General features: G+C 45.0%; 9 protein-coding genes across 21 annotated transcripts; 6 read left to right on the top strand and 3 right to left on the bottom strand.

The window, feature by feature from the left end:
• Positions 1–591: 591 nt before the first annotated feature.
• On the bottom strand, positions 592–47,512 carry VPS35L (VPS35 endosomal protein sorting factor like). Of its 2 annotated transcripts, none has more exons than XM_032126293.1 (31): positions 47,431–47,512; positions 44,538–44,637; positions 43,443–43,610; positions 42,998–43,120; positions 42,618–42,642; positions 41,527–41,603; positions 40,788–40,916; positions 37,736–37,820; positions 36,724–36,783; positions 34,793–34,889; positions 34,336–34,383; positions 33,211–33,304; positions 32,647–32,724; positions 32,150–32,272; positions 31,422–31,468; positions 29,185–29,296; positions 28,860–28,976; positions 28,454–28,507; positions 27,951–28,031; positions 27,038–27,100; positions 25,845–25,930; positions 24,790–24,870; positions 22,422–22,485; positions 20,335–20,433; positions 19,466–19,543; positions 18,200–18,314; positions 8,165–8,304; positions 6,340–6,505; positions 4,427–4,545; positions 1,915–2,061; positions 592–1,354 (listed from the first exon to the last, which is right to left on the bottom strand). In XM_032126293.1, the coding sequence occupies exons 1-31, from the start codon at positions 47,445–47,447 to the stop codon at positions 1,256–1,258; spliced, it is 2,892 nt and encodes a 963-aa protein (XP_031982184.1). In that variant the 5' UTR covers positions 47,448–47,512; the 3' UTR covers positions 592–1,255. The 2 variants fall into 2 exon arrangements, with proteins under 2 accessions (XP_031982184.1, XP_031982183.1); XM_032126292.1 differs by lacking the exon at positions 47,431–47,512 and adding an exon at positions 47,294–47,402.
• A 64-nt stretch (positions 47,513–47,576) lies between these two features.
• CCP110 (centriolar coiled-coil protein 110) lies at positions 47,577–66,720 on the bottom strand. Of its 7 annotated transcripts, XM_032126285.1 has the most exons (17): positions 66,617–66,715; positions 66,252–66,492; positions 65,302–65,557; positions 62,858–63,014; positions 61,764–61,892; positions 59,176–60,820; positions 58,442–58,566; positions 58,119–58,302; positions 57,300–57,436; positions 56,833–56,949; positions 56,471–56,572; positions 56,088–56,204; positions 55,841–55,920; positions 55,189–55,251; positions 54,200–54,259; positions 53,552–53,634; positions 47,577–49,893 (listed from the first exon to the last, which is right to left on the bottom strand). In XM_032126285.1, exons 3-17 carry the CDS (start codon positions 65,406–65,408, stop codon positions 49,841–49,843), a joined length of 3,159 nt encoding a protein of 1,052 aa, XP_031982176.1. In that variant the 5' UTR covers positions 65,409–65,557; positions 66,252–66,492; positions 66,617–66,715; the 3' UTR covers positions 47,577–49,840. The 7 variants fall into 7 exon arrangements, with proteins under 7 accessions (XP_031982176.1, XP_031982177.1, XP_031982175.1 ...); XM_032126286.1 differs by having other exon boundaries at positions 58,442–58,563; positions 66,252–66,720; XM_032126284.1 differs by having other exon boundaries at positions 66,252–66,719.
• Positions 66,721–67,025: 305 nt separating this feature from the next.
• On the top strand, positions 67,026–73,390 carry GDE1 (glycerophosphodiester phosphodiesterase 1). Its single transcript, XM_032126352.1, has 7 exons — positions 67,026–67,041; positions 67,110–67,699; positions 68,998–69,173; positions 70,293–70,398; positions 71,081–71,173; positions 71,772–71,983; positions 72,375–73,390. Exons 1-7 carry the CDS (start codon positions 67,026–67,028, stop codon positions 72,520–72,522), a joined length of 1,341 nt encoding a protein of 446 aa, XP_031982243.1. The 3' UTR covers positions 72,523–73,390.
• TMC5 (transmembrane channel like 5) lies at positions 73,225–96,560 on the bottom strand. 6 transcript variants are annotated; one of them, XM_032126125.1, is made up of 24 exons: positions 96,479–96,560; positions 89,795–89,956; positions 89,066–89,250; positions 88,591–88,695; positions 87,756–87,845; positions 86,903–87,002; positions 86,243–86,333; positions 85,674–85,922; positions 85,378–85,529; positions 84,698–84,842; positions 84,001–84,156; positions 83,294–83,460; positions 82,906–82,984; positions 82,432–82,529; positions 82,165–82,302; positions 80,665–80,760; positions 80,010–80,085; positions 79,279–79,412; positions 77,942–78,115; positions 77,458–77,536; positions 77,035–77,127; positions 75,859–75,960; positions 75,528–75,573; positions 73,225–73,891 (listed from the first exon to the last, which is right to left on the bottom strand). In XM_032126125.1, exons 2-24 carry the CDS (start codon positions 89,866–89,868, stop codon positions 73,554–73,556), a joined length of 2,967 nt encoding a protein of 988 aa, XP_031982016.1. In that variant the 5' UTR covers positions 89,869–89,956; positions 96,479–96,560; the 3' UTR covers positions 73,225–73,553. The 6 variants fall into 6 exon arrangements, with proteins under 6 accessions (XP_031982016.1, XP_031982018.1, XP_031982017.1 ...); XM_032126128.1 differs by lacking the exon at positions 73,225–73,891 and adding an exon at positions 74,402–74,949; XM_032126127.1 differs by lacking the exon at positions 77,942–78,115.
• A 3,973-nt stretch (positions 96,561–100,533) lies between these two features.
• TMC7 (transmembrane channel like 7) lies at positions 100,534–115,190 on the top strand. Its single transcript, XM_032126231.1, has 16 exons — positions 100,534–100,640; positions 100,857–101,097; positions 103,205–103,353; positions 103,700–103,867; positions 104,046–104,131; positions 104,639–104,784; positions 105,305–105,452; positions 106,892–107,062; positions 108,575–108,732; positions 109,576–109,693; positions 110,312–110,409; positions 110,728–110,911; positions 111,724–111,854; positions 112,120–112,275; positions 112,781–112,859; positions 114,013–115,190. Exons 1-16 carry the CDS (start codon positions 100,589–100,591, stop codon positions 114,064–114,066), a joined length of 2,139 nt encoding a protein of 712 aa, XP_031982122.1. The 5' UTR covers positions 100,534–100,588; the 3' UTR covers positions 114,067–115,190.
• A 215-nt stretch (positions 115,191–115,405) lies between these two features.
• Positions 115,406–119,046, top strand: COQ7 (coenzyme Q7, hydroxylase). The gene is made up of 6 exons (XM_032126259.1): positions 115,406–115,503; positions 115,665–115,855; positions 116,266–116,380; positions 116,493–116,632; positions 117,751–117,819; positions 118,466–119,046. Exons 1-6 carry the CDS (start codon positions 115,434–115,436, stop codon positions 118,541–118,543), a joined length of 663 nt encoding a protein of 220 aa, XP_031982150.1. The 5' UTR covers positions 115,406–115,433; the 3' UTR covers positions 118,544–119,046.
• Positions 119,047–131,650: 12,604 nt separating this feature from the next.
• Positions 131,651–136,858, top strand: ITPRIPL2 (ITPRIP like 2; the record flags this gene model as incomplete). Its single annotated transcript, XM_032126351.1, has 1 exon — positions 131,651–136,858. A coding segment is annotated over one exon (1,545 nt), but the record flags the coding sequence as incomplete, so codon positions are not given.
• Positions 136,859–148,826: 11,968 nt separating this feature from the next.
• Positions 148,827–183,766, top strand: SYT17 (synaptotagmin 17). The gene is made up of 8 exons (XM_032126121.1): positions 148,827–148,902; positions 151,909–151,926; positions 153,230–153,378; positions 158,468–158,616; positions 159,034–159,653; positions 168,781–168,901; positions 169,562–169,717; positions 182,600–183,766. Exons 1-8 carry the CDS (start codon positions 148,888–148,890, stop codon positions 182,794–182,796), a joined length of 1,425 nt encoding a protein of 474 aa, XP_031982012.1. The 5' UTR covers positions 148,827–148,887; the 3' UTR covers positions 182,797–183,766.
• A 3,389-nt stretch (positions 183,767–187,155) lies between these two features.
• Positions 187,156–196,169, top strand: CLEC19A (C-type lectin domain containing 19A). The gene is made up of 5 exons (XM_032126123.1): positions 187,156–187,283; positions 193,285–193,450; positions 193,945–194,038; positions 194,770–194,902; positions 195,644–196,169. The coding sequence occupies exons 1-5, from the start codon at positions 187,190–187,192 to the stop codon at positions 195,721–195,723; spliced, it is 567 nt and encodes a 188-aa protein (XP_031982014.1). The 5' UTR covers positions 187,156–187,189; the 3' UTR covers positions 195,724–196,169.
• The last annotated feature ends 9,068 nt before the right edge of the window (positions 196,170–205,237 follow it).

Genomic DNA, 205,237 nt, shown 5'->3' with positions numbered 1-205,237 from the left:
AAGTACTATAATTTCATTATCTACAGAATTATTTAAGGAAAATCAGTATAATTTTAAAAGCCATGTAGTAAAGGTTGGAAATGTGGTGTTCTCAGTTAATGGCACTTCCCAATTACCTTGTACTCCTGCAGTGTTTTCAGCTTATCTGTGCAGTCTGTACCAGAACCAAGGGGGCCTCGTTTGGTTCTTTACAGCCTGAACACAAAATCACATCTATTAGATGTACCCTGCTTCAGTAACCACTGAGGAGATAAACATGCAGCAAGAATGGTTTAATAATTTGGGTGGTATTCATTAGCTTGCTAACTCCTTAAATGTATGGTTTTAGCAAAACAGATTGTTTAGCCTTAACAAAACAAAAAGATTTTTGTGCAAAAATACATCTCAATATCTGTACAAGGATTTAGCACATTAAAATACTTACCACTAAGCAAAAGCAGCAATAGATGTAAGGTCACAACATGGTTCCTTACCATGGGGCAGAAGTGGTGAGAGTGAAATTTTATTAGAAATAATAACAGTACATGTAACTAAATTCCACAAGGGTAAGGTGATAAATTTGTATACACAAACTCCCCCAGAACACACAGATGAACTGCAAATTGTTTTATTCCATGATAGTGTACTTTGCAAATACAGAGTACTTTGCATACATTTCCATTTTCCTTTGCAACACTTAAAAGATTCTTTCCATTTTACAGAACACCACTGGACTAAAAGGAAAACATAAACATGTCTGTGAAAATGTATGGTAGAAATTAGAACAGTAACACCTCAGCCATTTTTCTCTGCTACTGGAACCAGCCAGACAAACGCTGGCAGCATCCCAAAGCAGAGAGACAACTTAGTCTGATTATTACATTGAAATGCTGCTTTCTGCAGAGGAGAAAGACTATCCTGCAAGAGGGATGAACATTTGAGGCTGTGAATTGTTTGTACAGGTTATCTTCTTCCTTTTTTGTTAAAATTACAACAGATTAGATCTCAAAAGGCTTTTGCAACCATAGAGGTTCAAAATACTGCTTACTGAATGTAAATCAGCATTTAAAATAACAATACTATGGTAAAACTGGATACAGAAATTCAGGTTAAATTATTGCACTCAGAACAGTTTTACCTTTACTGTGCCCAAGTAAATGTGTCTCAGTAGGGAAAGTAAAAATACACGGAGCTCCTCCAGTCAGAATGTGGAGCAGTGAGTTTGGCCTTGGTTCCGTGCTCCCTTGTGCAGGTGGCTCCTTGCAAGAGGCACTCATCAGGTCCTGGACTGCAGAGGAAGCCGAAGGGCCAGCTCTGTGAAGTGACTCATTTCAGGTTGTTTGCTCCGCCTCTTGATGTATTCCAGGGTTTTCACCTGGGTTTGAAAACAAAGGGGTTTGGAGATTTTTAGGGTCTTTTCTCATTTCACAGGCCATCAGTTCATCTTGGTGAATGTGTTTTAGACAGACAGGCTCAGGATTTTCCCTAAATTTCACTGTCTGCATGAGCACTTGGCATTGCTTACCCCAGAGCTCGTTATCATGTATATCTTTCTTAAAGGCTCTCAAATGCCACTTTACAAGCTTTCACCAGGCAGTTCCTCCCCAAAACAAAGATGCAGTATTTCTCTTAAAGCCAGTTTTCTGTACTGAACAAAGAGCACCCAACACTTTCAGGTTCCTTAATGCTTGACATACTATTAAAATGCTAGAAAGATACAGACTGCTTGAAATAAGAGAAGGTGCTCGTTCATTAAGCAGCATTTAGAAAAATAACTCATTGAGGTTTTTAAGATAATTTGATTTTTTTAAGATATTAACTTGTAAAGACATGAGGTTTATTCAGATCAAGAAAATGTTACCTTTTCCCAAATAAAGAGTGGAAAAAGATACCAAGAACTAAAATTTCTCTGCATTGTCTGTTTCTCTCCCTTACCATAGTCTTGGTGTCAGCGAAGCCGTGTTTCTGAGCGAGATTCCAGAGATTGACTGAAAGCTGGTTCAGTCTGTTGTTTCGTAGGTCCCCATGAGCCAGAATGGTGTTAAAGAAATAGAGTGCCAGCTGGCTCTGCCGCTTCAGGGACTGTGATGAGAACAAGAATATTCCCATATTACTTTATAGTCATCCCAAAACAGCCAGCTTAACCTCACCGGGTTCTCTGAACTCTCACAAGTTCAAAGGACACTTGGTTTGTAACACACAGCAGTAGTTACAGACATAAGAGAACAGGCATAGTTTTCATATTCCATTCAAAATGCAACAAACAGCAGTAGTTGTAAATCAACATAAGCTGCTGCAAATGAAATAACTACACAGGACTCCTACATCTCATCCCACTTTGGCACAGCACAGTATGTAGGTCTGACACATTTGTAACTCAAGACTCCCTACAACTGCATTGAAATCACCCTCCCACCAACCAAGCTTGCACTTAGAGCACCATAGCTATATATTTTTAGAGAGACCACTATTATCAATCTAAATTAATGCAACTTCAGGGGTTTTTTTTCCCCCCAGTCTGTTCTACTTTATTTATTTATTTATTTAACCAAAGATGTTTTTTCCCTGCTACTCTTTTCACTGAAGCCCTGGTGATACGAACATATTTGCACTACATTTGTAGCTACTTCCCCTAAAATTGCTCAGGAGGGACCTTAAGGAGTGTAAGAGCAGTATTCCCCCCACACAAAGCAGAGAGGATTCAGTGCTACATGTTCCCTTGACCAGAAACAGCTTGAACTTTACAGAACTGTCCAGAACTAAAAATTACCATTCCAGCACTGTCACATAAATGAAGCATTCTCTAATCCTGTGAAAAGACCACACTGGGTTAACAGTAAGATGCATTGTTCTCTTCCAAGTTGCCATTTTGGTGAAAGGATTTTATTGTGAGAAAAATTGATTTTCCTTTATAGCTTTTAAAGGAAATGAACCAATAAAAACACAAAATCATCAGAGGCTTGTTCATTTAAATGAGCAGCCAAGAAGATGACTAATAAAAGGTCACCAACACGGAAGCAATCCAAATACCAGTGATTTTATGACCAGTTTTACTTTAGCACAATTAGAGATCTCTGACAATATTCTCAGCACTTCTATTTCCTCAGCAACAACTTCCTCAAACAACTATTCAATTCTTACAAAGCAATTTTCATCTAAATCTCTCAAAGACTTTTACTCAACAAAGCAAAACAAATGGTCCCTCTCAGTAAATAAGGACGGGCAGAGCAGCAAATCCAAGGCTGCAGAGGCAAAGGCAGGCCAAGCACCTCTATCTGTGCTGCTTAGCTTTAAATCCTGTTTTCTATGCAACAACAGCTTCAGTGAACACAGCACCTCCTTACTCAAAGCGTGCTTGAAAGCAGAAAACAAACAAAAAAGGCCTTTCAGAAACCATGGCTTTCAAACCCTACAAACATTCCTACCCACAAATTCCATACAGGAGTCAGATGGAAAAAAAATCTCTAATATATAACCCACAGTCCTGAAAACTGTTAAAAACTTCCTTCCAAGTCCTGGTTGGACATTCTTAGCTGTCCTAGCATGGTTGTTTGCTGCTGCTGCTGTTCTGAAAAAGAACTCCTGTTCACTGTGGTGATGCATACAGTGATGTAGAGGATTTGAGCAAAGGATATATTCATCTTACATCTGTGCAATTGCTCAAAGAAGGACAAACAGGATAGCAAAAGCGGAGAAGAGGCTAAACTTAGCACAGTGTCTTCCCAATATGTATCACTTAACACATTCTGTATTGGCAAACACTCTGGCTTCTGTGCAAGCAGTCTATCTAAAAAATTCCATCAAATCAATCATGCCCTGCCCTCCCATTCCAGGCTACAAGCCACAAGATTTCTATCAATAGAAGCCATCCAGTAAGGGGTGATTAGGAAGCTGTGGAAGGGTCCATTCTCAGAAACACGTACATTAACAGAACAGTGAGTTCTCATTATTTCAGTAAACATTAGTCACCTGCCTTTCACATACAATCCATTAAGCTACATTTGATCCCTCAGAGCCTCTGAATTCCAATCAAGAAATCCAATAAGCTGCCTAGAGCTTTCTTTGTTTTATATTGAACAAATATACTAAAGTCAGGGTAAAGACAAAACAACTTTTTCTTCCCTCTGTACCTCTCCTGAGATCACCCTAGTGCCTGGGATCTGAAACTTTTGTAATTATAGGTGACTTTCATTGTATCTTCCCCAGTAATAGACTAACTGTGAATTCTCACTTTGCTCATTACAGAACTGGACATCATTAGGTGTCTCCACCACAAGCCTGCCTACGTGATGGACTCCCTTTCTAAACAAGTAAAAATACCCAATTTCCTTTTGTTATGAGGTTCCTGAAGGTTCTGAAAAGACCAGTTCCTGGTCAAAGGTGGTCTGTTCCATCAACTCCAGATTACTTTTGGTTTTGTATTGAATCGAGCTGAGTAAGAACATACCTCCTCTTTTCCCAGGGTTTTCAGATGATCCAGGATCTGTGACACCACTGTTTCACTCAGTTTATTGATTTCAGCCAGGAACTTGGAGTCTCCACCATACAGAGCATCATTGGAATCAACTGCAGAGGTGAAATCAGGCTTAGGTCTGGCTGAGGAGCTACACATGTATTTGCTACTGAAAACATCATATACTGATAGAAGACCACATTTGGAAGTTATAAAATGACCTTCCTCCATGAAGCACGAACAGAACAATGTTTTTTAAGTGCCCACCACTTGGTTGCCTGCTATGTCCTTTTGATTTTAGGAACAAAACACTGAGAAGAATCTTTTGCTTAAATCCAGTCCTGTATTCCTGGATGCAGCCAGGCTCACAAATATCTGCTAAACTTAATGTAAAGCAACACATAATGTCAGTTTTCACCTTTTCTACAGAGAAAAACTCCCTGCTCTCATCAGTTTAGAAGAGTGTGGCCATCACCTTCAATGGCAGCAGCACTGGGCCAAACAATTTGTGTTTCATTTAGTGAAAATAACCAGATTTTCAAAAGAAACTGCATTTTATTTTTTTTTCCCTAAAATAAAACCGTGATTACCTCAAAGTCATGGATAGAAATTCAAAAGTGTATTTTCAGTTTCAAATACCGTAAAGGTTTCTTTGGGAGAAGAGAGCTCTTGAAGTCTTTACAGCTTATATAATTGTGATTTCAAACATGTCTTTTGCCCTAATTTATTTATGTTCTATTAAGAAGTAGGTTAAAAGAAATTTGTATGTTTAAGTATATTCTAGGTAAATCAGAAAGTGGAAAAGATAAAAGATGAATCCCCCATTTTCAAGTAAACTTCATTTTAAGAAGCTAAGGTGCAAAGTCCATCTTGAAAAAAACCCCATCCCCATACTATACAGGGGAAAAATTACTAATTTATATTTCCATGCTTGTCTCCATTAAAATCTAATTAATTCAGATTTTTCATTTTGGGATTATGCAGCTATTTTGGTCATATAAAAAATGGAGTGAAAGAAAAATTCCTTACAGAATTTGAACAGCAGATTTACTACAGAGCAGCAGCTCAACTGACAGCTATTTTCTGTGCTGCTAACTGCAAGAGATATTTTGTCATGGGTGGTAAATCTGACAGACTATTCACCAAAAGAACTGCAGAACATAATCCAGCCTGCCCCTCTGTGAAAGTCCTGTGCAACTGAAAGAAAAAGTCAAACCAGCTTGGCCTCTCTGACTCACTAATCTTCCAGGATGCTTTAAAAGGTTTAATTATTACTCTATCTTAATTTAATACTCTATAATCAGAAGGCAAATATTCAAATTTTAAAGCATATCAAAATAATCCAAAAATTATTACAAAAAAGATGATAGCTATGTTTTAAAATGTAAAATCTTTAAAATTTTTTAGCTATTCTGAAGATTTTTGTAAGTTACTGCTATTTCCAAAACTGAAAGCCTGCCCTCAAAGCAGCAAATACACCATTTAAATGATGAAGACTAGGCTTTACTTTCTGAAAACTGGAATTGTTAATAAATGTGAATGAAACACCAATGATAAGTATAAATCAAGTTGGTTTATAAACTTTAGATTAAAACAAAATCCTTCCTATGCATAATGTTCTAATCTTTACTTGAAAAGTTCACATTTATGAGCATTTGCACCAACATCACCAGAAGCAAACTAAGTAACCCACTCTGCACAGATTCACTTTAAAGAGCAGACTGTGCATCTGTTCTAAAGCCAGCTCCTGGGATTATTTTAAGTTACAATACCTGGAACTGGATAGAAGAATAATCCATTCTGTGAGACTGATTACCACTGGTCTTCATTAACTGGCTATGGTGATGAGACAATACTACAAATGTCCTGGTGGAATGCAAGGAGCCAGAGCCCCCCTTAAGTATTACCTTTATCTACATGGTAGATATATGCTTCCTGAGTCATTGCAGAGAGCAGATGCAAAACATTAGTATAAATCCTGACTTTGTCATCACTGTTATCCTCCCAAGTATAATCCTGGATCACATTTAGTAATCCTCGCACAAGAAACAACACTCCTTGTTCTGGATGGTCCTACAGAAAAGAAAAAAGATAGGTCAAAACCAACACCACAACCCTGGAACAAAAATAGGATTATTTGCAGTCATTCAGTGGTGTAGAGTCACAGTATGAGCTCTACAAAAGCAAAACTACAATATAATTAAAGCTGACAGCTACTTTTCTTAAGTGTGCTTCCTGCAAATCCTTTAAAGATTTTTTCCAGTTTCCATCTAAAACACCCATTTGACCCATAACCAGAACATGATCCAGGCAGCTTCCACAGACAAACTTTGAAATGCTTTGTTTTCTAGTCATGGGGGAGCAGTAGAAAATTAATTGTCAGCTTCTTAACAGCTAAGCCTCTAAAATTAAACACTGGGTGGGTTTTGTTATTAAAACAGTATCAGTAAGCTGTAGTGTATTACTCATGTAATTATGAATTTCAGAAGAACACCTACACTAGGAAGTCAGTTACAGACCATCAACAATCTTTTAACATGAAATGAAAAGAAAGACTCTGCTTTGCATAAGCTGGAAGTTTTTACAAGGAGCTTTAATACTGCACTGGGCTAATTCCAGCTGGCAGTTGGTGCAGCGGCACCAAGATACATGGGACAAATCACAGTCCACAGAGGACATTTCCTTTTGATCTTCTGTAAATAGGGAACAAAGTTAGGGAAGCTAATTTCTGAATCCTGGCATCTCATCACAAGTTATTTTTCATTACTGAATCTGAGAGTTGTATCACTCCCTTCTTCAATCACCCGTTCATGATCCGAGTCACTCCACAGCCTTCCTTCAAAGCCTGACTTCTGCAGTCAGTGGGCAGCAGTGACACATCCCAGGGGCACCTGCCCCTTCCCTTCCAACAACACAGCTCCTCCACGTTCCTGAACGTGCACAGCCTGGGAGAGCCCTTCCACTGGGCTAGGGGGAATCCACAGCTCTGACAAGGACGGGGACACCACCATGCTGTGTGCTGCTTCACCAAACATGCAGTCAAAGGAACAAGGAAGGAGAAAACCGCTGAGGTTTCAGCAAGGAGGAACAACCCACTCTCTCCAAGAACAAATGAAACTTTTTTTTTCTGTTCTTCCAGATTAATTTACAATTTCCCCTCATCTTTTAGATATAACTGAAAATACTGCAGGGAAGATGACATCTCCCTCTAAACTTGACAATTAGTTAAAACCTGGAAGAGTGTAGAATGGTAGTACTTTGTGAAATACTCATCAGAAGAGGAAGGTTATGCCAAAACACATTTTCCAATTATTGTTTTCACTCAAATGATTAGGCAACCTATAACAAAGTAACTGAAACTCATAGGAACTAGAGCTCTATCTTTTTCCCATCCTCATGTATTAGAGTTTCTTGAGTACTTAGCTAATAAACCAGTAAGTGATGTTTATACAATTAAATGATGGTGAGATTTCACTCTACCCCAAATCCACTTATGAGAGATGTTACTGAGAGTGGCATTGCTGTACCTCCACCTCCACACAATTGTTCTGCCTCCTCATGCTGCACTGGGGTGACTGATTTTGCAGCCAATGAGCAGATCAGTTCATCTTTTCATGGAAAACTAACCACTGCCTCTCCCACTCCAGAAGCCCAGTCTACTCTAAATTTTTAAACAGGAAAGTCAAAATAGTCTGTACTAACTTATGAGCTATTCATACACACTCAACTTACCGGAACAACTAATAATGTGGAAAAAAAATTACAAAGGAATTCGAGGAGGAAGGCATCAGAAGGTCGCATCTTTCCATCTACACTGATCATTTTTGGCACTTCAGGAACAAGGCTCACTGCAGCTTTGAAAAAAGCATCAGCTGCAAAATAAAAATAGAGTTGCTGTTACATCGCTCCAGCTGTGGTGGCAGTCATGCCTCTGACCCAATGGCTGCTTTGAATTTGTTTCAAATAGATTACAGAAAATGAACGTCCTTAACTGCAAAGAAACCCAAGACTCAGCAGTGGTCTGATTCTTGAGAAATCTGTGTTAAATCAAATGATGCTGTTTCTCCAAAGGAAGTTCCCACATCACTCAAGACTTCTGAAATTATAACTCTTTTCCTTTGCATAACAAGGAGACACCATCATTTCATATGTATTGCATATAGAATAAGAAATTAGCACATGATTCAAAATTGACTTATCAAAGAAATGCTTATGCCAGGAGAATGGGGAATCCAAAGGGGGGAAAAAGGCTCATGCAATCTTGTTCACCAATTCATTCACAAAAGGCTGTTGAAGTTCTAAGGAAATACCAACAACTTCATTTTTCGAATTATTTAAAATCCCTAAAAGTAAAATATTAATATAGGACCAGAACCTGGGGTATTGCTGGTTACCTAGATAAAAGAAATTTTTCCAAGAATCACAATACAGGAATTAGACAAACCATCCACCATTACAGCCTTGGCAAAATAGCTATGAGGAGGTTTTTCAAACTCTGTATTATGTCTCTAATCTTACAAAAATATAAATTCCAAACACTCGAACATCTATTCCTCAGTTTCTTAATATTCACAAATTAAAAGCAACAGTATTTTCCCTTTTACACTGGAAGACCTCCCATATATGCTGAGTTCACAAAAAATTTCTGACAGCAACATTGTTTTGCACTTTCTTGCCAACATTTCAGAATATCCAAGTATCCACATCCCACTGAAGTTGTTGAGCCACATACTTCAAAGCATCCTTCAGAATTAATACCGTATCTTTATTTTACAGGAACACAGACCAAGGCCATGTAATCAGATTTTATCAAAGGCAAAAGCAGAATTCTTGGTGAAAGCCACGAGGTGTTACATGGCTGGGATGGAGATACCACTGACAGGCAGGCATGGGCATTTCCAGGAGCGCAGCTTGCTCTGGAAAAATTCATTTGAGACTCCAAGCAAATTTGCTAAATATAGTACCAACTGATATCTAATTTAAGCTTATGAGGAATACCAGGGAAACATGTGCTTTGGAAAAACTGTAGTTCTTCTCACTCTTATTTTTTTTTCAGCATACAAGTGCTCAAGCCCTTCTGGACTTTGTAGTGCTTAGAATGCAGACCCCTTCCATCAAACACTGTCCTTCCTTTTATTCTGCACATTTATTTTGAGGTGAAAGAATGTTTATTTCAAACAACTTATAAGTTTAGACAGCCAACCCAAAGGAAGGTATGTCATCTTTCTCTGAGCTTTATTTGAGGAAGGAAGGCAGCAGCAGATGTTCATTCTAGCACAAGTAAATGAATTGCTGTCACTTCCACAGTTGTCTCATCAGAAAAAAACCAAAAGTACACATCCCACATCGCCATACAATAAAAACATGTGGCCAGACAAACGAAAAAAATGTGCCTTAGAGAATAATCTGCATACCAAAGTACCCATGTCTGTGCTCCTGCCTTCTGAAGTTATTTTGTGACAGGACGAGAATGACCTGTGCAGCAGCGTCCACAGTGAAAAGAGCTGCAAAGTACCTCACCCTAATTTACAGCCTGCTCTCCCAGCAATCACAATCCTGCACATTCTGCTCTAACCTTCTGCCATAGTGCAAACCCAAAACCTCTCATCTTCAATCTGAAAACCTGAAGTTTGATTCAATTTACTTTTCTTGCCACCTGCCGTTGCTGTGAATGAGCAGCTCCAGAGCCACGAGCTCCCTGGTTCCTCCTGCTGCTGCGAGCAGTGCCCGGCTCCCCCGCAGGTGCCTGCCCACACCACCGACCTGCCCGTGCTGCCACAAAGTGCCTGTGATGCCATCTGCCCTGTCCATGGCAGTGGCACAGCTGCTGCTCCCGGGCTGGCTCCATGTGCCTGCTGCCCCCACGGCCACAGGGCCACCCTGCAAACCCCACACACTGTCACTGTCCCAGCACAATGGCGAGACTGAGGCTCTTGCCCCACACTTTAATCTTTGTTCCTTGCCTTTTTCCCCTTGCTTCCCCACCCAGTGCAGCAAGGCAAGCCAAAAAGGCAATACAGCACAAAACAGCTGCATTTCATGTTGGTACGTCCAAAAGAACTGGCGAAGGAGAATATGTTCATTTTGCAGTAAGTCCTGCCAATCTGTGCTAACTATGAAATGGTTTTATCCTGGAACACTAAAAGCACATTTATCCAAGATATACGTGCTTCATAAGAAGCAAAAATAAATGCACATCAGTGCAAATGTTTTTATTACAGACTGCAGAAAATGACCTGTCCTCTGAACATTACCATCCTGGCAGAGAGGTGTCAGAGTACGCGCACATGCTCTGAGTTTGGAGAAGACGCTCACTAAAAAAGTTGTCACAGATATGCTATTTTTTCAAGTATGAAATGAGCATCAGTGTTTCATTCTGAATTACATTAATTATGATGTTATGCAATGATGGTTTCTCTGCATCTTTAAAATTTTTTAGACTATTGCTATTACTGTAGAGATGTTTCAAAACAAAGCCATGCATCTTTTTTCCTGGCTTCCAAAAGATATAAGGAACCACTTAAAAAGCACTGAAAACCACAACATGTTTTGTTATGGTTCTTGATTAAAAAGGCTTCTTCTGATGAAGGATGCTGTTTTCTTATCTGCCTAAAGTACAATACTGCTTCTAAAGTGAACCACTGTACACCGGATAAGGGGAGAGCAGCCTGTGCATTACAACAAATCACCATGATGAAGCTTCCCCGACTGCTGTTAATATCTTGTGCAGTGCTCCAAACGTAACATACTTCACACTTCACTGAATTCATCCTTTCACAGCAGCTCCTTCATTTTGGTGTACCATAATCCTATAAATCTTTCCCCCAAGCATACATGCTGACCTTCAGCCTACAAAAACTAATAGTCTTGGATATCCAAGTCAGCACTTCCAGAAATAGCCTTCCACAGAAGAAAAAGCAAGTGAAATTGGTGTTGAATGTTTTGCTATTGACAGTATTCATGATGGCACATGTAGAGGTTTAATTATACCTACACACAACTACATGTACCTCCATATATTTCTATATATCAATCTCTATATAAAAATTCAGCTTGCATTGTATTTTCTGTATCTCTGATAGCCAATTAAACTGTACGAATTTAAGATTTCAGGCAGATAAAAATAAGGAGGAACAAAGTCAGAGATGGGAAAACAATTAAACTCCTTAAGTCCACCTTCAAAGAGCAAAAGGGAGCGAGTTTGACATACCTACCCAAAGTATTTTTAGTCACGGGTAGAATTACACCAGGCTAAGTCCACCCAAAGGACAAAACCAGGGACCATGCACATCTTCTGCATTCCACGCCACTTTCCTGTCTTACAACACTGTCAAACCTAATTTAATACTCTGAAGATTTTGCTTCCACATCCAACAGATGTTGCAAATTTAATGAAGCTTGTACTCCAGTGCAAAAAATTACTGGGAGGCAAGCATGGCAGTTTTGTTACCTTATTTTTTCTATTAAATAAATTAATCCATTACTGTTTTGACAACCAAGCATTCTAATCATTTGAATCTCCTTCTCCTCACATTGGTGAGGTCACTGTGAGAGTTTTGCCACATTGTTGAAATGTGGTTTTCCCTTGAACTGCTGCAAATTGTTCTCCATCTTAAAGTTCTCTGTACATCACTTCCAATCCAGAAACAACGAAGAATTATTTGAAGGAAGAAAGCAGAAATTAGAAAATGAATTCACTGCTACTTGGTGAGCTGGAATGTACTATGCTAATTCATACTATTTCATGCTATGAAGTAGCTGCAGATAAAAAGGTAATTATGTGGATGAAGCTTGGTAGAGCCAGTTTTAGGCATGGCTTGATCAGAGACTGTTACAAGGCATTAGTACTCAAAGGCATGCAGAGGCTAAGTGGAAGATTCATACAGGGCCATCACACAGTATCAGCAAGGACACTGGACACAAGATTGTTTTATTCTTAAGGTGTAATCAGTAAATGCAACACACACCCCACCCCACTGCCTTCCCTCCCACCCAGAAAAAAAACAAACCAAAAATCAACCACAAATTTCAGCCTGCCTCTCTAAATTCCATGTAATCCCTAAAGACTGTGAGGTACCACATCAGCAGCAGTTTCTAAAGAAAGCTCCACCAGTAATACTGAAAATTTTGAAATAATAAATGCTGCAGTTAAATACTACTGTTTCTAATGTTATTATGAGGCCAAAAAAAAAAAAAAATCAAATGAGCAGACATACATAAAGACATGATACAAGGCTGGAAAGTCTATATGGTTTTTGCAGAGAGAAATCATTCCTCAGAAGTCTCTCAAGTCTTCCAAAGAACCAGCAAGACTGTTTTTAAAAGTAACTCCATTAATAAATATTTAGATTTAAAAGAACTTTTAATATTTATCCTTATAGAAATGGCTCTTTAAACAACTAAGCTGAAAGAAGATAAGGAAGAAAGTCCTCATGAGGGTACATAACTTAATAATGGATGGGGTGTATGGGGAAAGGAGAGGGAATAACAAGTTTTCACAGTGGAGCAAAATGACTACTGCATTCCTTAAGGTTTTGCAGACATGTCCTTACGATGAGCTGGGAGGTGACAATGTTTGCAGACTGGTCTGGAACGTGACTGCAAAGCATTGCAGATGGATCTCATGATTCTGAGCAATAAAGCAGCAGATGAACTCTAATATTAGTAAGGCATGTGGGGAAAGAGACAGCCCTTGCTATAACTATAGAAAGAGAAGCTCAAAATAGGCTATTTACACTCATGAACGATTCTGGAGTCATTATAGATGGTTTCCTGAAAACTACATCCTAAACAGCTGTTGAAAAGGCAAGGCAATTATAAGAATCACTAGGAGAGTAATGGAAAACTGAGGTGTCATTGTATCATTTATACTGCTGTTATGCATTTATACCTGGAATAATCTAACCTAGTCCTAATCTTCCTATTTCCAAAAGGAAAAAGAGATTAAAAAGGTGCTAGGGCATGGAACTGTTTCCTTATTGGCAATAAGGAATAAAGGCAATACTGACAACAAATTCTTCAGGAACTTACCAACTACATCATCTCACAGTCAGCAAGAAGAAAATGAATCAGGAATGACTGAATTCTGCTCCAGCAGATCAGCTGCATGCTCTGAGCCCCTCACCTAACATTTAACATAAACAAATCCCTAAACATTAGACTTCCAAGTAGCAGGTAACTGTGGAACTCACTACCACATGAAGTTACAAAGGCCAGAAAGTAAAAATTGATTTAAAAAATTAAATTCCTGAGGACTGGTCCATCTATTTTATTAAATACCATGGCCTGGGCATTACACAAGCTTTGTTGAAGGATGTATTAAATCACCTGCACCTGAAAGCCAAGAAGCATCATTCTACATTATTTTTTCCCTAGTAGATGCTACTAGACACTTTCAAAAACAGGTCATGGGCTAGACAGACTTGAAGAACTGACAAACTGATATAAAGTACTAGTCTGAAAAGCTTACAGAGACAGAGCTGTCACCTCTCACCTCATACGGAAAAGTGATTGGCTGGGACAAAGAGGGGAACAAGAAAAAGCTCAGGATATAGGAGAAGTCTCCCACTGTGGAAGTCCCAGGTAACAGCAGAGGTCACAGTTCTGTCCAAAGGAAGCAACACTTCGCGTTTCTAGTAAGGAAAACAGTATGACATCAATCTTTTCCCAAAGCTCTTATTGCCTTCAAGGAAAGCAGTATTTTAAAAGATAACAGAGACAGCATATACCAATCTCACCAGAGAAATATGAGCCAAGAAGTCACAGTATCTGTAATTAAGAGGAAAATCTCTTCAGGTTCCTGTTTCTCCAAATTCTTTACCTCAAATTCTCTCTATTTATATTCTTTGGATCCATAAAGATTCAGGAGATTAGGAAGAAATACTAAAAACTGTTACCTAATGCTACTGAGAATATACTCTAAACCATTATTAGACTATGATTTAAAATTACTTGTTAGATATTCCATACCATACTTTCTCCAGAGTGTGACTGAAGCCTTTAGAGAACACTCATGGAAAAGTAATATTTTCTGCAGTAGAAAAGAAATTATTTTTGCAATCTACTGTGTAACTGTGTTTTAGGCACAAATGGAAAACAGAACAAATACCTAGAAGTACATTAAGCACTAAGAATTTAAATCTACATTTGCTAAACCAAAGGTCTGCAGCAGTTGATCTGAGGGACAGGCTCTCCATTTTTATAAAGTTTAATGTTTGACAATATCCCAGTGAAATTAGTCACACAGAATCAGCTGAATTACCTTATTCACTCAGCACGTTATTTCTCAACTGAGGCAAAGATTTCACAGCCTTTAAAACAAAAATACTGCTAACACACATTACCAGAAAGTTATGTCATCTCTACCTACCTGCTGAATGCTGTGACCAAACATTAAAAACTCATGCTGTCTCTTTTTTGACAGACAAAAGTAGCATTTTCTACAGGAAGGAAATATGTGCAATTAAAATCATACCTCTATCTCAGAAGTCCAGAAGAGTGACACAATGGAGCATGCATTTAATCTCAATTTAGTCCAAGCAGCCCCACGACAGAAAGCATGACCAATGAGAATTTATTATTCTCTGTTGGCAGCATGCAGTGCTCAGTGGCTCAGCTAAGAAAAATGAAAAGCTCATCTCTGTAAAATCTAGCATCTTCCTTTCAAAGGTGGGCTCTTAATAGGCTCTCCAGAGGCACAAACTATGCAACCAGGGCCAATTCACCTAAAACACTTTAAACATAATTACAAATTCATTTTATTCAAAGCAGGTTTTGGGAGCTGCAGATGAAAGAGACAACAGCCATTTTTAATACATACTGAACATTCTCAGACAGACATCTGTCTGCGTATTAATGCTGGAGTTTCATGAGCCTATAAATTCAGAGTTCTGACCCAGTTTCATTGTCTTAAAGAAAATCTGTTCCAGGATAAATTAACAGTTTTCTAATACTGAAGTATTTGGATGAGTTCAAACACTTGATTTGATTAACAGTGTGGCAAATCCCAGCAGGCAAGGCTGGGATAGAGGAAATGGGAACAGCGAGACACGGGGACTGATGGTCTGCTACTGCTGCCCCTTGAGCCTGGGAGTGAGGCAAAACCCAAACTCTTCCAGCTATAAGCAGATTAGCTGTGGCTCTCCAATTGCTGATAGTTTATCAGTGCAATCCTCAGACTCATAAATTCATTTATTGTTATGACCTGCACATCCTCCTTTTTCAAGATAGATACACTGGCAATTTAGAGAAATCTTCCTATTGCCAACAGAAGTTGTGGAACTCAATTTTGTTATGTGTTTAAGTGAAAAGTCAACTCACTGAAACAGCTGGACTCCTCATAGGAATTTAAAACTGAGACAAATCCAAGACTTTACCTTGCTAAAAACAACAGCTGGAATCTTCAAGGAGGACGTGCATGCACACACACTCATGCATGCACCACTGCTGACTCAGTGGATCAGGCACATTACCTTTCAGCTTTATTTCTCTCCACAATTTTAAACCAATTAAGCTAATTCAAATCAGCATGAAATAAAGGTTACAGACAAGGCACAATTTCCCTTCCTGGCCTAATGCTATCATTAATGGCACGCTCTTAAATCTTCACTTCATGCTGCACTGGTTTTAGTAGATCAGTGTCTAATTGGCACCAGTTAGCTCAGTTAACTGACTGGAGTGAAATTTGCTGTAATGAATTAATCAGTACTTCTTACTTATTACTCATTCAGTTGAGATTCAGATTAAACTGTGTGAAAAGTAACTTTCAAAGACACATTATGTGACTTGAGTGCATCAACATATGGAAAGACAGTTCACAAAAAATGTCCCAAGACAGTGCCTAACTGTTTAACACATGCTAAATTACTCATGCAAATGACACGTCTCTGAGTAGAAATTATACCCAAAATAGCTTTGCTAAGGGAGCAAAAAAAGTGCCTAACAATAAACCTTGGTAAATGAAGTGAGTTACTGAACATCAGTTTTGCTCTTGCTTCATTTTAACAAAAGCAAAGATGAACTAAATGCTCCTCTCTCTAGTTTGTGGGTCTAAAATTCAGGAGAGTGGGGTTAATAAGCATGTAGTTTAGAGACTGAGTTCATAATACTTTGCATATACCTGCTACCTTAAAATATTTCAGGATAGGGATCCTGTTAACTGTTTAGTGAGTGCACTGTATTCATGTGTCAAGCAACAGCTGTGCACATTTGTAAACTCTCACACTGAAAAATCTGGACAATTGTTGGGGCCCAGGAGTCTCACTGAGAGAAGAACGGGATCACAAAAATAGTGGAAAAGCAGTTTATAAGTTGAAAGATATTAAATCACAAAGTGGGTCCCAACATGATCAGAGAATAATCCTCAAAGACCAAATATTACAGAAAAACTGCTTTGGGTTTGATTCCAGTAAGAGAAGCTCTGCAGCACAGCAACAACAATGAAAACTGCCATACAGGATAAGGTAAGCTGGTCAATTAAATAAAACACCATAGGAAGAAAAAGTGGGCCCATTTTATATAAACTCTGTTATCTACAAAGAAACTGCACAATGCTAATTGCACCACAACAGACTTTGCAGATCTTTTATTTGCACAACAAACTTGGACACAACAGTCAGCTTTACTCTAAATCCCTCTGCTTTGCTGTATGGGCAACATCAGATTCAAAACAAAGAAATACAACAGTCACCATGCACTAAAAAGTCTTAATCAGCATCCTAAGTCAGCTTGTTTGTGCAGCTGGAACTTGCTGGTAAATGCAGAGCTTGGAAAACAAGCTTTCGTGAAGAGGCACAGAGCTAACACAAAGAATTAATAGCCACAACAAAAGATGTTGCAAAGTAATCCAATTTATTACTCTCACAGCTCCACTGAAAACGTGTAAAGGAAAAAAGCATTTACCATTGGAGAGCAGACATTTAAAGTCAAGATTAAAATTGCAAAACAAAGTAGAATGACATCACTTTAAAAAGCAAAAGAAAAATACTGCAAGCAGTTGAAAGTGTAAGAAGAATTTGGAATACACAACTGGCTTCCATTTGTAACATGAACAGGAACAAGATCATATTAAATGGTAATACAGACTTAATGCTCATTTTGGTGCCAGAATAGCTCCCATTTTTTTCCCCAAATCACTTTTTGTCAGAATCTCCTATTACTTAACACTGAACTACCAGGATAGCTGAAAATGTGCTCAGGCTCTGGTTCAATCAATAAGTCAGATCCAAAACCAAGAAAATACATTTTTCAGTCTTCATATGACCTGATATTACCCCATTGTTTCACTCTGATAAAGTGGCACATTTTCTTGGCTAAGCATTTATCATGCATGTGCAAGATTCTGCTGTCACTGACCTAGCCTGGAATTGTTTTCCAGCTCATTGGTGAATTTTGTCAGTCTGTGAACTACTACACAGATGCTTGTTTCTTTTTTCAGTTATAATAAAGCACATCATCTGTGATTAGAGTGCTTGTATAATTATGCAGGAGAAGAACATTCCATGCTTTCCATAATTCTTAAGGAATTTAGGACAACCTGCCTCATGGCCAGGACTATGTCAGCTACAGTCAGCTGTCTTGGCTATTGAGATCACACTGAAGAGCTGCTTTAATATGAGAAGTTTTTACTTTAAGAGTGTTTGAAACAGGGCTGTATTTTAATTGCATCATAAATATACATACGACTTAGGATATCAACCAAGTTATTATTCACAGTTAGAAATATTTCTGAAATAAGAGAACCTTTAAGTAGACAAATTCATGCCTTACCTTGAGAAAGGCACTGGTTTGCCAGAGCTACCTGTCCAGAGTGTAGATACAGATTAAGACGTGTGAAGATACTGCTCAGAGATGGAATTGTAATGAAGCAGAAGGCAACACAAGCCTAAAGTAAAGAAAAAAAAATTTGAATAAAATTCCTATCTCAGAGTTACAGCAATTCTTACTGATTTAAATACACAATTAGGAATCAAAATCTGCAGATCAGTTTTGGGAAAGATTTTCAAGACAAAGCAAATATTATGTGAAGCCGAAAATCAGCAATTTGGAATTTCTAATGAGTATTTCAAAATAATTATAAATTTGTTTTTTTATTGTTACTATTACTAGATAAGCTCAAAACTGACTCTCTGTGACTGTAGCTCAAAGAGTTCCTCTCTCCTCAGGTAACCACCTTGCAGCTCAAGACCAAAAGCCAACTAGAAAAGCAGATTAGTGTCCTCAGGGACAAACCATCTGCCAAGGTGGTCAGAGCAGGTGCACTGTGTGTACTGGGGAGAAGGCAGACCGAGCCCAGCGTGCTGCAGCTGCACACCTACAGGCACAGCCCAAACCCCTGGGTGGAGCAAGGAGCCCCCAGGCAGAGAGAAGCTGGCCAGTGTCAGCCCAGCCATCCTCTGCCCAGGACACCACGCACAGGTGCCATGCACTAAAGCCCAAACAGCTTCTCACGTGCAGATGGACACATCCTGGTTGCCACGTTTCAGGTTAGAAGAAGGGAACACAAGCAATTTGGCTATCCTGTGATGGCCTGTGCATAGCTCAAAGCACATTTGACCATTCCTACACAGACTCAGAGGCACTAAAGCTGAAAGGAGCTTGAAATTCAAATCCCGATTTCAGCATATCAGCACTGATATCATGAGACAGAAGTTTGAATATTTTTTTTTACCCCATCTCCCATTCTCTCTGTGACCGAGTTACATAGAAATTTGGTATGTTATTTCAAATATAATTTGGAAAGCTGAGCTTTCCAGAATTCATACAAACACCTCTCTGGTGAACCTTCTTTTGGAGAGGGAGCCAATCTTGCTGCTCTTTTTCAACACAAAGCTGCTATTAGATAGTTTGGGTCTTTTTTTTCTTAAACAGCATCTTGTGGCTTTAGAGAGGAAAGACTGCTGGTAACAAGAGAAAATGGGACTACAGTGTCAAAAACCACCAACATACTGGTTTTGCAAAAACTATAAACTTAGGTGGCAGCAGACAGTATTATCTGCAAAGAAAGCAGGCTCAGAGTTTATTAGTCAGACCTACCCTGACGAATGCAGCTGTCTTTCTGGAATGATTTCCTTTCATCACCCTTCTTGTTTCCATTGCTAGTTGGTTCACAGACTACACACACAAAACAAAAGCAAACCATGAAGAAAAATGCACAGCCTCAGTGGCAGATAACAAACTGCATGTTTTACTGCATGCATTTAGAGAATAGCAAGTGTCCAAAGGCTCCTGATACAGTGTGCCCTCACTGTACTGTTTACTTTTTACTGGGAGAATTTTAGTGACTGCTCCTTAAAGCAAATATGACTTAATTTGTGAAAGATGACTTGTTCTATTCAAGCCTTTAGCTTATCCTTTCCTTCCCAGCTATAGTGCTGTCACCTCCTTGCTAGCATAGCAATCATGATTCCTAGCTAACACAGATTAAAAATCCATAAACCAAAATAATAAAAGGATTTAAGGGAAGATACAATGTTGCAAAGGAGTCAGATGCAGCTAATGCTCACCTGTGACTCAATACAGAAGAGAGATTAACCTTCCTAATCACAGCAGGACTCTGCCTGGATCTGCAGCCAAACACAGTCTAATCTTTCCTAGATGGAGGATTATAGAAGAGACAACCCAAATTCTGAATGGACGAAAGTGCCATTTATTTTATTATACATGAATTCTCTTGCAAGATAGCCCATTTTCTTTGTTGCAAGGGTACCATGCATGCCTGCCAAGCAAGAACTTCAGCGTGTTTAGGGGGGTAAAACCAGAGGTGAGATCAAAGTTCACTTTATAAACACCTGATTAAAATATTTCAGACTTATTTTGCCATAGACCAATAATCTGAGCAGGGAACGAGAGAACTGCAAATATATCCCCATTTATTAAGGATATGTAGATAAACTGTGGCTTACATGAATCAGCTGGACCAGAACAGGCTCCAGATTGCAAAACATTGACCTGGCTTCGACATAGAAACTCAGCTGTTGTTCAAAGTCACGGCCAAATGAAACCTGTGAAAGATAAAAGGTCCCTAGACTTTACTGCTGTAGGCCTTAAATACAGGTAAAACTGCCCACAGATAAACCACAGATATTCAAAAGTCAAAATCCCCATATATTGCTAAGGAGAAAACCCACCAGTAACAACAAACAGCAGTTGGAGAATCTCTGTTCTTCCAACTGTCTGCAATACTTGAGCTTCAGGGAAACATGAAAGTTTTACTGGTTTGCTTTTTTTGTCTATACTCCACATGATGTTCTACTTTACAGATCAAGTATTTTTCAAGAAAACAAAATTTAAATCCTAGTTTTGTGAAGTATTTTCAAAACTAGCAGAACTCTTGACTCTTTATGGGAGAGACAAAGGCTTGGTTTTGATCATACTTACAAAGCAAGACAAAAAAACCCAGAAAATAGAAATAGATCTGTGAATCTGTATTCAGCTTCCTCTAATTTCTAGTTGATAAGGGGCCTCCAACAGAAAACAGCATTTTTCCTAGTTAGATAAACCAGTAAGAAAAGCAGGTTTTCCTTGAGTTTGGTTAATAAATACATGCTTATATAATATGGCAAAAGCCTGTAACCTTGCATTCTGGCAGGCAAGAAGTCATAGAACAACCTTTGTGTGAGAGCAGCCCTCTTCCAACCCTGTAGATTTAAAAAACCCGAGTGCTGTCAGCTGGAGTGTCTCAGCTGTCAATTAAAAGCAGAGCATGAGGAACAGTCTCCAGGCAGTCTACATGTATGTAATTTTTTTTTAATAGAAGTAAAGGTTGCATTATTTATTATTTCTCAAGTCATATGCAAAAGAATTTTTTACAAAATTAGAATAAAATTTACATTTAATCCATACAGTGAAAGATCAAAGAAACTGCACCAGAAAACAAAGGAATGCTTCTCTCATTACAGACAACTGTCTTTGCTTTTCCTCTATTTGTACAACTGCTGATTCTTGAGTCCTAGTCTGAAGAAAACTTCCCTAAAAATATAAATTTTTCCACAAAGAAGACTGACTGTAAGGATGACTTACAATTGCTTTTTCCCCCCACATCTTAATGTGTGCTGGTTTAAATTCATAACTAGTCATTTTGCTGCTATGGGATGTTTTTCCCCCTAAACCAGGACTATCAAGACACATCAAATTTTATTCAATGCAAGAAATCCTCCTAAAGGAAATTGTACTATGTTATACTGCATGTAAAGCTTAATAAAGCAAAACTATGCTAGAATATTAATTAGCAAATTATTATAGCTGAAGGAAACCAACCATCTAGAGTAAATCCATAGAACTGCAACAAAGAACAAAGAGGACAACTAGACACAGAGCCTGTCAGCTCTATGTGAAATAAAAAACAAGCATTGAGAGTACGTAGTTGGAGAATACAAAAAGCTTGAGAAAGTCTCCCTAAAACAACCTGACATCTCGAAAACAACAGAGATCAGCAAAAGATTTATTGGAATAAGCATGAGGGATGGGTTAAAAACTAATTTCAAGACAAAACACCTGGGGTTCTCCTGGGACTACTAATTTAATGATACGAATGATCTTACTTCTAAATTAAGATAAACAGAGATTAGAATAACAAAGAAGTTACACTTATTTTGTATTTTTGAAAGCTGGTATTGGTTCCATTTAGAGCTGGGTAGTGGAACTTCATTCACATAAACCAGCGACCTCTCTGATGCTTCAATTGCTGTTTAACTTTTAAATACATGCTCTGTTTTACAGGAGGTTCACAAAACTAGCAGAAAATACAGTTAAATAAACAACACATGCACTTTAAACTTTCATACTGCACCCCAGCAGCTTCAGCACTGTGTGACCTCTCTTTGAACACACACTCATTTCACTAAAATGCACGGCCTGGGGTTCTCACTGGTCTTAAGCAAGTCAGAGACTGGTCTCTGATTCAGCCACACAGGCACCTGTTCCTCATGGGGATCTCACAAAAATCCAAGCTCTAAGGTGCACCCAACAGTTGTACACAATTGTCACTCACCATTTTTATGAATCCATTTATCAGAGCTGCTAATGTTCTTTTCTCATCCTCAAGTGTTAGTGCACTAGAAAAAAAAAATTACTTGGCAAATTTTAGAATATTGTTTATCTTATTTATCTATAAAGGTTCAAATGATACATAATATTTTATAAAGTTTTCTGTATAAAACTAATTTTAATATGAATATCACCAAGTCAGCCATGAACCAAACTTAATTCCAGATTTTAAAAAAGTAAAAATTGCTGAGTGTCTTTAGATTCTATAAAAACTTAGACTTTGGCATGAGGAGAAAGAAACTACACTAATATTTTTTACTGTAGCAAACAAATGGCTTCAGTCTTGTGTTGCAACATAAGAACTTGAGTAAGAACTAAGTCTAAAAACCTAAAGAAATTATAAAGTCTATTCTTAGAAAAGAGTTATCCTATTTAAGGGGTAAAGCTTTTAAAATACACTTTAAATAATATACAGTGTATAACATTAGTTTATTGTTTAGTTTGGGCTTTGGTTTGTTTTGTTTAGGGTTTTTTGTTTTAACTAACCTTGCCTCAGAATTTAAGAAATAATTAACTTCACCTTGCTACAGTGCTGGTTTTCTTTACGTTTTGGTAAGAACTGAACTAAACTGATATGTAAAAAGGAGTTTCTTTTCAAAACTATCATAGATACCTATTCTACACCAAGAGTCCAAAATCTGATTTGAAACAAATTTACATCACATAAAAATCCAGTCAGTCAAACCTGCTTCACTGAAAATGGATGAACAAAAAGTTAAATTACAATTAACTGATACAATTTAATCCCCTTACTATTATATGCTTGGCTCCAGCTTTGACCTTTAGTATATCAGTTACCAATTTCCAACTCAGACACCAGATGGGAAGAGAACAATAGTTTTACTGTATGAATTCAGTAAGGGAGGAAAGAAAACCTCAGCACGATCAGCTCATTAGTGCATTGCCAATCAAAGGAGTCAACTGATGGGCTCTGAAAGGCTCAGAAGGCTTGTAATGAGATCTCCAGGTCAGTAATAGGTTTCCAGTTCAATTGTGAATCAGACCCCTACCAGCCTAAAGGCTGTTACCCTCCAACAGCTGTTACAGGGGTCAGCGAGCCCTACACAATGGGCTGGGAGTTTCCTGAACCAGGATGCAAAAACAGATGCAGGAGTTACTTAAAAATAATTGGAATTTATGATGATTTACCAAGAGATGTACAACCATCTTACCTCAAGGAACTGCTGGTTTAAGGGATTTTAAAGGTCCCAGTAAATTATCAAATTGTTTTGGCAAGGCATCAGAGGAAGCACCAAATATGGATTGCTATAAACTGCTTTATTTTTTTAAATAAGCTGGTTTAGGTAAAATATATTGTTCTATTTAAAGGCTGAAGTGGCTTTTAGTGCAACATACAGCCAAATAAGGTACTCTAACCCGACATAAAGCACTCTTGCTGGTATAAATTGGAATTACATGCTAAATCTGACCTCTGTTGACAATAAATCTTGCATTTGTTGCCTATCAAGGATGAGAAAATTTTTTTGCAGCATCTGCCATACTAAGAGGCTCTGGGCTCAGAGTGGGAAAAGAAACTGTGCCCTTACAATTCAACTCAAACCAGAAGGAAAAAAAGAAGGTCTGTCCTCCTGACAGTTAAATTTGCAGCATTGTGATCCTGGCTCTGTTTTCAATCAGACACAGATTTTGGTGTGATTTTTGCAAGTCACCTACAAACCACAATGCTTTCCACACTGCACAACTGCTATTGAAACAGTGAGGGTGCAACAGGGCACAGGGGACCCCAAACAACCTCAGCTCTCAAAGTCAAGGGCAAAACAGAAGAGGAGGAATTAGGGGAAAGATATCGATGGTTCAAGAGCTTCTCAGTTCTAGCTTCCCCTGCTCAAGTTCCTAGAGATCTTTCAGGTATGCTTTTAAAGATTTCACACCCTTTTGTAATGGCTGAAAATAGTGGCCCACAAAAAGGTATAACTGTACAGCAATCTGTGCTTTAGTAGCTACATAATCACTTGAATCTCAGAAATAGCTTAGTATTCACTATAACTCAAAGATTACATTGTTTCACTCTCAAAATATTCTGAAGATTGGATTGTGAAGTGTCTCTGCTTCACTAGAAAACTACAGAACCGCTGCTACTTCCCTTTTAAAATTCTGCTTCAGTATTCAAAATACAGCAGTAATTAAAGAGCAAATGGTACATGCTGCCACTTCATTGCACAGCTCTTCCCTCAGCACTAATTGGATTCATGTCCTAATCCACCTTGAAACAAATAGCCTCAGAAACATGAAACCACATCAGGCAGCCCAGCTTGGCATAAATGAGAGTTCTTAGTAGAAGTTCATCTTACTTCACAGAGTCATGCATCGTCTTACAGATATGCAGGAGAGCATTGAGTATAACGGGATCCTTCGTCGACTCCTGCTGATGCCTAGAAAGTATTTAGAAAAAGTGGTGAAAAATCCTGCTCTGTCAAAACAGATAACAACGACTAGAATAACACCCATTTCATGCATAATTCCAGTCACCAGCGCTGTATGACACTGCACAAGTTTTAAGTTCATTTGTGAACCAAGGGAACACCAACAATCACATGATTAATAGATGTACAATTCCAATAAATTCCAGTCAAGAAATATTATCTTAATATACACAGCTGTAGTGCCAAGCCACAGACTGACTCCTTAATGGACACAGGAAGGCAGACGTGTGATACATGGAGGCAATCTAAGAACATCAAAACAAAACAATCCTGGATTTACCAAGATATAATATAATTCCTCAGCTACTTAGGGACAGACAGGAAGGATCAGTGTCATGTTTAGGTACAGAGCCACATGTGCACTGCAGCTCCACTAAGGTGATTAAGGGGCCACACCATCTCTCATATGAGCAAAGCCCCCGGGGAGAGAAGGATTGGGAGGCTCAGCAGTGAATAGAAATACCTGAAGGGAAGGTGAAAATGAGAAAAATGTTTCAAGAAACCTGTTAATTATTTGAAAAGAAAAGGACTGCTTGACTTTCAGAGCAGCTGAATATATTTTCATTTTCTAAGTTCATTTTCAACTGTAGCAGTACTCCATTCTGTGCTGTCACAGCAACTGGAACGTGAAATAAATTTCATAAACCAACAAAGGCAACACAAGAAAAAAAAAAAGCTCAGAGAACAACTATTCTGTTAACTCACAGCAAGTCAGCATCAATATAATTACTTCAACTCAGCTTTCTTTGTGAACAGTCAAACAGTCCATCAATAAATAACAAAATTGACACATTTTCTTTTTTCTTTCCCATAGCCTGGAAAACCTTCACAAACTAAATAGCCAATGTACTGACTCCTCTAGCCATCTTTCAATAAGTGTCTCAGCCTCCAGAGTGCATTTCACCTCAGCAGTCCCCACTTACTTAATAAAAGATTCCATAATGCACTTGCAAACCTCCACTCTCACACTTTCCTTCTGGAACATATCCAGAAATGGCAAGAATTTCTCCTGAAAGTACAAATACATAAACAAGTAAAATCAGGTATGTTACTAACAACACACTAAAACAATAAATATTTTGGATAAGTTTTATAAGCACAGTTATTTATGTAAAATTATTTTCATCTTTTTTGAAAACAGTAATTCATCTCAAAGGATGAAAAAGTGGAACAAATGGAAAGGGTCTGCTGGCTGAAAGATGTATCAATTTATTGAATGCACAGATCCAGAAGGGAGCACAAAATACAGAACTGCTTGAAACTAATGTTGCACTTTATTTTTAAAAGCAATTATATGCTTCAAATGCCTTAAGATCATGACACATTCAGACAGCTATGGAAAAAAAGGGTAAGATATTAAAAACAATTAAAACAGTCTACACATCATCAACAATTTTGCATGTATCCAGAGCAAGTTAAGAACGTCTAAGACATTTAAACTCCTTTCAAAGATAAGGGTCTAAGTTGTTAACATACTAAAATACTTCGTTTCTGTATCATCTCAAGAATATAGTGAGGGTAAGTTTTTCCAAATTATCCAAGCAATTTGTGAACAAGACTTGACTCCAAATCCATAGCATCAGTCTTGAATTCTACACTTCAGATGATTTCTGTACTTTGACACACACTGTGTACTGTCTTTGTTTCTATTTTTCTACCTCATATACAGTCTCTGACCTCTCTGAGTTCCACTTTGTTTCAATGCCAAATGTAAGTGCTATGAGAGAGCATAGCACAGAATCGTATCATATCATATCATATGTTATGTATCATAACACAGAAGCAGCTATCAGCAATTACATTAACACACACACACACACAAATAAATGGTGTTTTACCTTGCATTGATTGTCACTTATGCCACAGTAAAAAAACAAACTCAGAGAATTTAACAGCCTAATGAAAAGAGCAGAGAAAATTGGAACTGAAATAAGAAGTACTTAAGTAGTAAGCAGCAGAAAGCTCACAAAATATTTCTGCACTTAGCTACTTGATAAAAAATCCTTCCATTCTGTGAACCTGTAAAGAATCTAAATATCCCAGTCAGGTAAATTCTCTTGCAGAAACAGTGCCAAACAGTTCTTCTTAAAAATTTATTAAACAGAATATCACTTACCACTGAAAAAAGCAGAGCAAAGTCATAGATATAGGTAATAACCTTCTGAATAATTGACTGCAGCTAAAAGGGAGAAAAAGGAAAAGTGAAAAAAACCAGGGAAATTTTTGTAATATGAGTTAAATTAAGACTATCCACACCAGAGATTGTTATTCTCTAGTTATTCATAGTAAACTCTTTTGAAAGATGCTTCGAGCATTCATCAATGTAATTTCTTTCCCCAAAGCAGGACAGACTATGCTGCTCCTACACACTTTTCCAACACACCCTTCAGAACCCATATTGAACAGAGGCTGACCAGCCTGCCCAGGCTTTATTTGCTCTTCACTTCCACAGTTAGGCACATTTTTTTCAATTTAGATTCTCTATGTCCTCCAGCTCTCTGCACTAAAAAACTCAGCCAAATAAACAATGAAAAAAACCCCAAACCAGTTTGTTAAATCTTCTTTTGTAGGCACTTTTTCTACCCTCCAAGTAACCACAAAAACCTTCTCAACTAATCCATATCTCATTTGGAATTCAGTCTCAAGGACTGGACACAATAATTCACTGAAGTCTTAACAAAGCCAGGTAGAGACAGACTATTTTATGGTTTACTTCTGTTTAAACAGCCTACCAGGATTGCTAATTCCCTTCAGCAAACACCATTGTTGATGTAGGAGTTAACTATTGCTACTTCTAAATACGTAAATCATTCGGGTTTAGCATTTCTCAGAATTAAAAGATTGATGTGCATGGAAAAAAAGGAGGAATAAATCACAGCATTACAGAGTTCCAAGAGGCTTCCCAAATTACAGCTAGTGTCTAAAAATAATTATTTTGTTATAAGAGTTATCAGTAATGTTTAAGAATTAATTCCATTTAAGAAGATGCACATCAGATTTTTACAGATTTGGCAAAATAAGTTCTTTACCTGTGGGTAAGCATCTTCAAATGCTCGATCAGGAGTCATGTGTTTGATAACATCAGCCAGAACTGTATTGACCTCTCGCTTCTGTGTAGCAAAAAACAAGGTTACAAAATACAGGAACGAAACTGGCAAACAAATCAAGTCACTAAACACCACTTGAGTAGGATCATTTACTTCCATTTGCCAAAGCATCAGCTTTTTACGGAGCTCTCGTTAAGCCAAGAACTTTAGCCATAGCTCCAGTAAATCCTTCCTTAACCTGGTCCATCTGCCATTAAAACAAAAGGATAAGAAACATTCGGGGCTGTGAGGTGGTAAAGCTTCAAAGCTGCATCGTTTGTCCTCATTCATCTTTCATGAAAGGAAACGCAATTTTTCATTCCTACACACTTACACTGAATAGTTAAAGCCTTTCCATCTTTAATACCAAACTGCTTTAACACCAAACTACAGCCACTTAGTCTGTATCAGAAAAATTCAAAGGAAACAAAGTAATTTTCACCTACCGTAAAATGTCTGCAGGTATACTCCACCCACACTTCAGCACAGTTGATATAATCCTAGAAATACACGTGTCTTATGATTACCAATATTTGCAGGAGACTGTGAAAAATACACTTGCAAAAATTACACTTAAAAGAAGTAACTCCTGAGCATGCATGCAGCCCTAAAGATCTAGAACTCAAAAGCTACATTTGTGTAATAATGTTATGTAAAATTAAATTATGCTTCAGCAAAACTAAGAAAAGCAGGGATGATCTAAACATATGACCAGCCATAACATTTTTTTTGCAGCTGTGTGTATTTAGAAAAGGTAAACAACACCATGCTAAGCACATGCTTACTGAACAACCTGCTACAACTTTGCTCTAAACACAGAATCAGTAGTAAACAGAATGGACAGTAACTCACCTGTGGGTTCTTCAGCTTTGTAATCACCTTCCAGGCTTCATTTAATATTTGAAGACGATCATTTTCAGGAGGATCAGCCAACGCCAAGTTTAAGCCCAGGGAGCGAAAGAGGAGATGCTGAAAGTTAATGAGAAATTTTTAATTAAAAGCAGATAATGCATGTCCATCTGAGACTGGTCTGGCAGGTACAGTGTGCAGAAAGATTTTCAATCAAATCACTTGAATAATTTTTTTCGAGTGAATATGCAAGTTATGTCAGCAACTAAGAGCATAAAGACCTCTGTCAAAGAAAAGGAATCATTACAAATTACATACAAAATGTTACCTTTGGGAATCCAGACTCATCACACTCTTTAATCATGCCAATGAAGTCCATTGATCTCGCAGCAATAAACTCTGCTCTGAACGCTGACATTACCGAATTCAACAGCAAAGCACTGCAATGAACACAACACAGATCAATGCAGCTCAGCAGCAACTCCGATTTGGTAGTCCCTGCCTTTACATTAATCTGTATTTCTTAGACTAACAACTGTCCAGCATCTATTATAAATTTTTTAAAAAGCAAGAGAATAAGGAAGAAAAGACCCTCACACAAATCGAGCTTGCTTTGATGAGGATTAATAATGCATAAGCAAAACAAGAAAACATGAAGCCACCAGATAAGGAAAAGGTAACCCAGCCTGTAGAATACTTCTTCCACACAGGTGTTTGTGAAACCCTCATTTTAGCAGCAATTTACTAGAAATATCAAGCAAACCAGGAGTAGCTGACATTTAGAAACTTACTCTCTGTTCAACTACAGTTCAGAAGAATACTTAGGGAGGGCAAATCCCTGTTGAAACTTTTCTTAATTAATTATATTAATATAATATGTATTTTATATATATATATATATATATATATATGCATTATAAAAGCCACATTTCTAGCAGCTGCATTGTTAGGATTAAAATAAACCCAAAGTCATGGTCATGGGATAACTGGCAATGACATTTAGACATTTATGATTAACCATTCAGACAGGCATTTGTGTTGTATCAAACCAAAGTCACAGTGGAAGAGTGAACTCACTGCACCACTGTAAGATCCAGTTTACTCAGCCATGAGTTAGCTCAAGAAGCTGCCTCATAAAACACTGTGCCCTTCACTGTCTGAAACAGACAGTTTGAACACAGGGCAGTTTACCTTGAGGGAAATTCTATGTGCTTAAAATAGCCCAGCAGCTTCAGTCCTTCTGCCTGAGCCTTAGTGGTCCCATCACAATTTGACTGGAATTTGCATTTCATCATTAGACAAGCACTTCCAGTTCACTAGGCCTGTGCTTTGCAATACAGAGAGCAGGCTGTCACTTTTCACTTAGATGGCTGCAAAGTAGCTCATGGAACACACTGAGATTATTGAAAGATTTATACACTGATGCCTCTTGCTTTGTAGTATCTTGACAGTCATGAGAAGACACAAAAACACCGAACTCCACTTTGAAAGAGGAATACTGTTTTAAACTGGATTACTCAACTTCCCAATAAAAAAGACATGTCCCAAAAACATTTATTTTAAAAGAGCCCTCATTATACTCAACATCTTATCCTTCCTTCAAAGAGCAAAGAGGAAGAAAGAGGAGGAATCTAGCCCATCTTTACAGTGAAAAATGCTAAAAGTTGATTTTAAAATAAGTTCCACAAAACAAATCAACACCTATACAAAACTGTTTGTACATCAGAGGATGTGGATTATTTTTATGTGTACTATTCACTCTGATACAATACCATTTTCACAGCACGTTTTTTAAATCATGCTTTCCTCACACTCCTTAGCTCAGTCACAGAACGCTGGCATTCCTCAGCTAAGTGATTAACATATTTTAGTTCCTCAGCTGCTGCAGAATTGGACTGTGCAAAGCACATCAGAAAAACAATAGATAGTTGAAAACTTTTACAGATCTCAGCCAAACTACCCAATAAAATGAACAGAGAGGAGCCCATCAGCAGGCCAGACTGCAATCACAAAACCCAGAAAGTACATTCAACTTTCAGACCAGACCATCTTCCTGAACTGAAGGGGATTACCCTGCACACACACTTCTAGGAGACGTCTGAGGTACCAATTTTAATGTTGAAAAAAGCAAATCCCCTAAGTATTACCACCTTCCAAAGGCTGCCAGCTGCTTTACAACTTCCCTTTCTGAATGCATGTATGGCATGACTGTAGCTAGTGGAGGATAGAGGGAAGGAAGGGGAGGAAAACCCAGAAAAATGAAGCAAAACCAGGAATCAGAGACATGGCTGATGGAGAACACATTACATGTCCTAAACTTTGGCTTAGGAGCCAAAATGCAGCAACCAAGTTAAACTAACTAACTTTGGCTTGACAAGTAATCCACTGTATTTTAGAATTCATCTCTGGAAAAGAGATGTTCAATCATGATTTAGTAAGCTACTGGGAGAATGAAAGCTACACTATGCATCCAAGCTGCTTCCAAAAGAGGGAGAGAGAACATTACTCCAGGGACTCACGGGTACTCATTACAGACTCCTGTCTTCTACACTCTGCAACACTTACTTGTTCCCCAATTTTTTGCATCTCTCCATCATCTCAGTAAGCAGAACCTGGAAAAATTACTTATTAAAATTAGTGAATAGAGACTTTGCAAATATAGTCTGCTTTAATTTCTGTACTGAAATCTACTAAAAGCTGTTTTAATTACCTCTCCAACACATTCCAATACTCCTGTGTTATCCTATATTTACAGCACAAGAAAACAATGGTGTAGCATAACATAAAACACATCCTCTGGAACAGACACAGTGGCATTTCAATCAAAACCACCATTTTATGGAAGCCAAATCTGCAATCCTTCATCCATGCCATTACTCCAGGTAATCACTATTTGCCAGCCAGGTCAGTTATCTCTGGCAGGAGAGGTGAAAATTCTGCCAGACTGCAAACCATACTGACAGATTAAAACAGCCTGTTCACTATGTTAAGCTACAGGTTACTCAAATCATTTTTATATCTGTATGACAGAAGAAACTGATGAATTCAGGAAATAAAGACTAAACTAGCTAAAGGACAGCAAGAAACAAACAGGAATACTGCCTATGAACTTGAAGCGGTCACACTTGAGCTTTGTGGAAGCAAACATTCTTCCTGTACAGAAGAGAACATCAGACAGTCCTATGTAGGCTCTTTACACTCGAGAACTGACTGAGGAGTAGTTTTTTAGCAGGCAAAATTAACTCTTCACCACAACACTTGCTTTAGTACTGAGCATTACCATGTTCACTTACATCGGGGGCATGGTAGGCAATACACTGCAAAATCCAGTCTATAGCAGGAGAATACAGGGTCAAATACAAAGGGATCTCCACACATTGCACCACCAGCTGGTTCTGAACCGTATCCCCGTGGATCTGTTGAAATAAGAGACAAAAATATGTTGCTGTGAAAAGGCATTTAATGGGAGATATGATAAACTGAATAAAGTTTGTATATGAACAGAAACAACAACAGACAGTATCACAAAGGTACAGATATTCTGAAACATTCCTTGCAAGCTGGGGGAAAAAATATCAAGCTCCTAACATATATTATTCAAGTCTGGAAACATGCTGAATGAAGCAGTTTCAACTTATCAGAATGTATGTAAAATTTCCCATACTATATCTGGATACAGGAACACCCCTAAATCTAGATTTGAGAACTTCTAAGTTTTTTTAAAAGTATGTGGCAGTTGATTAAGGAATGTATTTATCTGATTTTGCAAATAAAACGCTTATTTGCTTACTTGTTTAAATGTTAGAAGGAAGTCAAAAAAATTTTTGTTCAGGCTTTCTTTGAGTTGTGGTGCCACTTCCATCCCAACCTGTATTAAAAGAAAAAGATTTTATCAGCATCTATCAATTCTCCTTCAGACTGAGACAAAAACGCATTTGCTGAAGGACTACACCCAAGTTACACACATCAAATCAACCAACAGCATTGAATCACATGCTTTTGACTGATTATTTCCTTGCTTACTATTATGGTCATGTCCACTAACAACTACCCTGAGGCAGTTACAGCTGTATTTGAACACGATCCTAACATCAGCTCCAAGTATCTGTAAGCAGTGAGGAAATCAGTGTCTACTCCAGTGCACTGCAACAGCCTACAGCAGCACATAAAATCATTCTTACTTATTACAAACACTTAAAGAGAGATTACCCATTCTTAAAACAGAAGAGAAATTACTTTTTGTTTGTTTGTTGGAAGGAAGGGACAGGCTGCTGACTATTTGAGATAAGAGCAGTGACAACACTGGCTGCAGTAAATCTTTGATACAGATCAGAGGAGGTAAATGACAGCCTACCCTGCAAAGGTATGCTCTGGCATAGACTGCAACCAGTGGATCTCCAATTCCTCTAATCATAGATGTTAACCGTGGGAGACATTCCGAAATCCCCCTGTTTTCATCAGAAATGAAAATGAGCTTCAACAGTCAATAACAGAATTACATCACCTACTGAATAACTGAAAATACTGAAGATAACTTCAGTAGCTGCCTTGTAGACTAACAACTGAGCATGAGTTATAGAAATATCTATCAAAGAAAAAGAATACCAGCACAAAAAATTTTACTTATAAAATAAATTTATGTGTACAATAATACATATCCTATATTCAAATAGCAATAGTTGCTATTCAGAGCCAGACAAATAAAACCAAAAAACTCCCCCTCTAGCTTGGAGAGCAGCAGAGCTATGGAAAAGCTGTGACTCAATGTAAGGAAAGCAGATGCTTAAAGCAGAACTGGCAGAAGTCCTTCCATGTCTCATTTTCCCACAGGTCCTTTTCGACAGAGCTGTACTAGTGCCTGGATATGAGGCCCACTAATTCCAGTAAAAGAACTGCTTTTTAGGGATAATAAAGTTGTCACCAGAGTAGCAATTTGGCTTCCAATGCTCATTTCAAAATATAACTGAAGAAAGTCAATTACAAGGGAAGGAACATTTTCTGCTCAGCAGCTGGCACTGTTTGGCAACACATTAAACTTACACCAGGGTTTTCAATAGATGGTGGTTCATTGCTCCTCAAATACTTCTCCAACTCTCTCTCCCAATCTGACATCAATATTTTCCTTTCCTTTTTCTATCCTGTCTTTTTCCCACACTCCTTATGTCATCAATCTTCCTTCCCCCTCCACCATCACAAACCACTGGTTTCCAATCTGCATTGGGATTTGTGACAACTGATATCACAACTGTACATGTATTTGAGAACTGAGAGCACTATTGTATTTCAGAGTGTATCACAGTTCACCCTTACTTTTTTCATGGTATTTTCATTAAAAATTCCAAAACCTCTCTGTACTCCTTCTTCTCAGTTCTACTAAGACCCTACCCACCATTAATCACAGAACTCTCATGCTTAATTCCTTGAATTAGTTCCTAAGTCTTCCCATTCACTTCCTTTCCACATTTAACATTATTCTTACGTTTTGGATAGGAACTTATTGCACTTCAGTATTGCTGCTTCCACATAACTAAATTGAAGCCAAGTTAAGGAACAAAACTAATACTCACACCATTGAAAAACCTGAAGCAAACATATACCAAATGCATATTGAACAAACTATTTTAAGGCCTTCTGTAATTAATGTCACTACACTTTGTTGATTTTTACAATTTATCTACAAGATTTTGTTTCAAATTTTTTCATGCATCATCTCTACTTTGGCACTGCCAAACTGCTCCGAGCCAATAATTAAACATTCAGTTTACTGTGCAACATGACTCAAAAGTACATTCAAAACATACAGCCTGAAACAAACAAAACAAAGCCAGTATAAACATCAGATCCTGTGGGTTTTATTGAAACAAACATGTTCACTTTTGGAAAAATCTACAAAAAACCTGCAGACACAATCTGAGGGTCTCATCTGACAAGGATACAATCTGGGAATGAGTTCTCTGATTGAAGCAATCTTGAAAAACCAGTTTAAGCAAGTTTCTTTCGCCGTATCATTAACACTCTCTGGAGAAAAGTTATCTGGGAAAAAAACAACCCAGAAATAGTTACATTCTTTCTGGAAACAAGTTACTTTTCATTCTAGGTTTAAAACTGTATTCTCTTTCCATTCATCAAGAAATTAAATGCACAATAATAAACTAGGCAATAAATTTGCTTCTCAGCTCTCTTGAGCAGCAGTCAGAGCTGAGTACATAACAAGAAAAGGTAACAGTTTTGTAGTAAATAACATTTCAGAACCTGAATTCAAGCACTCAGAGCTCATCTCAGAGCTGCTACTGAGAAATCCAACCTCTGCCTCTGCTCTTCCAAAAGCAGAAATCGTAAAAAAAGAAAATACAGGGAATCTGTAACAAACACATGTATATAAATCTATAATGACTAGAGAACATACAAAAGAGATTTTTAAGCACTCAAATTCTTTACTTTAAAGGGCCAATACAAATTTTAAATAATACTATTGCAACACAGACAGAAACCTTGTTTCTGTACACTGAACATTGAACACATCCTATTATAAACTCCTTGTGAAACCATTTAAAATACCAGTGCTCTCCCACTCCTGCCCCCAGAAGGTGAGAAGCTCCACAGGAGAGTTTCCAACTTCCAGCACAAGAGAAGCCACATTAGAACTTCCTGCACTCAGTCAGTATCTTTCTCATCTAGGACCTCAGGAGTTCTCACTGAACTTTGTTTCCCTTGGTTCCCAAAGGACAGGCTCAGAGGTTGGGCCTGAAATGCCCAAAGGTTCACACGCACAGTCAGCACAGCACAGATTTTCCTTCTCCCTCCCACTTTCAGAGCTGCTTGGGAAGTTCCCACCAGCAATGCCTCTGGCAGCTGTACAGCTGCAGCAGGAGCTCAGCTCTCCAGAACAGAGGTAACTGGGCCCAGACATTGTGATGTGCTGTGGGAACTGTCTGCCTTCATTAATGCCTGTAAGAGCAGTTTGTCAGATCTGCAACAACCAAATTTGTCTTAATTATTTTCTCTAAGTTTATTTCAAATTTCAGTATTTGTTGGTTTCAAGTTTATGGCTCCAATCCTATGGACTTAACTGCAAACTAATGGTACTGTTCCACTGCCAACTACAGAATGCTTCATCTTGCAAGGATGTGCACTTAATGCACTCCAAATTGCAAGGAAATGCCTGCATTTTCCATGGAATGCTTCAACATCTTGCTAAAGAGGTTCTTTCACATTCATTTGTACTGTAAATGTCAAATTATATTTTTACATTGTGTTGGAACTTCAACTAAAAAAATAAAAAGGGCCCAAGTTAGAAAGATTATTCTAGAAGCAGCCTGCTGCTACTTCCAAAATTCCTCCTTAATCAAAACAAAACTATCAAGTTTCCAGCATAGCAACAAAAACATCTATTTACCAAAAACTGAGACTCTCGGCTTTGTTACATTTCTATCATTAACTTTAAGCTACTAAACTGTAATACTTTCAGAAGAGAGCATATGCTAAGAAAAAAGGAAAAGAAGTCTCTTTCATCTAATTTGGCCATTCCTGTTTAATTCTCTCTCCCCCTAATAAACTCTGTATTAGAGAACTTACACATGATTCCTTGTGATTTCAAATGTCAGGAAGACCCAGTTTACATTTAGTAACAGCAGAGCCACAAGCACATTTTATTATAACTTAGGTATATCCTTCACAATTGAAATGTAAACTTGCATGAGCATTGTGAATAGTGGAAGCTGTAAGCAATGGATTTTACTCTGTTAAAAACTAAAAACTTCTAGATTGAAATGAGACATTTTTCTGTAGGAGACAGAGTAGCAATGGTTTAACCTTCCTCAAGTTTGGATATGATTTTTTTCTGGAGTGGAAACAAACACAAAGTTACCTGGCAGAGAGACTCGGTTATCCACGCACATTGACAGAATTCTTTCATACACGAGTTTCCCTGGTTAAAAAAAAGAATAATAATAATCATAACAAATTAACAAACTGTAAAACACAAAACGTTGGTACAAAGGTTCTCTTTCCAACACACAATGAAATTAGCTGGAAAAAACTTCCTAGAACGCTGACATTTTGCTGCCCTCTAGTGAGGCTGAAATGTTCAGTGTGATTTAGCACAATAAAAAAATGCTCTGGCTCCGTTAAGTGCCGAGGTAACACACAGGTCAGATTTCTCCCAGGCCAGGAAAGGACAGCTGGTGGCCTGACTTTGCTGAGTTTGGATATTGTGTTATCTCCAGCAGCTTTCAGCAAGTAGGAAGGAGCACAAAGAGGAAGCACAACCTGAAAAAACAATTAGATCTCTGTCGTAGCATATCCTGCTGGCACCAAAATACCCTTCAACTCTGAATGCCATTGTAAATCTTTTCCATAACATGGCACAAAAACAAGAGAGTCACATGAAGTGGATGACAATTTCACTTACAAGTTTAAAAATATATTAAAAAGATCAGTAACAACATTTGGATCACTTCACAGTCCCTATTCAGCTAAAGAAAACTTTCTGACTTCTATTCTTCAAATACAAAAATAATGAAAGATTGAGTCAAAAGGCTGCAAAAATCCAAAATACTTTTATAATAACAGCGTGTTTTAAATTTCAAAATGGAGAGATCATGATTTTTCCTAACATTTTGTTCTAGATATTCATTAATACATAAAGCACAGAACCACAAAATGAAATATTTTTATCTTAAAGGCTTTGCTCTTAGGAGTTTTTTGACAATTATATACCATGTTTACCACCAGTGTCCAAATGTTTATGTTGGAAATACTCCATGTTAAAACTACAAGTCATTTCAGCCCTTTCTGGATAACTTTGATGCTTTCTAACGTTACAAAAAAATTAATCTTATTAACAATTGTGTACTAAGTCTGGCACAGCAGATACTTACCGAAAGTATCAAGGATATCTGTAATTAAAACAAATTTACTTGGATAAAACTGGATTACAGTTGTGTCTGAAAGAAGCTTAGAACACTAGGAGAAAAAAAAACAAATAAACATTTTTAGAGGTCAATGCAAGTTTGTGTTTTTACTCCAGAAAAGCTGGAATGGATGAATATCCACAGATGGAAAGGGCCAATATGAACTATGAAGCCAAAAGCACAAGGACATCTAACATAACACACCATGGTGCTTGTTGTAATTTTCAGGATATTCTTCATTTCCAGAACTAGTCACAGACTTGGTTTTCCTTTATACAGGGTAAGCTACAATGCAGAGTTTCAGCTGACCATGCAGATCTCTGCTTTTGTTCAGACAAGACAAATTCTCTCCCAGACAAAGCATTAAAAGGCAGTTCTTCTCTAAAATAACATTTTTAAGGGTGTTGTTCAGTTTTACACCATCTCTCTAAGCATCCATATCAAACACAAAATTTAATATAGACTAAATTAAGAAACAATTTTCCAAGTGTAGTTAATGAGCTTTCCAACCCATTTCTGCAGCTCACATAAGTAGTTCAAGCATTCTGGAAACAGACTGAGCCACAGTCAGCTCCAGGGAGGACTCTGCAATCAATCCTCACCTACTGGGACCCAACCTGATCATGGCATTTGGACTACAATGATGGCTGGTACAAAGTCACATTTGAAAATGCATTACCCACTTAGTTCTACTCTCATTGGAGCTTCTACCAATAGAAAACAGGCAAATGACTGACTGGGGAGAGAATTCCACCTCCTCCTTGCTTACACCAAACGTGGCCTCTGGCCCCGAGTCTTCTCTGGTCTCTAAGACTCACAATATTCTCTATCAGCTCCATCCCTCCCCTCTCCTTCACCAGGAGACAGTTCTTCAATCTCAGAGGAATAAATAAAGTTAAAGCTTTTGTTATGTTTCAAAAATACAGGAAGCAATCCAATACCTCACAAGACTGCCCTGTTTAAAGAAGGAAATCATAACATTTGAACATGCTTAAACCAGGGGCACACTTAGCCTTTTTGCTTTATTCATCAGGGCAACTTGAAGAGTGCACCAGAGAGACAGGTGAGAGCACTCACATCCTACAACCAGCAGAATCTTCCCTGCTGCATGGCAAGTCTGTCACCTTCAAAGAAAGGCAACTCAGTAGCTGTTTAGGGCCTACACGTACCATGAACACTTAATTACCACTTTTCTTAGAGCTCACATACATAATCAACTTACTTCAGCTTACTCTAAGCAGCTTAACATACTCCATCTTGACAAGTAAAGTATCTTGCAAAAAGGCACTTGAGGAATCATAGAATCACAGAATCGTTTAGGTTGGAAAAGACCTTCATGATCGTTGAGTCCAACCTTTAATCCAGCATGCCAAGATCACCAGTAAAAAATATGCCCAAGTGCCACATCTACACATCTTTTAAATACCTCCAAGGACGCTGATGCCACCACTGCCCTGGGCAGACTGGTGCAATGCTGGAGAACCCTTTTGGTGAAGAAATCTTCCTAACCAGATGCCAAACTCACTCCTCCTACTGGATACTAACCAATCTGTAATAATAATGACAGACTGTCAATAACCACAGCCTGATGTCAAGAGAACTGCTCAGTTCTTTTAGAGGATACAGCACTCTGAAGGAAGAACCACAGCAAGTACAGTTCAGTGAGGTTTCTACCCTATCCTGCTTTATAACTATAGAATTATTATCCTTCATAAAACTTTTTAAATTCATTAATTACCCAAGTACCTATTTCATTCTTAGCCAGTCTTTCAATTAGTGATGACTATCTGCAGCACTAAGTGCCAAGTGAACAACACTTCAGCATAGATGAACATATCCAACTTTGGTGCCACTTTCCTAAAAGGAAGCACTGAATCTCATGTTAGAAACTGTATTATTTCAAAATTGTTTGTGAACCATTTGCAAAAGAACCTATGAAAGCATCAATGCATAGATTATCACTGCATATCACACATATATATATATTTACACACATATTAAAGCACTGTAAGTACAGTACATCCCTGCTCCTTTTCTTCTCATCCAAAGACTATATTCAAACTTCACAATCCTATATATGGATCTTTTTAAAAATAACAATAACAGTGCTGATTTCATAGTATTACAAAAGAACATTAGCCACCCTAGGTCACATATAATTGTTTGATCTCACTTCATTAATGTTTCATTTCCATTTTTCCTTTATTTTCCTTTCCACAATTTAAGATGAAATTACTTCAAGCAGTTTTCACAAGAGTATCCAGAATGACCAAAAAAAATCCTGACTTTATATAACCCCACTGGATGACTACGAGCATTACATCAGTTTTACAGCTTTTAAGGATGTCATTATCTCATCTGTCCTCTGCTGCACTCTGCCTCTGGCCTTTTTTAAAGGCCAAGCCAAACAAAAGAGCATTTAACTGTCCTATTTCCCCTTGCCCTCCTCAAAGCGCATCACCCCAAATGACCCAAAGGAAGACTGTGGACAAGTTTTAAAACAAACAAACAAACAGAAACCCCACACATACCATTTTAAAAATCTGGAGCTGTTTTTGGTAGCTTGCTAAGGTCCTAAATCCCATTATTTAATTGCGTTAGTAAGTTTGGATGGGTAAAATGCTGATGTTCAAAAAGGCATTCCGGTATTATTTGTAGGGAGCAAGGGGCTGAAGGGGAAGAGGACAGGAAAGGAAATTACATGCCCTAGAAAGAGCTGATACCACTACATGTGATTTACTCTAACTATCCTTAAGCAGGTAAAATTTCCACATTTGTCATTTGGTGACTCACTGAGAATTCCATCCCATGTAACCTAGTCAAAACCAACACATATCAACAAAGCTGAAAATCCAGCTACTGTCAGAAGTCATAAAACTCTGAAAGAAATGTATTTCAGAGAAGAACAAAAGAAAATAATAGAAAAATAGTAGAAAGCCTTCTTTTCCCAAGAAGGAAACTGGACAAGTTGTATCACCAAACTCACTGGTTCTGCATAGAACAAAAATGTAAAACTGACCTGGATGACTATTTTCAGAGCTTTCACTTTCTGATCAGAGGACCAAGCATCCTTTAAAGATTGGTTCAGTTCTTCAATCCGGTTCATGTAATCCTGCTGAGTCAAATTCAACAGCTCTTTCTGCGATCCCTGGCAAGAAAACACAAACCTACTTAATAAGAGCAGGAGGGAAGGAGAGCGCTGTTATTATAGACTCAAATCACCATGTTGTGGGAGAGAATCCTACAAAATTTATTACAACTTCCCTTCAGGTCTTAGGAACGTAGGTTATGGAACATCTCACCTTTGCACAGTAAAATACTGCAGCTTGAGAAATAACTTGTGTACTCAGTATTTCTATCAAGCTCATAACTGTAAATTGAATTAAACTCAGGTAGACAGTATGCAGTTTCTGCCTCTGATAATTCCAAAATTATCAGATGTTAAGACTACTGGGCTCCACGAAGTTTTACAGCAGCTGCAGACCGTATGCAGTAAGAAGGTAAATCAACAGCAACAGATCAGGTAAATTTTCAAATAACAATTTCTAGTGATACAAAAATATGGTTCTGCCTGAATCCTGTAACAATAAGGATTAAAATTACTAGAGAACTCCCACAGAAAGTACATATTTATCTAAATACTGCATAAGCACTTGCAGAATCAGGACCTTTTTAAAAAGTTTCACAAAAGATTTTTGTTTCACAAATTCCTTTCACTGTTATTATTGTGCTGTAATTTCATCAGAAAACCTTCTCACCTCTTCCAGATCATCCAGTTCTTCTAACCTTGTCCTCACTTTTTCAGAAACTGCTGAACCAGTAGTTGTGGCTTTTCCTGTAAAGAATTACATGTTTAAATTTCTTTAACATTTAAACACTGGGATTTCTAAAGAGAAACAAACCTGAAGGAGCCTGATATGGACCAGGCAGCTTCTGTGACAGAAGACAAGTGGTATGATTCATTTAGTGAGTATTCCTGAAGACACACATCTGAACATACCTACGCTGCATTCACTTTGAACAAGGGGAATGACAAGTAAGCAAAACTGAATAAAAGTGGATTTTCTTGCAAGTTTTACTGGTAAGAAAAGAATCACCAGATAGAATCATAGGATAATTTAGGATAGAAAAGCTCTGTGGAGGTCTGTGTCCAACTCTCCTCCTCACAGCTGGTCCAGGTCTGAGGTTATAACAGTTGCACAGGGTTATATCCAGTCAATTTAACAATATCTAAGGATATAGATGTCACACTTCTCCTGAACATCCAGATTCAGCGTTCGACCATTCTCATTGCAAAAAAGTATTTTGAATTTTTGCAAAAGCTGAAATGCTGCATGTTTATTCATACATAAAAATCCTGATTTACTATGCTGACTATTTAGCCCAGATTCTCTTTGCTAGAAAACATGATAAAATATTTAACATTTGGGTCTTTCCTGAACACCCAGCATACAGTTGAAATCATTTCACTTTCATATAAAGAGAATAAGTGAACAAGTTCCCAAAGGACTTGTTTGCTTTCCTTCCAGTTAGCAGAAGAGCTGATAAACATGATTCTCAAAATATCATTGCTCAGTTTAAATGGAAAAAAGTTTTAAGCTACAGTGGAAGTCAGTGCAGTGAAATAATCACAAATTTATTAGCCCACAGGAATAAAAAACAAGGTGGTTGGGTGGCTTTTTTTCAATAATTATTTTAAGTAAAATCCAGTTGTCTTATCCACCAAAAAGCAAGGACCGTGATGCCAGAACGGGGGAGGCAGGAAAACACATTTCAACTATTCTTGACCATAAACCTGTCACTGCACCCTGCCTCAAGCAACTCTGTTACTGTTAAAGAAAGGGCTCACCTTTTTCAGATCCCATGTACAGATTCTGTGAGGAAGCAGAAAAAGCAGACTTTTAGAAAGCATGTACTCGCTAGCATTCCAAGAATGCATAGGGTAATTACATTGCTAATTAACTCTCTAATCATTTAGTAGATGCAAGACCAGAAGTTATTTGCATTGTCACAAAAAGACAAAGTGATGGCTTCTAAATATCAAAAAACTTGGACTCAGCTCTAAAACAATCTTTGTAAGTCAGAGCCTGTGATTCAGTTTGCTACAACATTAAAACTGAAATTTAGAGAACCAGTATTTACCCAGGAAAGAATTATAAAATAGCAACATCCAAAATCCATTAAAGGTCTAGTACAAATTAAAAAAAAAGGGTGGAAGCCACCACTTACAATAGAAAGCTTCTCTGTTGTTGTGTATCTAGCAAGGATTTCACCACGTTTGCTTGACCATGGTTCAAAGTCACTTCCTACTGCTGAGCTCTCATCTTTATCCCGTTTCCTTCGTGCACCATCCTATGACAGGAGTACAAGTGCAAAAGTTAAATACAGATCTGGAAAAAGAAGAGAAGGCTGATAAAGGTCAACTTAATGTTTCAAGGGTCAGCTGATCCTTTCATAAGTCACAATATCAAAAAAAATCCGTATTTAAATAAATATGTCAACATAAACCAGATGAAAGTAGGTAAATAAAAAAGAATATTCTATTAATACAGTATATTTCCTATATTAACCTCTTAACTGGTGAGACAATACATTTTATGCAGGGTTGGCTTTGTGGTTTTGGTTTGGTGTTGGTTTTATTTTACTTAGTTGAGATAACTGCCCCCAGTGTTACCATGGGAGGAGCAGTAGTCACAGGATCTGCAGCTGCTGCAAACAATGACAAGGGATCGGTGCCATCCAACACACTGCTCAGTGGGTCCATCATAGAACTAGAGGAGGAAGAGGAGGTAGAAGAAGTACTTCCTTTCCGGTTCATCTTCTTGGTCTTGGATTCGGTAACCTAAGGAAAAAGTTCAGAAATATTAAACAAAAAGGTTTTCTCTTCCCTCACTTTTCTTTAATAGATCATCAAAATACATGCTACATAAATTGTGCTGTTGCAATGAAAGCAAGGAGGCATCAAACAAACTCTTTAGAGTGAGCACCAGCACTTAAACTGAAGCCCCTCCTTTTCCCTGAATCTGGAGGCACTCACTCTTCAGTAGCATTTCCACTACTTTTTTTTCCCTTACAATTCTAGGTTTACAAAACTGTAAGAACAACTCTCTGAATTTCTTTCTAGTACCCCTCCTCTATTTTATTAGGTTTGTCCCTGTCCTCCAAACTCTTTCTTGCTATTTAATTTCCTCTGCCAGTTTCATCTTTACTTTTCTCGCACAACACTCAAGCCTGGAGCATCAAATCCATACCTAAGGCCACTGTCTTATCTCCCTACTGACCTTCCTGAGCAGAAGCTGCTGCCCATTTATCTTTCATTAGTGGATAACTCATCTCTTTGAAGCTGGATTTTTTTGTACATCTTTAAAAGCCTCTTACACATAAAGAAATGATAAATGTTTTAAAGTACACAGCTGACTGGAAGTTAACCCCAAACCAAATCCTACATCAAGCAATCATGCAGGTTATTTGTAATGCAACAATTTGATGTTAAATTTATCCATTATTCAGCATTTAATGCAACCAAGAAAACCCACAAGCTGGAGGTGCTGTGGAGACTGTTTCTGACACATAACAGCACCAACAAACTTCTGTAAAGGGCAAACAGAATAAACCTTGATGCCTCTAGAACAGGCCACTAACACAGAAAGCAACTTCACAAGTACCACCACCAACCTCAAAGCCTTTTCATTTTAAAAATTAAATGTAAAAAGAGGAACACAACCAGTCTGAATTCAGATTCATCTTCCAAAAGCACCAAATAACTCACTGTAATGGGTTTCAGCGGATGGTAATCGCCAAAATCCAAGGGCATAGATTCCAGTTTGCACACTTCAGATTCAGACACATAGTTTCTTGATCTTGCATGCCTTAAAAAGCAGTAAGGGAAAGTATATATGCATATAAATAACCACCTGCTAAGAGAAGCATATCCTACATCTATACAGATGCTTATTTACAAAAAAAAGCATATTGAAAAATAAGCAAACATAAAGATCCAAATTTCTCTCTACTGAGATAACGTAAAACTGGAGAAATTTTACTTTCAGCCATTTAGTTGTACTCTTCTTTAGTCTTTGAAACACACAGAGCAGCTAATTGTTCTTTTCTGTTTCATTCAAGGTCCTGAGAATGTTCATAGCACACACTACTGCCTCAGCTGAATTAGTAAAATCAGGGGATACACAAAAAATTCTTTAACCAAACTCCTAACAAAAGCAATCAGCACTTCCCCCACATAACACACATCCTTCCCACAAGAATTAATCCAAACTTTCAAATAATTCCATTCCTACTGAAAGACATAACTCATTTGGAGGATTTTCAGGAGTGCTAATAGCAGCCAGTTATTCTACAGATACCCTGTACTCAAAAAATCCAAGTTTCCTTAATAAAGAAAGAACTATGAATTAGATAATTTATGGTTGTGCCACTCCAAGGAGAAACTTCTGACATCTAATGAGATAGAGCAGAGCAAGAGAAAGACTCCAGTGAAATTCACATCCTTATTTGTTTTCTTGTGTTTCTTAATCTCCAGTTCCTTTTCTTTTTGCTTTTGTCCCATTGTTCAATGACTCTTCTTGCTCATTTGCATCACGGGTTAATCACAATCTGGGTGAAAAGTCTTTCAAACACTTTCTGGCTACACAATTATTCTTTGATTGCTGACAGCTCTCTCAGCACACCACCCCAAGGCCGAAATCAACTGCACTCTAATTAGTGTAAGCACACTGGGCAAGCGCACATGGCAACGATACACATGTGGGAGTGAACAAGAGCTGTAAACCCTGAAAATAAGTCTTTAAAAAGCACGTTTACAATGTGGCTATTCAAGTGATAAGACAGCTTGTAACAGAGCTAATGCAGAAGACAAGATCAAGTTTGCTCTGGCATTATGTTCTGCTTACTCTCCAGGGAAAGGAGATTAAGCATTCCTTTCTTGGCTACAGCAGTGCAGCCAACTTTTGAGAGGAAATAAAAATAAGACTCTGGCCAAGCTGGGGTTTCATCACCCGTACATCCTGCGTGATTACACCCCTGCTTCAGGTGCTCTTTTAACAGTGGGGTTTTCACACATGAGCACCACTGTAATTGCCACCACTCTGCACCTTCGACACCTGCCAGCCTACCAACCTTTTTCTCTCCTCCTGGTAAAATATCTTTTTTCCTGGGACTGCTTCCAGGCACACAGCACTCCCAGAGCCAGTGCTTGTCCTAAAGCAAGCACTGCAAAAAGCTTACAGGGAGCACAAAGGAGCCAGGCATGTAAAATGGAAGAGAGTCCCTTTACAACACTAGACACGTATTGGTATTGGTAATACAACGAGGCACATCCCATAGTGACTGCACCTATCATTATTTGAGTATTAAACATTTCAAAAAAGCCCCAATTTCTCTAGATATTTATATGTAGCTATTATAAAAATGCATTGTAGCTCTAGGATTTAAATTATTTTATATACTTGACAAATTTTTTTACAAATTTGTTTACATTTTTAAAATTTGCTTCATTTGAACAGTAGGTAAACACAACTCCTCAGCACCAACAGGTGCTATTTTTTTCCTCATATGCAGACTGATCACTATGCAGACAATTAATCTGCAAAACACTTTTTTAGCATCAATACCACTTAAAAATAGCTAAGGTTCTGCTAAACTCCATAGCATGAAAATATCTTCCACATTAGAGAACAACATGATGGAAACATCTTATTAGGTAAATCTCTAGTTATTTCCCCGTGGCCACTTCTGCATCAATGTTACCAGACCTGTTTATTAGCCTGTTACCTCATTGCAGTACTACATAAAAATCAATTTTTCAGCATCTCTACTGCTCTGCTTTGTTTTGCTCTATTTTGCTACTGCTTTTGTCTCTTAGAGAAAGAGTGCCTCTTTTATCCTTCCTTTACCAAACACAATACTAGACTGAGTAATTCCATGTCCTACACGGTGCAGTTCCCTCAGACGTACACATTTTCCTGTAAACGCACGTTGCTTAGAAGCTGACTCTGCCTCCTGTAGCCCCTGTCTACTTCTAAAGAGCCTGTGAAAGACAGCTAACAGAGGCTAAACTGTGCTGGCAAAGGTAAATACACAGCACGAGAGCTTCATCTCCACCGGCGAGCAGCGAGGCGGGCGGGACGGCGGGCACGACACTCTCCGTGACAACACACCGGGTACAGCCAGCGGCGCTCGGGGAGCTCTTGCGTATTTTTGGGGAATTAACAGGAGGCCGTCGCGTCCCGCCCGGCTCACAGCTACGGCTCCGTCGCTGCGCACAGCTGTGCCGCCGGCCCGACACCCGCGTAGCTCCGTGTAAAGGCAGGGTGTTATGAATGTGATCTGTACCCTCAGCTTTCCCAGACAGCGCCAGACAGCAGCGCCGGGCTGTGGTCCCACGGCAGCGGAACCACGGCACCCAGCGCCCCGGCTGCCCCCGCCACTCGCGGGGTCCCAGTCCCCCCGCAGGCCGACCGGTCCCCAGCCCCGCAGTTTCCCCTCTGGCACACCCGGGGCCGCCCCCACCTCAGCCTCCCGGCTGGGCAAGAATCGCCGAGCATGACGGCTGCCCTCGCCCAGCCGCGGGCACCCGCAGCCCCCCAGAGCCCGCCGCCGGCCCCTCACGGGGGGCACAGAGAGCTCCCGGGGCCCCGCCGCCTCACCAGGGGAACGCGGCCATCTTGCGCCCGGTCACATGACAGCGCCTTCCGCCGGCAGCGCCCGGGCCGCCCCCAGCGCGGGAAGAGCCTGAGGGCGGGCGCGGAGCGGCGGGCAAGGCTGCGCGGAAAGCACAGAGAGGCAGCGCTTGTTAAAGATTTAAAGAGTTTATTGTGCAGAATGCTTTAAGTAAAAAGCGAGACTGGTGAGAATGAAACGAAGTACAAAAATAAATAGACTTTTGTAATGGTATCACAATTCCACACAAAATAAAAAGATAAATATGTATAAATACAAAACAGCAAGTACAAAACCAAATTCTGGCACTTGTCAAGAGAAAGGCCTCATGAAAGTTAAAAAAAAAAACAAAACCCTTGTGCTATAATGCTTTATTACACACTGGAAACATGCTTGAAGAACAAGAGGTTTAGATGTGAAACCCTAAGAGAAGGGAAACGTTCACTTCTACTAACACACTAAACCTATCTATGCATCAACATATTGCCTATGCTAATAATAAATACAGCACATAAAACATCCATTAGAAACATCAATCTTTAGAGCTGCTATATCAACAGCACCTTTTGTCATCTGTGACACAGGTTACTCTTGCCACTGTAAATTCTTCCCCTCTTGAGATGTTTTTCACTCCTAAGGAAAGCTGCAAACTAAAACACAGCTTTGATGCCCACCACCGGGCGAGCAGGAAGCTTGCCTCGGGCATTTTCTGTATTACAGCTGAGATTTTAAAGCACCACAGCATTTGTATGAAGGAGGCAGGCCCTCCACTGGTGTAAACTCTTATATTTACACCATTAGGGGAGCCCCCTGGCCCCAGGCTTTCAAGCAAACCAAGCAGTGCCATTCTTCAAAGTGCTTGGGCAGTGTTTTTGCCATTTTCCAAGCATGAAACATGGGTAACTTAGTGCATGGTATAACACTCCTGTTCTGAACAACATCACAAGCTGCAGAGGACAGACCTGGTGGCAGATGAAAGCCACAGGCTGGTGAAACAGTCAAGCCAATCCACTCATCACCACCCCTGAAGGTACTGTCCTCATCCCATTATTAATGTTCCCCTTTCATGCTATTTACCACAATTAAATTTTCAGTTAGTCTTTTTTTCTCTTACATTCATGTCAACACATTACAAAGCCTCCAAAGTTGGTGTATTGTATTGTATTGACACTGGGAAAGTAACAAAATATAACCTAATTTACATTCTGGCAGTCAGTTCTCTACTGCTAAGACTATACAGCCCAGCTTTTCTCTCTAGAACTTTCTCACTATCATGACTTAAGTTCATTAAAAGAAGGTGGAGAATCATCCTCTCCTCAAATTGATGGATAATATCCATCAGTTGGAAGACTAAGGTAAAATATGACCATGCTCTTTTAATGTTAGTTATTCATAAATATGAAAGTGTTGCGATCTGGAAAGGATTCCCCCCCCACCTGCAGAAATCATGACTTCAGTACAAGGCCCTGTTAGGTCACAGCAGAAGATAAACTGCTCAGAAAAACTGCAGCTGGCATCAATTAAATGTAACATACCTGAATTACTATTACAGACTGAAATTACTATTTAAGTCTGAAACGGTAAAACAGTTCAAATCTTACCTTCTGAAGTTTTTGTAGAACATACACATCTCCATATTGGACAAATGTTGTTTCCATAAGAAAACGCAGTAGGACAGCAGGGGAACAAAAACCCAGGACTGTTTCAGTAGAGTGCTTTGATCTAGCACACATATGAATGCACAGTTTTGGTTTAGTCAGTGTAAGTATGTCCATCAGCCCAGCAGTGAACCTGGACCACGTCTGCCCAGCTCAGCAGAAATGCAAACCATTGGGCACAAGGCCTTTAGTACTGAAATTGAGCTAATCTCATTCCCACAGAAAGTACATTCAGAATGGCTGCTGACAAATTCACTGACGTGAAAACTCATTTTCGCTTAAATTAAGTTTGGGGGGTTTTTTCACATTTAGCTGCTTTCACTTTATGGTATGAAACTAAATACATACCTATGACTTACTTATGGTGGCACTCATACACAGAAATTGCAGTTTAAGTAATGCAAAAAGCATATGTCAGACACTAGAATTAGAAAGTGTGAAAAAGTCACAAATTACCTTCATGTTGCCCTGTGGTAGTCTTTAAATAAACAAGATTAGGAATCTTTTATATATTAATACTGGTCTGTACACAAGTTCTAACATGCAATTTTCCCACAAGTATGAGAGTTTCAAAGCATATTACTTCAATATGATTGTGTTCATGTGTCATGTGAAAATGACAAAGTGGTTTTATAATGTCTAAATATACATATATGTAAAGAAGATGCAATATTAAAAATCAGTGCTGAGAATGCCATCATTAAAACACAGCCATTTTATCCCAGTGAGTGCTGTCTTCTTAAATTGTCACAACATTTGGCTTCTTTCTTTGGGTTCTTCCTGCATATGCTCCTAAAAATAAGTAGAAACATTACCATTTTACAATTAATAGTACTGGTTTTTGAAACAGGATTGTCCAACAAAAATAGCAGAAAAAGATTAGGACAATTTCTGTAAAGCAGTATTAGGCATTCAGTGACTACTTTTAAAATGACAGTTTTCATAATGTTACACCCCAAAAGCCTTATGAAAACTACCTATAGGTTTGAAAGTAATGACATTTTATAGTATTGCCTTATTTGATAACTATCCTATCTTCTTTTCTGCTACTCTAAAACAACTACAACCACAATTCACAATTTTTTTAAAAGAAGTATTGCATAACCAAGACATAGATGAAATGGCTGGTAAGTTTAACTATGCCATGTATTACTTTTAAACAAATGATCAATTAAAAAATATTATACAAGTTGAATACTTAAGATAATTAATGTGACAAAAAGAAAGAGTTAAAACAAGAGACAGCTGTAGGCTCCCATATGTCAATATAAGATAACCAGAATTAGAAGTGCAGTATGAATAATGTCATCAGGCAGAGCCCTTATAAAAGGAAGGATGCTTAAGTAAAAAAATAATAAACAAATAAATAAGTCTTTCCACAGGGAACAAGTATATACATACTTATATTTAAAAATCTGTATTTTACTATGCATAGCACAAGTATCTTCCAGTAGTGAGGGTTCAGCACTGCAGGCTACTAAAAAGTAGCACAACTCAGCATTCTTTAGGTTCAGGCAGTTACCAAGAAAGTGCAGCAGTGTGAGCAAACATTTACACAAAGCAGTGAAAACCATACCACAGGGTGCAGAGCAGTGGGAATGGAAGACAGTCAGGGAAGAGGAATGACTACCAGGCAAGTAAACGAATGTGACAGAGTGCATGCCAGTCCTTTCTAGGCTCTTCAGTTACTCTGGGTCAGAGCTGCAGTGGTTACTTACAGGTGTCCCAGGGCTACACTCAGCACAGGCCAAAGCAGCTTCGGGAACGCCCAGAGCCCTCACATCTCAACAGGCTCCCACTACACAGAAGGCATTCTCACTGGCCCAGCACTCCCCAGGGCTGTGCTCTTCAGCTGGGATCTCGTAGGACAGACAACTAGGCTGACATGGTGCTTTATTAGTGATTAACACTACCCCTTAACTCAGCCCAAGCGCTCTCAAAGCCATATAAAAATCTCACACACATAATAGGATATTACAGTAATAGCATCTGGGTGTGCAAAAATCCCGCAGCAATCTAGACTAAGAAATTGCAGAAGGCAAATCTGCATAAAAACAGTGACAGTTCTGAGAACAATTATCACTCATCCTTTTCCAGTGGCAAAGGGCAATCACACAAGGCCTCTCTCCTGGGACAAAGGACAGACCTGACACTCACACACAGCAGGCCTAAGCCTTCCTGAAGTGCTGGCCTGACAGCCAATACACCCCACAGCCCCCACCATCTCACAGGGGCAAGATGTGCCCTTGGCTTGGCCAAGTGCTGCCACCACCCAGATATTCTGTGTGCCTTGTGCCCCGTGTTTCTTTTCCATGGAAAAGGAAACTGGGCAGAGCAGATGAATAGGTCTTGTTGTAGGAGCAACCTGATCAACACTCTATTTACCATACCACCTGACTTTTCACTATTCACATTTTAGCCATATATAAAATATTCAAAGTAAGTTTTTTCATTATTGCAAAATTCTGCAGATTGTTTCTTCCATGCCAAGTGTTCCCCATGTAATAACTGCAGAATGCATTTCTCTTCATTTAGTACAAGAAGTCTAACCTATTTCTGAAGGAGCACATGAAGTGTTGGTATTGCACAACAGGAACATGTGTGATGTCCAAGCTCTAAATGAGGCTACACTGAGCGACCTGAACTAACCAGCATACAACTGGTTAGCCACATCTGCCTGAAGTTCCAAGAAGGCCACTGCAGAAGGCATCCAATGACTTTCCAGATATTTGACAAACAGCAACAAGGCAAAAAGAAGTTGGAGATATATCCCAAAGGATTTTCTTCATTGCAAGTATGACCTGTCACAACTTTGGTAATTATGACTAAGATAAACCCAGGGACTTCCTTAGAAGAACAGCACACACTGCCAACACAGAAGAGTGATACAGAATGCTTCATTGGATGCCTGATGCCAGACACAATGTAAACACCACTGTGGCTCATTATGAGCTCAGTATGAATTACATGAGCTTGGGGATGGCATCCAAACCTCGAATCAGTGCCAAACCTGCCGCATGTGACACCACCCTAACACTGCTACTCTTTTACCGCCTCTGTAATACTGTATCTGGTAGAGGTTTTGATTGTTCTGTTGTCCCTGTTCTTCAGCACACTCATTTAGTAGTCAATAGCAAACGTGCAGATGAACACTTGTCTTAATGGCTACTTCTGGTTGCTAAAATTGTATTATTTACTTTATTTTCTGCTTTATAGTTCAGGGAGATTATTTATTATCTTTGCTAATTTTTCTGTAGTGTCACTGAGTCCAACCAAACAACTGCCTTGCTCTACTTTGGTGATGACAGCACTGCCAGGAGAACTGACAACAGAAGAATAAATGAACACACTCTGGTTGTGATCTCACCACCTGCCTTTTTTTCCCCCTCTCATACTGCAGTGTTATCTATGTTTATGCATACTGCCTTACTATACATTCTTCTGTTCACTTCACTTCTCTTGACTTCACGAAGTAGCATCTGGGAAAACATCACATTTAAACAGTAAAACACACTGCATTCAAACTTGCAGATACTCCCTCCCAGCATTGCTCTGGGGCAGCAAAAAATAAGCACTTGCCTTACAGGAAAGGTTTCATCCTTAATACATACAGATTATTGAAAATACTATGGAAAACAATTGAAATCATACTGCATTGCATATTTCCCTTATTAAGCCCCAAAATTCCCAATTTTTATACTCGACTTGTGGAACTCTCCTTTGAGAAGAAAGTGTAATTCAAATGTTAAATAGTTTTAAAGCTTATAAACGACTTTACCTTTTGATAAATTTAAGTTTGTCACTTAAGAAATTTTAAATCTAATTAAAAAAACGGAAATTGTGTAACACTATTCATAGTCATTTCTAGAGGTTCAGCACTATTATCAAACGTTTTAAATAAAAGGTAACCAACCAGTCATCTCTGTATGGAAGCACAGAAATACTCACTTTTGAACTTGGGTCATTAAGACTCAAACATGCTGTAAGAGGCTACAGGAATATATATATATATATAATTTTAGGACTGTATGATGAGTGAACACCTGCTGAGGAGTCTGAAACTGTCCCTCCTGTCCTTTCAATATGCTCCATGCTGAAGATGTGTGTACAGAACTAAGAATCAATGACATGAAAGTTCTAATCCAAGTCTATTTTGACTACTATCAATTTCTCAACAGTTCCAGTGAATATATCTGGCAATCTTTTTTATGACTGGGCATCTGGTGAGTGAAAGCAAATGAGCTGTGCAGCACATTCTATATACTGTGTTTATAGAATTTGAAAGTGGATGGTTCAGGTACCAGCGCAGGTTTGTTTGAAGAGATAGCTTAGACCTAAGGCATAGCAAAGCAGGTGCACAAGGAAAGGAAAACAATATATTGCCAATTCATTTTTTCTAGGTACTAGTAACTTATTTACTATAAGATCCAAGCACCAATTTTCTACACACCTGAAACAGCCTTGTTAGACACTCTGCTCTCTGAGGCCTTCTTTCTACTTTGCTCAACCCCATTCACTGAGGTCTTAGGGGTTCTAATTAAATATAAAAGAGTTAATAAGTCACTTGCAACAAAGTTGAAAGGCTGTATACAAAACTATAGACACTATCAAAATGTGTTTGGCATGAAAACATTTTTACCATGCTCCACAGAGCCTCTTCCTGAGCACCTGTATAGTTCCTATTGATACTGTTATGGCTTACATAGATACATTAAGTAGGAGAACATCTCCCCATGAACAGATTGAAAAACTCTATTCAAGAAACTGCTTTAGTTTAGATACCATGGCATTACAGTCTACATATAAAAATACACATATTTCATTAAGTGGAAGCAAAGCTTCATGGAATGAATGTTACAAATAGAAATGTTGGAACAGTGTAAATGAAGACAATACACAAGAGGATGACAACAATAAATATTTTCCTGCAGCATAAGGTAAAACAAAGCTTCATCACTCTCTCAAAATACTGAGAGAAGCAATTATTTTTACTCTGAAGAACAGCTGTACCATTATGTGCAAATATGATTCAGCAATCACTGTTCTTGCACTTTGCATTTACTTTCACCTTTAGGCTAGAAACACGCCGTGCTCTTACCCTTGTCTGCAAAGCAGTCTATGAACCGGGGCATTCTGTCCTTGGTTTGGTTGAAGTATGCTGTTAAAACACAGACTTTTATTAGTGCTTTTTCCCTTTAAAATTAAAAATCTCTCAGAAATACTGAATTATGAATCATGTTTCACATAACGAATTTCAGAAAGGCTAACAGGTTTGGTAAGGCAAATGACATGTAGGCAAAGTGGCTGGAATTAAAATTCCAGAATAGGATTACTACTTCCACTATTAAAAACAAAGAAACAAAAAAGCACAGATGGATCTCCCTCAACAGTGCCTTGGGCTGCCAGTTACTGATGAGAACACACAGGAAAAACAGCTGAATTGCTTACAGTAGTCCTTGAAGGCTGAACTGTATGAATAGACAGTATGTCTCCAAAGCTTTTGGGTAAACATGGGATAAAAACTGTTTTTAAGGGATGCCAGGTATCTGGCTTTAAATACATGAAAAAGGTGCAGACAGGCCTCATAAGAGAGCAGCTCGTCTGCCTGAACAACATGTACTGAACACTGTAATTTCTGTGATCTAAGCAAACAATAACACAATCAAGGAACAAAACTTTCCTCACAACAGAAAGCCACTTTTTTCTGACAGCTTCCTGAAGATAAGCATTATCAATAACTCCACTGCCAAGCAAAAGGTATTAGGAAGAGTAGTAGTGCCAAACTGAAGCTTAACTGTGCATCTCAGAGGAAAATGTTGAACCTGAGCGCCAAGACTTAAAGCCATAAATAAATAACTTTTGAAGATGAAATTTCAGAACTGACTCTGAAGAAAACGTATCTTTCCTAACTTCTAATGAGCTAATAAACCCTTTCCTCGGGCCTTGGTAAATCAGATTTCACTAATTTTCATGATAATAGTAGCAGGAATTGAGCTGATCGATGGCAAACCAACAACACAGATCACAGAATCCATCATTATATGACAGTTTCTTAAAAGCATCCTAATACAAGTAACCATCACCCACCGGTTTTCAGGAGTTTTCTGTTTGATGATTATTTTTTTACTTGGCATTCCCATTTCTGAAGCCCTAGAGAAACAAAAGTATTGAAACATATTTCAATTAGCGAATTATCATCCAGGTCTTGAACAGAAACACTCAGAGAAAGCCTATAAGAGGAACTACACCTACGTGTAATACTGCCAGGGCCGTCCTACAGATTATCACTTCTTTACTCAGGAGCAAGTGTAACAACTGCTCAGTCCACTGTGTTGCAGGACAAAGCCTGCTACCATTCCCCAAAAAAACCTTGCCAGAGATCCTCTATCAAGTATCTCTATTGCTAGGCACTTTAGATAAAATCACTTGGAGCACTTTCTACAATTGGCAAAATCAACCATAAACTCAGAATCCACCACTGCATTATAGCATAAATGCACAAGTTAGAATAAACATTTTTCTCCATACAAACAAAAAGTCTCTTAAAAGTAAGAGCAAAATACAATTAGCAAGACACCACACACCTGGAAAGCTTTTTACTCATTCTTCCTAGCACAGATGTCAGTTTGCAAAGAAACACTTATTCCATAAACTTCCCATCATTATTTCCTGTGCCTTCTACTCCTCCTCTTGGACCCCTCTCACCATCCCTCCCCACCCAAGGGAGAGCTGCACATACTTCATGTACTTTTTCCTGTCCAGAGATTTCTGCGTAGCTGTTGAAAGTGTCACTCGCTCTCTTGGGCTCTTTACTTTATCCTAAAAAAAAAAAAAAAAGAAGATACTGAAGAAAGTTACCTACAAAAGCATAATTAAAAATTTAGATTTAAGAAACATTGTACAGGGTGAGGAAGAATCTCTTAAATGCAAAATGATTCAGGACTTAAAGTCTTGAAACAGTTTACGTTCCCTGGAATGTAACACACCATCTGCCTGAGCATCTTCTCTTTACGAACTTCACGATCGTGACGCAGAATATTCATTCTCTCCGATGCCTCCATTGTGAAAAAGATGTCATGGATGTCATACAGAGCAGCTCGCAGCTGGGAAGAATAATTAAAATGTTAATAAAATATTCAATCAAGTTTACCTGTCCATGGTTTTGATTATCAAGCACTTTTTACTTTCAATCTAAACAAAACACTTCATAATTTTGAAATCAAATAATTTTGTGTCAAGCAAAAAAATGGAATCTTTTCTTCTTTAAATGTTTTACTCTAAACAAAGCCACTCTCAAGGTTTTATGCATTTCTATTACAAAAGCAGAATAGCTAGAAAAGACAAAAAAAAAAGGTTTAAATTGTATCACCTGAGCCATTACTCTTTCATGAAGGGATGCATCTTGTGCTGACACACTTCCTCTTTTCAATGGGGCTTCAGACTGAAAATTTTTTATGAATTCCAGAGTATCCTGGGAAAGACAGGAAAATAAGAGTAAGCACCAGGCATAACCCTTAATAACAAAGCAATCATTACAAACAGTACACATAGGACAGATTCTTTGTTTGATTTGGACCTTATGACACTAAGCAATGCAACACTCAAACATGTTCATGTAACAGCCCCAAAATCTTCTGAGAGCAGAAAACGCAGGATTTCATCTGTCAATGGAAGCCAGCAACAAAAATAAACAGGAGAAGAAGCTGCCTATTGCAAAAAAGCTAATCTTACTTTTACAGTTTGCTTAAGATGTTTCAGTTTTTCTGTCTGCAGGAGTCTACGAGTAAGAAATCCCTTTGCCACTGCAGTGATCTTGTCGAACTTCATTTGTATCTCTGGACTGAAAACCTTATAAAAAAACCAAAACATTTTTCTAAACTTTTGATTAAAAAAGCAAGAATTATGAATTACTTATCAAATAACATCCATCAAGTGACACAAGTTTTCAAACAAAAAACAAACTTTGACTGGGCCAAAAGTACCCACCATAATTTAGCAGAAGCAATATATTGCTATATTATTATTTTGCATATATGAATAATAATCTATACCGTTCTCTCATGTAATCAAAGTTGACATAGGAAGGGATACTAAAATCTTCTGTGAGGTTTATTACTGCACAGCTCTTATAAAGTCACCAGTGCCTTACAAAAACATGAGGGCCTTTTAAGATAAAAATAAATCTTTTTTTCCCTTACCTGAGTCCACCTAGTTTTGATCCTATTACTTGGCCTGCATACTGAGGTTTTTATAACTCCACTACCTGAGGGTCCCCAGAGATAGAATGAAGTTTCACTTGTTGAAGCAAAGGTGTTGGGTGTTGTATGAGCAAAACCTGCACGCAGAGCAGAACACAAGAGTTCAACACACGCTTCTGCCAGTGAAGTACTGCCTGTGTCTGTGTATACACTCAGCTCGGGCATCACAGCTTTGTCTACAAGGTCAATGACAGGCAACAAGCAAGCTGAATATTTCTGAGTGATTTCCATGCAATATTTGCTAAACAGAAGACAGAACAAAACATTTCATGATGTTCTGGAAGAGGTGAGAGGTGTTCCATCAGCTACAGCTGTTCTGCCTGGGAGTTAAGATGCCTTGGCAGAGCCCCTCTAAACCTTCTACACAAATGTGACCACCTGGCCCAGTGCTGTGCAGCTACATGGCACAAGGATAATCCTTCTGGGACATGATGCAAATCCACATCCTCATCCTTGATCAAAGGAGGTTATTCTTAGCTTGTTTTCCTTGGATGTGCCCTCAGTTACATAACAAATGCAGTACATGGAACAGTTTGAGGATGGCTGAACCTGTGCTAAATGCCAGTGACACAAAGATGCAACAGTCTTTGTTTCACAAATGCTGTCCCCAGCTGAGGGCAGCAGCTGTCTGTGTACCCTGAGCAGTCCTAGGGCAGGAACACTGCACTTATCCACACAGTGGGGCAGCTGGTCCAGTCATGCACTGTAGAACAAAATACATCACAACACTTAATCTATATTCTTCCCTCCCAGTTTTACCAATGCTGGTGGAGTTTGTGTTATGGACTGTCTCCAGCTGAGACTGCACACTTTCCAGCAAGCCACTTTCACTTTTTTTCCTCCACTCCAACTCCATCCTACTGTTAATATTCACTTTGGAAATTTCTATTTCCGTTGTAGTAACCTTCTTTCCTTTCAACTGTCTCTCCTGCTCTTCCAGTTCCTACAAAAGGAAGATTCAACTGTGAGACTATTTTTCTAATTCTGCAAAGCAACAGAATATACATTTAAACCCAACTGCTTCCTGACAAACTTCCATGTAACACACAACATTTGCTTTGAATTTTTCCTGTTGACATTACCTTCTGCAATTTCTCCTGTTCTCTCTCTTGTTCAGCTATCAGAATTGACAGTTGTTGTGCATGCTGTTCTTCAAGTCTCTTTCTCATTTCTTCAAAGGCCAACATTTTAGTTTTTAAAATATCTTCTGAGAAAATACATAACAATCAAATATTGAATACTTTCTATATGATCTTTGCCAGAGACATATACTCTTTATCAGATATAATTTGCATCATCAGTAAAAAGTAAAAAAGATGCCTTTGATACCAAGTTTCCTTGATATCAAGTTCCCATTACGTATACTAAAATAGGGACATGCAAAATACAGTTCTAAGAATTTTACACTTGCTAGAGTGAATTAACATTATTTATGCCACTTCAGCCTAATTTGGTAGAGACACAAGCAGAAGTAACACAGTTTTGAATTTGAAGAAAATACCTATATGGGTTGGTTTTTTTTTTTAATTTACATGGACTATCTTTTCTTTTAGTAGTCCTATTTAGAGCTTGTGGCATAAGACAATTTTCTTAGTAAAACTAAATTCCAACTTCTAGATTCAAACAGGAAATCAGTATTTGTGATGTCAAATTAAATTAGAGAAATGAGGCTACTGAAAAAAATTTACATGCCATAAAATTTTAGCCTTTTGACACCCATACATACTTAGAAACACCAACGACTAATGATCACTGGGGTTTTTTCTAAAAGATTAGTAAACTGAGAAGTAAGCCTTGAGTACAGGAAATCTTTTACCTTTTGCCATATTTTCAAGGACTGCATTCTTGGTAATGTAAACTGATCCCACAGGATATTTCTGTTCTTGCAACCACTGCTCCTCTTGTTCTTCCATTCCAACTCTTAGAACACAGGAACTGTTTTCTTTTTGGCAGCTGTCGGTGTCCAAATCAAGTCTACGTTTTACCTTTTCAAAATTTTCTGGAAACTGCTCATTTGCTGAGGCAACACTTGGAGTATTATCCATCTGCTGTCGCACATTCTTGCTCTGCATTAGTAGTGGAGATGGATTTTCTACGTCATAAGATTTATTGAGTTCCACTGGAGAATTGCATTTAGTGTTCTCTGGCAAAGTAGCTGGTTTCATTTCATTCACAGCCAGGATCTTCTGTGTCACTGTAGACTGACTGATGGCAAAGGGCTCGTTCACTTTTGGAGGCACCATACCAGTACTGGTCTCTGCTTTATACGGCCCTCTGCTGTCCATCACCACATGACCTTCCACCATAGCCGACACGGTTCCTCTGCTTTCAAAGAGCCCGAAGGAATGGCGATTTGCTTTGCCAACCCCCAACCCATCACAGGGGCCTGAAGAATTCCTGCTGACACCAGGAACTCTGCCAGGGCAAACTGTAGTGAAGTCCACCATGAACTTTGGCACCGATTCAGACACGTTGTTTTTATCTGCAATATCTTGCATGATTAAATCCATTGCTCTACCCTTGCCTTTAGGACTTAGCTCGTAAGCATTCACAGGGTTGTTTATAATGATGTGTCCCATGGATAAAGGCCTTGGGCGCCGTCGGTGCATTTTAGGGCTCATGCTTGGCTCTGGGCTTGGCAATTTGGCGTAAGAGCCTGTGAGGCTCCTGACAATGCTGCTGTCACGCTCAAACACAGAATTCTTTTTCAATTCCTCATCTGAATCAGAATCCACCAAAGGGGGTGTTCCAACTCTCATAGGTATGTCTACTTTAGAAAAACTGGATAAAGCGGACATACTTGTGTTATTTGTATGAGTAGAGGCACCTTGGAGAAGGGTATTTGATTTATTAAGACTGGGTTTATCAAGTGTCTGAACAGAGCAACTTCTGCCTGTAAACTTCGCTCTCTCTTTCACAGAGTCGGTTGTTTTAACACCGTCGTTTTCTTTATCCGAATGACTCTCACTCGTACTCCTCTTGGAACTGCTTTTTGAGGCACGCTTGCTCTGCTCTTTCTCTATGCATTCCCTAGACCTCTTGATCAGGTTCTGAAGACTCATTACACACGGATCCTGGACATCCTCATCTGACGGAGACCCGACTCGTCCCTCCTGCTTTTGCAGGGCGTGAGACGGGAGCTTGTTACACACCTTGTCAGGAGATGCAGCCCTCGGACAAGGAGCGTCCTTCGAGAAGCCACTCTCGCTTGGCTTGGAAGAAACATTTTCTTCTGCTGCTTTGACTGCTTCCGTCATATTTGATGTCATTTGCCCTGCAGTATCTGATGGTCTAAGTTCTGGTGTCTTTTCCAGGTCCATGGAACCGTGCCTTTCAGGAGAACATGTTGAATTGGTATCTGATAGAGCTGTGAAGTCAGTCAAAGCCTTTGAATCCAAATCAGGGCAAGAACTCTCAGCCTCCAGAGTGTTCACATCGCTCGTGCTAGGTCCTTTCTTCATCTGCAAATTAAAATTTTTAAAAATGACATATTTTCAATGAAATCCCAGAATCTCAGATTCCTGCAAACTTCACTTGAACTTAAAAAAAAACTGAAAAAAACACCTTTATTTAAGTGAAAATTACATGTTACTTCCAGACAGCATTTGTTTAAAAGGATTTTCACACTCTAATTATCCTGTGTGCTGCATTTCAGTTATCAAAAGGACACATTTGGAAAAAAAAACCCTTAAATTATGTTTGTATTGAACATACTTTCCTGGTCTGCTGGTCAAACCCCAAGCCAGCTGACTGTTGCCACATACACTCAGTAAACAATACACACTAGTAAGAGTTCTTTGCCACCTTGGTAACTCAACAAACTCAGTTTTAACTGCACTTGTTTAAGCAACAGTTTAATTTAAAGGCTGTATTACAACTGTTCCAAAGACCTATAATAACTCCTTGATTAGATGCATTTAATAGTCTTTTAAATTTAAACCTCTACTAAATTCATCATTGAAACAGCAAAGGAAACAAAGTATTTGAAGTAAAATTGTGAAGAACACAACAGAATTTCAAGTTGTTGTGAAGGTAATTTGAAATCTGTAGTCACAAGGTTGAATATAGGTTATTTTCTGATTAAACTATAAGCTTGCAAATAACACAGGGGAGTTGTTCATTTGTTTTAACAATCCAGTTATTTCCAACACACTTACAAAAGTGTCTTTTGCATATAGCAAAACAAGCAGTGAAAAGGAAATCCCATGCACTACAATAAGTATCACTAAATCATCAATTATCAGGACACATAGCATGAAATAGTAGCAAATGCTGGTTCTGGAGAGTTAGCTGCTATTAATTTCATGTTTGTATTGGGCAATACTTAAACCTCAACAACTCCTCAAAAAGTCTATAAGCAGTGATTTTCTGTAAATCTATGAGGCAGCTTTGGACTAACACTACCTGGACATTTTCTACAATCTCCTGAACACGATTCAATAAAGCTTTTTTCCGGGACTCCCGTTTCCTGGTCTCTAGGTCCAGTGCTTTCTTCTTATATTGCTGTATTTCCTTTTTCTTTTCAAGGCTAAGCTGCAAAACAGAGTGTAAGAAACATGGTTTATATCACTAAATGCAGATTTCTGTACAGAATTACTGAAATACATTCGAAAGAAAAGCAACAGAACAAAACAATTAGAAAAACAGCAATCACCTGAGACTGTGCACATTAAATTCCAGCTTCTTTTCAACCAATTATACCTTTTTTTAAGGGAAGATGCATAAAATGCCTTCTTGGAAGACACGCAAATGAACACGAATTTAAAACACCATTCATAAAAATTTCCATAAATATTACATGCTACAGTACCAATCTGACACAGGATTCAGACATTTCTCCTAAAAACTCTTACAATATCCACGCATTTGTAAATGAAGAATATGACAATGCATCTGCAATTTATATCTGTATCATGATTTTTGGACACTGTTCTTAGACACTCTCCCATTTCTTCCCATCACTGAAACAAGGAAGTCAGCTGCAGTATTACAGGAACTACCAACAACCTTCAGCTTAGCTCTGTTCCCATTAGCACAGAATGACTTAACATAATTGATGAGCCTGTGGAATACGTTAGAGGAAGATGCAAACACATGCAAAAAAAAATTTACTTAGAAGCTTTTTAACTATTTTGGTATTTCCTATCTGCATTTTTTTACACCTTTAAACTAACTCACATGTTCAATATTTGAAAGGTCAATATGATTTTACATGAAGTTAAGCCCAGCAGTAACATTACTGAAAACCATTTGTGCTCCCCTTAGGAAGGTAACTTTTTTAAAATTAAAGGAAATGCAGTCAGTGTGGGGGAAAAAGGTACATTTTACCCCCTTACTTTGTAAGATTAAGGCTCGGAATGCTTAGAATACACTAAGCAGCAGGTCAGATGACAGCTCACACAGACACCTTCAGTAGAATCATTACATGTGCACATCAAAGCCAGTGCCAATAGCACAGTTAGCACACCAGGGAGGAAAAGGGATAAAAAAGGCCTTACCAGAGGAGAAAGCACAGGGACTCTATAGAACTGAATGAGGGAGATGTTTTTGTGCTGAACAGTCAAAGAGGTTTCTCCTTTTACTGCCTCTTCTTGGATTCTGGAAAGGTGCTTCCTACAGAATATTTCATAGTCCTCCATCTTCATGTTATCTAAGCTGCAAAGAATAATAACATTACTCTCCCATGTACTTCCAAGACCTTGAAGGGAAAACAACACCACGACTAATTCGGTGTCACTATGTTTCGGGAAACAAATTCTACATTACAAAACTGAATTTTCTCTTCTTCCTATCATTAGCAAAGCCTGCAAAGCTCCTCCTTATTTTCCCCTATAAAAAGAAAATCTGCATATAGGAGCAAAAATGATCACAAGTGCACAGAAAAGAAAGCAAGCATTGAGATAAGCAGGATTTACAAAACTGCACCTGCTACAGATAATTTTCATCAAAGGCTAAACCTTGGGATCTTCCACAACGAGACAGATCCTACCAACTGTTAAAAAAAACCCAAAAAACAACCCAAACAAAATTGCAGCCCGATTGGATTTAAAAAAAAATAAAAAAAGCCTTTAGGGGGCTGAGAGGAATTTGTGCCTCACTCCCGTGAGCCTCCGTCTCGGTACATCCCTGTACGAACAGACGCCAATACTTATACACACACACACAAAAAAAAAGAGATCGCAGCCTTATTTCCTTACAAGCGCCCAAATATCTGGAATATCTGTCACTGCCCGTCCCCACCGGAGCGAGCCCAGCTCCGCCTGGCAAGGCCTGACAACGCTTTGTTCCCCCGCACGCCGCTTCGGCCGATTCCTGCCCGCCCGCTGCGGGGCACCGAGCCCGCCCCAGGCCGCGGCCGATGCATCGCCTCCCCCCGGACCCCTGCCCCCGTCCCACGGCCCGGTACCTGCGCGGGGCGGAGCGGCCCCAGCGCTCCCCGGCAGCCGCCGCCACAACGGCCGGGCCGCACCACGGGCCCAGCGCGCCCCGCGCCGCTCCGCCCCCGCTCCGCCCTGCTCCGCCCCCGCTCCGCCCCGCTCCGAGCCGCTCCGCCCCGCTCCGCCCCGCTCCGAGCCGCTCCGAGCCGCTCCGCCCCGCTCCGAGCCGCTCCGAGCCGCTCCGCCCCCGCTCCGCCCCCGCTCCGCCCCCGCTCCGAGCCGCTCCGAGCCGCTCCGCCCCGCTCCGCCCCGCTCCGCCCTGCTCCGCCCCCGCTCCGAGCCGCTCCGCCCCGCTCCGCCCCGCTCCGCCCCGCTCCGCCCCGCTCCGAGCCGCTCCGCCCCGCTCCGCCCCGCTCCGCCCCCGCTCCGCCCCCGCTCCGCCCCGCTCCGCCCCGCTCCGCCCCGCTCCGCCCCGCTCCGCCCTGCTCCGAGCCGCTCCGCCCTGCTCCGAGCCGCTCCGCCCCGCTCCGCCCCGCTCCGCCCTGCTCCGAGCCGCTCCGCCCCCGCTCCGCCCCGCTCCGCCCCGCTCCGCCCCGCTCCGCCCCCGCTCCGCCCCGCTCCGCCCCGCTCCGAGCCGCTCCGCCCCGCTCCGCCCCGCTCCGAGCCGCTCCGAGCCGCTCCGCCCCGCTCCGGCCCCGCTCCGCCCCGCCCCCGCTCCGAGCCGCTCCGCCCCGCTCCGCCCCCGCTCCGCCCTGCTCCGAGCCGCTCCGCCCCCGCTCCGAGCCGCTCCGAGCCGCTCCGCCCCCGCTCCGCCCCGCTCCGCCCCGCTCCGGCCCGCTCCGGCCCCGCTCCGCCCCGCCCCCGCTCCGGCCCGCTCCGCCCCGCGCTGCTCCGCTCCGCCCCCGCTCCGCCCCGCTCCGCCCCCGCTCCGCCCCGCTCCGCCCTGCTCCGAGCCGCTCCGCCCCGCTCCGCCCCCGCTCCGCCCTGCTCCGAGCCGCTCCGCCCCGCTCCGCCCCGCTCCGAGCCGCTCCGCCCCCGCTCCGCCCCGCTCCGCCCCCGCTCCGCCCCGCTCCGCCCCGCTCCGCCCCGCTCCGCCCCGCTCCGCCCCGCTCCGCCCCCGCTCCGCCCCCGCTCCGCCCCGCTCCGGCCCCGCTCCGCCCCGCCCCCGCTCCGAGCCGCTCCGCCCCGCTCCGCCCCCGCTCCGCCCTGCTCCGAGCCGCTCCGCCCCCGCTCCGAGCCGCTCCGAGCCGCTCCGCCCCGCTCCGCCCCCGCTCCGCCCCGCTCCGCCCCGCTCCGCCCCGCTCCGCCCCGCTCCGCCCCGCTCCGCCCCCGCTCCGCCCCGCTCCGCCCCCGCTCCGCCCCGCTCCGGCCCGCTCCGGCCCCGCTCCGCCCCGCCCCCGCTCCGGCCCGCTCCGCCCCGCGCTGCTCCGCTCCGCCCCGCTCCGGCCCCGCTCCGCCCCCGCTCCGAGCCGCTCCGAGCCGCTCCGCCCCCGCTCCGCCCCGCGCCGCCCCCGCTGCCCGCCCTGCGACCCGCTTCGGGGCCCGTCACCAGCGCTGCACTCAACCGCGGGACAGCTCTGCCGTGTCTAGGCGAGCGCCCAGCGAAGGCAGCCGCAGCTCGGATGGATGGGTGGGGATGGAGCGCCATCCCGGTGCTCTGCTTTCCAGCCATTCCCACCCATGGCTCTCCCAGACAAGTTCCCCTGTTAGCACGGGTGTAATCTGTTCGGCTTCATCCCATTAAGTATCGCACGGTTGTGCAGTCCTTGTGTAGTCGGGACCACAAATGTGCCGCCGCAGGTATCAGTTTCAGCGAGCACGCTGTGATGAGAAAGATAAACATGAGCACCTGTACCCATGCTCTGTGAGGACAGCATCCACGAGGGCATCACCACAGACATCCTATCCCTCCGGCCCGGGCGGCAGCCAGCTGCTGGTCCAGCCAGTCCAGGAGCAGGTAACACTCACCTGTCAGGCAGGTCAGGTGGAAGGAAAATCCACACTTGTCTGCCAGCACTTGGCCCAGGCATAATTAATTTTAATTTATGGAAACATCTAATTCCCAGTATTCAGAGCTGTTAAAGCTGTCATTCTTGTTTCAAAAAACAACTTAGTCATCTGTTACCTCTTCAATGATCGTTGAGGGGTTTTATTTTTTAAATCTTCATCTTAACAAATGCTGCTGTTTATCGCAAGATTTTAAAAATATGTTAGACATCTAATTAGACATTCCATTATTTGTTGTGCATCTGCATATATATCTGATTTTTCTCCAGCTACATCTGGCAGAAGCACAAAACCACTGACAGAGCATCTGAGATGCTCAGAACCATCTAGGACAATATGTGACAAATATTCATGTCAGCAATTAAAATAAATAAATAAACCCAGTTTAGAAGATCGCGCGGTGCCTGTTCCACCTCTAGTTAGTCAGAGTTCCTCACTGGAAAGTCAGTTGCTTCCCATCCTTCCCACAGATACAGACACCCAAAAAAGGGTCAAAATCCCCACTTACGTTAACACAAGCTGCTATTTCCTCGGCTTTGCAATTCCACTTCTAGACTAAACATGCCCAGTTTCTCCAGCCTTCACTTAACCGGTTTGTTTTCCTCGCTGTTGCTCACGCCTCTGGATTCTCCGCGGTTGTTCAGGCGGGTGTCGGTGGCCGGAGCCGCCTCCGCCCGGGCAGGACGCGCCGCCCGCTCCTCCCACGGCTCCCGGGCCCGGCCCGCGGGCAGGCACCACTGCAGCGCCAGCTACACAAAATACACAGCATAGAACAAACCGCCGGTGAGCTGGAAAATAACCACTGTGGGTGCTGTGTTTCTAATGAGCTATCTGGCACAGCTGCGGAAAGCCCTCAACGCTCTCCATACGCACGGGTCTGCCGCGACTCTCTGCACAGCGCTACCTTTCCTTCCATGAGCACTATTTACTTTATCCTTACACCGGGAACAGCCCCCGTTCCCCACGTTTTATCAGGAACAGCCCCCGTTCCCCACGTTCCCCCCGTTTTATCAGGAACAGCCCCCGTTCCCCACGTTCCCTCCGTGCCTCACGTTTTATCAGGAACAGCCCCCGTTCCCCACGTTTTATGAGGAACAGCCCCCGTCCCCCCCGTTCCCCAGGTTTCACCAGGAACAGCCCCCGTTCCCCCCGTGCCCCACGTTTTATCAGGAACAGCCCCCGTTCCCCACGTTCCCCCCGTTTTATCAGGAACAGCCCCCGTTCCCCACGTTCCCTCCGTGCCTCACGTTTTATCAGGAACAGCCCCCGTTCCCCACGTTTTATGAGGAACAGCCCCCGTCCCCCCCCGTTCCCCAGGTTTCACCAGGAACAGCCCCCGTTCCCCCCGTGCCCCCCGTTTTATCAGGAACAGCCCCCGTTCCCCCCGTGCCCCAGGTTTCACCAGGAACAGCCCCCGTTCCCCCCGTTTTATCAGGAACAGCCCCCGTTCCCCCCGTTCCACCGGGAACAGCCCCCGCTCCCCCCGTGCCCTTCCCGGCGCTGCCCAGGGGGTGCTCGGGGCCCGGCCCCGCCCCCAGCGCGGCCGGCGGGCGCCGATTGGCTGCTGGCGGCTGCCAGCCGAGTGCTGATTGGCTGGCTGGTGGCGCCGCCGTCGCCCTTGCCCTGAGGAGAGGCGGCGGCCGCGGTTCCGGCCCCGACATCGGCCCCGACATCGACCCCGACCCCGGCCCCGGCCCCGCCATGCTGTGCCACGGGGAGGGCCTGCTGAGCTCCCTGACGGCGCTAATGGCGCTGGCGCTGGCGCTGAGCCGCAGCCCGGCGCTGGCCTGCCTGCTGCCGGCCGGGCTCTGCCTGGCGCTGCACCTCTTGGCCCTGGAGCCCGCGGCGCCCCGGAGCGCGCAGCGCGTCCTCCGGCCCCGCGGCGCCGCCGCCCGCATCGCGCACCGCGGCGGCGCGCACGACGCGCCCGAGAACACGCTGGCGGCCATCCGACAGGTCAGCACGGGCCCCGGGGCTGGCGGGGCACAGGCTCAGCCTGGTGGGCCTGGCGGGGTGTGTCTGGTAATCCGCCCTTCCAGCACCAAGCCCTCCGCACCGGGAGTGATGCTGGCTGTTCTTGCGGTAGCTGCTGGAAGCTCTGTGGCTGGTCAGTCCTTCATCCCCAGGGGCATTCAGATCAGATCTGAATCTTGTGGGAGCTGTTATAGCCTTGGTGCTGATGGATATTTCAGCAGTGCAGCGATAATGAAATACTGTATTTTGTTGATGTAGCAACAGCACATAGAGAGCGGACAGCAAGTCAGTAACATGTTGTTTCGTTTTTTAAACCTTAAAGATCTATGAGGAGAATCCACAGTTAGGGGAAGATCTGGTACCAGAACTTCACTGTGCAGCCGTGCCATGACTTACTGCTACCTCATCTGCGAGGCGTCAAGACACAGCCAGGGTTCACAGCCTGTTTCTGAGAATCGTTTGAAATAGTGATTATCAGTCTCTCGAATGCAGTGTACCTCTGAGTTGAGATGTTGCTGCTCTGAGGCTCTCTTACCTTTGCATCAGACAGGACTCTTAGTCCCGATAAATTCTGAAGCTGCATAATCCTGACAGAGCAGACACCTGTAGGTAACCTCTAGTGCATACCTGGCTTTTGTCTTTCTGCTGCATTGTCTCTTTTCCAGGAGGGCATTTATCCTTCAGAGCAACTGGTCTTGTGTGCACTTCACTCAAGTGTTTTTCTGGAGTTCTTGGGAAAGGTCCAGGGCAGGAACAGGGTGTGTGAAATGTTCTAAGGCAGCCTGGCTGCTTCTTGCTCTCTGATACGGGCATTCCTCAGAGAGGAGCAGAGATTTGCCTGCATCCATCTACTGCTTGGTACACACGTGGTAAACAGTGTTTACTAAGTGTTAATCTGTAGATTATGTAAACTGTAGACATTTGCTTTCCTTGCCTTTTACAAAATAACATAACTTAAGGACTCCAGGGTTATTACATCAGAAGGAGAGAGCAAGATTCTTTTCTGCATTTTTATCCTGAAACATTTCAATCCCAAGACTGAGGCATAATCACTATGGTTTTATCTGCAAAATAGATTATATGGTTCAGTTGATCTATGAATGCGCTAACAATGACTTGGATAAAAACCTGCTTTGTTCTGCAGATGAAGCCTACTGAAAAGTACATTAATATTTTATTATTTTTTAACAAAAATACAAGCTAATTATAGCTGTACTTATGTCAGATCTATAAAGCTGTCTCTTCTGTTGTGTATTTGATTTTTTAAATTTTTTTTTAAGGCAGCTGAGAATGGAGCAACGGGTGTGGAGCTGGATCTTGAATTTAGTGCAGATGGTGTCCCCATTCTCATGCACGATGACACAGTCGAAAGGACAACGGATGGGGCTGGGAGACTGCAGGACTTGACTTTTGAGGAAATTAGGAAACTCAATCCATCTGCAAAACACAGGCTACGGTAAATGAACTATTCTGAAATTACTCTTTCAACAGTGGAAAAATAAGTCTTGATAAACAAAATTATTGATTTGATCTATAACTGATGAAACTTTTTTACAATTTAAAACTTTTAAGTCCCATATGCTACTTCTGATTTGATTTTAGAAGCATATGAGACTGTATCTCCTTACCCATCACTACATTGGGAACAGTGAAACAGAGTCAAGATAAGCTGGCTTTTGAGAACAAAATCCACAGGCATCTAATGTGAAACTGATCAATCTCTACATAAGCTTGTCCTAAACTCACTGCAGGACACTAAAGGTGCTGGGATCTTCATGATGTGTCAGAACTGGCTAGAGGAATTACTTCTAAGGTTAATTCACATGTATTTCTTGACTGGACTGTGTTTTGGGGATTCTACACATCAGGTTTATACTGTTGAAAAGGAGCTAGACAGATTCTGGGTAGCCTCACTGTGACCCTAGTGGCTGATTAGGTCCTTCCTATGGATATGCAGGGGAAAATATTTTTATACATTACTAAAAATTTGATAACAATGCAACTTCTGCAGTATCATAAATGAGTCCATTTCAGAGGAAGAACTTGTAGTGTGTGCTCCTGAGACACCGCATTAGGGAGTTCCAGAGCTGCAAATGTGCCACCTGGGAGTCTGTGGCACAAGGAGTATCTTCCCTGTCTCACTGGAGGGGTGATCACCTGGGCCACACAGCGGGAATTTCCACAGGCAGTGACCTCTCAGCAGCTGCTGTTCACTGTCACCCTGATTTATTGATGATTTATTGGTGGGTGAAGCTGCTTCTGCTGAATCCTCAGCTTGTCTTGCCTGTTCTGCCAGGATCTGCATTCCTGGCTCAGGGCTGGGGAGTGCAGTAGGAGCAGGAGGAAGGCAGCAGTTGGGACTGAAAGTTTGTTTGTGGAAGTTGGGGAAGGAGCTGAAGAACTGGGGGTGGTGTTTTGGGGTGGGACACAGGGCCAGTGAGATTGGATCCCACCTCCAGTACCAGCGTAGCAGCAACCTCTGTCAGGAATCAGCTCTGTGGGGTTGGGGATGTGCAGGCCCATGTGTGTGCACATGAATGAGGACTGCATTCCAGTGAGTTCTCCATTTCTACAGGAGCCAGTTCCAAGGTGAAAAGGTACCAACTCTGAGAGAAGCTGTTGTGGAGTCTATGCATCACAATCTGACAATCTACTTTGATGTCAAAGGCCATGCAAATCAGGTACTGCTCACTGCAGCAAGACACCTGCCCTCACCCCTTCTTTGGGTTTCTGACCTGGTGCTGTGTTGGTCTCAAGCTGGTCCATGTGGTACAATCCCTTCTTTAATATGAGCGAGGTCTGCTGTTTGTGTCACCCAAAGTTGTCCTGGGAAGCTGCAGCTTAAAATTAGTACAAGGCTTGGGCAAGTGTTGCACTCAGCTCACAGCACTGCTGTGAAACAAAGCAAAGGGAATTCCCTGCTGTGCTGAGAGGAACCAGCAAGGGATCTCTAATTTGCATTACTGAAGGCAGATGCAAATGATCCATCACTAATATATTATATAAATTACAATAATATTTTTCTTTAGCCTAGCAAAATATGGGAATAAATTCATTTTCCTCTTGAGCTAAACCCTAGGTAGTACTAAAATATTTTATCCACAACATATTTAAGGGTATTTCAAACACTGAGAATCCTACTCCTTGTAAACAGAGTAATGAAAAGGAATTCTTTTGCAAAAAAACAAAACGTCATTTCTGTGTTAATGCTATAAACAAGATGCTGTTTTTCTTCTTCTCCCTTTCTATTTCAATCTTGCTATACAAAACAGGGAAGTGTTTTTAAGATTGTTCTAAAACGACTTTGCAGTGTAAATTAAATATGAGCATATGTGTAACATCTCTGTGTGTCTCTAATTGCAGGCAGTTGATGCCCTGAAACAACTCTACCAGGAATTTCCAGATTTGTATAACAGCAGCATAGTCTGTTCTTTCATGCCAGATGTTGTTTATAAGGTGATGTTTCCTAAAAATTTATTTTTTATCTTTTTAGTCCTGTCTGGGAATTTTGGTGTGCTGTAAAACTCCCAGGTTACTTTTGAGTTGTTCAAGTTGCAAAGGCTTTTAAAAACAAATGAAGCATAATGCATAATCTTATTAGACCACTCTACTCACTAGATGCAAATAGGAATCTACAGCAATTACCTCCTGAAAGCAATGCAGACAAATGTGCATTGCCAGGTGTATGGCCAGGTATCTGTGTGCAAGGTACCTGCTGAATAAACCTCTTATTCTAGGTTACTCCTAAAACTCTTCGCTCATTCTCATTGCCAAGTCTACTTACTATTTATTTTTTCCATTATATACATTGCGTGACTGCTATGTAATTTTTTTTAACATAAGAGCTGGTGCTTTTTTAGTATGTTTTGAAGAAAAAAAACTATGAAATATCAGCTTTCTAAAAGTGTTACAAAAGGATCTAGAGGGGAAGGGGAGAAGGATTCTGGTAGAGTTGTAAATGCAAGCTAGCACTTTGTGTCTAATCTCTCAAAAATTGTATTTAATGCAGCTGGGCTTTTGGGTGAATTACAGTGTTTTCTCCTTGGTCCTGCAGATGAGACAAGCTGACAGAAATGTTGTGACAGCACTGACACACAGGCCCTGGCAGCTGAGTCACCTGGGAGATGGGACACCCCGCTTCAACTCCTGCTGGAAGCATTACTTGTATGTGGTGATGGATGTCATTCTGGACTGGAGCCTGCACAGTTTCCTGTGGCGATTGTGTGGGGTTTCAGCTGTCCTCATACAGAAAAACTTTGTTTCTCAGTAAGTGTTAGAGCTCGTTCATGGATCAGGAGATATTCTCTTCTGTTAGTCTATAGGGCGGAGTTAACACAGTGCTTATCAAAACGTTCCATTTAGTGTTGGGTGTCTTGATAATTTCTTTACGTTATTTTATTATTTTAAGCCTCTATGTTTTTAATTTGAATTTTTATCTTCTGTTAGGTCTTAAGTTTATCTCAAAGAGGAAAAGTGTTTGTTGCTTTTGCCTGTTTACAATAAGAGAACAGAAAAAGGCAATGTTGCAGACGGTGACACACTATTGTTCCTTGATGCGATGCTGATGCAAGACCAGAGCTCAGTTGTAGCCTCAGCACTGTCTGCCTTAGCTGTGTGTAGTGTCAGGCTCCTCTCAGGCTGTCTTTGTTCCTTGCAGGGACTATGTGAGGCACTGGTCTTCCAGAGGAATTCAACTGGTTGCCTGGACAGTGAACACGTTTGCAGAGAAAAGCTACTATGAAAGTGTCCTTGACTGCAGCTACATCACCGACAGCTTGGTGGAGGACTGTGACCCTCACTACTGACCCAGCCTGACCAGGCTGCTCTCCTGGGCAGGTCTGCAGCCACGAGGGCATCCAGCAGTGCTCCTGGACTGCTGAGGAGAGCTCTGGGAAAGGCAGAGCAGCAGTTGACTTCTGCCTGTGGTCACATCTCAAATGCAGGAACAGCTCTGGTGCACTGGCCAAAGCTGTGGTGTGGCCACACAGTCTGAGGAAATCACAGTAATGTGAAAGAATCAGATCTGACAAGCAAATTGGGCCATGCCTTGTCTGTGCAGGTGGCTTTATGATTCTCTGTTGCACAATTCTCTACTCCTTTGCTTTGTTTAAATGTTGGTTCTAAATTTGTATCAGCAATCTTTGGTGTCAAAATTTTAAATCATAACTTGACATTAGTAATTTTAAATTGTTGTACAAGTATATACTAATTTGAGGTTGATTTATAGCACCATATCTACATTACTGTTCTTAAAACAGAAACTGGAAATAATGGTGCCACAATAGAAGATGAGTATGTTTCCCTGCCCTGCATGGAAAGATGGCTGTGCTGAGTCCTGACAAGGAAGAAAAAGCCAATTTTCCATGTGTGATGTGAAGGTTCTGAAAATTAACAAATAAAACTTGAGTAGCTTCTTATCTTCCAGACCTTTTAAGAGAACCAGGGGAGGATAGGAAATTGTTTCTTCTAATGAAGAAATGACACAGCACATGATTGTATTTATTTTGAAGAGAAAGCTATCTGTAGAGTGCTGGTAAGCAGTAGAACAAACGGAGCTTTTAGTTTGCCTTTGGTTGCATGATTGAAGGGTACTCAGATGGACATGGAAACTGTAATCCAGATTTAACTTGAACTTCAAAGAGTCTGCAGTTACAATACACGAGTCTCTGAGAACTCATGGGGCAGTGCTCTTTATCAGCTGTGCAGAAGTGCATTGATGTAAATGTCAAAATTAGTGCAGATTGTCCCAATTAGGGTAAGTCCAAACTTCTGGAATACCACAGATTCATGCTATGACCTGCTGGGGGGGGTGGATTTTTTGTTTGTACCTTGAGCTTCATCCAGGCACAAAGAAGCACAAGGGAGCTGCTTTCCCTGTCAGGATGACAAGAGCCTCTCCCATTTGTTCACTCAGCAGTCTCGGGCTCGTGGTGCACATCCTGGAGCACCTGTAGGTAATGTCCAGGTCCTGTCCTGCCCCTTCACGAGTGCTGTGGCCTCTGCTGTTGCTGCTGAGCGTGACAGGTGCTCCCCATGTGGCCACTGAAGGGCAAATGGCTCTTCTGGCAAATAGCCCTCGCTCCAAAGGTCCAAGTGTTGTTGCTGCTGGAGTTTCTGGCACTGGTGAGTCACCATCCTCAGTGCAAACACCAGGCCCGTGTCCAGTGCCCACAGCTGTACACACAGGGAAACAATAAAACTGAATCTCTGCTCTTGGATTTTGTGTAAAGTTGGTCCTTTTTTCTACACCTGTGGTGGCTGGGTTTGGATTGGCTTTAGCCTAAATTATGAGCAAGAGGAAGAGATGTGCCTCTTTCCCAAGCAACAAGGGAGGAAAAAAACAGGCAGTAGTAGAAAATGAGCTAAACAAAAAAAAATTATCATGGTGATGATAAAGTTGTGGCCCTGAATAAAAAGAAGCTGCGTCAAATCTCACAGTCATGCATGATGAAAGACATAAATCTTAGATGTGTTACTTCCAATCAGTCCTTTATGGGAAAAGATGTGTAAACTTTCAGTTTACAAGCAATAGTTTTACACAGATGAGAATTTTGATAAGTACTCTTAGTTCTGATAGCTTCATTAAAGCCGCTTTTAAGTGACTGTAATAAACTGTAAAAATGGCTCAGAAAAATGAGCCCAGCTCACACAAGTTATTTCACAGCCATTACAACATCTCAGTCATTAAAAACAACTGCACTTTAATATCCTTCTCTTTATTTGACCAATACTTCAGGTTTGGTTCAGATCAGATAAAAGCCATTTAAGCAAAATAACTGATATAAAATATTTTTTAAACAGAACTTTTATTTGCATTTAGGCACAAGTTTCCTTATATTTAGTCAACAACACGTGGCCAGCTGTGGAGGGAGCTTTACTGCATCGAGGTGATGCCAGTCCTGGGGGAAGGCTGTCGCCAAATGCCCCTGCTGCAAAGCAGCCCCGCCAGGTGGGTATTCCCTAGCACAGCAATAAACCGGAGTCCCGACGCATTTTGCCATCTGTTCTTCTATTGTTTTCTTCCGTTAAGAGGTAAAAAATGGAGCGATTCTTCCAGTCGTTAGTGCAAGAGAGCATTGCTTTCTGCAGACGCCTGGCAGTGCCCTCGCTCGGTGCTCAGGGCTGGAATCCTCCGGCGCCGTCCGCCCCCAGAGCCGCTTCCCTGGCGCGCCGGGCGAGCTCCACGGCCCGGGACGCGCCGGGGCTGCGGCGGGGCCCGCCGGGCTCCCAGCCTGCCCGGCACAAGGCAAACAGCGTCAGCTGCGCTGCTGGGAGCAGCAGCACCCCCCTCACAACGCCCCGTGCTGTGTAGGGACCTCATCTGCCAAGGTTTGGGGATGAAGTTCCATGGAACAGCTCAAACTACCACGCAAGAGCCCATAGCTTTTTTTTATTCTGAGCATGATGATGTTCTAGGGACTCTACATCATTAGTAACCTCTTCTGAGATTCACAACAAAAAGTGAAGTCTGTCTCTAAAGTGATGTAAAGTTCTTGCCTGTCTTTTGGGCACTCCCATAAGACAAAATGTCTCATTTACCCAGGAATTTTGCTCTCTAGTATACAGAAGCTGGGGGTCAGTCTTTAGAAGTCACCACCACCAAGCTACCACAACAAGCTACAACAAGCTACAGCAAGCACAACCTATAGAAAATATTCACCCCACAAGCCCAGTCATTTTGTTTTCTCTTTACACAGGATGCTAAATCACTGTGTCCTTGGTATGCAGCTGTCGCATGCTGTGCCTGTACATCAAACATTTTCACTGAGCTGAATTTCTAAGAGCTTTCTGTTTCATCTTAGTTGCTTACCTGGTGGAAAGTCACTGCTGCTCGAGATCCCAGCAGAAAAGGGATGCTGAAACAAAATTCACAAGCAGGTTTAGGTCATGATTTCTTTGTGTGTGTTGTGTTTGAAAAGATACCAGTTACCTGTAACAAAACCATATTCTCCAAGGCTTGAGCAGGTTTGTGATTATGAGTGTTCCAATATCTATTCTGATCACATTTTTCTATCTGTTCAAGTTAATCTTCAAAGTTATTTCCATGCATACAGGAATTTGCTCCACATACACCCATTGCCTAGGTCATGCCCCAGATTCCATATAGGGAAATCTACATTTCCCTCTTTTGACCAACTCACCTCATTGTAGGATGTGTTTTGACTTCTGTCAAATGCCCTTCCTGGGTAGTCTGGCACTTCCTGGGCAGGTTGCCTGGGTGGGTGGTATGAAGAGGAGCTTCTCTGAAAAAACAGTGTTTGGCATTAGCAGTCTGTGTTCTGGCTTCCAGCTGTGATTTTGCAGTCAGCACTGCTCACACCCTTGTTTTAGGGAGATGGCCTTTCTACTAAATCCACAATGAGATCATTCTGGCATCTCCTTTTGAAATCTGACCTTAACAACTACAAGAACATCCACACTTGGTGGAGGACCAAGCCTCCCTCTCAGGAGCCCCACTCGTGACTCTCAACACAGCCACAGGTTGTTTGAAAACCCCCAGCACACAGAAAACGCCCATTCATATTCAGCTCCCCTCTTTGCAGTCAATATTTATTTGTATTATCACACACATATTTATAGTTAGCAACAGATCAATATCAATTATTATCCATATTTGGTTTTTTATTTATAGAATCATTTTAGTGATAGCCAGTCATACAGGGGGATTTGGGTTTTTGGGAAGGAGAGGAACCCACCAAACACTTTCTCTCTACCACTATATAGGTCAAGGAGTTTTTACTCAAGCCAAATAAAAACACCAGGCAGCACCTGTATGTGCACATTTTAACACTCCTTTGATGGCTCAGCAGGCAGGACTGCCTTGAAAAATAAATTCAAGTTTAGGACAATAGTTGTCTATCAATGTTGTATGGGATTTAAAATGGGCTTAGATCAAAGCACTCGGTTTTACCTCAGCTGAAAATAACCACAAAGCATAACCCCCTAAGGAAATCCCTAGTCAGGGGAGGAAGGCAGCCTCCTTCTTAGCCTAGGCAAGGTTCAAGTGTGACAAATCCTTTGGTGACCATCACCGTACATGAACATTAGGAAAGTTTTCTTGAAATTTCATAACCATGAATTATATCTGGTGAGGGTAAGAACTTTTCTCTATCCTTCTCGGGTTGAATTCCAGCCTGGAACATACAGCTGGGGAACTTTCACAGCATCCTTTTGCTGTCTGGAGTTAAGTAGTAAACATTTAGATGAAGTTTTAAACACGGACTTTTCCCAACCCAGCAGCCTGTTTGCACAGCTGGAGGAGGCACCTGGAACTGCACCAAGTAATGGAACAGCAGAACCTGAGCAGTCAGACTGACCTGCTGGCCTTGTCCTCTCAGCGCAGACAATCTTTGGGTTGCCCTTTGCTGTGCCCGTAGTCTTTTAAGCAGAAGCAGCTTTTCTTTTCCTGCCTGTAGCCAAGACATAGTTGATCATCAGCTGGAATGGACTAATTGTCCTTGAGAGACTCAAGGCCTGTAAGTAACCACTGACCAAAAGAATTCCTTCTATTCTAAAACAATCTGTCTACAGAGGGAGCTGCAGCAGCACATCTTGAAGATATAATTCTTTTGCAATAACTCTATTTGTGAGTTAGATTTCCCTGCAACCCCCATGGGGAAGGGCTCCCACCCTCCCCTGCACAGTGATAGGAAAAGCAGGTTACAGCCCCACAAAGCTGGATGAGACAATCAACATAGAAGCCAAATTATACAAAAGATACAGCTGAAAGCCAAACTTACATTAATAATCTGCTCATGTAAGCGTTTGGTCGTGGCCTTCCTTCCTTGTATTATTTGCCAGTAAAGATAGGTAACAATTCTAAACAAAACAAAACAGGTCCAACATATGAGCATTTTATTCTAGGCAGTGTCTAGATAGAAATGTATCTTGTTTATTTTTACCCATTAAAAGACATATATACACACATCTCTGTACACACACACACACACACACACATATATATAAAATAGATGTATGCAATTACTCAAGGAATGGCAAACACATAAAATTGCTTAAAACATGGTAAATGCATGAAATTGCTTAAAACATTCTCTTGGAAGACCTAAACATTTACGGGCTTGTATTCAAGATGAGAGGTACATTTGAGTGAGTCAACAACACAAGATGCCTTTTGGATAACGAAATAACATAGAATGCCTCTGTCATTGCCAGTTTTTTCCACTTAAGGCCTTTTTCTGGTTCTTTTCATTAGCAGATACTTACAGTACAATACTAGAGAGGATGAAGAAGAAAAGTTCACTTGTAATTAAGTTGTGGTAGATCCACACTACCCATTTCGAGGCAGTGTAACTTTCCAGTATTTGTACCCACTCAGAGACTGCAGCATACATAGAAGACAAGCCTCTGAAAGGACCACATCCTTCTGAAGGTTTTAACCTGAAAGTGTGAAAAAACAGCTACTGGAAGCTTTGTATGTTAACCAGTGAGTTAGTTAATATTCTGATTTTGTACATCAGTTTTCTACAGCCCTCTGCTGTCTTTGGGCTCCCAGGGTACTTCCATGATCTGTGTTTCACTGTTAACTTGTGTCCCTCTCAGGCCATTAAATGCCCACCCCAGCCTGTGCACTGAGAGATGAGCCCTTGCTGCAATGGATCAGTACCAAGCCCTGTGAGCACAATCTTGACCTAAATGCAACATGTCAATCACTGTAACACATGATACAGCAAATTGAAAAACTGGATTTTTTCAACATTTCACCACAGGCAACCATCATTTCACCTTGCCTTCAGGGACATGAGTCACTGCAGATCTTCAGTAACAACAGAATGTGGTGAAATAAGGCAGCCCATTATAGGAATTAACTTAATTCCTAATTAAATTAATTTTCAGGTAGACTGAAATAGGAAAGGGTTTGCTTTGAAACTGAACCGCTCCAGACAGTCTGAAATTCCCACTTGCCATCTGGAAATGATAGCTCTGATAGCTTTCATCCCATCTGGTTTCATGTGTTGCCACCTGTCTCACTAAATATTGAAATCACGTTGCTGACAATTGTCAAGAGAAAGGCATATCCATGCTGCCCTCCTTCCCGTGAGCAGAGTAACACACACAAAACCAAAGCAGCTTTAAAATACTGGTGACAACCCAGATGCATTATTACAGGGTCAGCACTGCCTGCAGAAAGAGCCTCTGGAGTTCACAAATAATCCAGAAGCTGATCTCAGCTGAGTTTTCCCAGGCCTGTCTCTGCTGCAGACCCAGTATCACCTGTAACCAGAGTAAGTCCAGGAGCCAGGACTCGGTCACAGAATCTTTTGGAAGAGGAGGAAAAGTAAAATTTGATGCATTTAAATAGGAATCCAAAACTTCAGTGCAACTTTGTTTCTCCACCCACTTTCTCATGGGACAAGTTACTCAGCGAGCCACATTCTCCCAAGCTCAATCTTGTTTTCAGAATACAGAACATCTCATGAGCATCTGAAACCTTCCACCATCAATTAATAGAAGTTCTTTTATAGAGAAATGCAGACTTCTCTGCCTGGTATCAGGTCACACAGCATAATTTAGAAGGCCTGAATGCCAGTGCTCTTCCATACCTCCAGACAGTGACTCCAATGACAGACAGGACTCCAAGGAAGGAAGGACAGAACAGCAGGAACAGGAAGGATGTCATCATTTGAGCAGTTCTCCAGACTTTGCGAGGGGGCTGGCAATTCCTCATCAGACTGACCTTTAAAGAGATGAAGGTACTTTGGAATGCTGTTACCTGCCACTTCAACTTGGTTTACGCCGATCCCACTGAAATTGCTGGAATAGCATCTATCAAAAGTTTCCAAGAACAACTTTTATGTGAATTTGATAGATATACTCTAGTTTTAGAAAACTTCAAGAATATAGTCTTAAAATAGTAAGAGGCAAAATGAGGTTCTGATGGGTTCTTCAGAACTCTCTTGGGTAGAGTTTGCCTTTGCAGCATATGCAAACTCATGGTTCAGGGAAGTCTGAATCCATCTTTCTACATACAGCTTTGTTCTACATTCAGCACTACAGACTGCTTCATGACCCAGCAAACAACTTAGCATCTGCTCATTCTACTGAGACAAAGAATTCTGAAAAGAAGACACTTCCACCATGATCTTTAGCTGAATCCCTCTGCTTACACCTACATAACTTGGCAGAGTGGAGTTGCTGGGGAGTAACTGGGAAGCCAAAATCACAGCTACAGGCTGAGTGTCTATATTGACATAGACACTTGTCCACTGTTAATTTCCCAGCCTTTAATTTTACTACTTTATTATTTACAATGAATACATGTAAAGTTTGTTACCTTTTTCACAAAAAATACTATTAAAAATGCTATCATCTGGATACCAGGCAGCAGAGGTGAGAACAGGATACCAATCCTACAAGAAAGGATTTATTGGAGAAAAAAGTTACATCTTCACTATTCACCACTCACTTCTCCGTGCACTGGAAGCAGAAAAATACCACAATACTTTCATATACAGATAGTGTGGGATTATTTAGAAATGTGATTATTTTAATCTTGATCCTCTAGCAGTAAGTGCACCTTGGAAAATATGCAATTTCAAACACACATATCTACGTACAGATCTGCAGAACTCTCTTATAGTTAGAGTAACATATTCGTTCTTGGAAATAAGGCATCTTTTCCAGCATTTAATGCTGAGACTATTTCAACAAGAACATCATCCCAGTGGGGAAGTAAACATAACTCCAGGATACTCCTGCAGGAACCTATCAGGTATCTCCCAGACCAGGTGGCAACCTGGTAAACTACTGACTGAAGTTATTGTTACTGCCCACATAATTACTTTGGCAAGCCACAATCCTTACCAAAGGCACTGAACAGGTCATCTCCCAGGCATTCTTCCTGGGAAGCACCCACAAACATCAGAATAAGAATTTTCCATGATATTTCTAAGTGCAAATGAAGTTTTGGCTGTAAATTTAACACTTACCAGGTCAAAGTCTGTGCATAGATCAAATCTAAAACATTTCGTCCAATATCAAATTCTGGCGGCCCCAGGCTCACACAGACTGTAGTTCCAATAATTCTGGGGGGGGGGGGAAACAAAAACTATTGCACAACAGCATTTGCTAAATGATAAAGACCTCTGTAAAAATCCCTGTAAATGACCTGAATACAAGCATCAGTGGCAAATTATTTAGAGGCTGCATTAGTGTCATGCAAAGCAGCCACAGCTCATTCATTGGACAGCACAGCAAAAATGAAACAACTTGAAATAAGCAAATTCCCATAACACACAGCAGGGTTGAAATAAGACCTAGTACATATTTCACACAACTGAAATAAAAAACCAACAAGGATTTCTTACTGTATCAGTACCTATCTATACTACAGTAAGTAACTACTTGTTACTTACTTTAAGCACAAATATCCTTGTGCTTAAGCAGCTGAAATATCAATGGGCCTCAGTACAAAATTCTAACAGTTTTTCATGTCCTGAGAATTTTCAGCCTCAATAAAAAAATTAATGAAAGACAGATACTCAACTTATCCTTGAGTACATCCTACTTCAAACTAACTGAGGTTGCAAGGAGCTGAAACAGACAGATAAGCAAGTACTGAGAGGATTCCTACTGAGGACTAACAATCACTTTTAGTCACCTCATTTTTCCTGAGCTGGGGAGATTCAGTTTTTTGCTTGTTGTAGCAAGGGCAATAAAGATTTTGGTAACTATCACATCTTGATACCACCTTATCAACTGCATCATCACCAGAGCTGGGCTTTCAGGAGGTTACTCTGAACACAAAATATTAAATACAAGCAATTGTACTTTTAACCTTTCACAGGCCTACGTGCCCAGCTTAGGGGAGGCCGTTCATCACATGACATTGCAGTTTTAGTTCTTTGACCTTTTGCTGGGAGGTGGTTTCCTACCTGAACACAACAAGAACAGGAGGATTAAAGTACACTGGCAAGAGCCGTGGAGGAAAAATCTTCAAGGGCTTCCCAACATTATTTTGTATTCATTTAACAGAAAGTTAACAAAGTCCTACCTTGTAAACCAAACTTGTTCAAATTATGGGCAAAGAACAAACAATGGATCTCCTACACAAAAGTATGGCCAGGAACCTAACTGCTCTGTAGAGCTGGCAAGCACTTAAATACTGCCTAAGCCATAAGTAATGTTTGGCACTAGCAAGGTTCACACAGCAAATGTCAGAAGTGAATGACTTCTTCCTTATGTGCTGAGCTGTATCCACATCCAGTCCACAATACTTTCTCACTTATCATGCTGCAGACCTCTACATTTGAGAGACTCATTATGTGCTTAATAAGACTGATAAAATCAGATTTTAAACTTGTGGACACTATAGTGACATAACTAAGAGGGGAAAAAAATCACAATGGGGGACAAAGCAAGGAAAGGCAGCAGTGTGTCCATGCATATGCAGAAAAGATGGGTTTGTGCTTGAGACAACAGGTTGTCACCTCACTCTCAGGAAATCCATGAGAGTAGAATGTGGCTTCCTCCCTGCATGTGTTTCCATCTCCAAAGGGAAAAAGGACACGCCAGCCTCCTTGTAAGGAGGAGCAGCAATATGCACCAGGCATGTACACAGAGACTGCCTGGTGGGGAAAATCAAGGAAACTTCAGAGGTGCCACAGCCACGCTTCTGCTGGGCTTTTCTCACATGGAGAAAGCAGATCATATCTTTGGTTAATGAGGGAAAACGAGATTAGAAAAGTAGTACTCACCTTCGTAAAAACTCTCCAAAGAAAGAGCCAAGCAAACAAAATATGAAGTCAACTAGAACAAGACGATAGATATCTTGGCCAACCAGAGTTTCCCAGCACTTTAAGAAGCAGAAGGAAAAAAACAAAACAAAACCATACCTAGAAGTTAAAAATCATGCAATTGAAATATTGTTCCCAGATGCTTGGGCATCTGAAACTTGATCAAAGATCTGAAATCTTGATCAAATATATTCTAGCAGCCTGGCAAATCATAGTTGACTTCTCAGTGAACAATGCTGCCAGCCAGCTGAGACCTGAGCTGGGCCATTCGTTTTTTCCTACAGTTCCTTCCTCTCAAGCTGCTAATAAAAACTGTTAGGATATGAAACTCAGCTTCCCAAGACACCACATGTACTTCTCTTAGCTGAAGTCTCTTATCAGAGTGGTTCCTAACCTGGCACTGCAAGTCAGAGATTTGTGGTTTTGAAACGTTACCTGCGACTCTGAGGTAGCCACAATGTTAAGCCAGTAGTAGCTCAGTATTCCAACAACTGACATTTTCAGGATGATAATTCTAAAAAGAAGAAGTAACAGTAACTGCACCAACAGCTGGTCCATACCTGGAGGGAGTGATGGCAGGGTGACCACTGGTCACACTTTATTACCTCCTCTTGGCACTGCAGAGTGCCAGGACTAACAGGAGCTCTCCTGGGAGCTCAGGTGTGGCATTGTTCTATTGTCCTGGCAGAAGGGGAGCTGGGCATGACAACCTTGGCACAACATCTGCTTAACAGGCCCCCACACCACCCAGCCACAGCTTTGTATCCAAAAGAAGTCAGACAACTTCAGGCCAAAAGCACAAAGAGGTGGCAGCAAGAAATACCTGGCAATAGTGACATATATGTGCTGTCCAGGAGTCTGAAACCTCTCCAGGTGCCCAAGCCAGGAGAAGAAGAATGGGATCAATGTGTTGAGGAGAGAAGCAATCACAGGTAGCACCAACATGGCAGCTTGGCCCTCTAGGTCATTTCTATGCCCTTTCATAAACAGCTTAGAGAAGAAAAAAACCATAATCAAACAACTCAAACTTAGAGCCTTAACCAAAATGCTGCCTCAAGGTGTGTCCACAGGGAAGCCCCCAGCTGTTCTCAGGTTAGAGACTGTCATGTTTTAGGGGCCCATGACCAGCAGCACAGTGACCCTCTCCCCTTCCCCTACATTATGTGGGACCCAGAGTGGGAGCCCCAGCTCAAATGCAGCTCCTAGGGAAGAAGGGGCAGGTCTTTCTGGGCCTGCTTCTTGTTGTTTGTCCCCAGGCCACCAGATGCACTGTCCCTAAGCTGACCATGGGCCCAGGCAAGCAGCTGCTGGAGAGAGAAGGGAGATTTGCTCAGACTCCTCAGGTCCCACACTCTTGCCATAGTCCCCAGTGGGGTGGGCCTTGCAAAGCAGCTCTTTAGGTGCAGCAGAATTTGTGTCTGCACTGGCAGCAACAACAGCTCTGCTCCCCTGTGCTCCTCGTAGTGAACAGAGCAGTGCTCGTGCTCATGTGAGATACCCACGTGGAAAAATGCAAACTCTGGCCTTTACCTCGAGGTTATTAACGGAGAGGAAGTAAACACCAGTACAAGCAGCTGCTGCTGTTCCCAGGGAAGCAACCCAAGCAAGAAGGTGAACAGCAATACGAAGAACTCTCTCCATCACAGAAAAATCTAGAACTTCTTTGTTTACTTCAGTGAGGTCTTCCTGCAAAGAAACAATTCCTAATGAAAAAGTTCTTAGTCAACAGCATAAGGCAAAACTTGCTTCAAGGAACCACTTGAGAAACTGAGTGAAAGATTTTTGCTCTAGAAGATGGGCAGAGTAATGTCCTAGGAACATTTATTGGGCAACTTTGTGTTCCTATCCTAAAAGTCAAGTTCTACAGATAATATTTTCAGCCCGCCTTTTGTTTATAAAATGGTTAAATAGCAGGAAGGAAAAAAGCCAGAAGAAATGTTTGGCAAATATTTAATAGTCACAGAGATTCATTCAATAGAACAGAAGCACACAAATATTTATATGTAGCTTAAAGACAAAAGGAAAACAAGTAGCTAAGCCATTTCCAGGAGGTCAGACCAAATGAAACTCAGGAAGGCAGGAAGATTTAAGTCTCTCAGGCACAGGTCTAGCACACTCGTGTCACTCTGCCAGAAACTTTTATGTGCACACACAAATTTGTATGCACAAATAAGTCTCCAACAGAACGACTCACACACCTTAGTTTTGTACCTCCTGTGGTTTGTACCTTTATCTGTGTGCTGAGATTCTTTTGTTTCAGCTTCACAGCTTTTTCATTAGTTATATTGAAGTCCCAAGTGCAGAGCAGCTTGCTGGCATTCCCAGAGTATCCCTGAGGGTTAACTAAGTTCCTGGAGAAGGATTTTGCCATGCTGCAATTAAAATAAAACTGGTGAGATGTGTAACAGGAAAATTCATCAGGTCTGTACAGCAGGGCAAGGAAGGAGATTTGTCAGCTTTCCATCCCATCCCAAGGTTACTGGACCTATGTCAGAGCATGTCACATACGACAATGTGGAAAATAAACTTTCATGTAAGGAACTCTACCATTTCCATCTCAAAATTGTTGCTGACAATCTTTCCCTCTGGAAGGCCACATCAACAAGAAACAATGTTAGCAACAACAGCTTACAAAAGGGGATCACAGTACTCACTGGTTTTGAACTGGGATTCTCTGTATGTCCCTTACTATTTTGCAGTTATTTTTAATTTCTGTAATAAAGGATTGATTTCTGGAGACTGTCTTCTAAGCAGAAATTTCTACTTAAACTCTACACCTGTAAAGAAAGACTTACAGAAACATACTCAAGTAATTATTACTTCTAACTGTTGACAGGATGGGGTTTTTTACTGTCTGGCAATTTTTTTACTTAATATAAGAGAAATAAGAACTCACGGTCAGGTTACCTGAACAACAAGATAAGAAAACAGATGACAAAATATGTTCCAACAGTGAAAATATAGGCCAGCTGCATGTTGTAAGATGGACCATTCTCTATTTTACTGATTGTAGCATTGGTGTAAAAGCCATAGTAGAGCACTGTTTTTTGAAAATAACCCTGAAAAGACAAGGACATGATTCAGAATATTTGCTGTCACCTCCATGGTGGAAAGAATCATCATCTGAAGACCAGTTAATGGAGGTGGGAGCTGTTCTATTCCTTATCATGAAATCACAGATGTGATTAATTTTAAATACTTACAGCTCCAGTGAGCAGCTCCAGGCCCGTGAATGAAAGGTTATTTGGTTCTGCTGCAAGAAACTGAGGAATTGTGATGAAACCAAAGTTTATGAGGAATGAGAAGAGGTTAAAATTTAGCAGCCACTTCAAGAAAACAAAGTAAGAAAGAACACTTGTTCCAAACTCAGCACCAATGATCTTCAGAGCCTTGTGCCAAATCTGCAGTAGGTGAAAATATTCTGAAAGAGTATTTCCAAATCGCCGAAATGACTGAAGGGAAAAAGAGGAGAGAGATGAATCTCAGCAAGCAAACAGGACTCAATTTCACTTAATGAAGCCTCTCATTTTAATATTACTGTTTCATTTTGATGTTAAGAACAGATTTGCCCCACTCCATGCACCATAAGATGGTTAACTGGTGCTCCTAAGTACTACTGCAGTGCAAGTCATTATTAATGAACACTGCAGCAATTACCTGGATCTTTGGTAAGTAACATGAAGCAAGACACCAGCTTGCTCTGGAGACAGTGATAACATTGCAGTTGGAGTGCTTTGCTCTGCTGTGACTGACAGAAGTTTCTGGCACTTACCACTGCTGCTCCCTGCAGACACCGTGTACAGCAGGAAGGGTGAGCACCACGGTGCCTTGACTTTTTTGTTATTTCTTTAAGAACTTTATTTCTGTGGAAGAGCAGGGCAGGGGTGACAATCACTATAGAGTTGTAACTGAATCAAGAAGCCTAAGGAGATGCTGCAAATACAGTTTCACCCATGTGCACATGAACAGAATTAGTACAACATGGAGATGTTCTTAGTGATTCATTTGATATTAGCTGATACCATGGCTCCTGTCACTGCTCTGACAGTGTGTTCTAACCCCTCCACTAACTTATACTGGCAGCAGAAATTAAATATACTCTGTGAGGAGACAAAACAATGGTTGAGACCATGTGGTCTCTTCTCCATTTTCGAAGACCAACATCCAAATTTCCTTTGAAAATAAATCTCAGGTCATAATTTATAATCAAATCCCAGAACCTTGATAATCTGTTTTATATTACCATGAGAGATTCTTATCTCCATCATTAAATTATTTTCTCTTGCAAGACATTAACTTTTTTTAAGTGCATTAAGAAGTACTTTGTCATAAAGTGACAAACCAAAGCTCAGCAGATGGAAAATGCCCATAATTGATAGCTAGATGTTGCTAGAGGTTTATAAAACTAAACAGATAAACTTTTTTTTTTTACCTGATCTCTCTCCTTTTACTCATGGCCTCTGGAAGCTTCTGGATTGCTTTAATCCTTTCATTGATGGACATACTTGCAAGACTTCCAACTAAATCTTCCTCTACATCAAACCCATGCAAAAAACAAAATTTGGGGATAAGAATACAGTAATTTTTATACACAGCCTGCAATGCACATAACAACATCCCCCATTTACACTGCTACCAAGGTGAGCAAGCTCTGAGACTTAATAATAGTGCCCAGAATATCTTCAGTTCCCTCAGAACTCTAAATCAGATGCAAGCAAGCAGTACAAGAATGTTCACAGACACAGCTTCAGTATAAAGGAAAATAAAATACTGAGACAACTCCAAGATTCTGGTCCATTGCTTGATCACTGTTTGATAGTTACACTTCTATGATGCTACATATTGACTTGAAAGCTAAACTTTTGCTTTATTTCTTCTGTAATGTTAGTTGATGTTAGTGCCCATACTTAGCACTACCTATGCCAGAGACACACCTGTATGACCTGATAATCAGGCTGCTTTTGCATAGCTGGAATTTGATGCTAATTCCAGACACAGTGGCTGAAAACAATCCATTAGCTGGTCAAACAAATTCTAATAAAGAGCTTAGCATTTCTTTCTACAATTTAACACATTCATACTGCACTGCACTTCATTTATCATGGGATTTGAGTGTGTTAGGAAAGTATAAAAGATTAATCACTAGTGTAACACAAACCCAAGTTGTCCCCATAAGCACAGAAGGGCTGTACATGCAACTCTGGTGAGAAACTGAGAGCTGTGTCAACCACACCATCCTTGTAGCAGACACTGTCATAAACTGAACCCCTTCTCCAAACCCCTACCTTCACTGCACGCTGGATCTGTTTCAAACATGGAAGAAGTAATGAAGATCTCATCAGGTGGTCTTCGGTTGCGTCTCCGAATGAAGCTGTCTAAATAACATGCATTCTTTAGGAAGCCCAGATAGTCCTGACAATTTGACTTACGAAATTCAAGTTTCACTTTCACAGGAACACGTTAAAAGTCTACCCTTCAATCTCACTGACCTCATGCAAACACACTCCCCCACTCACTTCTTTCCTGGTCATGTCATGTTTGACAACTGCATCCACTTTTTCAGATAAACGCTGGAAAAGAGGAGCTGAGCCCAGTCTTCAGCTGTCATGGAGAACTCCAACTAACCCATTCATAAATGCACACATTCATTATTCAATTCATTATTCATTTCTTCCTAGAAGATGAGGCCTTTCTTTTAAAATCCTTCCACTGCCTTCAGGGGGATCATTTTAGACTCCCACTACATCATGCTGAGTAAGTTATATGTGCCAAACTCCCATTTCCCTGGGGCCAAAATGCAGCTGCTCTCTCCACCTCCTTTCATCCACTTATTCAAACACAGGTGACTATACTCCTTAAAAGCATCTGCCTTCCAGCCATGACACAGATGAGTTTAGCCACAGCTTTCCTTGACTAGCCTTCCCAGTAAGCTAATGGCAAGTTCCAGTGTCACATCCCAGTGTGGAGCTCAGCTCTCTGGTGTGGAAGGACCCTGTTGATGACTCCTTCTATTGTGTGAAGATATTCATGCCTGAACAAGAAGGCTTTAAAATATTTATTAGTATTATTTTATGGAGGGTGAGACTGACATGCACTACTGTGATGCACCACAATCCTTACCTTCTGATCCACTGGAAATTCTGTGGGTATAGGGATAATCCAGCAGATGGAAGGTAGACTGTGGGGTGTAATTCAGTTCTGGCTCAGGCTCAAAGGAAAGATTGTCTGTCAAAGGGAATCAGAGTTACACAAAGTTGCAAACTGCTATGGGCTATTTACAGACACAGAATACCAACCCTATGACAAAATACAGATCTACTGCCAGCACAGCAACGTATTCCTGTAACAAAACTCCCATACTCCACTCCAAAGTACATCCTAGTACTCAAAAACTTACTCAGTCCATACAAGACAATATCACCTGACCTGTTAATGACAGATTTGCTAATAAAACACCTGAACAGCTTAAAAGAAAAAAAAAGCTAAAACTATATACAGAGTTGAGCTCTGCAGAGCCGCAGGGCTCCCTCAGGATGGAGCAAGCTGTGATTTGTTCCAGTGATTCTCTGAGCTGGTCACACGAGAAACTCCATACCTGTGAAATTTCCATATGGACTTGTGCTCGGTAGGTCCTGGCTGCACTCAGAGCCAGCTCCCAGCGAGGCCATGGGGATGGCCACAGGGTAGTTCTGCTCCCTCCCTCTGCCTTCTCCATAGCAACTGGGCAGTGAAGGATCGTAAGGGGTTTGGTGGGAGAATGGATTGCTTTGAGAACTCCCCCTGTGTAAGCAATAAAAAAGAAAAACCTGTCATAAAACCCCTCAATTGCTATCCTTAATAATTTGCTACCTATTAGCATCAAATTTGAGTATGTTATAAAACAAACACTGATACTGAGAGGTAGTTTGTATTTAGAACTTCAACATCATAATTCTGATTTGGTCATCAAATTAATTAGGAAGGTTAAAACTTTTCTCTACCTGAAGTTAGCTTAGACTCTTACTAAACAGGAATACCTGCTTGGAAAACAAAGATATCCAAGGTTATAGACCATTGTGAAAATTACTGGAACTAAAAAATATCTACAACATTATGCCATAAATACATTTAACTGAAATTCATCCAACATGTAGAAAATAAACACACCATTTCCCTTGAATGCTGCCTTCCTGGTAACAGCTTTAAAAATTTGTCTGAGAATGAAAGCATAAAGGAGGGATCAAAATAAATCTACAAATTAAACCTCCAGAGAAGTAGTTTCTTCTGCATATAAATGATTTTATTTCTTATGGCACAGTCACACAGCAAAATTAAATAAACTCACCTTCTATCAATTTCCAATGTCTCAGAGAAGTGGTAGTCTGGATTTTCAAAGGCTTCATTGTAATGATAAGACATGACAATTCCTTGGTTTGAAGGATGAAATCTTCCTTATTTTTGTCTCCACTGCTTCATTAATATGTTAATGGGAAGACTGATTAGAGACCTGATTACAAAATAGATGCAGGTACATAAAAATTAAAAGGAAGGAACTCCATTTTAGCAACTTAGAAGACTCTGCTATTCTCCTAACAAATAACACGAAACAATATAAATCAGCAGTGGTTGAAATTCATGCCATTTACCATCAGGAAATTGGGGTCCACCTGAAGTTTCAGGTAAAATACGAACTAATACTTCTCTATAGTGAGGTCTCCCCAAACCTAAGGAACTGCAATGTCACTGAAGTTTTCCCAACACTAATGAGGCCAGGCTTTAGAAGCATGTCAAAACATTAAGAAAAAAATAAAGCTCTCCCTCTCCTCCTTAAACAATAAAAGCCAAATACACAAATTTTCTCCAAAAAATTCACTACATTTCCAAAATCAAAGAGGAGGTGAAGCCTGCCCTGTTCCTTGCTAGCAGTGCATATCTAGGCTTTAGCTGGGAACAAGGGACCTGCAGGATCATGGCTTTGTACAGGGCTGACAACATCTAGAGACTCATTTTCAATGAGGGCTCTTGTAATTATTTAATGCCTCGATACCTTAAATAGGTCTGGTTTTACATTTAGATTTCTCACAGAGTGCTCCATTTTAATCTTAAACAAGCCAGACTTGGTCAGAATTTATTGAGCGGGAGTCCTCCTGAGTCAGTAAAAAGGGAAAGTTACATTTGAAAAACAGAATCCAAATTAAACAGGCAGTTCTTACAATTAATCAAAACTCATACTCAAAATAAAAATGGAAACTATTTTTAGCATTTGTTCTTAAAGGCACCATGCAATTTTCCTAAGCTGGCAAGCTATTCCACAGCAGGGAAGGGAAAAATAAAGGATAAAGGGCACATCTGGCAAAACCCATCAGACCCTATTTTTATTTCAGCTCCATTCCTAGAAAAGCAGAGCTGAATCTCATTGAACAGTAGACTCTCAACAAACTTCTTCATTTGCAGTAGATTTTATTTGTGATTTTTACTGCACCAAAGGAAGTATTACATCGGCCATCCATATCAACCAACTCACTGACATCAACCAACCAGAAGGAACAGATCAGCCTGGCTGGAAAATACATCTGGAAAATACAGCTTCTTTCTCTTACTCATTTGAAAGACCTCTAGGCTTATCCATAAAGGCTTCCTCAGAAACTCAAAAAAGCCCAAGATAGATTCTCTGTTGGCTTGGTCATTGTCCACTTTATTTTCTTTGAGTCTTATGATGCACTGCATGCCAGGATCACTATGAAAGTCCACAGGGACATTTACAGTCAAACACTGACCCCAGCATCTGAAACCACTCTGGTTTTTCTCCACTCACTGAGTTTTAAGGACTTGAAATAAATTTTCTGCGTATGCTGAGGCAAATTCAAATCTGACAGTTTATACATTTCTGACCAGTCATAGCTCACTGGAAAGAACCCAAAGCAGGTAATGCTCAAAGTAAACCATCTCTTTCCTCTTTTCAACCTATTATGGAATGCAGAAAGCATAGCTCCAGAAAAAGATACGACATTTAGACTTAGTTTTCCCTTTTAAAAAATTATTTAGAAGGAAAAATATAGCTGGAGGACAGAGGTCATTTGTGAAAGACAGAATGCAGGATCTTGACAAATCTTCCCTTTGCAGAGTGGCGTTCATTTGGTGATTATGCTTTTGGATTTCAGCAAGCAACTAATCTTGCTGAAAGAAACCCTGTGCACCTTCTCTGGAGTACAGAAGGGTTTAGGATCAGTGGGTTTAATGAGCATTGATATGTAAATAAGTTAGAAGACCTGTGGAGAGTGTGCTTTCTGCTCAAATCGTTCAACCCAGTAATGATACAGACCAGTAAACTCCAAGCAGTGCAGACTCATACTTCTGGATCTTTTCCCAGAAAATAACTCCCTTCACATCACAGACCAACAGCCTTGACAAAATATTCCAGGTTAGTTTCATCCCTTCCTGTGCAGGTAATGTTCTGCTATAGACACTAATCCTCATGTAGAACATAACAAACGTTAATATCTTGCCAAAACAGCACTTTGTCCTGGCATCAAGCTTCAGGAAAGCCACTTAGACCATCAAGCTCCTTACCTGTAATCCCTCAGTAAAAAAGATTTCTTAAAGTAAATCCTATTTACACACATCTTGAAGTGGAATAAAAATAGTGAATTCCAGAACTACATCATAGATAACTTAATAATGTTGAACGAAGAGAACAGAACTCATGGAAGAAGTGATTCAGGAGGCTGAATGTGCTCTACTTCTCTAAAGATTGTCCAGTTTTGTAGGGTATGACTAGACAGGGCTTCACCATTACTGAAGTTTTATTCATGAATCCCTGTCCTGTTTAACGTGTTCCACACATCTTCATGATGAAAAAATCAGACTGATTTCTGGAAGCCAAAAGTGAGTTTGAGAGACAAGCCAGAGTTTTACATTCTGCATCAGCAGCTGGATTCCAGTACTGATCACCACTCTTCCATTGTGTCAGTCCCAACAGTTTCCACATTTTTACAACAAACCAGGGAAGCCTCTCAGAAAATCTAAAGGGCCTGTGAATTGACACTAATCAAACACTACACTGGAGAAAAGCTCATCTCTAACTGACGTATTAGCAAGGTAACCAGCATGAATCATACACGGAAGCAAAAGCCACTTATCTTTATGGCATCTTGCCAAAGTACCCAACGAGCACCAACAAAGCCACCTCCCATTGCGTTTTTATTGATGTCAGGAGGGTCAGTTACAGGAACCAACATCAACTCTGCTACTTGAATTCAATTTCAGCAATCTAAATGGTGCCTCTGCTACAAGTGATCTTCCCAGAGACAGATGACATGCAGCAGCACTAAAGACTCCCTATTGCATAGGGAGAGACAAACAAATGGAGAAGGGAGAGCGACAGCATCCCCCTTATAGTCACATGCTGCTGTCTCTCCCAACAGCTTCTTGGATCTTGAGCCCAAATGGATTTATTCCCTAGTCCTATAGTGCAATGGAACCTACCAGAATCTGGATCCCACCCTCCCTATACCTCAGCTGGTCCCAGTAAGAATGGGGTCCAGAAAGCAGCCAGGCAGAAGGAAGCAGGAAAGTGTCTGCCTCTGGCTGCTCTTCAGCGTCATGAGCTCTGCTCCTTATTAACTCTTTATCCATTTTTTTTTACACTTACTCACTTTTTTGTCTTATCCCCTCCATTTAACATTCCGCTTGCAATTCCCCCACAATATAGTAAGACAACAGTATTTTCATCGTGTCCACTTTGCAAGTTAAATCCTTTCTATCACCTGTGGTTGCTTAGACAATGTTTTTGAAGAAGGACCGCTTTGTGTTTGCAGTGTCTCAAGCAGGATTCTACTTCTTCACCTGAGTTCAGAAACCTTTTTTATTAAACATGCCCCAGAAACATCTAAAAAAAGCTACAATATGTAGTTAAATTTTAGTGTCCAGTAAAGTGTTATAAGGAGGAGGCACCTACAGTTTTTGCTTAAAGGGAGTGGGTGAAAGTTCAGATATTTCATTAATTCGGTGAAATTCACGGTACTCTCCCTAATCTACCACACACATCCCTGCTTCTCCACCCAAAAGGCCCCACAGATCCATTCCTATGGATTGAAGTACATATGACAATGACTTTGAATGATCTAATCCTTTCCCTGGAGGCTGCTTTGTGAGCAATTCTCTGTGTTTACTGCTTTGTTGCTTTTATTCTCCTAACTCTGACTACAAGTGCAAACTTAATTCATTGGGAAAATCGTAAGGACTGAGATCTACAACTACTGAAATTAGAAAGAGGGAACTGAAGAGCAGGAACAGTAGACCTGGCAGAGAGAGGTAAGGTTAGCAAGAATAAGAAACAACACTGCATTATTTCTTTAACCCTTGAAAAACATTACCTAGCTCATAGTCTGACCATTATGCAGAAAAAGGGGCTGAAGCAAGAATCATTTCATACCAGTGCAAGTCAGCCTTCTGACTGAATTCCCAAACTGCAGACTGTCACATTCTCTGCATTTGGCGGGACTAAATCTTGCTTTGCAAAACTAGTTTTTAAACTCTATTAACCAATATTGCCAGCTACTTGTATTTCAAGGAAATAACTGCTTACAAAAAAAGGAAGGAAGTGAATTTTGAGTACCTGGTTGGAATTTAATTTTCTGCTTTCAGTGGAAAGGCAGCCCACCACAGCAGGTCTATTAGAAGATACTGCTTCCTAGAAGAGTTCTGATATTTTGCCTTAAAAGAAAGCTCTGTTTATTCTGCACTTGCAATGGATACCTATCCTCTTTCCACCTGCAAATTGTACTTTAATGAGCAGTATCAGTTACAGGAGTCTCATTCACCAGTTCAAGTGTAAAAGCTTATGAAGACTACACATATGATTATTTTGGATAACACATAGGAGCTTACATACACTCAAAGGTCTTGGACTGAAAAAGGGCATTGTTCTGTTTGTAATTTCTGGTTTAACTTCCTGTTAAGGATATTCTTGTCTTGTTACTATTTGCACAAGCAACATTTAACAGGACCCTGAGGGAAAACAAAAAGTTTATTTGTCAGAATATTGTGAATACCAGGAAACTAGAACATGGCTAGGGGGAACCAGTCAAAAGAAGAGAACCAGTTTTGTCACAGGTTTCTCCTAACTCTTCAAAATCCTTATATTCAGTTTTCAAATTTTTTGACAAATAATTTCACATAAACTGAACATATTTTTTTTCCCAAACAAAATGCAGCTCCATTAAAATCCAATGTAGCGTATTAGTATGCTAGGGGTCTATTCTACAATGAACACACACAACCTATGGACTGTAAAAGTCACAATAAGAGAGTTTTTCACCAAAACGTGAAGGGGACACCAGTGTAAAGTTCTAGTTTCTCTTATACCTGCCCACAGAGCCATACCACACCACCTCAGCACTTTATCACTTTATAGCCTAAAAGTCCTTCTGACAAACTTACTTTGGGGGAAAAAACAACCAATCAAACAAAAAGCACCGAAAGACTAACCATAAAACTAAACAGAAGAACCTCAAAAAAATCAGAGATCTATTAAAATGCCCTAGGGTATATCACCGTGTCCCGCAGCCATAGGGAGGAGGAGAGAAGATCCAGCAGGCAGGAATTGTGCAGCAAGATTGATTTATTTAATGAGTTTAAAAACTCTTTTATAGACTTTTTCTTCATAGTCTAATGGGACAAAGGATCAGCTACCCCTTGGGGTGACTGGCTAAAATCCTAGAACATCCATTGTCAAAATATTTTTCTACTGTACCATAAACAAGCCTTTTCCAAGGTTGCACGTGCTCATGGTTTACAAAACTCTGCGACTATCTTCTGTGAGAGAGAAAAGTCTCTCACGGACTTAGAAGAGAGCAGGAAAAATTCTTGCTAACAGCAATATTATATCCACAGAGACCAGTTGCTTTGGGTGCAGTACTGACATATCAGCCCAGAAGAGGTGCCGTTCCCACCACATTCCTTAGCGCCTGCAGCCTGCTGTACCCTTACCCCGCACTCGGGCTGTGCCGCACGGGCAGGGACCGACCCGCAGCCGCAGCCGAGCTGCCGCTCCTCGAACGCGGCTCTGGAGCCTCTGGGCTGCTTCTGCCCGCACAGCAGGGAGGGCCAGGCTGCCGCGGCTCCAGGGCTGGCAGAGGAGGCAGCGGCGACACTGGGGCAGGGGAAGCAGAAATCAGCACAGCCCCCGCGCAGTGCCACTGCTTACAGGTTTGCCGTACTAACAGAGCATTACTAACGACAGCGACTTAGCAATAAAATCCAGGACATGAAGATTTGGCTTTTAGATGTACATTAAGTACTCTGCATAGAAACGTTTCAGCCTTTGTAGGTTAAATAGTAAGTCTGTGTGTTTTTAGGAATTACAGAGTGAAGGACCACAAAGAACACGAATACTGAAGCCCGAGATTTTCCCCACCTATTTAATACAAATTCCCGTTACCTATTGTAACACAAAAACTCACAGCCTTGGACAATACAGTGCCACATCCATTCGCTGGCTACCAGACACCGACATGCAACCTACCCAAAGTGAAATGTCACGCTCTAGGCTGTGTCCCCAGCCAAGTTGGGGCCACACCTCAGAGTGAAGAGCGACACTGGCTAAATACCTCAGAGAACTGTGGCTGGTAATCTCCCATGGGACCAGCCCTTCCAGCTGAAGGCAGAGGAAGCTCGGGTGTGACTAACGGGGCGATAAGGCTGTTCGTGCCGTTCGTGCAGCCGGGCTGACACCGAGCTCTGGGCACCGCGCTGGGTGGTTATTCACCTCTCAGAGAGCAGAAGCCGAGTACATCCCTGCCATACCCGCAGTCCGACCCTTACGGCTGCATCATTCTAAGCGAGCAGCGGCCGTTTGGAAGCGGCAGCCACCTGCCAGGGCTGCGGTGGCTCCTCCCGCTCCGGTGCGCGGAGAACCCGCCCTCCACGCCGCCGCGGGGCAGCCCCCGCTCGGACAGCGCTGCTCGCTGCAGCCCCCGGCCCTGCCCAGCCTCTCCGGGACGCAGAGCCGCCCGTCCCGGCCGCTTACCTCGCTCCCGACCCGGCCGCCAGGAGAGGCTGCCCGGCCGCGGCTCTCCCGCTCCAGGTGCCCCGGAGCCGCCGCCCCGCCCCGCCGGCCGCCCCTCCCGCCGCCCGGTGCCGCCTCCGGCCCCGATGGCGGGGGACCCGCCGTGCCCACCGGCTTCCCTTCCCTTCCCTTCCCTTCCCTTCCCTTCCCTTCTCCCTTCTCCCTTCTCCCTTCTCCCTTCTCCCTTCTCCCTTCTCCCTTCTCCCTTCCCCCCGACAGGGCTGTGCACGGAAATGCACCGCCGGAACGGGGAGCTGAAGTCCTGCTCGTACAGCTCCAGAGACAGAAAAACAACCCGGCGAAGTTCTTTGCTGTTACCTCCCGTGCAACACGTTGCTATGTTTCTGTTTGAGCTCCAAGACATTCACTCTCGTTCTCCTGCAAATTTAAACACGGTTTCTTTTGGCCTGGGATAACAACAACACCACAATAAAAGGACAGAGAGAAACAGTTCTCAGACACAGGATGCATTATCTTAATCCCTGGATTAATAATTTGTAGATCTGAGATAAGGAAAGATCTTTCCTCACATATTTTTACTTGAATTAAAGGAAGGCTAACCTAAGGGCGAAAAATTAGTTCGCTCCAGTAGAGAGCATACTCCACAGTTCCTGGACAGGGAGTTTAATACCAGCCCTCCCTGTACTCCGCATGGACCAGAAGGAGCTTCTCCTCTAGTGTGACACAGAGATACTGATTTTTCATGTCTTTCTCCTTTCCCTTCTTCCCATTTCATGCAGAGGTATGAAAAGCTATGGATTGGACAAAGCTCCAGCTGAGCACCAGGCAGGGTGCAACATAGAGAAGCCAACAAAGTGTTGGGGTGGTGCCTCTTACAGGAATTTCTACCCCAAAGCAGCTTAGCAAGGATGCCTGCATCACCTTCACTCAGTCCACTGCAGCTGGCCTTGGGGATACCCCAGCACACCCAGCACACTACAGGCACTGCCAGGGTGTTCCCAGGGCCGTTCCCAAAGGCCAAGGCTCTCCTCTGGGAGCAGGAGCATCCTCAAACTGAGCAAGGGGCCAAACAGCCACCACTGGGATGTGCACAGATGAAGCAGGAAACAGGGTAAGGAAAAGATGGGTTCTGCTGTCCCAGACCTGTGGCCTGCCCACTGCCTTTTTCCTTATACTGTACAGATTATAGACCTCCAGCTGCTTTTATGTTGATATCTCTTGTTACATGATTTTGTCATGTTTTATCTCCCCAGAAAACCACACATCTTAAAACTTCTACCAGCTATTCCTCAGTAACTTCTCTGGTCAGCAAGACTAAAAATACAAACAAATGAAAAATACCCCTGTCAACCTTTGGATTAATGCCAGTGGGGTACTGGTAATAAATCAATTTGCTCTGTGTTCAGCAGCTGTGCTGGTATAACTGCTGATGATCACTTTTACCAAATGACTAGTGCTTCTCCAGCGCCTAAACTTGGTAAAACATGTTTATCCTGTACCAGACACATTCTACATAGACTTAAGTGATGTTTTCTAATGCTACTTCAAGACTACGTTTTGCCCCAAGCAACATTCCTGGCATGGCTGCAGAGGATCTGTCTGCAGATCTCCTGTACTGACCCAGAGCTGCCTGCAGGATGCACAGGCCACGGTGCAAGGTACCATGGTAGTCGAACATGAGTTCCCACAAAAATTAAAGCAATCACTCAGAACTTCCCTGGATGTTTAGAAGCATTTTTGAGCTGTGGCACTAGGAAGAGGAACCATACAAAGGAAAAAAAATGTTCTGGGTATGGATGGTGTTACTAAATGTGACAGACCAATCTCCAGCATCTGGGGAAACAGAACGTGGCACTGGCTTCCATGCTGAGCACAGACTGAGAGCTGCTGCTTTTGTGGGCAGGGAATGCTGGACAGATGATATATAAGTGGAACTTACCACACTCCCTGCGAGTGACTGTCGTGCTCTGGTAGAATCATCCATTCTCTCCTCCTCAGCATGGCTGTCTTCCTGTTTTTCCACCTGGGGTTGCTGTGATCCATAAAATTCATTGAAACATTTCCAAGTGTCATAAAAGCTTTCACAACTGAAAAAAAATAACATTAGAGAATGTTCTCACAAAATTCCTGGGGAAGTCAATCTTGTTTCAATTCCTCCAATCTTTATTTAAATTTGTTCTCACGGGATCATTAACACAACACTTCTCTAGAACACAGAGTTTCAGAAAGAGTCTAATTAACCTCAAGTGTATTATTCACCTTTCCCCTTTGTATTCTTCATGGTAAAAAAAGAAAAATAAAAAGTGAAACTGCCACCCCAGATGACAGCCCAGGGCAGCTTTACCCCATAAATATTCCTATTGAAGGCCACACAAAGATGGCCCATGCTTGGCTGGCTTCAAGGCACCAGTAACAGTGGGTACAATGCACATTCTTATCTGGCACATGAATCACACACTCAGCACAAATGCTGAACAACACTAAATGATTTTTCAGGAATGCTGCTGAGGGGTTTTATTTTCCATCCCCTGAGTTTTTTGGAATGATCAGCTGGGAGTTGTTCAAATGAATCCCATGAAAAGTGGTGCTCAACCAAGGAACCACAATCACCTGTGCAAATGTATATCACTGAGGTGTCCAGCTCTGTTACGAACGCCCCAATCCTGCTGAGACTCTCACAGCATCAGCCTTTGCTATACAAAAAATCCCACCTGGCAAAAACCATCCTGGGGATCCATGAAAAGAAGAAGGGAAAGAACTAGTAGGCCTCTAGACTGACTTATAGAAGGGTGAGGGCAATCCATACTAGTTATAGAATCATAGAACCATCAAGGCTGGAAGAAACCTTTGAGATCATCAAATCCAATCATCAAAGACCAACCTGCCAGCAGGAAGGCAAGCACACCTTCACAGCGTGTTTCTTCGTTTGTTTTTTAGGTCGTTCAGTGCTATAAGGAAGTTGCTGTGCTTTAATTCCACGTCTCTGTATTTCACAATATTTCCCCTTAGGTATACCTTTCACCTCTGCTGGTAACACAGATTACAAACATGTACATCTAAATTACTTTGAGAACTTTATTTTTATCAACAACATTTTATGGTTTTATTATGAAAACATTACCCACATCGATTCTTATTGCTAGCAAAGCAATTTGAAAATCACATACCTGAGCTGATGACACACAGCCAACAGAAGAAACATGCTCATTTATGTCTGATTCGGCATTCTAAAGCCTAATAATGACTTATTTTTAAAAGTACTGCAGAAAGTGCATGAGGAACGTTCAGGAAAATCTGGTTATCTTTTAGCTATCAGTAGAACAAAGTAAGAAAGGCTAGAAATTATTTTTCCCCCCATCACGAAAGACTTTTGAGACTTCTGGAGGTTTCATTTCCTTTTTGGTCACACATGCTGTTATTTTCACACAAAAGGCAACAATTGTTCCAAGAAAAAAGTCTCTCTGAGATGTTTACTACAAGTTCACAGAAAACGCACCCTCGGTCTCAGATGGAAAAAAAGATTCAGTATCTACTGACTTTACTTGCTCCAGTTCACACCAAGTTTTCACATTCAAGAGTAAAGCTGTGTTGTTTCCACTGCAGCTCGTGCCACTGGACCCAGTCACAGGAACAAGCTGGGAGTTCGGGCTTGTGACCTAATGAGAGTAGACCAAGTATCGGAGTCTCTAAGTTTTTACAGTACCCAACACCAGCATGTTGGGTAATGTTAATACTGACGGAAGACATTGAAACAAAACCTATTTCCAAGGCAAACGTCGATAAGAGACGTCCAGCAGCCAGAGCACGCCCAGCCCCGCACCTGCGTGAGCCCCTTCTAGCGGAGAGGGCGGGCAGGAGCCTTTACACCCTGCCGTGTATCTTCACGGAAAGTTTAAAATAAGCCCGGGGTAAGAGGAAGAGAAAGACTCGGATGTCCCAAAAGGCGATGCCGTTGCCTGCGGGCGCCCCCGGCAGGCGTGGGCCGGGGGAAGGCGGCCCCGGGGCAGCCTCACCCCGCCCGCCGGCCCCGCTCGCAGCAGCCGCCGCCCCACGGCCCCGCCGCGCCCGGAAACGGCAGCACGGGCGCGGGGCTGCGGCTTCCCCGCAGACATGAGCGGGCTGGGGGCCGCCGCGGGGCCGGGCTGGCAGCGGGACAGCGGCGGTGAGGGCGCGGGGCAGGCGGGGCAGGCGGGGCGGCGGCAGCAGCAGCAGCAGCACCGGCGGCCCCGCAGGTGGCGGGGGGATGGAGAGACGGGACGGGACGGGGCGGGAGCGGAGGGAGCGGCGCTGCCCCCGCCTCGCCCCTCGCGGCGCTGCGGGGTCCCGGCTGCCCTGGTGCGGCGACCCCCAACCCGCAGCCCCTGTCTCTCCCTCGCAGGGCTCTCTGTCCTTGACGAGGAGCCGCTCGCCGCCGCACCTGTGGATTTCCTGCAGGAGCTGCCCAGCTGCCAGTCGGCGCGGAGGCGCCGCGGGGGCACCCAGGAGCGCCGGCCGGCCCTGCTGGGCACCGCCGGCAGCCGCGGGGCCGCGGCCCGGGAGCTGCAGCAGGAGAGAGCCGAGCTGCCTGAGCGCCCCGCCAGAGAGCTACCGCTGAGCATCGCGGAGAAGAGGAAATTAAGGTTAATCTGCACGCTTTTCTTCCTTGTTTGTTTTTTTGGGTTGGTTTTTTTTGGGTTTTTTTTTTTCCAATGATTTTTTCCTAAACACAGCCCAGGTGCGCTGGAAGGCTGAAGCAGAACTGGGTTTGGCTGTATCTGTTTCACCCTGTGGCATATGATTCTGACAAGAAAGTGCCCAAGTGCACTTGGCTGGCGCAAGGGAGTCTCTGACTGGGGGCAGAAGTAGGTTGAATTGGAAGAAATTAGTTAAAACTGGGAATTACCTGCAGCAAACAAACGCGTTTCTTCCTGTTTTCCGTTTTGGGTTTTTTCCCTCAGGGTTTTGTGCTTGCAAGGGTCACTGTGAGTTATCTGCATGAGCACCCCCCCGCTGCTATGCGAGTGCTGCTGCTCTTGAGTCTGCTCAGCTGCTCTTACACAATCCAGTGCCCTCTCCCTGCTGTGGCTCAGTACAGTTGATAGGAAGCTTCCCAGGACCTTTGCTTCTTTTTATGTTCTCCCCCTGCCCCATTCCTTTTTAAATGACTCTTTCCTGTGTGCTGTTCCTGCCCCGCTGCTGGTAACCCCCCGGAGGGAGGGATTGTAAAGACGTTGCTTTGCTCCGCCTGAATTTCTGTGCTTGTTGTCTCATGTCTCACTGCTGGGCTGAAAGCTGCTTTGAGAACAGAGGATACAGGATGTGGTTTTATACTGTCAGAGAACAGCTGTACCTTTAAATCAGGTACATTGTAGTTCTAGTTATGAACTAGGAGAGAGGTGGAAGTACAATTAATGTCTGGTACTCCACAGAGAACAAGAGTTACTCTATTGCAAGAGCAATGGGAAACAACCTGACCCTGGAGTTTAACCCTGTAGCCTGTATACAAGAAACAGTAGAAGACCTAGGTCACAGTAAAGGAAAGGGCTCGATACCTTGAATTTTTATTTGAAGTTGTGTATCTGAAGTTCAGTTCTTCAAGAAAAAGGAACTGGAGGGAGGCATGGAGTTGCAATATCCCAGGCTTGTTTACACATGTTAGCACGGAGAGATTCTGGTGGGGCTTCTTGGCACTTCTACAGATCGGTGATCTGCATTTGTGCAGCAGCTGCCAACACAAAGTGCTTGGCATAAACGTCATGAGAGCTGAACACTCAACTTCTGTAACTCAGAAGAATATGCAGCCCACGCTTCTATTTAAAATGCAAACCGAACACGGCCCAGACAGTTCTGCAGAGTTTAAAACACTGCAAACTGCACTCTGCAGTTTCCACAGAATACAATCTCTTGAGAGGAGCTGTATTTGCTCTTAAAGCTGAGGTCATCTGCTGCCTGTTTGATAGGTTTAATTTGGCTTCCTGCCAAAATGCAATTTTACCTTCCGCTGAGAAGGATGAGAAAACAGGCAACACAGAGCACACATGGCAGTGCATTACTTGGACACATGGGTAGGGTTGAGCACAAAGTCTTTTAAAACTGTAACCTTGGTACCCCAGCACCATGTCCTCATGGGTGCTTACTTAACTGCTGCCCTTCTTTGGTGGTGTCAGACGCTGGAACAGAATTCACTGCATACCAGTCCATTTTCAAACTATGTTTCTTGTGTTGTCTAGTTTTAAGGTTTCTTAAAAGAAACAACAAGAAGCAAACTCTGAGCCACTCAGAATTCTCCTTGACACTGTTGCTGATCAGGCAGCAATTTTTAAAATGCAAACGTATTCACATAGTATGAAAATCGGTAAGTGAGAAGTAGTTAAAAATTACGGACAGTGGCAGATTCTCAGTGTTTGTTTGCAGCTTGTTATTAGAACAGTGCATCCCTAGAGGTGGTGGCAAAAAATACTTTCTCAAATTCGTTGAATTGGCACTTTCCAACAAATTTTTCAAAAAACTATTGTTATCAATTGGATTTTTTTTCTCCAAGAGAAGTGAATGTTTTTCATGAGAGAACTTGCCCTATTTGAATTAAGTTGTTGATGCCATTACCAGTAGGACCAGATGGGGAAAGCTTGTGTGTGTTACTGTAGCTATCCCCCTGAAGGCTGCAGGCAGGCTCCGTCCTGCCAAGCCCTGTTACATGGAGTGAGAAATTATTTCTTGTGCTCAGTAACTGTATTTCTGGATTCTTAGGGGCTCTCAGCAGGCTGATACAGAACATTTATCTAGATGGAAGAAGTGGAGAAGAACTAGCAGTAAATCATGGCAAAAAGCACTCAGTGAAGTCAAGGGCTTGTCATCTTACCTGGTGCTTTGGCAACGTGATATTCACAGCATAGAAGGTATTTCTTGTCTGCTGTCCATTTCTCCTCTGTAACGCTGCTTCTGTTAGTGGCAGTTTTACCTGTGTGAGCATAGTTTCACATATAACTACATGTGCTTAAGAAGTTACTTTCTTCCTTTATTGCTGAATGTAAAATCCATTATATGGTAGAAGGAAATATATTGGAAAAAATTATTAAAATGTCCAACTTGCATTTCAGTTACATTGCTAAAAGGCTGTAGTACTTAAAACTAGCTTTAACAATGTTTCTTCAGTTCAGTGTAACTGAAATTATAATCTGCTCTCTCTGTATTTTCAATGGTTTTATCATCTTAATTATTGGCACATGTTTCTTTTATTCCCAGGGAAATTTGGTACTGGCATCCAGTCCTACTTCTCCTTCCTGCGTTTTCTGGTCCTGCTGAACTTTATAATTTTTATCCTCATGTTCAGTTTTGTTACTCTTCCCTTCATCGTTTCTAAATATGGAATATTCAACAGTACCATTGCTTACATTTCTCCAAAGAACATAGGTAAACATCTTCTCTATGTACAGCTGTTTTAGCATTCCCCCTTTCCACCAACTTCTTTACCACCTCCCAGAAAAAAGGAATGCCTTTTTATAAGAATGTGACATGTTTGAATTAATGTGATCTTGCAGTTCAGTGGGCATTACCATTTGAGTGACTTTTCATGCCTTTCTTTTGACAGAGGACAACTGCACAGTTTATGAACCTAGTGGTAATAAGGGACTTGTTTACTTCTATACTTACCTCAAAGATTTGTTCAGTGGCACTGTAAGTAATTAGATTTTTTTTTTTTAATTTAGTTTCTGTGTCTCACATAGCATTTAAAATGTAAAAAAAATTTACTTGTGGAATGAAGCTTTGATAATTTCGGGAAATGGTAAGGCATATGCATCACTGGGGTACGTTATCTCTGAAAAGGGCAGTTTTCAAACTGACTTTTACTGAACAACCACAAGGCCTGGCTGGCCACGTGCTGCAGCCTGTGCCTCTCCTCCCCAGCTGCTACCCCTTATTATTCTGGAGCACACTGTCTATTGTGCTCTCTGTGTAGGGTCCCAGTGTCTGTCCTCGAGCTCTTTGACTGGAGAGGAAAGGGATTTTAGGCACACAGTGCCTCCATTACAGTTTGGTAGAAGCAATGGCACTATTTAGACTGTTATAGCTTGCTGGGAGCCCTAATTTTAGATTTGCAAAATGGTTGCTTAATGCCAGGTTGGATTTAATGGGGCAGTTGTTGCTGCTGTTACAAGTTCTATTTCAACTTCATTTCCACAGGGATTCCTTGAAGTGACAAGTTTGTTTTATGGCTATTACACAATAGATGTGGTATGGATCAGTATCATGAGGTACAACTTGCCACTTGCATACCTGCTGGCTACATTTGCCTACCTCACCTTAAGTTTCCTCTGGATACTGAAGAGGTAAAGATGTTACCTGTTGCACAGTTTACATTTTATTCCTGCTTGAAGGGAACATACTGTGTTCTAGAGCTGTTTTATGTGGAAAGGGGGAATCTTTTGCCTGCGCATACAGTGCCACAGTAGCCTTTGTTGTGCTTGTGAAAAAGAAAACAATTTGAAATATCAGTTTTTCATATGTATGCATACCTATAAGTAAAAGCCCCTCAACTCTACTGAATTTGTTGGAGGATTTTCTTTTGGGGTTTTTGGTTGAGTTTTATTTGTGCCATCTCAGTTTCCTTTGCTGAGTCTGGGGGAGGTGAGAAGGTGTGACTGTGGTGAAGTGCAGGTGGGAATAACCTGTATAAGTCAGGGTCAGCTGCTGCAGAATCTCACACTGAAGGTGTACCAGAGACTCCCTGGTACAAAGCAAAGGTGGCAGTTTGCTCACAGAGGAGGTTGTTTAGTCTTTGATCAGCCAGGTTGCCCGTGTGTGTTTTTTCTGTGCATAAAATACGTCTTTTCATTATTTTTTCTCTAGGTCCGTGAAAGGCTTTATGCAGAACTTAGTGCACGATGCAGATCCATTTCAGAGTTACTGTAACAAAGTCTTTGCAGGCTGGGACTTCTGCATTACAGATCCAAATGCAGCCTGGCTGAAACATCGCAGCTTGCAGTATGAGCTCCAGGTGAATAACTTCCATTTTTTGGTGATTGTGGTTTCGTACAGCTTAGATGGCTAAACAAAGAGAGGTCTGTAGTTCTGCAGATAAGGGAATAAGGTTAAGGAGGATTGAAGTAGCTTGTTTTGGGGGTGCAGCCCACATCCTCTTGCATGCTTTTTAGGTAGCTGGAGTCGTGGTGTAACGTGAGAAGGATGGCACAGTTGTTGTCGACCCTTCCCCCATCCACTGGGGACCAACGCCAGCCTGTTAGCTGCTTGTCTTATCTGCCTTTTCCTCACACTCCAGTCCTGCTTCCTGTGTTAGTTTCTGCATAGTCCAACAGGAAAAGCTGTCCCAGCTGGGGGCAAATCCTTGCAGGGATCAGTTTGAGTGTTCTGGGTTTTAAGTGTGCAGTAGGCAGTAGTTTGGGGAGAAATAAAATTCAGATGGTGCTCTTTGTACTGTTTGAGAGCACTGTTGCAGTAAGAAAATACTGAAAGATTTTCACTAGGTGTCTTTGGCACACATGCACATACAGAATGCTGATGGAGCTCTAGATTTCCCAAATCATAAAGCTCTGAAAAGGGTCTGAAAGGCCCTTTTGGTAAAACAAGGACCTTCTTTTTGCTCTCTGTACATTGGAAGCAGAGATTTGTGTAGTGAAACAATTACCTTTGAGAAGATGCTTCCATTTCAAACCACAAAGTGGTAATTACAGATTTCATCAATTACAGTGAGTTGCTTTCTGCTCTAGTGACGTTCACAGCCATCTTTTTTCATCATAGAATCAGAACCTCCTTCACTTACCACACTTTTGCCTCCAGAATGCACATCTTAGAAAAAAAAATTGCCCCTTAATATTACTGTTTGATGGACATAAATCCTCAGAAAATACCCTCATATGGCTGTTATGTGGGTTTACCCAGATTAAATTGCCTTCACAGGAGATACTGTATTTTCATGTCAGTTAAGGTGAAATACACCAAGTTTACATGACAAGCTGCTCGAGACTATCTCTGTGCCTTCCCCCAGTTTTCCTTCACAAAGGAGAGGAGAAGGAATTTTGAGCCATATGGTGAGGGCTGGTTACTTACCTGCAGAAATTATGAGATGAGTGAGCTGGTTTGCCCATTTCAGAGTTTAGTGTCAAGCTGAGATCAGTCTCTCTCAACAAACAGGCAAACTCAAGGAAATGTGTTACTGATACACATAAGATAAGAGGGTTGTGGGACACCTGCGGGCTACAGAGCCCCCAGCTTGAGGAGGCTGAGCACAGAAGGGCTTCCATTCCTGCATGGACCTGTTTTGTCAAAGAAAAGGCAAAACAGTTCTGTGTGCTTGGGCAGGCACTGGAGTGACTCTCCTAGAACAGGCTACAGATTTGCACATCTCAAGGGTAGAAGACATGGTGTTAAGTGTTGTATGCTGCACCAAAAATCTGCATCTCTTTCTTTTCTTTGTAGACGGACTTGCAGGAAGAAAAACTGAAGCAAAAAATAGCTGAGAGGACAACGAAAGAAAAGCTACGCATCTACTCTCTGAGAATATTTATAAATATAATTGTCATTGCCATTTTATCAGGATGCTTTTACTCTATTTATAGAGTAACTGTCTTCTCTCAAGAAAACTCCAATGTGAGTATCAGAAATGACACTAGGACAGATTCAGTCAAGGCTGGTGATTACAGCAAGAGGAACTATTGTGAAAGAGTCAAGTATCTTAATATAGCACCTTTCATGCAGGGATCTGGAAACACTTTCTACAGACTTAAAACTTCTTTTAGTAGATGAGAGCAGGAAAGATCAAGGACCACGTGCTAAAAAACCTCCCCAGTAATGTCTCCTGTTGCTGCAGAGGCTTCGGTGTTGAGTGCCTTGGAGCTGACAAGAAGAGCAGCCCTCACTACTCTTCCCTTGTAACTGTGCTCACCTCTGTGATCTGCTGGGTCTGGGCAGTGAACTGGCTGGGGGAACTGACCTGGTTAAACTAAACTTCATCATGAGCAGTTTCACATGGTCTGGTTCACTGTCAGCTGCAAAAATGCACTGCAGGGGAAGGCAGAGTAGAGATTATGATCTGTCCTGTGGCTTGAGTTACCACTGTGTGGGGAAACCGGAAGGCTTTGAACACAGAGCAGTTTTCAGAAGCAAAGGTTCGTGCATCACTAGCGGAAAGAATCACTTTGGGTGCGTTTCACCTCCGGCAGGACAAGATGGAAAGAGTGGTTCAGAAGCAGAACAAAGCAGACAGCTTCTAGTCATGACAGCTTCACAAAAGTAATTGACTTCTCTGTAGGACCCCAGGGTTTGATTAGTCTGATAGAAATGGGGACCACAATTTTTCTCTCCCCTGTGTAAGTTGCTGATGTGATGGACTTAGCTGTTCACAAGGAAAGTTGTGCTCATGGTGGACCTAACTCTGAACTTCTGTAAACTGCCAGGATTGCACAGACAGAAGCAGGAAGTGGGGGCTGAATGAGTTTGTGTCAGAGGTATTGTTTGAGGGCAGAGAAGAGGACAGCACAACACTGAGCAACTTGAAGAACAGCTTCACTTACTGTGAGGTTTATGTAGAAGGGTTGATACCTTGACCTTGTCTTAATGAGCAGTTAGAGTTGCTTGTCAGGATGGTAGGAAAGTCAGGGGAGCTGCTTGGCACCAGTGAGAATAAATTGAAAAGTGTCTGCACTTGGAATAGTGGCAAAACCTGGTAGCTTTCGTGCTGGTTAGCAAGAGTCAGACAGAAACCTTGGTGAGTTGAACCTCTTTAAACAGAAGCTTTGAGGAAGCACAGAAATACTCGTAACTGGAGGTGGAAGGAGTTCCTGGTGAAGGGAGCAGGAGAAAGCAAAGGTGTGTAGTGGCAAACTGCAGAGATAGCAGTGATCAGGCTTGTATAAAGAACAGAGATTTGTTTTCCATGAAACTTGCTTGTCTAGAGGTATTCAGAATCAGCTCTGGGTTTGCCATTCATGTTCCATGTGGTGTTGGTTTTTATTGTCCGGTGCAAATGTAGGTGGAGGATGAAGACAGAGTAAAAGATGCTGCCTGAATCCTGGACAAGGGAGACGTGTGTGGCTGGAGGCAGCACGGTCAGGAAGGTGTGTTTCTCTAAGCATTATGTTTCTCTCATCTCTTCTTGTGCAGGACACTGACAATGAGAACTCCTTGGCTAATCTCTTAGTGCAGTATTTGCCTTCCATGGTGATCACACTGGCCAACTTCATTAGTCCTCTGATCTTCTCATTTCTGATCAGGTTTGAAGACTATACACCAGCCTTTGAAATCAGGCTGACGCTCATGAGGTAAAGATGTTTTTATTGTGGCCTTGGATGTTTCAACAACTTGCTCTTGGTCGGCTATATGTATTGTAAACATTGTAACATCAAGAAGCAGAGAAGTTGGCACTGGAAACCAGGAAGGCATTGTTTGGCATATGTTTAGTTGGGAACTTTAAATCTGGGAACAATCTGTTTTGATGACAGTGCAGTGCAATCATCTCAGTGTCCAAGCTTTTCTCCCGGTCCCATTTAGCTGTGTGATCTGGACATCTTCAAGCTGAATAAATAGTCAGTAGGGAACTTGTGGCTGCAGAGCTGTGGATTCACTGCTTTGCATGCAGCAGTTCCCTGAATGAGCAAATGTATGTGTACAGCAGTGGCTGAAGTACAGCTTTGCTCAAGGCAAGGCAGAAGTTAAAAGTTTTGGGGTAAAGGATACTTCAGTGTAACAGCTGGTGTTTGGCAGCTTAAGGCAGTAAGATCTAGGTTGATCTGCAGGTCCATGCTTTGTATTTCTGATTTGGCCTCAGAAGGCCTGAAGCTACATGAACAGAAATGCTGCACACAGAACTGTACCTGAGAATTGCAACCCATTGCAGCATCAAGATCTGCAACTGAAATGACTGATGCAGGAACAGTACTGAGAAAAGAAACAAGGGACTGTAGCCTAAAGCTGGGAAGGTGAAAAGCAATTTTAACTTACTACTAAGGAAAGAAATGTGTTTATTATCTAGCTGGCTGCTCTCTTAAAACTCTGCATGACTCTTTTGTGTTTTAAGGCTTCCTTGGACTCCTGTGCAAGGTGAGCTAAGTGTTAACATGGCTATTTTTTGGCATGTTTGGAATTAGGTTTTGCCTTTCTTCCAGGTGTGTCTTCGTGCGGTTGGCCAATATTGGCGTTCTCTTGTTCTCGCTGTGGAGTCAGATCTCCAACTGTAGCACTGACAAGTGTAAGCCCTGTGGATACAATTACAAACTCTATCCTGTAAGCAGATTTATCTTGGTCTTTAATCATCTGAGCTTGTGAACAGAGATTTGTTTTCCATGAGAGTTGCTTGTCTAGAGGTGTTCAGTATCAGCCCTGGTGTTGCCATTCATGTTATACTTGGTGTTGATTCCCACTGCTCAGTGCAAACCAGTACAGTTGTTACACATATATTCTTTGTTTTTCTAAAGCTCTGATTAGAATTAGTCCAGTGGCAGATGATGGCTTAGCACAGGCTTTCTGTCCACCATGAGGATTGTCTGAGCTAGCTGTGTTTTGGAGACATTGTGCTACTGCCTTTTGCTGCAATAAGGCAAATGGTTTTTCCTTAAAAATCAACCAACAAACAAACAAAAACCCCCAACCAACAAAACCAAACAAAACACACACAACCCCCACACCTCACAAAAAAAAAACCCCAAACCCAAAATCAAAACAAAAAAAAAAGTGAAAAGCTTGGCACGGGAACTTTGAAACACTTGAATGTTTTAGACATTGGAGTTAATACCATTTGAACTTCATGATGTTAACTGAGACGTTTGTTGCTTTAGTGATAGAAGTTTTTTCAGCTTGTTTATTTAGACTGCTAATCTTGTTTATCCTGACTTGTTTTTATAGTGCTGGGAATCTGATGTTGGGCAAGAAATGTACAAACTGATGATATTTGATTTTGCTGTAATTCTTGCTGTGCCCCTGTTTGTGGACTTCCCCAGAAAGTATGTATCTCTGCTTTTTGAGCATATTTTTACAAATTATGTATGAAACACATTTTCTTTTTTCTGCTTTAAATTCCCCGTATTTCTAACCAGATTACTAGTTTTAAAATAAATTATAAACGTATTTCTGGTGGTTTGAGCACCTGTTTGCTATTCAGATGGCTGCATAGTTTTTGATATTTGAGAGCTTTTTTCTTCAGACATTTTCTGTTATGTTGTCTAATGTTTAAATGCTAAATTCTGTATGTTCCAAATGTGTTAGAATGAATCTAAACTGTACAGCTTCAGTTTAGGACTAACAATATTCTTTGGTTTCAGGTTGTTAGTTACTCATTGCTCTTGCAAGCTAATTCAGTGGTTTGGACAGCAGGAATTTGGAATTTCTGACAATGTCCTGGAAATCATTTATGGGCAGACTATTTGCTGGATTGGAACCTTCTTTTCACCACTTCTCCCTGCAATAGCAACTATCAAATACTTCATCATCTTTTACGTTAAAAAGGTAATGAAGGTGTGTGGTTGATGGACTGAGTACATCTCTGTGTTTTTTGTAATGCAGGCATATAGATATACAGGTGATCTAAAACCAACAAAAAACCCTAAAACCACCTGTGCATACAGTGGATGGAATGAGCCAATGGTATTCCATTTTCAGTAAGGTTTTGTGCTTTTAACAGAAGGTAGAATTTTGCTTTGAAATCAAGCAAAACCACATTTCAATTACTACTTCTCAAAATATTTGTCTTTTTATCAAAGAAAAGCTTTTTATGTAACAAAGCTAGTTTATAACACTTTCCTGCAGTAATCTATTTATTAGCAACACAGCTTACAACTTGGACAAAATTTTGCGAAATGGCTAAAAATTTGTGAGCAAAATGGAAAATCCAAGCTGTGTTGGATGTTATGTGATTTCTGCCTATCAGAAGTTTTGCTCAGTGACCACACAGCTCCTTCTGTGCATCCAATTCTTGCTGATACTTTAAGTCTTTCAAGAGGGGATGTATCCAGTGAAGATGTGGCAGAACAAAGCCAACGGCAGTGCCATGGGTCATACACCAAATGGCTGTGTCAGCTGACTGTGCAAGTGTGTGAGGTCCTCTGGATCAAATTCTTACACAAACTAGGAGACATTGACTTATAGCAGAATGTGAGGCATTCTTGTCTTAGCCCTTCTCAGCCCATGCACGTCAGAGGAGGTGGTTGTGGGGTAGCTGGTGGTGTGTTTGAGGATGGAAAATTCAGTTGCTGGGGGAAGTATGCTTGGATGTTTATCTGTATAGATGTACTGGTAACACTCTTACCTTCCCTCTCCAGGTCATTTTGATACACACACGTAAACCTGAAGCTAGGTCTCTCAGGGCGTCAAATTCCAACTTTTTCTTCCTGGCGGTGCTGTTGATTGGGCTCATCTTGGCTTTTGTGCCTTTGGCAGTCAGCATAGCACAGTAAGTGGCAATTTAAGTTCTGTGACGTTGGCACTTGTTCTAAAGTTGTCAGTTCTGTAAAAGACACACAACTTTAGAATGATTAATGGAATAAAATATATAGGGTGTAATACATAAAATTATAACTTAGTTCATATAAACAAAAATTACAGTTTTAAAGACATGGGACGCTTTTACTGCATTGCTGAAATGGTGCTGGGCTTGTGCTGGATTATTTTATCTTTACATTTTGGTGAAACATCTTTCTGTTCTGCTTCTTTGACAGTATCCCCTCTTCCAAGGCGTGTGGGCCATTCAGGAATTTTAACACTTCATGGGAAGTTGTTCCAGACACAATACTTGAGTTTCCAACATTTCTCCAGCAGATCCTTTTTGGCATGGCATCAGAAGCCTTTGCAGTGCCTTTTTTTATGGTCATTTGGTGAGTACTGTGGAGACTTGATCCACTTATGCAGCTTCATTTCCTTGCTTACTGAACTCGCACCAAGCATCTATTAGACCAGATTTTTCATTTGCAGTCAAAAGCATCAAAACCCATATGAATCCTCAGCCCTTATGTCTTGGCCCATGTGTTCACACTCATCAGCTTTGTTCCATCTCCTCTTGTACGTCCCATACTCAGCAGTGTCCTTCTCAAAAATTTTAACTGTGAACCCTCTGCAAATTAGTACTGTAAGCCTTGTGATCACAATTCCTACGTTTAAATGGAGTTTTTTGCATTTAAGTTCAACTAAACTGTTTGCAAATTTTGGAGCCTTATTACCTGATGCTTTCTAAAACTTCTGTGCTTGAAAAACCACATGGTTTGTTTTGGACTCCACCCAGCCCTTTCTTCCGTAGCACATGTTTATGTCTTCCCCTGAACTGAACTTGTTATTACGTACATAGGAAATCTCAAGTCCTTCCTTTTTGTTTGTTGTTTACAGCATCATTATGTTCTATTTTATTGCCTTGGCTCGAGCACACAAACGAGTGGTTGAACAGCTGAGAGAACAACTGGTTTTGGTAAGATCTGACCCAGCACTTTACTGACACAACAAAGAGAACTTTAGGGATGCAGAAATAAGGCATGCACAGGAGTATTGGTTTTCATAGTCTCCTGCATATTTAGTATTTGCAACGGGCAGTGAAGAATGTTTTACAAATAACCCAGGAAAAATAACCAAAGCATTGTGGTATTTCTCAGTGGAGTTGATTTTCTTGGGTACCAGCTGCAACTGCAACAAGGTCTGGTTATATCAGGCAACACACATACAAGAGATATGCCCCCAAGAAGCTGTGTCCCTGTTTTTTCATCTTTTGCCTTGCTTAAATCCACTCATCTGCATGGTTTTTTCTGCCAAAGAAGAACCTGAATCTCGTGTTTCCTGTCCCCTCGACCATCTTGCACAACCTCCCCTTCTCTTTCCTTCTCTGCCCCCACAAACAGGCACCCAACTCCCTACCCTTTCCTCCAGGCCTATGTTTTGACTGCATCTTTTCTGGTCTTGTTCTTGAGTGCAGGCCCAGCACTGCCTGAGCAGGTACTAAAAGTGGAACAAGTCACCACTAACCAGCCCTGTGGAGAAGGGTGCCAGTGCACAAGTGCTGCTTTGTGGCCATCAAAAGCCACTGCCAGGTTTGGCAGCATTCGTGTGCTGTGATCTGACAAACTGCTCGAGTCAGAACTCAGCCTCACTAGTGAGACTTCTCACTTTCTTATGAAATAGCCCATTTCTTGGTGTGTGCTTCTTTTAGATAATGGCATTTAACAACCTGTGTGCAGATAAACACTAGTGGGCGGAGGTTTTTGAGGAGTGAGGAATTTAGGAATGAAAGCCTTCCTGCTTTTTGAAGAGTTCACAAACCAGCTGGGAGTTCTGAAAATCCTTGTGTGGTTTTTATTTTTGTTTCTTCACTGTTGTTCGACTTCTTGGTAGCATGGTTTTAAATTTTGAGGTGTGTGAGATGTTTTTACTAGGCTCAGTGCAGAGCTGTTAATGTGTGACCTGAGGTGAGATAAATGAAGTCAAGACTATTGTTAACTTGAAATTGTTCAGGCAGTTGAGAGTGTGCTGGGGGAAGTACAGTACCTATTTCTAATAAAGAAATGGGCTGTTGTAGATGATTTGTGTTAACACTGTTCATGTGGAGCACATTTGTTATTCTGTCTTTCCAGGAGAGTCGTGACAAGATGTTCCTAATCAGAAAGATAGCAGAAGCTCAGAGGTAGCCTTGAAAACCACACAAGCCAAAAGAACTTGACTTCCTGAAACTCCCAGAGACACAAGATAACGGCAGAAGCATTTGCAGCTTCTAAAAACTGAGTGACTGACCAGCACCCTGGCACCCTGCTCTGTGTAATGGGTGCTTGTAGTCTGAGTCTTTGTTGGTTAAGCTAGTGGGGCTTAAGGTTTCCAAATCTTGGAAATTCAGCTAATTTATACTGTGTTAGGGCTGCTCAAAAAAGGATACTTTAACACTGATACGGCTTCAGGGTTGTTGGGATTTGTTAAGTCCCTATTTTTTCAGGGAGTTTGGGTAAAATATGATCAGAACTGAAACTCTGTTGTGCTGTTTTTACAAATTATGCTATAAGAATCACAAGAGAGGGGAAAGGTATGGTTTTACATGTTTTCAATGCCTTTTATTTGCTTTGGTTTTAAAAAAAGAAATATGTATGGAAGTATTTTGAAATAGTGCATAGGAAAAGAAAATACAGCATGGGTTTGAAATCAGTTTTCTAAATATTTTTAGAGGTAAAGGTTTGCTATTTATTCTGCTTTGAAGCAGCAGGAGCAGTTGAACACTGGATAACTGGTCACAAAATTGTTGAGAGCAAACGAGCTGATAAAAGAGCTCTGAATAAACACTCGGGGCAGGAAGAAACCCACAGCAGGGCAGGCACAGCACTGCTGGGGCACCACTCTTGCTGCCGTGGAGGGCCCTTTTTTATTTTTAGTGTTTTAAGGCATTATTATTTGTGTTTTATTCTTGTACAAACACCTTCACTACTGTTCTCTGTGTTCTAAAATGTGAATATTTGAGAGTTAAATTATTGGTTGGCAATACTGTGTGTCAGTACCCCTTAATTTCACATTTCCTCTCTCTTAGCTGAACTGCTGGGACCGTGTGTCTCGGAGAACCATGTGTCCCTGTTAGGCTATCAACCCATTCCTTTATTTAAAGATCGTAGTTAAGGATTTTCTGTACGGAACTGCGTTTATTGCTTGAAATCTGCATTAGTCCGCTCTTAGTTAATGTGAGACACTATCCTTTTTATATAGTCTTTTGGAGTGTTTTCTGCCCTTATTTTAAGGGAATGCACGTTCAATAAACGCAGTATTTTTTACGGTACCGCCTGCTGTTGCCGTGTCGCTGTGGGGCCCGGCCCAGCCCCGCCTCCGCCGCCCTCAGCGCTCCCGCCGCGCTTCCCGCCCTGCCCTCGTTCCCACGGCAACCGGGGGACGCCGGCTTTGATTGACAGCTGCGCTGTCCAGTGCGGCGGCGACGCGGGGCCAATCGGAATCGTGGTGGGGCGGGAGGGTGGCGCGCGGTGATGACGTCATTGCGGCGCGCAGGGGGCCTGTTCTCAGGGCTATGGCGGCGGCCGTGGCTCCGGGTTTGCGGTGCTCGCTGTTGCGGCGCCGGCCCCTCCGCTGCGGGCCGGGTACGGGCTCGGCTTCGCTCCCTGCCCGCCCCCCAGGTCCCCGTGCCGCCACCCGGGACCGCCTCAGGCCGTTCGGCTCCCCGGGTGGCAGCGCCCGCTGGCCCGTCCCGGACGAGGACCGGGCGGCGGCGGAGCTCGCGTCACCTTTGTTTCTCCGACAGGTCTGCGGCCTCTGCCCGCCGGAGGGGCTTCCCTCAGGCTGTGCAGCACGCGGGTGGCGCAGGAGGGCATCAACAAGCCCGTCATAGACCGCATCATCCGCGTGGACCATGCGGGGGAGTACGGGGCGAACCGCATCTATGCGGGGCAGATGGCCGTGCTGGGCAGGTCTAGCGTGGGGCCCGTCATCCAGGTGAGCGCGCCTGGAGCCCGGCCTGTGCTTCTGCTCCGTTTGCATTGGATTAACGGCGGCCGGATGACGGGGAACGATCGTAGCCTTCATGGCAACATTGCTGTCCATTTTTGTTCTAAGCACTTCCGAACGTGTGGGTTTATAAACAGTGGTGGGAGTGCTTGGTAAGGAAGTTACGGATGCTGCAGTTACTGGAGTGTTGTCCTATTTTGCAAATCCTCATCTGCCCGTTTTATAACGATCTGCATCTGCCCTTCTGCAGCCTTTCTTCTCTGTGATGTTGCAGTGTTACAGTATTGCCTCAGCTATCACAGCATATGTGGCCTGAGCTGGTTTGGTTTTTATTAGTTTTATTGGAAATGTTTATCTCTTGGGGTTATATGCTTCACTGTGACCTGGCTCTTTTGCAGCAAATGTGGAATCAAGAAAAAGACCACCTGAAAAAGTTCAATGAGCTCATGGTTGCATACAGAGTTCGACCTACTGTTCTATTGCCTTTCTGGAATGTAGCAGGGTTTGTTTTAGGTGAGTCTGTACAACAACTATTGTTGTTGTTTTGTGAAGTCTTCAATTGTGTTAAATTATTTGTATTGCTTCAGATTTCATTGTATTCATGTGTCTGGTACCCCAATCCCAGGGGCTGGAAGTGCTTTGCTTGGAAGGAAGGGTGCAATGGCTTGCACAGTGGCTGTGGAAGAGAGTATATCAGAGCACTACAACAACCAGATCCGAACTCTAATAGAAGAGGATCCAGAAAAGTACAAAGAACTATTGCAGGTATTTAACCATGACTGAAAAGTAGTTTAACAAATTGATTGAATTATCTGATGTGATTTTGTCTTTTAAAAATAATATGCTTGTAGAATTTACTGTAGATCTTTTTGTTCTGTCACTTAGAATGCTGAAGTCAACAGAAACTAATAAAATAGAAGGATGCTTTTTCCTTCAGCAAATTGATCAAGCACCAGAATTAAAACATATGTTGGGTTATGTTCAGTATGCTTTCAGTAATGCAGTGTTTCCTTTTTGAGTGGGAGAACTATGCTTTGAGTTTGATTAATTTTAATTGAGAGGAAGGGTCTAGAGGGGAAACAAAAGGAGGAAATATGATTGCATAGTAGCTGTGTTGCCCTCCTCTGAAGGCATTCAAGTACCTTCACGTGCCCCTTAAGCTGTGGGGCCCAGAGCTATACACAGTGCTCAGGGTGAGCTCAAGGTGACCCCCTCTGCAGCCCCTCTGCCCACGCTGTGTTTGATGCACCCCGGGGGGGTTTGCCTCCGCTGCTGCCAGCCAGCACCCTGTTCATGTTCTAGTCCTGGATGCTGCTCAGAGTGTGTAGGGAGCTGATGTTTGTCAGCTCTGTGAGAAAATAAATTCCCAAGCATTTTAGGTATCAAACTGGGACACACTCCTGTAGGATGTTTGTGGGAGATGGAACTGTGTCCACAGGCAGCACATGGAACTGGTTCATTTCCAGCCTTGCTGGCTGCCAGTGTGTTGGGCTGTGCATGGTGTAACGTGTAGCAAAGTCTGATCATTCCAATGTGTTCTACTGCTACAGAAATTGTGTCTGAAGTAACCAGGGTTGTGCTGAGGTGCACCAGGGAAATACCACCCCTGAAGATAATGATACAGTGAAATAGGTGGAGATGGCACAAAACAAAGCGGAAAATCCAGGCAGGGAGTTTATTCACAGTGCCAATATGAGGAGAACTAGTGAGGAAACCAAAAGCAGTGTGAAGCTGTTGGGCAGGGACAGTGCCCAGCTGCCCAGAGAAGTTTTTGAGAGACCCTGGCTTGCCATGGTACACGCAATGGACAACAGCATCTAGTTGTGTGTACTGGCTGCCTCGATTTTTCTGCAAAGTAGACTCAGTAATGGCTGTTTTTCAAGGTAATAAAGCAATTCCGGGACGATGAGCAGGAGCACCACGACATTGGGCTCGAGCACGATGCAGAAGCTGTGAGTAGACTGTTGACTCGTTGGTGCTGTCAGTGAGGATGTAGATGTGCTGCTCTTGCCTTCCTTACCTAGAGACTGGGATGTGGTTCTTTGAGAAGCACAAAATAAGGCTCTTGATACTCTTCCCCAAAGGAAAGTCCTGCATGTGATAACTTTCATTGCTCTAGATCAGAACTGAATCTGTTAGAATTCGTGTCAAGTGTTAAAGTGTTTTGATTTTTTTCCTAAGAGATATCCTCTGCAAATTTTTAGATTTTCTTTTGATTTCAGTTCAGATGAAATATTTTTGAAGATAAGGCTAATAGGTGCTATCCATACAGCTGGGAACTGGAGGCATCATCTTACTAGGAAGTGTGAAATACTGAACTAAATTCTGTGCTCACTTGGAAACTCTGTGGGGAATGTGTAACTTCTGGTTTTTCTCTTGACTTACACTTGTGGAGAAATGGAAATATTCTGCAAAGTTGATAAATCTTAATTTTGTTTTCTCTATGATAGATTAGACTGCAAGTACAGGTGGGGTTTTCTTGGGGAGTGTGTGTTTTTACTTTGATTTTTTTTTTAATAGTGATTACTATTCCTTATCACAATCTAGTTCAAGCAAAGCACTTCAGTAGATGTGTTTAATCTTTTATTCTTTTTACAGACACCAGCTTATTCTGTTTTGAAGACAGCCATACAACTTGGATGCAAAGCTGCAATATTTTTATCAGAACGAATTTAGTTATATTTTGCATAATAGTTGTGGCAATAAACTGTGACACAAAAGTGTATGGAAATTGTGGAAGACTCAGCTATTTTATTCAGCCTTTTAAATTTTTCTGCACTAAGCACTTGATTCAGCCATCCTTTGTCACATTGAGTACCCATTTAAAAAGTATCTAGATTAAAGTCAGTTGAGCTAAATGTGAATAAAGGTGGCAGAATTGAGTCTGTGTGAACTAAACCTCCCTATTCAGAGACTGTTCACAAGGTGGCAGCAAAATATGTATGTACATGATTTATATATACAATATTTGTGTATGGATGCACACACATAAAAATGATAAATACATTCTCTGTTGCCTTCAAATTTATATGTACTTGAAATAAGCTGGAGCACATCAGCTCATTTTGAAATGGTTAATACTGACAAAGAAGAATATTTGTTCTGTTTTCAGGGTAAGTGAAGTAATAGCAAGTATTTATTTTCAGTCCATCTTAATAAAAATTGGTATTATAAGACCAGTTTTACTTAAGGACTTCTTTCTGTTTTGGGATGGGTTTTTTTCAGGCACAGTTCTGAATTCTTTAAATAGAATTTTACTGACTGTGTTGTTCTTTGTTACACTGGGGATTTTTTGTTGTTTTTTTGGTATTTGCTTGGGTTTGTTTGGTTTGCATTTTTTTTACCTGAGTGTGTGTGTAAGGAATTGATCCCAGCCACAAAGCAGGTGGAGAGAGCCATTTTGAGCACTGTGGAGTTGCATTCAATATTCTGTTAGAGCTTTCAAGCTTATCTTACTTTGCTTCAGACAGCATTTAATACAGGTACATCTGAGCCTGCCTTTTTTAGTAGCTCTGTTAGTGTTTGTGGGTACTGATTGGTGTGTGATTTGATGTGAAAGGCTTCTTAAAGAGGATTATTTACCCTTTATTTTTTTTTGGTGAAGGAGCTTAGGCAGAAGGTTAAATCTCAGTATAGAGAAACTCCTATTCTGTGAGATTTTGTTATGACTGTCACTTTGTATGTGCTTTAAAAGTAATTTCTATCAAACTGTTGCAAGTGTCACCTTGTTAGACTCAAACTACTGATGTTATTTACTTGGTTCAATCAAAGTACCACTTGGTTCTCTATCTGTGACTGGTTTGCACACCCACTGGAATAACTTGACTAGAGGAACTCAAAGCTAAAGCACAGATTTTTCAGGGACTGCATAATCAGAAAATAACTCAAAGGGAGTCTCATTTTACTTGCCTTAGCCCCAGACAGTTGTGAGCACTGTGTGTGAAAACTCAAGTTTACTAAAGGTGCATCCTATTACACTAATGCAATATCTTCCCTAATTTGACCAATTCTCTGAACAAAAGTTACATCTAGCAGATTTCTTGCCTTAGTTTCTCTAAAGTATTCAATATGCATGTGGAAAATTCCCAGGTAATCTGGAGGAGAGAGGAATCAGCACAAAAGAATGATTAACTATAAAGTGGTTAAAGGGGTAACAAGTGGTGCTGGAAGCTTGTGCAGTGCAGTTGTGCAAGTCATGGGCTTTAATAATTGAGTAAAAGAAGGAAAAAAGATTGCTTGATGAATAGTCCACTGTAAAGTCTTTCATACCAGGGGCACCATGGCATGGCATCTTTTATAAGTCCATTATTGCAGGGGGGGAGGGCAGGGCATGGTGTATTTTGACTCAAAGCCACACACTGCATGCCCATACATACAATGGTCTTGTGACATAAACTGGAAACTGAGCCAGACAGTTCCTGGTCTTTTAGCCATGACATCAGGATTGAAAGCTGGACAAGGCATCCATGGGGCTTTCCTCGAGAGCTGGTACTCAGCTGAAGCCTGGTGTTATCCAAGGCTGGGGTTGCAGAGATTCTCTGAACGTGTCTGTGGCGGTGGTCAGCAGTGGTGGGATTGGCTTCTGTCAGAGTGACAGACGTGCTCATGGGATTGTCCAAGGTGTGGGTGGCCCTCGAGACCATCACACACTGCTCACTTGGGGCAACAATTTTTAAGAGACAAATCTCATGTTTAATGTATTTTGTTTGGCCAGGGGCTGGGAACATCAAATAGCAAGAAATTGCCATGTGAGGCCTGTGTTTGGTCATATCTGCTGTAATTGAAAGTGCTCATAGAGAGTCCTTTGTCCTCAGCAGCTGAACACATCCTGCACGTTTGAGAAGGGTGTCAGACAGTAACACTGTCTCCAGCTGCAGGCATGAAATATGAACTGGGAGATCAAATCTGCTTTATGCTTCTGAGCAGGATTTGTTCTTTCTTTAATGGAGCAGCAGATTTCTCCCCATCCATTAAAGTGTGGATGGGCTGTTCTGCCACTTCCAAAGCTTGTGCATTTCCCTGCTCACTGGCAGTTTACTCTTTTTGTTGTTGTTGTTTTACATAGAAAATTGAGTTGCTTTTCATTTTTCTCATTAAAAAGGACCCTTTTTTTTGTTTAAAAACCTGTTTCAGATTTCGAAAGACTAAAAAAAAGTGGTAAAAGGTTACAAAAGAACAAAAGGTGCTTAGTGCTGTACAATTCTATTGTACAGCTGCTGCTAGGCTGTAGTTACTTTATGTTGAGGCAGAACTAAGCTGAGTTAATACCAGCCATCCCAGCAGGGGTTAATGGCAGGCAGAGGCCAAAGTATATAGCTTGTACAAGTCTGTTATCATAGTGATCCCCAGTGAACTCTGGTCATGTTGACAGAGGAAGAGGAGCTTGGATCAGAGAAAGGCTGTGGAATGCTGCATTTTCAGAACGGGGAGTGGGGAAGATGACAGGGTCTTCACTGTGCCTTTGAGTTTTGGGGCTTCCTTGTAAGTGATAAATACACACATAATTTGGGTTTTGGAATATGCAGTGGGATTAAATCCTTCCCCTCAAAGTAATGAGGTCTTTTGTAGCTCGGGTGATAAGCCAGGGCTCGATCCCGATTTTCTCCTGCAGAAGCAGTTGTATTTCTCAGTGGGGAGGAGCAGCAGGTGCCCATCTGTGTGTGTGCAGGGCTGTAGGGCTGCTACCTGCTCTTTGATCAGCATCTCACCTCTTGCTGGTTTCTTCTGCAGTCAGTGCTGGGGACGAGCTGGCCGCTATCCTGCAGGGCTGCTCGCAGTCAGAGATGACGGTGACGCTGATGTTGGGGGGTGGCACGGTCACACGGCGCAGCCCCTGCGCTGGGCACTCGGGCTGGTTCCGGAGCGGGATCCCTGCACTGTCTGCAGGCACTGCAGAACACACGTGGGATGCCCCAGACGTGCAGCTCTGGCTGTGCCAGGACACGTTTCAGCAGCAGCCGGGCAGAAATCAAATCCCCGTGGCTGGGATTAACGAGGTGATGCTGACAGAAGCTGAACGGACTTTTGTCAAGGGCGTGTAGTGATAGGACAAGGGTTCATGGCTTTATGTTGATAGAGGGCAGGTTTAGATTACATAGAAGTGAGAAATTCTTCACTATGAGGGTGGGGAGGCCCTGGCACAGGTTTCCTACGGAAATTGTGGCTGCCCCATCCCTGGCAGTGTCCAGGGCCAGGCTGGACAGGGCTTGGAACAACCTGGGATAGCAGCAGGTGTCCCTGCCTGTGGCAGGGAACTGTGGAATGAGAAGAGGTTTAAGGTCCTTTCCAACCCAAACCAGTCTATGATTCTGTGATTTATGGTGCAAATTATGTAAAATGAGACTCATAGGATTGTTTGGCAGAGAGCTAAACCATTGTCTGGGTTGGGCTTCATTTTTGTCTGGAGTAAATCTGTGTGGCTCACTTGAGCACACAGATCGGCTGAGGATATGCCATACGGTCCCTGTCCTGGGGATGACATGGATTCTACATCTCTATTTGTTCTTAGTATTACAGGAGTTATTTAATCTATACACATCTGCCTTGTGTCTGCACTTTGGGGAAGACATAATTTTAAATGCCAGTCATTTTTTGTCACTAGCTTCGAAGCTGTGGCATGTCACTTGCATTGAATTCTGCACATATTTTTTAGCTTGGGAGGCTTAAAGGGCTAAGGCAAAAATATTGGCCAATTTAAAGGAGGAATGTGTGTCATAAGGGAGGAGATTGTTTAAAGCTACTACCATTTTTCTATTTGTTACTTAGTTTTCATTGTGTCTGACATGAAAAATGGATTTAGCAGTTGTACTTCCAAAGTGGCAGAACTTAGCTTGTGTTGGGGAACACTTGCTGATACTCTTTTTATTTTAGAGTTGTGGGGCTAATCTAATGTTGAGTAAATGAATTAACAGTTCAGGTTCAGTGGGTAATGTATTTCTAAAAGAACTTAACTGTGTTAGAAGGAAAAGTCCAGTTGTTGTTAGGTGCTTTCAATAAGTGCAGCCTCCTGCTCACTTCAGGTGTTTTTGAGAAGTACCACCTTATGCTACAGTTTTGCAGAGCAGGGGATGGTACCTCTGTGTCCAGCAATGCAGCAGCAGTGTTTTGTTTTGTTAGGATGCAGATTAATACACCTATGCTGATACTTTAAAAAATGGACGGTTTTGGTTCTGAATGTCTTTGTCTCACAAACTGCAGCCATGGCACTGCCTTTACTTGTGCTTGTTCTTAGCTGGAAGTAAATGATATTCTGATGGAAGCCCAGGAGTCATGCAGTGTTACTTGGAAAGGAGCTCTGGAGGTCATCTTGTCCAACCTCCTGCTGGAAGCAGGACTGTGGCCAGCACTAAAGTAGGTCAGCTATAATTTTTTCCAGGCGGGATGAAAACCTCCAAGGACAGAAATTTCACAGCCTCCATGGGAAGCCTGTTCTGGTCCTGCATTACCCTACCAGTGACAATTTTTTTTCTGATATCTGTCCTGAACGTCCCAAGACTGTCACTGCTGCTAATGCCATGTAGCACCATGGAGAAGAGTTTGCCTCCACTATCTTGGTAAATACTCTGAGTAGTTTTAGGCAACTGTCAGATCATTCAGATTAGCTCTTCTTGCAATGCCTGGTTCCTGAACTGGCACAGAGGAAAGGAAGGGATGCATCTGGTGACCACCTTGACACTCTCATTGTCTGTTTTAGACTTCAGGCTTCATATGTCTTCTTTCCTTGCAGGTATTTTCCACCCAACTGTTTGCATGTCAGTGATTTGTTTTTCAGTGTTACTTGTGCCTAGGACAGATGGATTTATTGATTTTATGGTACAGGTGGACGTGTGTAGACCAAGATATTAATGAAAGCAATTCATACATACAGTGGGTGGTTTTCATATTTAAAATACCTTTTCTGGACTGTAATAAAAAGATTATTTCTGGCACTAAAAGTGCTTTTCTGTTTTCTCTATGGCTACTGGCCAGCCACCTGCCTGGGCTGTCCAGGTCAGAGCAGAGGCAGCAGTGGGTATGGGGGATTTGAATTTTCTTGCAGTTCACCTTGAAGACAAGTTCTGCCAGCAGTGTTTTAGCAAGCTGTCAAGAATTTATCCCAAGAATGTGGCTTGAGGGCACCTGCATAGTCAGAGGCTGCTGACTGTATGTAAATGGATAAAAAGTTTAGTGGAGTAAAAAGCCTTTGCTTATAGGCACAGACAGACATGCAGTGTCAAGGCAGATGACTCAGTCCTGTTGATCTTCGTTGCTGTCTTCTGCATTAAAGTGAGCTTCCCTTTAAAGCAGTAGCCTATGTGTGATTTAGGGCGTCTCTCATCTTGCTGATGATAGATTGTTTCCTCCCCGCTGTGGGGCACAACCGTGCTCCAGAGGTGGCACCCAGCTTCTGAGGAAGAACACGCGCAACTTGCTTTCCCAGGACGAATGCCCAAATGACAAAACAGAGGAGCCTCTGCTCACCAGGTGTGTCAGGAATCCTAAGTTTCCTCGTGCTGATGGCTGTGGATCCCAGGGCAGGCAGAGCCCGCTCTCCTTTCAGGAGTGACAGTATCGTGTTTAACAAAGGTCTGTCCTGTACCAGCCTGCAGCATTCCCATGAGAAAGGGACTTTGCTTTAGAGCTGGCCTAGGAGAAGGCCACTGCATGCAAGTCTACTAGAGATGTAAGTTTATGCTTAACTCTGAGCCCAAGAGCATTGGGGATAATTGGATGTTCCATGGTAAACTTGTTGGAGACTTTAGAGACTTGTCTGTGGCAAAAATACACTGGAAATAGAGTTTGAGAGGAGCTGAATCTCCCTTGTGGCTGTATTATTGTACTAACCATACAGCACTCCTGGTATGTGAAAATGTGCTGACCTTGCTGCTTCTGAGTGGGTTTTTTATCCAGCAAAAGAACAGCAACAGGACTTAAAATCACTGGTGAGATTATTCTGCAAGTGTGGCTTAATGGCTGGATTCCAGCCCTGACCTGGAAAGCTAAGTGCTAGTGACAGATGAGGAGCTGTCTTCCACATCTCATCTTGTCAGCTCTCATTGTTCTGACTTTGGCAGGAAAAATGCTGTTTACTTGAATACTTCGAAGGTGGTTGAAGAAGACTTTGGATGTGGTTGAAATGTGATTTTTTAAATTAATAACAGTCTGCCTTTCAATTCCTCCCACCCAAATATTGCAGCAATACTTGCTAATGATGAATAATTATGTCTCAATTTTAAGTGACACAAGTGCTATTGTTTACACAAAATATGAGATTCTTGTAAGACATGGGGCATATGCTTAGAGGGATAATGCATGAGAATCAGTTCTGCCTTCTCAGGGAGCCAAGCCTTGCAGAGGAAGATGACAGATACATGTGTTTATACACAGACTTTGTGGCTGGCTGTGTTTGCTTATCATTTGTCGTAAACGCAGAGACTTGCAGCACAGAGCACTAGTTCAGCATAAGCTGGGACATATGGTCCTCTCCAGCAGATGTGACACGAATTCCAGTGCTCACTGGACGTTTCAGGCTGATGACCAGCAAGAGGATTTATCCTGGTAAGCTGCTATGAGTATTCTTGAAGCTGTCCTGTGGATTGCTGCTTCCATTTGGGATTTTTCCATGGACAGGGCAGAAAAAGTATGGCCTGGTTTTCAGCTTGTATTGCTGGCAGTTCTTCACTGCTGAAGCAGCTACCTGGACTCATCTGGTACATTGCTTGGGTATGATGTTGCAAACTCTTGGGATAAAAATACTTACATGAAGCTACTGCTTCGGAGTGACCTGGTAGTTCATTCTTTCTTTCCAACTGACTCATCATTCTCCACAGACTTGATATTCCAACAGAAATAACTCACCAGACCCAGTGGTGAAAGCCCTGGGTGTTGTTTTCCATGACTTTCCTACTAACAAGACGATTCATGGTTATATTCTTCCCTCTTTTTATCTCCCTACACTTACCAAAATACATGTGATACTGCTACAGCCTTTGCTTTTAGATGATGTGTTATGATACACCCTCCATGTGTCATCTCATACTGACTACTAATTCCAGGCTGACCTGTAGTGTGTTAGGAATAGTCAGCAGAACTCTTAACACATTTGTCTTTCTGATTTACTTAAAAACCTCAAAAAACCTAAGCCCAAACAGCCTTATTATCACAGCCAAGAGAAACTTATAGAACAAACTACACACATGACCTGCATGTGTTATGAAAACAGCATAAAAACCACGAGAAGTTTGCAGAGATTTCCTAGAAAATATTCATCCACATTGTAAAACCAATGATAAATTTTCCTGCATCTGGCAATTATTATGCCACACTCTGCTCTTACTCAATGTTCACCCTGTTCATCTTAGGCAATAGTTACTCATTCCTGAGTTCTCTCACATACCAAGGTACTAATCTGCTTCTCATACAAACAGTCAGTGATCTGAAATTGCTACAGCACACCAGCACAGACTTGATTCAGTATCTGGTTTTGTTTGCTTTCTTTTGTTTGTTTGTTTGTTGTTAGGGAGAAAGAATCCAAACTGGATCAAAGTCTGTTTGGTCTCTGGAGCTGCACCCATGCCCCTACTTACCACCCCTGTGTTTAGACTTGCATGCTATGAGGTTTCAGAAGTCATAGGCACTACCCATCTGTATTTGCCTTAAATCAAACAACTTCTTAAATGGATTTTAGGTGTTTCATTTTTCTTTGCGTTCTTGGACGTAAGTTTGGTCTGATTTTCTGTGGGCTTTGCTTTCCTTGGCTTCTAAAATAATTTTATAAGGTGTTGCTTATTTGAAACGTGGTCATTGGCAAGTCCAGCTGTGCCCCTTACCCAGCTGTGCCCCTTACCCAGCAGTGCCTTGCTTCAGGGAGCTGCACACAGAATCAAAGTCTGCTCCAGAGGTAACAAATTACAAATGGGAGTATTATCATGACAATTGACTGTCATTATTGATGGGTTAGTGGAAGTGACTGTGCAAATACATATCAGTGTGTGCTGCTTTATTATATAGCTCTGCTGACTCAGGGTGATGTGCCGTTCACTCAGAGCCTGCTCACAGAGATAAGCACTGCTGTTAAACTGGTTTTTGTTAAACTATTTTAACACAAGCATGTGCAAGGTTTAGCTCTACCTGATTGATGCTTTTTAAACCTGGGGATTCCATAGTAGGGGTCGTCAGACCCACATCTGCTGAGCCCTGGGGGTGGCAGGGAAAGGGAAGGGCTGAGTAGGCTCCTGCATGGGAAGGTGACACACTGGGGTGTTGTCACCAGCACAGCATGATCACCTCCTCTGCTGCCCTCGGAGACTTAGCAGGGCTTGTTGGCTGAAGTGTTTAGATACAGCACTGGAAGCTGTGACTGTTGCCATTCAAATGTGGGTTATATCAAATACTGAACTTGAAGAGCAAGTGCAAGATTTTCAGGCTTGACCTGGAGAGTTTTCATGTCTCCATTTTCAATGTGAGAAACATTCACCATTACTGCTGATAACCCTTCTGTATGACGGTTGTGTACTTGCACTCTCCTTGCTGAAAGGTGTTTCCTGTTCATGATGCTGTAGCTGGAATTCTTCACAACATGAGCCACTTCAGCTTCATGGAGAGCATGGGACAGCAGAGTGCCACAGTCACAGCTCATCAGACAGAACTCAGCGTGCCAATGACACTGATGCAGATGGGCTGGGGGTTTTGCTCCTGGTTCATTGCTTAGCTGGAAACACATAGGCGTGTCTTCCTGAATGCCATGTAATGGGTAAGTATAAATGCCCTGCTCAAACAAGTTTCTATGCAAAAAAAGTAATCCTTGAGGGTTTTCAAATGTTATGGGACAAGCTGGAAATGAACCAGCCGATGCTGGTACTGATCACCAGCACAGAGCCAGGATATTTCTGTTTGTGATAAGGACAGGCTTGGGCAAGAGATTGTTGTATGAATTACTCAGGAAGCCATCCTTCTACAGAAAGGAAATCCTGTATTGGGCTGTGTGTGGTTTATAGTAACCTGGTCTGCTTGCAGGCTCTCAGATTAAGAAGTGCTACACCCTGCTGATAGTTAGCGAGCAAACAGACTGGCAGAGGTGGCAAGCACATCTGACTTAGTAAACAGAAAATATTTTAAGAGTGCATGTGCACTAACACCCCCAGTCCCTAAACTCCTTCATGTCCATGTACTGCTCTGGAAGTTTGGCTCCCTCAGCTGTTTGTGGTAGCAAGACACCCTCTCCTGTTTTCCCATCCCCTGCTGCTGTGACTGGCAGAGATTCATTAGTCCACAATAAAAAATGAATTTATGTCTGTCTGATGCTGTTGGTTTGTATTGTAGTTAATAGTATCCCATAAAATCTAGGAGTCAGAGGAATGGCAGACAAAGGATGTTTATTTTGATCATGGCATCTCCTTGGCTGGACCATCCAGTGGGCTGGGGAAGAGATGTGCTGGCAGCTTTGCTTTCAGAGGAAATCATTAGAAGAGTAATGACTGGGACATGAAGTCAAGTGACTGACCATTCAGACTTGTATTTTTTTGCAATCCATTCTTGTACTTTTCTGCTATAGACTGTTTAATAGTGCATTATAAGAAGCTGGAGGTATAACCCACTTGCTGTAGAAAAGCAGCTGTACAGCACTGGTGCAGGAGGGGATCCCCAGAGACTTCCTCCTGCACCTGCAGTAGAGATGTGCAGCTCTGGTTCAGCAGAGCACATACCACCCTGGGATAGCTGGGAGGAAATCTCAGGCTTGTGTCGCAGGTAGATCACAAAAGCATCAGACAAATATCATCACCTGTTCATGCCTTCTGTCTTTCTACCACTTCCTTCTACCTCCTCGGATGGTGCATTCTGCCTACGTCTCTGACCGTGGCTGGTGTACTGTAGCACGAACAGATGAATCAGAACAGAACACGTGTGAAATACTGCCAACTGTGGAGAAACTTTAATGGATGCTCTAACCCACTGCTTTCTTTTGCCTCTGCAAATCTCCCCTAGAGCTATCACACAGACCGTATATACTGGGGTATCTATTTTTAGCTCAACTTGTTTAAGAATAACATTATTCCTTATTTAGTGAGCGGGATATCCTGTATATGGGACATTCTGGAGTGAGTGTTTAGATAACATCGATTTAAACAATGGGTGATTTAAACAATGGTAGTAAAAATTGATGTTATGAATTCTCTCTGGTCGCACTTTTCAGGTCATGTTTACTAGTGTACTACCTATTATTTTTCTTGAGTACGCAACTGCTATTAAAAACTTTATAAAGCTGAGCACCTCTGGGATGTCTCCCACCTCTGATGTATTCAGTATTTTTCCCAGAGACTCACCCAGTGCTCAGGGAGTTATGAAGCAGCCAAGGTCCCAGAAAAGAGGCCATTGGCCATCTTTTATCAGCCCCAGGCTCTACAGATTTCATCTTGCCTCTGACTGAGGAGGCAAGAAAGGACTAGCTAGTAATTTAAACAGCGGTAGTAAAAATCAGTGCTGTGGATTCATTCTGGTTCTGATGTTAAGGTCACATTATTAACATTCAACCTATTGCTCTGCAGCCTGAGAGAGTCAGCCCCAGCACCACCTGGGCACGTAGAAGCACATGCTGAGCCTGCTTGTGCTGCCAGGCCTGCTGTGGCTGGTCACACGCTCCCGGCCCCAGCTGGCCCCTGGGCCTGTCCCACTGCCTGGGGTCACATCTGCATCTTCTGCAGCCCATGGGGCCCACGGCCGGCTGGGAAGCTGCGGCACTGCCCTGTGCAGAAGTCCCACAGGGTAACTGCTGTGCTGGTAGGCTCTCGGTCCCGCCGTGGGCAGCAGGCATGAAGGGCTGTGCCAGCTCCTGCAGATGTAGCTGTCTGTCTCTGAGCGTGGCCGTGGTGCAGCTAATCAAATCAGCCCCGCATGAAAAGAGACTGCAGCCTGTCTTGAAAAATCACTGTGCCTGGAGCAAGGCCCGAAGGCATGTGAAACATGCTGGCCTGGAGGGTGAAAAAAAAACCACAGGCTAGTAAAAATTGAATGTATGAGCCAAAGGTTCACAGAGTTCAACAGTATTTTCCAATAAAACATCTTGAAGGATCGGTTTAATACCAGCACAGCTGTGTTATTTAAACAGTTTGGAGGTTTGGGGGTGCAGGACAAAATCAAGTGATGGGTCACAGGCAATAAGCAGAACAATGAATGTTTTTGTCCCCTCATGCAGCCTTGTGAAGAAATATAGGAAAACATGAAACAAGGAGTGGGGAAGAAAGATGCTTTTCACATGCTGACTTTTCTTTGCAAGATATGGCTGTTGTGGGATGATATTTCTGAGTAGCAAGGCTATGGACTTAGCTGACTGGAGCTGTCAGAAAGCATGCTTTTGGTTGTAGGGCATGGAATATTTTGCTGGCTGAGATGTTATAAAATTGTCTATGGTTTCTTGCCTTTACACCTGCTTTATTTTTAATTTAAAAAAATCCTCAATCTCCTGATTGTAACTCCAAGAGCCAGAGTTGCAGTGATTAGGACTTTGTACCTCTCAAGTGTACTCTTGACTCTCACCCTAGTTTGGTTGCCTGTGAATTAATTCAGGCTGCTTGACCTTGGTTACCTAGTTCGACTTCGTGTGCAGCATCTTGGCTATGCAACAGAAGCTACTTCCTGTCAAGTATGATTTTTACATACTTGAAGTCATATTTTGTTTCATATAAACACAAATTACATAACCAAAAATTTGTATGGCATATCTCTTCATTCTCTGACCCATTCCTTGTTACAGCATTTTCAGCTTGTCGGGTTCAGTCTCTTGTGTTCAAGAACTGCTTTTCACCTTTGTGGAGCCACTGTGCAGATACAGCAATAGCAACTTTATCACCCGAAATTAAACCGAGCAGAATGCTTACATGATGGTGCTTAAACCTCAGCAAACAGCTTCAAAACTCTGTAAATATTTATTAAGCAAACAGAAGCTGAGGATGATGACCCTGTTCCCATCAATATTTGAGACAGTTTAACATACTCCCAGCAAACGATGTGTTAAAAATTACCTCAAATATCTGTGTAGATTTAACCCCCGGGGTTATTTCTTCCCACTTAATTTGTTAATGTCGGAATAATTTGGGCACAAGGTAAAAAACCCAAGGCTTTTGAATGATTCGATGACTGCAGGCAGCTGTTGGTACGGCAGCAGCCCTTACACACCCTGGTGCCCGGGCGTTGATGGCTTTGCTGCTCCTTTGGCACCGAGGCCCTCAGGCAAAGCTGGGGAGGGGAGGGACTCCCCTGCCGTGGGACAGGCCTGTAACACTTTTATTTGAGGAAAAACGTGCAACGTGGAGCTTGTGACACGGCACCGCAGCCCGGGCAGGAGTGCTCCCCCTGACACCGCCGTCCCCTCATGTGGGGGGACAGAAACTCGCAGTTTTTCACCAAAACACTCTGCAGGGCGCTGTTGCAGTGAGGGGGCCACGGAACCCGACTCTCGCTCCTCTTTCGGGGCCGGCACGGGCAGGGCTGTGGGGGGCAGCCGGCGCTCCTGGGCGGGAAGGCGGGAAACCGGGAAACCGGGACCGCGCGGGCGGCGCCGCTCCCCGCCCCGGGCCGGCCCCCGTCGGACAACGCCCCCGGCCCTCGGGCCGCCGCCCGCGGCATTTCCTCTGAGCTCAGCCGGCGGCTGACGCGGGGCCGCGTCCCTCGGAAGAGGAAGCCGGCAGCGATCGCGGCGGAGCGGCGGCCGGGGCAGGCAGGGGCGCGGCGGGGCGAGGGGCAGCGGCGCGGCCCGCGCTGGGGGCGGCCGGGGCGGCGGAGGAGGGGGCCGGCGGGGGCGGGCGCTCCCCGCCCGCGGGGCCGGGCGGCGGCTCCCCCCGCGGCCCGAGCCCCCGCCGCGCCCTGCCCGCCTCCCCGCTCCGCGTGCGGGGCTTCTGGCCGCTGCTGACCGCACTCTGCACCGCGCTCTTCTGCCTCTACCAGGCGCTGCGCGGCAGCGCGGCCGGCGAGGGCACGGGGGGCCATGGGGATGCGGAGGCGGCGGAGGCGGCGGGGTCTGGGGTGCCGCTGCTGAAGGGCTCGGCGCTGCTGCTGCTCGGCTGCCTGCTCGCCCGCTGCTGCGGCGCGGCGGGCTGCGGCCCCCGGCGCGGCGGGGCGCGGTGGGCGGCGGGGGCGCGGCGCGGAGCCCTGGAGCGGTTCCACGCGCGGCAGCTGCGGGTGTCGCCCCACGTGCTGGGGCACAGCAAGGCGCACGTGGGGCGGGTGGTGGCCGAGCTGGTGCGCGCCGCCAAGGCGCAGGGGCTGCAGCCCGGCCCGCTGGCCCTCAGCCTGCGCGGGGACTTCGTGTGCATCGGTAGCGCCTACGAGCAGCACAAGGTGCGGAGCCCAGACTGCTTCGACATCCTGGTGCCCCTGCGGCTGCCGCCGCACCTGGAGCCCCAACCACGCTGTGCCGACGGGCTGGGGCCATGCGGCGCCTTCGTCTGCGGCCTGCGGGCGAGGGACGGCCGGACACGACGCTGCCGGCCCTTCGCCGAGGGCTTCTGCGTGGAGCTGCAGGGCCGCAGCCACCTCTCCTCGGGGCTGGTGCTGCGCTGGTTCCAGGGCCATCTGCAGCGGTGCCTGGGCGCCGTGCGGTACCGGCTGCAGGAGCGCTGCCGCGTCAGCCTCTCGGCCTGCCCCGGGCACCCGCCCACGCTGCACATCCTGCCCTGCTCCGACTACGTCTGCTGCCACATCTCCATGGCCGTGCGCCTCATCCCAGCCATCCCTCTCGGCGACGCGCTCTACCTCACGGCCCTGCCGCCCGAGGGCCCCCACGGCTCCCTGGCCCCCGAGGCGCTCTGGGGCCTCAACGCCTCGCGCCAGGAGCAGCGGCTGCTGGGCTGGCTGAAGGAGCAGGCGCCGGCCTCCTCCTGCCACCTCAAGTGCCTGCAGATCCTCAAGGGCCTGCGGGACCTCCGCAGGCACGGCCTGGAGGAGCCCTTCTGCTCCCAGTGGGGCCGAGTGCTTTCCTCCTACGTACTGAAGACGGCCCTCTTCTCCGTGCTGCTGCAGGGGCCCTTGGAGGCCTGGGATGAGCGGTTCCTGGTGGAGCGGCTGGAGGACCTGGTGCTGTACCTCAGGGACTGCCTGCGCAAGCAGGTGCTGATGGATTTCTTCCTGGGCAACACCAGCATCCCCGAGGCCGTGGCGCTGCCCCGGTTCCTCAAGGAAGCGGCCCCCGTTAACCTGCTGTCTGCCTTCGACGGGCCCACGCTGGACCTTGTAGCCTTCCAACTGCTCAGCACCTGGATGCAGGCCCCACACATCATCAGGATGTACAGCAGTCCCCGGTACTTGCGCCCGGTGCCCGCCCCGTGCCGGCACACCGCTGAGCCCCCGGGAGAGTGAGCTGGTGGCTCGGAGAGCTGCTGTCACCCATGGGGCATCGCACACTGCCAGCGTGCTGGTGCTTCGAGAGCCTGCATCTGCCTGAGGACGGTGGGACTGATGAAATGTGCTTCTGTCGTTTTGTTCCTGACCTGAGAAGACAAGGCCAAGACTTACTAGAATTGTGATTCTCGTTCTTTGATCTCATTGGTTGTACGTGGGAAAACGTTGACATTTCTGGTTTGTTTGTCAAGTGTTGCCTTCAGTCGACAGTTTGCAAACTAAAAGGCTCAAACTGACATTTTTAGAAATCCATGTTAACTTTTTGTCTTAGTGGCAAACCCGAGTTTTTTCTGAGATTTTCTTTTTATGATGCAAAATCCATTTGGGATTTAAAAATCTTCTAAGTGCAAACAGCCCCCCCATCAATGTACCAAGATGTTCTTAAAATGTGATGAGCACTAGAGCATGGGTGTGGACCACAGTTTGAAATGCTCAGTGCCATGCTTTAAATTTCCTGGGTAATTGAGCACATTGTGCTAAATAGAAATGTAACACATGTTAATGTAAACCTGAGGGAAGAAGTGAAACTGCTCTCATAACAGGATGAAGAATCTAGCTTCACATTTGTGTTCAAGTGAAGGTTATACTGAAGGATTGAAATGCAAATAGAAGGAAACAAATAGCACTTTATTTTCACAAAGGCCTTATTTTTAGGATAATTGGCTGCACTAAATATTGCTATTGAGGAGGCATTAGTATTTTGTTAAAGGAGTGGTGTTTGAATTATCCCAAGGAAAACCTTTTAAAGAAATACTCTGAGGTTCATTTGTTTGTGGGTTCTAGTTGAGTGTTATTATTTGTTTCTGTATTCAAGCATTATTTTCTTAGAATATGCTTTACCTCAAGGACCAACAACAAAATAAGAAATTTTGTATTATATTTTGGAACAAACCTTAAACCAGTCCAAATCTCAGTGCCATAAGCTGACTGCTGCACCCTCCTGCTCCCTGGTAGGAGTTTGGTGGGATTTTTGGATGACTGCCTAACCAGTCGTCTGATTGTGTCAGTGTTTGAACCAAGTAACCTTGATGGGATTTTCTAGTGCTGTACTATAGCAAATTGTTATTTTATTATGGGAAAAAGGAAATAAAATATTTCAGGGTACTTCAGAATTATTTAGCACTGATTTGTGGTACAGTGGCACTCTTAGGCTACAGATTCTGGTGTCCTCTAAGTATAAACATCAGGCAGATAATTGCCACTTTTTGTCTGGTTATGTCCCAGTTGCTGGAATAACCTGTTGAGTTGTAATGCAGCCAGGCTTGCGAGTGGCCTCAGCTCCCAGTGCAGGTCTGCCAGGGTGTCAGAAAATTCAGAATTTCAAGTCCTTGCTTTATTTGGTCATCTGCTCAAGTATTTGATGTATTAAGTCCCAAAATGTGTTGCTGAATTGCTGGTGCTCAGGAGGCTGAGCATGTGCCTTGTTACCTGCCGTGCTGTGTCCTGAGTGAGCACTCTCGTATGAATTGTGAAGGACCACGTGTAACTTCTGGGAAGCTTTAGGATAACTTGAAGTTACTAACCTGCTCTTCCTTTCCCTGATGTGTTGGTGTGCCTTATTCACAGTTCTGTGCATCAGCATGAAACAAACATTTTCAAAATCTATTAAGCTTTATACAAATCTATTTTTCTAAATGGAAACACTCCCTAGGCAGATGTTTGCCTACTTCTGTCTATTTTAAAAACTGCTCTTGCAGTCTTATTTTCAGGTAATTATGGCATAGGTCACACCCACAAGCTGGGTTATTTTTGTATTCGAAGCACTGTGCTTCTTTCTAGAAATACAAATAGTGTATTTATAGGTAGTATTGATCAAATGTTCTTTGCACATGGTATTTAAGACTAAGTCAGCTACATTGGTGTTTCTGGTTTGTTTGGGGTTTTTTTTTGGTAGCAGACCATGATACGTACTATTTTTGTAGGCATGTGTTTCTTGGTATTTAAAATAAGATGCAGTTCTGCAATCAAAGCCATTGAATCTTTTGCCCAAAGAAGAACTAGATGGCCAGCCCATGGTATTGTGGCTTCCTGAACTCTTGACATAAAAACCCTTGAGCAGTTAATTCTGGCATCATGACTGCTTCAGTCAGCTGTCTGTCTGTTTATGTCACTGCATCCCTGTCTCTGAAAAGGGATCTTTTCTCTGGAAAGGGGTGTATGTTTGTTTAGTATTGCCACAGTACATGGAAACCTGTAATGGACTTGGTAAGAACTTTCTCATTAAAATGTCGTTAGGTCAGGAGGAGAGAGTTGCATTGGAAAATGCATGACAAGAAGAGATGGTGGATAATGTAAATAGTATAGAAAATGGAAGGTGGGCTGAGGGGTGAGTGGGGATGATGGTAAACTCTCAGTGAAGATGCATTGCAAACAAGCCAAAGGATGTGGGGTAAAATTGGAGGAGAACTATTGAAAGCAAGTGGATTTGGAGTGTAGGGTAAAGAGATTTAGGTGGGTTTTGCTATGACAATGTTTCCAAAGCAGGTGAATCCATCAGGATAAAAAGTGAGGCAAACCCTCAGTTTATTAGCTGTGCAGGCAGATCTTCAGTGTGAGTTTTTGCTCAGCAAGGCATGTTTTGAGTTCATGATGGAGAAAATGCATGGGTTTGCTTTCACCTTAAGCTTGGGTGAGCCTTCTTGAAGTGAGGGGGCATCCTGCCATGAGGCAGTGTGTGTGCACTTGGTGGCTCAGTTGTACAACTGAGATATTAAATGTATTCTCCCCATCTGTTCTAAAGCATGCATTCGTGAATATGACTGACAAAAGGAGCTGATAGAAGTTGGGTTTCTGTTACAGTGTTCATCTTATTCCACAGAAACATGACAGCACTGGTACCTGCTGTGTGCTGGAGCTGTTACAGGGCCTTATCTGCAGGGAGGTGCACAGAGAACTTGACCCATATGAGTAATCCTGTGGGCCTTTTGCCTTCTTCCTCCTTTCCCAGCCCATGGATACACGACACGGTTATGAATACCTGTTTGCTAAGGCTGTAGCTGTTATAATGTACCATGGATTCAGTGGGGTTGCCTGTGTGTGTGTAAACAGAAACACAAACACAGAAAAAAGAGCATGTTACTTAGCACTAATGTGGGCTCTTGGTTCTCTTACCTGCAACCTAATTTTGCAAATATTGTGCAAATGAAGTTGTTTTTCTTGAACGTTGATTGGGAAGAGGAGTCACACCTGCAAGAGAATTAAGTTCATTTACAGTACCAAAATTCATATCTGTGATTTCATTTTGTATTGAAAAATGCTGTGTATTTCTCAAAGGCTTTATATTTTATCTGACCAAATATCTTGCAAACATTCCTTTTTTGATTTTGAATCTTTGCAGAGTAATGTAAATTTTACGTGTCTGTTTGTAGTGGACATTCCTGGTACAACTATTTTTTGCTGGTTAATCATAAGACCAAAGATAAAACTGAAGTGTTGAGCTGCTATTGTTTTGGTTTTTAAAAAGTGTTTATAGGCTCAAAGTGTCAGCCCGTTTTAATGAAACGTTTATAAATTCATTTCCTATTTAATACCAAAATACATTTGCACTTTTATTGTTTCCATAAAAAGTTGGTGGTTTTGTTTGAATATTTCACTGTAATAATAAACAACTGTGTTAAAGCATCTGTGCCTCAAAATTCAAATTCCTTCTTACCTTTTTTTCAGTAAAAGCTACCTGCAGCCCAGAACTGTGATTGGCAGGTTTATGTGCTCTTCAGGAGGAGACTACTAAAGTGGCAAAATGATGGAAAAGCAGGAAGTCCACGCCTTGGGGGTTGTGCAGAGGGATGTGGAGGAGAGCCAGAAGAGAGAGTGGAGCACGGCTGGCTCTGTCTGTGGTGGTGCTGACTTCTGAAATGGAGCGTGTTGGGGTTTGTGGTTGGCTTGCTCAGAGCTCTTGTTTCCTTGGCTCCTGTTTTGGGTTGCTGCAAATCTGCTCTTTCTGGTGCTTAATGAAAAGCAAGGACTTCATTTCACAGTATCTGTGTGATCTCTTCAGCATGGCATGTAGAGACACATCTCCGTTCCAACCCGTGCAGGTCGTGCTTTCATTAAATATGGGAATAGCCCTGCTGAAGCCAGCAGGAGTTTTGTGGCTGGGCCAGCATATTACCCATCCTTTATTAGTCTTTGGTAAGATGCTAGAACTATACACAGCTTGTGCTGGTGTTCCCTATTAATGAAGTAACAGCAAGACCTTGAGCTTTTAAATGGTTGAGTCAAAGCCAGGCTGGAAGTGGCTATCTCCAGGTCTCTGTGTGCCTGCCTTTACCTTGCAGGGAGCTGCTTCTCTGAGAGGGGCAGCAGTTGCTGGCACTGTGGCTAACGGGCTTCTTTCTGGCAGAGGCTGGGAAAGTGTCAAGGTTGAGTGTCAACACTCAGCCACCAAGTTGGCATGGTGAAAATATTTAGAACTTCACCTCTAATAACATTATCTCTTATAAATGGCTTCCTTAGAAGCAATAACCATCCTCTGGTCTCCACTCAGTCCTTGCTCTGAAGTATTTCTCTGTTTGAAGCCTGAGTTCCTATTCAACAGAAAAGAAACACACGACTTTCCTTTTGTGATAAATCTGTTAACAAAAAATCAACTGGCCTAAGGACTTGTGTGCTTGGTGTTTAAAGAAAAGCCTGTTTGCATCCAACTCATTGGATAAATTGTTTAAAATCTTTCCATCCTTGTGCAAATACCTCCTTGTAATGCAGCCAAGGTCAGCAGTGAATTGCTGATTAAATACTGCTAATGCAAGTTAAAGCTGTCTGGAAGGGAAGGGAGCCTTATTTGTGCATCCCATTTTCATAAGGCTCCAAAAGAGTTCAGACACGGAAAATTTGCTGTTCCAGGCTGGTTTATTTCTTGTGTCACCTCTTTAAATGTCTGCCTGGTGAATCTTCCCTGAGGTAAGTGACATAATTTCAGTAGCTGGCAGAAGAGCAGCCAGCACTAGGAAGCTGGTGGTTGAGGAAGGAATAAGGGCTGGGACCCCTGGAAGCACAAGGATTCTCCTTCAGTGCTTGCTGATGCTTTGGAGCACGGTGCTGTGGTCACTGGAGAGGTTGAAGGAGCTCCCAGCTCTAAAATAAGCAGGACATGGAGGGCTGACCATGGATAGACCTGTCTGGGCTTCTCAAACATATGCGGTGCCTAATTAAGAGACTGCCTCTGCTCTTGTGCATGTGCCTTCAGTGTCCTGTTTTAAACAGGTAACCAAGAACTGGCACATTTGCAACTGCTTTATAAGAGATCAGCAGCAGAGCTATAGGTAACAGTGTGTTCTGTGTCTGTAAACAGGCTGTGGAGTCAAGTAACATTTATATGCAAAACGCTTAAAGGCTGTTACCAACGTGTGTGCATCAAATGTCATCGTGTGCCAGGCTCTGTGTTAAGCCTTGTTTTTTTCCTTTTAAAGGATAGCAACGCTGATTCAGAGACTTGGAAAAATTCAGTGTACTCCAATGACAGGCTGCTTTTCTTGACACCCCTGGGAGTTCCTGCCCCCTCCAAAAAAAAAAGAAAAGAAAAAAACAAACCCAAAACCCCCGAAAAAATGGGACCAGAGCTGCATAGAGAATACTCATCTCTTTGGGCTGGGCTGGATGTGATAAAGATTTGTTAGTGATTTCATGATACTTGTGATTCTCTATTGGCTTTTATCCCTGCCACAGGGTCCATATGATAATCTGGGGGGGGGGGGAAGGGGGATGTAAGGAATTGAGCAGACAGTCTTGATGGAGATTGTGCTGCCAAGATTACCAGCTATCAAATTAAAGAAGAAAAGTTACCAAAAATTACCAAAAATTTATGATGGATTCTTAGGGGAGAAAGTGAGAAAGTTGCTTTGAAAAGTCTCACTGTACTGACTAAAAACAAATAGCTGTAGAAAGAGGAAGAACAGCAGCGAAGTCCAAGCAATAGCCCACTTCTCGGCAATTTCAGTCCACTCCTTTCAGTTTCAAGTAGGGGAGAAGAGAAACTTGGAGCTGAAATCACTGTCAAATCCATGTGCTTACTGCTTCAGGGGAGGGCAACAGACAAGGCAACTCTTGGCTCTCTCAGGGTTTAATCCTGTGGAAAATGAAAATGCTGAAATACAAAACTCCCATCGAGGGAGGGAGCGTTCGGGCGCGGTTTGCCAACCTGCCTCCTGTGCTCCACCAGATGACAATGAGGGGTCACTGGTTTTGAAGGCAAATCAAAATTCAGTTAGGTTTACACAGGCTGGAAACTGCTCTTGAGTTTCCCAGTTCCTCCTGACATGGCACAGGGAGCTGCTCCACTGCCTGTGCAAGTGAAATGCCGGAGCAGCCGCTCCAGAGGAAATGAGTCATTCCTCTATTTCTATTGCAAAAGACTTCTCTGTGCTGTGCAATGCATTTAGGAACATATTCCTACCGCTTCTTGGAAGTTCTCCTAGGACTGCGTTTAGGCATAAAAACATCAGCAAATGAACAGGCACGTTACAGACTTTTTCTTCATTTAAATTGGCTGTGCAGGCTTGGCTTCTACAGGAGATATTTTCAGGAACCCTGAATTTTGTGCAGTTCTCATCTCCGGGTCTGTTTGCTGGTGGAGGGGCTGCTGCCCAAGAGGTGATTGGATGGGGGTATGAGTGTGTCTTCTGAGCACCTCTTTTTGTCATGCCCCCTTGAAGGCTTGTTGAAGTGTGTTTCAAAAAGGAGAAACTTGCTAGTCATAAGGATTGTGAATCATGGGCATTTCTCCAAAAACATATTTCTCACAGAGCCTGTATGTTTTGCCCGGAAGCCACTTGAGCTCAGCAGTCATTCAGGCCCTACCAAAAATAATGACATCTCCTGAATATTAAAAAAAAAAAAAAAAAAAGGGGGGGAGTGGGGAGGAGAACAGCAGCAGTAGACTCTGAGAAAGCAATAGGCCCATTTCTCTCCTTTTTTTTCACAGTGGTGAACAGACATTAAACTGCCTGTTGGCACTGTGTGGATGGGGCAGAACCTGAGAAGCATCAGGCCTCTCTGTCTCCTCACTGCTGCCCTGACAGATGCATGACTAAATAAAGTGAACTGGCACTTGGTTGTATCTTCTGCTGTGGAAACCCTGGAGATCTTGGTAAGAATTTGGCAAATTGTCCATTTTCAGAGCTCTCAGGAGTCTGACTTGTTCAGGAACGAAGGAAGTCTTGGCCGAAGCTTTGTATGTGCCTAAGGATGAGTTTTGTCTGACAGTCTGTTTATCTCTTGGCTCTTTGAGTGCTGTCTGCCTTGAAATGAATGTCTGCCATGAAACCATGTCCTGCACCTGGCTGGGGGCACCAGTTCCAGCAGAGCAGCAGCAATGCAGCTTTACTGTGACATTAACCCCTTGCATTTTGCAGGTGCTTCTTAAAATGTTCCCACTTTCAGTTACGTGGCATGACTTTCAGACATGGTGAGTGCATTAGGGAGGGACAGAGGGAGACTGGTAGCAAAACACACTGACTTCTGTGGTTTGCTCCTTGGAAATGCTACTAGTGCTCCAGGAAACCATATAAATCTTGTGTGCAGAGTTTGTGTGCGCAGCAGTGTTTTAAATTTGCCTCTTGAAATCATTTTCATTACCCAAAGGGTGAATAGGGGCACATAATGAGCTTTTAACACTCAAATGATTCCTCAAGGAAGAATTGTTACGGCCTTCCAAAACGATCCCTGTGTTAAGTGGCAATTAAGAGCTAATTATAATGAGATGCTGTTGGATGAGATTAGTATCTGACTTAGAATGACAATGGAAACATCCACATAGATAAACTGGAGGGGAGATGGTGGGAGAAAGGGGTAAGAAGGGAAGGCAGCAGCTACACTGCAAGGAGGGCAGGTGATCAGCTTGGGGAACATGGTCACTACCTGGATGATCATCAGAAGAATCAGCCCTTGATGGAAAACATGACACTGTTTCTGAGGGACAACCGTGGGATTTGCATGAACTTCTTCAGCCAAAGCTTTCAGGGCTTGTAACTCTTGTGGACGAGATGAGGTGTGAGCTCTGCTTCCTGCCTTCTGCACTGTCAGCTGGTCAAAGTGCTGCTCACCTCTCTCTGGCAGCTGGAGGAACCATGAAAAAGGGTCATTTCAGTGATGAAATTTATCTCTTTGGCTGATAAAGGCCTTCATAATGAGACTTAGGTTTCAAAGGGCTCCAGCAGTGCAGCAGTTTGAGTATCTATTTGCCTGACTGCCACTGGAGTAGCTGTATGTGAAGTGCACAGGTATTTTATTTGTATAAAACTGCTCACTCTCAGAGATCAGCAAACACAGCTACCCCAGAAACTTTCAAGTTGCAGAGCAGAAGGTTAATTTTGAGTGAATAAGGTGCTTCTCTGATTGAACACAGGACCCTGCACACACCAGAGTATGCTGTCCTGACTGCTCTGGCAGATCTTTTTGAGAGCACCTCGGGTTTGTTTTCAGCAGATTTCCCTGCTCCAGGCTCACAGAGGGAGCAGGCCCTTGCAGTGAAGGGAGCAGATGGATAGCTCCTTTCTCCCTCCTGCACAGTATTTTCATAACCTTTCGATGGAATCCCTGTGGAATGGGGACAGGATGGTAATCACACGCTGGCCACAGCCACTCTGGTTCTTCCAGTGGGGGAGGAAGCTGGGATGAGATCAGATTTACTTTTGTCCCTTTTCTGCTTGGAAGCTTATTTGTGTTGCTAACGAGGTCCCCAGTCCAAGGCTGTAAAAGGGATGCTGCAGGGAGGAGGAGAAGTAAGCTTCCTCCCTTGGGAGAGGGCTAATGCAGTCCTTGCCTCACAGAAACTGCTGTGCTGGGGCCAGTGGAAACAGTTTGTCACCCGTGGTGGCAGGTGACACAGCCTGAGCTATTGGCACAGTGGGATGAGGCGCAGGGTGGGGCTGGACCCACAGCAGGACTTGCTCAGGAGCAGGGACATCTTCCCTGACAGCATTGCTCGATCAACTGCAGGTTACTGGTGCTGCTACCTATGCAATATAAGGAGCAGCCCCAAGATCAAAAGTGTTCCCATCTGATCTGTAAGAACAGGGTTTTCAGTCAGACACCCAGGGGAACGCCCAGCATCAAGGAAGAATGTTATCACCTGGATTTTAGCAGACTCTTGCATAGGAGCCTGGCTCAGTCTGTGATGAAAACAGGTCTGCCTTCCAAGCTCGGCTCTGAATGGCAGAGAGCACGGTGTGTGTTGCTGTGTGTGTAGTGATTTTGGTTTCCATTAATGCCCAGAGAAGAGATTCCTTCTGAGAAGGAAATCTTAATTTGGAAAGGGCTCGGTTCCTTTATGTTGGTTGCGTTTAGCTGGATTTGCAGCCCCCCTCCTCAGCAGAGCTGTGTCCCTCTGAAAACGCCGCAGGGTAAATGCATAGAATGGAGAGGAGGGAAAAGAATTCAACAACAGAAACAGACAGGTGAAACCGAGGTCCTTTCAAGGCAGAAATAGTCAGGAATTCCATTTTATTTCTCAGCTACAGCACTGCAGTGCTTTAGAATGCAAATTGTCCCTTTAGCCCACCAAGTTGAGCTCTCCTGCATGATACAGTATTTTGCACATCTGCTTAACGAGATGTGCAAAATGGGAAAACCAGATGCAATGGTGTCTGCTGCTCTGAGGAGATGGTTGGAAACAGAACCTTTTGTCATAAAAATAGTCCTGCCCTTCTGAACCTGTTGAGTTCTGAAGCTGACTTCGGCATATACCAATCATGATTTGGTATTTGCAGCTGAATGATCCAGAGCATGTTCTTGTAGCTGTTCCTTTGCAGCTCGGAAGTGGGTTTTGCTGCTGTTGGTATGGGTTTTTTCCAAAAGCTTTAAGCAATCTCTCTTTTTCTGTTTTGTTAATTTGTTTCATAATTTAAAAGCTTTTCTCTTACGAGCTATATTTAAATGGTTTTGGATAACTTTTCCTATGTTTCACAGCTGCATAGCCCAAGGCTCAGTTATAAAGCCTTGCTGGTTCAGTAGAAGAAAGTGTGCTTGGCCACATCTGTTTCTGTGTTAATTTACATCTTTAAGCCACTGCCGGAAAGGAGAAACCTGTAAATTCCAATTCCTTCCCTGTCCACTTTCTAGGTTTTGATGCTCCTATGAATAGGAATTGTGACTTGCCAAATTAGTGTGAATCAGATGGGAAGAGTCACAGCACAGTAATTCAAACAACTTCCAGGGGATGGGACTGACTCTTCTAAAATAAGTCATCCATGAGTCTGTCACACAACCAGAGCTCTCAGCATTTATTTTACAATTCTGTCCCTGAGTCTCAGAGAGATGATGTTGAGACAGAGTTTGCCTTATTCTAAAAAATCCCACACTCTGGCCTTTTTAGAAGATAATATCTTACTTTTTAAGGTGGGCACTGAAAGTATCTTGAGTACCTTTATTTCTGAAGCTGTGTCACTTTGAAGGCTGAGTTCTGTCCCCATTTGTTTAGCCCCTTTGCCAGGATCACATTCAATCCCCCAGGGCTTGGGAAGCCACATCTGCAGCTCCCACCCAGCTCCTCATGGTAGAAGTGACTCTGATTGCACTGAGTTTCTCTTCCCGAGAAATGGGGACACTGCTTGGCTTCAGACTGATGTTGCTCATTTCTCATTAAATTAAAACAAACACGAAGTAGAAATTTACTTCCAAAATAGAGCTCGCTTCCTTAGGAATTTGCTCCAGTGGGGACTGTGAGATATTCTCTCTGTAATGATTTATATTACAAAAATAGCTCTGTCCTCTGTCTGCAAACAGTTAGAAATGTGAGCCTGGAAAAGAAATCTAGCAGCTAACTCCTCATCCCTACAGCTTGAATAAACCAGTCATAAACAAAATTAATTACAAAAGCAACTGAAGAACTAACTTCCCTATAAATACAGTGTTCTCTCCTTGGAAGTCTGAAAATACTCTAGGCTTTTTAGCCTGACCCAAAGCTTGCCGTATCCAAGCTTTTTTGGCCTCAGTGCGGGGAGTGAGTTCCAAAGCAGAAGAGTCTCAGTGGCGCTGTGCCTTCTGCAGGCTCTCTCCCACTGCTGAGGCTGCGCCGGGCCAGGGGGACCCTGAGCCACTGAGTCACAGCTCACAGAGGTCGTTACCGCCGAACGAGGTGTTGGAAGAACACCACCTCAAATTCATGTTTACACATCCGACCTGGCAGTCACCGTGCCCCTTCAGCACGTTCTGTTCTGCTGATGACACTGGGCTCGCACGGGTGACCTGTGCGAAGGCACCGAGGGCTCTGCTGTGCCACACCAGAGCTGCAGAGGAGCAGGACCTCACCGGGCGTGAGAGCTCCCTCCGGGACAGCTTTCCTTTGAGCAGGAGCTTGGATCGGAGCGCTTGGTACGATAACACACGGTGCTTGCTTCCTCGGAGCCTGCGTGCCCTTTGGCTGTGGTTTTTATCTCTGTTTACTATAGAAAAAGCTTTAGCAGATTATGCTGTGTCATTCAGTTCCCTGCCAGAGTGTATGTTAAAGAGAAACTAGGAAGTGTGTGAGTGCAAAAAAGAGTTGCTGTTATTTTTTATGGCATAGGCAAGGCCATTACAAATTATATGAGGCAACAAGGATGTGAGGATCTTAGATCAAATTTAACTGCTTTATCTGGAGACTTAAGAAAAGAGAAAAATGTGCTTTTACTGATATTGCCAATTAGGGAGCTGCCAGGTGGCCAGTTAATAACCCAGATGTGCTGCAAGATGCAGCATCAGCAGAGGCTGTTTGTGAAGTGAAGCAGAGGAGAGTTTTCCAGGGCACAGCACCAGCTGGTTCCTCCTGGCTATGGGCTTGAGTTGGGTCCAGGAGATGTGACAAGAGGGGGAGCCCAGGGAAGGTAATGCCAACCAGAAAGGGATAAGAGCTTAGGAAAATTGCAGAGAAGAAAGAGGGAAATGCAATGAAATCTGAAGGGCAGCTGGCCACTGGCGATGCAGAAGCCTGGGCAATGGTATCTTGACTTCAAACCACGCAGATGCTCAGGTGTCCGTGGTGTTGATGGGCTGATTTAGAGGCAGCTGAGACCAAAGGCTGGGTGAGTCATACAAATGGGTTGTAGCATCTTCCCCTTTTGTCACTAGCTGGAATCTGTGTCTGTCACGCTGATGTCAGCCCAGCTCCTGCTGGAAACTGCATCATCGCTGGCACAAGATCAGTTGCTGTGACTCTCTCATGCCTCCAGGGAGCAGAGCCTGGGATGGAGGTGCTGGAGCTCAGGCTTCTTGCTGACCCCTGAAGTACACCAGGGATGATCTAGGAGAAGGGATGACCTTCCTCACTCCAAACTGAGCTGTCTGGGCATGATGCCTGGTGGGAATCTGGGAGAAAGGATTGAAGGGAACAGCACGTGAGCCTGGGAGGCAGCCGGCAGGGCTGAGCTTGCAGCTCTGCCATCAGCAGGAATCAGAGCTCAGCTCACTTCAGGCATCCCCTGACACTGCCCCTGACACTGAGTCAGCCATAGAGCTAGAATAAATACAGGTCCCTATGGCCTCTCCTGGGTACAGGTTGTAGGGAACAGCCCTGCTCCTGGTTGCCCAGAACTTCTTGAATAAAATCTCCTGGACTTGCCTCTTCAGGGTAAAAACCCAAGGCAGAAAAAAGCCTGAAAATCACAGAGGGAGAGAAACTGCATTTCCAAGAAGCCTGTAAAGAGACAAACATGTTACTAAAGGTGGTTCTGCAAAGTTAATTGCAGATACCATTATTGGAGGGACTCTGCTGCAAGGAAATTGAGTCAATTCTGTAACAACAAGAGAATCTGGACCTTTATCAGCTGCCAACAGCAGTGGGGAAGCACCAGCTACAGTGGCTTGTCATTTATAAAAACATCTGGAGATAAGAAGCTTATTTTTAGGCAGAGTGGTAGCTGGCTATTCCAGCAGGCTCAAGTGGTGATAATAAGGACTTGGCAAAAGAACAGCAGAGGAAGACACCTCACCTTACCTTGTATAGCCTCTCTTCTTCTTGCTTCCCCCTTGCAGCAGAAAGCACTGTCAACTGCTTTAGGAGGATTTAAATGAAAATGCCTTGAAATAGCCATCAGATTGCCTTCCTTTGCTTTCTTTACTTTTTCAGAGTGATGCTTTTCTCTCTTAACTTTAAGGCACGAAGAAGCTGAAAGTCTTTGGGTGGGTTTGGGCATGGCATGGCATTTTGAATACCAACATCCCTGGTTTGGTTTGTTTGAGAAGCTGCTGAACTGATTTGCTGTGCTGGAGGTAGATTTTGCTACTTGCTGGGCTGGTTGTAATGATTCGAGTGCGTGCTTTGGATGTAGCTGATGTTATTCCCAGTGTGTATTAGTAAGAATAGAAATCTGCCATAAAATCATGTTCTGCAAAAGCAGGATTCATTTCCTTGTTTTCTGCTTAAAAATTCTGCATTTGCAAGCCTCGCCATCTGCATCAGAGCCATTACATGTGGGAAGTATGGAATGTGTCTTATCAGACACAGAGCGTGCACAGCAAAGGACATCCAAAGGTTATGTTGTCATCATGTCAAATGGATCTGTTTATTCTGAGTGCTGTAGAAGCAGAGCTTAATCAGAGCATCAGCCATATGCAGATTTGAAATTAGATTTTACAATAACCACCTGTCTACTGTTTTGAATCCATCATATTCCTTGGGTTAGAGCTGTGCTTGCTTAGTGAATGTGTGTGCTGGGAGAACATCATCTAAAAGCCTTCATGCCATGGTGTAAAAGGCACTTAAATGCACGGATATGTGTGAGTGCGCAAGGGGAGCAGATGTATCTCATGGCTTTGTGCTACAAGCTGCTACTGCAGCATGTGAAGGGGAAAAGAGGGCATTCCTTTCATGCAAAAATCAATAGTATTGGCGACCCCCCATTCTTTTGCTCTTCTTTTTTGGCTTGTAATTCTTACATGTGTCAGCCAAAAAAAGTCACTGTGAAGTGATGCAGCATTTGATCTTTCTCTTCCCTAAAAGTTTTCAAAGAAATAAGTACAAACATGCACATAATGTTTGTGTAGTGCCTGCCACAGTTTTGTGACTCACAGCATTCTGCCTTTAAGGAGTCAAAAAAACTGCCTGAAAGCTTAAGCCTCTCTCCACTATATTGCAACATGAAAAAAAGAAAAAAAAAAAAAAAAAGAAAATCTGTAATCTGTGTGTTTGGTTATTGCAAGCTGCATCAAGGCGGTGGTGAAAAGAGCAACAATATTCAAAGTAAAGGTTGACATTTTAAACACTGGCACTCAGAAAGAAGTGGAATTAAAAAGAATTGCAGAGCAAAAATTGACAAATAACTTGTACCAGCACTTAATCATATGCTCAAAACTGCCTGAGACAAGTAAGCAATACAGGCTTTTACTTGCTTATCTCCACTGTGATAATTATTCTTCTAAAGCAGTAGCTGTTCTCCCTGGGGAAAAAGAAAGTTCATTTTTTTTTAAATTCAGAGTATGGCCCTTCCCACGGAAGTCAGCGGCAGTTTTTCATTGAATTCAATGAGAACTTAAATGGGCCATTAAACGAGATCAGTAATGCAAGAGCTTTCCAAAGACATCCTGCCCCAGATGCTCCTTCCTTACCACAAGGAGCAGCAGTCACCAATGTTCTTAGGCTGGCCAGTATCTGAACCTGCAGTGTCCCCTTCTCCAGAGCAGATGTTTGCACCGTTCACCACAGTAAACTGAGATGTGGTGAGTCAGAGCTGCTGTGAGTCAGGGAGGTGCCCTGACCGGCCGGCTGGGCTGAGATGTGGCTGCTGCCTCTCTGCCTCTACCCAGGGTTTAGGGTGAATCGATGTACCAGGAAGGTGCCAGAAGCATAGCCTGAGAGCTTCCTCCAAAACCGAGGGCAGAAGCCTTTGTTTGCACCAGGATGCTGGGAAGCCTCCAATTTGGGTGGCACCAAGTGATCAAGAGAACGGCCAAAAAGCTCCACTTTTCCTGTGCTTTCCCTTCCAAGAGTTTGACCTCAAGAGTGTTTTGCTCCTTCTGCAGGTCCAACCACCCACGTGGTGGGATTTGCCCATTGCTGGACCGCGTTCCCTCCCACCCTGCCTCTGGCTGGACCCAACACATCAGCGCAGGGACACGATGCTCACTGAGGTCTGTGGGTCACAAGCTCTCTGCTCGCTCCAGCTCCTCATCTCGGCTGGGGAAGGTGTGAGTTTGTATGCTTTGACTTTGTTCATCCAAGCTCACAAAACAGCTGCATCTGTCTTGAAACTCAGGTGCGTCTCCTCATCCAGCGAACTCTTCTCGGGAAAGCGCTGCTGTGAAATCGCTTTATCAGCCACGGCCACCGCTCGCACCTGCCCAGCCGTGCCTCGCCGCCAGCGGCACCTCCCGCGCCGCGTCCCGGGGGCCAGGAGGGCTTCGCATCCCTGAATTTCCGCGCCGGGCCCTCTGGAGGTCAGTGTTCGCCCGCGCTGCGGCGGACCTGTTGCGGGCCCGCGGAGGCTCCGCGGGCAGGGCAGGGCCGGGCGGGAGCTGCCCGCCCGCTCGGAGCGCCGGCCCCGCGCCCGCCACCCGCCCCATCGCCCGCGGGGGCGGCGGGGTCCCCGCGCTGCCGGTGCCTGCGCGGCCGCGGAGCCGCCGCTGCCCGGGGGCCGCCCCCGTCCCCCCGCCCGGGGCGGTGCCGCGCTGCGGCGCGGGTGGGGCCGCGCGGCGGGAGGTGCCGTGCGCGCCCGCGGAGCCCCGCGGAGCCCCGCGGAGCCATGGCGTACATCCAGGTGCGTGCGGAGCGGGGAGCGGCGCGGCGGCCCGGGGGTGATCCCCGGGGGACACGGGGGGGGGGGGGTCCCCGGGGGTCCGCGGGACGGGTGCGGTGCCGCGGTGGGTCCCCCCGTGCTCCGCGCCCGGTGCGGGTGCTCAACTTCGGGTTAACTTCTGGGGAGGAGTTCCCGGCGGCGACAGCAGCCCCCGGCGAGGGGCCAGGCGGGGCCGGGGCAGGAGCGGGGCCGGCAGCTGTTGCTAGCGAGACACTGGGGCAGAAGAGGATGCCCGCGGGGTTGGCGAGCAGCCCTCGGGCCTCTCTTTACTGGGGGAGCGGGATGGCCCCGGGGACGTGAGAGCCCGTCCCGATCCCGCACAACAAGGACTTCTTGGAGGGAGGAGGATGCTGAACCCCGCGGGCAGACTGAGATGCGATGGGCCGCCCCGGCCTGGGCACGGTCCGGGGCGGGGGGCACTGGCGCCCTGGGCTGCGGGGAGCCCCGGGCTGCGCGGTGACGGATGGGCTCTCCCAGCATGGTGGGGCTGAATTTTTGCCGGGCTTGTTCAGACCCTGAGCGACCCCCGAGCCGCCCGCTTCCCAGCTCTTACCCCAAGTGCAGCCGCCCAGTTCGCGATGGACCCGAGCGGGGGGGGCATCTCCAGCCGGGCGGGCGCTGGTGCAGACCCCGCTGCAGACCCCGCTACAGACGCCGCCCGTGCCCGCCGTCCCGCGGGGCCGTGTCGCCCTCCGCCCGCCCCGCCGTGCCCCGCGGTCCCCTCCCGCTCGGGGGATGGGGATGCCGATGCCGAGGGAGCTGCCCCGGGCGTCGGGCTGGAACAGCCGCGGCTGGACCCGCCCGAGGTGTCCTGCGGGGTCGGGGCTCTCGGGGCTCCCGACGCCCCCGGCTCGGCGGGGTCCCGAGGGGGGCCGGGCAGGCCTTCAGCAGCACGGCCGGCGGGAACCGTGGGTACAAGGGGGGGGGTACCCGGGTGAGGACCAAGACAGCAGCAACATCCCGTTTTCCCCACACCGGCGTCTCAATCATGGTGCGATGGTGGGGGATGTGTGGCTGAGGGAACCGCACTGTCCTCAGGCTGCGGTGTCCACTGCCGATGGAGCTTGTGAGCCTTTCCTGGGGTGTAACTGCGGGGGCAAAACACGGTCTGTGACCACTGAGGACCCCACCCTGCTGCAGCATCCTTGGGGATCCTGCCACGGTGGTTTGTTGCCACTGGTCTGTGGAACTGGCTGGGATTGGGGGCTGTGCTATCTTGGAGCAGGAAACCCCCACCCGGGGGCCCTGCAACAGGCCCAGCCCCCAACCTCGCCCTTGATGAGGGCTCCCTCGTGGCTGGAGACTCCCATCTGGGTTGTTGTCTGCTCGGCCAGTTGGGATGACGTGGCAGAGCTGATGGTGCCTCCCCGACCCTGGAGGCTGAGCCCTTCTCCAGGGGTTGCTGAGCGCATCGCAGCAGCCGTGCTCCCGGGGATCCCCCAGAGCCTCTGGGGCAGCCTTCCCTAGAGCCCTGCCCTTGCCCAGCCCTGACCCTCGTGCCGGGTGCAAGCTGAACAGGTGGTCGTGTTTGCTTTCCTTTCATGGGCCCCCGCATTTCAGCCCTGTATGGCGCTGTTGACTTGTTTACCTCTTCAGCGCTATAACACTCAGTTCTTATCCCTGCCCTCCCGTTTGTGGGTGGTCACAGGCTCGCTCTGTCACCGGACTGTGGGATGGCTGCGTGTGCCCTCGGGGCCGGTGGCACACAGGGGTGGGCTCACATGCCCGTGATGGATGGTGACCAGGAGGGCTGCTTGACGTGAGCCTGCCGTGTGTCCCTGTGGGCCATTTGGAAAAGCCCTCTCTTCTCATGACATGTGCTCGGCGTTCAATCGCGTGGCACCGATCCAGACGCTTTGTTTCAGAGCAGTTTAAATATCCTCCTTGCAGCTCTGCTAAAACACTGTCGCTTTGGCTGCAACTTTGCATTAATAAGGAATTATAAAGCCCTTTTAACCACTCAGAATTTTCTTAAACAGTTGGCCCATGGGTATCTGTAATCAGTGTCTTGTCTCGTTGCGCTGCAGCTCTTCTAGTCTTTTAACTGCTTCTAACAAGTGGTGGCCTTTTTGAGAAGCACTGGCTTCCAAGAAGTTTCACAGGAGGGCTTGCACCAAAACATGGTCCATGGGAGAGTTCTTGGAACTAAAGGCAACATCTGCATCCCAGCTTCTTTAGAAAAGGCTGCTCTTGTCCTGTCATGAGCATAAAGCTAGGAACCAATTTCTGCATTTGGAAGAGTAGGATAATGGGTCAAGGATAATGTTCTAGGGGTGGCTTTGTGAATGAAAAACTGGTTTGTGATGCCTTCTCTCTTTGCTGTAGATTTTCTCTGTGGCTTGGGGGAGGTGGCTGCAGTGCAGATTTTTGAATGGGAGTGTGGGACTTCAGCCTTTAACTTCTGTCTTCTGTGTTCTTCAAGTGACATCTGAGGATGAGGCTGAAGGAGCCCAGTGATGTGTGTGTAATGGAGAGTATTCAGTCTGCACCCCTTCCTAGAAAGGTTGCCTTAATGAGTTGGCATTGGAACTGCGTTGATATGGGCTGAATATGGAGAAAAGCCTTTTTTTCCACCCAAAAATTTGGATGTGGTTTGCTGTCAGCAGTAAGTAGTTGCTGCAGTTAGAGGCAGGTTACTAAAGAAAACAAAATAAGTGGTTACATGTGATACCCATGAGCAAGGAGCAGGATTTTCATGCTTCAAAATGGGTTTGGGAGTTTTGCTCCTGGGAAAGGAGGAGCAGAGGGAGCTTTGTGGGGAAGGACTGGAAATGGCAGAAGCTGATGCCCAGTCAGACCTCTTCTTCCTCTAACATCTACGAGGTACTGTCTTGCCAGAAATTCAAACTCATCCCAGGCTGGGGCATGTCATGGCAGAAAATTTAAAGTTGTTTGAGCATTGCTAACTTGTTTTTGTCTTTTTCATTTTGTTCCCCTTTGCTTCACCCTGGATGTCTAAAAGGACAGTTGGAACCAATAAATGAGGTGAGTTAATCTGATGATTCACTCCCCGCTCTGTCTCCTCGCTCCATCCTGAGAGGATTGTGTCGTATTTTCTGACTCTTTACTGATGTCCTAGATATAAGTAATGCACTGCATTTTGGGCTGGTAATTTTTTGGCTTGCAATGCCCAGATTTTGTTTATGGAAAAAAATGTGTGTTTTACTGTAGCAAAAAGCCCTGTTCCTGTGAAGTCTTCTCTGCAGATCAGGTTCCTCTGAGGAAACCCCTCCACATGGTCTGCACTCACGAATACTGCAAATGTCTCGAGTATTTTGGGGAGATAACCGTGGAGAATCTCTCATACACTTTATTTCTTCAGTTTCTCAGGAACATTGCAAGGTCACATACAGCTGTAAAGCGGTGTGACCCTGGGTGCAGGTGCTGTGCCCTTGCAGCTGTGTGTCTCGCTCTGTGCCCACAGAGCAGTGCCCTTGTGCTGCTTAATGAGCCCTCTCGTGAAGCTGGGGCTCCTGTGGGTGGGAAATGAGCTGAGGTTTGGCTCTCTGCTCCTCTCAAAGCAGAGCTTTGAAGTGTGGGGGTAAGGCTGTGGGTCTGGCATGGAAATGGGGCCACAGGGTGCTGCCCACTCAGTTGGGGAGCTGACACTTTTAAAGGTGGTGCTGCCAGAGCCACCACGGAAACCTAAGAAATTCAAGACTTTTCTGGGTCAACTATTCTTCTAAAAAATACCATTGAAAGTTCTTCATTAAATTAATCATCGTAGTAGAGGGGAAGCATGAGGATAGTGTGCTCTGGCTAATCCATTTTAGTGGTGAGTTTGTTGGGCTGTAATGCTCTGTGTGTATGGGTTGTACAGATATTACTGGTACATCTACAGGGATGAAGTGCGTTCACATCGCTGTGTTAATTAAATAGATCCTCGCTGGGTTAAATCAAAGCTTTCACTTACCTTCTGGTTTAATTCCTTCTGTTGTGTGTTTGCTGATCTATTAGATTGTTGATGTGTGTGGAGGAATACACATGTTTCCACTCCAGCATATTGCTGTGCCATAGTGCTTTGTAAATCACCCTCTTGCCAACCTACATAATAATACATTGCCACTAGAGGGGAAAATACCTGCAGAGAATGCTTATTTTCCTGCCTTGTTATGGCATCAGTGGCGTTGGGCTGGTAACTGCACAGCACTTGTCTGTTGGTATAGATGAAATAAATATAGTTCTTAATGTTCTGTTGCAGAAACACAAACACAAATACAGCTGAATGTTTTTTCTCAATAGCTGCTGATGGGTTGTAATCTTGTACTTTGGTTTCCAATGGCTCCAGGGTTTGCTCGCTCGAATCTCGGATCTCTTGCTGTGCCGGTGGACTTGCAGAAATTGTTGTCAGAAGTGTTTCGACTGTAGCTGTTGTCAAACAAATGAAGATGAAGTTGAAATCCTGGGACCTTTTCCTGCTCAAACTCCAGCCTGGCTGTAAGTTTAGATGCATGATTTCCTAGTTTTAACCAAGGAATAGGACTGCTCAGCTATGGTGAGAGTGTTGATATGAATTGCAATGGGACATTCAGAGGGTGCCAGTTAGAGAGTAGGAGGAATGAGGGAATGAATGAGGGTGGGAATGCAGGCTTCTCCTGGCATGGTGAGAAAGGGCAGCTCTGTTAACTTAAATAGCAAGGTCAGTCTTTGTAAAAACCTTTTCTGATGGGTAAGACAGAAGTTGTTTTGTAAGCTGGCATAGCAAGCTGATAACTGGTTTAGCTGTGCCCCCTTCTCTAAAGATGCCTTTCATCTTCAGTCCTCTTCCCTCTTCAAATGGACCAGTTCATTTTGGAATTGGAGCACTTCAGCTTTGCTGAAATGCTGATGAGGTTGTTTCCAAATACTTTCTTATCCTAGCATGAAGGTGGTTATCACATAGGCAGATGAAAAAGCATAGCTCCTACGTGCTCTGAAGGGGAAATTCATTTAAAGTTTCATTTAGCAGGACTTGATCTCCATAGCACTCTTCAGAATTTCTTCTCAAATCATTAAAGAACCACAGCACCAAGTTTTATCTGGAGCTTTGGTTAGTATATTTGCAAATCCATTACAAAGGAAGTCAGTGAAGTCCTCCTCCTCTCAGTCAGGAATCTGCAGCACGGGGGTGACCCCATGGAGGAATTAATGAAACCCAGAAGGCAGCAGAGCTCTCTGGTGTTTCAGTGGCTGCCTTGTCAGCTGGGCTGGGCTGTCTTTGTGGAGCAGACCATTTGATGGACACGGCTTCAGTGTGTCCAGAACTTGTGGCACAGGAGAGGCCTATTCAGTGCATCATACGATGTTCAGGCTTTGGTCCCTGGGCACTGAGACACTCAGGTAATTTCATCTACTCCTGTGAGTATGTGCTGTTATTCTGTGTCAGCTCTGGAAGGTTCATGTCTTGGTGTTGTCTGAAGTAAATTTTCTCATGTTTAAATCACAGTCTTGTCCACGTACTCTTTTGAATTCAGGTAGAACAGGATGGTAATTAATACTGAAGCAATAAAAGTAGAGCTGTTCAAGATGTGTTAGAGTGGTTTTAAAGTGTGGAGCAGTGTATTTAAGAGTCTGATATATGGTCACAAATGGATTCACCTGCAATTAATGGGGAATGGAAACAAAATCAATGCTAAATAGGAAAGCATCACGCACAGGAGAGCACAGTGATGAGGCTGCAGTATTGGATGTGGAGAGATTGGTGCAGGAGCAATTACATCTTGGGAACAAGTAGCAGGGCTTGTGGCAAGAGGACGATTCAGAGCTTATCTGGTGTGCTGAGTAGCTGAAGGGACAGCCAGTGTGTTTTGAGGTGTGCAATGATTGTACCAGGGTGTAGGTTTTGACTCTTGGGTTCTTCTGTGTGGCTAAAGGGGCAATGTGAGCACTGAAGCCCTGTTCTTACTGTCTCAAGTCTCAGGTGTATGGTGGCTTTGCAGATGAGTTGGACTTTGCCACAGGCAGAGAACATGGAGACCTTTGGACTCATGAAATGCTCTCTCCAGCCTGTATTGTTTCCCCCTGGTCCTGCTCCATCTGAAAGCCCCTACAGTAACTTCTTGCAATGGCCATAAGCAGAGGACAACATGCTCTGGAGAAAAACAACCCAGTTCTCCAACCCTGTTGTGCTTTAGGCTTCACCTGTGGATGCTGACAGCCCTGGGAAGGTCCCTGGGACCCCAGGCCAGGCCATTTATCCATCTTTCCATCCAGCTTCGGGTGGTTTGGTGCAGTTAGGGTCTCCCTGTTCTGCTCTAGTGCTGAGAGAAGGGGAGTTCCCAGAGGTAAAGCCTGAGAGGGGCAGCAGGCACCAAAGAGGAGGACACAGGAGAGAAGGAGCTTTGCTTTGCTGGGAGACCTGGATGCTGCCGTGCCTTAGGATCAGTGAAGTCACCATCTCCTGTGGCAGCTGCAAACCTGTGGTCTCTAGGGATGCCTGTTAACACATGCTGATGGACGAGCTGCAGATGAGGCTTTGCTTGCTTGAAAATGCTGCGGGCTCCTCTTGAGCTGGCGTGGACCCAGAGTGATGCCAGGGAGTGTGACAGTGCTTTGTGGTTCCAGGGTGGTTTTGTTGGAAAATGGTGAGGGGGCACAGAAATTATTTAAGTGAGGAGGACAAAGAGAACAGAGGAGATAGGGAGAAATAGAGGACCCAAGGGGATGTGACTGAGAGGAAAGGGGGAGAAAGTGAGGCTGTAGAGGAACAAGGGGCTGGAAGATGAAGTGGAAAAGACAGTAAAAGGCAAGAGCCAGATTTGGTATATTTTGTTTGCTGATGAATGGGAGAGACAAGCCTTTGGTGTGTGCATGTTTAAGGTGGAAATAATCCCACGTTGACTCAGAGTTCAGAAACCAAAGAAGAATTCTGTTTTCACTGTGTTGATCTTATGTTTTTATATCTCTATATCATTTTTGGACATAGGGAATGGTCTCTGGAGTTAGATGTGTGAGCAGAGTAAGAGTTTGGACTTGGTGTTAAGATGTTTAATGGGTATGTTTTTAAGTGCTCAGGGATCTGTGTATGCCAGTTGACCCCTCATTATTTATTTTTTTTTTCTCTTATTTTTGAAAAGGAGGTTTTTGTATTTAGTGGAAACCCCTACAATGAAAAACAGGTTTGACATCACCATATTTTGCATTTAGATGCATGCATTGAATTTGGGAACAAATCAATTTATTGTATTCCCTGCTTGCAGCCTGAAAGTGTTTTAAAAATAGATCTTAAGTTTTCAGCTGGGATCTTTCCATCTTGCCTCTTCTTCATGGGCCTGACACATTGGTGTAATGTAGAACGCAGTTTGTTCCTTCCTCACCTTCCTACCCATGCCCCAGGGAAAACCCGTTTTTATGGTCCTCATTGGTGAAGAGCAAACATCTAAATGCCCGTGGTTAATGACCCATCCTTTATTTTCTGGCCCTAGGTTTTCCCTTTGGCAGCTCTGAGACATTTCATTGTCCTGGAAATTCAGGAGTGGACGATAAAACTGCAAGTTTAAGCCCTTGCTCTTGAAAGAACATGGATTTTTCTCACTTTCTGAATTTTTTGCAGTGGCAACTTAGATTAAAAAAACCCATTCCTGCCCTGAGTCCAGTTGCATTGACCTGAGTGCATGGTAACTTCTCTTATTTCATGAGGAGCACTTGCATCCTGGTCCTTGCAGAAATGGTCTGGGAATGAGGGTGTATGTTGGAGCTGCCTGTTATGGAATATCCTACACAAACCCCAAAGATAAACAGTGCCCACTGTGAGACTGAATTGAAATCAGGACGTGACTCCTCCTTCCAAAGGTTCGGATTAAACAGAAACAGAGCGGCTTTAACCAGAGCCAAAGTTTATTTGAGGAAAAATTATTGTGGCTCAGTAGCAATTTCCTTACTAAAGGTCATCTGTATGTTATTAACTCACTATTACGTTTACCCATTGTAGAACATCCTTAATGCCTCTCTTCCTGATTCCCTTTTCACCCTGCCTCGTTCTGTGCATTTGCTTCTCAAACACAGGCATATCCAAATGCCACCTGTGATTGTGTGGACCTGCATTTAGGCATGAAAAAGCTATTTGTGTTCCAAGTACTGATTATATATCAAACTGTATGGTTGGGACTGCCTTTAATGGGCTGCAGAGCTGTGCAGATACTGTGTGCCCCTTTAGCAGAGGGTTTGGTTCTGATTATTAACAGAATTTTTTTGTTTAGTGTGGATGAGTCGTGTGAGTCTGAATTGGTGAGATTTGCATGGATCCTGCTGTGGACTTTGTGGGCTTGGATAAGAATTTCCAGTTGGTTTTTGGGGTTGGTTTGTTTTTTTAATGCTTGTTGGGCTTTTCTGCAAGTTTACTGCTTTTTGCAGAATATATCAGTTGCTCTACTCCAGTCATCAGTTACTAGTGAAAATGATTCAATATATTTCATTTATACCCAGCTGAGCTGTGCACACAGAAAGGGTGGATTGGAAGCAAAATTCACAGAGAATTCCCCTTTGCTTTGCTCATTTTGTGCTGCTGCTTTCCTCGTGATCTGCTGCTATTTTCTGCCTCGTGGATTGGCTGCTTTGCAGGATGCACCGCACGTCACGTCCCCATTGTGTGATTGCATTTCCATGGGCAGCGCTCCCCTCTGAGCACGCAGCTGCAGACCTTCCCTCCTGTAGTTGTTGCTGTCTGCTCCTGCCCTTCTTTCAGTCAAAGCTGGGAGATCCCCACTTCTTTCAGGAGCTGCTGCAGCTGTGACATCTTGGGGTTTTCAACCAGAATGTTGTTTTATTTAAAAGCAACTTGTGTGTACACATATACATTTAAGCAAACTGAAAGGGGAGTTGCATGTGGACTTCTCTATGATGGCAGCCTTCTGTGGAGTCTTCTCAAAGATGCTACAAAACTTGCTTTGCCATTTAGATCCTGCCAACTTCCCTGCTCCCACCAAGACCCCTGGGCAGTAAAATTATTGTCTGGTGAGAATCACATCTGGTTTATAGAAGTAGATAAAAAGCAGCCAGTTATTTAAAAAGGCATTCCAATAAGTAGCAAATAATGAATTGTGTTTATGAGATCAAGTTTTGAAACTTTACTGGCAAACCTGCAATATTTTACTAGGAGGTGTGTGGTAGGTTTGGGATATCTGAGCATGGTGGTTTTTCTGTGCTGGTTCTTTCCTAGTGAAGTCTGTGCTTCCAAAGTGTAGCTGTGAATTACAGTAGGAAGCTACAGTTGGAGGTTTGTGGGGTTTTGTTTTTTCTTTTTTTCCCCTCAGAGAGAAGTATAATATTTCTGATCAACATCTGAGTTGTATGTGTCTTAGTGGCCTGTGTCGTGCTCTAATACTGATAAAAGTCTGCTTGAAAGACAGGCAGAAATATGAAGAATCTGCTTTTTGCATAGGTCTGAAGTCAGTTGCTCAGCCTTTTGCTTGCCAGGTAGATCAGGAGATTCCCCACAGCACTGAGGGACGAGCACCCAAGGTTAGCCCTGGAATGCCAGAACACGTTGCTATTCTGTATATACTCCTTGTACTGGGTTGAATCATCCAAAGGTCTCTCATTGTAACAGGATAAGCAGCCAAAATGAGGACAAAGATGGAGACTCTGATAATACAATCAGCGAGCTGCCTCCCACTCTTCAGGATGTTTCCCCTGACAGAAGGCGGTCGTCGTCAGATACATCACGGTCCACTTACAGCCTCACGCGGCGGATTTCAAGTAAGGTCATCCTTCCAGCATTAATGTAATTCTTGTGGGGGAGAAAATCAAACTGTAGTGCTTGCTCTTTCATCTTTTAGACAGGGAACCGAGTCAAGTTGAAGGTACATTGATTAAGATCTCATCCTGTTTTGCAGGAGCACAGTGGAAGGGGCCAGCCCTGTTTTTCTTGCTGAAGCATAAGCGTGGTAATTGCACGTGAGAATGGACAGGGAGGGAAAGGTGTAGGTGAGCTTGTGCTTCAGCGTAGCTGAGGGTGCTTTAACTGTTGGCAGTGCAAGGGAGAAAAGCCCCACTGTGCTGGCATTGCACAGACACAGAACAGCTGTACCCAGAGAAGCACCCAAAGCTGATGCACGCCTGTAATTGCTTTAATGGACTTTCTAACAATCAGATTTGTGTGTTTCTCTCATTCAGGTCTGGACTCGAGGAGGCCAAGTTCTCCGCTAGTTGACATCAAACCCATTGAGTTTGGAATAATAGGAGCTAAGAAAGAAACAGTTCAGCCAACTATCCTGCGAAAAACCTACACCCCAGATGACTATTTTAGAAAATTTGAACCAAGGCTGTACTCTCTTGACTCAAATAGCGATGATATGGACTCCTTGACAGACGAGGAGATCTTGTCCAAGTACCAGCTGGGCATGCTGCACTTTAGCACTCAGTATGATCTGTTGCATAATTACCTAATAGTGCGAGTCATCGAGGCTAAAGATCTGCCTCCTCCAATTTCTTACGACGGCTCGAGGCAAGACATGGCTCACTCCAACCCCTACGTGAAGATCTGCCTTCTTCCCGATCAGAAGAACTCCAAGCAGACCGGAGTGAAACGCAAAACGCAGAACCCGGTGTTTGAGGAGAGGTACACATTTGAAATCCCCTTTTTAGAAGCCCAGAGAAGAACTCTGCTTTTAACTGTAGTGGATTTTGACAAATTCTCACGCCATTGTGTTATTGGCAAAGTGTCAATGCCCTTGAGCGATGTAGACCTTGTGAAAGGTGGACACTGGTGGAAAGCTCTTGTGCCTAGTTCTCAGGTAACAGAATTTATCAGATTATTGCCACAGTTTTTCTTGCTGTTTTGGGTTTTTGTGTGTGTGTGTGGTTCCTTTGCCTGTTGGCAAGTAATGCTGTTTCTAATTAGTAATTGTCATCTTGTTAACACAGCATCTGCTGGGTTGGAATAATGTGGGCCTACGACTGGTTTCATAACTAACAGTGTGAGGTAGAGGAGCTGTCTTTAATAGTCATGACCAAAGATCCTATGGCAGCTTAAATGAGAACAACTCACGACTGCTCTGGAAGTCTGCACCTTTGGGAAGGTGCTTCTCATCACTGCAGTGACCTGCATCCATTCTCAGGAATGCAGTGACTGTCCTGCCCAGGTCATTCCTGTGCTTGGAGGACATGAGGGGAACCACTGGTGCTGGTTCAGTAATGATTTGATTCAACAAAACAGGTAGAAGATGAAATCTAAACAGACTTGTGGCATAATGCATGAGCAAAAACCTGCACAGGAGTGATAGGTTTATTTTCATCAGATCCCCGAAGGAACTAAATTTGCCACAAACATTTGTCTAATTCAAGTGGAATGTTGCATGCATTTTGGGCATGTCAGCCATCCGATGGGATGGGAGGAGGACATGCAGAGGGTCTGTGTGCTTTCATCCCTGTTCTCAGGGAAGGGCCACCTCCTTGCCAGCCAGGTAAAGGGCTGTTCAGTGGAAAGATCTGAGCTGTGCAGCCAGGAATGGTGCTTACCTACCAAATTTGCCACTAGTGGTATCACCCACATAGCTGGAGGCACAGAACCCTATGGAGAACCAAGAGAAGAACATAGTGTGAGCAGCATCTCCAATGTTTGTACTGAGGACAGGAGTGTCACATGAGATTGGTGTAATTAGCTTGCCTCTCCCAGTTCCTTTCCAGCTCTGCAACTGCAATTTCCAAGGAGTCTTTGCTGAATTAAACCCTGTTGGATGGTTCACTTTTTCTTTGATTTTTAGGTGTTCACAAAAGGGTGCCATAGCCAGAGATATTGGATGAAATGAGCAGTAAATCATTGGCCTCACTGCTGTTTTACGTTGTGGGTCCAAGAGTCTGGTTTGGAGTGGAAATCTGTGACCAGACACTTGCAGAAGGGAAATACCCCAGGAAGTGTTTGTAAGTGAAGCCAGCTGGGGCTCTGACTCTGCTTGGCCCCCTCTGGGTGTGCAGAGGGGCTAGGAGCACTGTTTTCTCTTGCTCAGACCTGCTGCATTGCCTAAGGGGGAGGAAGATCAGTGCTCCAGGTAACTGCAGGATTATCCAGCTGGATTTCCTGTAACAGGAGTAGGAGCATTGTGGGATTAGCTTGAACAGTGTTCAGGCAAGAAGGGAAAGTTTTGAAAGTTGTGCACAAGTCAAAATCATGGGGACCCAGAACGTGTGTTTATGTAGGACATGTCTTTGTGTCAGTGGGATCTGCTTGGCTCAGTGAAGAGGCAGTGGGGGGCAAGGGGACAGTTCTTACAAAGTGATTTGTAAGGAAAATCAAGGAATTGTTTAGGTCAGAAAAGACCTTAAGATCATCAAGTCTAACCCTTAAGCCAGCACTGCCAAGGCCACCACTAAACCATGTCCCTGGCACCCTCTCACTGTCAGAGCTTCTCCCCCAAATGTTCATTTACAAATGCCTGCAACAATATTTTTTTCCTTTTCCTTTTTGGTATTAGCAGCTCATCATGGACTCTGGGTTGTGTATCTGAGGGCAGAGCCCTCCTCTCTGCATGCCATTATCCTCCTGTGGCTCCCACCGTGCAGTTTTGCTTCTCTCCCCACTCCCCACTTTTGCATGATAAATACTTCTCTGTATTTTTCATCTCTTTATGAGTTACATGGACTCATTCCACAGCTAATACAGACCTTGATTAGAAAAGATCATCTCTGCCTTTGTGTGCCAAGCTCGGAGCCAGCTCTTCCTTTTCCCCTCTCCAAAGTTTCATTGAAAGCTGCTGCTGTTTTCAGCAGTGCTGTCTGCTTCACTAGCATTCAAGATAAATTATTTATGCAGAAGTTGGCATTTCTGATATTTATAAAAGGAAGGAGAAGGACAAAACTCCATTTGAATGGGCAGGCTTAGAAGCCTTCTGCATTTATCCCCTTGCTATCATATGGAAAAACTTAAGCAAAAAGTCCTCCACACTTTGATCAGTAGAGTGGTCCTTTCATACCATTTTGCTGTTTTTACCTCAATGGGCAGACTGCAACTGTAAAGGGAGCAACAATGCTTGTACAGGACATCCAGGGATGATGCTTGGCATCATCTTCCCATATTTTCTCAATAATAAAATTTTTTAAGTTCATTGAGTAAGGCATGTTTCATCCTAGTGATGATTAAATTCATTGATCAAAGGGTTAAGATAAATCCTGGAAGAAGGAAAGCAATAGAGCTTATTACTTTGAAAAAATACATTTTAATGTCTTTCGATAACAGTGATATTTGTGCTGGAAATTTCTGAGGTTTTTTTTATCACTAGTTGGAACCTTCTGCCTGTGGAATGATAGATTTGACATGTTGACAATTTTTTTTATACTTCTCACTTTTTTGCTTGATTAGCTGAGGGACAGACAGCCTTTATCAGTTTCTTCTTGGATTGAACCTGAGCCTGCTGAAGTGTGCTTTGTGTTGAGAGATGGTGACAGACGGGAGCAAAAAAATACCTATGTGCAGTTGCATTTTATTTTGCAGAAGGTGTCCTTGGATCCTGGTGAGCAGCACAAACTGCTGTGGTGCTGTGGTGCAGTTCTGATCATTAGTCGAGGAAAATTTGCCAGTCTGGGTTGGCTGCCCCGGGGCTGTGACACGGAGCAGCAGCTGGCAGCACCCCACAGCCACAGGAGAAAAGGCTGAAGCAGGTGCTTGGATAAGCAGTAACAGGAGGGAGAGAAGCACAGGCAGTCATAGACGTGATATGTGAAGATGAAAGACACAAAATACGTGATTTTTTTTTTTTTTTTTTTCAGACTGGAATTTATAGGCAGAAACATCATGAGCTGGAGAGAGATGGAGGAAAGTGAATCCAGATGGCAGGAGCTGTGGAGAAGTTTTCTCTTCAGACTGGTGGGAGTGGGAGGCTTTGTGGCAGAGCAGAGAAAGTGGCCAAATGGCAAGAGTTAAGATGAACGTCTGTTTTGCACTTGCTGGCTCCACTTGGAAGCCACAGAGTGTGCTGATAAAGCCAGGGGCCGAGTCCTTGTCCTGCCATCACACTGAGTTCCCTCATCCCAAAGCTGGAACCCTGCCCTAGTACAGGGCTGTGCCAGCCCCAGTGAGCTGCAAAAGGTGGGGAAAGCCAGGAATCTTTTGGTGTGTGCAGTGTCAGCAGGGACAGCGAGCTTCTCCCAGGTGAGGCATGGTCCAGCTTCTACAGCCAACAGCTCTGTTGGCTCCACTGCGAGCTGGACCAAGATCAGCTCCTTAGGCCTGTGGATGGGATGTAGAGCTCCTCTTTACTGGAGGAGTATCTTCATTACCAGCTCACGGGGCTGCTCGTGAGTGAGCAAGCAGAGCACTTTGCCTGGGTAACGAGGCAGCCGTGCAGCTCTGTCCTGCTGCCAGCAGCAGTGGGTGGCCAGAGAACCTGAGTACAGGTGAGCAGCAGGCTGTCCTCTCAGCCTGAGGAACCAGTGCAACCAACTCCTTGGTGCCAAGCCTCAGGCAGAAGATTGTACCTGCCCATCAGCACTTTCTGAGCTTGGATCATGCACTCGGTGCTCAGGGGGATCGAGCCCAAAGCAGAGGCACGAGGGAGCTGCCACCCGATGCATCATCAGAGCCAGCAGCTAAGCAGAAGGACTTATTCCTTATAGAAAATGTCAGGTATTGCCAAATCCTTCATCCTTGGTAGTTCTGGGAGGCTTTCTCTTGCAGGGTAATTAATGCCTTTCTAAAGCGTGGTAGCTGCTCATGGAAAGGCTCTTGAGTCCAGTCCCCGTAGGAACACTCTGCACTCCTTAAATATCCCCTGAAATGTGTGTGGCTTCGCTTAATTACCATGAATGAAGTTGGCAGGCCTTGCTGTAGCTGGGCTCAGATTCACATATTTCACCACTAAAACTAATTCTGAAGCACATGTTCAGGACCCCAAGTTTTATTGACATATGATTCATTTCTCTTTTGGCAGATTTGAGTGGGCAGGAATAAATGTTTTAGACCAGCAGTAATGAGAGCTTGGAGATCATTCTGCAAAAGGAAAAAAACCTGTCTAGTTGTGGTGGGTAAATAGCATGAAATTCCTTCTTCCCTCAAATTAAGTCATTTTTATAGTAGAGGGAGTATGGATTGGACTTGCTTTTTTAACTTCATACTATGAGTGCACTAGAACGACCTGTCAGTTGTGATGTTCAGGATGGTACGAGATGGTTACATGGGGCCGTGTTTGCTCAGCAGCAGGATGTTAAAACCACCCTGGAAGGGATTTACCTGTGGCCAGTGGAGGAGATGCCCTGGGGAAAGCCTGACAGAGGGCAGGATACACCCACCCTGCAGGTCACTGGAGTTGGAACTGTGCTGGGATGCTGTGGTGGATGCTTGTCCATCATGATAACAACATTTTTAGCAATTAACCTGTGGTTTGTTTTCATATTTTGTCTTGTGTTGTTCTACTATCTTCTTTTCTTTCACTCTGCATGTTTATTTTTCCCCAGTTCCATTTCAGTGGTTTTTTTCCCCCTTTCCTGTCTTTAAAGCTGCAGCACTGAAAAATTTTTCTTCTTGATTGTTTTCTCTTTATCCTTATCTGTGTTCTTGGTCACCTCATCACTTCCCCCCAGTTCTGTTCACTCTTTGCCCTTCCTGCAGAGGACTGGGATGCTGTGGGGTGTATTTTGCTGAGGAGGAGCCCAGAGGAGAGGCTGGTGGTGTTCAGGGCCTCTCCATAGGGTATCTTCTTCCCAAGGCTTTTTGCACAATAGAGGTTTTCTCATGGCCATCCAAACTGATGCAAAGACAGTGAGACTTCAGAAGGGATTTTGTGACTCTCTCCATCATACATCCAGCTGGTGTCTGTTATGTAGGAAACACTGCTCCTATTCATTGGTAAGGGTATTTTTGCTCAGGTTCTGGTCCTTAATAGCTCAACCCTCCCAAAACAATGGCTGTGTCACAGGATGCTGCAGAAAGCCTGTTAGAGCAAACTGTTCTAAACCATCAGTTTTCTAATGTGCCTGGAGGTACCAACACAGATAACCTTGAGGAGGAAAATCAATCTGAAACTTCATTAGGAGCGATGCATAGATGTCTGTGGTGATGTAATGTGCTCTGGTTCCTGTTGGGAAGGGTTTCAGCAGAATTTTGCTGGTGTTGTAGCAATGCACAAGGAACAGTCGGGGGGAAGCTGTGAGGAAGGAATTACCTGGTCCAAGCAAGATGTGCAAATGGTACTAATTAAAAGCTCATCTTCCTTTGAGGGAGCCTCTTTGTGTTTCAGAGATGACATAAAAGAGCAGAAAAAATTCTGGTTCAAAATTTCTGGGTTCAGCCCAGGCAGTAACTGGAGAAGGTTCTGGATCGCAGACAAGCCCAAGGCTGCAAATCCAACCTGGCAGTGTAATACAGCCAGGAGTGAAATGTTAATCAGAGCTTCAGGAGAGTCTCAGACATCCCAGACTTGGTGTCACTCCGGCATCTCATCAAACAGGAAATTGCTTTTCCAGGGTCATCTGGGATCTGGGCACGAAGCGTCATCAGCATAATAATGGCAGCTGCACTGATGCCTTAGCAGGGGCACCTCTGCACGCTGCTGCCGTGAGCCAAACATTGGAGGCAAACCCAACAGCGCTGTAGTTTCCTGATGAAAAGACCTGGGAAGTGTAGAATGCAGGCACTTCTTGCCCTCCGGTGAGCAGGGTGCCGATGGCACCTCCCGTGCAGGAACTCGCATCCCCCCTTCTCAGCCTGAGCTCTGGGGATGCTCTGGTGTGAGACAGAGCAAGGGCGATGCTGCTGTGCCTGCACAGGGTGCCTCTGCACAGGGTGCCTCTGCACGAGGGGCTGGGCTCGGGGCTCGCTGGTTCTGGCAGCACAGAGCGTTTCCAAGCTGTGGGTGGGCAGCACTGTCACATCAGCGAAGGGAGCCATGGCATGAGCTTGTTGGCGAAAGCACGGGGAACTAAAGCCTCCTGCCTTGCACCTCCTGCTTCTCGGAGCAGCCCGTGAATTCTTTGCTTGTTTGCTGATTATGGCAGGTGACTGAAGGCCAGGAGGAAGCTGGCGAGCGTGGTGCAGCACGGCACGGCGGGGCAGTGCCAGCCTGACGTGTGGTGCCTGTCAGCCACCGATTCATTTTCCTGGGCGTTTGACATCTCCTGAGGCACCGGGCAGCATTTGAAGCACGTTTCCCTGATCCTCGTGGCTAAGCTGGAAGGAATGCGTTTGTAGTACCAGAGGCAGCTGGCTGCTGGCATTCAGTGCCCTGAGAAGGCTGAGTCGCTTGTCCGGGGAGGTGAGCTGTCCGGGAATCCGGGCTTCCTCCTGCAGACACCTCCCGGTGCTGCTGCGAGCGCTGCCCGTGCCCTGCCTGCCCTGCTGCCTCTGAGCACACCCATCCTGCCGTGGCCTTGGAGGCAGGGGCTGTGTGATCCTTCCCCCAAAATAATTAACACAAATGTGGGCGCTCTTCAGAAGCATGAAGGGGCAGAAGGTGCTTTGAGATTCGGGAGATCAGGCTTGATCTGAGACTGATTAAAGCTGCTGACAGTCTGCCTGCTGCCTTTGGTGGATCACACTTATAGAATATAGCATTTTACAGCTCTCCTTACTCAAATAGCCAGAAATATTTTTCTGGAGGTGCCGATACCCTTTTAGGTTAGGCCCTGCAGAAAATTAGGTCCTGCCTTTACTTGTGGAAGGCTGGGTGGGTTAGGCAGCAGTGTGATGGTTACACTACAGTGGCTCCTTCCATAATCTCTGCAGGGGTGATGGGACATGGTTCTCCTGCCAGTGCCTCAGTGGGTGTTACAGATCCAGCCTGACACTCAGTGCACAACACCGGGCTTTTTTTTCTTTTAAATGGAGTGTAAATGCAAATAAACTGGAAGCATGGAGATCTGCCTTCCCTTGGTGAGCTTCATGGCTCTTCTCTGGCCCAGGGAAATGCCTTATTGCCTGCAGTTCTTGGATAAGGTCAGCAGCTTCCATCAGTGGACAGCTCCAGAAGTAATTATCCCAAATGTTAATGTGGATTTTCACCACTGTAAGCCTGAAGTGATTGGAAAGGTCCTGCATCACTGCCCCATGCCAGCCTGCCACCTGGCTGTGTCAGAAGTTTGGTATTTGCAGCTGGAGCTGTTTGTCTCTCCCCAGCAGGTAATAAAATCACTGATCAGTTTCCCAATTTGCACTGTCCAAATGCACCTGAATTTCTAGGAATTTAAGCCTGAATGGAACCTGACTGGCAGTGAATGCAAGTGGAAGTAGGACTGGGTCTGTTAAAAATGTCATTGATATGTTAAAAAAATGAGCTGTGGTTGAGGGCCACCTCATGTGGCTCCTGCTGAGGGTGGTGGTGTGGGCACTGTGATGCTTCCATCCTGTCCTGGTAACTGCATTAAAAGTCACTGACTGTTCCTGATGATAAACGTGTCTGCAGGCTGTTCCAGCTGCAGACCTGAGAGGAGCATTTCTGGGTAAAATCAAATGAAAGGTGATAGCTTAAATTAATTAGATGGTGTTTAGACCACCTTAGATGTGAGTCTCTTAGATCCTTATGCTGTGCAACCACAGGGCAGCACAGTGTGTGCAGGTATGGGTTGGCCTTGCCACAGTTGTGAGTATTGTGTGCATATTGGGTCAGGCTTGTGTTGGGCAGTGGCTTTCTGATGGAAAGAACTTAAAACATCATATGTGGAGCAGCACTGTGATGTGGGAGCTGGCCCAGGTTGATGGAAGAGAGGTGCCTTCTCAGTGAAGCAAAAATACTGTAGCAACAAAAGAAAATGCATGTGGTAAATGTGAGTGTGGGCGCTGTGTAGTCACAATACTGCCCCACAGTGTGGCTGTCACAAAAGGAATCGGGGTAAGAAATCAGATGCTTTTCCTGGTTGGGTTTCCCTGCAGCCCCAGCCTCAGTTTCCCCGAGCCACTGATGTGTTTGCCAGGGATTGTGCCTCATGTGCTGGCCCATCTGCTGATGAACCTGGTTCTTTGGGTTAGTTCAGGCTGTGACTCTTCTGAGAGCCTTTTCCTTCACTGTCTACCCAGCGCTTTAGTCTCTGGTTCCTGTAATCTAGTATTTGGAGCATCAGTAAAGATACTTCAGCCTTTTGTTAGGATTGCAGTACCACTGCAGCTCCTTTTCCTCTTGGGAATGGGCTCTGACACCTGATCTAGGTTGGCTTTGGAGTGTTTGACTGTTGGGATGAAGCTCTAGCTCTGCACTCCTGCAGAGTAGCTCAGTGTGTGTATTTTGCATCTGACAGTAAGAGCCTCTCAGAGCCAGGTCATGCAAGGGGGGAGAGGTTATTTTAAACACTCACATCTGAGGAGCAGCGATGTGAGCTCTCCAGCTCTTTAATTACTAGTTTTAAGCATGATTAAGTAAAAGGAGCAGAAATCACGGCTGAACAGCTATGTTGGTGTGGAGCTGTGGCCATGGTGCAGGCTGGTGAGCAGCAAGGGCACAGTTATGCTGTGCCACAGTCTCTGGTGGCAAGGGATGGTCTCCTCTGAACTGCCTTGCTGTGACCCAGGGATGCATTAACCCCTGCATGCCTGAACTTCCCAAGTGGCTGCTGTGGTCCATGGGGGCTGGGGAGGAAGGAGAATGTCTTCTCCACTGGGTCTGTGTTCTGCACATTGCTAAGATCAGAACTACCTGGAACCATTAAAAATGGAGCTGCTGGAAGCTACTGACCTTGTACCTCTGCCTCCTTGCAGGTCCTCTTTGCATGGCTGCTGGGAAGCTGGTGAGGGATCCGTGATTACAGAAAGATCTTCATTTGGGGGTAGTTTCTTTCCTGTTTCTGCTTAGCACGAGGTACCACCAGATGGTTCTTAGTTGCAGTTCAGAGCGTGACTAAAATTCATTTTTCAGGCACTTAGACAAATGGGATTTATTTAATTTCTCTCCCTTCTCTTCCCCTCCGAGCTCTGTTCTAAATTTCCACATTCTCTTTTCCCTGCAGAATGAAGTGGAGCTGGGAGAGCTGCTATTGTCACTAAACTACCTACCAAGTGCAGGAAGACTGAACGTGGACATCATTAGAGCAAAACAGCTTCTTCAGACAGACATGAGCCAAGGTTCAGGTAAAGGGCAGTGCATTTCTCACATTACTCATGCACAGAGAATATGTGCCTTTAAAGCAGATCAGTGAGGCTGCAATTTGTGGGGGACCCAGGGGGATTTGGTGCTCAGTTCCCATTAATACAAGGCTCTGGATGTCCATCTTGTATGTATAGCCAACAATAAATTAATTTGGAACACTCACCCTGAGACACAGTGGAGGGTTTGCCAAATTTAATGTCAAAATCTCTGAGCCAGGCTGAGGTGAGGAGCCAGGGGCTTTGATCTCCCTGTGCTGTGTTCTGTAAGGCAGCCCGTGGGCATTGCTCCCTGCTGGCTCCAGGCACTCTGGCTGGGAACTGCTTCGTGCCCATGTCCTCAGGGGGTTTTCCCATGCTCCCTGCCCCAGCCTCTGCTGCTGCCAGAACATTGGCATTTTCCAAAAAGAACAGCATGCTTGGTCTCTGTCAAGGCTGGCATTAACTGTGGTTTTGTTTTTAACCCAGCTGCCTGACTTTTGTCCCCGCTGCAAATCTGTGGGCGCAGAGGGGGGTACAAGTCCCAGGCATTTCCAAAGGCTACTCCCCAGCACAGTCCATCCCTGTGGTGCCCAGCCCTCATGAGCAGGGGTGCTGCATCACGATCCCCGTAACACAGAGCCTGTGCTTTGTGCTTTTTGCCAGATCCCTTTGTGAAAATTCAGCTTGTTCACGGATTAAAATTAACAAAAACCAAGAAGACCTCCTGCATGCGGGGCACGATAGATCCCTTCTACAATGAGTCCTTCAGCTTCAAGGTTCCCCAGGAAGAGCTGGAGAATGCCAGCCTGGTGTTCACAGGTAACTGTGGTGGTGGTACTGGCCTGGCACGGTCGTGGTTGGCTCTGAGGTGAACAAAGCAGCAGCTGTGGGTGTGCAGGTGAGCCTGTGCAGGACACTGCTTGTCCCACCCTACACGGGGTGGCCGTCACTGGGGTCTCCAGGGAAGCTTTATCAGCACTCTGTCCTCTGCAGAAGCTGTCCCCAGCACTGCCACCCAGCAGCTGAATTGGCTGGGAGTCGGTCCTGTGCTTAGCTGGTCCCCTTTGAAGTGCTTCTGTGCAGAGGAAGAGGTGGAGCAGTGATTGCCCTTCTCAGTGGCAACCAGCCTGGGCATAAAGTCAAACCTGAGAGGAATGAGAGGACAGCAGTGAATGATCCCTGAGCCCAGGCACTTGTGGTACTTGACGTGGTTTGCTGGTGAGAGGATGCAGCTAGAGGTGTTCCACGTTGACCTCACCCGTTCCGTGAGCAGGGTTTGCTCATGCCTTTGTTTCTAAAGGGCTGGGACTCAGTGCCAAGCCCTGCATGCTCCCAGATACAGACCACAGAGCCTGGGGGCCACGAGCAGTCCCAGAGCTCACCTCTGGAGATGCTTGGCTGGGACAGGAATTTTTATTTACAAGCAGTTTCTGAATCTCCTGTTTTTGTTCCTGAGGCATGAAGACAGGCAGCAGAGCCTCGCTGCTGGGAGCAGGAGTGGCAGAGCACAGGGATGCTCCCTGCTTGGGCTACAGTCCTGGGCCAGGGACCTGCTGAGGCTGGTGGCTTTCTCTGCTGTTTTCCACCATAAAAGTCTTGAGCAGGGCTGCAGGGACCCTGGGAAGGGTGGGGTTCCCTCCCACACCATGACTTCACCCACCCTGTGGAGCTGTGGAGCTCGGGCACCATCAGGAGCAGGCTCAGAGGGGCTGGGTGCTGGGACCCACACTCTTCTGCCACCTTGGGCTCTCACGCTTCACAAACACTTTTTTTGACAACTTTCCACCCATTACCCACCTTTTTTTTTTTGATGAAGAGAAAGGGTTCTGCTTCTGAAAGGATGATGGAAGGATTTTTTAATTTTACTTTTTATATGGAAGATACAGGTGTCAAAGCTGGTTCAAGGAGGCTTATTCCAACCCATCAGTTTGTTTTCAAACATGTTATAACAAAAAGTGATGCTAATCAGCAATTTAAATTTTGCCCTTCGTGCTCAGAAATTTCCTCAGCAAAACACCTGTAATTAATCACTGCTTTGCATGCATGTCACCCTGACTGTACCTTGCATGTGCAGTGATGAATTTGTTCTTGGAAGCTTCCATCAGGTGATCTTGTGACTCTGTTTTCCCCTCTTCCTGCTGGAAGCTGAGAAGGCAAACAGAGAAGCAGCTCTGTGCAGTTGGGAGGGTGAGGGGAGCACGCTGCTCCTCACCACAGTGAATGAGCTTAGGGTTAATGAGTGGGTCTCTGAGTATTTTTTTTTTCTGTGCAAAGGGATGTATTCCCAAATGAGCCAATGGGAGGATGGCTGATCCATCACCCAGTCAGATTTCAGCGCTGAGCCTCGCAAGCAGGGCTGCATTTTCTGAGTGACACACTGCTTGCTTTGAACGTTGCAATGAATAATCCCAGGCCAGAAATGTCCCCAGCAGCTCCAAAGCTGGGAAGGAACGTGCAGAGCTTTGGGAGGAGCAGTGGGGCCAGGCTGCCCTGCTGCCCTTGGACTGAAGGGTGAGGTGCAGCCTGGGCTCCCTGGGCTGCTGCTTCTGCTGTGCCTGGGACACTCTGGTGTGAGATGTGTGGTTTGTGTAGCCAACAGAGAGCTGGAGCCAGGGCTGCTGGTCATGTGTGCACAGCCTTCTGCTGGCTCAGTGCCTGCACTGTTTGTCATGGGGACTCTGGCTCAGGGGACGTGGTGCTGCTGGTGAGGATGCTGAGCCACATTCAGTGCTCGTCCGAGTGACAGATCTGCTCCTGAGGTTGGTGGAGATGTTTTATTCCTGTGTGCATCTGTGGGGTTCTGCTTAAAGGAGTATCTGAAGTTCTGGGAAGGGGGTTGTGGTGTTCCCCACAGAGATCCTTGGCACCTAACAGTATTATGCAGCTTAAGGACTCATGAAGGGCTTTGGGATCTTCTGTTAAAAGATAATCAAGAACAAATGCTTGGCAGTTTGGGTATCTTGCACTGTGAGGATCTCTGTTTTGCATCTCTCCATGGCAGGGGTGTAGTTTTGTTTTGTTGTTTTTTTAACTTAGGTGCTCTGGGGTTCTTTTTTGCTGCAGTGGTGGTTCTTTCTGTTGTGTGTTTCCTTTGGAATTGTTTTTTATTTCTTTTCTCTTCTAATCCACAGCTCTAGTCCATTAGGTCAGTTAATTAAATTTGCTGTTGAGTCAAAGTCCAATTGAAAAGCAAAATAATCCTGCTTGAAGGGTGGGTGATGATGCTTTGAATGGAGAGAGAGAGAGCTGTGAAAGCAGTCATGGGAGCCAGAAGTGAGTATGTCTTCAATAATTTAAAGGAACCTTTATTGTGGCTTCATATTTTGGACCCAGTCTGCAGCTGTCTTTACATTGGCTTGGCTTCACTGGAAAGCCCTGGAACTCTGCCAGTTCCCATCAGCTGGGGCTCCTGGCTCCCAGTGGGGCTGGTACCACACTGCAAAGTAAGGCCCTATCCAGACAAAGTAAGATTAATTTTGTTTTCCCCCCTGTGTGTTTTTCTCCTGTGCATCTTGAATCAAGCTGTGTTTAGTGCATTCTGGTACGGGTTTCTCCACTGTTTTGCTGTGATTTAGCAGGGGTTGTGTGTGCAAACATTGAGGACATGGTAAAGCACCATCCCTGCTTTCCTGGTGGTGCTCTGGAGAGCTGAACTCCAGAACAAACTCAGGGCTGAAGCACAGCTGGGTTTGGAGAGGGGCCCTGGGTGCCTCCGAGAGGATGTGCACAGGGAGAGCTCTGTGTTAGCCAGGATTGGAGGAGGGGGTGATTGGGCTGCTTCTTTGGTCTTTCCTCCTCCTTAGGCATACAAGGAGTCAATACTGTAAATTATTGGCATTTACAGACCAAAATGCTTCTCCTTCCACCCTGGTGCAGGACACCTGTACAAGCTGTCTTCCTGCCTTCCCCTCTGCTCCTTCCTCAGATGCTTACTGGAGCTGTCACTGAGTCCCATGTCCCAGGTCAGTGCCTGAAATGAGGTGGGATGAGCTCTGGTTGAAATGTCCTCTCCAGGAAAAGGCACCCAGAGTCAGGATTGCTGCTGCAAGTGTTGTCTGTTCACAGCTTCTCCCCAAAAGAGGCTGAAACCAGGAAAGCCACTGATACTCATAACAAGTCTAATGTCCTGACCAAAAAAAAAAAGATGACGAGTGAGACAACAGCTGGTGGAGAGGATGTTTGATTTTCATTTACTTCATCAAACATGTTGTCTGGGTAATGAGCAGCCATATACATAATGTAAAAGAAATGCACTGGTTTGGGTGGTTCTTTTTTCCACTTTCTGGGGTTTTTTTGGCAACCTGACACAATGCCCCATGTGCCAAATTCTGCTGGAGTGCAGGCAAGTCATGGGCTCAGCTCCTGCAGAGAAATGGGGCAGGCTCTGAAAGGCAGGCTGTTCTCCTAACCATGTGCACCTGTGAACAAAGGTGTTACTCTGGCTGATGGCAAGGGGGGAAGGTGGAGTTTGCCCTGACAGCAGCTGCTGCCCAAGGTTGTTTCCAAGAGGAAAAAAGAATATTTGAGATGCAAGTGCAGGTTCTGTACTTGGGAGGGCCGGATGCTGGGCACCCGGAGACGCTGGGCTCTCCCCACTGAGGGATTTTGGGCTGTCCTCCAAATCTCAGCCTAACCATCAGAAAGCTGGGCCTGGGCAGCAGGAAGGCAGACAACACCTGAAACCTGAGCACTGCAGTATTTTGTTAATGATTATAACGTTGTTAATAACAATAGTCAGTAATGCTGTTTGCACTGCAGTAAAGCCCAGATGGCCCAATAAAAACCACCAGCACTCCAGGGCAAACTGTGTCTTGGGGACTCCTTAGCATCTTTTCATCACTTACCATGAAAAAGACAACCTTCAGTATTCACAGTGAGGGGATATTTGTCTCCCCAAGGTCCTTGTGGTGACTGTGTGTCTTTCTCCATTTAAATGAGCTCTTGGGCATGTTTGCATGGCAGGATCTGTAGGGCTTGTGACACAAGCAGAGTCCCCAAAGAGGGAGAAATCATCTTCGTGCTCTGGGTACTGTCTGTGCAATTGTAGAGGGGAAGCTCTGCTTTGCCTTCTGACCTGGCTGAGAGAGTAGCTGGAGCTGGGGCAGAGCTGGGGCTGGTGGCGTCTGGTGGAGAGCAGGGCTGGGGCTCATCCCACTGCTCCCTTCCTGTGTGGAGGGTGGCCATGGCTCTGCAGGGCAGGATGCTGTGCCTGGGAGAGGGAAGCAGGCTGGGCCAGGGTGTGCTTGCTGATGGGGAGATTGGCCTCGATTCGTGTGGGACCTTCACTGGTGAGAACTTCCCAGTCAGTCCTGGCTGAGGGTGCAGCTCAGGGGCACTCTGTCTCCTGGTAGGATTTTGTGATACTCTTCACTTTTCAGTGTGTTTTTTTAAAAATGGACAATGTCTCTGTCTTCTGTAAAGACTTAGAACCAGTTTTTCCATTTTATTTCTTTTTTTGGCATATTTTTGTTCTGAGAGAGTGTTGAGACTTTGCAGACCTGTACCTGGCTACAGCAGAGGGGCCGTGGCAATGCCATCAGCCACCTCCATGCCCCAAGTGCTGTAACAGCACGTGTCTTCAGACCCCTGGATAACTTTAATGCTTTATCCCGGAGCTCTAATTAACTTCCAGTTAATAGGCAGTCCTTGATTAAAGTAACAGATTGCTGTTCAATAGCAATATACCTGGTTCCTCTGTTGGCTCATTTCCCCCTGGCCTTTAGGAAAGTGTGGGGACCATTTAATGATGCTTGTATTTCTAAAGGGGAAAAAAAAGTAAATGTTGGTATCAAAATATTGATAATGGTGTAGTTCTGGGTTTGGGTTGCTTTCACTGAAATGTTTTCTTTTTGAAGCAATGCTGCCTGTTTCAACAGGATGCAGAGATAGTGAGGCTTTTCAGTGGTATTTTTTTTAATTAACAGACTGATTTTCAAATGTCCCAATTAGCTGAGCAGGTTGAAGGTTGATAAAGTTTTTTTTCCTGAGGCTTCTCCAGAAATATATCTGAATTTTGGTCTCCCTGGCTTTGTGGAAGTGTGACCTTGAGATACCAGCATCATCTCTAGATGCTGTTTGCAGGGCTGGAAACCACCTTGTGTCTGGAGACATCACACATCTACATTTTGACTTGCTCATCTCTCCTTTCTCCTATTGCTTTTGCTTTCCCACAAGAAAACCCAACAAACATTCAGGCACTTTGTCTTTTGCAGACAGATATAGGGAAGAAATCTTCTCTAATATATGAGTCAAATTAAACTGTTTTTTTCCCATGCTGGAATGAAGGAGGAGGAAGTGGTTTCTGTTTTGAAATACTATCAGGTTGGGCACCATAACATCTCTTAGATGGACAGATAATTAGGCAACTCATTGCTAGAAAATTGTTTCTTGTCATCTTGTGTCTTTTGGAAGTATTGGACTGTCTGTGTATTTCCCATATCTGGAGCTGAGAAGCAAAATCTAATCCCCGGTTAAACCTGTGTAATCCTATCTTAGCCAAATGAGAAAAAATGGAAAAACCCACTGATGTCAGCACAGTGTTTTCTGGGGATTTATACCTGTTTAACTTGGATCAGAATTTGGCCTTTGTGTCTGGCATTATAAAACTCTTCATTCATTTATGCAGCAGACACCATATGGTCCATGCCCAGGTCTGGGGGAGCAGTGAGCTCCTGGCTGGTGCCTCCTGCCCTGCCAGCCCTTGCTCCAGGGCCAGTGGCCACTCGAGGGGGCCCAGCAGGTCCTGTGAGGACCCTGGGAGAGGGGCTCGGGGAGATGTGCTGGCAGGGGCGAGCCCTGGAGCCCAGCCTGCCTGGCAGAGCCTCCTCACAGCGGGTACGATGTGCAAATCCCCTCTGGGAGGAGGAAGGGCCCCACTGCTCTCCATTCTCAGTCCCCCTCTGTGACTCCTGGTCCCCATGGCAGGTGCTGTTGGTCAGCCCGGAGCAGGTGGAGATGCTGAGTGGGGTCCTGTTTTGGGGTCACTCAGGGAAGATGCTCTGGGGATGGATTTGGCTTTTTGCAGCAGACTGACTGCTTTAACGAGGAGGAGTGAGATGCCATTAATCAGGGTGAGAGCAACAAGATGCTGATGCTTCCTGATCCGATCTGTTGCTTGCTTAGAAGGCAAAATTAAATTCATGAAGTGGCCTGACTTAGTTAATAAATGTACTGCAGCAGATGTGGCAGAAACTGCCTGTCCTGGAGTTCTCTGGAATTTTTTGGGAATCTTTCTCTCCTAAAGAAAGGAGCAAACCCTCCTTTCTCCAGGCTGATGATGGGTGCTTGCTCCTTTTGCCAAGCACCTTGATTAAAGCAGTGCCATGGCTCTCCTGCCCTCAGCCCTTCATCTTGTTTGGCTCACGCTGTAGTGAAAGGAATTGTTCAAACATCTTGCAGGGCCATAATCTGCCTGTGTATCAAATGAAGAAAAGTCTCGGTGGCGGGAGCTGCTGTGGGTGGCAGGGCAGTGTCTGGAAGTGGAATGCCTGTGCCTGGCCCCGTGGCTGTCACAGGAGATGGATGATGGTGCAGGCAGAGGCTGCCTCCCCTGCGTGGCTGTCCCTGCCTGCCTGTGCAGGTGCTGCATGGCACTGGTGCTGGAGCCTCTCCCTGTGAGGTGTGTAAATGTGCACGAGGTCATCTGTGTGCCTTGTTGGATCTGGGGCTCATAGTGCAGAGAATTAAGGTGCAATTTTCAAAAAAGAGGGATTGGAGGTGGGAAAAGCCAGCCATAGATACTCCTTTTCAGTATCCTCTGGGCTGTTGTGATAGATGCATCCAGCCCATAATTCCAGTTTCTCCTGATGAGGTAATTTCATGAGGTGTCATCCCTGCATTCCCTCGAGATCTCTGCAAGGCACACTCGCTCACTGGCACTTTCCCTGCACCCTGGATCCCGGCTGTCTGCTGCAGGACTTTCCTCTCCCTGTCTGAGAGCAGACCCTGACTCGGGAGACGCCGGGTTTGGGGTGCACGTGCAGGGTCCCCTTCCCTGGCTGCCCCAGGCAGAGCACAGGGGCTGCCCTTGTAGAGGTTTCAGAGAGTCTCCTGGTGTGGTGGCACCTTCCCATGGAGCAGCAGCTGGAGCTGGGTCTGTGCGTGGCCGTGTACCCCAGCAGTTCCAGTTCCCTCTGGAGCTGGGCAGGTGCAGCCGCTGCAGGGAGCGGTCACACAGAGGAAAGGCTGGAAGGAAGGAGAGTTCAGTGTGCACATCAGAGCCTGATGGAGATTAAACTGATAAAGGGGAAACCACGGCATCTTCTCCCGTGCTTTTCTCTCCTCTCCACTAAATATGACCGGCCATGCTCGAGGAGCAAGGGGCAGGATTTGGGCCGTGCCTGTGACCTTCTCAGTGTGCATCATTAGCCTGGCTGCTGCTGCTCCTCGTAGCTCCTCTTTGTGCTAAACAGCCTTTTAATATTGATGTCAAGCAGTTCAGAGGCAGTTTTCAGTCCTACTTAGCCTGGCAGCTCAGCCTCACTGGCTGAGGCAGTGCTGGCCACTGGCTCCTGGCCACTGGCTCCTGCCTGCCCAGGCTGGGGTGAGGCACTGCCTGCCTGAGCGGGCAGGTATGTGAAGGGAGCACTTTCTGAGACCTTGCCAAGTGCTGAGGCTGAATGGGAAGTGCAGGAGGTGTTGATGGTCAGTGCCAACAGGGTTGTGCTTCTGCCAGGCTGACCACACGGTCCCATTAGACCTGTGTCCTCAGGGGGCCTCTGCCCCTCACTTGCCTGTGTACAGCCTTGGGCATGTTCTTGCAAATTTTTCTTTTCTCTGAGTTAAATGGTTCTAACTGCGTTGCAGGTGACGGTGTAGGTGACTGAAGAGGAGTTAATGATTTGTGGTGGAGCTCTCTGCTGTTGCAGAACGCTGAGATTGCCCTGCTGTTCCTCCTGGAGAGGCAGCAGCAGAGGCGCTCTGTGGCCGTGCGGGGAGGTGCAGCGCAGCCTGAACTGCTCAGGAACTGCTGAGTAACTGCTCAGCACACCTGGCACAGCGTTTGCAGCAGATGCAGATGTTTCGTGGCCCCAGCTGCAAGGCTCAAGCTTGTCCCCATCCCGTAAATGATACTGATAACCTTCAAGCTGGCTTAAGGAAATTGTCTGAGTTAGTGCTCCTCCCTGGTCGTTCCAAGGATGCTAGTGTGTTCAATCAAAGGATGAGTTAGTCTCTGAAATCCCAGCTTCAATTTTACTGTTGCACATAACTCATGGATGACAGTGATGTGCGGTCGTGCTCTGCACAGCTACTCAGTGTGCAAGCCTCAGTGTAGAGGCAAAGGAGAGGGAAAGGTAAAAGGCATTTTGGCTGCATCTGGTGCCAGGGCAGATGCCACCCAGGCAGCCCCATGGCTTAATTTCATAGTGACATGGAAAAGAGATGACCGGCAAAAAGTGATTCCACGTGACTGAGGTTGGTAGGAGACAGGGAGAGCTCAGGCTGGAGCTGTCCCCAGAGCCAGGTGTTGGAGCTCCAAGGCCCAGTGCATCCCCTGGAAGGTGCTGCCCTGCTGGGCAGCAGCTCTGGGCTGTGCAGTGCCTGGCATGGCCATGCCCCCAGCCCTGCAGGGACAGGCAGCCAGCCTGGGGGTCTCAGCCTTCCCCCCTGTGCAGGACCCCTGTGGGGTACAGGGGACCCTACCCCAAAGAAACATTTCATGTGGCACCCAGGCCCCCATCTGTTGGATATGGATCATTTAGGAGCACGGCATCAATAAGCCCATCACATGAAAATGTTTTATTTACCTCATGTACCTTGTCCTCAAGAATTTGACCCTTTTAATGGACATAAGTGAACACAATTTTCTTCTGTATTTCAGCATTTCTATTATAAAGAATGTCTTTTTAAGAAGCCTTTCTGTTTCCAAATGTGTCCCTCAGTGAAGAGCAGCTGCAGAATGAATTGGTTTGACCTCTGCTTCTTTAATTGCTTTTTGCTCTGTGTTTGCCTAGAAATGGATGTTGCTATTGTGTAAATTACTGCAACGGTGGAAAAAGAGCTCATGAGCTCAGGGGTGTAGTTTCTGTCAGGAAAATATGCTTCTTAAATGGAAAGCAGCATCTACCTGTTCATAACCAGAGTCTGGGTCAGTCTGAAAATCCCAAATGTTAATTACTTAATTTTCTGCTGTGGAGCAGCTCCATGGAGTCGCTGTTTTTGTGGCCAAGGGCAAATTCAATCTGAAATTTACTATGAGCTCCTTTCAGACTCTGTCAGGAGATGTTCATACATCAGGGAACACAGCTCAGTCCACTTGTAGAGACACCTGGACTCAGTGTGTGGCACAGTGCTCTACTGCTGCCCATGGAGCTTCTCCACCTTTGCCTGTTGTGGAACGAGCTGGAAGGAAAGAGCAGGAGCTTTTAACCCCCTCCCACGGCTGAAGGTGTGGGTTTGTGTGGAACTGGCTCCGTGCAGGTGGGAATGCAGCCGTGGTACGTGTGCCACTGTGTGCGTCTGTGTGCAGAAGCAGAGGGCTCTGGCGCAGGCTCCTGTCTGCTCCTGCTGCCCCAGCTCTCCTGCGGGGCTTTCCTGCTCCGAGGGGCTCCCGGGTCTCCCCACGGGCACTGCTGCACCAGGAGGTCACCTTGCACCAGGGCAGGGCCAGCCCCGCAGCGGAGTGCCTTGGGCAGCTGTGGTTGTGGGGTGGTGCCTGAGCACCCGCAGTCCCGGTGGGTCCGTGAGGGTCCCCAGGGGTCTGGGTCTGTACTGAGGAGTGCTGGTACTGCTCTGCAGGGCTGTGGAGCAGGCTGAGTGTCAGACCTGAGTGCAAACGGTGCAGCAGTGGCTGTGCTTGGTGGTGCTCGAGGAAAGGCTTCCTCCCCTATTGGAGAAGTGCTCGCTGCAGCCGCAGGACCGGGGAGCTGCTCCTCCTCTCTGTGTCAGCACGGGAGCCCTGGGCGAGGCGAGCACCAGTCTCTGCTTCCAGCTGCTCACCTGGGACTGTGGGCTCCTCCAGTTCTCTTTTCCAAGCTGGTCTTGGAAGTACTGGTGGCAGCAACAGGGAAAATGCTCCTGAGTGTGAGCAAAGAATGCCAACTCCAGCCCCTTCTCGGCTAAGGCCCGTTCCAGAGCTTGGTGCAACTCAGCCACCAGCAGATTGCTCAGCAAATCCTGGTGTTTAGCAGTGGAACACAGCAGTTAGCCTCCCAGAGAGGCATGTCCTTGAGTTTAAAGGGCTTCTGAACTGACGGGTAAAGCTGAATTTTTGGTACATAAAGACCTCTCAGCTTTTGAGAGCTGTGGTGAAGCTGTGAGTTTGTAGACCTAAGGTCAGTCTAGTGCTACCTCTTATGGTCTGTGTGTGAGTAAGCATTTGGCCTTGGAAAATGTCTTCCCTGTTCTTCAGCAGTAAGTCTCTGTGCTATCTGCAGTAGTTAATGATAGAAGCAACAATGCTTGTATAATTAGCCCATTAATACCCCAAAGGACTCAGCATGCTAATTACCTGACACAATGAGATTAGCAAATTGCATTACAAGAATTCAAAATACTTGGATCAACAGTAGAATAACAGGTGCCCTTAGATAGCACACCTGCTTGTTTTACAGTCCTGGCATGGAGTATTTTTGAAGAATCAGTATGCCTGGGGTACTTCTCCACTGTTAATTTATCCTGTGATTAATTGATGGCCTGCAAGACTTCTTGGTTTAAATTTACTTGGTACTGTCTCCCAGGATTAGGCTTCATCTTCTTTAATTCTGGAAAAAAAGAGTGAAAACAAAAAAAACCCCAAAAACAAACAAACCCCCCCCCCCCCCAAAAACAAAACAAAAAAAAGGGAAAAAACACCTTATTGAAAATTTTGGTTTTGGGGTATTTTTACGTGGTTTCATCACAGTATTTGATTTCTGTAGGCTAATAAATCATAGCAAAACATTTAGTATAGCTAGCTACACTCATGATCCATTGCCTTGTAGGAGAACTCGTTAATAACCCTGACAAGCTGTGTACTACTTGGAGACGGATGGCTTAGAATTCCTCACTGCCTCCTCAGAAGGTGGCCTTCCCAAAAAACACCAGCCTGGCCCCTTGACAACACGTCCTGATGGCACCAGCCCTAGATAACTGATGGTGGCAGGCAGAAGAGGTGCAGTCTTCCTGCTGGGGTGGTGAACCCCAAATCATTTCTAAGTGTCGTTTGAAGATAGACTTACAGGGCTCTGAGCTGCAGGGTAGGTTTTCAGAGCAATTATTTGAACAAATTACTTGGGCATTTGAAGGTTTGCTGTCACCTAAAATACCCACGGGTAATTTGGTGAGCAGAAGCATCTCTGCCCATAAACTGTGTGTGTCAGAGCTGTCAGAAGGGATAAAGTGAGATGTAACCTGGCACTGCTTGATTTTAGGATTGCGCTGGCAGGTGGTGCCTGAGTCACCCAGAGCAAGATCCCAGACTGGTACAGAGGTGAGGAACCAGCCTTTGCAGAGTGTGGAGATGGCAGAGGGACAGGTTAAAGTAATGCTAATCAGCTGGGGGGGTGTGTGTTATAATAGGAAATGCACAGCCTTGACAAAGGTGTGTGCTCAAAAGTGAGGCTGAGCACGTTGTGCCCGGTGTCCTGCCTGCCTGGGAGGCTGTGCACAGCATCGGGGTGATGCCATGGGGATCTCAGACGTGGTTTTGCTGCCAGTGCTGGTTTTCAGCAGCCCTGGAGAGGTGGTGCTGCTGGCAGAGGCTCTGTGCCAGGCTGAACATGCTCTTGCTGCACAAGCCCAGCTGGATTTGGAGCTCCTGTAGACATTTGTCCTTAAAAATCCCTCTCTTTCCTGAGGAGATTTTTTAATCCTTAATATTCCGGGCAGTGCCTGTGGATATCCTGGCTTCAGCTTGCAAAGACTTCGTTTCAACTTTCTAATGAGGCAGGGCTTCAGTTTGCAGCACACAAAGTGCTCCTGCTCCGGTCTGGTGGGAGCGTTCAGCCTTTCCCGGGATCAGGCCCTTCATTAGGGTTTGCTGCTGGCTGCGACCTTTTGTTCCAGGAGACTGGGCTAATCCAAAGGACAGGGTGTTGGGTTGATGTCTCTCCCTCAGTTGCTTTCCTGGACATTTAACAAGTAGCTGCAGTGATAATTATGGCAAATAGTTTCTGTGTAAACATCCTCCTGACAGCCTGGACGTGTGTAATTCCTGTCTCTGAGCAGGGAAGGCTGTTGATTAGCACTGGAGTGGTTTGTGTGATGTGCATGTGGAGGAGGACAGTTTGAGATCATCTGCATTTCCCCAGGGTCAAGCTGCTGGGCTGCTTTTGTGATTTCATGATGCCCAGGTAGAGCTTTTGGCACTTCTTTACATGATGCAATTCTCCTTCAAGGCCAGGCTGGACAGGACTTTGAGCAACCTGCTCTAGTGAAAGGTGTCCCTGCCTGTGGCAGAGGGGTTGGAACAGGATGATCTTTGTGGTCCCTTCCAACCCAAATCATTTTATGATTCTACTTTACCTATTCATGCTAAATACCGTGGTAACTGTGCAGTTGTGTCTTATTTATTTGAATTGTATTTGGCTGTAGTACAGCTTATTTTATTCCTTCCATGCCCCTGTTTAACATTTTTCGGATGCCGAGTTACATACCAAAAATGCTGGCATCTGGCACCGGGTGCGGGTGGACGTTTGTAGGACATTCGGGTTCCCGGGGCAGGGCTCTGGGTGAACGAGCGGTGCTTTTGCCTTGACCCCTCTCTGTTTCTGCTCTCCCCAGTGTACGGGCACAACGTGAAGAGCAGCAACGACTTCATTGGGAGAATTGTGATCGGGCAGTACTCGACAGGCGCGCCCGAGTCCAACCACTGGCGCCGCATGCTGAACGCGCACCGCACGGCCGTGGAGCAGTGGCACAGCCTGCGCTCCCGCGAGGAGTGCGACCGCGTCTCGCCCGCCTCCCTGGAGGTGACATGAGGTGGGAAACCGACGGCAGCCAGAGCGAGCGGGCGGACGAGATAAAAAATAAACCAACGACTGAAACACCCCACCTCACACCGTACACGCACCCCACGGCAGCTCCGTCGGATTAACGCGGCTGCCAGCACCCAGCCGGCCGTGCTGGCCTCGGTGACCCACGTCCCGCTGGGTCCTGGCTGTTCCCCTGGGGCCGGAGCTCTGGCTGCTTGCCCCCGGCACCGCTGAGCTGTTTGCGCCCCGCGGGAGGAGCGCGGCGCCGGGCGGCACGGGCTGTGCGTGGACGTGCCGTGGTGAGCACGGAGTGGGCGGAGGAGCTGGGAGCTGCCTCTGCTGTCCTTCCAGTCCAAATCCATGGCTCATCCTCTCGGACATATAAAGTACCCGTGTGCTCTCATTGGTGAACGTGGTAATTAGGCTAGAATATTTTTTTAAATGGTAGAACCTGTGGTGAAATCGATTCTGAGTCCAGTTTTGTCCTTGTACTAGTTTTAACAGAGTTAAGCTGCTGTTAGTGTGTGCGTTTGTGTGCCGGGACACGCGTGTGGCCCCGCGTCGGACGGATCCCGTGTCCCGGCAGCGGTGACCTGCCAGTCTCGATAGCAGTCTGTGTGCGTAGTAGATTCAGTGATGATATAGCAAAATCGACATTTCCAATAGCATTTGTACTGGGAAAACCAGCTCGTGTCCTTTCAAACCTGTGCTGTGCAAAAGAAACCTGCTCCAGGGACTTTGGCGGTTAAGAAGACCCAGAAAACACAATTTTAATTCTCTCACAGACTGCAGTGGCTCTTTCTGTGTTGTGTGTGTTTACCCAGGTAGTTCTTCAGGTCACCAAGTGAACTTAGCTACAGTCAAGCTGTCCTGTTGGTTGCTTCTGCACATTTTATTTTTCCACAGTGTGTTGTCTGGTATGATGCAGATTGTATATTTATTGAAAATAAAATTCTATTTAATTGTGCCACAGAGATTGGGGTGATACTTGTTGAATTCACCTTTGTGTTGAGCTCCTTCAGTTATGCTTATGGCAGAAAAAAAGCCAAAGTGTTGGCAGTTACCCCATTGTTACTCACTGCAGGTGAACTGGGAGCAGTTTGAGAGAAACTGGGCACCTGCTGCTGGAGGTTGGTCTGGAGAGCGAGCTGGATGCCTTGGTCTGGCCATGGTGGTTCCCAGCCCAAGCCCACCCAGCACCCTGTGGGTTGGACCTGTGAAACTCCAGAGCTGGCATGTGGGAGGATGGGCAGCACTCATCTCCCTCCTCTTTTTATTAAATGAAGCCCAAAAGGAAACCCCACTACCTCCTGTGCTTTTAATATTTTGATTTTTAAAAAGGAAGAAAAAAATACATATGCCTATTTCACCCATTTGTTATTTAGCTGCTACAGTTAGGGACAGGTGAGTCTTAAAAAGCAAAACAAAACAGAAAACCCAACCACACCAAAAAAAACACAAACCAGAAAAGCTCAGTGCTTGTTTTGGCAGGTGTCAGTGTGTGGGTCAATAATCCCTGCTGCTGTCCAGGTGCTCCTGCTCCAGGGAAGGTGTGTGTTGTAGCTCCGGTATCAGCATCCCTTCAGCACTTTGCCCATGGCACCTGGCTCCCTGCTGCTCTCCAGCACAGCTGCTCTGTGTGAGCAGCACACAGCAGCGGGGCAGTGGTGCCTGCAGGGCTGGGCGTTCTCTTTCCCAGCATACTGGGGTGTGCTGGCTATCGATTCTAACCTGCCTCTCTGCGAGGTGCAATTTCCTCTCTGTCCTGCAGCAAAGTCGATGGCAAATCTCTCTTCTCTGGCTTCCTCCTGGTTTGTCTCATCAAAAAGTCACAGGGAGTCCTGGGCAAACACGTGCTGTAGGAGGCTGAACTCTTCCCGTAACTCAAGAAGGCTCAGGCAAGGGGCTGTGGTTTCAGCAATTTCTGTGGTTGACATTAATATTCTTCCATGTGGGGCCTGTGGACAGCAGAATGAGCTCAGGACATCCGTGAGAGCTGGCCTGAGCCCAGCCACATGCTTTGCTCAACACTGGGGACAAAATGTGAACAGAAGGCACTCTTGCCCGAGTCTGTCCTTGAAGTCGTGAGGTGTCTGTTCCACAGGGAGGAACAGTTGTGTTCACAGGATGCCAAAAACTGGTGATGGAGCCCAGAGGAAAGGTCAGTGAGAGCAGAACAGAAGCATACTGGGGAGCTGCTGGCCTGCAGAGCGAACAGAACACAGCGTGGGAGGGAGAGGAGCAGGAGGGATGGACTGTGGCCGTGCTCCTGGGGCTGCACCCAGCAGGTGAAGCACATCTCATGTTTGGTGGAGTTGGAAGGTAACCCAAAGTGCAGCTGCAGCTCCAGCTGGCACTGCGTGCACAACGTGCTTGTGCTGTCCCAGTGCTGGGAGCGAAGCTGGTGCCCAGCTGCTGTGCCAGGCTCAGGGCTGGGGCTCAGGGGTAGCACGGGGGGCTCAGCTGTGCTGGGGGGGATGCTGCTGCCATGAGTCGGGCTGTTAGAAACCAGGATAAAAATTATTCAGGATCTCTGCTCCCTCTTTAACATGAGTATTTGTGCTTTGGGAGTAGATTAATATGCTCAAAGATTTTTGTTCCATAGTTTGCTGAAAGTTGTTTATAACGCTGGCTTTATCTCAGGATGGCACACAGGAAAGAAGGGAGGAGGCATGCCTTGACTTCTAATAATCCCAGCTCCTTCATTTTTAGTGGTCTTTCGTAGCAGTCAGCTTTTCCTTGAGCCTAATAATTTCAGATCAATGTATGGGAGGGGGCGGGGGGATGTTCTTAGAAGGCTTTATTTAATACAAAGAAAACTTAATATAGAAAAGTTGATTGAATGAGTTACTGTCTCTGGAGTAAGTCTGGATGTTTTACTGTACTGAAAGCTTGGTGTCACCCCAAATTGTTTATACTTGAATCTCTAAAAATGGGTTGAAAATGCTGAAAATTTTAATCTGTAGCTAAGAATAAAAAGGGAACAGCATTGAGAGTGATCCTAAGCAGTTCCTTCAGCCCTGATTTAAGGCATAAATTGGAAATGGAGCAGGACCACAAAATTCTATAGTATTTGTGCCTGTACTATTTCCCTTACGAGTGCAACAGATATAAGAGGACTTTATACAGTATTTTTAAAAATCTGAAGTTAATGTCTAACAAAATGCTGACCACAGGAAGGAGACGTGCTGGATTGGTACAGAGTGCTGTATCATGTCAGGTTTTCTGCTGTTACGTGACGGCGTGGACCCAGCACGGACCTGGCAGATGGGCACGGAGTGAATTCCTGAAGCAGCCTGGGAGCCCCGGGCACAGCTGGGGGTTCCCTGCTCCAGGCTGTTGAAGTGTGTCAGAGCATTGCCTTGCTCTGGGAAAAAAACCCCAAACCAAACACAGGGAAAAACCCAACAAACCCCACCCCCCCGAAACCAAACCAAACCAAAAAAAAAGCACCACTCAAGGGGCTCGGACGTGTCAAACCCCACTGCCCTGCAGCTCCGGAGCTTCTCCCCTGCCTCCCTCCCCAGGTGCCCTCCCTGCCGTGGCCGCCTCTCCCCGGTGCCAGCACGGCCCTCGCCCTTCGCCGCCGTCCCCCGGGCCCTGCCCGCAGCGGGGTCCCGGCTGTCACCCCCGGCCTGAGGGGCTGCCCCGGCCTCCTCCGCCCGCACCCGAGGGGCGCTGCGGGATGGGGACACTGAACCCCCTCGGGATGCACCTGGCGGGGCGAGCAGGGATGATGTCCGTGCTGGCCTGCGGCCCCGGGGGGTGACAGCAGCTCTGGGCGAGCAGCGTCCGCCCGAGCCGGGCTGCGGGCAGCGCACGGAGCCCCGGCCCCTCGGGGATGCGCTGAGCGGGGCCGGGGGCGGGCTGGGGCAGCGCCCCGGGTGCGGGCCCCCTCGGGGATGCGCTGAGCGGGGCCGGGGGCGGGCTGGGGCAGCGCCCCGGGTGCGGGCCCCCTCGGGGATGCGCTGAGCGGGGCCGGGGGCGGGCTGGGGCAGCGCCCCGGGTGCGGGCCCCCTCGGGGATGCGCTGAGCGGGGCCGGGGGCGGGCTGGGGCAGCGCCCCGGGTGCGGGCCCCCTCGGGGATGCGCTGAGCGGGGCCGGGGGCGGGCTGGGGCAGCGCCCCGGGTGCGGGCCCCCTCGGGGATGCGCTGAGCGGGGCCGGGGGCGGGCTGCGGAGGAGCCGCCGCTCGGGGGAGGGGGCAGCGCGGCCCCTATATCCGCCCCGCCCGGCCGCCGCCCCAGAACCCGCGGGGCCCGGCCCGAACGCGACCCCAGCGCCGGCCGGACCTCCCCGGAACCCGCACGCCCGACGGGACCCCCGAGCCCGGCGCGACCCCCGCGCCCGACGGGCCTCGCGGCGGAGCCGGCAGCGCAGGCGGTGCCCGGCGCTCCGGCCATGGGCAGCGGGCAGCGGGCGGTGTGCGCGCTGCTGGCCGCCGCCCTGCTGGCCGCCCAGGCCTTCCCCCAGACCAACATCAAGATCAGCCAAGGTGGGTGCTCGGCGGTGGCCGCGGGGATTTAGTCGGCCATGGTGGCCGTGGGGAAGGAGCGTGTGTGCCTCCCGCAGGGCCGGCAGCTGGCTTCCCCCTTCTCCGGCCGCTCCAGAAATCCCTGACTTTCTTTGAAATCAGCTTTCTTCTTCACCATGGGGACGTGCCAAGGGCAACTGCGGTCCTTCTCCTCGGGATGCCAAAGGTCTCCGGGATGGCTTTGTTTCGGTGTGTCGGGTCAGCTCTGTGGTCTTTGGCAGCAGGCGCTGCCGTGGCTCGGAGCCGCTGCGCCGGGCACGCACACGAAGGGTGCGGGGCTGTGGCCATGCGGCCCCGCCGGACAGGCCGAGGGCCATCGGGGCTCCTCGTTTATTCACACTTAACTGCGTGTGCAACAAATACGGGATTCTCCCTTATTCCCCTTCTTTGCTCCGAGCTGCTGCTGTATGTCACTTAGGTTTCTTCCAAACTTTTTCACGCCGTTGGTGCAAGTGAGAGTTGCTGCTCCAAGTTTGTTTGAACCCTTTTAGGTTTATTGGGACTGTGAGTGGAAAGGGAGTCCTTAAGTGCTGTGCAGTGAGATCGTGAGAAAAGGGATCGATACAAGCCTGGCTTTCCTGCCAGACGCCTAATCTGTGGGAGCTTTGCCAAAACTAATTAAGGAGGGAAAAGCTCTGCAAGATAACTCCTATCTGTCAGTGCCAGCTGCAGGCGTGCTGCTGCCAGTATTGGCTGTAGCCTCACAACTCCAAACATACCTGGCAGAGGATTTGAAGTGGTAAAACCAGCTTGGTTTCATTAAAGAATTTGAAAAAGCGAAGCCCTCGGTGTGAGAGGATGTCCCTCGCAATGCGCTTCAACTGATGTTTAATATTTTACTTGGAAACTTGTGACATGTGCCTTAAAAACACTTCTGGGTGTGTAAACTATTGCCCAGTTATGAGATTCGTGTCCATCAGTGGACATACCATCCCCTGCAGCTCCAAACAACCCCCAGATACACGGAGACCAGAGTCCTCCTCATCGCTTCCTTCGAAGGTGGGTGCTCAGTGTGAGGCTCTTTCATCTGTTAATGAAAGACAAATATTGCAAGTAACATGAAGGTGGCATTGTTTGTCCATGCTGACTATAATGTCAGGGCTTGAGGACTTGCTTCTAAAGCCGTGGGTGAGTTGAGGCACCCCAACATCACACAGCAGCACTGTCTTAGCCCCTGCCACATGCTCCTGCCCACCAACCCCCCTGTTTAAATGCTTATTCTGTGCGTTTACTCAATAGTGTGAAAAACGAGGTTCACTCTCCTGTGAGAATTTAAAAAGTTTAATAAAAACACAATAAGAGACACATAAAATAAAGCAAAGGGATAACGGCCGGGTGCCGTGGCGCTCTGCCAAGAGCACACCTGATGCCCGAGGTGAGTCCTTTTTATACCATTTTTACTGTCTGTTCTCTGTTCATATTCAAACTTTTCCCGGAGCTGTTCTGCATGGCCACTCCTTGGGTCCGCCTTTTTAGAGCATGCTATAAAACCTTGTGGTTTTATTTCTTTTGATTCTTGGGGTTGAGCCCGCTAGGTAAGAGTCGATGGTAGGGTGGATCTCTTAATTCTCCAGACAGTCAGGGCTGATTGCAGCTTTGGGCCTCTTTGCCCCCCGGGCAGAGCGGTGATAGCGGCTCTCGGACCCTCCTGGCCGCCCGTTCTCCGGGCGGAGCAGCCTTTGGGCCCTTTTGTTCTCTGGACAAAGCGTTGATCAGCAGCTTCTCGGGCCTCATCCTCTGTTGGAGGTTCTCTTACTTGCTCACACTTGCTAACATTCTTGCTAAAAAGAGAGAAAACTACATCCACACAGCAAAAAAGCATTTCTAACATTATATAGTACCTACCTTTATACTTTGCGAGAAGCCAATATTATAATCTATGTTTATAACAAGAGGATGTGGTGGGATGGACATCTGGCTCACCCCAGCTTAGCCACAGGCAGTTCCTGCTGAAGTCATCCTGGGGGTGGGTTCTGGGGGTCCCCTGTCCCAGCCCTGTTGTCTCACCCATCCCCTCTCACTCCCCAGAGCTCCAGCAGTGCCAGCCCTGGGTAAAGCCCTGCTGCTGGCCCTCCCCGTGGCCTGAGCTGGTGAGAGGTGGCTCGGTGTTGGTGAGCACCAGGGTCCTGGTGCTGAGCCCCAGCTCTGCCAGCTGGGAGCACTGCCCATCCCTCACTCTCACCACCACAGCCCTCAGATCCCGGTGGAGGGGCTCTGCTCTGGGAAGGACCCAGACTTCCACATGACTGGGATCTCCTCAGCTCTTATCCGTTGACATTAATTTCAGATGAGCCTGTGGGGCGTTGATGGACACTCTCCAAACCCAGCTGCTTGCCAGGAGCTGAAGAGGTTCACTTGCCTTTTCAGGTCAGATGGCAGCATTAGCTTATGGATGTTCCAAGGGGGGTGTCTCCTAGCACCTCTAAGGTTTGAGGAAAGCTGTCAGCTGTTCATGAAATGGAGCTCTTTGATGCTCTGCAACAAGAAGAGCGTCCGCTGCCAGCACTGACCTGAGCTGGTCTGCTGTCCAAAACTCTTTGACAGAGCTGCAGCCCCTCAGGAGCCCTCCTTGCCTGGGCATCTCTTGCCAGCCTTGTCCTAGCCCCAGATTTCGCATCTCAAACCTACAAATCCCTGGAAGTGAGGCAGCATTGCTCCTTGGGATGAAGTTTTCAGGGGTAAACCTGCTCTTCACCAGCTGAGTCCATGGGGAGTCATGCAGCTGGTGGTAGGTTTTTTCCCAGTAGCATCCTGAAATGAAAAGAAACCCTTGTGAAACTGGCTAGGATTTTCTCAGTTAATTATTTCTAGTTGGAAATAGGCCAGTTGGGGAAGTGAAACTTTTTTGGCAGAGCAGTGCCAGCTTCTGTAAGATTTTGATAAGTGTTTTTTCTGGTGGTTCTACACTAAATAAATAAAAAAGCTCCAATTTGGCACTGACACAAATGCAGAGAGCACAAAACTTTATTTGTGACCCCAAATATTTGTTTTCCAGCTTTTCTGAGTTAGTAACAGCTGCTTGATCTGAATCTTATCCTCAGCCAAGTCTGGACATCTATTTTGCTGGTGCTGCATTAAAACATGGTCCTGCCCTTAAAACTGCTGCACTGTAAATAAGCAAAGGGAGAAAGGATTCTTGCCATCATTTTTCACCAGGAATTTGGAGACAAAGGGATGGACTGACCTGCCATCCTGCAGGCACTGGCTGTGCTGCTCCTGCCCAGTGTGGAGGAGCTGATGCTGCCAGGGTGATGTTTTGCTGGTGTGCTTAGAAGTGAGGATCGGGTCTAAAAAGCCCCCAAATGCTTCCCCTGTCCCCTTCTAGATGAAAATACCACACACAGCTGCTGGCTTGGGTTGCGAGGCTTTCCTGGAGAGCCATGAGTAAGCCCCTGTACTCACAATCCTACATCAGATTTCTTATGATCTTTCTGCTACAAATCTTCCAAATAAAGCAGCTCCCGTGGTTGTTCCTGCCTGAAAAACTGGGACCAGTAGTTCTCCTCCAAAGAGACAGCCAAAGCCTCTGATCCTGACCTAACAGAAAAGATGCTAATTAAAAGCTGACCTCCCATATTTTCCTTTTTGGTATATTTAACCTTAAATTCCTTCAGGCACCTCTGGTTCACTGAAGCTCGTCAAATTAATGCTACCTAATGGGAACCAGTATGGAATAACAAAGAAGGACTGTCTCAGTTTCTGACTCGGTTTCAGCTGCTCTGAACAAACATGAGGGTGATTTTCCCTGGCAATTGGGGTGCCCATGGGCTGGCTTTGAGCCAGGACACTGGGACACCCACTGCAATTAGCACTCAGGAGTGAATGCTCCGTTTGCTGGGGATGCTGCTGGCTTAAGCCCTGTGAATTTTGCCACCACGCTGACAGAGGTGAGGATTTTGTCAAGGCACTATAATAAAATCCCAGTTGCTGGGGCAGCTGGTGGTGCCTGTCTGGCACAGACCTCTAGGCTGTCCTCGGCAGGAAGGAACAGTAACCTGGAGTTTCTGCAAGCCAGGACCAGGTCCCAGCCCTGTCCTTAATGGGGGTACATGCCTCACCTGTGACCTGGTTGTAAAGCTGAAGCCTCATACTGTAGGTTTGACCCTCTTCCCTTGTTCTGCTTTGGTTTTGGGGGAGACAGGGAACCCTGGCCAGCATCATGGGGGGAGGGGGGCTTGGCTCCCAGGAATCACATCAGCTCTTGGAGTTCCTGGTCCAGCTCTATTGCTACAGTAAAATAATTTGCATTTCCTAGGGCTGTTCTAAGGTTTTTCCCAGTGCAAGTATGGCCAGGTGTGACTCACAGAGCTGAACTCTGCACCACCCCAGAGCTGGCTGCATCTTACCCACTCTCCCCAAAAGCTCTTCCAGCTCAGCAGGCCTTATCTTTTTCCCCCATAGCCCATAATTAGTGCTGATGAGGATGGGAGAGCCCCTTGAGCCCCTCAGGGGTTTGTTGCTGTAGGGTGCAGAGCTGCCCCCAGTCTCAGCTCCTCTGCAGGGATGGCTGGGGGTCCCAAGGCAGGTTGATGGGGTGACACCCCCACAGGGCTTGGCAGTTGACTTGGCCTTGCTCAGGAGGAAAAAAAGACTTTGCATTTGCAGTTTGTCTCCTGGGGGGGTGTGACAGCAGGGACCTGTGGGCTGGCTGGCGGCTGTTTGTAGAGCACTCAGAGATCCCCATGTGGAAAGAGCTGATGAAAGATGAAATTACCACCCAGAGCTGCCAGCACTGGCACAGAGAGGGATTTGGCTCTATGAATGCTCACAACAGCTGCTTTGGATTCACCTTGCCTCTCTTTTTCTCCACACTGTTGCTTCCCTTGCCACAGCCACATCCCTCGCTGCTGTTGGCAGGGTTTTGCTCTTCCCACCCTTGGGGAAAGCCATTCCCCCGGCCCCTCAGTACCGGAGGCACCACCCTGACCTCTCTGGGCTTGAGCCTGTTACCTGCTTGGATAGTCTGATGGCATCTGACGTCTGCCAGCACCCCCTGCACACCCACCCTGCCCACTGCCCCACTCGCTTCGACAGCAGCCCTGACCCCGGACCACGACTCCGTGGCGATGTGGGAGCTGGCTCAGGGGGAGCTGGCAGTTCCCCCACATTCACAAACCAGCAGCTGAGAGAGTTAAGTCTATGTGCCCCAAGATTTGAGGCTCCTGAGTGCTGCATCCTCCCCACAGGAGGGGGAGCAGGACATGGAGGAGGTTGGAGCAAGGTGTTAATGCCGCTGCCGTGTTGCGACAGCGGCAACTGCAAAGGCTGCAGAAGGACGTGCTGCCCCCACAACGGCCTCTTTTGGGGCAACTTCCCCACTGTGCTGACAAGCGGCAGGGGAGGAGGAGCAGCTGCGTGGCCCCGGCTCTTATCTGTTGGCGGGAGGCAGATAGGCTGGCACCGCTGCCGGCGGCACGCGCGCCTGGCCGGCTGCTCCTGGGGCTGGGATCCAGTGCCTACGTGCACGGCTGCATCCCAGCCCAGCCACAGGGCATGGGGGGGTTCCTTGGAGGGAGGAGCTGCAGGCTGTCCTTGCAGGAGGGCAGAACACGGCCATGGCCCTGCAGCCCTGGCTGTCAGCCCCCATCCCAGCACGGCGGCTCTGCTGCTGCTGATAGAGGAGAGAGGAACCCTTATCTTGGTTTTCCCAGTAGCAAATGTCGGTGCCTTTATTTTAAGCATCCTCTACCCAAAGTGATGTCAGACTGGCTTGGAATGCCCTTCCTGGTTTAGACAAATGCTAGAATTGAGGAACCCACAACTTGTTCTAAATGTGTTTTGACTTTTGCAAACTTTTGCACGTCTCCTGCATCAGTTGGGTTTTCCCTGCATGCGTTTGGTGGTTATTTGCCTGGCTGAGGTGGGGGAGCAGGGCTGGGCACTGCTGCCTCCACCACCTGCTCAGCTGTCCGGCCAAGCTGTCTCACCACCAGCTGCTGGATGTCCTGTGCTCTGCCCCCAGCCATGCCCGAGCCTGTCCACGCCTACTCCTGCCCACTCTTCTGGACAGAGTACGAGGGTCACTGTTACCGGTACTTCCCCGTCAATAAAACCTGGGCTGAAGCTGACCTCTACTGCGCCGAGTTCTCCATTGGCATCAGATCAGCCAAGCTGGCCTCCATCCACAGGTGAGGTGTGCAGAAACATGTCATCCCACACTGACACAGCCTGGGGAGGGAGGAAATTGGGGGCAAAGTCCCATTCCCTCAGCACAACCTCTGTGTGAGCTGCAGGCTCATGTTCCAGCCTACAAATCCCTCTGCAGCAGCGGCCCAGTCAAGTCTGGTGCACTGGTCACACAAAGGCGACATAGAAAATAAGTGCCTATTCCTGGATTGGCAGGAAAACTGGCATAATACTCCCTAAGTTTCCCCAAACTGTGTTTTTCACTCTTGAAAAAGGGATAGAAGTACAACGCAATTACACAGGGTTTTTCCCTATGCCCTCTCCCCCAGCTCTCACCAACACTACGCTCCTCTTGCACAGACCCAGGAAAGTAATCGCCAGCAGTAAGAGGGGGACCCATTTGGCCCCGGGTCCTGTGGTAGGGGGAACGCTTAGGGACACGCCTGACCATTTGCTGACACATCTCTTGATGGCCCCGTATCACTCTGTTTGCCAGCTGGGAAGAAAACGTCTTTGTGTACGACCTGGTGAACAGCCGCGTGCCCGGCATCCCCACCGACATCTGGACGGGGCTCAACGACCTTCGGCAGGTGGGAACTCCCTGTAGCCATGTGGGAAATGGCTTTGAAAAAGTCACCTCTCTGTGTTTTCTTCTTTGTCCCTTATACCCTCTTTAATCAGGAGGTGGCACAGAGTCTGTGGTGCAGCACGGAGAGAAAGTTGTCATTTCACCCATTCCAGTCTGCTTTTAAAAGAGAAGTCTTACTAGAATTAGTAGATTAATCAGTAATTATTCATACCACGTTTTATTACTGGATTAACAGAAAGAGTATTGTTCTGCTGGTCTAAGAAGAGCAAATAAACTGAAAAGGTCTTCAGTGTCAAAAATCACCAAATTCCATTGCCCTCTTGTGATACTCTGTGACTTTTGAAAGCTGACATGTTGGAAATATATAGTCTAATATGTTAGAAAGAAAAATGGAGACCATCAGGAGAACAGTCTCTTGTCAGCAAATTTTTTGTAGATACTGGAAAAGGAATGGAAAATGAAGAGGACAAGGAACACAGAACTGGGTGGGGGTGTTAAAAAATACACAGATTTAATTTCTGGGCTTCCCCTGGTGAGAGCACTTCAAAATCTGGGGCTGTTCTTGGCAAGTTTCCAGTTGTAAAACCCAAAGGAGCTGTTTGGCCTTTGCTGAGTGGTGACAGTCTCTCCCCATGTCCCTGGGCTGTGTTTCACTGGGAATGGGGTGGGGACTACATGGGAGTAGGCCTCCCACCCTCTGCAGACGGCCTTTCTCCACTGGTCTCATGCCAGGAGGGTCACTTTGAGTGGACAGATGGCTCCTCCTACGACTACCACTACTGGGATGGCAGCCAGCCTGACGATGGGATCCACTCCATCCCGGAGGAGGAGGACTGCGTGCAGATCTGGTACAGGCACAGCAGCGGTGAGTGCCCAGGGCACCCTCAGTGTTATTTGCATGTCAATAAATTCAATCCACCGTGGCTCCTGCTTTTCTGAAGAGGTTGCTGGCAGGCAGAGGATTTGCATTTTAATTTTTTAGTATTATTTTCTTTTTTCTTTACAGTGAAAAGGTGTATTTTCCCTTTCACCATGTACATACATGCACACATACTCATTTTCCCTCTGCTCCCAGCCCATCTCCCTCTCCCATATTAGCAGCAGGACAGGAGCATCAGCTGCCTTGAAGAATTACCAAATTTAGTCGAAGGTCAGATTTTCCCATTTCCCCTCCCACACGGGAAACCCGTGGAAACACTCATTGGTTTGCCAGCTTTTCTCTCCCATGCTGGGGCCAGGGCATCTCCCTGAAGTGGGACAAGACCCTGCCTGTGCAAAAATCCCATTTCACCAGCCAGGTGTGTCCAGACCCCCCAGCTGTACCTGAATGTCCTGTCCACGGGCAGCCTGCTGATAATTTTGGGGGTACAGGACTGCGTTTGCAGCTGCCCCTCCACTACCGAGTCCAAGCTGGGGCCCGGCCTCCCCTCCCACATCCCCCAGATGGGGAGGGGGATGCTGGAAGGAAGCATGACTGTGAGTGGCACAAATGGGAGCACATCCAGAGAAAGCCTCCCACAATGGCAGGGGGTCCTGGTCCCAAGGGCAGTGCAGGGTTCCCTCCTTTTGCCTTTTTTCAGCTAATGCCTTGTTTTTTGGGGGGTAGCACTGCGCTCCTGGAATGACAACGCCTGTGGCAGAGCCTTCCCCTTCGTCTGCAAGATTCCCTCACTGGCCCTGGACTGAGGCTGCTGGTGCTGCCCACACCCCCCTTCATTTTGGGTCACCTCTCCAGCTGTGCCAGGCAAGAGCAGTCAGGGCATGGCATGGGTTGGGAGAGCCTTGGAGCTGCTTGGATCCCCAGCCAGTCCCTGGCTGCAAAATCCCTCCTGGGAGTGTGGTGGGGATGAACCTGGCACTCAGCACTGACAGGAGCTACATTCAACAGCAAAGGAGCCCCCAAGCCTGAGTCTGGCTTTGGATTTCAGATCGACTATCACAGCGTGTTAGAGGAAGCCCATGATTTTACCAATACACCAAACTGTTAGCACCCAAAAATAGCCATGTGTAGGAAATGCTTTTGCCTGTTGATCTGCAAAGAGTGGAGGAAAAGTGTTGTTTTCTGTTAAGTTATGCAAAATGCCTCTTGTCCATGTTATTTTCCTCTCTGCTAAAATAAACGGCAAACAGCAGGTGGAGGCTCCGCTCTCTTTCTTGCACTGGAGTAGCAGTGACTCCCTGGGGACTTGGGGTTTCATGTGGAAGAAGTTATTTTTTCCCCAGCCTGCTCTGTATTACAGAGGTGTGTTGAGGGGAAGCAGCTGCCTGGGAAAGTTTATTTTATTGACCCTGGCTGTTTTTTGGGGTAGCCTGTGTGGTCACCCTGCCCTTTGCCTGGCCCCCAGCAAACACAGAGTGACTGTGGAGGGTGTGGGGGGCCAGTCAGTGCCCCACAGCTCGGCAGCATCCTGGCAGGTGAGCAGGGTCTGGCCCTGGCTGCTTCCAGAGGACTGGGTCAGCTGGAGGGCAGGTGAGGGGCTGACAGACCCCAGCTGGGGGCCAGCCCACCCTCACACCCCTGTCCTGGGTGGGGAGAGCTCGCAGGGTTTGCTGCAGCCCTGTTTCCTAGTGAGATGATGTTTCTTCCCTAAGCCCTCGCTGACGTGCTCTGCTGCACTGGCACCGCAGAAGCACTTCTGTCTTCCAGGTAAATGATTCTGGGGAGGAGTGCGTGGCTGTGGCAGCTGCTGTGTGCCTTGTTTGACCTGCTCAGTGAGAGGGGACACTCCTCCTTGGACGAGGGCTCGTTTGCAGGGTTTGGGTGCAAGCGGGGCTGTGCTGGTGCCAGGGCCCAAGGGAAGGGCAGCACCATCCAGGGAAAAAGGCGCTTCTCCTTCAGGGGATGCAGCTCCAAGGGCACTGCTGGACCCAGCCAGACGCAGTAAATCCAGTGCTCCCCAGGGAGCCCTGGGGTGAATTCTGATCCCTCACAGCCCTGGAGCATCCAGGTGGCTTTGCAAGGAGCCCTGTGCAGAGGGGCTCCTTGCCCTCTCCTGGGAGCCCTGAGTCCCTTTTGTCCCTGCTCCGGCAAAGCCCCAGGGCCTGCTCCACCTCAGCTGCTGCCTGCAAAGATGAGTAAAGCATTGTCATAAAACTGTCTGGCCCCCCTTGATGCCACCATCTTAGAAACATAGCATTCCAAAACTAAGACTTTCTGGAGTGGTCACACTAGATGCAATTGAGGTCAGCAGCTGAGGCTCTGCTGGGAGCTTGGAGCTGCTTCCTCAGATGGCAGTGGAGCTTTCAGCTAAGGTATGTTTTCACTTGGAGAGAAACTAGAAAATTTGGTGGGGTAATAATGGTGTTGTAAGTGGAATGTGTGTGCTGGAGGAAGTCTCTAAAATAAGAAAGTGCTGTCATCCCTGATTATGGACTTTTATATATAAGAATATTTATATAAATGGGTAATACATATAAATGAAACTATTTTTTATTGGATTTTAAAAATGTATATACACACCATTCATATATTTATATGAAAAGTTAGCCATTTGTGTAGTTTTCAGTTCTGGATTTCAGCACTGGATGTGTTTTCTAGAGGCTTTTGTTTCACCTGAAAATAATAAATTATATGTGGATAATAACAGTATGTAAAGAAACCAGCTGCTTAAAAGGAAAGCTCTTGGATCCAACGAGCTGGAAAAAGTTGATGTGGTCTGTGGCAGAAGAGGGTTTGAGGCCCCAGGGGTGGTGCAGGACGTGTGTGATGCACTGAGGTGCGGTCCCGTCTCGGTGGCAGAGCTCAGTCCCAGCACAGGCAGTGGGGCCAGCCCAGCCCAGAGCCCCCGGGCTGGCCGTGCCCGAGCCCGTGCCCCCGGCATCGGGTGTGGATGGGCAGCCACCCATCGAGATGCGAGATGCGAGATGCGAGATGCGAGGTGCGAGATGCTGAGGTGCTGCCGCGCGGTGCCCAGCGCGGCTCCTGGCTGCCTCTCCCCACTTTGTTTTCCCTGTTTCTCCCGTGTCTCCTGTTCAGAGGAGCTGGGAGTTCACCACGGCCGGGGATTGGTATGCCTCGAGCCAAACAACTGTCTTTTTTCCCTGCAAGTGGTACGAGATGTTTCAAAAGAAAGGTTAAAACCTTCCCTTGGGAAAGCGTTTGAAGACCCGGGCCCTACTGTGGTTGAAAATATTGCTAATGGGGAGCCCAATGAAAGCTGTCACCTCCAATTAACATCTTCATTTCCAGGTAAAAAGAACTGAACATGCATGACCTGAAAGTCAGGACCAAAGTTAATAGGGGCTTTGTTTCCCAACCCCCCTGTCTTTCTCCTTTGGCTCCAGGGTCCTTACTTAAAAATCAACCCTCTGTCCTTGCCAGTGTCTTCTGTTTCACAGTAATCAAATAAAATTCAGAAAACAACAGGAGTTTTCACCTCCTTAATGAACTTCTAGTGGATCTGGCTTGATGAAAGATGGGCCACGCCCTTTCTCTCGGCATGGACGGTTCCAGACTCTGCATGGCCTGGAGCAGCTCCAGCTCTCCAGGTTGAACTTCTTTATTTTTTTGTTCTCCTTGTCCCATAACCCCTCACTCCCTTGTTATCTTGAATTTCTCCCTTCTGACTCGCTCTGTGGTGCAGGCAGTGGGAAACCTGGCAGCAGCAGGACTGACACCTCTCCTGCACATCACTTGCAAGTGACTGATTCCTGGGGGTCTTTTTGCGACACTGATTTTCTTAGGAGTTGAACACCTTCTTTTGTAATGCATGAAAGCTGGGGTAAGTGAGAACAGTGTGTGATGTAGCCTGGGAGTGAACCTAAATAGTCTTTACCCTCCTGTACCCTATTTGTGAGCTGTAGAGGCAATATTGCCCCCAGCCCTGGCATGGCAGTGGGGAGAGATGGGCACCTCTGACCTTTTGATTCCTTTTATCCCTATTATGGTTATTTCCTGAGACATGCTGCTGGATGTTGCCGTAGAGATGGATGTCACAGCTTATTGGCACGCTGGGGCTGCCCTGGCACGGCCTGGCCAGGGTTTTCCTCCCCGGTGATTGTCTTGACTGCTCCGACGCCTGGCTGGGCTGGGCTGGGCTGTCCTTTCCTCTATTAATTCGGTTAAGACTTTTTTTTTCCCCATAAATGACTGGGAGAATAAGGGCTGCACAGCTGAATCATGAGCTTTTTCTTGTGCTTTTCCCTTGGATTTAATTGCCTGAGCAGTGTCTCAGCTCCTGCCCCGAGGCCAAGATGCCTCAGAGTGGTTCCCTTTGACAGAGAACAAAAATATCTCGGGACCAAAAAACATGCTTTGAGCAGCTCAGAGAGTACATTACAGACTGGCTGCAACAGTGAGGCACCAAAAAAACCCCCAAGCCACGAGCCCCTGTAACAGATGACGTTACCCACCTGTGCAATGGGGTGGGTGTTAAATCCCACGGCAGGGAGACACAGAGCAGCGGGGCACGGGGAAGGTGAGCAGGATGTGGCCCCGTGCTGTGCGGGTCCCAGTGGATGTTGGCTGCACTGAGAAGCCCCTGCCATTCTGCAGGAGGGCTTTCCCATCCCGCCTCGGACCATCTGCTCCCTGCTGCTGCCAGGGAACGAGCGGGACAGTGGGAGCCAGTGGGGACAAACCTGCTGGGAAGTGCATCTCCTCCTGGGCAGCCAAAGGGCTCGGCTGTGGCAGAATGAAGCTGGGTTTATAGGCCCTGGAAGCTGTGGGTGTGTAATGGCACCTGAACTAATTGCAAAAGCTCAGTGAAACTTCCAGCAGCACCAGTGCCCCTCGGAGAGGCTCATGGCTGCTGGGGGCTCCTCCAGGCTGGGGGACCCTGGGGTGGGGCAGGCTCACCACAGGAGCTGGCTCATGCCAGGGCCCAGTGTGCTTTTGACTGTTCCCTTTTGGTACCCCAAAAGTCTCCTCTTTTGTGGCCAAGGCTTTCCAGGGTTCCTGAGAAAATTGCCTTGGTGGGTAGAGCTGGCTGTGGGCCCTGTCCCTGTTTGGCGCAGGGCTCTGCAGCACGGCCACCCAAAAAGAGTGGTTATGTTTGCCATTAACCGGTTTGGCTTTGCTGGGGCTCAGTAACTTGGCTGGAAACTTTCATTCCTGGGTGCAAATTGCCAGAGCTGCCGCTGATCAGAGGCAAAGCCCAGACCTGATGGGAATGCAATTCCCACTGCGGTCCTGCTCGGAAAGCCGGTCAGCCTTGAAGGACACGGAGCCGGAGCGCAGCTGACGTGAGAGAGAAGGGATCCACAGCTGTGGGCACCTGGAGCTGGTCAGAGAGGACAGGGCTGTTCTGGGCTGATGCTGAAAGAGCTGATGCTGCTCAGCAATCCTGGCTGCTGTCCCCAGGCGGGGTCCTGGGCACCGCGCTCCTGCTGTGCTGGCAAAATGTAGCTGCATTTGGGAATCTACCAAAAAAGCCGGGTCCAGCTCTCAGGGTTACCATGGCAACTAGATATTTGCTCATTTGTATTTCTTGAAAATTATACTGGGCTGCTGATTGCCTCGTTTGTGAAGCTCTTTGTCAGGACGCCAACAAATCCCTGTCTGTCAAGGGCTGTGAGGGAGCGAGTGGTGCCGTTGTCGAGCAGATTTCTGAATGGGAGCTCTGCTGGAGTGTGGGTGCAATGTGACAGCATCCCTGCCACAGACACCCAGGAACATACCCCTGGCCTAGGAAGAGGGTGCTTGCTCTGCTCATCCCCTCTGACATCCATTTGTCTTCATGCCATTGCTTGGGTTAACATAAAATCCGAGTGACTTGTCATGGGAGACCACGCTCAGGATGGGACAGGGGAAGGCTTGACAGGAAGCTGTCTTCTTGCATGGAAAGGACTCAAATAAAATATCCTCCTCTGGCTGTTCTTGAGAATCAGCCACACAGCAGGAAGGCAAGAGGTTTAACTCAAAGGTACTTTGAGGAATTGCTGTGTCCCTGTGTGTTCAAGGGAGGAGGTGAGAGCCACAAGACAGGAGGGGCCCCAGGAGCAGCACCCACCAGCTGAGAGGGGATGGCTGTGATCCCGCTCACAGAGGAATAACCACCATCCTCTGTTTCCAGAGTGCATGGAGACTTTGAGGCTTGGAAAAATGCCAGCTCAGATTAAATGCTTACTGGGTTTTGGCATTGCAGACTGGCACTCAGTGTGGAGCAGTGGGAAAGGACGATGCTGCAGGGCTGGCTGGAGCTTTCAGGGGTGGCTGTAGGAGAGGATAGGGCAGGCTTCTCTTTTTATCCTGAAGAAAAAATTATTTTGTTTTGGATGCTGTTTAGACTCTATGGCCCTGGGTTCCTGAAAGTCAATTGACCCACAAACCAGCAGCTGTTCAAGAGCTCAGCATTCCTTGTCAAGTATTTGCTTAGCAGCAAAAAGCCACTTGCCATGAGCTCCTCTTTTGTCTTGTTGAGATAATTAAATTACGAGGCAGAACATTGTGGCAGGTCTGTAGATAGAAGTTCTGTGCATCTTGTCCACATGAGGATGTAACACGTGCATGGGGTCCCACTCCGCTCAGCAGCCCTGGCACAGGTGCCCGTGTGGAGCACGGGGGCTGCTGGATCTCCCCATCATGGCCAGCTGCCCCTGTCCTCCCACCACCAGCACGGGCTGCACTCAGCAGCCACTGAACGTGAGGATCCCAGGCAGGGGGAGAGGAAGGAAACAGCAGAAGTATGGGTTAAAGCAATTAAATTTTGTATTTCATCAGTGTGGAGGGCAAGTGCTTACAGGAAAGGGCCGTGGCCTTTATTAATCTCCAAAGCATTGTATGAAGTCATGGTCCCAAATAAATGCTGAATGCAAATGATGGATGTAATAATCCGGGATGGATAGCTGCCCTGGACTTAGATGGGTTGTGAAAGTGATTATAATATGGTAATAGCAATAAGATTAACAGCTCTAATGAAATCTTAAATGCCAGCTTTGCAACCTGCCCTTTTTTCTGCGTTGACTCCACCAAGGGATCAGCGGGAGCTGGCTGGGGGCTGCGTGTCCCTGTGCACATGATCCCTCTGATCCCCCAGGTACACCTGCCCAACAGGGATTTCAGTGCTAGGGCCCCATATCCACACAGGTGAGGCAGAGTGGCTCCTGCCCTGGCAGTAACACAGTCTGGGCACTGGAAATCCTTGCTCAGATTTGACAGTTTTGGGTGTATTCTGCACCTACAGCAAGTTCACCCTTCACTGCATGTTTCCCTGGCCCCTTGGGTGCTCCCTGCTGCAGGGATGTCCCTTGCAGGATGACTGCCAAGGCAAAAGCCACCAGGTTCCCAAAGCATCCTGGTGCTGGTGGCTTGGGTCCCTTTCACCCTGGGTACCCCCAGGATGTGACTTTTGGGAGAGGACTGGTGAATTTTTGGGGAAGGACTAGAGAGTTTGTGGCTTTGGGTGGAGTGGGGTGAGGTGGTAATGAAGGATGCTGCAGATCTTGCACGCCTGGGAGCCATATGAGACACAAAATGCCTGTCAGGGTGGGATTTTTAACCCCAAAATGCCAGTGCAGTCTCTCACTGCTCATGTTGTCTGCCAGCTGCAGCCACCATCTTTTCTCTCCCGTTGCTTTCTCTATTTTTCTGGTTTAAACTGGGCAAGCCCAAAAAAAGCTGCTGTTTTGTTTGGAGAGTTCAGTGCAGTGAATGACCCATTTTTCTTCTTGGATGAGTCACAGATCTTCCTTTGAAAGGTCTCATTATTAATATGCCATTTGGGGGATATGTCTGAATTTTCCAGCAGTGGCAGCAGCCTTGTCTGTGCTCACCAAGGAACCCTCACAATGAATGGCATATGCCAAATGGCTTCATGCAACAGATTTAGTGTCTTTTAAAGGATATTGCTTCCATGCTTAACACTTTTTCCCTATTAGAAATGTGTTGAAGGTCTTCTCATAAGCAGGAGAAGGGGATCCCTGCCCAGATGGTGCTGCTCACAAAAGAGAAGCAGAACAGGAGAAGGGAGGCATTTTTAGATATGCAGAATGGTCACACAGGGGGGTTGCAGCTCAGGAGAACAAGCATCCCAGCTGCATCTGGGCTGTATCCCAAAGCTCTGCTCTTTGCCTTTTGCACAGACCTCATTAAACTGTGGGCAAAATGAACCCTTGTGACAGATTTCCCCATAAGGGGAAATGCAGAGTCCAACAGGCAGAGAACAGAGTCAAGTGTATTTTAGGAAGAGGCCAAATGAACCATTTGGGCTGTCTGAACCCCACCTCAGATGGAGGCAATACGCTTTTAAAAATGGTATCTTTATTTCTGAGCTGAGATATATTTTCCCTAATACTTGTGGAGCTCCTGCCTCCAAAACACCACCCAAAGTGTGACTTTAAACACCCCCTTCCTAGTTTAGCAGGTAGTATGGTAACTCAAGGGTACCAAATGCAGGTTGACAGAGGATAACATTCCTCACATTTTCAGTTTGTTGGTTTTTCCCTGAACTGCACTTTCAAAACTTGACCTCTCTGGAGCATCTTGCCAACACTTAGTCTCCAGCAAGCCTAGTGAAAACACTTGGGCTGGAAGGGACCTTAAGTATCACCTCATTCCAACCCCCCTGCCGTGGGCAGGGACACCTTCCACCAGAGCAGGTTGCTCTGAGCCCCATCCAGCCCCACCTTGTTCTCTCTTTCTCCCACCCTGCGCAGATTAAGCAACATCGAGGTCTCCCATGGACGTTTCTTCTGCAGTTGAGTCCAATTATGTGATTTTGAAGTTCTACAGACATATCTGGTAAGATTTACACTAGACCCTAATTTCAGGCTGATTGTGTACCGCAGGAAGATGTGGTGCATATTGCCCTGTTAGCCTGATTAGCTGGCTGAGCTGAAGGACGAGTGCGTCGCGCTCTGCTGAGAAGAGCTGACAGAAACAGAGCCCAGTAGTCACTAAGGCTTTTGGCAGCTGGAGATTTTGGGGCTAGCCAGGTGCTGGGAAAGGGCCCTGTGGATCAGTGGCTGTTTGTGCAGCTCAGCTCTGCTGGGAGGCTGAGGCATCCTCCTGTTCCATTAGTTTTGCACACTGAGCTTTGCCTTTTTTTCCCCCCAGTCTGTTGCTTGTTGTGGAGCTGCTGAAAATAACAGATCTTTGTCGATTCTGGAGCTGGGCTTGTGCAGTGGGGAGAGCCTGGCCGTGTTTCAGTCCTCCCTGTCTTCCAAGGGGAGCATTTGGGTGTGCAGAGGTTTGATGTATGGGGGTTTTACATGAGAGCTGGGGCCACTCAAATTATTTCAACCTGTATCTGAGCCACTCACTTCTTAAAATTGTAAATGGAGGTGGTATGAGCGTGCCTATCTGCCCCGAGGCTCTCAAAGTGTTCTCAAGAGCACCCCTAATTTAGTGGACCAATGCTGATTTAGTGGATTTAGTGATGGTGCTTGCTTGGGCTCCCCAAAATGAAGTGTATTTTGGAGACTGACCATTTTCTGATTTGGGGGGAGCTGTGGGATGGCACTGCATGTGCACACTGAGATGTGCAAGGGTTTTAAAGAAGTAGGTGGGAAGGGAAGCAGGCACAGAGCCCTGAGGAGTGGGGCAGTTGGCACCTGCTTGGGAGCATGCTGGAGTCTGCTGAGGATCCATCCTGGCCATGTCCCAGCTCAGCCCTTCATCGCTCGGGGAGCTCAAGCCCCAGCTTTCTGAGGGCAGCTCATACTGGCCACTGGTCTCTTCTGCCCCCTCCAGCATGCTGAAGTTCTGCCTAGAGCTTGGCTATCCTAGGAAGTGAGGCAGAGGCAATCCAACGTGCAGTTTCATCAAAGAGAAAATTATGTCAGGTTTGATTGAGAGGTAGGATAGAGAGGGAGAAATAAATCAGCCTCTCTGGCATTCATCACCCTGGGAAAGGCAGCGCTGGCAGTTTGCATCTCTGGTGCCTCCTGGAGTGCCCAGCAGAGCTGGACAGCAGTTTCACACTGCAGGTTTCAGGGATGGCTCAAGCAGGAGTCCCATCCGGCTGCTCTCTGCTCCGGCAGCTTCCGCAGGCCCTGGGGAGCTGTGTGGGTCAGGGCTCTGGGGCTCAGCTGCACAGCCCTGAGCCTCGCTCTCGGAAAGGCTGTGGCTGCTCCAGGTTCTATCACAAGCTGTCATCATGCAGACACTGCAGCACATCTCCACTGCATCCCTGGCAATCTCTGGCATCAGTGTGATTTCCTCTGCCCTCTTTTGGAATACGATTTTGAACAATCAGTGTGTGATTCAGCAGTAGGAATGCTAATTACATGGCACAACCACAGGGTTAAATTAGTTTCAGCT

The sequence above is a fragment of the Corvus moneduloides genome, chromosome 16, assembly GCF_009650955.1.
Source record: "Corvus moneduloides isolate bCorMon1 chromosome 16, bCorMon1.pri, whole genome shotgun sequence".
In the NCBI taxonomy this organism is placed as follows: Eukaryota; Metazoa; Chordata; class Aves; order Passeriformes; family Corvidae; genus Corvus; species Corvus moneduloides.
The sequence above is the reverse complement of the archived record's forward strand: the minus strand, read 5'-3'. Positions and strand labels throughout refer to the sequence as shown.

Excerpts from the sequence above, each read along its gene's own strand:
- SYT17 (XM_032126121.1), top strand. Across the intron at positions 153,379-158,467 it reads GCTCAAACTCCAGCCTGGCT|GATAAGCAGCCAAAATGAGG; the intron begins GTAAGTTTAGAT and ends TCATTGTAACAG. Across the intron at positions 169,718-182,599 it reads TGCCAGCCTGGTGTTCACAG|TGTACGGGCACAACGTGAAG; the intron begins GTAACTGTGGTG and ends TGCTCTCCCCAG.
- TMC7 (XM_032126231.1), top strand. The coding sequence starts at position 100,589 with ATGAGCGGGCTGGGGGCCGCCGCGGGGCCGGGCTGGCAGCGGGACAGC. Across the intron at positions 103,354-103,699 it reads TGATATTCACAGCATAGAAG|GGAAATTTGGTACTGGCATC; the intron begins GTATTTCTTGTC and ends TTTTATTCCCAG. Across the intron at positions 103,868-104,045 it reads CATTTCTCCAAAGAACATAG|AGGACAACTGCACAGTTTAT; the intron begins GTAAACATCTTC and ends TTCTTTTGACAG.
- TMC5 (XM_032126125.1), bottom strand. The coding sequence starts at position 89,868 with ATGTCTTATCATTACAATGAAGCCTTTGAAAATCCAGACTACCACTTC. Across the intron at positions 77,128-77,457 it reads TACATGAGCAGATTATTAAT|GCAGGAAAAGAAAAGCTGCT; the intron begins GTAAGTTTGGCT and ends TCTTGGCTACAG. Across the intron at positions 73,892-75,527 it reads CAGCAGTGACTTTCCACCAG|CTGTGGGCACTGGACACGGG; the intron begins GTAAGCAACTAA and ends CTGTGTGTACAG.
- GDE1 (XM_032126352.1), top strand. Across the intron at positions 67,700-68,997 it reads CGCTGGCGGCCATCCGACAG|GCAGCTGAGAATGGAGCAAC; the intron begins GTCAGCACGGGC and ends TTTTTTTTTAAG. Across the intron at positions 69,174-70,292 it reads TCTGCAAAACACAGGCTACG|GAGCCAGTTCCAAGGTGAAA; the intron begins GTAAATGAACTA and ends CCATTTCTACAG.
- VPS35L (XM_032126292.1), bottom strand. The coding sequence starts at position 47,328 with ATGCTCGGCGATTCTTGCCCAGCCGGGAGGCTGAG. Across the intron at positions 32,725-33,210 it reads CCAGAGCATACCTTTGCAGG|GTTGGGATGGAAGTGGCACC; the intron begins GTAGGCTGTCAT and ends CTTTTAATACAG. Across the intron at positions 27,101-27,950 it reads TTGAAGATGCTTACCCACAG|CTGCAGTCAATTATTCAGAA; the intron begins GTAAAGAACTTA and ends TCTCCCTTTTAG.
- COQ7 (XM_032126259.1), top strand. The coding sequence starts at position 115,434 with ATGGCGGCGGCCGTGGCTCCGGGTTTGCGGTGCTCGCTGTTGCGGCGC. Across the intron at positions 115,504-115,664 it reads GCCCCTCCGCTGCGGGCCGG|GTCTGCGGCCTCTGCCCGCC; the intron begins GTACGGGCTCGG and ends TTTCTCCGACAG. Across the intron at positions 117,820-118,465 it reads TCGAGCACGATGCAGAAGCT|ACACCAGCTTATTCTGTTTT; the intron begins GTGAGTAGACTG and ends TTCTTTTTACAG.
- CLEC19A (XM_032126123.1), top strand. The coding sequence starts at position 187,190 with ATGGGCAGCGGGCAGCGGGCGGTGTGCGCGCTGCTGGCCGCCGCCCTG. Across the intron at positions 187,284-193,284 it reads CAACATCAAGATCAGCCAAG|CCATGCCCGAGCCTGTCCAC; the intron begins GTGGGTGCTCGG and ends CTCTGCCCCCAG. Across the intron at positions 194,903-195,643 it reads CTGGTACAGGCACAGCAGCG|CACTGCGCTCCTGGAATGAC; the intron begins GTGAGTGCCCAG and ends TTTGGGGGGTAG.
- CCP110 (XM_032126284.1), bottom strand. The coding sequence starts at position 65,408 with ATGGCTGGAAAGCAGAGCACCGGGATGGCGCTCCATCCCCACCCATCC. Across the intron at positions 56,950-57,299 it reads TCAAAACTAGGTGGACTCAG|GTTTTCAGTCCAGAGATACA; the intron begins GTAAGGGAAAAA and ends TTTTTTTATAAG. Across the intron at positions 56,205-56,470 it reads ATGAAAGAGTAATGGCTCAG|CTGCGAGCTGCTCTGTATGA; the intron begins GTGATACAATTT and ends TATTCTTCCCAG.